Source organism: Dermacentor albipictus, chromosome 1 (assembly GCF_038994185.2).
Source record: "Dermacentor albipictus isolate Rhodes 1998 colony chromosome 1, USDA_Dalb.pri_finalv2, whole genome shotgun sequence".
NCBI lineage: Eukaryota > Metazoa > Arthropoda > Arachnida > Ixodida > Ixodidae > Dermacentor > Dermacentor albipictus.
This window is the reverse complement of record NC_091821.1, coordinates 331793305-332037097: the sequence shown is the minus strand read 5'-3', so window position 1 is coordinate 332037097 and position 243793 is coordinate 331793305. Positions and strand designations below refer to the sequence as shown.

The 243793-nt window shown below is 45.1% G+C and overlaps 4 protein-coding genes and 1 long non-coding RNA gene across 7 annotated transcripts in view; 1 reads left to right on the top strand and 4 right to left on the bottom strand.

Moving 5' to 3' along the window:
- Window positions 1-2009: 2009 nt before the first annotated feature.
- On the bottom strand, window positions 2010-85567 carry LOC135909935 (uncharacterized). Its single transcript, XR_010566858.1, has 3 exons — window positions 85294-85567; window positions 60338-60557; window positions 2010-2135 (listed from the first exon to the last, which is right to left on the bottom strand). It is a non-coding gene; the product is annotated as an uncharacterized lncRNA (long non-coding RNA).
- Window positions 69252-141839, top strand: LOC135909925 (uncharacterized). Its single transcript, XM_065441937.1, has 3 exons — window positions 69252-69490; window positions 128551-128664; window positions 137786-141839. The coding sequence occupies exons 1-3, from the start codon at window positions 69388-69390 to the stop codon at window positions 137944-137946; spliced, it is 378 nt and encodes a 125-aa protein (XP_065298009.1). The 5' UTR covers window positions 69252-69387; the 3' UTR covers window positions 137947-141839.
- Window positions 141840-156473: 14634 nt separating this feature from the next.
- On the bottom strand, window positions 156474-194693 carry LOC135909903 (ubiquitin-conjugating enzyme E2 Q2). The gene is made up of 8 exons (XM_065441921.2): window positions 194361-194693; window positions 193160-193264; window positions 180389-180481; window positions 178912-179027; window positions 175748-175898; window positions 175037-175420; window positions 166251-166317; window positions 156474-156977 (listed from the first exon to the last, which is right to left on the bottom strand). Exons 1-8 carry the CDS (start codon window positions 194520-194522, stop codon window positions 156946-156948), a joined length of 1110 nt encoding a protein of 369 aa, XP_065297993.1. The 5' UTR covers window positions 194523-194693; the 3' UTR covers window positions 156474-156945.
- Window positions 194694-198990: 4297 nt separating this feature from the next.
- Fem-1 (protein fem-1 homolog B) lies at window positions 198991-212593 on the bottom strand. The gene is made up of 4 exons (XM_065441918.1): window positions 211339-212593; window positions 208645-208765; window positions 206953-207179; window positions 198991-203649 (listed from the first exon to the last, which is right to left on the bottom strand). Exons 1-4 carry the CDS (start codon window positions 212400-212402, stop codon window positions 203160-203162), a joined length of 1902 nt encoding a protein of 633 aa, XP_065297990.1. The 5' UTR covers window positions 212403-212593; the 3' UTR covers window positions 198991-203159.
- A 7886-nt stretch (window positions 212594-220479) lies between these two features.
- Window positions 220480-243793, bottom strand: part of Snx1 (sorting nexin 1) — a 37320-nt gene continuing 14006 nt past the window's right edge. For all 3 annotated transcript variants that reach the window (XM_065441904.1, XM_065441909.1, XM_065441913.1), the window contains exons 6-9: window positions 237342-237435; window positions 226886-227115; window positions 222538-222810; window positions 220480-220998 (exon numbers count right to left, since the gene is read on the bottom strand). In XM_065441904.1, coding sequence (XP_065297976.1) covers window positions 220948-220998; window positions 222538-222810; window positions 226886-227115; window positions 237342-237435 — 648 coding nt within the window. In that variant the 3' untranslated portion in view covers window positions 220480-220947. The remainder of the gene's footprint in view (window positions 220999-222537; window positions 222811-226885; window positions 227116-237341; window positions 237436-243793) is intronic.

The window sequence follows — 243793 nt, the reverse complement described above, 5'->3', positions numbered from 1 at the left end:
GGGGTAGTGCTACGGCACAATATGTGCGATCACGAAAGGCCAGCAGTGTGAAGACGACGACGACGATTTAGAAGCTAGCGCGGGCTGTTGCCTCTTGGCCAAGCGCAGCGTATTTTCCTTGTAAATATATTTGTACATAGCTTGTCGTCTGCGTCTTTCTACGTAACAATATCTATTACGTAGGATCACTAACAACGGTATGACCACGAAGGCGACGTAGTACAACTGGGAAGCTTGTATCTTAAGTTTTACTGATTAAATTATTATTTTTTCCTTAACTTCACAGGCCAATTAGTATAATACGTGGGGCTTAACAATAAAAATAACCGCGTAAACAAATAAACAATGTCGGGTAGGTTGTATCAAGAACGCAGCCAAAGTAGGACGCGTGAAATGTCTTGAGCGTGCTGCAGAAAGTGTAAAAGGGGCACTATTGGTTACAGAAATGACGTAATAAAATACACAAGTTACATATATCTGCGCATTAGAAAGCTTACATGCTTAATATATGTTGCAGCTAGTAAGGGTCTTGCAGTATAAATTTGCTATCGCGGTCTCCTTATTCGCAATGGAGCCGTTTGTTTAGCGGAGTGTGCTTATGTACTAGGGTACAGAAATTACAACCCTGTTGGTGGTGCCCGAGACTGCCCTGCGCCAGTCGAGCTCGCCACTCTCGTAGATGGTTCAGGCTCCTGCTCAATTTCCTACGCTTGCGCATCTTATGGAGACGCACGCGCAATACAAACGGATATCCCTCTTGTATTGCTTCCAGAGTCTTTTAACGTCATTTCTAGACTACGTGTGGAACGCGAGGGCGCCATAGCTGAGCAAACGCAAAATTTCTCAACATTTTTTTACAGTTTTGGGCTTTGTAATTCCTCATGAGCGACGTAATTCCTCATCGTCTACGTGGCTGCAATGTACAAGTGGTACGCGTCCGAAATGAGTAAGTTGGAAACGCTAATTCGTAAGAGCATCAAGAAAGTGCAAGGAGTTCCGGTAAATGCCAGCACGGAATGCCTTCTCCAGTTAAGTGTACATAACACACTCGGCGAAACCATCGATGCTCAGGAAACGGCTTAAATATCACGTCTCTCCAGCACCCCCGCGGGGAGGGAGTTTCTCACTGTCTTGGGAGTCAGCCTCACTGTAGTGGAGGAACGTAAATGTGCAATTTCGGATCACCTAAGGGACAACATCATGGTTGCTCTCTTTCCCCAAAACGTACATCCGTAGCACAATGCGGGCAGACGCAGAGCTCTGGCTGTGACACTGCTTCGGAAGATAAAGGAATCGCCTCACACGGTCAGCTTCGTTGACGCGGCTCAGTATGGGAGCACATCGGGCTTCGTCGCAACGGTAGTCAATCACGAACTACAGGTCACCTACGCGGCCTTCATCAGAGGCTCCACCCCGGCTAAGGCGGAGCAGGCAGCGATCGATTTGGCACTCCTAGACGAAGAGAGAACTCAAATCTTCACCGACTAAAAGCGGCTGTGAGGGCATTCGCGTCTGGCTCCATCGCCGAAAAAGCACTATAATCATCGACGTTAGAGATTCCGTCCACATGCCATCACGCGGTTCCCGGCATATCTCGGCTCTCAGCTGGATTTCCTCCCCAACCTCAACGACATCGCACCCGCCCAAGCGCACGCACTAACCCACCGTGCGGACACGAATGCGAGTCGAGGTCTTGTTTAACCTAGGCTTGTCGAGTTCCAAGACATTCATTCCACCTTTAGCGAGGTACCTAAGCACTACTACCTTGGCAGGAGAGTCTACCCCTCCACCCCCCACCCCCCCGCGGTAAACTAAGCAGACCACAAGCTATGACACTGTGCATGCTTCAGACAGGATCGTATCAAACTTGACTTTATTTCTCTCCATCAATCCAGACGCCTAAAGGTGTCCGGACTGCCAGAGCTATGGGCAGAGAAGTAATTAGGAACACATGCTCTGGGGATGCCCCTCTTTACAGAGAGGCCAGCATAGCTGTACCGCAGAAGAGTGGATCTCTGCGCTGTGGAGCTCCGAGCTTTCACGTCAAGGATGGGCTGTCCAGAGAGCCCACGATGCGGCGGTAGGCTTGGCCTACCCGTCCCAACGTGGGAGCGGCACGCTGCTTCATCACATCCCTGAAAAGGGGTCATTGCAGCCTCTCAGGACCATGAATAAAGTTCCTTGTCTATCTGTCTGCCTCACGAGCAGGCGTCTGAGTTTGATGGATCATACCTAACACCTTCCGCAAAAGATTTCAAGAGCTGACAGTCCGGGATGCACTTAGGGCCATGCGGATGATAATATACAACATTTGCGAGAAAGTCCACGCCACGACAAACATAGACAACGTTCAGAACGTGATTTAATGGCATTGGACCGCTTTCAGGTGTGTGTGTGCGTGTGTGCGTGTGTGCGCGTGTGCGCGTGTACGTTTGTGTGCGCGTGTGCGCGTGTGCGTTTGTGTGTGCGCGTGTGCGTATGTGTGCGCGCGCGCGCGCGCATGTGTGTGTGTGTGTGTGTGTGTGTGTGTGTGCGTGTGTGTGCGCGCGTGTGTGTGCGTGTGCGTGTGCGCGTTTGTGTGCGCGTGTGCGTTTGTGTGCGCGTGTGTGTGCGCGCGTGTGTGTGCGTGTGCGTGTGCGCGTGTGCGTTTGTGTGCGTTTGTGTGCGCGTGTGCGCGTGTGTGCGTCTGTGTCTGTGTCTGTGTGTGTGTGTGTGCGTGCGTGTGTGCGTCTGTGTGTGTGTGTGTGTGTGTGCGTGTGCGCGCGTGTGTGCGTCTGTGTGTGTGTATGCGTGTGTGTGTGTGTGTGTGTGTGTGTGTGTGTGTGTGTGTGTGTGTGTGTGTGTGTGTGTGTGTGTGTGTGTGTGTGTTGACCGTCTTGAGTACTCAAAGTAACCAAAAAAGTGACTCATACGTATACAGCTTAGGAGGCCAGAGGTGAATGTCGAAAGACAGGTATCTCAATATACGGCATGCGCTTCAACGTCAACACCTCCGCAAATAGCGACAAGGAAAAGTTGCGCTTCCATTCATGGGAAAGTATTCATGGGAAAATCCGCGAACTTCCCCCGGGCTCGCTTCCTGTAGCAAATAGATGCTTGGTCTTTTGTTATCCTTGAGTTTCTCTTCTATATAAACTTTTTATCTTTCTATAAGACCTCGCGTTTCTTTATCTACAGTACTTCCCTGCATCTAACCTTTCCTTCGTTTCTCCCGTTATCGAGTAACGTAGGAGCAGCTGGGTAGGTCATTCATCCCAGTACAGAAGCAATAAAGGGCTCGATCGTTTGAATCAGTAAAGGTAAGAGAGAGAGAAAAACGAAAAAGTGCACAGTCAGATGTTGAGCGTTCACAACTCGACGGAGATGGCAAGGCGAGCTTGACTGCCCCAAGGCAAAGTAAGCCCGATCCCATAAGAGAGGGTCGACGAAGGATCGCATCCCCTGAACGCGCGAGTATACGAGCGGCACCTTTACCGTCCACCGTGCAAGCAAGATCTCAAGGACTTGAGCACGGGAAAATGGCTTTCCCTTTTCCCTTTTGCCAGCACGGATACGCCGGGCCGGTGCCCCAGGATAGCTTCCTCCGCACATACGTAACACTTGCCTCGGGCCCCGACTTCCCGCGGTGCTCCTACGAGAGTGGTGCGGATATTCCGAAGGCATGAAACACGTAAGCGGTCTTAAACAAAACAGCACAGGCTGCTTAGGGGGAGCTCACTTAGCGGTAACTATATTGCCCTCCCCAAGGCAATATACGCCTCTTGCGTAAGATACCGACGTATGTATGTATGTATGTATGTATGTATGTATGTATGTATGTATGTATGTATGTATGTATGTATGTATGTATGTATGTATGTATGTATGTATGTATGTATGTATGTATGTATGTATGTATGTATGTATGTATGTATGTATGTATGTATGTATGTATGTATGTATGTATGTATGTATGTATGTATGTATGTATGTATGTATGTATGTATGTATGTATGTATGTATGTATGTATGTATGTATGTATGTATGTATGTATGTATGTATGTATGTATGTATGTATGTATGTATGTATGTATGTATGTATGTATGTATGTATGTATGTATGTATGTATGTATGTATGTATGTATGTATGTATGTATGTAGCCTGTCTCTTGTACAAGTTGTCCGTACGTACCGACAAATAGGACAGACAAGCTGACAAGCAGTCTACGGTAGTGAGTGAATAATGACTGTCTAAATAGTAAGTAAGTTTTATTTCGACCATCACGTCATACAGCCCGATCATGAATGATCCTGAAATGAAATCATGAAATCTACCGCAGCTAATTTATGCTGTGTTTTACGTTTATCAGTAATGAGTAGTGGTTACCAAGTCCGTCTGCGTTCAGTTATTTTGGAGAGCCAACACAATAATTTGCCTTCATAAATGCGAGGCCTCCGAGCGCTTATACAAGCGCAGCATAAGCTTTTTAATGAGCCTAAATTTTTCAATCCGCTGACCACCCAACACAGAGTCACTAATTCGCGAGATACTGCCAATTATTCAAAGCACTGCGGGCGTTAGCGGCAGCTCGAATAAATAGGGAAGGACGAACCTGCAGGATGTTCCCACTCGGTGCGAAAAGACACCTTTCGCTTAAAGACTTTTCAAGGTAAAAATTGGAAAAAAAAGAACAGCTGGTTAACATGGTATTGATAACGAGTCGCGAACCTCGAATTATGGCCAGGTAAGGTGTAAGCGGGGAAAAATACAAAAAAAGAAAAAAGAAAATAGAACTCATATGACGATTACGGGCGTTTAACACGAACGTTTAAGTGTTATCTGTGGCACAGAATGAGAGTACTGTTTCTTCGGCAAGTTGGAATCTCATACTGGTATGTGTTGCCCTTTCTGGGACGTGGGCACAGTGAGGCACGCATTAAAACAATTGTGAGCGCTCCCGTTTGTTTTTTCTGCGTGCCTCACTGTGTCCGTGTCTTATAAAGCGCAGTCTATACTAGTATGTGGAATAGGAGTTTTCGCTCCCAATCTCGAAGGAAGGAAAAAGCGGAGAAGGAAAGGTAGGGAGGTTAACCAGTTTGGCTTAACCGGTTTGCTACCCTACACATGGGAGAGGGATGGGGGAGATGAAAGATGGGGAAGGGGGAGAGGGAGAGAGAGCACATAGCACAGCACACACACATCGTCCGTTGGAGTCCATCAATCTGGCATGGTACGCGACATCACTCTCACAGCCGCTTGTCCAATCCCGTCTCTTTCAAAAACCGAAGTCTCCCATTCTCGAGCACGTCCAATCGCTTGGGGGTGTGAAGGTCCTGCTTCCTGCACGACATTTCAGTGTAAGGGACGTCTTAAAGCGTTCTAGTTTAAACCTCTACGCTCCCTTTCCATGCTCGAGTGCTCGCCGGACCTGTAAGTGCAAAACTGGCGCAGCCGAAGGTGGTGCGACGACGATGTCATTGCGATAATGGGATGACGATTCTGACGGGATGTCAAAGGTGTAACAATGACAGCGTGGCGACGACGGCACGAGGACAGTGCGATGAGGACGAGTGTAAGATGACGACTGTATGACGACCGTGGCGCGGTTACGATGGTATGACGAGAATTCGATGATGAAGCTGGAAAGATGACGATGGAGTGACCACGGCAGCGTCGCGACGATGGTATGAAAACGACTGCACGACGATGACCGCATGAAGACGACCGTATGGCGACGGCGAACTAACGATTCTGAAATGATGATGACTGTATGATGACGACTGTATGATGACGACTGCATAACGACGGGGGCGTGAGATGACGTCACGATGATGACATGACGAGAATGGCAATATAAATCTGAAATAACGACGATGAAACAGACTGCACGCTCTGGTTCTAACTGATGGACTTAACCATGAGCATAGTAAATGTGCTTGTCAAGAGTAATACGCTGTCTCTATATTATGCATGCATAGATTTACCTATTTTATCACGACCTTTGTATATTATAAAGCGAGTTTAGGGAGTTTCACTCTGTGCGATTGTGAAAACTTCGGACTACTTATTTTTATTTTATTTTTTATTTTATATGTTCCCTCGTATAGTTTTTAACACGCATGTGTGTTAGCTATGATTTTGAGATAGTGGGTCCGTCAGTAGGCCAAGCTTATTATATTGTCACTGTTAATAAACAAACAACAAACACGACGGAACAGCCACGACGGCATCAACGACAACGGTATATGACAACGAATTCATGGCAACGACCCTATGACGACAGAGCAATGACGATTCCGAAATGAGGATCATGATATAACGATGTAATCGTGACGAAGAGTGTATGAAGAAGCTGTAATGACGATGATGTAACAACCACGATGGCATCACGACTATGGTATGAAACGAATGCATGATGACTTCGCAAAAACGACGATGACATGATAACGTCGTCATAATCGCGTTTAAAGGACGACAGCATGAGTACGGTGAAATGACGAAGGATAACGACGTTAATACAATGACGAATGGGGCATGAGGACGATGGCATGACGACAATATGATAACGACGAATGTATGATGACAATGGCGGGCACAATCGGTTGGTTTCAGACGCCCCGTGATGCATAGGGGGACTCGATACCAAGGCAACATTAAGACACCACAGTGACGCGTGGAGGGCAACACCATTTGGTGATGCTCGAGTGAACTGAGCTTGCGTCACTGTGACCGAAATGTCCACTCTCATTGGCGGAAGCGCACGCGAGGACGCGTGCGCTGCCAAGGTCTGCGCCTGCGAACGTCATCTACGACGCGAAACTGAGCAACGAGCTAAGAAAAGCAAATTGTTTAAAACACCAAAATGGCTACATGGTAGATTGTTTGAGCCGACAAAATAGGCAAATGCAAAACATGTTTCCTGCACTTTTGCGATGTTAACACCATCCGTGTACAGTTGAGGCGTCGTGGCACAATAAGGGTATACGCCCATGAAATTTGTTTCCTATTGTTTCGTGACGTGCACGCAGTCATCATCATGGCGTCACATTTGTCAGCAGCGTATATCCAAACGTCAATAAGTGACGTCAGGGATAAGACGCACGTATCAAAAGCGTCATTTGTTTATGTAACAGCTGAGTGGAGCGAAACGAACGCAAGACATTCAGCAGTGCGGCCAAGGTGAGGCTACGAATTTCGTCACGCTAGCACAGCGCTCGTAAGTGATGCTCGTGCTCTAAGCCGATAAATACCTTCCCGTCTCTCCGACGTGTTTACTTTGATTGGCTTCCGCCAGCAACTTCTTTCCACCGTCGTGGTTCTGTTGCGAAGTTGCTTTCAGTGACCTGTAAGCTTGTCATGTACGCGCCGCACAGCTCTTTGCTTACATAATGTCTTTCATTATTATAACGAGAACTACAAACGCTGCTTCTTTTGAGTTCGCAATCGTTCACATAAATACGTAGACACCACAGTGAGTCGGTGCCAGATTACAAAGTCAAAATTCTCGATGCGATTATAGCAGTCTTCAAACTTCTCCTACACAGAGTGAGACCTTGGCGACCATTCTGATTTTAGTCCGTTGTTTACCAGTGCTTGTTTTCTGTATGTCAAACTATGACCAATTTCGTTCTGCCTCTTGTTTCAGACTCCGTATAAACCACTCTGCACTTTCGGGATTTTAAACTTCTCAATTTCATTTTTATGGCACAGCACAGTGCATCATTGATTTCATTGGTCACGTGGTACCAGAGGTAACTGAAGTTTTCTTCGGCATATGGATGGCTCGTCTCCAATGACTTGCGAAAAATATTAGGGTTGGAAGGGGCGTCCTTACTTGGTTTTCTGCTTCCACATGCCGGGAGCTCTAATCCTCTACCTTATGATACCTGCCTTGCTGCGTTATCTACCAGACATTCCGATTCCGACGATAATAATTAGTCTTCCATTATCATGAGCGCAGCGTCTCACACTAACATAGCCTACAGGCACGCCAACAGTTATATGTTATAGTACAAAGAAAAAAGCAAAACAGAATTTGTTTCTCAACTATTTGTAACCCAGCCTCAGCATAATATTGAAGTATCATCAGTGGTACCAAGAAGCGATCTGCAAAGTTTGCAAACACGTGTCTTCCTTTTTTTTATTGAAATGAATATTAGGAGAGGTTGGAACCTTTATGGTGGCCCCTGCTACTCCTTGCCACTTGACAAAAGAAATAAATTTGCGTAAAAAGGGAGAATAGCGACACAAAATATGACACTCAGTATAACACTGGATGAATAAAAGATATACAGTCCAACAGTACATGAACCGCAAAGTCTTGTGCATGAGTTCAGTACACGTACGCGTATATAAAGTCAGAGATTTTGAACAGCCAAAACACACAACACACTTAATACACTGCAAGTACAGAACAGAATTGTACATATTGCGTAAAAGTTGCGATCACCACATAAACCAGTTATGAACCACGAACTACATTTATGTTACTCATTCAGCGTATTCGGATCATCTGAAACTTCTGAACATCTGAAACATCTGAAATATTTTCCCAAAATGTTGGTGTCCTCTAAAATCTTTTTCAGAGCAAGAAGTGCTCTTTTCTGAAGGCCCGAAGTTGACCAGGGGCCAAGTAGCTTTTTTAGAGTGAATAGTCTTCTGCCTAATATCAACAAATTTGCTTGCAGTACCTACTCTTCTTTGTGGATCGTTTTTCGTTCACTCGTGGAGAAGATGATGCACATGTTCGTCTGGATGGCCACGAGAATACTGCGAGCTAGAGACACGTTTTATCTTGTACAAGAAGTGTTAAGTGATTGCAGTACCAAAACGCAGGCGGTGTACCAACGTTTCAAATTTTCTGTTGTCTCTTAGATTTTCCTGCATTGATAAATTAAGGGTTATGACGAGCAGCTGAACAGTTAACGCGCTACGAGCGCATAGCATTCTCGCGTTTGCATTACTGCTCACAAGCGTGCCAAAGGCTATACGGAACCACCTGGGAAAACTTCTCCACAAGTACGCGGGAGACTCGCGCGTTCACTAGCTCGTAATGGCGGCTATAGTTGATTGAGTTACGTGCCCGCATTTGCCGTAGGCCTCAGTGTTTTCCGCCGACAAACTCCTAACTTCCCGGAAGCCAGCTACGTACGCGTAGGCGGATATGAGCTGATGGTTCGAAGAAAGGGTATAGTGAGCTCGGAAACGAGCTTTATTGGCCCTCTGTGCAAATTGCTTTGCGAGGGCCGCCGAAGAGTGACCCAGGATATCGGGTCAATACACAAACGCACAAAGTGGTTCGTTTTTATTGGTTCGCCGCAGACCCGCCTATATAAACTCAGCCATTTCGTATCTTAAGCTCGTCTAGACGGACAGAAATCCGCCTGGTGGCGGGGAAATTATAACAGCAGGCAAGCTATCATTCACATAAGAGAGTCGAAGGAGGTTATCGAAAGTTTGTCTATGTACGCGCTGTAGTAAAATTCATCATCATTATCAGCCTGGTTATGCCCACTGCAGTGCAAAGGACTCTTCCATACTTCTCCAACTAGTCCGGTCATGTACTAATTGTGGCAATGTTGTCGCTGAAAACCTCTTAATCTCATCCGCCCACCTAACTTTCTGCCGCCCATGTCCTGCCCATGTCCTGCCTATGCCCATTTCTTTTTCTTGATTTCAACTAAGATGTCATTAACTCGCGTTTGTTCCTTCACACAATCTGCTCTTTTCTTATCCCTTAACGTTACACCCATCATTCTTCTTTCCAAAGCTCGTTGCGTCGTCCTCAATTTAAGTAGAACCCTTTTCAAAAGCCGCCAGGTTTCTGCCCCGTACGTGAGTACTGGTAAGACACAGCTGCTATACACTTTTCTCTTGAGGGATAATGGCAACCTGCTGTTCATGATCTGAGAATGCCCGCCAAAGGCAGCCCAGCCCATTCTTATTCTTCTGATTATTTCAGTCTCATGATCCGGATCCGCGGTCACTACCTGTCCTAAGTAGATCTATTCCCTTACCACTTCCAGCGCCTCGCTACCTATTGTAAACTGCTGTTCTCTTCCGAGACTGTTAAACATTACTTTAGTTTTCTGCAGATTAATTTTTAGACCCACCCTTCTGCTTTGCCTCTCCATGTCAGTGAGCATGCATTGCAATTGGTCCCCTGAGTCACTAAGCAAAGCAATATCATCAGCGAATCGCAAGTTGCTAAGGTATTCTCCATTAACTTTTATCCCCAATTCTTCCCTATCCAGGTTTCTGAATACATCCTGTAAACACGCTGTGAATTGGAGAGATCGTATCTCCCTGCCTGACGCCTTTCTTTATTGGGATTTTGTTGCTTTCTTTATGGAAGGCTATGGTAGCTGTGGAGCCGCTATATATATCTTTCAGTATTTTTACTTTCGGTTCGTCTACACCCTAATTCCGTAATGCCTCCATGACAGCTGAGGTTTCGACTGAATCAAACGCTTTCTCGTAATCAATGAAAACTATATATAAGGGTTGGTTATATTCCGCACATTCCTCTATCACCTGATTGATAGTGGGAATGTGGTCTATTATTGAGTAGCCTTTACGGAATCCTGCCTGGTCCTTTGGTTGACAGAAGTCTAAGGGGCTCCTGATTCCATTTGCGATTACCTTAGTAAATACTTTGTAGGCAACGGGCAGTAAGCTGATCGGTCTATACTTTTTCAAGTCTTTGGCGTCCCCTTTCTTATGGATTAGGATTATGTTAGCGTTATTCCAAGATTTCAGTACGCTCGAAGTCATGAGGCATTGCGTATACAGGGTGGCCAGTTTCTCTAGAACAATCTGCCCACCATCCTTCAACAAATCTGCTGTTACCTGATCCTCCCCAGCTGCCTTCCCCCTTTGCATAGCTCCCAAGGCTTTCTTTACTTCTTCCGGCGTTACTTGTGGGATGTTAAATTCCTCTAGACTATTCTGTCTTCCATTATCGTCGTGGGTGCCACTGGTACTGTATAAATCTCTATACAACTCCTCAGCCATTTGAACGATCTCATCCATATTAGTAATGATATTGCCGGCTTTGTCTCTTAACGCATACATCTGATTCTTGCCTATTCCTAGGTTCTTCTTCACTGCTTTTAGTTCCTCCGTTACTGAGAGCATGTTCAATTCTATCCATACTATGCTTCCTTATGTCAGCCGTCTTACGCTTGTTGATTATCTTGGAAAGTTCTGCCAGTTCTATTCTAGCTCTAGAGTTAGAGGCTTTCATACATAGGCGTTTCTTGATCAGATCTTTCATCTCCTGCGATAGCTTACTAGTATCCTGTCTAACGGAGTTACCACCGACTTCTATTGCACACTCCTTAATGATGCCCATAAGATTGTCGTTCATTGCTTCAACACTAAGGTCCTTTTCCTGCGTTAAAGCCGAATACCTGTTCTGTAGCTTGATCCGGAATTCCTGTATTTTCCCTCTTACCGCTAACTCATTGATCGGCTTCTTCTGTACCAGGTTCCTCCATTCCATCCTCAGAGCTCGGCTTATTCAAGTTCTTTCCATCCTATGGTCACTGCAGCGCACTTTGGCGAGCACGTCCACATCTTGTACAATGCCAGGGTTAGAGCAGAGTATAAAGTCTATTTCATTTTTAATTTCGCCATTCGGGCTCCTCCACGTCTACCTTCGGCTATCCCGCTTGCAGAAGAAGGAATTCATTATCCGCATATTCTTCTGTTCTGCAAACTCTACTAATAACTCCCCACTGCCATTCCTAGAGCCTATGCCATATTTCCCCCCTGACTTGTCTCCAGCCTGCTTATTGCCTACCTTGGCATTGAAGTCGCCCATCAGTATAGTGTATTTTGTTTTGATTTTGCCCATCGCCAATTCCACGTCTTCATAGAAGCTTTCGACTTCCTGGTGATCATGACTGGATGTAGGGGCGTAGACCTGTACGACCTTCAATTTGTACCTCTTATTAAGTTTCACCACAAGACGTGCAACCCTCGTTAATGTCATAAATTTCCATTATGCTGCCAGCTACATCCTTATTAATCAGTAATCCGACTCCTAGTTCTTGTCTCTCCGCTAAGCCCCGGTAGCACAGGACGTGCCCACGTTTTCGCACTGTATACGATTCTTTTGTCCTCCTAACTTCACTGAGATCTATTATATCCCATTTACTGCCCTATAATTCCTCCAATAGCACTGATAGACTCGCCTTACTAGATAACGTTCTAGCGTTAAACGTTGTCAGGTTCAGATTATAATGGCGGCCTGTCCGGAACCAGGGATTCTTAGCACCCTCTGCTGCGTCGCAGGTCTGACCGCCGCCGTGGTCAGTTTCTTCGCAGCTGCTGTGGACTGAGGGCCGGGGTTTGATTGTTGTATTCATAAAGGAGGTTGTGGCCAAGTACTGCGCACCAGGGTGGCCAATCCTGCTCTGGTGAGGGAGTGCGTTACCGGTTCTGGTCACCGGAATGAGGCCGCACTCCAGGCCTGTTTATGCAATTTTATCAACACACGGATATTTTTTTTAATCCGGTGGAAAATTGCGCGGCACCGGGATTCGAACCACTGTCCTCTTGCACGCGAGGCGGATGCTCTACTTCTACGCACAGCTGCACAATTATCTATCGAAAAAAGTCTTTACGGCACTCTCACGTGAGGCCCTACACACGGTCGTGAAAACAGACTATCCTGCATTAACTTCATGTGTTATAGCGTGTTACCTAGGACTACATAGAAAACTAGGCTGCCGCGTCTGAGTCAATAATATTCATTCCCGTGCAGTTTGTTACTAGCCGTGGTAGAAAAATGAGTACGGCATTTCGCTGCTCACCACGAAGTGGCGGGCTCGATCCAAGCAGTGATGGTCAAATTGTGATGAGGATCTAATAAGAAAAATATTTATTTATTGTACTTTGGGTACGTGAGCGTTACCGCTACACCAAACGACGCAACAAGTCTGCAGTGGGAGATGAATATGAACGTTTGCTCGTGCGTAGTAGGAAATAACAGTGCAATTTCATAGCATCATCTGCCTCATAGCGTAGAATTTAACTGAAACGATCCATGAAGGCGTCGCTTAACTTGCGTAAATTCCAAGTGCGTTGCATGTGCCGGACTATTATTTTTTTTGTATATGAAGTATCTCTAAACGTGCCGTTTTGGGGATGCCGAAGGGCGACGCTGCGTTAACAAAGCGCATGCAGCGAACAACTGAGGCAGTTGGCTTTGCCACCAACAATAAAGAGCCTGCACTTCTATGAAGTTGTGAATAACTCACATTCACTGCTTTATAGGATGCACAGTTGGTTATTCGTGATGCGGCAAGGTTATTTGAAAGAGAATCGACCCGTATATATATTCCAAATATTGTCTAAACAATAACTAATTAATTAATTAACTTACAGAAGGAAGGGGCACCTGTTGCGCTATACGGTAAACGATAGACTGGCGCCTATTACTGTACGGATCGCTCATGCTTTAGGACTAGCTTTGTTAAGTTGGGCCTTGTTACACTGGCGCTCTGTTAAGCCCGTGCCGAAATTTATGCACGTAAACACGTAAACAAAGCGAGCGAGTAATAGGTTATAGCACGAATATTTAAATTGTCAAATTTGTATTGAAGCGAACGTTTTACGTGACACTAAACAGAAAGATCAGTGTAGCTGTAAAACTAAACTAGGCTTCTGCAATACCAAGAAAACCGCCGTTATTAGGAGAGGAAGATCAATGCGCCCTTATAGACCAAAAAATGACAGACGGTTGCCGATGCCACCGTCAAGTTCCCGCGCCAGATCGACGTGACGTCATCAAATGTGAAAGCGCCTGCTCGGGAAGGATGGACTATATCGTGAGGTAAAGAAGCTGAAGACGCAGCTTAGCAAGTGCCGAGAACTGGTACTGCGTCACAATAGCCAAAATATGGCGAAATGCATTAAACTTCGTGACGTCGCAATGACGCATCGACTCTGGAGTGTCGGCGTAAAATTTATAAATTTGAAGTTTGGCCTTGATTTTCTATTTTGCCAGTCGTCTTATTAGCGCGAAATTAACGAAAAGGTACTTTAAAAAAATAATTTGCCAGTATAGAATTTCTTAGTGCTTCTGTTTAGTGTCCCTTTAAGCTTTCGGGACAGGTGAGCAGATTGCAAAGCTATATTTAGATGCGTGAAGCACAACTTAATTACGAGGAGCAGTTGGCGGCAGCTCATTTTCTCTTAATTAAACCGTCAAAGTCACGGGGAACGTCTTTAAGGAAACAAAAATAAACATATCGCGGTCCCTATTGTCGTTCAAGAGGTATACAGAAGAGGGGACGGACTAAAGAACAATAACCTGTTCGACAGTGAAAGTACAACGACGTGAAATGCCTGACAAATCAAATCTCGAAGATTAACGAAGGACCAATATTATTAGAGCGGGAAAGAAATTGAAAAATTAAATTAAGACACTCATCACCATACGCCTGCGTGCCATCACGCACCGATAATCACGTGCAAAGCCGCTTGCATATGCATCTTGAAGCACTCTCATACGACAGCTCGCACTCACCACCTCAAGGTCGCCTCGGCATGCTGCCAGTGCTATTAGTTTTATTTTCACTTCAAGCTCCCCCTTTTTTTAAGAGATATATTAGCGGTGCGATGCAAGAAATCCTTAAAATTAAAAAAGAACCCCACTCCCCGGCGTCATTTACGCTCACCATTGTTTTTAGCTCAAGACTCTCAATTAGACATGCTTTTCAACAGCGGCATGGACTTGGAAACTACCACGTTGTTAGTCGAGTCAGGCACGTCTGCGAGCTGCGATGAGCTAACAATGACCTACGCCCGCCCACCTAAAGCTGGCGCATCATATATGCCCCTTGAGAAGTTGCACGGCACCTGAAACCTAAATTTTCCACGAGGCCTAGCGTCCTTGGAAATTCTTCGCTCCCTTCATTTCCCCAGAACCATGCTGATCAAACGCGCGGACCATCTAAACATACCAAAGGCAGCACGCATGGAGACAACCCCACTCAAAATTCCGTGTACGGTTTTCTAGGTCTTCGACGTAATCTACGAAACTAACCGATGCAAGCGTTGTCTGTCTGCACCCATATTGTTTAGGTTGCTCAGTGCATATTCACAGCTTGTTCAATAAGCTTTTACTTGGCGTATAAAACCACAGTGTCAGCTTTCAACGCCGAAGCCTTCCAATTTTTTATTCTTTCCGGATACCCTCATTCCTCTAAACCAGCTTGCACGACTTAAGCCGATTTGTCAAGAAATGGCGAATCGCTTGGTTGAGCTCCAACGTGACATGATTAATAAAAAAAAATTACGGATTATTGGTTTCAAAAGAACACACGCATATAAGTGGTGTATTCGGGTGAGATACGCGCAAGGTAACTTTTATGTTATAATCATTGTTTATTACGTTTCAAATCAAATTCGACGCCCCTCCGACACAAGTTGTGTTGCGTTTACATTTGATATCGACCCCACCGTCGCACGCCTGCCTCCACTGCAGAACAAGAAATTGTTGCGAAACTCTCCTTACCAGCTTCGTTGTAAAAAGACAATAAACGAATCTCCTTCGCTCCACTCCGACAAATCTAAACAATGGATAAGGCCGCTGGAGTGCAAGTAACTGGGAAAGGAATCAGTAGTTCCATCCAGTGAACCAGTACAGCTAGGATTATTTCCAGGAGGGAAATAAACGGCTGTCGCAAAAGCCTCACGGGAGCTGTAGTTATTCAGTAGAGTAGTAAATCGAAAACGGCTGTTCGGAGCACTGAGAGCTTCTTTTTATTTTTTATCCCGATTCTCCATTTCTTGACAAACCAGCTTAAGTCGTGCAGCCGGACGGACGCAGAGGAATGAGTGTATGTGGAAAGAATGAGATTGGAAACGCAAAGGCTAGGAAAAAGGTTCAGTCGAGATTGAAGCTTGACAAGTTAAGTACCACTAAGCTCTTAATGGGCCCAACTAGAGACTTGAAGATACCTTATTTTGTGGACTCGGGCGTCGCAACACGAACATGGCAACCTATTTACAAGCATTCCATAGCCAAGTGCATCAAAATACGTTAAATACCATCGGCTGGCAATAACAACGCTGCGACTTGTCTCTTAAGATCGCTCACGCTTACTCTGAACCAAAACATAGTGGGGTAGAGGCAAGGATGGCAGGCATCATGGCACAAACATAAATCGTGCGCATGAGGTCTGAGCGCGGTGACAGCTGTTCGGTACACATCGGAGTGAAGTGATAAGCTAAAGCCTAAGGTTTGATTATCTTTCACTCAGCTAACAGAAGACTCTTCCAGAGACGTAGAAAGTGCGCGCAGGTGAAGTGGTTCAATTTGGACACACAAACTGCTGGGTGGGACAGAACTTTGTACGGAGGGCGAGAGCACGGCCGGGATTTGGTAGTGATGCTTGTTCCGATGCTATTCCTTTTCGTGTTTTTCGAACTTCGTCAACGGTAAGAGCGACGCTCTAATCGCGTTATGAATGAGATGAACCGGCCGTGAACGGTGTCTTATAAGAGTGGCATAGAATCGAGCGGAAGGCATCGCCAAGATAGAAGCATGACGCGTGAGCTGCGTCTGAAAAACCGCACCCATACACACGCGAGCGTTGCTTCCGAAAAGCCTGTCTGATTGGTGGCTTCTCCACCATAAAAAAGGATCACAGTTTCGTCCGGAAGGCGAAGCATCGATTGCGATAGCAAATTAGTGGACAGCAATAAGAAGTAAGGATAGTAGTTTTGTCGGCCGTGTAAACTTGTAAGCTTAGGCACACTAACTAAATTAACAAGCCTAGTGCCGCGCGCGCACAAGCGAACATAGCACATCTGACCACGCAAACGCGCTATCAAAACGATGGCGTGAGGAAACCGTGACCGCAGCAGCGAGCGAAGTGACATTCGTGCTGTCTATCGCTTCAACGAAAAGTGGGCGCCAAGTACACACAGCACGCACAAAGCTACGCGTCCCGCCAAAGCACCTGGAATCTGCCCCCAACGCAGTTGGCTCTCAAGTACGGCCAGCGGCCACATGTGCAGTTTCATGTGGATACATCATTAGACATCATTACATTCATTTCAAGAGCATTTGAATTGATTGCTGTTAATTGACCTTGTCGCTGTATTCTCTTGTTGAATCTCTATGTGCACTTTTGTTTTCTTTGTGTCTGTAATTCTGTATCTCACACAATGTTTCCCACCTGCTATGATCTTGTGTACAAGATCGCAGTATTCATAAATAAATTTTAAAAAAATCCGAAATGGAACGCCCCCCCCTTCCCTCTACCTCTCTTCCGCCCCCGCACCCTCCCCCCCCCACCCCGGTGCCTAGCAACGTTGGGTGCCTCGGGCATGACGGGAGGCGGCGCGCGGGCGAGATTGAGCCACGGTGATCAGCTCCCCTCGCTCGCCTTCACTCGCAGACATAACGTAGGGCGCGCAGTGACACTGTTATCGTCCTTGTACTTTATACGGAACCTCACGGCGACGGCAGAAATGCGCTTGGAGTATCCATAAAACTTCTATCGCAATGAAAAAAAAATGCATATCCAGCGCATTGCGGAAATCTGTGTACGCGAATCTTTCATGAGCCAGCAAAGCAAAACGGTTCGTTACAGCAAGAGACGCGTTGCACATTTCAGTGACGAACGCGTCCCTTAGTCCTTATGGTGGACTTTGCATTCAACGTTAAGACGCGTCGATTCAAGATATGCCCCATTCTCGACATACTGGTACCGAGCCAGTACCAAGTTGCACTGGGGTGCGATCGGAGATCGTTGTTCAAAACGCGTGTTCAGGTAGCGTTCATATTCGCCTCACGCGATTGGCCTAGGCGGCGACTACGGAAGCGACTGACGACGTCGGCGCAGCCTAGAGCAGTCGCGTGAAGCGAAACTAAACGCGAACTGATCGCGCGTTTCAAACAACGATCTCCGATCGCTCCCCTAGTTAGAGCATCGGTATTTTGGGCTTGGGGAACGGGGTTCGGAACCAACCATCGGACGCCGTCGCACGCCGTCGCAGCCGCACGCCGTCGATAGCGGTTAGACTACGCCTCCTAAGTGCGGGAGGAGGCTAGGAAAGCTTCGCCTGAAATATTATGGGAAGAAGCTCACTTCGCTAATGCTTTGTTTGGAGACGCTAAAGATAATGTTATACGTTGTTTATCTGCTTTAGAATATTCCAATTCGTATATACGTAATGCCTCATGAGCTACGTCTGAAGGGCTACACCTCCACGCACGAGTATTGCCTCCAAAAAGCCCGTTGGCTTCCCCATTGTAACTAACCTCATAGGGAGAAGCCCGCTTCGCGCATGCCCTCTTTGGGACAGCTAAAGATCCAGTTTCTTCAGCTTTACGCTCGTTTTATCGCATGTTTTCTTTCTATATTTTGTAAAAGTGCATTTATTAAACCTGTTTGTATTTCTCCTGCTTCTGCTCACGTGTTACGGTATTATCAACTATGAGTGAAGTGCTCTGGTCATCAAGAGCACCGACTTTTGAGCTAGTTGGTTACGCATATCAGATCACGGTCAAGCGCGCACAAACAAGGACAGGCGAGACCAACAAGAACAGGGGCAAGCGACAAAGGGCTTGTGTTGTCTACTCCTCACTCTGTCCTTGTTTGTGCGCGCTTCACGTTGATCTACTATGCTCTGCATATATATTATGGTTTCTTAGGTGCAACAAAACTAAGACATTACGATAATTTTGCAGCGTCGTATGTTGACAGTAGCTCAAGTAATAACCTGCCTCCCCCCCCCTCCCCCCCCGTCGTACCCGGCACGGTTTCGCCACTTGTACTACATGCCTTTTTCCGTGCGCGTGGTACCATCATCTGTTCCCTCTTCTACGCTCATACAGAAGGAGCCTGCGAGCTGTTCTGAAGCGATCGCCGCAGCCAGACGAGGAAACGTGCTAGAGCGAAACAATGCAGAAATTGCGTAGAACTTGCGCGTTTTAATGATGAGAGCACAAGGAATTCTGGTGAAATCCTAAACGTATCTTGGTAGAACTTTGGTAGAAAGAGTGGACACTGCGTAAGCCGGCGAAGATCAAGACTGTCTTTTTGCAAACTCGCAGATTTGAGTGATACCTGGGTCGGTCCACGCCAACTGTCCCTGCCATTGTCCCCGACTATTTGCGATTTTATACAAATATAAGGCAAGTGGTATATCATAAAAATGATTCTCGTAAAATATTTCAAGCGAAAACTTTTGATCTATGAGTACATATTTGAAGCCCATTTGAATGTTCTAAAACAGCACCAAACCAAGTGGGAGAAAAAAGTTTGCCAATGGAGTATTTTCTTCACTGTCACCTGACTTACATTAATTTCGTTGGTGAACATGTTCTCTTTAATGAAACGACTCGAAATTTAGGCAATATGCTATAATAATTCTTTCTCTTTTTCTAATAATTCTTTTTATCCCTCTCAACCCTTCCCCCTGCGCAGGGTAGCCAACCGGAACTACTTCTGGTTAACCTCCCTGCCTTTCTCTGCATTATTTTCTCTCTCTCTCTCTCTCTAATTTGGTCTTAACAATGAGAGAAATATAGCGTTTTCTAGAAGCTATATGCAAAGATGGCCGGATACAAAATCCCGAAAATACTTTTATAGGAAGGTCCATAAAACATATCGATTTGCTATTTTTTGTCTGTGTGTGTGTGTCAATATTGCGCAAAAGCAAGCGAAAAATATACTGAACTTGAAAAACACACTTCGGCATATGTTTACGCGCTAGTAGAACACTGAAATTGTTCTTGTAAATATATGGCAAATATTGGTAGTGACAAATAAGGGCATGAGCTATATCCACAAAAAGTGTTAAGAAGGTAATGTCTTCGGCTTCAGTTTTGTAATTTGGAGATTGACGCTAAAGTTATTAAGTACAACTTCGTTAGTAATTTTTAAGCAGGGAATGAGCTTGTTGGCTATTGTGGCACTGTTTGTGATGTCCGTCGGTGGTACAAATCCTCGTGAGAAAACAATTATTTTGTCTTGAATCGTTATCTTCAACACCTGGAGAGAGCCTTGAGAGACACTTGAGAGACAGAGACAGAGAGACAGAGAGACACTTGAGAAATGTTCCGCGAAACATTTCTGCAACAGCAGAATTCGACGTTCCAGCGAAAAGATATAGTCTTCGCGTAGTATCTTGTGATTCAGCTAACCTTGGAAGTAATGTTATTGCGTAGTAACATTGATATTTTCTATTTTGGTGCGACAGCATCAAATGGGCCATTGAGCGAGAAAGCCGGCGTCTGTAGCAGTGAAACGGGTCCTAAATTTCCATTGGCTGCGACGTCACCTCACGAGCACGCATCGGCGGAGCAGAGCGCGCGAAACGAAACACCTGTGGCCAGCTGGAGCGCCAGGTGTTGCGTGAGGGGAGAGGGCATCGCTGCGACGCCGCGTCACCAGCGCGCCTCGACGGAGCAGATACGGTGACGCGACGCCGCGGAACGAGAAAGGTTGTCGTCGGCGAGACAGTCACGTGACGCGCGCGTGCGGGTGCCGCCGTCTCGCTCTCGGAAGGCGGCGCGCGGTCCGTATCTCTCTCTCTTTCTCTCTCTCGCACTGGGCTTGTTGGCCGCTGCTGCTTCTTCGGTGTCTCGTCGCGGAGGACATCGGTGGCATGCGACAGTGGCGCCGCAGGCTGCTGCTGTTTGCTGGCTCGGGCAGCACGTACCGCAATGGAGTCTAAAGCACCCACATCATCGACAGCCGCAACCTCGGCAGCAGCGATGCACTTGATTTCTCAGCCATACCGTCCAAATGATTCCTGTCTATAGTCAAAATTATAACGTAGAAACTATAAAAAAGATTTTAAAAACAACGAGCACCAATTCAAACGCCACCCAACTCGAAACATTACTCGAAGCACAAAACTCGAAAGACCGCTCAACGGCATTCAAGTGGGCATTAATGCTTTCGAATTTCCAACTCATAAGAAGTGCTTAGGTTCCACAAGACTACCCATCAAGTCTGTGTGACCCATGGACTTACTCGCGAGTAAGCGACGCTGTTGTACAGCGTCAGAACCGACTACGCGTGGCTTGGTTGTTCAAGACTGGATGTTACGCATCTCCGCTCTGTGCCTTATGCGGTGATATCGGCGACACTGAACAAAAGCGGGACTGTTAGTGCTATCTTAACGTTTGTTTCGCTAGAGTGTATGCTATAATATCTGACAATGAATCAAGCGGCGTGGTTCTGAATAGCCTCAAGTTGTACACCAAAAAATTCGAGCGCATCATGACCACATCGCTCTTCAACAAATTCTTGACCGAATGTCCCATTAGTGTTCCTCAAGGCAAGTGACGTTAATTACATATAAATGCAAGTTGGCGACCTTTAGTCGTAAACGTTTGAATTATTCATTTAACTACACGCTTAATAGCCGTTTTCTTCCCAGCACATCCACGTATAAGTACCTAGGTGTCCAGCTTACACCAACTCTTTCATAGCTAACTTATATCAACACAATTACAGCAGAAGCATCACAAACACTCGGCTACCTGAAGCGTAATCTTTACGTGGCTACTCAAACTACTCGCAAGCTAGCATATCAAACCTTTGTTCGCCCTCAGCTTGAATATGCTGTGCCCATTTGGTCACCTTACCAAACTTATCTAATCAATGACCTTGAGGCTATTCAGAACCAAGCCGCTCGATTCATTGTCAGATATTATAGCATACACTCTAGCGAAACAAACATTAAGATAGCACTAACAGTCCCGCTTTTACAAAAGCTATTTCGCTACTTTGTTTAATGCACAAACTAATTCAGAGTGGGTATTCGTTTTCCTTAAGCTTTGCTCGTCCATTCCGTTCTTCAAGACGTCTGCATAATGAACATAACTTTCAAAGCCTCTATGGCAAAACAAACACGTCTATTTCAACCGCCCCGCCACAGGCTAATAAATATCGGAATGATTTTCCTGACACAACAGCTAATACTGTTAATCCCGTGACTTCTATACAGGAGTTAAGTGTACATTTTAAATATTGATATTGAATTGATCATGCGAATAGGTCATGTGAACTTGTTTTAAATAGAATTACCTGTAGATTTACAAATTCCTTACTCCAGCCCTCATGGTACTAACTGTATACGACCTTATCGCTCACTATTGTACAGCTTCCATTTTCCTAATCCTAAGTTTATGTACAAGTTCTCTTGCTCCTTTTCATTGTTCAACCTTATCGAAACCCCCACATAGATTGCCTTCCTGCGAGGCACGTAGCTCATCGACACCTGGCGACACAACCCTGATCTCAACTCATGGGAGGCTTGGGCGGAACGATTGCCGGCTATTCCTGCTGCAACATCGCCACCACTACCACCTCCTCGAACTTTTTTCTATTAAGTTACCGCATGAGGTAAAAACCTTTGTTTCATCGACTCAGGAGAGGTGTTGTGTTGACCAACCACTTTCTGCGTAGAACTTTGCACTGAATCTTCGTCAGGTGCTTGTGGCGAACCAATTGAGGACATGCACGGTTAGTCAGTTGGCTTCCTCAATGCCAAATAGAGGCGATAACTGTGCCGATAACTCTAACTGTACCAGGAGTCGTACGCCTTCTTTAGGAACTATTCTCAGACTGTGGCTTTCGCCAGACATTGCAAAGAAGACATTATGTACTGTGCATATATTTTTTTTGTAATTAGCAGCTTCGTATGAAAGTACTCACAGTGCGAACGTGCTTGAACTTGGCTGACTTTTTCTTTGACCTCGCGTCTACCTATAATTTTGCGTCTGACACTACCTAAACATCCTGTTTCTTTTTTTGCTTGTGGCTTCATGGGTGGATTTTGTTATATTCAATATTATTCCCTCACAGCTCCTCATCTTACTTAGAAGTAAAACGTAGTAGCAAGAAGCGAGTGTTAATAACTTCACCACACAATCTTTCAGTTAACATTACCTACTTTAAAATATTGCCACTCCCACCCGTTAGTATGTGTGCTTTGTCCGTGAGTTCGTGTTTGTGGGGACAAAGATATGAAATGAGCGCTACACTTTTTTTTTCTAGCTATCTTTCTCTTTGCCGCCTGATAGATAATACGCCATCTGCCGACCTAAAGGTGTTGTGGTGTTAGAAACAGAAACGTTAAGGAACAGAAAATTTTAACTGGCATACCAAATAGCAGCGCATGCAACGAAGTTTTTCCTTGTATTACAACGGAGCTCTCGCACTCTTTCTTATAAGAAGCTGCGTTCTTATTCGGTCATTCGTCCCTCTTCTCAAAGCCTCTCCAATATTTCGTGCTACGAAGAGGCTTTTGTGAAGGGACAGAAACACTGTCTTTCATGTTTTACACGCTCAAATAGACACGTGCAGAATAATTCGACAGCAGTGCGCCGCTTGAGCGGAATGTGGGCGCAAATTCTGGTAATGCCTGTGGGCGGCGCCTCGTAGAACTTCTTAGCCACAGAAAGAAGTTTCTGCTGCAACGGAGCTCCCCTCTTTCTAAGAGTTTTTAAAGACAAATAAAGTTGAAACTAATCCATTAAAATTGTTTATCTCCCTGATGAGGGTTGGCAGGTTATTGATTATGAAAATTTTCCACAGAGCACTGCGTAATTGCTGCCCTCTAGCGCCTCGCGAGCATTGTGTGTAATGGATCTAGAAGAAGCTCGCTGCAGAAGGGAGGGCGGTAATGAAGAGATAAAGAAAATTGGAGGAAAGAAGGTCGTGTTCTTAAGAGCCCAATTATTGATTACGCAGATACAAGAGTTTTAAAAAAGCACTTCATGCCATGACACTGTCCTTTATCTCTTTTTTTTCCCTCTCTTTAGTATAGTATTTCATCAATGGAAAAGTAAGTAGAACACAGCTCTTATGTCGTCCATGTTCTTTGAAGTGACGTTCTAACACAGTAGCTTAAAGCTCCTTTGTTCTCGCTTACATTATACGCACGCCATGTAACTGCGTTCGAAGAGTGCCGCGTCAAGCTATCCTAAAACCAAAGTCAGCAGACGTAGGTACGACCAGAACGCTAATACACTTTTCTTTTGTCTACGAAGAGTCTTGCTTGCAATAACGCTAGTTGTGCGGCAAACTACTCTTTACAGGATCAATACTTCCGACGGTATACGCGCATTAACGCCAGCTTGAAGAAGCCGTCCAATGGGCTACCTGCGAAGCAAAGAGCATCGTAACGTAAACATGCACCGAGCCGACTCCCGCCCAAAATGAATTATCAAGGCTTATGGAGAAAACACGATCGCTACGACGTCGGCGGTAGTTTCAAAGAGCGTGACGTAGTGGCGTACGACACTCTGTGTTAGGAACGAAGCGGGCTATTTTGTAATATGATAGAGGGGAAATGGGCGCGCTTTCTTTTTTTAGCTTTTGTTCTCCCTGCATCGCTGTTGCTGGATTCCGTGTTCTCCCCGGCTGCGAGCTCCCGACGAATGCTGAGCCCAGTAGATGGCGGACGGTCGAAGCACGTGCGCTCTAATGCAGAAGCTTGAGTTTCGCCTAAATGTTCTCGGAGCAGATGAAAAGACCGTAAAACCATCTAGACGCTTACGCTTAGTCGTCAAGTGAAAGGGTAAACATGCGTTTGCTCTCTCGGCCTAATCAGTTCTTAATCACATGGTTCGCACGAAAAAAACGATGGCCACTAAGAAGCAGCGCAGACTCAGTTTACACTATTAGGGCAATTTAAAAAAAAGCCATCATAATCATTCATTTGGCTGAAAAGAATTGATTACTAGTGGAGAGATTGTAAGGGTAAACATACAAGCATTGACTTTCACGTCGAAGTCTTATCGCCGGTGCCTTAGTAGAGCGTCGAGAACTTCAAAGTATATTTTTTGTTCATAACGGCTGAACTAGTTTAGTGAAGGAAACATTTTCGAAACAATTTTTGTTCTTTGCTCACTTAGCATATCATTCGGTCCTTCTTTACTTGTAAACAATTACCTAGACTTGAAGTGACGTTTTCAAAGAGAGAGAGGCAGAGGAAAGACAGGTAGGTTAACCGAAGATTATGATGTCAGTGCGCGCTAGTGTGGGTGCCCCTTTTCGGGCTTACCAAGGCTCCGCCTATGCTACGAATGACCGTTTTTGCTGTTGCAGAAGCGTTAGTGATGCGTTACTGATGCCGCTTTACTGATGTTTCTTCTTTAGAGAGAGAGAGAGAGAGAGAGAGGGAGCTGTCGTCTCTAATGAAAGCCGGAGTTCTTTGCCTGGCTGACGGCCTGGAGCGCTTGATTTCGCAGTTTCTTGTCCTTGTCCCGATGCGCGTTGGAATTCCCAGTAACGTGGAACACCAACTAGCCCATTCTCAAACCTTATTGGAATGCTATAACTGATTATTCTCTTCGTTACGGAATAGACAAAAAATGATATGGTATCACGTTACACGCGGACATATAAAATACAAGTGCTGCTTCGGTTTAATATTTGTTTCAGGGCTATTCATGCCGTCACAGCTGCGTGAGAGAAAAATTGAAAAAAAAACTTTTGAATAAGTGTAACATTTCTGCTGCTCCTAATCACAAGTATCGCTACTAGGTATTGCTGCCACTGTGCGCCGTTGGTCGCACAAAACATTTTTTTGAAGATCGTCATTAAACATCAATTACAGCATTTGTTTTAGTTCTAAGATCCTTTTTTTTTCAACTTCGCCTATAACCACCGCGCGGCGAGCACGATGCGGGATGCTAAAAGTGAAAAATCTGCGAACAAAATGAAATGAAACTCATGATTAAATACAGCATAAAGAAGAGAGAGATCACAGGAAGATGATTACTGGAATTGTTTATCAGTGTTTGGAGAAGGGGCGCCTCTGAAGCTAACGTTTTAAGAAGGGCACATCTTTTCGCTTTCACAAAGACAAGTGTCTCTTTCAAAACGTTTGCTCCAGAGACGTTGCCTGTTACACACTCATCGATCATTTAAAACTCTTCTAGTAAAGACGGCAATGGGGGGGTTCCTGATCACACAAAGTCAGCTGCGTTAAAGCTCGTCGTACATGGCTCCCTCGCGAATGCTGAAACTAAAATTAAGTGTCTGGCAACCAAACATTCTGCATTCGCTATGTGGGGCGAAACTGTTTTGAAGGTATGGTGAGGAAATTTTACAACAAAGATTACTGAGACCACCTTAGAGGAAAGCCTCAAGTACAACCTAAAACGACACTTAATGGACGTCGACAGTGAGGACACCGCAACGGTGGCAACGATGGCGGGGTTAAAGATGATTAAACGCCACGACTAGGACAACGATGACGACTCCTACGTAGTGTAACCTGAATCAAATCCTGGATGGCGAAAAATGAAGCTCTCCTTGTAGTGACTCCTTCCAAGGAAGCATAACCACGCTTTATTGCGTCCTTCTTTAAAGCTGGAAGTAATCCGTAGAAAAAGTAACATATTGGCAAATAAACTTTGAAAATGGAAAAAGCGCTGCCTTTTCTATATAGAAAGCCATTGAACCGGGGTTGACGAGCCATATGCAGCAAACGGCCGATATCCTCATAAAGGACTTCTTAGTGGTTACAGATAGCTCATTAAAACAGCTTGCGTTGTATAACGATAGGGATGACGAGGCCTATTGTATCGTGCCCTGCTAAGTGAGCTTGAACTGAGCGGTGTGTTTCTATCTCCCATGCACAGTTGCTCGCAAATTACGCGCTCCTCCGCCAAATGTTATACACATCAAAGTGTATCTCGCACAGGTTCAGCGACGAGGAATCCAGTAAGGCACTGATTTAACTCTGTGTTGCTATCTTGCGTTCACAAGGCCACACAAGCCTAGTTGGACTTTTTGAAGGCTACTGGACCATGCGAAAGCTGATGACTATTAGCGGAAATCTATTTGTGAGTGTGTTCATAATTACTGCTTCTTTAATAATTTTTCTTGATCTTTCGTACCTCTCTTGCTTGCCTCCTCAAGCGCACAATAGACAACCTGGCACTTCCTTGGTTTCCCTCTCTGCCTTTCTCTCTTTGCTTCTTTGTCTCTGTGTTGCGGAAGCCTTATGTTAGTTATCAGTATTGTTATCGTCATTTTGAAAAATTGCTGCTGAACAGAGAAAAATGAATGAATAGCCCAGATGCTTTATACCCAACTTTCTCTAGAGAAACAAAAACTTTAAACATAGAAGAGTACTACAAGGATGACAAAGAATAATTGCGACAAACGGCAAAAAAATTTGAATTCATACAGCTATAACAGAAAAAAAATGCTTTGAAGTGGCTACAAAAAGTGCATTCATCGTGCATTCTATGCTGGAATTTTCGACGGAAGAATAGAAAAGAAAAGGAAGCTGCAGCAGAACGGCTCGAAGAGCGTGGTTCCTAGTATTCGCGCACTTTCCCGTTGGGCCACCTTACTTTTCCTTTTCCAGCGCGTGCTCGACTCGCGAACGTTAGGCTGCTAATTGAAGTTGGCGCGATTGTTCCACTGTCTCCGATGCCAGAAACATAATCCCGAAATCCTTCAACCACCATCATCGCCTACTCTGGTGCCCGGGCCACGCGGGGGTACAGGGGAACGAAAAGGCTAACGCGTTAGCTCGAGGGTTCACTAACCGAGCGACGGCGTCCTCTTCTAACCCCAACCACCCGCACTACCTATCACAAAATTCCACCAATTTAAATGCCAAAGACATCCTTACTCATCAGCGTGGAGTCCGAAGAAAATACCCGCCGCCTCACCCACAACTTAACGGGGAAGAGGCCGCCGATTGGCGTAAAATACAGACCGGGGTGTTCCCCCATTTAAAATTGCTCAGCGCCATGTATCCCACTCGTTATAGGGCCAACTGTCCTTGGTGCGGTGGCATACCTACTCTAATGCACATAACCTGGGAGTGCACTAAGCACCCTCACAGGCCAAACACCAGTAGGACAATGGAGCAGTGGGAGGCACAGCTCGCCCGCTCCGATCTGGCAGGACAAAAGTCCTTAATTAGCCAGGTCAGGCAGGCGGCAGAGGCCAGTGGGGCCCTGGACTGAGAGGCTCCGACCACCCTTCCTTCAAATCTTTACAACCACAATAAAGTTTCTCTCTCTCTCTCTCTCGCTTCCGAGCCGGGTCCACCCGCGGAACTTCGACTGGACATCGGCGGTAATTAGCAGACTCTGCTGGCTTCGGTGTGCGCCGCTTACCCGCCCAACAACCACGCTCGAGGTTGCGTCCAAACGCACTCGTACGCCACCTTTTACTGCCTGCGGCATATGTGCACATAAAGGAAAACATTTCGTCCAGGGACACCCGTTTGTTGAAAATTGACTGTGCGGACAGCTTTCGAAAAAAAAAAACAGAAGGAAGTGAGTGGTAATTTGACCAAACTTGTGAGCGATAGGGAATGCGCACATTTCTGCAGCGGTGCCATGTGTAAGCGCATGCTTTGAATAGAACATGCCGGTACCCGCCAGAAAGCTTAAGAGCTCGTTACTGCAGCGTCCCTCAGTAAGTCTCTGACGTAATTTCTTAAAGTGTTTCATGTTGTTTATGTCGGTGTTTGTGTGTATGTGCCTGCGTGTATGTGTGTGTGTGCGCGCATGTGCATCAAGCATGCTAAGTACACGATGTATTTGTTTACTGTGCATAGTTACTCCCTCAGCTTCAATGTCGCAGGAGGCTTTTTTTTTAATGATGAGACTTTTAAGCATACAAATTCTAAGTTCAGATCTAGGGACATTACGCGCGCTCAAACAGAACAGATAACTTTGCAGGTTTCACGTTTTCGATAGTCTTGCAGATCCACAAAAGGCGCGAGGCTATAGCTTTGATAGGACAGATGGTATGGCTGAGAGAAAAATGAACACAGACAGTCCCGTGCGAAAAATTTACAACGGGAATAGAACAAATAAAACTGAATAAATAAAGAACAGTTGGGACCGCGAATAGCAATGAATAGCACGAAACGACAGAGAAGTGAAGTAAGAAAACGCTTCACGTCCGCTTGGAGGACTCGGTGGCGGAGAAGGTGGTTCTTTTTCGCCTCACCGCTGTCGTTACTAACGCCGCGCGTGCCCGCAGTTGCGTACTCGTCTAACACACGAGTCGAGTCTGTTGGTGTACATGCGTCTGAGTGGGAGCGAATCGTGAAGAACACAGCAAAATTTATCTCCTCAGTTGTTTTAGGCGAATTCAGAAAGCGACAACGCGTCGGGACTTGTAACTATACAGGCTAACTTTGGAGCCACGTGCAGTTTGGGCCCAGCTACGATTTACTCATTCGAATAATGCGCAGTGCGAACATACTCTCACAGGCAATCACGTATCCTATTTGAATGAGATTCGTCGCAACACAAAAAGCTACATTATACGGCCCTGTTAAATAAAGAATTAGATAAAGGCCTTCAAAACTTGCTAAGGAATGAACGAGATTCTGCAAATACATCAGTAAATCTTTTTCCATGTATTTTATTAGTTTTCCTTTGCACCGTTTCCAGGCCTCTCGATTCACTGACCTGTGCGCATACATGAGAGCCACTCATAGAAAAGAGGGCTGGCTAGCCAATGGCGACGGTAAACGAGATGATGACCAAAGTGTCAGCCAATGGTGAACAGTTCTTAGTAACAAAGCGCTTTGAAAGACAGGTCAGCCCCTAGAAACGGCCATGTTAATCGCATATATTTAATGCAGGGTGTTCGGCCGCAATTATCGAGTTCCGTGATAACGCCTCCCGTTTTCCGGCATTCTTCGAAATAAGTCGACATTGTGTGATCTGTAGCTGCATATATTAATACAAATGGGATATTAGTTCTTCCTCGAAAGGTCGTGAACAGAATTAATGAGACCCTTTTAAGACATAAGACGAGCAAATGCGCTGAAATAGCTCCTGCACCGTAAAAGATAAACGACGCTTTATAGAAGTGAATGTCAGAATCCTGGCCACATTCACGGGTCCGTAGTGCAAAGAAACTCTGATGACTTGCAAGAACGCACGCCGCTTTGGTAGCATTGAAGATAACTAATAAAGCACGACCGCTAAACGCGACGTCCTCCTCTCCATCCTTCTCGCTGTTTTGATCTCAGCTCTGCTGTCGGAGACGGGAGAACCACCCTGCTCTTTGCGGGACAAAAGAGGCCGGTTCACACAATGACACTTTTCTTCACGTGTACGTCGGTGGCCTTTGGGAGGAAGACACGGTGAGAAGCCGCCACGCTTCAACGGCACACCGTGTCTCCTTCATTTTTTTATATGTTCTCTTCCTCGTCAGCGTTCACCAAAAGAATTGTGGAGAGTATAGCGAAACAATTGCGAAGACAATAGGCGTATCGGCCTCAGCAACTAATGAAAAGGCCGTAGAAAACAAAACTCCACAGTGAGCAGTAGATAGCAGGCGTGCACGCCCAAGCATGCACATACACACGCAAGCACACTTGTGCTCACAAAATACAAATGTCTCTGGAAATAGCGCTACAGTGACTAGAGAGGGACTTTGGTCACAATAATAATAAACGAAGACGGATGCTTTCGTTTTGTGCACAGAGAAAAGTTGAGCAAAAAAAAAAAGTCGCAGAAAGTACCCTGCAGGCATTCTGCGCTATTGAAGAAAGTTCAATGTCACCTGTTTCTGCTATGAGCCTTTGTTTGACGGGCCTCGTTTTCGCTCGCTCAGATGACGTTCCAACTCCTCATTATGTTGTCGCGAGCCAATGGCACGAAAGTGAATGCTGCTTTCGTTATGGTGCTTGCGTTGGTGAGTGAATGTTCGAGCTTGTTGGCTTGCTTTAAGGTTACCGAAATTGTCTGGATGAGCACAACCTTAAGGTAAGTGACGAGCGGTATAGGTCATCATAGTTCGGAAAACGCGCAGTGTATTGGGTTCCGTGTCAACTTGTTTTTGATACCTGGTTATGTTAGCTGGATAGCAAAGTCTCTCCGACCGGATCGTGTTTGACAGGTGGCATTCAGGCGGAGCGATTGCCGGCAACTTATGCGAGGCTAGATCCGCCTACAGCAAGCAACACCTCTCCTCCTGCTCCTCTTTAACCCTACTTCGTGCTTTGTCTTATACCGGTGCACTACACGTACACCCAGGTACACTTCTGATCGCGATCAGAAGTGTACCGGTATTAGACACCGGTATTATAAAGCTCGAGATCGGTTTGAGATTAAAGAATCTCGGCATGATCTGCTTGCGTCTGGCGTGCATGCTGTAAATTTTTCCGAATAGCGCCTTTCACGCAGCGAAAGTACCCAGCTAATGGCTGATCAAACTTTCTTCAATCTTTGCCCATAGATGCATTTATTTAGGAGGTGTTCGGATTACACTGAAACAGCACGGCAGGCATCCACTCGCGATAAATGCCTTCTCTAGCCCTTCTGCAAGATCTTTTACAGCGAAAGCGAAGCTGTATACCTCTAGCGCCAATGCATTTGTCGTGTCCGTGGGCAAAAACTTTACCAATCACAGCGGCAGGCACGCCGCGTGCGCCACTGGGTTTCTTGCAGCACCACCAGATGGAGCTCGCCTCCACGCATCCGCGGCAGCGGTGGCGCCGGCCATGAAGGGAGAAAAATAACCAGAAAAGCTTGCCTTCACGCATAGCGTTCGCCGCAAGCGTCTTCTGGTAAAGATTACGATTGTATAAGCTACAGTTGCCGAGAGGCAGCAACTGTAGCACACGAAGCAAGAAGTAACGTAATTACTCTTTCCGATGTAAATGAAGAACCCGCTTAGCAACTGATCTTGTTTGCGTTCTGATAGCAACCTGTTGACATGTTGCCTTCACCCAAAAAGATCACGAACTCGCGACGCCTCCGGCAGAAATGATGTTCCACATCCACCGCCAAGGTTTGCGAGTGATGGCGCTGGCTAACACTCTCAGTGTTAGTTCTAGTAATAACAGATAAATGCCCAAGAAAATGGATGAGAGAACGGCGCCGTGATGCCTCAATTGGAAGATCATACGCGGGATTGTTCCCCACCTGCGGTAAGTTGTGTTTTCATCCCCTTTCATTTCCATTAATTTGTCATATTCAATTCGTAAGTACAGGTAATTTCCCCTATCTTGTTCTTGGTGTCAGTGTTTGTTGGCATCTTATGATATGATTATTAAATTCGGGCCCCTCAGTCAACCCTCCTGCTTCTCGTTAAACAGAAGTCTGTAATTTAAGAATGATCTTAAATGAATATTAATCGTTAATATCAATATTCAGGCTATGCTATTTTAAAATTTGAAGTTGATATTTTTGTGTTCATATTGAGGAAAGTAAACTGACAAAATTAACATGGCAGCCTCTTTGTTTCGCTTGCAGAATTAAATGCGGCGTCACATACGTTCTTATTACAGTGTCCTAGTGCCGACGCCCCAAGAGGCAGTATCATAGGAAGCGTAATGACCAATTCAATGTGGCGAAGGGGACACTTCAGAAGTTGCTTCAATAAACGACACTCAATAAAGAAATGTTCTATAGTTTCAGGTTCGTTGGAATAAAGACATTGACGGGAACACGCCAAACGAAACCTGTGTGAATAAAAATTAAGCACTGGTATGCGGCAACGCATTCTCGTGAATTAAACTTGAACACCATCTGCTGTGCCAAGGGAATCTAAGGTGCTGAAAATAGTTATTATTTAATACACATGATTTGGCTTGTTCTTGATCATATATTTTTTTCAATCTTGCACCCGCGATGTATGCCGAAGTTTCTAGGACTCTCAGCACCGGGCATTTAAGAGATGCCGTCGCTAGCGCGTCTGCTGGCTCGTTTAACGTGAGTGAGCGATATGTAGCACATTCCCACCTGCAACGAAACTGGCGAGGTGATGTGCCCCAGTTTCGGCGAGAGCGTCTATAGGCGTACAAGCTGCAGTAACTGCCTCATCGAGAACAAAGGCACTGAGCCACGGCGCAGGGACGCATTACGTGCACTCTGCGAAGGATCACACGAGAAAAAGCCGAACAAAGGTGTGGAGCGCACACTGCACGAAGCGCGACTGTGGGAAATAGTTCCGTGGCGGTTCTGTATCGATGCTGTACCATAGTTTCTGTCCAGGTGCCCCACGGTTCGGTGGCGAACAAGGCGTTTGTAGACGGTGCTAGCCACGGGCGCGTACAGAATCAGCCGCAGATGCGCCGTCCTCGTATCTTGGATCCCGTCTGTTTCACTTGCCCGTTGGCGAGATGGTGCACACTATGACTCGCTGCAGTACGCATCGTTGTGCTCTAACGCAGTGTATAGATTGAGCGCCGTCAGTGAGTTTGTTTCCTCTGTCTGATGGCCAGAAAAGTGCGGCTGCCTCTCTCAAGGCAACGACGTTTGAGACGTGCAGGTTTGCTTGCAGCGTCCGCCAAAGCTTCCGTTCGTGGTCGGTGGCCATCGTGTGTCGCACTTGTTTCCGGCAGCGTCCAACCACACATCAGCGTCCATGAAGCCAAGTGGAAAAGTTTCGCAGAGGTCTTCAAAGAGGATCCAAAACTGTAGTTAATGTGTCGGTGCCTAATATTAAGCCCAGATGTACGTAAAGACTTTCTTTTCCAGCAATGCTTCCAGCGTCTTTGCAGATTCGTTCTAACAGTCTTGCTAGAAGATAGTGCTGAAGTGCTGTATTCTTCACATGTCTGCGTTAAGAATGAGTTGTAGAACAAGTAGAAAGGTATGGGAGAGGGGGGGGGGGGTACTTTCGCTTTGACGAGTTGAGCGAGGTAATAAAAATGACGAAAACAAATCAGTGTCAGCGCCCGTCTTCCAAGCGTGTGTGAGATCTAAAACGACAGAAAGCTGAGCTAGTTGGTAAGGATTCATTATGCAAGAAAAGGTGAGGCGTGCAGACAGGACACAAGAGAAGAGAAGTGGACAACTTTGTGTGAGATTTTTTTTCTGGTTAGCTGGCGTTCAGGCGCTTGCCGCTCACGGTGTTGATTACGGTGGTAACCAGGCGATTACCGCGGCTATGACAATTCGTCGATGGTATTTATTTAAGATAAGCATTGTGAACCTGGACCCAGGGGCCAAATTTAGATTTCAGCAAGCGAATGGGCTGCAGTCGCTGTTTCCTCGATGCGAGCAGGCCGTACTAACGACAGACCATGTTTGGTCATGTGCGTTTTGAACCACTACGAAAGCCACAATGCATGGATTGTCGCGCCACCGATGACAGCGGTAATTGGTCAAAGTGTTTTACGTCTGAGCCAACTGGTCATAACACGTAAACTATGCGAAGATGGCAAAGCCGGAGGAACAAACACATCTTACAATTACCACGAGTGTTACATAGCGTGTCTTCCTTCGATCGTCATTATCCACGTTGCCTCCTAGGCCAGTATACAATGAAACGATTCCTTCCGTTTTATTTCACCTATCATTGGCCGCTCACGAGCATTCGATTGTGTTGATAACGCAGGTGAAGTGCCACTCGAACTAATGAATAAGCGTGATAAATGAAAGAACTGGGGCAAGATCGTTATTTTATCCCGGTCCTTATTCGTCATGCACAAAAATTTTTGACGCTTGCCAAACTACGATTTTGTGTTCTTCTTATAGCTGCTATATAGAGTGCACACACGCCTGCTAGATCCCGAAAATTGTTCTCGACAGCCTACGAGGTTTTTGAACTCGAGTTTCGCAAATGTTGCAACATTAAAGAAATGGGGGAAAAGGGGGCGGGGGAGGGGGGGGGGAGGATGCGAATGCTCCCGCCGCATCTTACAGAGTCCGCACAGATTCGTACGGGATGATATATATATACGTCGTGCCACGCAGCCACGCGAAGCGAAATACATAACGGGTTCGCGCAGGCGGCGGGAGACTAATCGCGCGTCCACCTACGATGACTACCGCGTCCAAATGTGCGCATTAGTATGGCTGACTGGTCGCCGAGACGCTCGCGTTTAGCGGCATAGGGCTAACGAGTGCCACGATGCGTTCCAGCTGGCGCAGAAACGAAATGTTACGATGTCGGGCAAGGCGTCTATTCTACAAACTGTAATGAGCACACGCGATAAGCTCGCAACACGAGAAAAGTTGGACGAGTAGCGTAATTAAGCACTAGGAAGAAGAGGAATGCCAACAGCTGGCAGCTGTTGCAATGCATCTACGGTAACGCCGCGGCCACTTCAGAAAGCGCAAGATTGCTTAGTGTTTTTCTACGCGCAGAGACATTAAGTCTGGTCTGTTGCTCTACCGTATATTTTATTAATTTTTTTGTCGGCCTAAGTTAGGATAGTGCGGTGAGTAGCCTTGCACTCGCAGGAGATACGGATGTAGCGAAAATATGGTGTACTTCGCTGCGATGGTGTGCTTGGTGTATATGGCGATCTCGTGCTTGTCGTTTGTTGTTGTACGCGTACGTGTGCAAGCAATAGCCAGCACAAACTGTCAATAAGGCCAATAATTTGTGCTTTTGTGGCCGTTGATCGTATATTTCCATGACCGTCTCACTTTTTTTTAAAATAAGATTACACAATAAAAGCTTCTTGGTACCTACAATGATTCAGGATACTTGAGAACCCTGAATCTTTTCTACTGAACCCTTGACCGCAGTTTGCATTAACTAGGCAAGTCATGTTCAGCTTCTGAGCAACGAAAGTCTTGATTCGCGGCTATGAACGGGATGTCCTGAGCATATACGAACTCGTGCATGTAACACGTTTCCGCGTGTTGCCATCGTCGCACATCAAAGCCCCTTTTTTACAACGAAGCTGTTTATGGCTAGGCTTCCGTGTATTTTTCGTGTGCGTGTGCAAGAATCGTGGGCCGATCCCGAAGATAGTGAAGAAATGGTCCAAGCGGAATGGCACATACCCCTGTGGACTCCGAGTAGTGGACTCTGGGACTTGTAACGTGCCCTTGAACTTCCCTTGTCACACCTGGGACCCGAAGAGGTCCCAGGCACAAGGGCAAAAACAGAATTTTTTATTATGCTATCTACAGAACATCAAAACATGGGGTTACACAACCAAGAAAAAAAAAACGCATAAAGAGGTGTATATTCTAAAATGAAAACAAATGGCTAAAAATGCTAGTTAGTTGGGTTAGTAATGTACTAGGATCTTAGCCCAAAAATTGGATCTTAGCCCAAGAAAGGCCGACATGCGTCGGCCACGTCTACGTTCGCACCGGCCTCTCTTTGTCGGCGTTCCAAGCGCTTGCGTAACCAGTTTACTTTCCTTCCGCTCTCCCGTGCATTGTGGCGATCCCGTCGAAATGTCACACCTGTCTAGTGTCCTCCGGCTCCTCGGGGCGGCGCTCCTGTCGTCCACGCGAATGACAATAAATGTGTGCGCGTCAGGTTTGGTCGCCCTCGACGACCAAACCTGGGCGACCCAGCACGCCCGCGAGGCGGCGGCGAGGCAAGCCCTCGACGTCCCTTCGTGGGAGGCTTAGGCCCGGCCATCATAAAGTGCTGGTTCTACAATAAAAGTTTATTCCTCCTCCTCCTATACCTTTTGTCACAATAACCATCGATCAAGACAATACATGATTTGGTAACTTTGTTCAAAATGATGTGTCACCCCTGTGTCGTGTGCTAAACAGCTTCGCTGGTCATCCACCTTCACAGAGTGGCATGGCTAATATTTTTGTTTTTGTTTCCTTCTCCTTTTTTTTTCTGCACAGAATCGCATGAGTTTCACTTTAGGCGGATCTTTCTGCCACTTGTCAAAAAATTTCATGCCTTGATGTACCCTGCAATCAGCCGTCGGAGCTGCGACCCCGGAGACTACTATGCGTTCGTCTTCCACTGCATGTACTGACTGGCAACATTTACCGGCGTTATGCCTGCAGGATACAGCATCGCAATGTGTCATTCATTCATTCATTCATTCATTCATTCATTCATTCATTCATTCATTCATTCATTCATTCATTCATTCATTCATTCATTCATTCATTCATTCAATGTCCTCCTGTTGCCAATCTTGAATGTTTCTAGACGCGTTTCTTTTAATAAATATTTTTGTCTCAAGTGCAGCGAGCAAAGATTCCGTATGCGACCATGCGTATAATACTAGGCTCAAAGACAAGGGTCATGCAGTTCCTTTTTTTGCGGCATCTCATTGCGTTTGGAGGATATGGAAACCCGGTTCTTATGATACTGTTCCTCGTCGCTGCTCGAAGCATGTGCATGCAGGCGCCGTCGAACGCGTATATCCCGAGGCATAAAATATCTTAGGCTGCCGCGACTCCTCTCCTAACTTCCAAGGCCGCGCAAACGAATAGCCTGAACGGCACCTGACCCGCCTCCCCTCTCCCCTCAAACCCTCTCCCCTTTTGGTTCATTTCTGTCTACGTCTTTTCCACTCTACCGTAACTTCCTGTCCCCCTGCTTTGTTTCTTTTTCGAAACGCCGCCAATCGATGGGCAGCGTTGGAAATCGATATACGCCATGTGTCGCTCCTGTCCTTTCGAGTCACCCATGTCGTCTGCCGATTTCTAGCGTGTCTTTTGCCCCCAACATCCTTTTTTGTGCCAAGCTAACATACATCATCGCCCCGTCGTAAAGCTGCCAAAGCTTATTCCCGGGCCCTTCACCTCGCCTGCACGCCAGAGACAGTGTGTGCAGAACGAGGAAAATGTTGGACCCGAGAGTGGATGGGGTGCTCGGGTATTTTGGTTACGACGACGATGAATTCTGAGATCGGCGGTATCTCACGTGCGTCGTTATTCGGCGAGATGAGAATCTGAAACCAAGAGAAATCTCATTTTCTAACGAGGAAATTGTCCAAGAGAGAGAAAATTATTTCAAGAACAAAATAAGGAATACTTGAAAGGAAGTGGCCAGAAGAACGATAACGCCGCCTAAAGTGAGCGATACGTATATTAAGCGATCGGACGCAGACGGCATGTGCGCTTTAATTAACGAGCTCGACGTTGCACGCAGTTCGGGCGTAACGCCAATGTAGGTGAACAATAACAAAAGGGGGCGCAACAATGTCAATTTTAATTAAAATACTTCTTCCGTCCGGGTGAGTAATGAGCTATATTGATTAGCCGAAATCGATTTGAAAGTAATGACCAGAGAAAAACAGGGTTCTTCTGTGGCAAAGGCTCAGAGGACCCGGATAAAAGGGCTCCCTCTTCACGTTAATTCCGAAAGGCTCTTGGCAACATCGGCTGTCAGTTTCCGGCACGCCGCCCCAGAAAACCAATGCGAGGCAGCAAGGTAAGACCCAGGGCCTTCGGCTTCAAGTTTAACGTTCCATGTTACCAGCCTGCTCAAGGAAGCGTGCGATGTCTTTCGCACTGTTAGTGTCTCAGGGAAGGCACAAAGAAGCATCCTGTCTATGTCCTACGATTTTTTTTTCGTTCTCGTGTGCTGTGTATGCTGCGCCGGAAGTTACCACGAATTGCCAAGGATGGAGTCCATTGTGGCATTGACACACGAACACCACAAAGGCGAGACGACACTAAAGAGACACCATATCTCAGCTGAAGTTTTGTATGGTACAACAGAACGTAGATGTGTACGCCAAACGACAAGAAGAAAACGGAAATGCCGCAGGCAAGGCAACAAGAACACAAAGCAAGCAGCACAACGACAACAATAGAGCGTTCGCGTCTGGCTCTCTTTTATCTTTCGGTTCTTGCTTTTGTTTCCGTGTCCGCCAGCTCAAATTCAGCGCGACATGGCTCCAACTCGCGATCTTCAGCGGCTGTAAAGACAGGGCCTTTTCAGTGGCTCGCGAGCGAAATGACGGTAGAGTGGAAAGCAGGGATTCGGGCGGCCCTTGTTTGGAGACCCGGCAAGCATGGCCACTCGGAGCGCAAGCTGCGGCAGATGTCAGTGATGGCTGTCGAGCGGTGCCGGGTAGTCGCCCACCGACATGCGCGTCACGACCGAGAACACGGTGGCCCGCAGTCGCGCAGCGGGTCTCGGCGCATGTCGTAACCGCTTCTCTCCAAAGTTACGACCAACGGCGCCTCCATCTCCACTCCCCTCCTCTCTCTCCTCCGTACACCGGCCTCACCTTTCACCTTATTCGATCGCGTAGTTTGGCAGGCTTCGCCGTGACTGGGTGCTTCGCTATGATTAGTTGAGACGGCTGAGATTGTCACGACGCCTTTTGGTAATTTTGTTAATCGTTAATTCAAGTTCTATATTGCTGCGCAATGATAGTAATTTCTCACTTTTGTAATGCCCTGGGGCTCTGGAAGTATGTCAAATAAATATATAAATAAGTCTGCCTTTCCCTATACTTTGCTGCCTACCGAGAGAAGAAAGAAAGAAAGAAAGAAAGAAAGAAAGAAAGAAAGAAAGAAAGAAAGAAAGAAAGAAAGAAAGAAAGAAAGAAAGAAAGAAAGAAAGAAAGAAAGAAAGAAAGAAAGAAAGAAAGAAAGAAAGAAAGAAAGAAAGAAAGAAAGAAAGAGAAGTGCTCGTTATATCTGATAACTTTTACAATAACAGACACGAAAATTTATAAATAGAAAGCCGCATTCTGTTCCTCACAAAATCCGCTGAAACAGTAACAATCTACGCAACGCTGAAAATGCGTTACCTTGAGATTGAAGTGCTTGTCTTTCAGCCTGGAAGTTGTACTAAATGCGGAAATACGATTATGGTGATGTCAATGTGCGATCATAGGCTGAAAGCTGTGCCCATCTACAGGTTATGAAAGCTATAGTAGTTGTGTGTCAGTTCGCTTGTGTATCGTAGACGAAGGCAAATAGCATGATGACGATTTCACCATCACTGAATGGTTGAGCTACGTGGAAACAAAATGCTTTCTTTCATAACAGCCCATATCCTGTGTTAGCTTGTGTTTTAGTTTCATTACAGGAAAACGACGCTTACTCTTTAAGTAATGACGAATCATACTTCGTTTGTATAGAATAAATCAATGTGATAGTTGGATATAACGGAGTGAAACTGTGCTAACCTAAATGCAGGGAGTGGCATGAGAAACAAAAAAGAAGAGATAAGTGACACGAGCCATAGGGAATACTTCATTTTAAAGTTATACATAAGCATTTTGCTACCAAGTGAGGTACCGTGGCCAGCTTGCGAAAACGTTGCTAGATTATTACCGCTGGTTGGACATTATTTTAGATTTCGCAAACGGCCTCAAACGAGGACCTATTTCCGCAGTAAATAGCGAACAAAGGCAAGTCAAAGTAACGATGACATGTAGAAATAACGCTTAGCGTTAGTGAACGTTGAGCAAGTTGGCAAGTTATGGGTACTCATGGCATGGATCAGTTGATATAGCGGGTGTTCCTGCGAAGACTCGAAGTGATATTTTTAAAAAAGCCACTCTGAAATAAAAGGATGGTTCCTTCCGAGACATGCCCTGGAAGCGACGTTGTACTTGCGTCGCCCTCCAGCGGGCAGCCAGCGCGCTGCGACAGCGGGGAGTACGTACAGAGCCGCAGCGCGATAGCGGCTCACTGCTGGGTGACGTAAGCAGAACGTCGCCTCAATAAATCATTCTTAATTAGCGACTAATTACCGCTTGCCACCCCACGCTCGCCACCACTGACAGCGTGTCTCTGAAGGAAGCATCTATTTATTGCAAAACGGCTATTTCTAAATATTACCTTAAATCTTCGTAGAAACACCCGGTATATATATAGAAAGACCCTTTTCACGGTGCAGTTTAATCTAGCGGAAGAACTCGGCACTTCAGACGTTGCCTCAGCGGAAGCGCGCGAATACGAGACGATTACCACCTCTGCCCTGCTACAATGCGATAAGCTGTCGGAAATGCAACTGAATGTTCGCTAAAGCACTATGCTGCATTCATGCTACAGTACGTGTAACGGTAGAGGGAAGGCGTGCAGAGCGGTTGGCTGAAAAAAACTGTGATTGTCGCGTTGAGGAACGGAATATTATGAACCTCTCTGACCAAGTCCATGGGCCGCTGCTACGTAAGGACTGCCTGTGTAACCGGTCAAATTTCGCAAAGCACGGCTTTACTCGAGGATGAAGAAGGTCCCTCTTTCTCCAGCGTTGTAAAGCACTTCCCCCCCCGGAACGTTGGCAAGAGTGAGTACCGCTAATTACACAGTGACAAAGGGAGTAGCACCGGTTCCTGGGATAGTGTGTTTCTCGCACGTTACCTGCACATATCCACTCGAATTCACACACAAACTCACGCCCGCTATAGCCCCGCGTATAAAGAATACGTTAATTGGCTCACTCTAAAATCAGTGCACTGAAGCATAGGTGATGGCGACTACAACTGACTACAAACGAGTATTTGAAGCCCAAAGTTTCGTGACAGTCCACAGGGTAAGCGAGTGACTAGCGATAACACGTCTTTGCTGCAAGCTATTACAAAGTACAGATCATCTACGTTCCAAGCTTTGTTACATCTCTTCCTCATACCATCATGATCATTCATCAGCCCTTTTCCTCCCCGTCCCTTTTCCCCAGGAGCAAGTTGTAGCTCAGGCCGACCTCTCCGCCTTTCTGTAAACATGATATATATATATATATATATATATATATATATATATATATATATATATATATATATATATATATATATATATATATATATATATATATATATATATATATATATATATATATATATATATATACACGCCTTTCTCGTCTCCCGCGCAAGATGAGACAGGTATATATAGTTTAGCAATCGCATTAGCTGAGCATTCGACGTCCATATATATTTAACATTCGCACAACAAGCCTCGCGCTGTTGCGATGTCTCCTTCACTCACGCAACGCTAATGAGCCGCCGAGTTTCCCAGCTAAGCGCTCGAACAACATCCTCCTACATGTATAAATATATAATGCTTCGGGTTGTACATTTAACACCGCCCTACGCCGTGGCCCAGCGTCCGTATTTAGCGATCGTTGATGCGACAGCGCGCGTTTTTGACCAAAGCTCATATCCGATCAAGCTGCACTGTTTCGGAAATGCACGTTGACAACTGTACGAGAACTCGAAATTTTTGTTGTCTACAGGCTGCTTATTATAAAGATGTCTAAGTTATTTGCGACCACTCATGTACTAGCGCCCACATTCGCCAGTCCTTTCCTCGTAGCAGATAAAGCTACGTAAAAACTGCGAGACATTGTACCACCTTCATGACCGCCGCGGGATACATACATACATGCTCACTGCTTCGGCGTAAATGTGTAAACCATGTTTGAATTCTGCGCTAAAAGCATTGGAACTGGTAAGTGCTATGTTCCGCCTCCGCAATAGGAATGGAATATCACCGGCGCAAATGTTATACTTACAGCTTTACGGAGGCTTGACCAAGTGCGCATTTAGCCGCCCGAAGAGAGCCTTTCGCCGACCGGGCAAGTTTTATCTTACAATGGGATAACGCCAATGCAGCTCAACTCAGTAAGCACCGGCGTTATTCATAAACCCGGAAGTGCACGGTACTTCCACCTGGAAATTTCGGTGCGTTCATTGCCATTGTTTCGAAACGTGCATCATCTTTAACGGAAAGTGTTTTAAAACTTGATAGACAAATAGTTAATGCGGAGAGTGTTCGCAAAGATTAGCGCAAACTATCATCATCTTCTTCAGAAGCAGCAGCAGAAGAAGAAGCCTATTTTATGTCTCCTGCAGGACGAAGGATTAATCTCTCCCAACGGACCCTAATTACCTCTGTCTTGCGCTCTAGTTTACTCCAACTTGCGCCCGCAAATTTCGCAATCTCGTCACACCCCGCCTATTTTCATGTCGTCCTGCACTGCGCTTCCCTTCCCTTCGCACCCATCATGTAACAGACCGCAGGTTACCTACCTTGGCGAGCTATACGCGTAGTGCACGCCGATGGACTCGCCACTGGTGGCGGCCTCGCAAAGTGCATTCGGGGAAGGAGGGAGCCGCGTGCAGTAGCTTTCTGCGTCGTTCATCGTACTTCTCTGTATTATTCACGTTTTCGAAGCAACATAAGCAACACTCTTCGCATGTGTGTGGTGGCCAAAGCTTCAAGGACTGTCGAAGAAGAATTGTTGCACGGTGGGGTGCTCAACTACCGGCAAAAACCTTCCGGCGATATGGTTCTAATCATTCCCCGAAAACCTCATCAGCGAGAGCAACGGTAGCGATGTGTTGCCGCCGCTCGGCGGGAAATTTCTTGTTTTCATTCTTTCTTTTGTCGTGTAGGTGCCTTTTCCACTTGGTCATATTTGGGCGGGTAAGCGACGAAGTTGATCACGGCCTGCCCATGCTTTGTGCGGTCCTTCTGCAGTGCAGCATGCGGTTTAAAGGCATTTGCTAAAGTTCTGAATGCCGTTTCTACCGCTTGCCGCTTCTTTACCGCGTTGCGTTAGCAAGGCAGCACGACTGCACGAGTGCATCGTGTTGTATGTTAAAGCTACTGAAGCTTGTAAGAACTGAAATTGTTGGTTTTATCCTGCCCGGTAAATCCTCACACCAGCTGCGGCACACTTCATGTTTTGCGTATATTTTATACGTGGCTTCGCGAATGTTGAACTGTCCCTAGTTGCTTCATAAAAAACTGTAGAAGACGAAGTGCCTTTCAGGCAGAACGCCGAGTCTTCCAGCTCTACTTATTTTGTGGATTTTTTAGACTTTGCCAGTGAACTGCTATTTCCTCCTTACCTGCGATGGAGATGGAGTCTCACGCGCGTCCGCCGGAGTCGGCAGTGCCCGCGGCGGCTGCCTCCAGGAAGCGCAACGGCACCGAGAGCGACACTGACAGCGACGACACCATGCAATACTATGTCAGCGGTGAAGATTCTAGTGACGAAGCCTTCGAGCTGGTGCGGAGCCGTAAAGCAAAACGAAGGTTTCTCAGCGCATCCTCGAATTCGAGTGAGTCCACCGTGAGATCTTCGCGGAATACCGAGGAGCTCACCATCCTGTTCACGCCAGTTCTCGCTACAGACAACCTGAGACGCCTCAACAGGCAAGCCGTGTCTTCACATCTAGAGGCACTGGTTCCGAATGAAATCAAAGATATCAGAGTGAATACCCGTAAGAACGTCCTAGCGATTGACGTAGAGCACGCGGCTGGGTTGGACTCTTTGCGCAATGTCACGGAATTTGACGGGATGAAAGTCCGCCCTCATATTCCGCTGGGCAAACAAATCAGTAGTGGCGTAATTTACGATGTTGATGAGACCATCGTTGACTCCGATCTGTCAATCTTAATCAAGCCAGCTACGGAAAACACCATCATCACAAACGCGTTTCGTCTCGGCACGTCGCGGTGTGTCAAAATCATATTTAAAGGCGAATCCCTACCTTCGCATGTAAAAGTGGGTCATTTCCGACACGCAGTTCGCCCCTTCGTACCAAAACCACTGCAGTGCTGGAAGTGCATGAAGTTTGGGCATGTGAGTAGTGTGTGCAAGAACACTACCGTCTGTTCTCGCTGCACTGGGCCCCACACCACCAACACGTGCGAAGCCAGTGTGCTGAAGTGCACAAACTGCAGCGGCCCACACGATGCCTCCTCGAAGGAATGCCCTTTTATTCGCAAGGAAATGGCAATATTGAAGAAAATGGTTAGAGACCACTCGTCTCACCGAGAAGCAGCTATATCTATTAGGCGGCGACGATCGCGTCGCCGACGTCGATCACGAACCTCCAAAGCCTCTGCAGAGCGCCAGCCACGTGCACTGCCACCCACTCTTCCGCCCAGGCCCAACGCAGTCGGATCAAAGGACAAAGATGCAACCACCAGCCCTGCTGCTGACGCGTGGCCTGCACTCCCGAGGCTACATGCAGCTACTGAGCGAAATCAAACTTCTACGGCAAGGGACACTTCGACTGTTCCTGATAAACTGACGGACCAAGATCAACAAATTGTTGGCATGATCAGCTCTCTGGTGAGTGCCATTCGTGTTCTTCTGGACAAGATACAGACACCAACAGCTCGAAGTGCGTTGCAAGTGCTGGATGCCATCAATCCGGTGCTAGCGAGCCTTCAGAAGTCCAGTGCTTGAGAACTTCTACAGCAGAACCATGGCTCATCGACAGCAACAGCGATCGTTCCGGGATGATGTCAGAAGTGCCTCCATATTCCAATGGAATGCGAGAGGCCTAAGGTCACGTATTTCGGATTTTCGACAGTTCGTGTTTGACTACCACTTTCCTATACTGGTGATCTGTGAACCGAACTTATCAGCTTCCATAAGACTATCAGGGTATGAACCTTTTGTTTCAACAACGTGTGTCCGTAGTAGTAAGGTTCTGGTTTACATTCGCAAGGACCTAACGTATTTTTCGCAACCCGTAGCGCCACACGACGGTAACCAATACGTCTGTGTTAGTGTGAAAAAGAAGAGACTGTCTTTTACTATTATTGGCGTCTACCTATCCCCAACAAGTCAGTTTGACAGCAAAAGACTAGAAGATATTATGGCTACTACTCCCGGTCCTTGGATAATAACTGGGGACTTCAACGCTCACCACCATATATGGGGAAGCTCCAGGATAAATTCGAGGGGCAGGTCACTAATATCCTTTGCATCAGGCCACAACCTTTGTCTTCTAAATGACGGAAGTCCGACATTTCTGCGAGGAACAACGTACAGTAGCTGCCTTGACTTGACTTTGGTGTCACGTTGCCTGACTTCGAGCGTGCAGTGGTTCACTGATATTGAAACCCATGGAAGTGATCACATTCCGACCTATGTGAGAATCAATGGTCTAGACGCCGCATTACCGGATGTATCTCGCCAAATCGATTGGTCAATCTTTCAAGATCGAGTAGAAGACATCTGCAAGAAACATATCGCATGCAGATTAGAAGATATAATTGCAGACGCAATGCAAGATTGCACGCGTTGCTTCACACATTCGAAAAAGCGTACAGAGAATGACATTGAATTGGAAAGGCTTCGTACAATACGTCGCCGTGCTGAAAGGAGGTACAGGCGCACAAAGTCAATTCTTGACCTCAGAGAAGCTCGGCGAATGCAAAAGAAGATAAGACGCCGAATGGATACGCTAGCGGATCAAAGATGGAAGTGCTTTTGCGAGTCACTAGACCCCCGCAAGCCATTGTCCCGTGTGTGGCGTACCTTACGGGGTCTTTGCTCAAGACCCCAGCAACGACACCCTTTTAACGCCCTTGCTCTCTATCAAAACCGCCGTGAGATAGACGTCGCAGAAGAATTTTGCGCGCAAATCACAGGCGGCACAGTTTTAGTCCCTGCGATGGCTTTAAGCGACATCCCCGGTCCACGAGATACCAGTATGGAGGCTCCCTTCTCTATGGAAGAGTTAGAAGCTGCTATGGCGCTCTGTAGGTGTTCGTCTTCACCAGGGCCCGATGGCATAACATATACTGCTTTGCGCCACCTAGGCCGAGAAGCAAGAAGAGAACTCCTCAGCCTTTTTAATAGTTCATGGCAAGATGGTGTCGTCCCACAGGAGTGGAAACGCAGCCGCCTGGTACCGCTACTAAAAGCAGGAAAGTCGCCGCTCGAACTGGCATCGTATCGGCCTATAGCACTTGCTAGCTGCGTCGGGAAACTCATGGAACGCATGATCCTCATGCGTCTCGAATGGTACCTAGAACACCACAAGATTTACCCTGATTCTATGGCGGGATTTCGACGAGGCCGTTCATCGATTGACAGTGTCATCGACTTAGTGTCATCTGTAGAACAGCAAAAATCATGGAAACGATTATCAGTAGCGCTCTTTCTGGACGTGAAAGGCGCTTACGATAACGTTTCCCATCAACCCATTCTAGACGCACTTTTGACAATTGAACTAGGAGGGCGAGTATATCGATGGATCAGAAACTACTTGACACAAAGGTCCTTGTTCGTACGTACGGAAGATGGTCCAACTACCGACCACTACATATGCCGAGGAGTTCCCCAAGGTGGGGTTCTAAGCCCTATTCTTTTCAACCTTGCGCTTCTTGGGCTGGCCGAATCCCTACCGGAAACAGTGAGTGTCTCAATCTACGCCGACGACATCTGCATCTGGTCATCAGCGGTCACTCGTCTGCAGGTTCGCGCAAGGCTGCAGAAAGCAGCAACACAGGCATCTCACTATCTTCACACACAAGGCCTTACCATCTCAACAGAAAAATGTGCGTTAGTCGCTTTTACACGAAAACCAATGTCTCGTTATCCAGTATGCATTAATGGCCAGCCTATCTCCTACAAGAGAAATCATCGGTTTTTGGGTGTCATTGTGGACCGGGACCTCTCTTGGAGCCCTCACGTTGCCCATTTGAAGAAGAAGCTCACATCTATTGTTCATGTCTTCAAGTTTATCGCCGGGAAAACATGGGGATCGTCAGTGGGCTCCATGCTACAGTTATATCGAGCACTCTTTATCGGATTGCTACGTTACAGTTCTCCCGTGCTTGCTAAAACATGCAAGTCAAATCTTCGAGAACTACAGAGCGTGCAAGCCCAGGCACTACGTGTTTGCCTAGGACTTCCGCGGAGCGCCTCAACAGCAGGAACCATTATATTGGCTCGAGACCATCCGATCACGACTTACGTTAGCATCGACACGCTTAGGGCCCATGTTCGTCATGTTTCACGCATACAATCAAGCTCTCTTGCCTGCCTGCGAGAACGACGACCGCAGGCGTCCTTCTCCAACGAGGTCAGCATCCATCGTGCCTGTCTACCATCGGGCTTCACACCCTCAGCACGTTCAACCTCAGCTTTGTGGTGTTTAGAACAACCTCAAGTGCGTCTCACGGTACCAGGAATAAGAAAGGAGACCGACCTGCCTACCTTGGCCCTGAAGCAAGCAGCTCTGGATTGTTTGAACACTTTCTATTTTGACCGAGTCCACATATATACGGATGGCTCTTCCACTCAGACCAGCTCCACCGGCGCAGTGGTTATACCATCACGATCAATTAGCCTCCGATACAAGATTTCTCACATGACAACATCGACCGGATCGGAGCTTGTTGCCCTCCGAGGTGCCGTTGATTACATTAACAACCAACCCGCTAATCGGTGGGCAATATTCTGCGATTCGAAGGCGGCCTTACAATGTCTTCTGTCATCTCTTCGTCGCGGGTCGTGTGAACAACTAGTGTCGGAGATACGAGAAATGCACCATTGTATGATAGCGAAAGGACACGACGTCGTGTTTCAGTGGCTGCCCGGCCATTGCGGTATCTCCGGCAACGACCTCGCTGACGAAGCTGCTAGGAAAGCCCACGAAGGAGTAACCCTTGTTTCTGTACCTTTATCGCGGACCGACGCAGCCCAACACCTAAGCAAGGTAGCACACCGTATGACATTAGAGAAGTGGCATACACCTGAATTCACCCAAGAACGATTGCATTCCCTCGACCCCTCTATGCAACTGCGGCTGTTACCAGGACTTCAGCGAAATGAGGCAACAATGCTGTGCCGCTTACGCTTGGGCGTCGCATTCACCAATGCGTATACGTTTTTGATTGGAATGACTGATAGCGCCGACTGTAATGCCTGCGGTGCCGAGGAAACTATAGAACATCTACTGTGCTACTGCCCATCTTTTCAAAACGAAAGACATGACCTCTGCACAGCTCTCAATCAGCTAGACAGCACACCGTTCACCTTGAAGAAGATCTTGGGACCATGGCCTCGCATATCGCAGCTACGAAAGGCCACAAAAGCTTTGCTGCGATATTTGAAGGCTACTGGACTGAGTCAGCGTCTGTGACCCGGACTGAGTGACCGAACGATATCCCCAGTGGACTTTCTCTTCTTCTTTTAATCTTTCAGTCCCCTTTTCCCTTTCCCCAGTGTAGGGTAGCCAACCGGGCTCAGTCCTGGTTAACCTCCCTACCTTTCCTTTATCGTTTGCTCTCTCTCTTTCTCTCTCTGTAGTTGATTTTTTTTAGGTGCGAGGTTTTCACCACGCCTCGTTTGTAATGGATCTGTGTAAATGTAAATGTAATTGTAAATGCTGTGTCTTAAAGGAATGATACCAGGCAAGTGCTTCTTTCACATCTTTGCGCCCGAGGACATTTTAGATATTGCGGTTTATTGGGAAATGTGTTAAGAAAACAGGTAGTTCAGGGCGAGAATTGCTAATAGTTCCTGCATATGGAATGTCTGTTCCATTTTAAGCTGAAGAGTTCGCGTCACGTTCGGGATGTTATTACACCTCAGTGCTGTCTGAGCAGAGTTACCACACCGAGTGATTTGTTTGTTGCACAATGCAGTCCCTTTCTGCGTGTGCATTTTGCACTCAACTGAATCCTTTCTTACTATGCTTACACCGTAGAGGACTAAATTCGGCCTTGTCGCCAGCGCCCGTCTATACTTTGGCTGGCACTGCTCTGCCTTTGAATATATCATGTTGCATCTCTCTCTAGTAACATTTAAAAAAAAAACTTCCGAAAGGCTTCTCAGACTTTAGCTTCATATGTTTCCAAGCAGCTCCCTAAGGGAACCTAAGATTGCGAAAACTGTAGCGGGAACGGCAGTTCATCGACGTATGCATAAGAATTGCTTCGATGGTACAGCGCTAACTCGCGCTCTTATTAACCCGTGTGTTCCGTAACTTCATTCACTAGTGCATGCATTTCCATCAACAAATTCGCAATTACTCTTTTTGAGGCGACTTTGACGGCACTTATTCAGCAACGTCACCTGTATTCTTCGGCAGAAAGATCACTAGGACATGTGCAGACATCGCACCGTGCGAATTCGTTTGAGATATAAGCCTGTATTAACGACATGTGCCATTTATTGAGGTATAGAAACAGTATTACGGCAAGGGTAGAATTAAAAAAAGAAGGATTCAGACATCGCAGAGAGAGAAAGCAAGGACAGGCAAAGGACAAGCAAGACATCGCAATACTCAACAAAACCTAGGTGCTGTTAATATAAGCTTCACTTCGTATAAATGGGATTCATTGCGCTTGTCTGCGGGACACACCTGGCACGTATGTGGTCCGGATCATCCCAAACGCCACTGACATGTCCGCTCCCATAGAGGCCAGCGTCTTCCCTGCAGCCGTCACCACAAAAGATGCAGTCTGGCACCCGAACAAAGGAGAAATCGCAGCCGCGCTCTTCAGCCATCCTTGCTGCAAAGGGGTGTCGTGAGCTACTGCTCGCAAGCGTACTGTTGGAAGCGCCCGCTAAGTGGCTATCAGTGGCGCCTCTATATATGCGGTGCACTACGTGTATAAACATGTACAAATAATGAAACGGATAAGAAACTTATACACACATATGTGGGCATGGTTTCGTTCGCCTTAGCCACCGTGGTGGCCCTGTGGCTATGACATTGCGCTGCTGAGCGTGACGTCACCCGCTTGACACCGGCCGCGGGGGCCGCATTGCGATCGAAGCGTCCCCACTATAGACGGCGACCTTCTTAACCTACTGCTTACTTTCGAGACGTTAAACACCATACTTTATTTGACTTAAGTATTAGGCGATTTATTTTTTTAACGCTGTGACTGTGTGCGCTGTGACTTTCACTGATAGATAGTGTAGAAATGAACCCAGGTTCACGAATAATCGAGTCGAAAGTAGCGCCGTCTAATGTTCACATGTTTCTTTATGTGTCCATGTCTATAGGACGTGTACTGTTTTTTCAACAGCACGTATTAGTAACTAGGTATTGAAGATATTACTTAATCTGATAGAAACGTAACGCCAACGCAAATGAGTTACTAATACTTGTTCAGAATAGAACGAAAATGTCACATTGCAAAAATAGAAGTCAATTCTTTGGCTCTACCCTGTCGTACAGGCGGAGACAAAATATTAAGGGACCTGCGAGCGCGTGGCAAACAGCCATCTTGCACCCTGTAAAGAAGCAAGCGCCTTCCGCCGAGACATGGCATTGTGCATGCGCGACCTCTCATGCTCGTGTGCATGCCCATGCACCCACGTTTTTCCAGCGTGCTGTTGGCATCTCGATGATTGCAGAAGGTGACGCTAGGTGATCATTGTCTGTTTCGGCCGTTGTGATGTTTGACAAGGTGCTGTTCACTCCGCCGGCCGAGAAACGCAGTGCTCTACTAGCGCAATCATCTGCAATGACTGCAATTCCAACAGCACGCTGGCAAAAGGTGGACGTACGGCCAGGCATGCACACGAGCACGAAAGGACGCACATGCGCAATGCCATGTCTCGGCAGAAGGTGCTTGCTTCTTTCAAGGATGAAAGACGACTGTTCGCCATGCGCTCGTAAATCCCCGATTATTTTGTCCGCATTTGTGCATTCACTATGAAAGGAAAGCTGCAGCGGACGCTCAAATGAGAAGATGATATCTTCACATGTTTGGTTGATCATGCGATAACAAAGATTGGGGAACACAGCGGTGGAGCGTAGCCAGCTCGCCCAGTAACAAGCGTCGGTGAAATAGTTGAGAAGCTGAGAGCCGGAACATCGGCACGCGTTATCCGAAGCAGTCGCACGTAAAGAGGGAAAAAGGAAGATAAAAAGAGTTTGATACTTCGTCAAATCAAACATGGCGTTCATTTTCAGCCCTAGAACTGCATAAAGAAACCGCCCCTCATGAACCTGCCATGCTGTCAGATAGTAATTTTCAATCCCCCGTATCCAAAAATGTCTTAATCGTGACGCAGTGTTGAGTTCGAACACACAAACACATATACGTTGTTTTCAGGTGCATAAAGAAGGCAGCAGTAGGTGAAGAATGAGGAAGGGTAAAGCTCAGCCTGCATCAAGGTGAGAGAAAGTCCTCGAGAAATTGTAGACGAGTCCGAACGTAAGAGGGTCTCGCCAGCGAGGCGACATGCAATGCCAGGATCTTAAAAAAGACCAATTACGCGGACACACTTAGTTTGGCAACAAGCGGCGAAGCAGCGCTTGCACAACAAGAGGCTGTCTCGACTCGTGGCGACGTAAGCCTTCGCGTCCGGCGGTCGTGCGTTAGCGAGCTGCCTGTAAGCTGACCTTTAATCCGATAAAGACTGAAACGCTCGAGTTGCTGCGGGAGCGCCATGCGGCATGACGGCTCAGCTATCGTTCACTTTACCCAGCATTTACGAGCGAACATGTGAAGGCGAGCATGTTCTGTTGGCCACAGCGGGATTTCATAAAGACACAGTCTTAACCGCCCCAATGACGCCCTGCTGCTATTTCAGGAACGCTGACTTGATAGATGACCGTAGCGCAGATGCTTACGTGATTTCCTTCAAAAAACTCGCAGTTCCGCCAGAAAAACGATACACCAATTGCGATGGCAAATTAGTACATAGATGTAGGAAATAAGTATAGTAGTTTTATCGGCCGTATAAGATTGTAAACATTCACTTACTAACTAAATTAACAGTGATAGAATGTAGAAGCGTGACTCAACGAGGACGTATACAAAGAAACAGACACACAGAGACAGCGCTGTCGTTGTGTGCCTGCTTCTTTCTACGTCCTTCTTCAGTAGCGCTTACACATTTTGTTACGGATTCAAGCCAACTAGCCCGCCAACGTGTTTTAACTAAATTAACCAGCATGGTGTCAAGCGCGCAGAGGTAAACATGAACACATCTCGCTCGATGAGCACGCAAGCTCGCTATCAAAATTCTGGAGTGAGGAATCGCGGCAGCAGCGAGCGAATTCGCCTACATGCATCTCTCGCTTCAACGCGAACGAAACGTCGAAAGCACAGCGCATACGAAGATACCGGCACTAAGCGCACTTTGCAAACATCGCAGATCGCTTTGAAGATGAGACCCGCGCGGGTGCGCACTTCGGCCACGTCGCAGATCGCTTTCAAGACCCACGAGCGCCGGCAACGCGTCTCTACGGCTTCCGCCAAAAGTATCTACTACGGCGTCCGCGATCCATGTGGCCAACGCCGTAGTAGATGCCGCAATGTCTCCGCTCTGTACGGAGCGGAGGGCGACGACGTCGAGACACCCTGGCAGCCGCCGGAGAAGAACGCCCCTCTGCCTCGCCTGACCCCCATTGCCTCGCGCGCCACAGGAGAGGGCACGCATTCGGGTCGCGTTCCTCACAATCACCCACCACCTACATTTCCCTATATTTCCCACTTCCCCTTTGCCCAGTGAGGAGTAGCAGGCTAGAGACACGCTCTCCAGGACGACCTCTTCTCCTCTCTCTTCATTAAAATCTACGCCTCCTCCTCCTCGCTCGCACACGCGATATTTAGGCGCGTTCGCCGGCTCGCCCCCACACGCTTTCACTCATACGGAACCTCACGGCGACGGCAACGGCAGAAATGCGCCTGGAGTGTCCATATAATTGCTATTTGCCATAGAAGAAATGCGAAATCAAATGACACAAGCCATTTTCATGCATAATCAAAGACTTGCATTCACTTAAGATGTGTCATTATCTACAGCATATTGAAAACGCAGATTACATGCTCATCACCTTTATTTTCCAGCTTTCATCACTCGCCTTACATCGGTGATTTCCCTCCCCTTCCTCCCTCTACATATAGGGTGGCATCTAAGCTGAATATGCCGGCAAACTATTTCGCTTTCCAATAAGGTGGGCTCTGGTACGTGATGGCGATAATGTGTTGTCGCAACAGGAAGGTGTAGCCTGGCAATCCCTATCTATAATTGTAATCTAAGATAACATTTTATACTGATAGCGATAGAAAAAATAACATATTTCTGTTACACAGTGGCAGATGGCACCAGGTTAAGTTACAGTCAGGTCTCATTCATTTTACAACTCCGTTAAGCAGTCAGAAACAGGTACCATTGATTTTACAGCTCCGTTAAGCAGTCAGGGAAACCTTCGCACGTGAAACAGAAGTTGATTTTTCCGGACAGAGACTGTAAAGTGACTGCCAGCCGTTTCATAAACACTATTTGGATTCTGGAGGCTAAAACACTCAACCAAAACAAATCAAAACTATAAAGAATCAAGGACAGCTGTCGAACATCGCTTCGAACTTACTTCTGATGCGAACAACATCTCATTAGGAGAGACACAATAAGGAAGCTCACTGGCGAAACCTGCTGGTCTAAATGAAGAAACTCATTGTGTAAATTGCCCTAGTTCCCTCGATTGCTTTGCTCGCTTCTCTGGACAGACTTTTACGCTCTTCGGACAGACACGCGTCCTAGTTTACGCATTCGCCTTCTTCATGTTTATTTTACAGAGTGGTACTTTACAGGTGGCACTCGGTTGGTGCCTCTAGTTGGTCGGGATTTTTCGTGGCGTGCTCACCTAGAAAACGGCAGCTGGAAAAGGGGATCGTGCTTGAGTTTCTGCGTTACCGAATAATGTTTTCTCGTATATTCGAATTACATTCCGACGTTATCATGTCTGCAGGTTGTGTGCAAGTCGCACTTTACAAATTTTCTGACGCATTTTACTTTGGAAAATTCAGTTTAGTTCAATACGCACTTGCGCTAGACGGAGGGCCTAGAAGAATCAGTACGTATGCTGTTCCAACGGCACCACAACTTAGCGGCCACTGCCATTCAGACAGACCTCAAATGGCAGCTGGAAAAGGGCTTTGTCTTTCAGTTTCCGCGTAACAGAAATATGTTTTCTCGTATATTCCAATAAGGAGCCGAAGACATCACGTCTGCATCTTGTGCGTAAGTCGTCAGTTAAGCATTTTTCACTTAATTTACTTCGAACAATAATTTAGTTCAGTAAGGCACTTGCGCTTGGCGGACGGCCTAGAAGACTGAGGACGTATGTTGCACTTCCGCACACTTGCGTGCGTGCGTGACGTACTACCGTGAGGAATACGAGCGGGAACACGCGAACGCGTGGCAGATACCTTCGAAACCGAGTTAGAGAGATAAGCGGACGGCGGTGTCGAAATCAGGGGGAAAACGGGGCGCTCTTCCGCTAACTGTTGGCACTCCCACCGCGCCTGCGTTTGTCACTGGCCGCCGAGAGACGACTAGGCGGTTACGTGCGCAGTGACTTGCAGCGAGTCATTTTCTATTTCAGTCGTGCTTCTTTTTCTCTTTTTTTTTGTAAGAGCGCAGCTCTTAGGCGCCCGTTCCTGCGTTTAACGCAAGGTACTTTCAGATATACTCCATAGGACCTCATGTACATATTATGAAGCGCATCGTGTCACGTGTTTCAAACAGGCGGACAGATTTCCCAGGGAAGTAGCTCTCGAATATTTACGCTTCAAAACAGTGCCGCTATTCGCCACGCATCGGTGCACAATGTTATCAGTGACCGCAATATCAAATAGCTTTATCAATGTGCACTAGCGATGCGAAGTTCAGCACTTTGTATAGAAAGACACATGGTAGGAGTGCCAACAATTATTAGGGCAACGTCCTCCTTTCCACTTCGTTTCCGACGGTGGCCGCCGCGTATCGCCCATAGCAGGGTTCGATGCTATCTGACACGCGCTCCTGTGTGCCCGCTCTTATTGCTCACGATAGTTACGTCACTTGTGGTGGTGGTACTTGTGCAAAGTTGTCTAATGTCCGCCCCAGCTTTGCTGTACATCCACATACACAGAGTGGAATGGAGGCGGATTCATTTATTTTCTTCCATTTTGCTTTTATTTGCGAGCTTTGAAATTATCGCTCATGTTTATGAGTTAATGAAAACGACGCGCAACGAAAAGCTGAAGGAATCTTGGACTGGTATTTCCTGGATATTCTTTCCCATTGAACGCTAGTTAGCCTGTTTCAAAAACATGGCGACCCAACTTATGGGTAGAACCATTACAACAAAACAAACTCCGACTGAAGAAGAAGAAAGGTGATGCAGGTTTCTGTTAATCGGTGTTAATATGCACTCAGTATATAATTTCGTTCTGTGTGACCAATCACTCCTTAGTGGGTATATACTACTGAGACCCCGCCATAAGCGTATCCAGCGTGAGGGGGGGGGGGGGCAAGGGGGCACCTGGCCAGTTTCGGAAGTTTGGGGAGGGGGAATTATGCCATGTGCCCCTTTCCCCCCTTAAGAAAGCGGTGACTGTCAGCAGGACACTGGAAAAAAGTCAACAAAACATCCACGGAGGCCAAGCTGCCTTTCAGAATAGCACCTCCGCAAGTACGTGTGTGTTGTTCTTTCTTTTTTTTTTTATGACGTAGTCCCTGCTTTGTCAGCGATGATTGTCTTTCGGGCTTCGCAGCTGGCGTTCGGCCGGCCGCACCAAGCAGAGCACGGTTCTTCGCGGTGCGAGCCGTCTGCGGAACGCGCCTTGGACTCCTGCTCGTTTTCGACACTCAGCTGCGGCTTCGCGCGCTCGCATAGCGGGGTCAGACTCGCACCAACGACGTTTCTCTTCGACTTTACGTTGCATCCTCTCAGCAGAGGAAAGTACCACTCGCTGTCGAACGCCTTGCTTCCGCCGCTTCGCCGGTCGCACCTCGTTTCGCGCTTGGCGAGAATCCTCGACCTCCGAGGGGGATATGCGATACATTATTGATGGTTCGGATGCTTGTCTTGAGTTTCTTCTTTATTGAACTGTATGCTGTTCTGTGTATTGTATGTGTGATTTCAATGAATTTATGCACTGTTCGCTTCACTTTGCTGAGCGCTTGTGGCCTCTGCCTTAAAAGGACAGGGTAAGCAAAAAATGTGTAAAAAAATCAACTTCTGGTTGTTTTTTTTCTAAATATGAAAGTACATTCTTTTCTGCATCATTTGATGTATAACACTCCATTCACACCCGCCGCGGTTGCTCAGTGGCTATGGTGTTAGGCTGCTGAGCACGAGGTCGCGGGATCGAATCCCGGCCACGGCGGCCGCATTTCGATGGGGGCGAAATGCACCTAAATCTAAGTACGCGGGTGTTTTCGCATTTAGATGGGGGCGAAATGCGAAAACACCCGCGTACTTAGATTTAGGTGCACGTTAAAGAACCCCAGGTAGTCGGAATTTCCGGAGTCCTCCACTACGGCGAGCCTCATAATCAGAAAATGGCTTTGGCACGTTAAACAAAAAAAAAAAAAATAATAACACTCCATTCTGTGCATTTTATACCAACCTGAAGAAGCTATCTAAATGCAAAGCGGTCAGCGACACACCCCTTTACGAGCGGTGCGATTTCTGCGCTTTTACTAAAAAATGAAAAAAAAAATCACGTAACGTTCCTAATTTTAGCTCAAAGAGACCGCTCTAATGGCAATCATCCAACTTGTTCGCCAAGACAAGCAAGAGACGCTACTGCGCGGCTTACACGTGTTTTCCACGCGGTGCTGTTCTGAGCATATGTTGGTTTTGTTTACTTTGCACTCAGTTTTCTCTAAACAAGATTTTTTATTTTTTTTATTTATTTATTTATTTATTAATACCTCAAGGGTCCAAAATAGGACATTACATGAGGGGTGGGCATTGTAAAAGGCGGGATTGATGATGTGGAAATTAGAAGGATGAGTCGGAACACTCAATGGCAGATCGAAAGCGTGCTGTATCGCTGATGAGTGCAGTTTGTCTGGGAAGGCCATTCCAGTCTCGGGCAGTTCGGACGAAGAATGACTGCAGGAACGTAGTGGTGCGGGCTTGTGGTGGGATTACGGAGTTCGGATGGCCTGTTCGACGAACACGATGAGCCAGCTGAACCAGCTGGCTGTCAGGAGGTATGGAATAAAAAAACTTGTGATAGAGGCATAGGCGAGAGATGAGACGACGAGAGGCAAGAGGCAATAGGTCTAGTTTAGATTTTAGGGATGAAACGCTAGTGTGATATGAGTAATCTGAAAGAATAAATCTAGCAGCACGGTTTTGAACGCTTTCAAGGGCTTTAGTGAGATTAGTTTGGTAAGGGTCAAAGATAGCACATGCATATTCAAGTTTTGGTCGCACAAGCGTTTTATAAGCAACTGATTTCACGAGTGGTTGTGCCATGAAGAGATTACGGCGAAGATAACCAAGAATTTTGTTAGCTGAATTAATTATGTGGCTTACGTGATTTGTCCAAGACAAATCTTTGGATAGGTGAATTCCTAAGTACTTGAAGGAGTCGGTAGTAGATATAGTGCAGTTGTTAATCTTGTAGGCAGGGGGAATGTAGTTAGGTCGACGATGGAATGAAACATGTACAGTCTTACTAATGTTTAGGGACATGAGCCATGTAGCACACCAGTCTTGAATACGAAAGAGGTCCTCCTGAAGAGTAGAGACGTCTGCGATGGTTTTGATAGGGCGGTACAGGACACAATCATCAGCGAAAAGACGTATTGCAGAGGTTACAGCGAATGGCAGGTCATTAATGTAGATTAAAAATAGGAGTGGCCCAAGAACAGTGCCCTGAGGTACACCAGATAGAACGGAGGAAACGGAAGATGTAAGGTTGTTAGCACATACAAACTGTGTTCGGTTAGTTAAAAAACACTGGATCCAGTTAAGAACAAGTGGGTGGATGTTTAGGCGTGATAATTTTAGTAGAAGGCGAGAATGTGGAACCTTATCGAAAGCCTTTTCAAAATCTAAAAACAGGGCGTCAGTCGGAATGTTAGAGTCGAGGTTTAAATGAATATCATGAATAAATAAAGCTAACTGCGTTTCACATGAGTGATTTTTCATGAAGCCATGTTGATTAGGGTGAAAGAATTTCACTGAAGTTAGGAAGTTAGCAACATGAGAGTAAATGACATGTTCCATGATTTTGGAGCATACGCTGGTGAGTGAAATGGGGCGGTAGTTACCTGGGGAAGACCGATCACCTTTCTTGAAGACTGGAATGACCTTCCCTGTTTTCCAGTCTCTTGGAACAATGCCTGTGTCAAGTGATTGCTGAAAGATGATACAGAGGATCGAACTACAGACGTACTTCGTATTTTTTAACACTTTGGCATTAATGCCGTCGGTTCCACAGGATGATGAGCACTTCAGGCCATCTATTACCTTAACTATGCCTTCCGGCCTAAAATTAATACCTTCCATTAGTGTAAAATCGTAAGATGGTACATCTGGTAGTTCATTGGCAGGTTCTTTTGTGAACATTGAACAAAATGCAAGGTTCAAGGCATCAGGAACGTTTGAGTCAGGAATGGGTGAGCCAGAATTATCACATAGAGAAATAGAGCTATTAGTTTCGGGTTTTATCGTTTTCCAAAAACGCCGCGGGTTAGAGTGCAACATGTTTGGGACGGTAGTAGAAAAGAAATTACGTTTTGTGTGTGCTTTTAATGAGTTATATTCCTTAGTAGCTTTGTTATATTTTTCCCAGGCAGAAGAAGAACCTGAGCATTTGGCTACACGAAATAATCGTTTTTTCTTATTGTTTAAGCGCTTTAAAGTAGTGTTGAACCAAGGGGAACGCGCTCTTTCATTTATCGTGATAGTTGGAATGTAAAGACCTATTAAACGCAGTATTTCTGTTTTGAAAAGTGCCCAGTTACTCTCAGTCGACCGCTGCTGATACGTAAGGGCAAGTTGCTCATGAAAGATAGAAAGTTCACGATTAATGCTTGGATAATCGGCTTTATCATATAGTGTTAGTACTTTCTTTGATATTTTACTTTTGAGTATATTGCAAGGAAACGTGGCGTGAATGACGGTGTGATCGCTAAGACCACTGACGTACGTAAGAGGAGGCATCTTATCGGGGTGCGACGCTAAGACGAGATCTAGGATATTTGATGAGTGTTGAGTTATTCGCGTAGGTTTAGTAACAAGCTGCGATAGACCGAACAGCAAGCAAATGTTTAAAAATTCGCTAGCCATGTTTGTTTGTGTTAGACATGAGGCAACGTTACTCCAATCTATAGTTGGAAAGTTGAAGTCCCCGAGTTGAAGTCCCCGAGTTGTTACGTCGGTACTATTATTTTCGAAATGACAATAGATATCAAGCTGATTTCTTCTGTGCATACAGTACATATATGTGCAAATTTACTGTACCAAATTTATCAGCGTGCGAGTAAAATTGTTTATTTTAAAATAAAAATATGTACAAGATTTGGTCACAATTAGTGCGTAGAAAGTAAAAAAAAATCACTAATAATTTCCTTTCTCGTATACTAATATAATTTTGGTACAGCGGCTAGAAGATGAAATTCTGAACAAAATGAAATAAATATCTTGCCACTGTCTTTATCAGTTGCTGACAAAAGTGCACTACAATATGCCCCAAAATACATGGAAAAGATGGGGCTTGCCCTTTCCCCTTAAGGGGGTAAGAGCCATTGCATCTTTTCTTGTTTACGGGGGTACGAGCCATTGTTGATGATGATATTTGTGTACCACTCAACTAGACGCCGCGTTTTAAGGCGAAAGCCTCAAGTGGCTTATACCCCCATTGGCCTTGAAGAAGACGCGTCGTATGGTATAAAAGTACAAAAATTATCATCAGCAGCAATGGCTCATACCCCCTAAGCAAGCAAAAATGCAATGGCTCATCCCTCTCGTAATGCAGAAGTTACAAGCAGTCAGTAAAGTGAAGTGTACACTGCATGAATTCATTGGAATCACGCATACAACGTACAGAAACGCGGCTTGTAGTCGAATGGTACAAATAAAACTCGGTGACCTTCTCAATGGCTCATACCCCCGTAAGCAAGCTAATATGCAATGGCTCATACCCCCTTAAGGCAGTACACGGACACAAGTGAGGCCGAGCATCACTACAAAGCGTTCAGACCCACGATCACAGCGCACTCACAGTTTGGCCGGTGCCCTACGAAGCTGGCGTGGTGCGTCGCTCGATGAACTGCACGAACGTAGACGGGAGGCGAGCTCTCGCAGACCCTCCATGGTTTGTCGGCTGGTTGACCGAATCGGAAGACACGCCTTAAGAGATCTCGTACGTTGGCGCTCGACCGGGTCCCTCCTATACAGCTGTTGGCGTCCCGAACGATGACGTCCGACCCAAGCCAACGCGTCTGCGTTGCCGACGTGTACTATTCCCCTTCTGCAGGCTGCTTTAGCCACGCGTTATCCCCCCCTGATTCGCTGGGCGCTCTTTTGTAGCGCTTGCTTAAGCGTAGGTGCTTGTCTTCGTTATTTTTTCTTCAGTGCAAGAGCGCACATGCAGTGAGGCGTCGGCCTACAGTGAACGGTGCGCACGCCTCCGTGCACGTGCTTCTATATTTTTAACGTGCTTCGTCGTCGTTTTCCATACGTCGCTAGGCGCTGCACCACACCTGGAGTTCAATTCAACCTTGCGCCAACTGCAATGCACTTGTGAATCAAACTTCGCGGGGAACGCGGAGGCAAACCTGGGGCCGTTATCATCAACAACCGTCGACGATGATGTCATTGCGAGTACGGGGAAAAGCCTACAGCAGCTACCGCTGCGAAAACTATGCTGTGCATTAGAACGAAAGGGCGTGTGAAGAGTAGTATTTCTATGTTTGATAAGGACAGTTCACTGTCTGTCGCACGTCGATCAAAAAAAAATTAAATTATGGGGTTTTACGTGCCAAAACCACTTTCTGATTATGAGGCACGCCGTAGTGGAGGACTCCGGAAATTTTGACCACCTGGGGTTCTTTAACGTGCGCCTAAATCTAAGCACACGGGTGTTTTCGCATTTCGCCCCCATCGAAGTGCGGCCGCCGTGGCCGGGATTCGATCCCGCGACCTCGTGCTCAGCAGCCCAACACCATAGCCACTGAGCAACCACGGCGGGTACACGTCGATCAAGAGCTTCCATTCTCGGGTGCCAGAAAAAAAAACACACACACACACACACACACACACAAAGGAAGAAGCGTAAGCGCATACGACTAAGTAGGCCGTATATTTATTACGCGCATGTCGCCCTTCTTATCACGCCTAAGCTGACGCTGCAAAGTCGAGTTACCGAGACCACGTCTTTCACTTTTTTTTCCTCCCTAACAGATGATGACGTTACGCAATAGTTCAATACCGCGATGAACTTAACGATCCTTCATGTCACTTCCTCAGCTTGATATCTGAGTCCAACCCACGCCACCTCCTTTCTGGATGCTCCTTCGCAACACCATCGTAGAACGGGAAAATGGGCATCATCTATTTCCCCTAGCTTCGATATCGCTTCCCCAAATATTTTCCAATACTTGGTATCTCGCTTTCTTTCTATTTTCATTTTCAATCCACACTACTTGGGAATTGACAAAGGAAGACTCGCAAACGCGTATACTGCACCGCAAAAGGAATGAAGAAAGAAAGAGAAGGGGTAGTGGGTTTTAAGAAAACTTAATTTCTTTAAATTTAATTTTCAGAGAATACTCTCGTCTTTCAAACAATGGATTTGAAAAACTCGGGCGGCGTTGTTCCAGCTTGTACACACCGACGCTCTCTTTCTTCTTTTTTTTTTTCAGAACTTCACGACGGGTGAAATAGCGTGCACGGAAAGAAAATGTAATTTGGTGCAAGACAATGCTTTCTTCCTGATAGCATCTTCCAATAATCTACTTTATCAATTTCCGTCTGTTCTTTCATGAACAGCTTGCTGTTAAAGAATCAGAGGCTGAGGAACTGTGGACATCGGGTGTACTCGATAGTTCTGCAAGCTTCTCAGCGGATAACAACTAGACAAAGGAAAAAAAGCAAACAACGAAAAGGTTGCTTGGGCGGTGCCCAGAGCGAGTTGGTTGGGCACTATCTACGTATAAAGCGCACACAAGAACCAGACACAAAGACGATGCCTTCTTGCTGCAAGCATCATAATCTGTTTCGTAGATTTTTGTTTATTCTGGTACATTACATCTCTGCGTACGCGTGCCATTATTTATTTGTGTGTTGTCATTGTGGGCGCTGTACGTAGAACGAAAGTACAAGGAAAACATGAAGAAAGAGAGAGAAGGTAATGACTGCCACATTTAGGCTTCACAGCTGCACGTACCTCTTAGAGCCTCAAAAACGGCTCTTCCGGACTAGCAACAATAAAGGACTATGTCATGTCAAGCACCGCTCAGAATTACTTTACATATGAGGCCATAAGCAAGCCAACACATAAAAAAAATTTTTTAAAGGGCAGGGCGTGGTACCCAATCGGACGCGTCTATCTGTCTAACCTGCCGATATTTTCTTGTTTTACCCCCTCTCTCCCTTTCTCTCTCTCTCTCTCTAGGCATAACACAAATAAATACCATAAGCAGGCAGAGTTACAGCCGTTAACAAAACCCTGGAGTACTCCCGAGACGACTTAGTTCTCACGCAAGGCACAGTTGGCAACCACACCACGCGAAGTAGTCTCCGCGTGAGTGCTAAACAAATTGGCTGTCACCACTGCAGAACAAGAAGCCAAAGGCCGAACTTAGAAACGTCGATTTCATTGAGCGTTCCACAGGCGAGAAGCGTCGAGCACACGCTTGTGGGAGCGTGCTGGTCTGGTCCTCACAAATGCAAATCGTGCGGTACAAATGGTTCCTAGTAATGCCACTGGAAGCAGAGCCTGGCCACAGCTGGCAGCTTTCATGCATGGTATTCTTAAGGCAGCGCAGACGGGGGGGGGGGGGGGGGGAGGGGAGGGAAGAGCACGTGCTTCAGGCCGCTGAACGGAGCTTCGACTTCGACTAGCTGGCTTCATTTGTCATCGAGGAGCCGATTCCTCGAACCGCATCTTGAAGCGCGCACACACGTACAGGAATACAGGAAATAAAATACAATATACAGAAAACTGCAGCTGCGCGTGCGTGAACTGAGAAAATGCGCGTCAAGAAGAGGTGGCGTAGAGCCGCGGAAGAGTTACAGGTCAGCCAGCAGCAGCAAGAACCGAAGACACATGCGACGCGTGATAAATTGCATTTATTTTAGGGGAGTAGGGGGAGGGCCGAAGAATAAAGTATATCTGGTCTCTCTAGAGCCTCAGTTATGTTTCTGGCGAGATAATCTACTCTGCCCGTGTCAATACAGCACAAGCGCGTGGGCATCTTGAGCAGCAATGGTATTGCTGTGACTTCCTTGCTTGGTGACTAATAGATTCAGTAGGTTGTTAGTTATGTGGGGTTGCAAAACCACATCCACCGGCTTTTCTCTAGCTGCTGTCTCCTGCTTACTCTTCGTACGTCTTGCACAACACAGTCATTTTTTTTTTAAACAGCTCTTATTGCTCCCTCCAAAAAGCGTTATCATGTCCACCACCGTTTTATACGCGTCTAGACGTCAGGTGCGCGAGTTATTGCTAAAGTATTCGTCGCACGCTCAGATCTCAGCGCCATTTTAGAGATTCAGTGCCCTTTTACTTGCGGCCGTAAATGCTGCACCGTTGCTGCCCTGAAAAAAGCAATGATCGACCTGTCGGTGTAAACTTGTGGCCTATCCTGATAAGTCATTTATAGGTGCTAGAACACCAAAAAGCGTGACTCTGAAGACGTGAAGTGCTGGGATCGTTACACAGGCAACTAATATCATATAGCAACCAATGGAGACGAGTGTATGGACTGCTACTCGGTGAGTACACTATTTTTAGCTGCCGTTTAGGCTTTCATATTCCAAAAATGTTCTTACTCAACGTTTCTAATGAGCGCAATGTTCGTTTTCTTGCCTTAGGTGGCAAGAGAAGAAAAATTGAGGCTAATGACATACAGAAAACTGCATACGTTCGTTGATGCAGCCCAATTATCTTCTATTATATATATTATTGTACTATGTCTATTATATTATATTATATTATATTATATTATATTATATTATATTATATTATATTATATTATATTATATTATATTATATTATATTATATTATACATTTTAATATAATATATTATATATTATATCTATTATTCTATTATATATATATTAATATACATCATGCATAAACCTGTACACCAAATTGAAAGAACAAAAAACTACGTTTCGTGCTGCCTAAACAAGTACATTTGATTTTGACATTCCTAAGCTTCGGCTCGCGGACTTAAAAGGCAAGATAACTTCAAGTGGTGGTTTGCTGGCATACCGCGGAGATTCTCCTAACAGTGCTTACGTTGCACCGAGGTTCGCTGCGAAATGTCAGACAGCTCAGTGTTCGCGATAAGCTGGGTCGATTTGGTCCCTCATTTTGCACGTCTTGCAGGCGTGCATTCGAAGGTCGCGCAGTCTATTGTGAGCATCCTAACACGCGAGATAGGTTTAGCGCCGGGAATGAACCTTCCTAACAAATAGGCACAGTCGTGTCAGTTTTCTAAACCTCGAACGGTCTAGCTTTTTAGATCAAGTTAACCTTATAACAGATCAACACGAGCGCGATCTATCATATATTTGACAGCTCCCTAAACACCGATGTCACACCACACTTCCAATGTATCGCGCAAAAAGAGCTCGCGTTTCGTGTTTTTTCCATAATATCTATCTATCTATCTATCTATCTATCTATCTATCTATCTATCTATCTATCTATCTATCTATCTATCTATCTATCTATCTATCTATCTATCTATCTATCTATCTATCTATCTATCTATCCGTCCGTCCGTCCGTCCGTCCGTCCGACCGTCTGTCTGTCTGTCTGTCTGTCTGTCTGTCTGTCTGTCTGTCTGTCTGTCTGTCTGTCTGTCTGTCTGTCGGTCTGTCTGTCTGTCTGTCTGTCTGTCTGTCTGTCTGTCTGTCTGTCTGTCTGTCTGTCTGTCTGTCTGTCTGTCTGTCTAAATCTCCCGGAGGCGAGCGCGATCCCGCCAGCTGGAAGAAATATATATATATATATATATATATATATATATATATATATATATATATATATATATATATATATATATATATATATATACATATATATATATATATATAGATAGATAGATAGATAGATAGATAGATAGATAGATAGATAGATAGATAGATAGATAGATAGATAGATAGATAGATAGATATTATGGAAAAAACACGAAACGCGAGCTCTTTTTGCGCGATACATTGGAAGTGTGGTGTGACATCGGTGTTTAGGGAGCTGTCAAACGCGCCACGTTCCCAGAACTCAGCATACGAGCATACGTCACGTATCTGGCGCACCTCGAATAAAATAGAATTTTAAATTCATTCTCGTGATATACAGATTGAAAGAATGTTAATGCACACACTTGAATGCACAGATTCAATTTTTCGTTTATTTCTATTTCCTCGCAACAAAACTTATGTAGATATTACTACCTCCTAAAGCTTTCACTCACGGGATCAAATCCCGGCCACGGCGGCCGCATTTCGATTGGGGCGAAATGCGAAAACAACCGTGGTACTTAGATTTAGGTGCACGTTAAAGAACCCCAGCTGACCCAAATTTCCGGAGCCCCCCACTACGGCGTGCCTCACAATGAAATCGTGGTTTGGGCACGTAAAAACCCACAATTTAATTTTAAAGGGCAACTCCGGCTACTTTTTGATGTCCACTAATCTTAATAAAATTCCTAATATATGTTTACTTTTGGACTCTCATCATCTGTACCAAACTATATAGCTGCAAGTCATTTAGTTTTCCTGAAAATGAATTTTAAAGATTGGGCGTGTTCCCGACTCATTACCTTCTACTGGCCCCCCTGTGTTTGTGAAGTCAGAGACGACACCACCACTGTCGCTAAAATCGTTGCTTAAATCGCCGCTGTCTAGTTTGGAAACTCTGTAGAAGTTCTCTGTGTGGTCAGGCTTTTCTTTGGTGTTAGCACTATGTGTACTGCATGTTTAGCACGCGTTCTGCGTGCATTATGGTAGTGTAGGATCTCACATCACTGACTCATCGTGACGTCACAGGAAGCTGCTACCCATTTAGGTTTTGGTATCTCGTTTATTGGTTATTTAAAGTTATTGATGGATTTCTAAACAAACTGAACCACCCTACCGGTGACAGGACTGTCAATGCCATTTAAAAATGACAATATCCAGATATGGTTAAAGAAACGCCGGAGTTGTCCTTTAAGCTTTAATTTCACGTGACCTTTAAGTAAACGGTTAAGTAAATAAATGCTAACCGTGAGATTAAATAAAAATAAATAACTGCTGAGAGATTCTAAAAAAACGAAGGGCAATTAATTTCTCGTCGGAGGTTCTGGCTGTCTCTTCGGCGAGAGGTGCGACATCTTCGTTGAACCCTAACATTTAGAACAAGATCCGTATTTACAAAAAATGTTCTTAGACTATAATTGTTCGAAAGAGCAAATGTCAAACAATATCGTGATGTTGAACTCATTGTAGTGACGAATAGTATCAGCGACAACAGGCCCATTGAAAAAATTAAAAGAAATTCAAGAAGGCCCGAAGTCTAGAACTCAGGGAAGAGAATAGGGAAAGGGAACGAACTGTAGTTTGACATGCCGGAACAGGGGAGTAACCTCCATATCCACACATCGCATATATATATATATATATATATATATATATATATATATATATATATATATATATATAGGCTAAAGTAAAGGACGTTGCAAGGCCATTATATTTATCCGAGCAGCTGAAACAACCGTGATTACTTATTGATCCTGGTTAACAATAAGTGGCACGAAACGCATTCCGTTGACTACGTTTACAGTATACGTGATACTTCCAGCATTCACTCTCCCTCTCTCTCGGTAACTCCTCTTGCCCATATCTTATCCTCAAGAGAGAGAGAGACAGAGAAAAACATCGGCCCAAGCGAATCAGAGCAAATTAATTGGGAGAGCATGTGCCTCGTAAGCACTTGGAGAAGTTAAAGGCCGCTGGGCCTGGAGTAGTTATAAGTGAGGAGAAGCAACGACAATGAAGGCGCAGGTAGCAGGAATGAGCGGCGGAGGGGGCCGCGGCGGCAAGCAGAAATTGGGTTATATTGCCGCGAAGCTCACCTAGGCTTGACCCAGTGACCCAGACCCACAGCCGATTTTGTGGGGCGCAAATAAAAACCTTCTGCCCCTCTCTGTCTCTCCCCCCTCCCACATCCACTTTCTCCCCTCTCCCGTACTCTCCTCCGTCCACCCCTTTCCTGTACTCTCCTCCGTTCGGAAACTCCCGCTCAGCAATCTCAGCCTCTCTGCAGCCTGTTGCACTGTTTGCCCTGAATTTGGCATTTCTTTGTGTTTTTAATTATTGACCGAAAGTACGGCTCAACGATGCAACGATAATGCGAAGGAACATTGTGGACACCACAAGAGAACATTATGTCAAGGTTGTGTCATCAATGTTTTCTCATGTCGAAGGAATAGTTACACATATACCATCGTTACAGCTTGCATCTTCTTATAGTAGTACTAATTGTATTGATAATCGTGTTACACGCAAGAAGAACGAGAGCAACTGAGGCACAGAATTTCTGTCAGTACGTCCATGCGAAGTCAACAGAGAGTGAAGCCAAAGACAGAATAGACAGATAAAACTGATGAATAACACGTGCGTTCATAAGCTATATGTAGCCTAGGATTCGTTTTCACATATCCGCCTTCGAAAAATATAAATATTTTGAACACGACAAGTGACGCAGAGCTCCCACACTCGCCCTCGCGCTGAATTTTGGCCGAAGTTTTAGCTTTGCCCTACCACCATCGCCGCGGATGCAGGTGACGCAGATCATCACGCTTGGACATCTGGCAGGGGGCGGACAGCGGTACCGGTATGCGAAAACTCTCTGTTAAGCTATGCCCCGACGAACAGACTGCGAGACCGTTCGGTGCAGTACATACGTAGTTTGAAGTCACTAAGGGTGCCTAATTCAGGACGACGGTATTGCCCTTGCTTGTGAAAACAACACTGTTTTCTTTAAACTATTTCGCTTTGGAAGAGAGAGATGAGCACAAACCGAATTGGGATGCACAGAGAGAGTGAGAACTACTTCATTTTACAAGTGGTCCTTTGTCCAAATCGTCATCTCTTGTAACACATTGCGATGCTTTCTACCTTTTCATTTGGAAGCAGGTGCGAATTCAATCCGCAGTAAACTGAGCGCGCATTGTCCACGCCCGTATTGTTTGAGAACATTTTCTTCGCTATAGTGTCGGAAACGAAGTCAAAGCGCTAGCAAGCATTGTCGCACAGAGGTGTCGGCTCGTTTGTGTGTTTCTTTTCTTTCTTTCATTTTTATTTCATTTTCTTGTTGTCGTTGTTCTCTTTTTCTTTCTTTGATTTTCGACACCGACCTTTTATTTTTGGATTCGTTTTTGGTTTTGCCTGCCGACCTTCAGCCGAAAAAAAAAGATATGTTCCTAGCTTGAGTGAAGCGTACGGCCCAAAGTATATAAACTTTCGCCTCGCCGCTTTCCAAAATAGGGCTAGATTTCCGCTACCATCGTATAATTTCAACATAGCGCGGGAAAACTTTTTTGTCTTTTTTTTTTTCAACTAATGCGAAAGAATGGGGAAGAAAATAAAAAAAGCTGCGATAGACGCGCGCGTACTGTACGTTTACTTGGGCCCTTGGAAAGGGGCGGACAGGTAGCTATCGTTACAAGGGTCTGCCGACAAGATAGAAATCCGCTACAACGGGAACAGAAAGAAACGAGAATACCAGTCCGTAACGAGACAGCGGAGTGGAGGCAAAAGAGCCCTCGCGCCCTCCCACGCATTGCGCTCGCGCGATTGGCGGACGGTGGTCACGTGAGCCGTTGCGTGGCGGCTTTGCTCCTCCTCCTTCGCTCGAGACGCGGACGAAGGAAGAGGAGGAGGCCAGGACGAGGAGGAGCGCGCACTTTTTCAAAGCTCGCACGAGTCCGAACGCGCCACAGCGTGGTGTGGCTGACGACCGTGCACGAAGGGTTCCACTAGATCGCCAGCGGCCAAGGCGAGCCAGCAGCTACCTTCCCTTCCGACTGTGACAGCCGGCAGCAATATCCGGAACAATGCGGGAGCTCGTCTTGGTGGTCGCCCTCGTCCTCTGCTGCGCTCTGCAGCTGGTCACGTCAGCGGCACTCGGTGGCGACGACGAGGGAACGCAATCCCACGGTGAGTTCGAAAAAAAAGATAACGTGTGATGCCCGAAAAGACTGCGGACGCATCTTGCTTCCCGTAGTCGCCTACGCAAGGTCCACGCAACTTCTGCACGCAACTTCTCTGTTTTAGCTTATATTGCAATCGCAAGCGACGACTTCCCACGTTCCATATAGAAAAAAAAAAAGGCGTTTTCAATTCTTAGGCTTGTGCGGATCAACTCTAACAGCCCATCGGGCAATCGAAATATGACTATGTATCAGTGTAGGTCGTATACAATTCTACCTGAGATTGAGACTGCTTGGGATACTATACTGATCGATTGAGATGACCTTGATTGTGTATCGCCCATAGTCTCGGGGATATATATAGGTTATGCGGAGGTAAGATGGAAACAGGCCAAGTAGTCCAAGGTGACCACACAGCAAGTCTATGTCGATCTTTACAAGGGGCGAATGCAGCAAGGAGCGATAATTCACGAGCTCCGTTCAGCCGCTGCGCGCGTACAAGTATACAAGGTGTCCCACGTAACTTGAGCCAAACATTAGAAAAAATATGCCAGTGCGACGCAGCTGGATAGAACCAAGGTAATGTTGTTTGCCGTCGCTTGGAATTACCCAGATTATTTTTTTTTTTCATTCCACCTAACTACATAATTAGTCTTAATAAATTAATCAACTTCTCAAATTTTTAATTAGATTAAAGCTGTCAACGAGAAAACTGTAGAGAAACATGAAAAACTCCCCATACAGCTTTATATTGCGCGATACGTAGTACATAAAGGTGTTTTTCCGGGTGTGAAAGAAGCCTGCGAATACATGCAAATTGCCTCGAGCGCCCAGTCGCGCGGCAATTTTGCGTGTATTTGCGGGCTTCTTTCACGCTCGGAATGACGCTGTACGGCGCCTCTCTGCTATTCTTTCTTCCCGTGGCATGAGCAGACCACAGTACAAGCCTTTCTACAGGGAGACTACTTCGTTAGTATACAGTCGCATAAAAATCTTCAATATTTGTTTTACTTGCGAGGGGTGAAATTGCGGCTGATACGACGTATAACGCTGTTTCCTGATCGCGACACATTAATCTTTGACTCTTTTAAATATCAGCTGCTAAAATCGCTGGCAGCTTCTCTCGTGCAGTTTCTCAGCAATACTTTCTTAAAAAATAAGTTTGTTCAAATAGGCCCCGAGCCTTCACAGAACTGCAAGAAATGTTAGCCTCTTCAGTCACAAATTATGACTTAGTGTTCTGAACACCTCCAAATCTACATTTTTCTAGAAGCACAGCACAAACTTCGCAGAAAGAAACTGAACATGTAGCATGAACATTAAAGCCATGTCAGTCAATTCGTCATAATTTCAAAAGTTATTGATTACAAGTATTGACCTCTCATGGATGACAATGCGTCATATCAAGAAAAGAACTTAAATATTCGTTATGAGTGGAGGTACTGATCGTAATGAGTCGATGGCTTTCTGATGGCAAAAAAGAACGCTAATGAACACCAGTGATACAGATAAACACGCTTAGCTTTTCGTTATACTCGGTAGTGCACTTCTTAGAATACTGTTGTTTTGCATTACTCTACGCAGCTAGGTCACTTATGAAATAGTTTTGGTTAACGGGAGGTTACATTTGCATTCAGAGCCATGGTCAAAGTCTTTATAGGGTCGACACTAGTCGGAATACTCAAAAGTAAGCGGTGTCTCCATATCGAGATACCGTGCTTTAAAGGGTTAGGGACTAATCCCTGCGCGTGCGGATACAATTAGCTCATTTGCAAGCCACTACCACACACGTGATTCTTTGGTACAGCCAGCGGGTAATTTACAATTAATAGATTTAGCGGCGTACTGTGTATATACAGCCGACCGAAGAAAAACGTTTTCGACTGTCCTGGAATGGCATATCTCGTTTTCCGCTTGTACACGGATTCGTGACTAAGTAATATTCGTGCAGGGACCACATACTGAGTCACGGCTATCTGCGCTTTGTTCGCAGACGCCGCCTGACGTGCCCACAAGGCAAACATGTTATCATGAGTGAACCCTTCCTCTTAACGTTAACATGCGTTATCTGCAAAAGAGAAGGCACTCGTTCGCAAACAGCGGGACTTAATCTCGCAAAGGTATGTCAGCCATTGCACTTCTTGCCCGACACCGCTCATCGGTGGGCGTGGTTCATTGTACAAGTGCCGTATCTTCCGGACTGTAGTGTGCAGACTATACATTTCAAAAGCTGAAATTTAGCGTGATGCGACCAATCGGTGCCGGCGATAGATGAATTAAGTTGTTTTTCTTGTTTCAGTTCGCGAGAGCGCTTGAAAAAAACAAGGAAGTTTCTTAGAGCGCTCTACAGCTTGCTCATGAGAACTCTTTCTCTAGCTTTAATACCTGCGAAGTTGATTAATTTCATTGACAAATTACGCAGCTGAACAGAATGCAATCATTTTTTGTTTGCTCCAATACTGAGATCAACAACATGCTCTTATCACGTTCTCCCTTGCGCACATGAATATTTTGACACCTCGGATAAACTTAGCTGGGACACCTTGCATAGGTTGATGTGGTACGTGAAGGCATTCCTCATAGCCAAAGTTAAAGGTCAGAAGGCTAAAATAAAAAGCAGTTGTGATAGAAAGCAGGTACGTGAATGCGTCCGAACTGAAAAAGCATCGCATCAGAATAGTTAAGCCAATCTTGAGTGAGGCGTGTTGTTAGTTCTGACTATACGAGACATATGTTGTTTTTTTTTTTTTCTCAGCCCCTCTACCATGCGAGAGTGCAGAAGTCACTGGAGCTAAAAGTCGTTCACAATGCCCTTGTTCATACATCTACTAAGAGGATTTTTCAGCTTCTTTCGTGAAACGATCAAGGCCAACTGGCGTTGAAGCATGTTTACCGCCCTGTGACGTGTATCTATACCTCAGCTTCTATCTTTTTATTTATTTGTTCTTTCTCAATTTCTGTCTCAACGTTTCGGTGATAATGTTTTCTTTTACAGCTAACGCAGCAATGTACCCTATATTTGCGATAATATTACGCCCGAATACATGCGCGGATACGGTTTGCTTATAACAAGCGCTCTTTCGTTGTCTTAAAAGTACCGTGCGCTAACCAAAAGTCCGCTAGGGAGATTGCATTAGTTATGCGGGCATTATTTATGGTAGTTTGTAGCCGGCACTCACAAAGTACATGACAAGTGCTGCATTTAGTTTGAAATTCTCAGATACCGTGAAGCTGTTATAATAAGTTTTTTACAGTGAAATCTGTATATGACTAACCCTTAGTTTTTTCGACATCCGGCAACGGAATCGGATTTAGCGATTTCTAACAAACCCATCCGGGTGCACTGCGGCGGCGCAGATGTAAAAATGCGGAACAGATTAGGACGCTTGCCGTAAACAATAGCGTGACGTCAAGGTTATCGCAGTATATAAGCAGGAGAGGTATCGGCGCTAAAAACAGCTGCGTTGTCGAAGTGGCGGACACGTATAGTTCGTACACCCGAAGAACAACATGCGTACGAGGAGCACCGGAGGGAACAGTAACAAGAATGTAAGCGGCGCCGGCACGAAACGACCACTGACGAAGAACGTTCCCGCGATGCTGAACGAAATGAGAACCATTCCACTCTGTCAAGATGGAATGACAGCGAAATCACTTTGCTTTTCGTTTGAGAGCTTTGACAGTGGTCAACTTTCGAAGCCATTCCATCTTCACAGAGTGGAATGGCTGTTCTTTTTCTCTTTTCGATGGGGGCAAAATGCGAAAACATCCGTGTATTTAGATTTGGGTGCTTTGGGTGCATGTTAAAGAACCCCAGGGGATTCAAATTATTCCGGATCCCCCTCCCCACCACCTACGGTGTGCCTCATAATCAGATCATGGTTTTCGCACGTAAAACCCCATAACTTAATTTTACCTTTCTTGGTATAATACGTTACGCGTCAGTTTCATAGACTCAGTTCCACAAAAGTGACGGTGAACTTCGCTTCCGGCAGGGCTGCCGGGCTTGAAACTCTCATAACTAAAGCGAAATCATTCGTTTTTGTGCTTGCATTTCTTGTTTCCTTTCCTTTGCCACGTACAGAAGGCCACAAATGTTTAGGATACATGGGTCTCAAGTTAATCATGTCATGACAAGCCAACAAACAATGACACCAAGGAAAACATAGACGAAATTACTTGTACTTGCTAATTTAATTAAAGAAACTGATAAATTAGTGGCAATAAAAGTGGATTAAAAAAGCTACTTGCCGCAGATGGGGAACGATCCCACAGCTTCGCATTATGCGTGCGATGCTCTAATGCGAGGACGTGGGATCATTTTTAATTCTTTTTAATATTTTTTCACACTAGGGTAACCAGCCGATATTTATACTGGCTAACCTCGCTATTTCTTCCTCTCCTGTACTCCATATCTAGTTCCAAGCATAAAATATAAGTGTAAACGCATAAACAATAAGATGCGCAGGCGTTTTCACGTACCGTCTATATACACTGTGTCCAAGATATCATGCGCCACGCTTAAAAATAAAGTTAAGCCTTCTGTGCAGATGAAAGCAGTTGTACGGTGTTAGCAGCAACCAAAAGAAGCTTTAGAACAATTTTTTTATTTAATAGTTCGTTTGCAAAGATCGAATAACTAACTATCTTGAAATTGTTATAGTTTCCGCAGATATATCGATACTGGATTTTAGAAAAGCACACTCAAAAACATCAATTGTACCTGAGTGAACTTCGTCAACAAAAATAAGAAAGGAAAAAAAAAGAAGAGGTTTCCTCTCTAGGGAAGAATGGCCTGAAGTGGGTTTCGCTCAGTGCCAAGCTTTGAGAAGTTTGCGAAATTGACGAACTTGACCACTATCACGTACAAGCCACTTAGGCTAGCAGTGTGAAATACTTTTCTGCGCGCTTTCCGTGTGCATGTAGACCGCGCATGTCACATGTTTATTAGCTTCACCGTTAAGCTTAGCTTTCCGGAACAAATGAAAAAAAAATATCGCGAAGTTGACACAAAGCGAGAACTTCTCCGAGTTCGGGCTTTTCTTTAAATATTATTCGTTTACGAAGACTTTAGACAGCCCGTTGTTTTTGTTTATTTTATTGCATGAATACTCGGGTATTACTGAACGACTCGCCAGTGGTGCACATGGATTTGATGCACTGCAGGCACGCGTTCTACAGTGCCCGCACTGATGTCGTAGAGACGAAAGATTCGCAAGCAGTGAAACGTTGAAAACCTAGTGGAAAAAACTAGTCAAAAAACACTGTGATTAGTGATGATGCGGTTCCGCATCCTCTGTAGGCCTTGCTGGGACTACACCGATTCTAATAAAGCGCTGTTGATAGTCCAGTCATTGTGGTGTGAACCTCTCTTCTTGTCCTTTGTGTTTTTTGACTGGTTTTTTTCCTTCAAGTATGTACCAACTCGCCCGGATTTCAACCCTTCTCAAGTGAAACGTTGTACGCAGGCGGCTGAAAGCGCTTGCGTGGCAGCGGCAATGTCCCCTTTTTTAATGTAAGCACCGAGCTTTTATTAGTTGGACATGGGCAGAGCCTGTCGACCGTTTTCCGCGTTCTTCTCAAGGCTCTTGCAGACGCGGATGTTCGCTCGCTTCCCCTCACCACTTGCAAACGCGAGCGCGTTTCAAGAAGGACGCGGCGCCCGTGCAACATCCGGGATACTATATGGCTAGTCGTACAGACCTTATCACGCGAAGACACATTTTTCTTAATCTTTTTTTGACACCCGCAATCCTGTGAATGGGTTCGCTCTCTATAGCTTGGGAAAACGTGGGTATTGCACCTTTCATCTTCGATGGTCCTATACTCTGTAAGCGGAGTACTCTGTACTCTGTATACCCTGTACTCTGTTAAAAGCATCGGCAAAAGATTTTTAACGGAGTGGAGACGCGGGAAAGGCTAGGGACGTAGTGTTGCAGGAACACTCTCAACTTCGCAGCTGCCCTCTATCGTAATATACTACCTCGCTCGGGTGTGCGGTCTCCCCTGATATTTGGTCCTCTTTTATGGCCGTGAGGATTCGCGCTACTCCGTCGTTGCAACTGAGAGCCGCCGCGCGGGCGAGGTTTGGCTTGAATGGTCGAAAAAACCCGTTTTACAAGCTGACCGGCGAAAAGAAAGAAAGCAGGAAGGAAAGAAAGATCGCGTGATGTGCCAGGGCATCGAACCTGCGACTTCTTGCTCAGCAACAGAATGCCATAGCCGCTGAGCCACCACGGCGGGCCATATGACGTAAGCAGGAAGCCAAATGCAGCGTAACATTTGAAGCGGTATTCCAATGGTTCCAAAGAGCTTTGAAGGTTAGCACCCTTTAATGCCACCAAGGCATAAAACAATGACCTTGAAGTTTGCTGTTTGTGTACGCCAACACGACTCGATCCACATGGTGATAGCGCAATGATTCGCACAACATAAAGAATAGGCACAAACACACGAAAAGCGATAAGTGTGTGCGTATGGGTGCGTATGTGTTTGTTCCTCTTTTTGACCTATAACCTACGCCTATTTTGTAGTCCTATTCGCAGCTTCCTTGCTGGAGATAAGCGGATCTAAATAATGACGCGCAGCTTGTTCACTGTGCTGGCTTACTACAACATGACCTCCATTAGTGATTAACCCCCTCCCCCCTTCTAAGTACCAATTAGGCCAATCCTTAAATTTATTAGGTTAGGCTCCACATGCCTCTCGTATGTGGTAGAGCTCCTCAGGCACTGCGGCTAGTTTCCATTAAAAGGTAAAAGGCCTCAGAAGCGGTAAAGAAAAAAAGCAATACAAAGATATAATCTGGTCCAAAGCAGACTCAAGAATTTGTTCTGCTAACAAGGCGAAACTAAACAGAAGTGCTCTGTCTGTTCATCTAATCCTCCTCACGATCTCACCATTCAGTCCTTATTCATCTTTATTTATTTAATCTTAGTTTTTGTTTTTGCATTTTGTATTGTGCACCAAACTCATGATCATAAGACCTTTGAGTTTTCAAGAGTAGTCTGTCGAGGCTCATTTCCTCGTAATGAAGCAAAACTGACGTGCTGTGGAAATTGAATGTTGAGCTTTCGAAAGCTTTCTCTATTCGATAGCATGCTGGCGGAGTAAGCGCCAAAAACGACAGAATAGAAATAAATATATCTAAAAGAAATGTTGGTAGACTAGCTGGACAGCGTCTCGGTAACTTGGAACATTCAAAGTTCACTGAAACTCTCTGGAAGACATCAATATCATGGAAGAAACAAAAAAAAACAAGAAGAACTTTTGAAACAACGTCTTTTTCTATTCACCGTCTTAATTCCAAAAATTGCTATGATCAGGGATAGTTCACGTCAACTGTCTATTGATCTTACGCAGCGATAAGAACAAAATCTTAGCAAAGTTACGTGAAAAAAAAATTAGGAAAAACAAAAACAAATACCAGTATAACATCACTAAAAGTTGCTCAAGTTCACTGAAATGTGGACGAATTTTTTATAGGACTCCTAAGGATTGCCCATATCTTGCCTGAAACTCTTGAAATGGCTGCAAACGTACTAACCACATCTCTCTGTCTGACTCCTCGGGTGCCCTCGTATGCATTTTTCTACTCTTGTCTCCCGTGCGGCTATTCTGATAGGCAACACCGGAAATCTGCCTTTGGCGTGGCCTGCCCGATTCTATTGATTCTTATGCAGTATAACAAAATATGTGAAAAGAGGGAAAGAGAACTAGAGCGATAAAGAAAGGAGAGGAAAGTCAGGGAGGTCAACCAGACGAGCGTCCGGTTTGCTACCTTACTCTGGGGCTAAGAAAAAAAAGGGGGGAAAGACGGAGAGGTGGTTCCGTTGAATACAAAGGAATGAAAAGTGAACAAAAAATATGCGTGTCGCTTCGAGGCCACGAAGTCGTCAATAACGATATCAAACTGTGATTTTTCAAGATGCGCCATTCAAAACAAAGCGTTCTTGAAGGTAATGAGAAGGAAAGCGACGAGCAGCAGATATATATCATCGGCAAAGGCATCTAAAAGTGATCAATAGATGCTTCGTTCCCTCACAGAATAATTTATCATGGCGGCGTGACTAATGAACCACCCAGAATGCCACGAGCAGCTTGGCGCGGAAGCCACGCGTTCATCATCCGCTTCTTTCAATAACTTAAGAGTGATGAATATCCAGTGGAAATTGAGTGGCAATATGTGCTACCGCGCTCACAATAGCAGCGCAAGCAGTTCTAAATAGAACCTTATTACTTAAAAATTTGCATACATGCCCGAAAGCTGAATGCGCACTCAATTCACGCTCCTTCATTTGACCATCGAAGTTGCGCGCGCTTTGATCCGTTCTGCATCGCTTAGGCGATGGACCTGGTTCTGCTGCTGGCGCTCGCATTGCTGCTACGAGGTTATGCGTATGTGAGTACGCGTCTAATTTTACGCGCATACGGTTTGAGGAAATGCGGATGCGTAGGAAGCGAATGTCGACGTCATTTTATAAGATAACAATTTGGACCTGATTTTGACGCATTGCATTAGATATCTTGGGCTCGATGACTCGGAGGCCTAGTTGCCTGGCCTACCTTGCTAACAGGCAGCCTTACTGAGTCGATCGTAGCTGAAAGCCAAGTTCGCAAACACCTGCTGTTTCCTTATCGGCATGATGGACAGTGCCCGGCGCAACTTGCTCGGTTGCAACGCGGCCGTCGAACATAATCCTCTGTTATTGCCCTTCTTTTGTTGACCAAACACTCTGCTACTGTAAGCCGACTAGACGACAGTGCGCCCACAGAAGGGAAGGTATTGGAACCTTGGAATAGAACGTCGTCTGCACGAAAAGCCACTACAGCTCTGCTGAACTCCAGTGCATTTCTTCAGCTGTGCGAGGCGGCTTTTGACTGTTTTGTGAGTGTCGTTTTATTTGCGCGTACGCCACCTCTTACAATTTTACCTTTTATTTGTCCTCCCCGAGTCTAGGTTACCGAACTAGATGAAATCTTGTTTACCTGCTTTGATTTATTTTCTTGTGTCTCTTTCTCTCACTTTTATGCTCGATCGTGTGTGGCTTTTTGCACCAAGAGCTTGCCTAAGGGGAAAAAAAAGGAAACCTTGCTGTTGTCTTGTGTGCTTTCTTTCTTTCATTTACTTTATTTTTTTTTACCTTTTCAGTTTACAACTTTACGCGCGTAGTAAGACGTTTACGACCTTTCGATGAGGCGACCGGAGTGTGCGGACGGCCGCTTTAACTATAGCGCATGTTCATATGTACGCCGCTGACACACCGGCTAATAAAGAGCAATTATTTGATCAAATACTGAATGGAGCTGCAGAAAAGTAATGCGTATAAAGTTAGTCGGTGTGTCACACGCGGGACATTTTTTTTTTTTTTTTGCTGCTGATAATGTTGTTGATCCGCTGAGGAGAGTTCTCAGAATAACGGCCTATAACCACTAACCAGCTCGGTATTATTTAGGCTTATTCTTGTGCTTCGGGATGGATGAAATACAACCTGCAGATAAATGCGATTGCTCGGTTATGGAAACGTTAATGACACTCTCTGGCTACGTCGAAATGAAACAGACTGCATGAATTAGCATCACCAAACATTTTTTTTTCTCAGAAAACAAAAACATTTTTCGTCAGGCGCAAGATCAAAGCAAGCTGCACTCTTAGTGTGATCCGTCGCAGGACATTTTCTCGTTGCACACGACGATTATAAGAATCGTAGTCACACAGCGACTACGAGAGCAGCAGCAATGGAGAAAGAACTTCGGATTAAACTTGACGGCCTGGAGTTCTTTAACCTGCGCCAAACGTTCAGGACGAGAGCGTGTCCTCCGCGTAGCGCCCCCATCGTAATACGTACGCGCAGCCGGGAGTCGAATCCGCGACCTCGATCTCGGTAGCAGAAGATACTTCGGAGGCAGCGAGAGGAGCGAACAGTATATGCGGCACGTTTTCACCGGCAGCCGCGACAACACGAGATAACACGAGATACTCAGTCCGACACAAGGTATGCTCTATACATAATCTGGAGCATGCGTGGGTCGCCCATTTGGAACCATAGTTTCGCCAAGCATGCCTCACCGCCACCGTGAGAGGCCGCTCGTATCGCGTGGACCGCGCGATACGCATGCATCGGGCCAAGCAAATGAAACGGCGGGCCTGCCACACGCAAACTGCGGAGACGCGCTCCGCCGCAGGCTGCAGCCAACGGATCGTTCTCGCAGCGCGTAATAATTGCCAACCTTCTCTCACTGGGAGTGAGAGGGGAGACGCGCAGCGACCGATTTGGCCTCGCGGCACCCGCCTCGTGCGCCTGCGATTACACCCGTGCGATCCACGCCGCTCGAAGCACCGGCCTCACGGGGTAATAACTGTGCGGCGCGCGCCAACAGCTTGGCGTTCTGCCCTCCATTTCCTCCCTCCCTCCCTCGCTTTCTCTCTCTCATGCATGCGTGTGTAGGCAGAAATCAACAGCGCAGCCAAGCCAAGCCACGTATGCAAACGCGCGGACCTCTGCATTCCCCGCCCCTTGCTCCGCCGAAGCAGGCTATGTGTATCAGTATGCACCTCGACCACCCTTTTTTTGTACATTTAATGTAGTGCAAAAGAAAGCAAGCGAAGTTGTGGTGCGCGGTCTAACTTTAGTGGCTGCACATTCGTGACCCCCGTAATCAGCTGGGCCAGATACGAGGACCTGATTTCGGTAACGCTGAACAGTGCCCTCGTACTAACGAACAGGGAGGTGGTAGATTAGAAGTACTGGGTTGCGTAATGACGACTCGTTAAGTCAGTCACGCCGACAGGCACATAGACAGGCGGCTGGCTCAGTCGCCAGACAACGCTACATGTATACCGCGCCGACGCTACACAGCGATTTCTGTATACGTATTGAGATTCTAAAGGAAGGAACGGGTTGTCGCGCCGGGAAAAAGTGCGCCTCTAATTGACGCCCCTAACTAACTATAACGACGAGTGCCAGGCGCGCAGAGCTCCGAAATTATCCTGTGGTTACTGAGCGTGGCTGGCAGCGTGGGAAAGGCACCGTTCTCGCAAGTGGGCCAGGTCGAGCGTCCGAAGAAGCCAAAGGGCCTGTGGTCAGCCGGCGCGCATCAGATCGCGTTCCACGATAACCATATCTGCCGATCGAACTAGCGCTCGTAAAAAAAAGCAGGAAAGAAAGAAAAAGGAAAAAAGAGCGTAAAGGATTGAGTAGGTCGTCTGCCCGACCGATTCACGACCTCTTTTTTTTTTCTCTCTGTAATGCTATGCCCGGGCGGTTTGTCCTGGCATTCTCCGCAAAAGCTCGTTTGAACTGGCCGCTCAAAGCATCACGAAAGGTCTCATTATAGCGTTCCTGCTGAAGAAGTAACACAAAAAGCAAATTTAAAGAAAAAATCAAGCCAGAGGATGAGGAGGAGACTTGAAATGATCTGCTGTGAATGAACACGGTTTGTCCCTCCGTTTTGCCAAAACGTTGGCTCAAGCGACATGTCTTGCAAAATAATGAAGCAATGAAACTAGGAGGCACTCTTCAAGGATATCCAGGAAGTATCTTCAAGGATCAAGGATTCGAATGACTGCAGCAAGGAAATAGGGTGTTCCTTTTTCCATTTTTTTACATTACGATATTGAAACGAGAGGCGTACTTTGGTTGTTCCAAGTACACGTTTTTACGAAATCTGGCGACGATATTTGTTACGTAATTTAACTCGGGAAAACACTTTCAATCGTCTCTTAGATACGTAATACGTCAAACTTTTGCGAGTTGATGCCAATCTTCCTTTTAACTCATACATTCGCTTTCATTGGCTCCCATCGTCGCTGCTCATTATCACAATACCTCACTAGTTCGTTAACTAACCATACATGGTTATGAGTTGTATTCAGCGTATTTTACTTTCAATTAAATTCCATCCTCTTTATTCATTTGGTTGATGTGTTCTCGTCTGCGACGCATGAGCTAATCGAACGATTTTCCGGCTGACCTCCTCATTTTTCTCTTTTATTACCTTTTTTTCTTTTCATTTCCCTGCTTTCGAGCAACGTCGCAACTTAGTATAGAGCCGTAATAAATAGTGAACCGTAACTTGCCTTCTTATTTTTTGTGCATGTGTGTATTTGCAATAGACAACCTATTTTCTTCTTTACTACCCTTCTCTTTATCTTCAACTTCCTTTTATATCGCCTCCTTCCTAAAGGGTAAGCAAGCTTTGTGCGCCCTCTCGGTGGCAATTGCCAGCCTGCTCCTCTCTCTCTCTCTCTCTCTCTCTCTCTCTCTCTCTCTCTATCGTTTTCAAATAATAATAATAATAATAGCAGCAATTAATAATGATAATGATGACAAGGACCAAGTTCAATCAGAACGCTTCTCGACATCGAGCGGGCGGCAACCAAACCCTCGTGTGACAAATCAGTTACACGTCGGCGCTCAATGATACCAAGAATAGCAGCCAGGTTATCTCTGAAGAGAGGCCGGCAGATGCTTGGCAATTGTGTGCGATTTATTGTCGCGCCGCCACGGCCCGTTGTGCTTTACCATCCACATTAGTTGGGCTCATAGTGCACAGGGCGCGCAATTTTCGGCGACATATATTAGATACAGCTGGGGAACGGGTTCGTTCGTTCGTTCGTCCGTCCGTCCGTCCGTCTAAACCGTGCATTTCGCCTTCGCTTTCCGGCTCGTTTACTCTCTTGAACGACGTCGTGTGTGTCTCGATGGGTGCGATGATGTGAACGCCGTTGCAGGCGTCAGATTTCGGCTGAAGAATATTCTCAAAGCTGTCAGAAGGTAAAGAATGGCTACCAGTGATAGGCTTACGCGTCGGCTATTGCAAAATTAGCTATGGCCATTTATAAAAAATATAATTTAGATAGTTCAGAGAGTTGTCTGGAGTCATTTTACAGAATACTGTTCTTGTTTTTCATGGAACATCTTTCGAATAAGCACAAGCTGTGGACGTCATATAGGTGATAGTTTATGCACCCGCCACCGGGTCATGTCGTTGCGCTGCTGAGCACGAGCTTGTGGGTTCGATCTCGTCCGTGGCAGCCGCACTCCAGTGGGGGCAGAACGCAAAAAAACAGACGCTCCTGTATTTAGATTTAGGACCACGATAAAGATCACCAGGTAGTGAAAGTGAAACATTCCCCAACGGCATCCTTCATAACTCACTGTGCGCTGTCGGTTAAACCCCTAAATTTGTAATTCACGGCACGTATCGCTTTTGTTCGGTCTTCATGTAGCCTCACGCTCGTTCTTTTCTTTTCGGTTATCTTGTCAAGTTCTTTTATTAATGCGAAAACGTTATATGACCCACGGGGCAGAAAGCCCGGCGTTGTCCGCAACGAGTGATAACAAAGATCATCATCATCTTCATCATAATAACAATAATCATCATCACTGACGTCATCGGCGTCTTGTATGACGTCAGTAGTAATAAAGAATACAACTAGTTAGATTAAGGTGACTTAAAGTGGAGTAAAGGGAATTAAAGTGAAGTAAATGGAATGAAGGTGAATTAAAGCGTGTTAAAGGGGATTAAAGTAAATTAGAGTGGATTAAGGTGGATTAAAGTGGATTAAGGTAGGTACAGGTAAGATCAAGGTGGATTAAAGTGGATTAAGGTAGAGTTGTGAAGGACATCTGACAATGTATGACGTCACGTACCACGCACCTAACCAATTAATTAGAAAAGTAAGTCACTATCTTTTCGCATTCTCATTCCGTAAGTATACTTAAGTGAGTGACAATTTTTAGGTTCGATGCCCAACACAGTGGGCCAACAAAATCGCCATAATGGCTTTCGTGCAGTTAACGTGACTACCACATTCATTTCCTTATCTCCCAACCACCAATTTCGAGGAGTATTCAAGGTACCGGACTAAAAGCACGATTAAGCTGTCCTGCGTCATACTGGGGCATTTTAACGCCGAGGGCACGACTGGGTGAAATGACAAGCTAATTTCCTTTGGCGATAACGTATACACAAAGCGGAGACGTGCTTCATTTATTTCCGAAGCAAGCTGACGTGCCTGTCTCCCCACGGAAATGAGGTGTCAACCGGTTAACGTCGCGGAATTACCACGCAATTTGCGGACAGTGTGAAAAACTTGCCAGCTGCCATGCAACAGCAATGGCAGAATGAACACAATAGGAAGTTATGTCTTTTCAGTCGTATAACTGTCACATTGCATGAAATTATAACACGAGGAACTAAATGTAAAACGCGCTATTCAGAGCAGCGTAACAACAAGAAGCGTTCAAGCAGTCACCCTCTCAACGTGATGTTAGGAAAAGCACACAAATTTAAACATGGACGCCGAATCACGGGAAGCGAGCGTCAAGTGAGCGAGCAAGATCGGACAGTTCGGACAGGCATTTCAACACTTAATCAATGACCTTGAAAACGTTTCTGAACTCTCTTATCAGGATTCCTTCTGTTGGGGCTGTTTATAAAAATGTCCTGATGCTCGTTTTCTGTCGCTGTGCTATTCGACGCACGTGTGCGCGACCTTTTTGTGGTAGCGCTTGGTTCATAGAATATGTCATAGTTTGAGACGTATTCAAATTGAATCTGTCGCAATATGTGACTGTTCACGAGCGTTGGTGATTGTTTTCCGGTAGATTGGACAAACTGATTGTGCCTTAGTGTAGCTGTGTCATAAGCTTGCTGTTGTTTCTCGCTTTATTTATTTATTTATTTATTTACTTTTGCTTGAAGTGCTGGAAAACTCTTGTCATGAATATTTTATAAACACGTGAACCCTTACGTGCTCATTTCATTTCATTCTGTTCCTTGGTCCTCCACTATGTGTCTCTTCCATTTTCAGATTTTTAAATTTTATTTTCAGTGGCAGCTTAACTTTAAGGAATTGCCTCAGTGGTTTCCCGGTCACTCATTTCCTCAGGTCGTAGTCGCTTCATAAAGACAAAGTTAGGATTATCTCGGACTCTCGCCCTGTAGAGCAACATTGATCATATTTAGCAGTTACTTGCTAGTGTTATCATGATAGAATAGAGCTCATTTTCTTCTATAGAATGTAAAAAAAGAGAGAAAGAGGTGCTGTCTTTTATGAAAGCTGGACATGTTTCACAGCATGGTTGAATACTTGGCATGTTACTTGAGGCGTTGAGTGAATGATATGATGTGCACAACGATCAGACAAACACACAAAAAGCGCACACGCCTACAGACACGCACGCACTGAATATTTTCATAAGATCTGATTAAAGCCCGTAGTTTTCAGAAATGCTACAAGTGCTTTCGTTGCACACAGTGCACAAACAGTGTTTCGCCACGGGCCACGAACCGTTTTTATCTAGCGTCGTGGTACGAAGACAACGCAGCCTACGGAGATTTTCTGTCTGTTGAACACCGACTGCAGTCTCATGAAATATGCTGCAAGCGACTGACGAAACTCTTGAGAAGCCTTGGCTGGCGAGCAGCACGTTGATACGTGCGTGTTTTCTACAGAGGCGCTTTGCATTTGACTACGCCATCTCCACGACTAGCATTCTTCAATATCCAATACCATCAAGCTTACAGTGCAACATTAATAGCTAGGGCAAGTGGGGAGAAGGAGAGGCGTCGTTTACAAAGGAGCGTGGCGCAATTGCTCGCTAAAGCCCGTCTCGTATCGCAGCGGCAAACGGCTAAATCTTTTAGCCGGTATCCACTTGCAAGACAAAAGGAGAGTGCATGAAACTCAACTGGTCGCACAAGACGAATCCTCGCAATGCGTGCCTTTTGCGTCAAGACGAGCTTGCGATTTCCATCTTGGCATGCAAAGCTCCGGAAAGCTCAAGTATCACTTATTCATACCTTGGGGATTTGATGTGCGTAGGATACGCTCGCTCTGTCACGCAGTCTCTTGGCTTAAGTTCCCTGAGGCGCTGGTGGTGGGAGAGCAGGTGTAGTCGAAGAAAATGAATTCCCGGTGCTAGTGCGCCAGCGGCAGTAGCAAGCGACGTGCTCACTCAAACGAGTCAAATGCGGAGGCTGACGTGACATACGCCCGCTGCTTTTGGAGTCAGCGGCTACTGTTGCACAAAATCATGAGAACTGGTAGAGTACGTAGAAAATGGAAGCTAAGTGGAGCGCCTCCTCTTCCTTTTCTGCGAGGATATGACGGCATGAAATTATTATACTGAGTAACTTGACACTTAGCAGTGCAAGGACCTTTGTGAAGCAGCCTGAAACAGCGGTGTTCTTGTCTGGAGAATTGTCTTTTAATTACCTAAATATGATAATAAATGGCAAGTAAGGAAGCGAAATGAAACTGAACGGAATGGAATGAAAAAAAAAAGTATTGAGACATGGCAGTGGGGAGGAGGGGAGAGGGAAGGGAGGGAGTGCGAAATGTTTTCGCTGAAAAAAAAAGCGCTTTAAAAGCTAAAGTGACGTTAGAAACTCACGGTACTGTGTTTTTGCAAAATTCAAGATTAGTTTCATGTTGCAACTTCACAGAGCAGCTACGGAGGATTTATGTCACGCATATAACAAAATTGGATTCAAACTTCGTCGCTCAGTTCACGTAGCCACTTCGGTGACACATTCTCTGCCACTACCAGTGGCCTCTCTAAGGTCTCTAAACGCGCTCAAGTTATTGTTCCATGATAAACTGAAGATGTGTACGCACGAATTCGGTGCCGGCTACTCCATGTCTCATGAAGATCTAGTTTGTTTGTTTTTTTTCTCATGTGGTGCTATACAATCTGTTCACGTAGATGCTTGTAACATACACAAAATCGTACTGTACACAGGTCACATACATACATACATAATACGCACATGTGCGGTATGGTATATTTATGGTATACATGTAAGTTCGCTCGACTTTTTGTTTCTTAATCTGCGATAAGACAAGTTGACCTTTCGTGTTCCGGAAGTAGATGTATACCGATGGAAAAGCACAAGTAATGAGGGAGGATTCAAAATCACGTCCGTTTTGCCAAGCATCCGAACTAGGGCACAAACACTTTATTTAGGCTTTCGTAACCCGTTCACGCCGTCTTTCGCTTAATTAAGCATCCTTCATCGCGGTTTGAAAAGTCGCTGCAAAGTTGAGGCCATTAATCCTCGTCGTTACGAACTACAGCAAGACTCTGCCACTGTAATTTCGTTTGCATCGTCGTTGCGCTGGTGAAGTTACAAGCGTTGGAGCATTTCATCTGCTCATCGCACGGAAGACGGGTCAAGAGTATATATAGGCACACAGCACTAGAGATTTCTTAGGACGGTGGCCTCTCGTTCGCTTGAGGCAAAAAAAAACGAAATATACAAATGATAAAGCGAAAGCACAGTCGAATGTCTTCTTTATTGTCATCGCCAACCTCATCGTGCACACATGCCATTGCTGTGGTCTTAAGAGGGCCTTCAAGAAGGTTTAAGCAAGGGTCATTCTCGTAACCAAGCACTAACGGCGTCTGGCTGGGATGCATCGTTTTCTCTCTGTCTGGCTTCTGGGTTGCGGCGGACAGAGCGAAAATTCATGTGACGAAAAAAAAAAACTCATCTTGTACTCCATCCGTTCGCCAGCTTTGGGAACTCCGCTCCACCCAGCTTCCTATGGTGTGAACGTTTCCGCGCTTATACCTGCTGCGGAGCCTACGGTTAACGGCCATTGCATGTCACGCTCTGCCGGGTGGTATCGCTATACGCATTGGGCGCCGTAGTATACGTATATAACCAACGGGTCATCGATTTCCACGTTGTGCGAAAGGGATCCGCGCTAGCGAGCTGCGGCATCCAAGATGTTCCTGCGCACCATCCGGCTAATGACTGTTCATAAATCGGGGAACAAAGGGGGAACTGAACGAAGCAGTGGCGTTATTCGCCGCCCATACATGTTCTTTTTATCTCTGATTTTATTCGAGACAGCCAGGCTAGAAGAAATTCACAAACTTCTCACAAAGTTGTAGAATTCCGATTTCAAACACCGCTCAATATTTGGTTCGCATCTTTAGGAAAAAACTACGAGAAAAAAAAAACTGCTTTGCGATTAATTTTCACCTACACAGGGTGCCGCCGTGCGAATGGAGGGACCTTGACCGAGTTCTTTGAGAGCGCTCCCGTGCCGCATAGTTGTTCAGAAATTCCACAGGAAGACGAAGCGTAACCACCATACAAACAGTTTCGGCAACTGACATATCCCCGAGGCCGCGCAGTTTTGAAAGCCGTAGTGTCGTAAATCAGAACGAATGCCCGGTTGGGTGATTTCAGCGTAAACACACACACACACACACACACACACACACACACACACACACACACACACACACACACACACACACACACACACACACACACACACACACATATATATATATATATATATATATAGGGGTTTTCTTCAAAGTTCGTGCCACGGCGGCCGCATTTCGATGGGGGCGAAATGCGAAAACACCCGTGTGCTCATATTTAGGTGCACGTTAAAGAACCCCAGGTGGCCAAAATTTCCGGAGTCCTCCACTACGGCGTGCCTCATAATCAGAAAGTGGTTTTGGCACGTAAAACCCCAAAATATTATTATTCAAAGTTCAGCACGCAGGACCCGACGTAACATACGCAGGGAAGAGACGACGAACTTTTTGGAAGACTTCTTTTACTTAACGTTTTCGGCTGGTGGACCAGCCTTCGTCAGAGTACAGTAACGCATGTACAACACATACACAGTTTTTAAGGGCACCGTATCACGAGCAGAGGGCGCGCTATCTACACTGACTAGACAATACACTGCGCATCATAAATCATTATCATTGCGCATTATAAATGATTATTCATGACACGCATTTTTAATATACAAAAAATGAAATCCAGATGTGTTCACGATACAATACATACAAACATGACTCTCAAGTAAGTGCCAGCGGTTACAATGGTTATGTGTAGTGAAAACAAAATGACTTACACATGCAGATACAAAGGCGTGATGTTTAGCACATGGCATCTCGAAGTGCAACCTCGAATTATCTAAAAATTGATATGTTAAGCGTACAACTTCGAGCCACAGCGACATACGTCAAAAAAGCCACATGTAAAATAGGAGACAGGAAAAAGCGCTGAAATCATGTGCGTACACTGTGTGGGGAGTGTATATTTGTGCTCAATCTAAAGTTAGACAGGTTAGTTTTCCTTTGTTTTCATTTATTCCAGACGAGACAGTGTTAAATTTGTGAATCAGGTAAGATTCGCGAAGCTCGCGGTCATGGTTGCTGCGGAATCCAGATTCGAGTATTGTTACTTTGAGATTATTAAATGAGTGGCCCGAAGAAGTCTTCCAAAAAGTTCGTCGTCTCTTTCCTGAGTATATATATATATATATTTAATGTTACGCTCTTAGGTGCACAGTGGGTTCACGAATGTGACGCTCTTAGGTGCATAGTGGGTTCACGCCTCAACAAACAGTATGCGGGGGCACCGAAGAGTGGTGAACGAAGAAGACGACTTGTGGCTGGCTGGCTGAATCTCGACAGGCACTCAGCTGACCAAGGCCATCGCTTCGAACTCCACCCGGCTTCAAAGTAACGCCTTTTGTGGGCGCAACAATCGCAGCGCCCGGACGATTTTGTACGTATTTCTCGAACAGTTTTCGCATGATTTTTTTATAAACATGGACCGTTTGTTGAGATTAGGAGAGAACTTGTCCGGTCTCGGGCAGGCTCCTCCAGCCAGTGATGGACCAGTGGTCGACACGGCCGAGCAAGTTTACATCTCGTCTCTAGCATTGCTCAAGATGTTGAAACACGGCCGAGCTGGTGTACCGATGGAGGTGATGGGTCTCATGCTGGGAGAATTCGTGGATGACTATACCGTCAGGGTGATAGACGTCTTTGCCATGCCTCAGTCTGGAACGGGTGTTAGTGTGGAAGCAGTAGACCCTGTGTTCCAAGCCAAAATGTTGGACATGCTGAAGCAAACAGGAAGGCCTGAAATGGTGGTGGGCTGGTACCACTCACACCCTGGCTTTGGCTGCTGGCTTTCCGGCGTTGACATCAACACGCAACAGAGCTTTGAAGCCGGGTAGAGTTCGAAGCGATGGCCTTGGTCAGCTGAGCGCCTGTCGAGATTCAGCCAGCCAGCCACAAGTCGTCTTCTTCGGTCACCCGTTCACCACTCTTCGGTGCCCCCGCATACTGTTTGTTGAGGCGTGAACCCACTATGCACCTAAGAGCGTAACATTATATATATATATATATATATATATATATATATATATATATATATATATATATATATATATATATATATATATATATATATATATATATATATATATATATATATATATATATATATATATATATATGTGTGTGAGAGCGAGAGAATTTCTATCTGTCGTACACACTGATATCCGCACAAGTGCTCGTGTGCTGATAGCTGAGCGAAGAGACGCGCAGATGAGGAAAATAAGAAGGATGTCAAAGGTGACGCGGATCAACCGAAAAGTGGTTGGACACCGCAAACCAAAAACGCGAGCCAGCTCGCACAGATTAATTGGAGTAAAGCAAAAACGCTGAACACACCGGTCTCGTGTAATAAGTACGCCGATTAAAAGGAATCACCAGAACAGCTGTGTACAAGGTAGCTTAGTGACATAGCATTGAACTGCCGAGCACGAAGATGCGGATTCGATCCCTGACGAGGCGGCAGCTTTTCAATGTGGGCCAAATGAGAAAACGCTCGCGTGCGCATATTTAGGTGCACGTTAAAGGACTAAATTATTCCGGAGTTCCCCACTTCGGTTTCCCTCGCATTCGGATCATCGTATTGGTGCTAAAACCCTAGAATTTATATTCAAACAACAGTGCCATTTATTTAAGCCAAATTATTTTACTGCCTAATTATGCACCTCCTGTGTGCGATTTTTTTTTGTTATTGTTGTTGTGCGCGTGCGTGAATTCAACGCCCATCAGAAACAGCAGCCAAGAATACAAACTGCAACCCCGCGCTCATAAGGAAGACACCATATATACTGAGCCCATAACCTGCTACGAAATGTATTGGAGTTTCGCATAGTTTCGCACTAGTTTCGTCGCAAGGAAGGCTGAGAAACACCAACTAATTTTGATGTGTTTGCTTGTGCGGCTATACCTCAAAACTAGTGTTAATCTCGGAATAACTTCGAACTTCCCGTAGGCTCAACTGCGCAACTGTAACGTGCTTCGTGAAGCAAAAGAAAGAAAAAAATAAAAATATATATTTTGAGAAGTGTACCTAACAAGTTGTTCACTGATTTTCGCGGAATTTATATGTCCACATGCGTCACAAAATATATATTTATAAGAATATCATGAGCTACGCACCTCTAGTGCGTGTTCTCTTTTTTTTTCGAGGATCCGTTACAGTGTTTGCTGAATGATTTATGTAGGCACCCGTATTTAGGGGGCGAGGTAACTGTGGGCGGTGCTCCTGTGTATTCCTTCCTTGTGCAGAAACAAGAATGTACTGTTTTGCAGTTAAAACAAGTGCTCATCTGCACTAGTTGCTCATGCCCTTCTTTTGTAACATGGGAACTCGAGAAGCAGCGGAACCCTCTCCATCTGTCTAGATTTCACAGGGAGCGTTCCTTGGTCATTTACCGGTTACGCTGCGAAAGCCCTCGAGATGGGGTGTGATACCAAACTGATCACCTTGTTCGTGTTTTTGGCCACCCGCCGTGGTTGCTCAGTGGCTATGGTGTTGGGCTGTTGAGCACGAGGTCGCGGGATCGAATCCCGGCCACGGCGGCCGCATTTCGATTGGGGCGAAATGCGAAAACACCCGTGGGCTTAGATTTAGGTGCACGTTAAAGAACCCCAGGTGGCCAAAATTTCCGGAGTCCTCCACTACGGCGTGCCTCATAATCAGAAAGTGGTTTTGGCACGTAAAACCCCAAATATTATTATTATGTTTTTGGCCACCTAAATACGAAATAAAATATAGGTGAGACTGATAACGTATACTTTCAAATCTGCTTAAACTTCTGCGGCGAAGTGATAGCTAACGTTTAGAGGAAGATATACGCCGTTTAACCTTGTTGACATTTCACGCGCAAGTTCAGTGCCAGTTACGTCACTCCAAATTCACAAATTTCACGGTATCTGCGTATTACGGTCGTTTCTAGGCTAGAAAATGGCTCAAAATTGGCCAGGTTGAGTCAGTGCATTATTTCCATTGCAACGTAACCATTTTCGAACACTGCACAATTGACTACCTTCGGCCAGGCGACGCCAAAACACCAATGGCGTCACAAGGAAATAGTGCAGAAACTTCAAGGTGAGGGCGTGGCCACCGATTCGCCGTCTTAGTGCCCTCTCTGGCTTAGAGTTACGTCCGCAGTAAGACTGGTCTTTCCAGAATTTCTACCGCTGTTTGCGGATTTAAATGTTATATTTGGCGCCCCTGTGAACATCAGCTCAACACAAATGCCAGAGAGAGATAAAAAGTACTCACGTCATCGCTGCTGAAGTTATGTGAATACACCGACGACCATTTATTAAACAGAAAGGCAAGAAGTTGCAGAGTTTATAAAAAAGAAACCGCGAAATCTCCTTTCAACTTGTATTTTAGGCCACACACCACGAAACCCATTGAATACAAAATGAGGCAGTAAGAAGACATGGCGCTGGAGTCTGGAAAGGTATGACGTCTGTTTATTCCTCCGCTTTATCGGAGAAGAGCTCGAGTAAAAAAGAAACGGAGGCAACAAACCAATATAAAAAATAGAGGGCTCAATGTTACGAATGGTTCACTCGAAAGAGATACATTTGAAGGAGGCCTAAGTTAAATATAGTGCCCGGGCCTGGTTCATTACCACTACTTCTCGAGACTGCCTCTCAAGGACGCGAACTTTCAATTTGACGCGGCCGTTTCTCCCGCGGTCGGTGTCCCCTCCTGTTCGCCACTTTGGCGAATACCGCAACTTCACCCCTTCCGGCCTTCGCGCCTCATTCCACCGCAAGGAGCACGTTTCAGCCGCAGGGAAAGGGGTGCGAAGAGAGAGGGAGGAGATCGGCGCTTCTCACAGTTGAGCCTCCGTCTAGCACGATATAAAGCGCAGGGAAAAAAAACAGGAAAGACTCGCTGGCAATAACACCAGACGCGAGCCGCAATTCGGCGGCAGAAGCAGGGTGCGTACGTGTACGGCGGACGAAAGAGAGGACGAGGCAGTAACGTCGAATAAGAAGACGAAGAAGAAAATCGAAACGAGGTGATATACACGCACTTCGGAAAGTATAGTAATGCAGCTCGTTGTGCCGCGCTGGATAGGAGCCCTTCGATGAGCGCAGGCGGGCAGCGTTTGAAAAGGCAGAACAAATGCGGCTCCGTTCACGAGGAGAGGAAGACTCGGAGGCGCAAAAGAAAGAAAGTCAGTGAATCATTGCGCTTTCGATCTGAAGAATGCCGTCTGCTGCGCGGACTCTGCCGTATACACCGAAGCAGGCGGTTGATACGGGCCGGAATTCCCCTTGATGCCTCTGAACAGGCAGCCGATACTAATCGGCTGCTCAGAACTGCACCGGATGCAAGAGGTTCCTATCGCATGGGAGAATACGTAGAAGAAGAAAAAAATGTATAGACACCCGCAGAGTTGCGAAAATGCTGCAGTGAAGCTATAAGCACCTTTTTCGGGAGTCTGGTGCAAACGATACCATGTAAAAGAAATGTTATTTTTTTTTGTTGTTGTTGACAGCAAAGCCACTGCGTTCGCATAATGAGTCCTGATTAGAATTTCATTTCTTTCTTCGAAAAGCAGTTAAGGATACTTAGGACTTTCTGCATTGATGAAGTCGTCGCGGCGTCTCTGAATTAGTTTGAAATATTCGCCATGTCAAATAGCTCACGTTACGCCTGAAGCAATGAAAACGAATTTATCATAATGAACAGCGTAACTGGTGTCTTTGATGTGCGCATAACTTAAAATTCTCAAGCTTTCGAAAAATCCTAATCCCAGTGCTAAAATTTGAACTAGCAGCTGGAGTTGCAGTATACGAGGAACGCCCGTTAATTATGCTGTCACCACGCAAACCTGCGCAAGTCACGCGAACACGAGATCCGAACGAATAATCTGTACTATGAAGCGCGCTTTACCGAACGTATTGTCACGTAGACTATATATACATATATATATATATATATATATATATATATATATATATATATATATATATATATATATATATATATATATATATATATATATATATATATATATATCCAGAGTAATTGCTGGTGCCCGCGTGTCTTCCAGAAAGTTCCAAACAATTCACGTCGTACATGCAATCAGATTACACATGCTTCGGTGACAACAGACAGCAGAAAGAACCATCGATAACATTCGAGAGACCTCCGATACACGCGGGCGCGTCCCGCGCTGAGCGATAGCACTTGTTAGACGGTGAAAAGCGGTCACCCGAAAAAAGATAAACAAGTACGCGTGTCCATATCAACCTGAGCTCTAATCAAAAACGTCTGCTTCAGCAGCCTCGTAAATTTCCCGAAGGTCATCGAATTCGCGAAAGTGCCTCACACCTATAGGGGCTAGTCAGCTAACACGACACAAGTAAGCAAGCTGAGCCTTGTTTTCCTAGAAGTGTCATCCTTGAACGTGGAGTAAACGCGTGGTTGAGCTGCAACTTCAAGTATATGCGTCAGTGCTCACAATTTTTTTTTTCCCTTTTCTTAGAAAGCTTACGCACATCTTTGAATTCTAGACCGCCTGTAGACGATTCCTTTATATACAACCTGCTGAGTTGTGGGTTATGTGTTACAGAATTATAACTTCCTGGGCCCCTGGTCTATTGGCCGAACGTGGGCTGGTAACTGATGTCAGTAGTCTACAAGGCCGTTCCTCCATGGATTCCCTATAGACCAGTGGCGTAGCCAGAAATTTTCCTGGGGTGTAAGGGGGGTCGGAAGCATGTGCTTGAACGGGGATGAGATGGGTGATGGACGGAAGAATGGGGGGGGGGGGGGGGGGGGGCAATCCCCATGCTAACACAGAAATTTCGGGAATTGGCGGGAGGGGAGGCGGAGTGCACGAGCCCAGGTAGCCACCCTTTGGCTACACCACTGCTACAGACAAGATACGGGTATGTGGCATCACATTTACACATTACACAACCGCCCTGTTGCCACTAGAGCGTCCGTAGGCCACGTATGGACAAAAGAAAATATAAACTCGGAGGTGAAATAGTCCGCAACGAGTCCACAAAAATTCTACAGACTACACAGATCTACTCTTATAAAGCAACTTACGACGTGGAAACGATTCGTGATAAACCGGCGTTCTTACATGTCGCATCGTAAATATTCCCTGCAGTACAAACCACTCTCGCGTCCTATCGTTCGCGCAGTGTACGAATTCCGCCCTTACTGCACTTGAAAAAGATTTATATTGCCACCCTACACAGAGCCTCCTAAGACATTGCTTGTATTGTCGAATAAATGTCATAGACAATTTCTGTACGTTGTCTATAGCTAACAGACTACATATTAAAAGTATACGAACTTATACGAGCTTTCTCGAAAATTACTAGAAGGAACTGCCTCGTTTGATTATTGTATTTGTTTTCATTCTCAAAATGTATGTTACTGCATAACGTTGTTTCTAATGCTTATATATTTGTTGTCGTTGTATACCCAATGAGTTGCCCGGCTTCTGGCTAATGCTTTACTGATTGGAGCCACTACTAGTCTCTGGGCACGGGTCCAAAAGAGTGTTTGTAGTTCCTGTATGACTATTCGAAAGACAAAGAAAGAAAGAAAGAAAGAAAGGAAGAAAGAAAGAAAGAAAGAAAGAAAGAAAGAAAGAAAGAAGGAAAGAAAGAAAGAAAGAAAGAAAGAAAGAAAGAAAGAAAGAAAGAAAGAAAGAAAGAAAGAAAGAAAGAAAGAAAGAAAGAAAGAAAGAAAGAAAGAAAGAAAGAAAGAAAGAAAGAAAGAAAGAAAGAAAGAAAGAAAGAAAGAAAGAAAGAAAGAAAGAAAGAAAGAAAGAAAGAAAGAAAGAAAGAAAGAAAGAAAGAAAGTTGGCGCTGCGATCGATCAGCTCGCATGGAAATTAATTGTAGCACAGTGCATGGATTCGTCTAAACTTGATTCTTTTGGCTTCAGACGTTCTTCGGGCTTCAGGCGGTATCATTGATTACGTTCTTCTTTCTAAATTTTTGAGAAACGTATTTCCTCTGTACGTAGAACAATCCTCAATGTTATCAAGCCGTCTGAAGTCAGAAGGACGCTGCTTAGGCGAATCCACGAACCAATTACCGTCATTCCAATGAGCTGAACCGCCATACTTGCGGCTCCTGTGGACACTTGTGCCAGAGTTCCCGCTAGCAAGTTTTATACGAAACTCTACAATTGCACATTTAATAAACTACTGCCTAGAGGACATCTGTAGGCATAGCCTAGCTCAGGAAAAGAAAAAGAAAACAACTTCAGGGAGGTAGCTACAGATAAGGCTTTACAATCTATATTTATTGGCAGTGGCGACGCCTGAATCAATGGTTTCTGCAACGCAGCGTCACAGCGGTGGCGAAAATGCGTACAGAGTGCCGACGCAGACAAACTATAAGCGCGCACTGACGCAGCAGCTCCGTGGCCGTTCCCGATGAACGGTGGGGGGGTTCGAGCTCGCCGTTGGTATTTCTCCAACTCATTAGTCAAGCGAATTCACGGAGATAACAGTGGTAGCTGCAAGCGAACCAAGTAAATCTTCCGTTCCTTTCTTTCCGCTCGCGAAGGTGGGTCTCCCGTTGGGGAAAACTGCACTGTATTTGCGCGCCTGAAAGGAGATTTTCTTCTTTCGTCCCTATCGCGCAGCGGGTGCGTTTCGGCCAAAGCCGTGAATAAATGGCAGCTGAAGGCCTTTTTCTAGTTCCTGGTATGCTTCTAAAGTAGCTCTGTTTCTCGCCTATCGTGAATATCGCTAGATGAAGAAGCACAAAGGGGAAAAGGAGAGCAGGGTTTCTTTCTGAATATTCAATAGTATCGAAACATTCTCTCTATTTCTTTTTTATATATATTTACTTTCTTTTATTCGCAATGTACGTCGAAATTCAATACAAACCGCGGGCAGAAATGTAGCTTGCGAAGTGATACCGAGTGTTGCTTTTCTTTTTCATATCGTCGGCTTTGTTTCTATTATCAAGTGCCAGTGACTACTGCTGTTCAGCCGAAAAGCCGCAACCTATAAGGAGTGAACGATAAAGCAGTCTTAAAGCCACTTTTTTGGGAAATTTCCCGTTTGGTGTCGGCCACGGAACGATAATTGAAATCCAGCAGCAAAATGGCATTTCCATACACGAGAGCGACGATCCACAGTGGAGCCAAATAAGGTTCTCCGACGAGTGTGTACGGGGCAGCGGAAGTAAGGGGCGTCTAATTAATAAAAGTACATCACATGCGTGGACCGTCTCCATCCACATAAAGAAAAGTGTTCGAAATACTTCATTTAAATATAGTGCAACGGTTCAGGGGAAGGGTTTCGCGGGAGTGGGAGAAATTCACTGAACACCGAGTAGGTAGATTGCAAGATATTAGATATATGAATCATGATCGACTAGTGGTGGCCTTTGAGGATAAGCTGGCGGCTGCAAATTTTCGAGTGAGGCAAAGAGAAGGCAAGGGCAGCTTCCTCAGTGTCACATTATGCCGTGCGTGGGCGATTTATCGCTGCTGTTTTTGCTTTCAGTGGAATGCAGCTCTCGAACCGACTCTGGCAGGCAGAGTTAGATTTATGTTACAAACTGCGAAGACGTAAATGTCAGCGTCCGAAAGGACTCAAAAGGCGATCGTAAAACGGAACTATGGTATATTGGTTTCCTAATAGAAAAGATGGAGAGTTTACACGGATTATTGGCAAAGAACGCGGTGAATTCAAGTGCCAAGGATAATGCAAACATAGATAAAACAGCATAAGGACAGTCTGCTCGAGATTACTCGTGTCTGTTTCATGTTGGTTGCATTGAGTGATTATTATTATTATTATTATTATTATTATTATTATTATTATTATTATTATTATTATTATTATTATTATTATTATTATTATTATTATTATTATTATTATTATTATTATTATTATTATTATTATTATTATACTGTTGTTGCTGCTGCTGCATGTGACTGTGGTGAACTTGCTGGCCTCTGTAAGTGGCACCGGCTAGTTTTTTGTTACACAACAAAAATTATGGGGTTTTACGTGCCAAAACCACTTTCTGATTATGAGGCACGCCGTAGTAGAGGGCTCCGGAAATTTCGACCACCTGCGGTTCTTTAACGTGCACCTAAATCTAAGTGCACGGGTGTTTTCGCATTTCGCCCCCATCGAAATGCGGCCGCCGTGGCCGGGATTCGATACCGCGACCTCGTGCTCAGCAGCCCAACACCATAGCCACTGAGCAACCACGGCGGGTCGTTACACAACTAAATACACAACAATAACAAACACATGGAGAAAAATGCTACAGCGATCGTGCGAGCGCAGTCGTATTGTGCGGTTTGTAGCTCATGACCGCTTAAGGCATATACGTGGGCTAGTCGGATAATCATGATGGAATATGGCAGCGCACTTCAATACGAAGACGCAATGCAGTGAATAAACACGAACGCTGTACTTTAACTATCAGTTTATTGCTGGATAAGCATGCATAAATACACATTCCCACGCATGCGTGGGGCACTTTAGTGAAGAGAACGACACAGATATATGCTTATCCAGCAATAAACCGATAGTTGAAGTGCAGCACTCGTATTTGTTCACTGTGCAATATACGTCCTTGTTTCAAAGTGCGCTGCCATATTCCTCATTACCGCGTAAATTGCAAGCGTTGGCGATGCGTTTCGGCAAAAAAGGAAAGAACCACAAAAGAAAAACAAGATGTAAGCGAAAGGAATATAAATGCACGGAAGAGCTATCCATATAATGCGTCATGCAAAGCAGCTCGTCCGATAACAGTCGTGGTATCAATGGATTTAGGCGCTCTTGAAAGAAACCCCCTAATGATTGCCGAAAAAGTATTTCTACCTGAAATGGGCGTGGCTAGAATGAAATGATGCGCAGAGAAAACAAGCTGGCGGAGGCTCACGTCGGAGCGACGACCTCCGAAGTAATGAATAAAAGGTACTGAATAAGTGAACGTTCAAACTCTGCGCAATAAACCCAATGTAGTATCAACGGCTCAAAACAAAATCAGTCATGAGCGATCATAACTGAATCCCGTGGCACACACTCTTGCATGCATGTTTATGCTCCCGTGGCTACACTTAATTTGCCATTTCCTTTCTCTTTCCTGGAATTTTAATGTCGTGCCGAGGAACTGTTTGGGACGTTATTCTTCAAATATGCAAGTGCGAGGGTTGCCGACACCAGGATCGCTTACGAGCCTTTCGCCCACCTAAATTCCTACTAGAAAAAGAGAGAGGACTTTATTTAAAAGGAAAGGGCTTCGTCAGAGTAAAGAGTGTAAAAGAGTATAAAAGAATAAAGAAAGTTAAAAGAAAAAGCAACAAAAAACAAACACGAGAATTTGATTTCGTTTTTGTCATCTTCGATGACGATCATTTGAGATCCCCACAGCGCGAGCTGTGGGGATCTACCCTACGCCTCACATGGCCTTCCCATCTGCATTTTTTTCTCTTAATGTCACCTAGAGTATCGGCTGTCCCTGTTTGCTCTCTGATCCACAACATTCTCTTCCTGTCTCCTGACTTTGCACCTAACATTCTAAATAGTTTTAAATAGTTATTGTCAGAAAGTATTGTTCGTAACGATGGACGTACAGCCAAGAAGAAGAGCAATGTCAACTTAGTAGTCTGCTCATATTGAAAGTATCCTGGTCGGTGACAACCTAAGGATGCAGTGGCAAGTATATATAGCATAATTCAACTCTTTTTTTTTGTATATGCGCTCTCTACTCTACGCGACGCATGTCTACGCTTTCCCGTTACGTCAATGCGGAGGTGAATTTTAATATCAATGTCCCTCGGAAAAAATCGTGGAGGAATAAAGGCCCAGGTGCAGTGTGGCTTTGTGGGCGCAGCTCGTGCTGAATTCTAAGGTCGAATATTCCTATTTATTTACAACCATGCGGCACCGCATCCATGAAACCTGTCATACCATATACAGACAGTACTAATGGGCAACGCGTGTTTGGTAGACGGTGCACTAGGGACTCCGCACCATTAAAAAAGAAAGGGGGAAATGTGCACTGTTTCGCTTTCCCACGAAATAACAAAGGTGCCTTTGTACTGCACTCTAAAGAAATTTTACAACCTCTTGGTTGATCTTGTCTTCAAACAATAATTGTCATCTATCTTGCGCGCACTTCCGTTAAATAACCCTCTGCGTTCGCTACTTCTCTGTCAGGAACGCTACGTCACGGCAGTACGCGCATGTCGGTCGTGATCTGAAAGTATCGGGAATGCGCAGCGTTAAATACAGGAGGTGCATGCAAGAAATAGGACGACTATTGTTTGGCAACAAGATGAATTTCAAATGGTGCAAATGTTCCTCAACGTGCAAACGCGCCGAGAACCGCAGTTGTAGTTGTTGGCGTTCACTTTCCCATCTTCACCTGGCACCCGCAGCTCAGAGCAAACCTTCTTCTTGCTTTTGCGAACGCCTTATTGAAATTCGTGTTGACGCTGCGAAAAAAACACGACTCAACGTGCAGGAATTGAACAAGTTGCGTACACTTTTCCGAGTTGGCGCTTGTGCGCAAAGCTTTTATTATTCTTTTTTCAGTTTTCTCACTCTCCTCGCTTGCTCATTTAAAATACCGCGAACAAAGCGTCGCTGTAGCGCGTAGGCTCTTGGCGGTGGTTCTGACGTCACAGCGTATGCGCAAGAACGCGTAGGGAAGGCAAAGTTGCGGCGTTTTGAGCGCCTGACATGCGTTGCTTGTTTACAGCTGCGTGCATGCTCGAACTCTCCCTGCTGCTTAGTGGGAATAAGAAAGAAACGAAAAGAGAGAGACAACAGTGAAAGCTCCCAAGTTTCGATAAGAGTGGGAGCTTTCTTGCTGCCGGAGGGGATCCTCGTACGCAAGAGAATATATATTAGAAAAGTTGTAGTACTCGGAAGCGTGCGCGGAATGCAAAAGTTTCTTCGCGCGCCGCCGGTGGTGGTCGCTCTCGTGTTTAGGGGATACGGGAACGCGTAGGTGTGTTGGGGGAGGAAGCTCGTGAGCGTTGTGGAGGGAGCATCACGCAAAGAACAGAGCCCGCGCACCACGCCGCGGTTACTGAGACTCTTCTCTGGCACGTCGCTCGTGCTGAAAAAAACAAACAAGAAATATTAACAAAGAATAGCTTCAAATATCACGCAACGGACTGTGCGATGGCGCCGCCGTGCAAACTCGCTGCGCTCACTGGCATTCGCGTGTAAATTTTCTCGTCGAACTGTGATGAAATACGGCTGTCGGCAACTGGACGCGCTGACTATACGAGACCCTCTTTGTCCAGGTTTTGTTCACTGTTTTCTTTGTGCCCCGCATAAAGTTGGCCGTGAAGAACCTCAATAACATGCGGCAGTGACTCGAAAGATTAGCCGAGTTTGCCGGTTGGAGCAGCATGTGAAAGCCAACTAAGGGCAGATCCGCGTTGGCGGAGCACACATTTTTGTGGCACTGGTTTAAAAGTGGATTCCCCTCCTCCGTTCACTCGCTCGATTACTTCAAGGGTGTTTAACAAAAAACTTTACAGAAAGAGAATTTACAGAGGCTTCAACAGCGGCAACTGAGTCACATACTTATCTTAGGCTTCTCGCGGTGCGAAAAACTGCTCAACGGTTGCTAGTCGTTGTATAATACGTTATAAAATGATCAGCGATTACAAAGCTATTGCAGCACTCGGGGCATGCGGTGACTCACTGCCGGCGAACCGTTGCTATATACGGCTCTCCATCCAGCACGGGCCATCATCGAAGCATCGCTATAGTCTTATCCGGCACTGAAGAAGTATCACTCGCGTGGCTCAGGGTCCGGTGCAGTAGTCGTCCACATGCCGTAGTCTTTAGTCTCCAAGCCACGTTTTCCTATTCGAGGCATTACGCGTCCTTCAATAGCGCCCCTTGGCTCCGTTGCCGACGAGAAAAGCAACTGAGTGTGAGAAAGACAGGGCTATCTATATCCGGCAAACAGCTATCAACCGTCTCTTAGATAAGGACAACGCGTAACATCGCCCTTGTCGGTTCTCTTCACATATCGAAAAGCGCTGCATGCGAAGAGGATACCGGAGAGTGTTATGGGGCGTGTGCGAACGTCATGCCGCTTACGTCAGTAACCTGGACGGCGTGTACGCGATAGCGCGGACTTTGTGACGTCCGCGGAGGAAGCGCCACTTATTATCGATTGCCCCTGCCGGCTGAACACTTGTTGCCTCGAAAGGCGAAGTCTGTGTCAGACGCACCTGACGTTGAGTGGCAATGCCCTCTCCGAGTGACATCGTCATAGACGTTATTGCAGCAGGCAAACACATGTGCTCTGCGCACGTCCCTCGTCTTACTTTCGTAAAGCTGCGGCGTCAGTGTGAAGATAACAGGCGGTGTGATTTGTGTACGTCGAAGGCAGATGCTTGAACAAAAGCAGCAGCGTCACAAAAACGTCAATGCATGACACGACCACTGACTCAGGCCTTACGATATTGCTGAGGTTCAAGAAGTGTATGTTTACGTGCGGAGAAGACGGAATATATGAGTCTTTCAATAGGGGGGGCAGGGCTTAACAATAAGGTCCCAACTAGGTCGAGATGAACTGGTCAAGAGTTGTCAAAGAATGGACTATCTCTCGAGCCACCGTTTTGAGAAGAGAACTTATCACCATCAAAGTTTTTGAGGACATTAGTACTAATCGCGAATATTGGCAATAACTCTTTTTGCCGTCACGGACAAATAAAAACGCCCGTGAAGTACATTTCGAATTGCACGAGATGATGTCGCAATCTAGTATGCAGCATCAATATAAAGAAGTCGCACTTTCTCCCGAAGGACGAAGTGACTGCGAGCCAGAACGCTATTTTTCTAGCTCTGCAATTTTCGAATGCAGCAAGCTGCCAGGAGCGTGCTGGTGTCAAGTTTCAAGGTGGGAAACGTTGTTTGGCTACTTTAGAAAGCACTTCCGCCCGAGCAACGCCGACGCCGCGTTCATACGCTGGGCACGCCTGGAGGCAAGCCTAGGCGAGCTACCGCCCGCCAGGCCTAACAATACCCAAGCCCTAAGAATCACTTTTCGCCAAGCATGGAGGTCCAGGTCAACGGAGAGGAGATGTCTCCTGAGGAATTCGGTGAAGATGCCGGTTGGTGCATGATCGGCTCCAAAAGCCGGTCCGGCCCCAGCGCATCGCGGGATAGACCTAAGAACGAAGCCTACTCCCGCACCGGCGAGGGAGACGGTCGACAACCACCACGACGCTCACGGAACGTAAAACAACAAATACTCAAGGCCAGCAGAATGCCGGCTCTACCGAGGAACGACATCAAGATCGTCGTTAGACCCAAGGGCGGCCTCAACACCGCAACGATTGGCGCAGTCAGGATTGCGTCAGCTATATACCGGGCTGCAGGAGTGTCCGATCAAGACGCCAGCGAAGACACCGTTTGCCCCAACACCCAGCAAAATATCGTCGTTATCAGCACACCCAGCAGCACCAACGCAGAAAAATACAGGAAGCTCGAGGTCATCAGGATCGGCGACCGCCAATACGAAGTCAACGCCTATGAAACGGCGCCCGATCATACGGCCAAGGGGGTCATCCGAGGCATACCACTCGAAGAAGACTCCAGGACAATTAACTCCAAGATCGTGAACGACAGGAACCCGACAGCCCTGGCAGCCAAGCGTCTTAGCAACACGACCACAGTCATCATCGCCTTCGAAGGCCTAAAAGTGCCAACCCAAACCCGATGTGATAATGCTTCAAGAAACCGTGGGCGCGTCGGCCAACATCCCGGGCTACCACGCCCTCGTCCCTAAATTCCAAAACGATAGGGGCATTGCCACACTAATCAGAAAGGGTCTAGTACCCATTGAACATGAGATTACAGGCCCGCAGGCCGAGCATATAATGATAGAAATTATTCCTAACAGAACGCAAAAGAATAGCATCTTCATATTGAACATATACAGTAGCCCATCCAAAAGACGGCAGCGTTTTCTCTCCCTGCTCAAAAAGGCAGCCGAGCTCGCCGGCCTGAACCCGCTAATAGTGGGTGGGGATTTCAACGCGCCGTGCCATGCCTGGGGATACGGCCACACCACAACCAAGGGCAAACAGTTATGGCAGGACTCGCAAGACTTGGGATACACGATCATCACGGATTCCAGCGCCCCAACGCGTATGGGCAATTCGGTTGCAAGATATACCACACCGGACTTAACAATGGTCAAAAACATCGAGAGGGCTACCTGGAGAAACACCCTAGAAGACCTAGGTAGCGACCACATGATCATCGAGATCACGATCCCCCGAGCGGGAACCACCCTCCCAGTCAAAAGCTTCAAATGGACAGACTGGGACAAGTTTCGCAAGCACCGGGATATCCGGCAAGACGACGAGCCAATCGGTGACATTGACAGATGGATCGCAGACTTGACCAGGGATGTCGGGGAGGCCACGCAAACCATCACTCCCGATTTCCTGACGGAGAAGATGGACAGTCGCCTCGCACACCTCTGGGAAGCCAAGAAATCCATAAAAACCCGATGGCAAGGCCAGCGGTTCAATCGAAAGCTGAGAAAAAAGATAGCCGACTTAAACAAACAAATCGAAGAGCACTGCAACACCTTGAGCAAGCAACAGTGGGACGAAGTCTGCAATGCCGCGGATGGCCAACTCCACAACGGAAATACGTGGCGACTGCTGAGGCACCTACTGGGCGAAACCCAGTGCAAATCCAAGCAAAGAGCCGACATGCAGAGACTTCTGCACAAAGAAAAAGGGGCGGCGAGCGAGAAGCAAATCGTCATGAAACTCTGCGACAAATACCTCCCGCAACGACCGACGGTCGAGCACGGCCGGTACACTGGCAGTCCTTGTCCCAAGTTAGATGAAGACTTCAGTGAGGCGGAAATCAGAACGGCACTCCAAGGACTCAACAGCAAGTCAGCCCCAGGACCGGACAGGGTTAACAACAAAACGCTCAAAAACCTGGACGACAAATCTGTTACCAAACTCACGGGCTATATGAACAAGTGCTGGAGAGAAGGCCGCATCCCGGAGCAGTGGAAGAGGTCCAAGGCTATCCTCATACCCAAGCACGGAAAGCCGTTGAGTTTGGAGAACCTACGCCCAATCTCTCTCACGTCGTGCGTGGGTAAGGTCTTGGAACACGCCTTCCTGAACCGTATCAACAGCCATCTAGAAGAGACGGAAGCCTACCCCCACACCATGATAGGCTTCCGATCCCGCCTGTCCACGCAGGACGTCATGTTACAACTAAAGAACCAGATCCTCGACGACAACACAAGAAACACCAGAGCCATCCTAGGACTAGACCTGGAGAAAGCATTCGACAACGTCGCTCACGAGTCGATCCTTAAACAAGTGTCTAATCTGAACCTGGGGGAAAGGTCCTACAACTACGTGAGGGACTTTCTGAACGATCGCAAAGCCACCCTCACGGTTGGCGACCTCGAGTCCGAAGAACGAGCCCAGGGAAGTGCAGGTACCCCCCAGGGCTCAGTTATATCTCCGCTCCTTTTCAACTTAGTCATGCTGGGTCTCCCCAGCAAACTACGCGAAATCGAAGGAATCCACCACGCTATATATGCAGACGATATAACGATATGGGCAGACCGCGGCAGTGATGGGCAAATTGAACACGCACTACAAACGGCCATTAACAAAGTGGAAGAGTACCTCCAAGGAACGGGCCTCAAATGCTCCCCGAGCAAGTCCGAACTACTCCTTTACCGGCCCACGCGCAGAGGCATGCCACCAAAGAGCTACACAGGACCCCGGGAGTACGAGGAAATCCGCCTGTACACCCAAGACGGAAACGCAATCCCCAAAGTGAACAAGATCAAAATCCTCGGAATGATCATTGAGGCCAACGGAGCTAACGGCGAAACCGTGAGGAAGATCGCAGGCAAAGTCATCAGCGCCACGAGACTCATAAAGAGAATAACCAATAGACACGCGGGCATGAAGGAAGACAACGTCATTCGGCTGATCCACTCATTCGTTGTCAGCCACATCGCCTATGTAGCCGCCTACCACAACTGGTACGTCGCGGAAAAGAACAAGATTAACACGCTCATAAGGAAAACGTACAAGATAGCCCTGGGCCTACCGGAATCGACGAGCACCGAGCTCCTGACTCAGCTGGGCATATACAACACCATAGAAGAAATAGCCGAAGCACAACGCATCTCGCAGCTCGAACGCCTGTCGACCACCACGACGGGAAGACACATTATGAACACGCTCGGCATAACGTACCACAACCAGCACGGCCAGAAAATGCAAATCCCCAACAAAATCAGAGAGACCATTACGGTGGCAACCATCCCAAGAAACGTGCACCCCGATTACAACCGAGGTAGACGAAAGGCAAGAGCCGAGGCTCTGCTCCGTTCATTCGGCAGGGACAGAAACGCGCGCTTTGTCGACGCAGCCGAATATGCGAACGGCCAAACATACGCCGCCGTAGTCATAGACGCAGAATCAAAAATCAGAACCACATGTAGTGTATACACCAAACACTCAGAAATAGCGGAGGAAGTAGCGATTGCGCTAGCCCTCACAGAACAGGAATGCGAAGTCGTACTAAGTGACTCACAAACGGCAGTAAAGAATTATGCCAAAGGTCGAATTTCCAAGGAAGCCATGTCCATTCTGGCCAAAGCGGGCAGATCCAAAACCGCGAGCTCGAGGATCATATGGTTCCCCGCGCACGTCACCACGGAAGGTGACGCGCTCCCGAACCTAAACGAGACGGCGCACCGGACGGCGCGAGACATGACCCGCCGCGCCGAACAGGGCAACGCCTCTCGTACGATAGCGAACACTTCTCGAGCAGAACGGGACAGGCTCACAAGATACAACGACATCACCAGTGCATATTTGAACGCCAGAAGGATATACCCCCCGCCGAGTCCCAAATTGAACAGGAGGCAGGCCGTCGCCTGGCGACAACTCCAGACAAACACGTTCCCTAATCCATTCCGTCTCAAACGCATCTTCCCAGATAAGCATCAGGACGACACGTGCAAATTGTGCCAGGAAGGACCAGCAACACTCAAACACATGCTGTGGGAGTGCAATGTAGTTATAGGAGGGATGGCAGTTACTCCGGAGACCCTGTCGTCGAGGTGGGCCGCCGCTCTGCGCAGCTCAGACCTCGGAATACAGACGTGGGCAGTCCAGCAAGCCCGTGAGGCGGCGTTGAGGCAGGGCCTTGACGTTCCTCCATGGGAGACCTGAGCCCGGGTCGCGTTAAACCTTGCCGGACGTACAAGAAAGTTGTATCCATCCATCCATCCATTCTCCCGAAAGGCCAAGAATCGATTGCGATAGCAAATTAGTAGGCAGCTATGCGAAGTAACTATAGTAGCTTTATCGGACGTATAAACATGGAAACATTTGCTGACTAACTGAATTAACAAGCATAGTGTCAGTGCGCACAAGCAAACGTGAACACGTCGCACTCGATTTGCGCGGATACTCGCATACTCGCTGTCCATTGTCAAGAATGGCGAGCTGCGAAACAAGATTGCCACACAGTTACGACAGGGCGACACGACGCGCACCTCTCCCTCTCCGTCGCTGCAGCTGGGAGGCGTTCAAAGAAGCGGCCTTTGCGCTGGAATCCGCCGCCTTCCACCCGCCCCATCGACATTGTGACGGAACTAGTTCGGCGTGTGTGAACAATGATTCCGGAGTTCCCCAACGCGGAGCTGATTTGACACGCATGGTCAAGCTGCCGTGGGGACAACGTATTTTGGTGCGTCTCACGCTTCGGCACCCCGCCAACGCCGTCGTCGGGCATCAGAGCGCGGTTGCCTTTGTGTCTGTAAACTGATCTGCAGAGCCGCGGCGAGTTGGTGATGAGTAAACGAACAGTCGCCGCGTCGTAGGACCGGCGGATCGAGTGTATAAAAACTGTGGTTGTGCGAATGCTGAGAACACTTCTCTTGAGCAGTCATGTTAGACTGAGTCACTTCTCTCATGCAGTCATGTTGGACTGATACTCTTTTTCTCAAGCAGTCATGTTAGACTGATTTAATTTCTGTAAATAACCCCTTTTCCTCGTTCTCGATGAGAAGCAGTTCTTCACTTCATCAACGATCTCAGCGTAAATAAGTTGGACGACGGCATGGGCCAGCTACCTCCGAATTCATGCCGTACTCCAATCTTGGCAAAGGACCACGGACGATGGGATTGAGCCCCCAATCCTGACACCATACGCTGGTGTGAGCAAGGGCGGCAGCAGCAGCGAGCGAAGTGACCTTAGGGCGGTCTATGACTTCAACGCAAAAGCGGCGAGAAGACAGCGCGCCCCACTGTATGAGCCATCTGCAGATTCCTTTCCAGATACGGCGCGCGCGACTGCGCGCGGCCGTGCATAGTAAGCGTAAGCGCTCGTTGACGGAGTCGAAGCCCCTACCCGCTCTCCTCCATACACGGCGTGCGAGATTGAGTAGCGATAGGTCAATCCCCATTACGACTGGTCGCCAAATACGCAGTTGCTGCCGGAGCCCGACGCAGCTCCCGCCCCTCCCTGCAACCTCCCCCCACGGCCTTTCGCGCGACGGAAGATGGCGCGTTTTCTCTCCACTTTCTTCCTTCGCGCGCGCCAGATCGAGCCGTGATCGTCGACTTCGCTCGCGTGCTTTCGCTCGCACGTACAGCGCGTACGACGCGTGGCGACGGCGTTATCGCCCGTGGACATTATACCGGAAGATCACGGCGACGGCGACGGCAAAAATGTGCCTAGAGTGCCTATATAATTGCTTTAGCAATAATCTCGTCATATAAACTATCATAAGCCATTGAGTTTTCTTTTCCTTTTTTAACAGGGCTGTGACCGACAAGAGTCATGCAGAAGTGCGCGTTAACAACATTGAAAAAACTTTCTTGAGGACGGTGACATTTCTGGACGCTATTATCAGATGTGCGCACACCATACAAACCTCTCCTAGAAATGTTTAGGTAAAGAAGTGTTTTATTCATATTAGTGTTCTTTATTTGTCCTGTCGTTTTGTGTGCTATGGAGTATAGTGTCGTTTTCGTTCGCGCTGTTGCTTTGAGAGTTCGTTGGTATGTTGTTTTCTTGTCCTGACTGTCACGTGATAAGGTTGTTATATGCCTACTAACCACTACAACCTACCTAACAGGCTATGTGCATTCACGTACAAGATAATAAATGTAGCATGTTCATGGGACAGTAGCCGGTACCGTATTTGTACAAACACATTTCCTTTTTTATTGAGTCAATAAAAAAATATATTTTTTTTAACAAACTCAAAGAGACGGTTGCTTTGTCCACGTACATGGAGCTGTGGCCATGTACATCTATATAGTTGGATTTGAGTAGGCAATGGGTCTGTCAGTTTTCTAATATAGTTATTGGTTTGAAAAGGCGTTCTATCACTAGTCTTTTTTAAGGGTTCTAGGAGAGTAAAAACATTTGTGTAGAGAAATAATCACGATAGAAAGTGAACGCCGCTGCCGTAAAATTGAGCTGGTAGACGCAGTTTGGCCCTTGAAGCCTCAAAGCAAAGCGCTATAGCATGATTCCACTGAACCCACAGAACATTGGTACGCAAGCTCACTTCAGCCCGTCTGCGTTACTTCCAGTATTTGCTCTTCAATGACTATGTAGGCAAGCAGACAATAATGAAATCGGTAAACTTCGACGATCGGAAAAAAAGAAAAGAATGCTCAGAAGACTTGAAAAGAAGTTGGCCTTAAAATGTGTTGTTGAGCAATACAATTGAAGTTATTCGGGTTAGACTACATCAACATAAAACGCTAAACTGACCGCTCAGTCTCAAACAGTATACTGTGGAAAAGTTCGAATATTGTGAACATCGGCTGCTGTGAGAGTAACATAAATATAAGAGAAAGGAGCATTGCGATGACGTCACGAAGGGCATCTAGACGAGAAGCACTACGCGCCAATTCACTCCACCTCGAGGGGAGCGCAGACTACTAAAACAAAGTATACGCTACAGACTTCCTGCAGATCTTTGTACTTCAAGAATCTTGCCATGTTTCTTATACGTATGATTGTTCCAAAGCGACCCTTGCACCGGTTCGTGTTCAGACACTCTGAACTCTTGCCTATCAAGAGATGAAAAAAAGAAAAAAAAAAGAAAAAAGGCGGAGTCATCGAACGAAAAAGTATGAACCACGACATGCGAATGCCTGGTTGGCCAACGCAAAATCACGCCCTCTCAGCAACTTCGTTGCAACTTGCACCTGTCGAGCACCAAGTTAATTAATGCTGCGCTAGAAGCTCCGTCGCCTGTCCGCGAGCCTGATTAGGCGGCGCTGAAACGCAGCGTGTTCCGTAGCGGATGCAGACTTCAGAAGCTCTCGACAACGCTTTAATTACGTGGTCGGACACACCTGCGCCACGCTGCGCGAGAACAGGAAAAATTTGTGCGCAGAGTGCACTCCTAAGCGAAGTGCTGGTTTTGTGTGAAGTGCAGTCAAGCAATGCGAGTCGTTGAGTGAGTGAGTGAGTGAGTGAGTGAGTGAGTGAGTGAGTGAGTGAGTGAGTGAGTGAGTGAGTGAGTGAGTGAGTGAGTGAGTGAGTGAGTGAGTGAGTGAGTGAGTGAGTGAGTGAGTGAGTGAGTGAGTGAGTGAGTGAGTGAGTGAGTGAGTGAGTGAGTGAGTGAGTGAGTGAGTGAGTGAGTGAGTGAGTGAGTGAGTGAGTGAGTGAGTGAGTGAGTGAGTGAGTGAGTGAGTGAGTGAGTGAGTGAGTGAGTGAGTGAGTGAGTGAGTGAGTGAGTGAGTGAGTGAGTGAGTGAGTGAGTGAGTGAGTGAGTGAGTGAGTGAGTGAGTGAGTGAGTGAGTGAGTGAGTGAGTGAGTGAGTGAGTGAGTGAGTGAGTGAGTGAGTGAGTGAGTGAGTGAGTGAGTGAGTGAGTGAGTGAGTGAGTGAGTGAGTGAGTGAGTGAGTGAGTGAGTGAGTGAGTGAGTGAGTGAGTGAGTGAGTGAGTGAGTGAGTGAGTGAGTGAGTGAGTGAGTGAGTGAGTGAGTGAGTGAGTGAGTGAGTGAGTGAGTGAGTGAGTGAGTGAGTGAGTGAGTGAGTGAGTGAGTGAGTGAGTGAGTGAGTGAGTGAGTGAGTGAGTGAGTGAGTGAGTGAGTGAGTGAGTGAGTGAGTGAGTGAGTGAGTGAGTGAGTGAGTGAGTGAGTGAGTGAGTGAGTGAGTGAGTGAGTGAGTGAGTGAGTGAGTGAGTGAGTGAGTGAGTGAGTGAGTGAGTGAGTGAGTGAGTGAGTGAGTGAGTGAGTGAGTGAGTGAGTGAGTGAGTGAGTGAGTGAGTGAGTGAGTGAGTGAGTGAGTGAGTGAGTGAGTGAGTGAGTGAGTGAGTGAGTGAGTGAGTGAGTGAGTGAGTGAGTGAGTGAGTGAGTGAGTGAGTGAGTGAGTGAGTGAGTGAGTGAGTGAGTGAGTGAGTGAGTGAGTGAGTGAGTGAGTGAGTGAGTGAGTGAGTGAGTGAGTGAGTGAGTGAGTGAGTGAGTGAGTGAGTGAGTGAGTGAGTGAGTGAGTGAGTGAGTGAGTGAGTGAGTGAGTGAGTGAGTGAGTGAGTGAGTGAGTGAGTGAGTGAGTGAGTGAGTGAGTGAGTGAGTGAGTGAGTGAGTGAGTGAGTGAGTGAGTGAGTGAGTGAGTGAGTGAGTGAGTGAGTGAGTGAGTGAGTGAGTGAGTGAGTGAGTGAGTGAGTGAGTGAGTGAGTGAGTGAGTGAGTGAGTGAGTGAGTGAGTGAGTGAGTGAGTGAGTGAGTGAGTGAGTGAGTGAGTGAGTGAGTGAGTGAGTGAGTGAGTGAGCGAGCGAGCGAGCGAGCGAGCGAGCGAGCGAGCGAGCGAGCAGCCTCTGAGGTTCTTTTTCCAGAAAGTGAGCACGTATAAAGAAATACACTGGAGCTAATTTAAAGAAGAAAAGCTTCACGGCATGGACGCGACAATGAGTGTGTAGTTTGGTGCTAGATGATTAAAAACCATCGAAAACTAAATGCCGCAACCACGACAAAGTAACCTATCCACATCTTGGTTGTTATGTTCTTTCTTTTTCAGGAACTGTAAAGATTGTGTTATTAGGTGATTCACCGAGTTGGAATAGATAATGAACATGCCGCTGGTTAAAAGACTACATCACATAATATCGTCGATTTCTCTTTTCGTCCCGTTTTTCTGAACGCGTGTCCTTTTTATCTCTCTCGAACACGGAACACGAGCGCATGGCAAAAGTTGTGCAGTCCAGCCGTCAAGTAAGAAAACAATATATACTAGAGGTCATATTTCTGTCATAACTTTCTCTCCGTTCTGCCGAAGTCGCGTAGAAAGTTTGACACCAAAAGGAAACGAAGTACGCAAGCATTAGAAAGGTGGAAGTCTTAATCTGATCACAATACTTGCGCGAAAGTGTACGATGAAGAGAAATATCCCAAGTTCCCTTGCTTGCTCTCATAAGGAGAAACTCTCGCGTCCACCTCCCGTCAGTCGAAAAGAGAAAACAAGAAATAGAGAGAGAGAGAGAGAGAGAGCCTTTGAATGTGTCGCGTTGATGACCATGGTGGTACTTCGGCGCAAAAGGAAGTCATCGCCGTCTATGAGTACTTTCCCACCTCACAGAACGCTTCAGAAACGACGTAGAGCCAAGAGTTAAAGGTTAGGTAAAATGCCAAAAGTAAGCTTAAGATACACACACACTAAAAAAATAAGAAACAGAAGAATAAAAGAGGGAGGACGTCGTTAAGCTGCAAAGATACCCTTGGCTTGGCGTGTGGTGGCTATTTTTGAACAGTGCTGCGTGGTTACAGTGAAGTGACCACGTGTCATCAAGCTGAGCCGTATACTTGCGCCAGGAACTTCTTCCGCAGTGTAGGTGTGGTGATGGATTCACTTGTAACGGTCGCGGGGACGGGCTCCTAAAGCCGATAAATCTCTTCTTTCACAATATATGTGCACCGTCATCCCCTGCCCGTATCTCTGCTCTCTTCGCGCTGCATTTACCGGCTCGATGTAGACTCGCTTTCTCTGAAAGGCTAAGGCCGGAGCACCCTTCAGACCATTTCATCACCTGATCCCACAATCCCACAGCGCTGGGCACTGAGGCCGGGTATGTCCAAGGTGCTCTGCAGACCACCACTGTAGACTCTCGCCTCACGTGATGGCTTATGGCCAGGAACAAAAAACGGCAGAAAGAAATATACTTGCGCAGACGGGCTGGGAACAGACAAACACTTTTTTTAATTGGAGCTTTGTATCATGAATACTGAATATTTGAAATCCTGAATTTTCTTAGTCAAGCTCTCTCCTCCGGTATTATCTGCGAAAAAGCTGTACGAAATTAAATGAAATTCGAATCAGTGCAGTTTAGCAGCATGACATTAGAGGCACAGACGAAAAGCCGCTATGATGTATGGCTTGAATAAAAGCAGAGTACAACGTCGACGTGCATACAAATTTAAAGCCTACAGCGAACGTTCTATGTAAGCACGAGGGCTTAAATAAGGGCTCCGAGTATGGCAAAAAAGCAGAGCATCAGTTCAATTGTATTTTTTTTTTGGCAGAGTTAATGTGAAATGAAGTATGAGCACTTCTCATTTTCCACAAAAAATAAAACGTTAACAATAAATACTGCAAGGAAAACATTGTAATAAGTTGCTCCAGAGCTTTTGTCCAATTAGTCTTTCGGGGGTCGCAAGAAAAACACATCCTGTACCTGTTAACCTGCAAGCGATATTACCAGTTGATTGATGTGCTGTATATTTTTACCTGGAACAACACCTAAATGCACAACTGCAACAGCCCTGTTGTAACAATTATCTAAATAACTGGGAACAGTAGTAGCTAGTTGCAACTCGTAGCAACTGTCTTGTTATTAGTACTGCTCCACGCATACCATACGTAGCTTCCTTGTTTTCAATATGTCTATGCATAAGTCAATTTTCCGTAAGTATACGCGTAAGCTAGAGGAGACACCGTAATTGAAGGAGTTGCGTTTGTTCACGTGGGAAAGCTCGGTACGCGGACGCTTTTTGTATTACGCCCCCGAAAAGCTGTAAAAGAACCGCCGCGGTAGCTCAATGGCTACGGCCTTGTACTGCTGCTGAGCACGAGGTCGTAGCTTCAACTCGTGGCAGCGGCGGCCACATTTCAATAAGGGCGAAATGCAAAAACGTTCGTACACTCAGATTTATGTGCACGTTGAAAAACCGAAAATGGTCACAATGAATCCGGAACCCCCACTGCGGCGTCTTTCAGGCCCCTGTGTTAATTTGGGACGTTAAATTCGAAACCTGTAAAAGGCCAATAAAGTGAAGGGGGTATAAACATGTAATAAAGCTTTTATAATGGCTTTTAATTCATTCCCTTAACACCCGCGTGGCCTAAACATTTAAATATTTAATTTGATGTAAAAGTGGCCACAGTGCGAGTGTCAAGGAGACAGCGCGCATATATTTGGCGTTTAGCTCTATTTCCCTATACGGCGTAAACAGGAGCCACTCGGCCCAACTCACTGAGCACTGTTGCATTGAACCGTGAAATTGCGTACAATGGCTAAATGTACAATATGCGGAAGTATGGGTGCTTATGTATTTTTTCCTGAAAGACCGTCACTGCTGTTTTTGGCAGTGCGCTGACGTCAATGCCCCAAGAATGGAAACGCACGCGCTTTCTCACCTTACCTTCAAGTCTTATCGCCAACACTCGAGAGTGTGACGTTTTTTCCAACGGCCTCGAGACGACTCACTCGCAGTGACGCCGTCACTGCGTAGCAATGTAACCGTTCGTCTACGACGCGCTGTTTCCGTTTCGTATCTACGCACGCACTTGGCCTCAGGGTGTCCGTCGTCCTATCGTCGCACTTGAAATAGGAGGAGGTGTCTGATTACAGGCTCCTGCTGTTGAGATGTTTCTTTTTTTTCCTATCCCGAGCGTGCGACCAAACATTCGGTGTTGTTCTTGTCTAAATGGTAATTCAGTGTTTTATAACTGTTGCCCTTACTGGGCTGTGATAAATGACTTTTGAGAGAAGTACTGAGGGAGAAATAAGACGTTAGCGAAGGGAGAAACTTGTTTTTCTTTATCTTTGGAAGACGAAGCGTTGACTGGTGTGTCGGTGATTCCCTGCGACCTGTGCCTAACGATCTTTTAAAAATCGTTCAGCGAACGTCAAAGCTCATCAACGTCCACGGTTGTACCCTGCGAAATTCGTCGGCGTTGGCGAATCTCAGAGCTTTGGAGGCTTCCAATTACGCCTAAACCATGTGGCAGATGTTCGATTCCCACTGCCGCCCGTAAACAATGTCGTTCATTCAAACTGTCATAGTGCTTTCTTGGGCATACGAGAGGCACAACCACCACTGAAAGAGCCCAACACAGCAAACTCAGCAAAAAAAATGCCGCACCATGACAATGGCCATTTCAAGCACAATCTTGCTGGGCACGCGAGACAAGTTTAATTCCGAGTTCATTGTTGGATCGTCTTTCGTTTTCGCCCATCACGGACAGGACTTATCCCTAGAATAATCATGTGCTCAAATTATCACCCACTTTTGTCAAGTAGGCGGAGTGACACGTGCTTTTTCTTCGCCAGCCTTGTTTCTCGCTCGCCAGCAAACAATAGGAGGCTACTGTTCAAGTGGGCATTATTGTGCTCTTTTTTCGTCGAGCCGAACGGAATACATCATATTCTCACGTTTCAGCGACGTTGAAGAATACGGCTGCCAAACTGAATCGAAAAACTAACTTTTTTATAGGCGAACTGTGCCCTCAAAAGCAAGTGACACTCTAAGCACAACGACAGCGGCGAGCCCAGTCGGCGATCGCTGCTGCCCGCGTGCCTTCCAGAAACCACTACAGAATGCGCGTCGCGCGTGCAATATGATTACACAAGGTTCGGCGAAAACACACACAACAGATAGAATCAACGATAACATTCGAGTAAGCTCCAAATCAAGTCTCGCGCTGGGCGATAACGTTTAACATTTGTTAGCCGATGAAAAGTGGTCACCGGAGAAAGATAAACAAGCACGCGAGTCAATATCAGCCCAGAAGGGTAAGTAGTCGGGTATCACCAGTGGCTATTCTGTGCAATACTTAGAGAACGACATGTCTTCGACGTTTCTCGCTGCTCTGCGCACCTGCCTCTCCTCGCTGTGCAAGTGCAGTGAGAGGACGCGCCGACACGTGAACGTCAGCCGGGGAGCAAACATTCAGGAGCAAGTGTTTGCCGTCTCCTCGTCGTTCGCTCGGAGATCTTGTATCGTTGCGCTGTTGACTCAGGCTGTCTGCAAATACGCGTCTGACTAAGTAAGTGCCTTCCGCATTGTACCCAGCGAGCTGTGTCAAAAATAGGCCGTGACGTTGATATGTCTGGATAAAAAAAAATATGAAAAGCACGCGGCAATAAAAAGTGGTGCAGTTGGGGGAAACATGTTGACATCATTGTGATGGAGCCACGCTGATGCTTGGCTGCGTGATTGAGATGTGAGCCGAGAATTGTCGGCTGTTCTGTTTCGCCAACCGCCAGAGTATTTACGGGAACATATTAGCAGAGTAGTGGGGAAACATTCGAGCGCACAGGTAAACCGTAGATCACGAGGAACCTGCGCTGTCCGGGGGGGGCTGCATGTGTGTTTTGACGCACTGTACACTCATGAGAGTGCAGTCCCTTCACAGCACGATCATCACAGTTATTAGCTCTCACTGCGTAGCAGTCAACGAAAAGTCGTCCTGGTCATCGTATTGCACCGGGAGAAATGTAAACGTATACCTGAGGAGCGACCGTGAGCCAGCCAAAATTGTGTCTTGACCGAAAATGACGGCCCCAGAGAAAATAGTCATAGTGCTGGCCAGACTTCAATAGATTTCGAATTGAAGCAAGTTCATGAATTTGATTCCTTCTTGTCTGACGCTGTGGCTCAAATACTATTACGACGATTATATTTCAACACTATACAGCAAGCTACGGCTTTCTTTAAATTACTCGTTAACTCGAGGGTCGTCCCGCCTACGTCATCGACAGGGCGAACAAATCGGTAGGGTGAGTGGTGGGAACTGAAATGAATAGAACACAGCAGCGCCTATCATTGTGTCAGGGCCAGCTTCTGCAATCATGGACAGAATCGAACAAAGATAACCACTATGTCACTTCTAGCTTCTGTGACGTGTGCAACATATCAGTGGCCAAAGATAAATAAGGCGCCCCTCGTGGCGTCACTTATCTCTCGGCCGAAACGTGCCTTTACGGCAAGTAGTCCGAAAGGATGGCCTGTGCAGTATGTATCTTGGTCTTGACTGCACCTCTTCATCGAATCACCGCCGAGCGCGTGGGCTGCTAGGATAAGATGGAGCGGCGCGTCGGTGAAGCGCGAAAAGCCCGCGAAAATAAATGGCGGACCTCGACTGCCACCCAGGAAGCGGCTTCTTGTTCGCTAATCGAGCTTCCGCCGCGGGCAGGGCGTCTCGATCATCGCTGTCGCGCGCGTTCTCGCTTCTCGATACTTGCCGCGGTGACAAACGACTTCAGCGGGACGACGAGAAAAGGCAGACCAGAGGACCCCGCGGCTTGTGCAAGATGGAATATGTCCTGCGGCCGGAACCGCTTATCACGCAAATGCGAAAAGTAATAAGATACACATAGGGGCGATAAACACGCAAATCACGTTGCAACCACGTTTCTGTATAAATGAGAAATTGGTAGCCGTCCTTCATGCACGTCGTATAGCACCCTGCGTACTTTTTTCTTTCGTCCCCTTTTCTGCGAACGTTAGGTATTTCATTGCCCCACCAAAAAGCTGGGATTAAGTGCCGTTCTGCAGATAGATGAGCTCGCCTCTTCACAAGCTAACCGCCTAATCTCAACGTCTACGAGCTAAGCGTTCTAATTACTGGCGACCTACTGGAATCCTCGAAGCTCGCGGGCTGCTTTTTACTTCAGTTGCTCCAAGGGAAAACCGCAAAACCACGGCTTCCTCTGCTTCTGCGCGCATGCCACTAACCTTTGTTTTGCTTTTTCCATCGTCTTTTTCTGCAGTGCGCCAGGACTATCGCAAATGCTGCAGTTGTTGCTGTCTTTTCGGCGGCAGCTCTCTCTCTCTCTCTCTCTTTTTTTGCGACAAAATCAGAAATTTCAGCGATTTTTGCTTCCTCCCCCCTCCCACATCATCGCATTCCCTAGTAAATTGATGCAATAGCGCCATTCGATTTATTCCTGGGTTTCGAGTGTCCAATTAGTGTGGTTCCGGCTGCACTGACGTTCTCGATACCGAGAATCTTTCGGTAAGCTTTTATATTTTTTTTCTTCTTATATCCTGCGTGTTAAAATTATAATAAATACTCGGCATGAAAAAAAAAAAGAAACACCCGAGACTCGGACGAAGCCTCCCGCAGATCATTACATTAAAGGGCGCTCGAACCATTTCTTTTCTTCATTTTCTTTCCACGCCTCAGCGACACAATTATTTCCCTGCGTCTTCGTACGAGCAGGCACACGCCATAGCATAGCTTCACCACGGCATGTAAGTTGCAGAGAACCGCGAAGGCGAATGCGGATTACGTAGTAAGAGTACTGCTTCGCTTTCCTCCATTCTTTCTACTTTCTATACTCTAATGGCGTCGTTTATTCGGCACTATATGACTGCTGCTACAGAGGCAGCATCGCATGGAGCTCTTTGTTATTTTATTTTGTCCAAATAGAGGTCCTTACTTTCAGCTTCATTGCGACCTTGATCACAAAGCTTAATATAAAACACTAAGAAGCTTGATACTACCTTTTTTTATATATATTTATATCGGGTACATTGCTTTCGCTGCTGCTTCACAGTCGCGGGTGATAAGTTTTGTTATTGGCTGAAAAAAGAGCTACATTATTTTGTTTTCTTCTCCTCACTTTTCTTTCTTTGAGCGGCCGATATGAAAATAAATCCAAGTCTCCCTCTTTCTATCCTTCTCTTTTCACGCCTGCTCGAACACTATTCACTCTGCGCAGGCAAGAAATCATAAAGCAGAACAATGCATCAAAGCTATGCAGACTTCTTAATCGCCTCTTTTATTTAGATTCTGCTTTACACCATAGTTTCAACCGCCACTAGTAACTCGTTCAGAAACTGGAAGAGTCACGTTTGCGCGACCTTCTTACTCCCTCACGGATCAACTCGGTGTTTTGCTGCAATGAATATTTTGTTACAGCAACATTCCATGGTTAACTTTGAAAGAGAAGCACATAACGACGCAGAACTTCTCAGCGGTTATTTTTACAGCGTTACATAGACCCAGATTAATGGTCGTTTGGCTCATAGTACCTACTGTTCGTGAATTATTTCGTTGCTATTCATAGAAGATACACACGTTTCTCTTATGTCATTTTGTTTATTGCCAAACCATCATATTCGTATGTGCGTCTTTGTGCGTGTGTGTGTGTGTCTTTTGAGTTTTATAGTTCCACCTCTCAAATTTACAGCAACACCGTCGATGTTAGTTTATCTTGTAAAGCGTGCTTTGCGGATGGCTTTAAAGCGCAAGCCGAAGCCAAGTGCCAGTTTGTTGCTAAAACGGACGCGAGATGGAATGCTTTGATGCAAGAAGATAGAAAGTTAAAATGCAAGATTAAAGAATAGATTTGTACGCTGCTTGCACCCACTGTCACACCGAGGATGCATCTGTTAAACATCTGATCATCGACAGTCCGCTATGCGAGCGGCAGCCGGAGACACTGCGCAGCCGCTTGAGCGGGACGGATAGGAGTCCTTTATCCGTGGTCAACGTTCTTGGTCCCTGGCCGTGCTCAAACAAAGGCACGCTGTCATAGCACTTCGTGTCTTTCTAACAGTCAGTGACTATGCACTCTCTGAACGACGATGGATCGCGAATGTGGCCACTATTGTATAGCACTGTATAGGATATTATACAGCAAGCTACTACTTAGGTTAAGTGATGTTCTATTCCACCGCGCGCGATCCTTCGCTACTGCCTCTTTTTTTTTTCATGCATTCCTTCGTCACTGAAAAATGGTTGTTAGCCATTAATTGATACAACGGTTGTTGATACGACGACACGGTACGACAAACAGCGTAATAACGGCCACCGTTGCCTTCCGTTTTCTTAAGGCTCTTTCAGACCGGCGATTGACAGTCACCCGACCTCCTCAAGCGACAGTGTGACTGGGCCTCTAATCTCCTGTTCCGTGTTTACGGTGTTTGTCGTATTACTCATAATTTCATAAGCTCATAATCTCATAATTCATAATCTGATTTATAATATAAAAAATAATCTCATTTCATAATCTCATAATTTAATAAACAAAAACAACAACAATTTCGGCGCAACAGCAAGGCTACATGCGCCGCTAATTAGCAGAAAGCTAGCCACGTGCATACTTTCCCGGGAACTCATGAGAAAGTGCAAAGCTCGGAACAGAAATAAGACAATACGTTAAAAAAGACATCAACATGGAAGAAAAAAGTGGGCTGTCCAGCAAGCCCGAGAGGCGGCGACGAGGCAAGGCCTCGAAGTCCCCTCATGGGAGACCTGAGCCCGGGTCGTCAAATTTGCCGGATTCAAAATAAAGTTGTTTCCATCCATCCATGACAGTTGTACAAACTGCATTCTGTGGAGAGGCGAGTGTGCTGAAAAAGGCAGGAATGCGGAAGGGTGTATATTCTACGGTAGTCTCCTGCGAAAACAACAGTGAAACAGATCTTAATTAACCCGAACATGCGATAATCCCATGAATGATTTTGTATAAAACAGGGCGTCGGAACGGCTACGTCTGCGGCTAAGTGACGTAAATTGTAGGACACTTATTAAAACTTGAAAAGGTGTTGGTGCCCAAAGTGAGAAAAAAAATTTTTTCGTGGTTTCTATTTTCGAAATCTCTTTTTGTACGCGCTCACTCAGAATACTGTTTAATCACTTGTGCCATTCCGTGCCACCGAGGCGTATTCAAGTAATGGGGGGCATAAGGGGACGTATTGTCGTGCGATCATTTTCGGCGATATTATCGCTTTCGTGTGACGCGGAGCTCAACCAGCCAATCGGCTCATCCCGTTTTATTCAGCCAGCCGATAAGTGCGCCCTGAAAGTGATATCGCCGAAAGTGATAATCCGAGAACATGTCCCATAGATGTGAACAATTTGAAGGACGGAAGTAGGGCACAGGATTTTCTTGTTAAGAGGAAGCTTTAGCTCGGGCCCAACTCCGACGCCACCTATTCAAATACATGTAAAACGCAAAAACGCTTTTCTGAGATAACCCCTAGACAGATTTTAATTAAATTTGTTGCATTTGTGATATAAAGGTAAATTCTAGTGACTGTTGGAAGCGAAATTTTAATTTAGCGCCTGAATTTTGTAAAAATAATTTTCAAAAATTTGAAAGTTCGAAAAGCACAAAATTTACAAATTAATAGCTCTGCATCAAGAACAGATATCGCTGTTCTGCAAACGGAATCCATTAGAAAATTCAAAGTGGACAAATTCGATATGTCAATGTGTATCTTACGTGAATTTGTTAAGTTGTGCACAATGGTTCTGCAAAAGCTGTGTTTCCATATAACTAATTTTTTTTAGGATTGATGTGTAACATATCAATTTTGTCCGCTTTAGATGCACTACTAGATTAAACTCACAAAATTGTGATATCATTTTCCATTGATAAGTTCCAGAGTTGTAAAGTTGATAGTTTCGTTTTCTTAAAAGTTTCGGTTTTTGCCAATTTTTAATGAAAAATTGACGATCTACATAAAAAAATTTGAAACCAACTGTCACTAGAACTTAAGAGGAAGCTAAACTTCCTCTTAAGTAAATCTGCAGACGGAACCGAGCGTGCGCAGGCATCTTGATGCTACGCGCTGAGAGTGAGCGAAGAAGTTTACCGTACTGTCAAAACGCACACCCAGATCGCTTACTTCAACAAATCTGGTCAGCATTGTACGACCCACTGAATAAGCGAAGACGGTATTGTGGGTTTCAAAATAATACGAGGAGACTCCGTAATGTGATTAATTTATAGCGAACCAGTTTAATTGGCACCATTCAGAGAATGGGGATAGGTAGGACTGCAGAGCACGGCAGTCCTCAACACTGGGTACCTCTTTAAATATTGCAATGTCGTCAGCGGAGAGAAGAAATGAACACTTCTGCATTTCTGGGGAAAGGTCATTGCTGAAAATTAAGAAAAGAAGTGGACCTAACACGGAGCCTTGGAGAATACCCCTAGATACCGTATAGACAATAGAAGATCACGAAGATCACGAAGCAGTACCTATCGAGGAGACAGCTGCTTAGCAGAGCTGCGTTAGAGCTGTAATGACAATCAATCAATCAATCAATCAATCAATCAATCAATCAATCAATCAATCAATCAATCAACGTTTCAATAAATCAATAACATGTCTATTATAGTGCCCAGGAACACCTACCAAGCCTTCGCACTGGCGCACTTAAAAAGTAATGCGCGACACATGCAAAATGTACAGAGAAAACAAATGTGGTAGATATGAAAATGTGAGAGAGTGAAATAAATAGGGAAACAGAAAACGAGGAGGCGGCGTAAAAGGTAGCTAATCACACAACATATTATCTACATATATACAAAACATAGAAAATGAACTCTGAACTATGGCAGGCAGAATACTTATTGCACGTCTTTTGGAGTCCAGGCATAGGACCGTCTTCAATGCAGCAAGGTCCTGCAGAAAACGCGGAATACTCCCCGGTACACTTTTGCGGCATGGAAATTCGCACATGCGCAAGAAGCTCTGGAAAATGTATAATGCCACAGGCCGCCTTATAGGAGGAACAGAAGGTGTTATTTAATACGTCTTGATTTTAGAGATGTGAGTTGAGGTATAATTGAGAGGGCTGGACTATGGTCACCAGAACTGCAAAAGCGGTGCCTGAAAATTGATATATTCTTATTTTGGACGCCTTCAATGAGGTCAGAATTAGATTTGCACGTACCACCCCAAACCACAAAGGCATACTCCAGCAATGGACAGCACTCAGTCGAAAGTAGTTTTGGAAAGGCAACCGGGGAGTGGAAGTCGTGCGATATACGACAAACAATACCAATAGCACGAAGGGCACGTTGTATTAGCATATTTAGCGTGTGAAGAGAAGCATAGCGTTTTGTCGAAGTAAACACCAAGATCTTTAATTTGAACGACCCTAGGCAGTGTAGCAACCCGACGGGTGTATGGAAATTGCAAAAGGTACGTTTTCTGCGCCTAACTTAATACCATAGTTTTGGATGCATTTAATAGCAGCTTATTGTGTCTGCACCAATTTGAAGCTGGAAAAAAGAAATACTTTTCGGCGGTCAATGCAGTCGTGAACACTGTTGACTGTCTTTGACAGCTTTCAGTAGTAGGAAGAGAAAAAAGCCAAGAACTGATCCTTGGGGAATTCCACTAGTGACCTGATACCTAACAGAGGCTCTGTCCATTAATGCCAACGAAGCACGATCTAGTGCTTAGGTAATTAGATACCAGAGCAGGGATGCAAGAACGCATGTCCATTTGCATGAGTTTTTTTAATGAGGAGCTCACGACAAGCCACATCAAATGCTTTACTTAGGTCAAAGAGCGCCTAATCGGCCCCCATACTATGTATCACACTGTAAGCATGAGTCATAAATGTGACCAAGTTCGTTGTTGTTTAGCGCCCTGAAACAGAGCCGTGTTGTTCATCTATTAAAATATTCTTAGCACTAACAGAAATCAGGGAGTGCAACACAGGTTCAAGTACTTTTGGCACAGCGCAGAGGACAGATATAGGCGGGTAGTTAGAAGCTGCACTTCAAGCACCCGATTTGTGTACGGGCACTACCCGTGTCACCTACCATGCGCTAGGAAACGTACTAGATTTTTGGGAACTGCTGAAGATGCTTATGATGACAGAAACAAGTATGCTTATATACGTCTTAAGCAGTGCGGGAGGGACACCATCAGCGCCGCAAGAAAGGGAAGGTTTAATAATCAATGAACCAATCAATCAACCAAGACATCAATCAATAATTTATTCAGCGTGCCCGGGAACAACCCTAATGTCTGAGTGCTGGCACATGCATACATTTAAAGACAAAAATAAAAGAATTACATGGGAATATAAGTCAACGAAACAATGAATAAAAAGAACAATTTTGAGAAAATGAGTTCACATACAACAAAGTGCAAGGTAAATACAATGAGAAAGAAGGAGGAGGGCTGTTGAACAATGTGAGAAACTATCACATCAACGCAAAGCTCGGAAAAGAACAATAACAGCAAGTTTTGAAAAATATCGAGGTCATGAATATAAGCGTTATAAAGACTCGGTATTCTGTGGATCGTTGAATGTTAGTGATTACAGGCATGAATATGGAAATGTCTATATTCTCTAGTGATCTTGCGCAAAACACGAAACATGGTACAACTGAGGAGGTCGGGGCAGGTGAGGACACCGTAAAGGAGTTTGAAAAAGAACACAATGTCAGCGCGATTACGTGGGCAGCGTAGTAAGGGCAGCGACAATAATCCAACAGTGTTAAAACGAGGTCCAGTGTACGTGTTAGCAAAGCGGTGATGATATATGCTTAAAAACGTTTTCTGGACCCCATCTGTAATGTAACTGTTGGACCTAGAAATGCCATTCCAGACGAACAACGCGTATTAGAGTTGAGGAAGACCGATTGTTGTGAACAACTTGCGGAACGGTGTAGAATAATTGGATTCCCTCTATAGGCTGCTAAAGCCAAGAGAGCGCATACCCCGCATTGCAACGCGTTTGGTGTGAGCAGAAAAGTGTAAGGTTGTATCAAAAAGTACATCGAGATCATTGCTCTCACATACTTTACGCAATGGTACAGAATCTACAGAATAGAAAAAGAAGTGCGTGTAACATAATAATAATAATAATAATAATAATAATAATAATAATAATAATAATAATAATAATAATAATAATAATAATAATAATAATAATAATAATAATAATAATAATAATAATAATAATAATACCTCGCCAGCGAGTGCAGCGAGGATACATTATAACATTTAAGTCGAAAAAACGAAACTGGCTTTCCGTGCCAGTACTGGCCTTCCTTTGCTGTGCAGCGTCATTGTAAGTTTGCAAAGATAAATCAGGCAAGAAGTTTCTTAGAACTTTGGGATAAGTAGGAACGGGGGATCTTATAATACTTTAGGTGCGATGAGTCCACGCATTTTTTAAACACTATATTTCATTCTTGTTTTAATTATTACGACTGCATTGCCAACTATGTGCACTAAGAAATAGAGACGTCAGAAGGAAGCTTGTAGCTGAAAGTGGCTTTTCATTCATTTCCCGCAACACTAAATATTAAATTTCCTCTTTGGAGGAACGCAAACAAGGAATTACGCCTTAGTCCCGTAATTAATTAGGCATTTATATTCCTATCTTGTTATCCGGAAGCTTTATCACTTAGCTTTCTCTTTTTGTAGATAAAAAATAAAATAGTTATACAGAGAGCATACGGCATATATTCGATGCATATTACAAGTGCCTTGGTTGCAAAACAAAGATAATTCGGATAATAACTTACGATAATAAGTTGCACCTACTTGATCATTATTTCAAGAGGATTCGATGCGATTGCATCTATCGCAACATAAATACCAGGATGCATTTAGACTCTGATAAAAATGAGAACGTAATATTTCATATTAACTTTGCGAGAACTCTCCACTACTTTCTCGAAGAAATCTAGGATAACGAGTCTCATATAAGGAGCGAAATAAATGCTATCAAATTTAATATGGCCGAAGTAGGTGGAAACAGGAGGGGGGCGAGGGTAGATAAAACTTTTGTTCAATGCCATATTTCATAAGTGCAGGATGCAAGTGTTATATGTAAATGGTAGGATGTAAGTGTTAGGTAAGGTAAAGGGTAGTGATCATAGGTTAGTGAGCTCCAGATTAGCTCTCAATTTGAAGAACTAAAGTGCAAAGTTCGTCAAGAAGAAACAGGCCGGTATAGACGGAGTAAGGGTAAAAGCAGACGAATTCAGGCTGGTGCTCGCAAACAAATACGCGGCTTTAAAACAGGGAGATGGGGATAACAAAGAGGTAATGAATGAAACCGAAACTAGGCTGATTTCAGAAGCAGCAATTGAAGAGGGACGTAAGGCACCAACGCAACCAGTAGGCAAGCTCTCCAGAGTAACAAAGGACCTAATAAAGAAACGACAAAGCATGAAAATGCGCACGCTTAGAAGAAGAATGAAAGCTATTAGACTGAGAAGGCTTAGGAGCGAGGATCAAAGCAAATATATCAGCAACCTTCGGTTTGCAGATGACATTGTCGTGCTAAGTAAAACTGGAGATAAATTGCAACAGATGATTGATGGCCTTTACCGAGAAAGCGTATAAGTTGGGTTAAAGATTGATGTGCAGAAGACAAATGTAATGTTTAGTACCCTAACAAGTAAACAAGAATTAATGATCACCGGTAGGTCTCTGTAGTCTGTGCAGGAGTACGTTCATCTAAGTCAATTACTCACAGGAGACCCTGATCATGATAAGGAAATTTACAGGAGAATAAAATTGGGTTCAATTGCATTCGGTAGGCATTACCAAATTCCGACTGGGAGCCTACCACTGTCGTTGAAAAGAAAAGTGTGCAATCATTGCATTCTACCGGCGCTAACATATGGGATAGCAACTTCGTGGTTAACAAAGCTCGAGAACAAGTACCGCGCAAAGAGCAATAGAATGAAAAACGTTAGGCACAACGTTAAAAGACAGGAAGAGAGCGTTGTGGATAAGAGAGCAAAGAGGGATATCCGATATTCTAGTCCACATTAAGAGAAAGGAATCGAGCTGGGCAGACCATGTAATGCAGTACATAACCAGTGGACCATTAGAGTCACAGAATGCTTGCCAAGGAAAGGGAAGCGCGGTCGAGGATGACAGTAAATGAGGCGGGGTGATGAAATTAGAAAATCTGCAGGCGCAAGTTTGAGTCATCGAGCACAAGACATGGGTAATTGGAGATCACTGGCAGACCCCTTCGTCCTGCAGTGGACATAAAAAAAGTAGGCTGATGACGATGACGACGATGACGATACTCCAAAAAAGATAAAATTATAAGCCGTCCCGACACCCTCAGAAAAGTGTCTTAATTGTTCTGCTGCACGGTCCGACACTTTTGTTATCTTCTAGCAGCCAATACGGCGACAGGGAGGGAAACGACATCATCAAATGACTCGTAAGGTGAGACCCGCAATTTGTCTCTGTGAAGAAGTACCCGTTCCGGTGGGGATTACTTCAGCACTACTGTCATTATCGAAGATAACGGCACGGTAGCGAAAGTGGTAACGTGAGTAACCCGCTGTAAACTTGAAAGGCCATTTCCAAGAGCTGTCGGTTCTTCTTCGTAAAGCTGTCGACAGTTCAGACAACCGCCGCCCATCAACTTCCCCTCAAGCATGTTGATACAAATTATCCCTCTGCAATCCGCTCGGCCGAGACGGAGTAGATGGTTTCCCTGTGCAGAGCTAGTCCATCTTTCTGAGACGTTCCAGGTATGCCCCACCATCATGAGGTTTCTTATTACAGTCTGAACTGTGTCTTGCAGTCGTTTCTCACAGCGTCGGTTTTTTTTTTTTCTCGAATATACTTTTTGCTGTTCTCTAACGCACGATAAGTCGATCTGGTCCACGTCGAGAGGGCTAATCTTTCTTTTTAATTACGCGCCATTCTGCAATGTGAGCGCCGAATCCGCGGCTGATTGAGAGAGTCCTACAGCAACGGCTAAAGCATCAACGTAGGCTTCGATGTCTGGTTGCGCTTCTGTTTTCTTTATTTCTTCTACTCCTCTCCGTACTGGGAGCTGATGTTCTGAACCTTCAGTGGCCGTTGTAGTCCTACAGCTTATACGCCTGTCCGGCGAGGTTTCCTGACGTGGCTGGTACGTAGTTGCATTCTGGTTGTTGCTGTTTTTCGTCCATCTACTAAAGCAGAAGTTATTGGCGGGCCAGATCAGCGCCGGAGACATTTGTACCGATCTTCTCGCCTGACTGAGCTCAGGTCCTTGAAGCAAAAACATGCCTCTTAGCCCGTCTGTCTCGATGGTTCCCTTTTGGCGATTGCTTCAATTTTTAACTCCCAGACGAGTGGCCGACGACTGGCGTTGCACATGAGAGCAATCAAGGCGTCGACCTCCCTGTCTCGAAAAAAAGCGTGTATCCTTTTTAACCTTTTCTTTATTTCTTTCCCCGGTGAATAAGCTTATATACTCACTAAGCCCCGCCAGACTGCTTGATCCCGTCGCAGACAACAGGCGGAAACATGAAACGAAAGCTCCACTTTCTCTGACTAGGGGAATATCAACCGCTGGAGATACATCACTGTGGGGTGCCCTCCGAGTGAGCGAAAATGAAAATGCGTAATCGAAGTGTATAGAAAACCCAGAGCGTACTTCTTTGCTCTTTTCGAGGAAATTAGAAACGAGAAACATTGGCGGTACAGGAGCCTTTGTCAGAGTGTAACTACCATGAAGCCGAAAAAAAATGACTCTTTCGCATGGTCTGTTTTCATGGCGTTTCTTGAGCGTGCGTGCGTGCGTGCGTGCGTGCGTGTGTGTGTGTGTGTGTGTGTGTGTGTGTGTGTGTGTGTGTGTGTGCGTGTGTGTGTGTGCGTGTGTGTGTGTGTGCGTGTGTGTGTGTGTGTGTGTGTGTGTGTGTGTGTGTGTGTGTGTGTGTGTGTGTGTGTGTGTGTGTGTGTGTGTGTGTGTGTGTGAACTACAGATGAAGATTTTCTAATTTCGTCACTAAACTTCGTCATTTACCTCCCTCGAGCGCGTTTTCCATACTTTGAAACCCAGTCTTTTACGTAATTACCTTAGCCATCTGTAGTTCCCAGAGTCTGTACTTACGCGCCTTTTTGTTCATGTATTCCTTTTTTTTCTTGCAGATCAGTGGCTCCAGAATGACCCAGAGATGGAACCCGAAGATGCGGACGATTACAGCCTGCAGTGGGTGGGAACGCCACCGTCTTCTGGTTATTACCGCTGGCACGACGACATCAGTGAGTGGAACGTGCTACTTTCGGTTACGTTCGCTTACTTAAGTGGTGGCGAAAATGCCGCCACTTAATAAAGCGGGTATGGGTAGCCCTTGACATGCACAGCGCTATGCATTATTTGATTTACTCAATTTGATAATTTCGTTCCCTTCGTGTCACATCAGTTTTATTTAAGCTATACATGCTATTAAAAGTTCTATATATGTCTGTTCAAGCTACCTATTACAGCAAGCACTCGCAGTCTACATTTGTTTAGGAAAGCTCGGAAGTCCAGGTCTCGTCTATCTCTAAAAAAATCAGCTAATCTATCAAGCAATAATCTCCGTCCGTCCGTCCGTCCGTCCGTCCGTCCGTCCGTTCGTCCGTCCGTCCGTCCGTCCGTCCGTCCGTCCGTCCGTCCGTCCGTCCGTCCGGTCGGTCGGTCGGTCGGTCGGTCGGTCGGTCGGTCGGTCGGTCGGTCGGTCGGTCGGTCGGTCGGTCGGTCGGTTCTCCTCAGAGAGTTCTCCTCAAAGAAGGTTATGTTAAGATACATTTGCGTGAGCCGTTTGTCAGCAATATTTGCTACCTAGCCGCTGTACATGTCACTTCACAAGCGCACTCTCTAATACTTTTCCGCCACTTCCCTTTCTTTGCCACCACCGCCACAGTTCTCACGTTTCCGGGCAAAGCGACAAACAGGTCGGGTATTTTCTTTCATGTTCCAATATAGCTCCCCTCTACAGCAAGTTGGGATACATAAACCATGAATTGCACGGCTATATACGAAAGTAACATATAGAAGTTGCCGACTCGACCCCCACACAGGCAACCATTCGCCGGCTTTCCAGCTGTCCCTAAGTCGGCGCATCCTAAAATTAATTAAATTATGGGGTTTTACGTGCCAAAACAACGGTCTTGTTATGAGGCACGCTGTAGTGGGGGACTACGGAATAATTTGGACCACCTGGGGTCTTTTTACTGTGCACTTAAATCTAAGTACGCGGGCTTTTCGCATTTTGCCCCCATCGAAATATGGCCGCCGTGGCTGGGATTTGATCCCGCAACCTCGTGCTTAGCAGTCCACAACCACTGAGCAACTACGGCGGGTCTTCGGCACATCATAAGCTGGATCGCAAGTGCTCTATCGGGAGTTCATACAGAGCATACGAGACAATTGATTTGTCGTGAGTGGATCCTTTTCCTAATTGTCTAAGCTTTTCACGGAAGTGTTATCTGAAGTTATGAGACTGAGCCACCCATCCCACTGTGTTATTTCTTTTTCTCAGTTTTCTCTTATCAGTGAAGTTACATTCTCGGCCACTCTCCGATAAACTTTCTCCACGACCATCCACGCTATTTCGCATGTACACGAAAATCAGCTAATCAGCTTTCGCAATCATTGATGCGAAAGCATCAAATGGCCCATTGAGCGAAAAGGTCTGCGTCTGTAGCAGTAAAACGGCACCTAAGTTCCCATTTGCTGCGACGCCACGTCACCTGAGCGACTCGACGTAGCAAGGCGTGGGGAAGGGCACACCTGCCGACACGCTGGCGCGCCAGGTGTTGCGTCAGGGGAGAGGTCGTCGCCGTGACGCCACGTCCCCTCGCTCTCGGAGGCCTGTGTTATCCACACGTTCCTTGCCTGCGCAAGCCCTCGCCTGCGTTATTGTGTACAAACACAATAAATTCGAAAGGAAGAACGTTGTCGGTAGTGAGTTTCGAGCCTACGACCCCATGCTCAGAGGCCGAGTGCCTTACCGATTGGGCTACACCAGCGCCTCCTAGATAGCGGGCTTCTGCACTCTTCTTTACGACAACATGCTACTTGGACCGAAATTTCCGTTGCAAAGCCCGACGAACGCGATGAAGCCGGAATCACCGCAGCTTACAGGGAAGCGTCCCAGTTGCACTTTATGGCAATCGGGCAAGGTTGCACGGTCACAGATCGAAGGGCACCGACCCTGTGCTTTCTAAAGTTCCTAGATTTTCTGCTTTCAAAAAAAGCAAAAACTTATCTAGGGACTTCAGTGCTATCTAGGAGGCGTTGGCCAAGCGTCTCAACGCACTGGCTTGCCCGCGGAGAGTTCATAACTCGAAGGACCGCATTACGAAACATCGTTCCAGCGCACAATTGAACACGGACGAGAAGAGAAAGACAACACGAACGCCTCTTCTCGACGGTGTTCAATTGTGCGCTGGAACGATGTTTCATAATGCTAATCACAACCAACTAACCCAGCTGTCTCCATACTTATCGAAGGACCGCTCAGCGGCGTTCAATTCGACCATAATCCTTTCGCATTCACAACTCACAAGAAGGGCTTAGGTGTCCTCGGATTTTTATGCGAAGCATATTACTAGAGCTCAACCCAGCTCCTCAGGCGCGGCAGTGTCGCCTTCAATACCACGTGACACCGTGACGTCACGACAGAGGAGAAACGGGGCTCCAACTCGCGCCGTCGCTCGCGGCGTCGCGGCGGTATATAAGCAGCTGCGCTTGCCTCTGCTATACACTCACGAGGTGAGATGCCTCCTGGAGACAGAGCTGCTCGTTGGAATGAGAAGCGAAGGTTGCGGCGTGCTACAGAGACTGATTTTCTAGGTGGCTATGGCTCAACTCTTGCAAGATGGGCTGGGTGGGAATCGAACCAGGGTCTCCGGAGTGTGAGACGGAGACGCTACCACTGAGCCACGAGTACGATGCTTCAAAGCGGTACAAAAGCGCCTCTAGTGAATGCGGTGTTGCCTTATAAACGAGCTGTTTCTAAGGCTCAGGCGTGCGTCGCTTGCTCAGGCGCACATTTCGTTGCCGCGCCGAACGCTGCGTTGCTCGACGCTCACCGCGTCCAATGCGGGGCGCGTAGTCGCTGCGCCGTAGCCCATTGTCTTACACCCCTTGGCGGGTCGACGGGAACGGAACGCTGTCGCGTTCCACTCTTGAAGGCGGAGCAGAGTAACGCATGAGTTGTTTCTTCGTCTAGCCGAACCAAATATAGCCAAGCAACAGCAGTTCACCAGGCTAAACAGTGGTTCAACAACTAAAATAAAGGCTAGTATGCTTCGCATCCTGGGCTTAACCTTAGCTAAGCCACAGCCATTTTTTGTTTAGTGAGGGAGATGATCGTATGAAGCCCGATCTTTGCATTTAGCATATACAGCACTTCTTACAAGAAGTAAAGCAATGAAGGGGGCTAGTTGGTGAACGTTCATGGTTATGTTGCGCTCAGTTTTACAAAGACGATATTAAGAAAGGACAGGACGTGGACGGAAGTAGCGCAATAAGAAAGGACAGGACGTGGACGGAATTGCGCTACTTCCGTCCACGTCCTGTCCTTTCTTAATATCGTCTTTGTAAAACTGAGCGCAACATAACCATGAACGTTCTTACAAGAAGCACGTCCCTCCCTGCCCCTTTTCGGTTCTGAAGTCGTTTTTCTTTTTCTCGGTAAAGTTGAGGGGACTAATTAACCGTATAATGCCCAAACACAGTACCACACCAAGAACAATTAGAACTTGTTCATCTTCGCTCCTGTCCACGGAGAATAAACTACCCACGACTGAAAACTCGCTCCAGCGTACCAGAAATGCTACAAAAGGCAATGCGTATCAAGCTAGATGTTATAAACGAAGCATTTACGCGGCCTACGTGATCCAAGCATTTCAGTATCTATTCAAGGTATTTAAATGAGTTAGGCACGTCCATGGCGTCGAAAATTCCCAGGACGCACCGTGTTAAGAGAATTTCGCAGCCGCATGAAACTCCGTTCACATATAAGGCCAATGTATAGAGCAACGCTAAATCACCGTTCGCATGAGTCACATCAAAATTAAATTTAAGATAGCAGGTAATTTGTCCTACGCTTTCACTGGCTTCATTGTCTGTTAGCGTCTATGGTTGCTTCAACAAGCAAAGAGCCAAGCCCCTCGGTTTTTTTCTTATTCTTCTCGCCAATTGCATATAGTGAGGCCCTCTATTTTTGTGGCCGTGATGTCATAAGGTAGCATATGACGCTTGTTCATTAATCAGTTTACTGCTCCTGAAATCACATTCAAGTGAGGCCACTCAGAACTGTGGGTGGTGCTAGCTAACCCACCCAAATCAATAGCTTTAGTAGACGTACCCAAATACGTTAGGCAGTGAACAGGAGGATGCAGTCGCGGCTCCTTAATTGGTACAGCACTGCACGCATAATGCGGAAGATGTCGGCTCTAATCCAACTGCCTCTCGTTCACTTTCATTTCAATTTTCCTTATTAGTTCTACTTTTCAATTGCTTCTGTGGTTGTATGCAACGATCGACTGCCATTTTTCCCATGCCTACATTTCAATAAATGCGGCATCTAAAACTAGCATGTGCTAGTTGTGCAACTAGTTGTGCTAAAACTAGCATGTGTTAGTTGTGCACCTAGAACTAGCATGTGCTAAAAAGTAGCATGTGCCCAGAGGGAAAGCCGGCGGCATACTTTCGCCCTGACCGAATATGCTGTATCACTCAGAACACGCTGCTTAACAACTCGACATGTAGGGACCTCCGTCTTCAAAACGTGCCGAACTTGCAGGAGGAAGAGAACAGAAATAGACGTGTTAGTTCCCCTCACTTTCTTCTTTCCCATTTCGTTCTTTTATTCCTCTTTTTTTTTGCAATGCTTTCAGAGTAAGCCGAGTGAGCTGCCACCTCTTACCAGAAGTACTCTTAGTGGGCTACCGCCTCGACAAGTGTAAGCCACTGCACACGCATGAGATGTTTTCGCGATTATTGAAAATCAGATGCTGAAAGCCTTCGCTCCAGTAGAAAGAGGGAGATAAAATATATATTTAAACTGCGCATGAAGAAATAACATAATGAAAGGGACTGTGCAAGTACTTCCCATGGAGATACAAGAATAAATTTTAATGTCTCGAGAAAATATAGTGGTCTTGGAGCGATCGGGGCTCTCCTGTTCTTTTTTTTTCACTTTTTTTCTTTCTTTTATTTTTCTCCGTCATAAGTGTGATAACGCCGCTGCTTTCCCTGTCGCCATGCAGACGTTCAACGGAACCAAGCTTCCACCAGTAGTTGGACACGTGACTATAATAACGATGTGGCAACATCTCGCGGTGTTTGTGACTGCATAAAAACAGAACTTCAGTAATGAATTCGCGCCCACACATATGAGTCGCCCAGTCAGGGCAACTCATATGCACGACCGTTTGTAAACGTGGCGCTAGAAAAGGAATCCACCGTTAGAGTAAGTTTCAAATTAGCCCCCCACACGCGTTGAAGTACTTGAATAAAGTAAGTGTGGTCCCACCGCGAAAACAACGCGGACCACGCGCCGGTGACGAGCTTGCATAAGAGGGGCCGAGAGCTCGAGTAAACTAGGATTTAGCATATATATTAGGCTGCGGCAAAGGGACAAGTTTGTTTTCAACGCAAACTTCTTGATGCGTTTGTTGCTCGTCAAACTTTAGATGAGATAAAAATAGCTGCGCTCTAAAAAAAGGAACAGGGCCGTCACCGTCAAAGTTTTGCGCTCACGATAGCGGAAACCCTTTCTCCGATTTAGTTAAGCGCCTCCGGAACTTCGTGTTTTCTGTCACAATGTATAACTGATCTGTTCTTTTTCTTTCATTCTGTTATTGTTTCGCGCGAGTGAATCTATGGCGCTTATTACAAAGACGGCGCCGAATAAAACAAAACACGAAGAAGGGGAGTTGTTAGTGCGCCTACGTACTGTCTCGTGTTGCCCTTCTTCATGTTTTGTTTTATTCGGCGCCGTCTTTGTAATCATGCTTAGCCAACTAGCCCACCAACACATGCTCAGTTACTATGGCGCTTGTTGACTAAGTCAGGGATCCTTCACACAAGCACCTTTCTCCGACTTACTTACGGTCGTCGGTCGCGTAAGAACAAAAAATTCTTGCAGATCTTTGCTTTTCACGCACAGTAAACGAAAATCCTAGTTGTTGGCCTTTGTGTTCCAATGTCCAATCTGTCACCCAAAAATCAGAGCACCGAAAACTGTATGCACACACTCTGCTCAGCCTGTACGCTGTTTTATTTTTATTGCGATAGCAATTAAATGGACACTCCAGGCGCATGCTCGCTGTCGCCGTCGCCGTGATGTCCCGTATGAAGTCCAAAGGCGATAACACCCTCACCGCGCGTCGTGTGCTTTATGTGCGAGTGGAGTGGAAGTGCGTGAGGGAAGCCGACGATCGTGACTCAATCCGGCGCGTGCGAAGGAAGAAAGCGGAGAGCAAACGTGCCGTCTTCCGTCGCGCGAAAGGCCGTGGGGGGACGGGATGCAGGGGGGGGGGGGGGAGTGTTGTTCTCCGGCAGCAACTGCGCATTTCGCGACTTGACGCAAGGGCAACTGACGATCGCGGCTCATTTATAGGCGCCCTATATGGAGGAAAGCGGGTAGGCAGCGCGGGAGGGAGGGGGGGGGGGGCGGGTCGGCTTCGACTCCTCCAACAAATGAGTACTTAGCACACCGGTCGCGCGAGCCGCAGACGGCTCATACATTTGTACGCGGTGTTCTCGTCGCTCTTGCGTTGAAGCGACAGACCGCCCGGAGGCCAGTTCGCTCGCTGATGCTGCCGCACTTGCTCATGCCAGTGAATTGACAGCGAGTATCCGCGCTAATCGAGTACGATTTGCTTGTGCGCGCTCACACCATGCTTGTTAATTAAGTTAATAAGCGAATGTTTCCATGTTTAAACGGCCGATAAAACTAATATCGCTACTTCGTATAGATACCGACTAATTTGCTATCGCAATCGATGCTTCGTCTTTTGGGCGAAACTGCGACATTTTATTGTTTTCAATAACTTACGTACAACTACGCGCCTGATAAGTGCAAGGAAGAAACAAGAACATAATACAAGAATACATGACCGTTGGTGTGTGTTTATTATTCTTTACCTTTTTAAGAAGCTGGAGCGAGAAACACTGTCGACTAAAGCTGACGAGTGGGAGATTGGGGGACATTGTTTTTTTTTTTTTGCTAATTGATGCGTTACCTATATCGTTACCTATCATTAACCTCACCTACCTCTCTAGAGCTCATCACTTTGTATTATTGTATTCTTTCCACGGTATTGCCTGTAAAAACTTACACGAGGGCGTCTTTCTTCCTTCGGGAAGGAGAACACGGGTAGCTGCAACTCGTTGGTGTAGTTTGCGCGGCCACCCTTGCATACTACTCTCAAATGGCATGACCGGTGGAGTCTCTCACCTTTAGCAAGGTAGTACAGCAGTCACACCGCAACATCGTGTGCACACATCACACACATGAGGTAGCACCACCTGCCACCATCACAAAAAGACAAGTTCGCAAGCCGGCGAGTCGTCGCCTACTCAAGAGGCGTAGTAGGAAAAGCGACACGCATGACGTCACTCGAGAAAGCAAGCAGGCTTTCAGTTATATCTAGTAGGCGTTGGTGAGGCCAGGGTTCTTATCGAGCCATGATCTCACTCGATTTGTGTTCGCCCGCCGGTGAGATGTACGTAAACAGTCACGCCACTCATGAGAGTCATCTAGGAACGTGACAACTCTTCTGTAGTTGGTATTTTTCGGGTGAAATTGGCCGGAATTCATTACGCTACAGACATATTAGCAGCGTGAACTTGTTACGTGTCGGAAACCGGCCTAACTAGACTAACTTTCATAACTACATGTCTAATTTCTACTTCGACTCATATTAACATGTTCTTCTCTGCGGTGAAAACAATCCCGAGAAAAATCTCTTTTTTTTTGCATCTTCCCTACGTTTTGAGGAATTTCGAAAGCGTTTTCTGGAACACCCTAGTTATATGTCGCGCACTGAATACACGTCAGTAGAAATCAAGATAATGATTGAACTCTTACCTGGATGTGCGATCACACAACACCTATATAAGTGCGACGCCTTTAAAGCGCGCTTGATTTCTTACTGGTCGCACTTCCCACGTCTGAGCCGAATGTACTGTTATTTGACTATCACTAAGATCTGGGACATATGAGCCATCAGAAAGCGTCTTCAGCATTTTTTTAAAACTCAATTCACGTTTATAATTTGCTGCAAACTCATAGAGATCGAGAGACTTCAAGGTACATAGAACGAAAGTGAAAAGAAAATAACCGACACAATCAGTAGATTCACGGCGAGGAGGTAACGCGTTCTGTGGCGGAGTTCGAGGCACGGTGGGTGGCTGGAGGCGAGAGTGCGCGTGGGAGTGAGTTGAGCGGAAGGCTGACGATAATGAGCGCATCGGGCCCCCGAATCGCACTTCACGCTTTAGTGACTTAATGAACGCCAGGAGAGGCCCTCGGCAAACGACCGTGCTAGACGGGAGATCGCGGGAAGAATCGCTGTTATCGCTGCAGAACAGCCGCGACGCCAGAACCCTCGTGCGTGCCATAATGTGTCGACTGCGACCTTTAGCCGGCCGCGACCAACTGGCGCGCGGTCGAGGCTCCCTCGCTTGCCCCGTGCCCGTTCTCCAACTGCCAACTCTTCCGCGTTTTACGACTGTGGCGTGAGTTATGACGCCCTCCTCTCCACCTCATTCTCTTGCTTGTACGCGAGAAGAGCTCTGTACGCCTCCAAAGTGTGGAGCTTATTTCCAACTACGAACGCCGTAGACGCGGACGACGTCTAAGCGAGGGAAGAATTAGGCACGAAAGACTGGAGGTCCTATTATTACGGACACAGTGGATATTAAACTAAATCGGAGGGTTTTAACATCCCGGAGCCGCGCAGTGGGCTATGAGACGGGACGCACAGTGGAAGGTTCCGGGTTAATTTGACCTCGTATTGTTATTGAAAATGCGCCTATATAAAGCACGACAGACCGACACTTTTTTTTTCGCATTCCGCACCCAGCGGCTTGCACTCTTGGGTTGTACACGCGATGTATGTTTTTAAAGCTTATCTTCACTTTCTTCATATGTCGACCCCCCCCCCTCCCCAGGTATAGTCATACGGAACTATGTCTCTGGTTAACGACCATGCCTTTCTTTACTTTCTTTTTCTGCTGTCCTGATTGATTGATTGATTGATTGATTGATTGATTGATTGATTGATTGATTGATTGATTGATTGATTGATTGATTGATTGATTGATTGATTGATTGATTGATTGATTGATTGATTGATTGATTCCCTTTGCCCCGTGCAGTGCGCCGGTCCCGCAAGTCCACAGGCGGCCGCTACACGGCGGGCGAGCTGGTGGAAATGCTCCGCAGGCTGGCCGCGTCTAGGAAGCTGCGACAGGTGCGCGTCGCCAACAAGGCCATCCGGTTCGGCATCAGCAAGAGGTCGCTACGGCAGCGCTTCTAGGCCGCGGGCTGCCACCGCCGACCACGGCTCCTCTCTCTTTTCACGCCTCGCGCACTCGCTATACGTGCGTGAGGCCGACTGCGCCGCTTCTTCGTTCGGCGTCCTTCGGTGACCGCCACCGACTGCAGACACTGTACAGGGAGGAGGCTGTGACACTGCGACAGCGTCGCGCACAGCCTACTGCGGATGCACTTTGTGTGCGTCTGTGCGTGCGTGCGTGTGAGGAACTCAATGCTACAGGCACGCCTTCCTTCATGCCGCGTTTCGTTGCGCATATCGAGCATAGAAGCGTCGTTTAGAAATACTTCAACAATAAAGAAAGAGCGAGAGGAAAAGAAGAGTGAGCTACAACATAGGCGATGGCTAGTGATGAAGATCAAAATATGCCGCAAGATAGATAGATGAATGCGGGAAGCACGCTGTAGGAAAGAAATATGAGCATTATATTGCGTCATTAGTATTCGAGGCTCTAGAACTGCTGCACGAAAGTCGTCATGTCACAGCCTCCTCCTTCTTCTACTGGCACGCATCGATTTACAACTCGTGGCCCGCGTGTGCTTTCCCAGCCGTCGCTCTTATAAGAAGCAACCACGTGTCGCGCATTTGCGGCATCTCCGGCGTCGGCGCGCCTGAATCACGTTGCGCGATTTATTTGCTGTAATGCTGATCGAAAATGTGTCAGACATTAAGAGAAGCTTAGTGAATGGGAGTCCCCAGTGATCAATCGTGCGTCGTGAACCGGACGCGTCGACGCTGGGCGACGCCCGATACGAGTCCCATGTGGTTGCCGACTCATCGTGTATTTGCGGAGCGGAAAGCAGCTTAACTGGTTTAGCTCTGCTGCCTCGCACCGCCAGGAGGCCAATACTCTCGCGGCACCCCACTACCAATGTGGTTTCAGGGATACGCATATACATACATATATACATATACATACATATATACATATGCATACACATATATATATTTAAGAGCAAATATCTATATTTACGGGTTCACATATGTATACAAGTACCCAACAGAGCAGAAGACTATATTAAAATATAGTACATGCGGAGGGTACCGTATAGCCAATGAAAGGTGCGCAAAGCTGATAAAAGTAAAAGAACGTATTTACCGGTGTCCAAACGTATTTTTCTATTCAGCAGACAGCTCTCGTATGGCAAATGGCTGTCTGAGGAGCCGCTCGCTAAAAACAGGCGAAGAAAAAAAATGTTGGTCGGAGCAAAACGAAATGCATGTTGGTAGTCGTCCTGGAGCGTATAGGGACGGCCTTTTTGCGACGGCAACCTTGCTCCCAAAGATCGTGTTTTGTGCCGAAAAAGTGCTAAGTGTCAATGAAAGTAAAGAAATTCTTTTTTGAGTAGACAAGGCGAGTTCTTGTGAGAGATGATGAAATTATTTAAAACCTTCGGTCGAACAAGTAGAAAGTCAGGACTAGAAGTAAATACAAACAGCGAGGTTACTGCAACCGTTTAAGTACATCGACGCGTAGAAGACAATAACTGAAAACAGTTACAGCTTGTGCGTCTCATAGTTACGAGTAAAGCTTACAAGGACTTTTCCTTTTTTTAGTTTGTTATCTTTTTTGCCTCAGGGGCATATCCCTCAGCTTGCAGCTGAGTATTTCTACTGAAACTCTTTGGGGCAGCTCCCTTTTTTTTTTCTCCGTCTCTTTCTCACTGGAATATCCCCAGAGTGAAATTTTAGGTTTTACACTAGTAGAATGTTCTTTTCGCAAGCTCATGACACTGTATCTCTGTAGCATTTCAACATTTGCCAGATATACTCATCTGCTTCTAATTACATGATCACACATTCGGAACCGTGGTCTTCATTTTACAGCGAAATTGGCGGGAAAATGCAAAGATGGCTACTTGTGAGCTTTCTCTTTGCTTTAAAAAAAAACGAAATTTTCAGGTATCGACGCGGCGTTATCCGTTCCCAGTAGCTGTTTCGTGTTTGCGTACATCATGCTTCATGTTTTTTTCCTTATTATGTTGTCGCGCCTTACCGAACGAAAAACAAAAAGGAAAACATGCAAATATTTCATGAGTCACTCACTCTCACCTATTTATTTTTCATGTCATTATTTATTAAGAACTAAACAAGTAACGCTAGGCGGCAATTGCAAATACGTGTAGCAAAACGTCACTTGACTTTCTCCTCGATAAATTATCAACTGTCATCTCCCTCTTAAAGAAAACGAAAATGTTCAAGTTGTCCTTACATTGTGTTAGTTTCGCCATGGCTGTTCCGGTTTACAAGTCGCGCCCTCTCCTGTGTAGTTAGCTGGCTGTTGCAGAGTAGATGTACACTAAGATAAAAAAAAAAACGTAAATAAGCCTTCAAATCCCCCCCCCCGTCCCCTCCCCCCGAGAAAGTTTATCACATTTGCTGCGTCACTGCTATGCGATTCGCATTTCGCACATGAGATTTTACGGAGAGTCATATTTCGACACGACGATTCTCGTGGAAGGCGAAGATGTCTCGGACGGGAAGCGGAACAGCAAAATGAACTTGAAGAACACGGAACAGTACGACGAATATCCCCGCATCGAAGGCGAAATTATAAAACAAGAAGGAAAATAAAGAAATGAATAGGAAAAACGGGCCTAAACTAAACTTTGTGCGTTTGCTATATATGCTCATAGAAGCTCTTACGTACACTTAAAAATAATTTATAATGCCTTTATAGGTACTGCATGGATAATAAAGGCTGTTCTTTTAGGCGCTTTGAACAAAATCAAAAACTGCAAAAGCAAAAAGCAGACCAACGCTTTTTTTCTTTATTGAAATTAAAATGTAGGAAAGACGTAGTCACCTTACAATGGTGACGGCTACTCCTTTTCTCATAGCGGAAACAACAATATAAAGAAAATATGTAGGAAAATGAAAAGAAATCTCTTCATACGCTCAGAAAGCCACATCACAGTCCAATACGCCTATGAACATAACAGTATAAAAGTCAAACGCAAGTTGCACCACAATGAGTTCGTAAACAAAGTCACAAACACATACAAACAGCCGTGATGTAGACTTCGATGATCATATAAACAGATGAGGAATTACACAGTGTTAAAATAATTCACGCACAAGTCTATGTCTTTTCAATGATTATAGAAACGGCAAGGAACCCTCCTGCTCGTTGTCATAGGTTAACTTATCCGCGTCGCTCTTTTGGGCTACGGGAATAAGCATCCCGACGATGATTAATTGCTGAAGGCGTTTGCTCTTGACGAATGCGTAAAGATATGATTTCCCATCATGTAATTTAACAAGCACACACCCTCGAGACATAAATCTCACAATCTGTGCGCACATTCACTGCTACTCTATACGAGTGCGTGTTACGCCGTTGATGCGACCTCAAAAGTATGCGGAAAACGGCCCATTACAGCAGGCGCAGGCAGTGTGTGTGCGCTCACGTGTGTGTACTCGTGCCTCCGAAGCCGCGGCCACTTCGTCTGCCGCGAGTTCTGCAGGTTGCCGCAGTTCTGTTGTGTTCCTTTACTTTTTGTCGTTCTCGTTATTATTGCTGTCGCGGTCCTTTTACGGGCGCTCTCAGCAGTGTCGTATGCTCATTCCACGTTCCGCGCTCGCCGGGAACAGGCCGCGTTGTCACTGGTTTTGTGCCCGGCAGTATTTAGTGCGAGTGTTCCGTGTGCACATGGGAGCTGTAGAAGTGTTGTACGTGTGCAGGTGCCCGTGTGCGTGTGTGCGCGTTTGCCGGTCGCTTGCACGCATGCTGGCTCCGACTAAGCGCTTCCTGCTGCTCGTGACCGCGATAACTACGCGAAAGCATTGTTCGCGTTCGAGAAAACAAAACGCCTGTGTACTTACGAGATGTATTCGCTCGTCTGTGTCTCAATAAAGCAAGCGACGAAAGCAAATGCCTTGGTGGAAGCTTTGATTTTTTTTCTTTTTTTCTCCATCTTGATCAATGAATGAATGAATGAAACTTTAGTATATGTTTCTAGAAGATAGTCTGTACAGACGAGGGTCCCATAGTGAAAGACTGAATCGGGATCCTCGGTCAAATTTAAAGTAGTAGTAGTAGTAGTAGTAGTAGTAGTAGTAGTAGTAGTAGTAGTAGTAGTAGTAGTAGTAGTAGTAGTAGTAGTAGTGGTAGTAGTAGTAGTAGTAGTAGTAGTAGTAGTAGTAGTAATAATTGAAGTAGTAATGCAGCAAACAAAAAGGCAAAGTTGTAAAAAAAGCAAAAGAACATGAATATACATGAATACAAGAAGAGACTGCTTGCTCAAATCAACATACCAACACAATAATGCAATGAAATAGAAGCATGAAGTTATGTTATGTATTTAGTAGGAGGTCTTTTAAAGAGATGACGCAACCTTTACTTTAATGTCTTCACCAACGAGTTCGAGCGTTCTTTAATCATGTCAAAAGTCTTCGCCATGCTGGTCCATGGTCTAATGTTTACGCATTGTGATTTTACTTGGCTTATGAATGTATAGTCCCACTGAGTATCAACTACAACAGCTAATTAAAATTTCATTATTTGTTTCTCTTTATGTCTAAAACAAAACATACGATATTTTAAAACAATTTCTAACGATTCTTTCCTTCAAAGGTCAGCCCCGCACGATTCGGATTGTTCAAGTGCAACATGCATACTAAAGTAGATAATTAAAGAGATTCACTAATTTACATTCTATCTATTCAAATAATTGAAGCTGAGTAGCACTACCTGCATAGCAGAAATCTTAAGACTATAGCACCGTTTCCGAGATAAATATCCGTCCCCAAAGTCTAAAAATTCATTGAAACTACAGTTGAGATCGTACTGAGCTGCCTGAGGTTCGTTTTTGGGAAACTGTTTACTAGAACGCCAACGCATTTCGTAGCAAATGTATACCGTGCACATTCTCAGAAAGCTATGCTCATTGACCGATCGAAAACGCAAGAGAATTGTCCTCCATAATGAACATGCTGCGCCTACTCTCCGTATCTCCGTGCTCCTGGAAATGAATGGCTCAGAAACTGCGACAGCGTTGTCGTCGCAAAAAAGGGGAAAAAAATAACAGAGAGAGAGAGAGAGAGAGAAGGGGGAAGGCAGAGAGATAGAGGAGGCTTGGCGCTGCACAATACCTCAGGAAATTATCAGGATACCGATTATATTTTCAACTAGCACCCGCGAGGAACAAAAGGAACAAACAAAAAAACAAGAAAGGTCTCAGATCACAACGTTGAAGCGAAACGAGTTACATATATGTACCGATATCAGGCTGGCAAAACAACTGACTTACGAAAAAACGAAAAGAAAGTGAGCACCAATGTGCCTAATCAAGAAAGTATCCATATCCGCTCCCTGCGTTCAACAAAGTATTGATGTCGTCTCTTAGAATATCATTGCTGATATCAGACGGATATCAGTGCATTTTTATATACTTACCGATTGGGTGCAATAAACAGTTGTCAGTTTGTGCGTGTTTCCTGTTTTTCAGTACTCTTCTGCGCAGACCTACGACGTTCGAGATGACTAGGTGGGTGTCGACATGAGTAGAGGCATCTATACATATATATTTTTCTCTTTTGAATAAAATTGTGTTGCGCTTGCTAGAAGCATCGCAATTCAGTTTGTTTCGTTTATATATATATATATATATATATATATATATATATATATATATATATATATATATATATATATATATATATATATATATATATATATATATATATATATATATATATATATATATATATATATATATATATATATATATATATATATATATGTATATATATATCTTTCTGTGAGAGTCATAGCCCTGCTGCGTTCTCGAGCTCGACCGAATATACCCGGTTTTAATAATCGCTCGAACACAAGCGTTCCCACCGACGGCTTTCTTTCGTTACGTCCTCAGCTGCTGCTTTAGCCAATTCACTGGGAAAGTAAACAGATCGAGAGTACTCGCAGCGGCATGTGCCGAGCTGCTCGGGCCATCCCGCACACCGGCTGACAAAGCGTCTTCGCACGAAGTTCCAGGGCGAGATAAGTGTGCAATGCCATGCATCGTGAACGAGGGCGATGCAATGCACCGCGAGTGCGAGCAATGCAATGCACCGTGCCACGACACAACCGGTGTGCCTCCCGTTTTTGCCCCGTTTGTGTACGCCGATTTAGTTTTCAGAGTGAAACTCTTCCGTTGCCTCTTCTCGCCACTGCCGGTGCTGTCTCGCCGCGTAGACAACAATTTGGGCCACTGGCCGGCTATCCGCAACTGGTCCTGTGCAACTGGGGACGTGCCCATATTCTAGGCGAACCTCGCAGAATGGGTGAGCGCCACTGTACAACGGGTATAGAAGCTTTAAATGCATTTACGAATACGGGTGCATACGGGTGCTTCCCTGTGCATACACCTCTCATCATCATCATGAACTCGGCAAGCATCACACATCGTCTTCGTGACGCAGACAGTTAACAGCCGCGAGCGACGAGGCTGTGCACGTGCCATCAGCTATGTAGCATGTATATTGCTGCTACCTCTGTAACTCAAACAAGCTTCGCGCCATTCAAATTTCAACGCTGCATTGAATCTGCGTGCTTTTTTTTTTACATAGCCGTGTACCGATTGGCCTAACAGCAAACCATACGTGTGATTGGACTTATTACTAAAAAGCAAACAGCCCTTCGCCAGTGGTGCTCGGAGTTTCACCGCCGAAACACAGGCGCCGGTGCAAAGGCCGCGTGCTTTCCCACAAGTGAGCCACCATACCCGTGCGCTGTTTTGGGGGCGTTACAGTTGTTCTTTATTCTATGGCGTTACCATCGGATGGATGGATAGATGGATGTTATGAGCGTCCTCTTTGGAACGGGGCCGTGAGTTCCGCCACCAAGCTCTTGCTGTTATACTGCTTAATGTCCTACCTAGGTTAAACAATAAAAAAAACAAAAAAAAACACTGTGAACTCCCACAACCAAATTTTCTGATTCCCTATTGCGAACTGTGCTTTTGTACGTCTCCGTTTTTTTGTCGTTTCCCTGCTTTTCTTCCCACGATCCTCCAATCGCCTCTTACTAATCACTATTGCGGGCATGTTTACTTTTCCACTGCTCTCGCTGAACCCAAGGGCTTCAAGGAGGCCAGTGATGCCTGAATCGACCGCTGGGTAGACGTCTTCACATTCTAATAAAACATGCTGCATAGTTTCCCTAGCTTTGCCACAGCCAAGCACGTGCTTCTTCTTCCTTCTTATATCTCGCTTTATAGGTGCGTGTTCTAAGGCATCCCGACCTCACTTCGAAAAGTTATGAGCTTCCCTTTGAGTTGTCATAAATTGTTTCTTTCCTGATTTCGTTTTTTTTTTCCTATTAAAGCAGTTACCCATGGCAGGTTCCTTTTCCATTGCCGCCACCCACGAGACTGTTTCAGCCTCTCTGACTTTCCGCTTGACGTTCTTTGTTGCTGTGTTGCCCACCCTACAGGCCGCATACTTGCTGCGTGCGTGCATACTTGCTGATAATCTTCCTAGTTCTCCTCCACTGTGAGGAAAATCGATGAATGGATGGATGGATGTTATGAGCGTCCCCTTTGGAACGGGGCGGTGGCTTGCGCCACCAAGCTCTTGCTACTATGCTGTCTAATATCCTACCTAGGTTAACCAATGAAAAAAAAAAAACATTATGAACTACCACGTCCAAATTTTCTGATACCCTATTGCGAACTGTGCTTTTGTACGTCTCCGTCCTTTGTCGTTTCCCTACCTTTCTTCCACCAATCCTCCAATCGCCTCTTACTGATGTCTATTGCGGACCTGTTTGCTTTACCACTGCTCCCGCTGAACCCAAGGGCTTCAAGGAGGCCAGTGGTGCCTAAATCGACCGCTGGATAGACGTCTTCACATTCTAATAAAATATTCTCCGTCGTTTCCCTAGCTTTACCGCAGCAAGCACATGCTTCTTCTTCCTTCTTATATCTCGCTTTATAGGTGCGTGTTCTAAGGCATCCCGATCTCGCTTCGAAAAGTAATGAGCTTCCCTTTGAGTTATCATAAATGGTTTCTTTCCTAATTTCGTTTTTTCCCCTTAAGTAGTTGCTCATGGCAGGTTTCTTTTCCATTGCCGCCACCCATGAGATTAATTCAGCCTCTCTGACTTTCCGCTTGACCTTCTTTGTTGCTGTGTTGCCCACCCCACAGGCCGCATACTTGCTGGTAAGCTTCCTAGTTCTTTTCCTCCACTGTGAATCAATGTTTTGCCTGTACAGATACCTGAACACTCTCCCAGCCCATTTACTTTCCTCCATATTCCTCAGCCGTTCTTCATACTCAATTTTAATGCGAGCTTCCCTCACTTCAAAACTAGTCCAGCCCATATCCCCTTGCACAGCTTCATTTGTAGTCTTCCCGTGAGCGCCCAATGCGAGGCGACCCACTGACCTTTGGTTCCCGTCGAGTCCTGATTGTACCCCTGATTTAAAGCAAACAACCGCATTTCCAAAAGTAAGTCCTGGAACCATTACCCCTTTCCACATACCTCGGAGGACCTCGTACCTATTGTATCCCCATAGCGCTCTGTGCTTCATTATGGCTGCATTTCTCTTCCCCTTGACTGTTATTGTTTTTTCCTGTGTTTCCATATATCCGTTGCCTTCGTTTATCCATATACCAAGGTATTTATATTCTGTTACCCGAGGTATCCCTGTCTCTCCACTGTCTGTTCACTGTTTTCATTGAATACAATAACACCTGATTTTATAACACTAAATTTCAAACCTAAATTGTTGCCTTCCTGTCCACAGATATTAGCCAGACGTTGCAAATCACTTCGCTTGTTTGCGAGCAACACAATGTCGTCCGCATCGCTCCTTGACGCCGCACGCCACCTGCCAGGCGAGTCGCACACGTTCCGTATGTTCTGCGCGCGGCGCGTACATGTTTCGAATGGTCGCGACAGACCCTTCCGGCTAATGTATGAAGTATGTCGGAAATCAAACGTCTTCATAGTTAATACAACTGTAAGACACGTGTGCTGCATCATTAAACAGTATCCAACATTACCGACGGCGGAAAACAATTTTTTTTTTTAGATTCATCGAGGTTATGCCGGGAAGTCCGGCTCCCTGAGCGACAGCGTGCTCTGGTACTTTATGTTCGGCGTGCAAGGGATAAAAGTCATCGCATTTTTGCTTCGATTTCATGTTCGGTCGAGCACAGTCGAGGACGTGAAATGAATGAAAACTATTCAAAAAGAATTCGAGTTTACCAATAGCGGCTACGTATTCGATTCGAGTACCGAGTCGAACAGGGAAGCATGCGATTCATTGTTCGAAAGTTTCTAGTATTCGCACACCCCTACAAAACTGCATCGCGTACAACATACGTGTTTGTTTGCCTGCATCATGATTGGATAATAGCGAAAACATCGTGTTCTAAGTGCAAGCAAAACACACTCAGGCAAATGTAGCATCTCTTTCTTTGTGTTAGCATCACCTTCTTCCCTGTGCCAATGACCTGCAATGTTACACGCTGAATGTGACAGGCACCGTGTACAAATTCTCCAAAGCTTATATGATGTCCATGAAGACTGACAAAAAAAAAATTAGATAAGCTCCCAGAAAGTTGCGACGGCATAATCGACGTCATTATCGCAAAAGAAGTAATAAATTATAGAAACGCTTACATGACTGGCGCCTATCAATGGACATGGTTGAGCCGGGCAGCTCTTAGCGTACAGTATTGCCACGATAATGGGACAACTTCTGCATTTGGTAGCTTTACGGCGGTTTTCGTAAGTGGTTTGCTGTACCCGTAGCCGGCAACAGCGCAGAGAAGCGCCTTTCTCGGCCGCGCACTCGGTCTTTCGCTTCCAGGCGCCAAGTTACACTCCGTTCCATACGTAGCAGTCAACGCTGTGGAAGCTACGCAAGAAGTTCGGTCAAGAAACGTTCACTCTCGTCATCACGAATTCCACGCCAACCCAGTGACCCAAGTTGTCAAATAGTTTGGGCATTAAGTATGCGCTAGTGATGCCTAGTGGTCTTTGCATTGAATATTTCCAGGGGTGGGCAGCGCAACCCAGACAAAGGACGAAAGGAAGTGGACGATACGAACACAGACTAAGAAGTGGCTTTTTTCCAAACAAGTGATTAAATATACAGAGAATAGGATCATGTGAAGTGACACAAACTAGCGGTAAAAGGCTGTCAGCCTACCTTGCCATGACTGACACATGCGCCTGAGTTGACATGCATGAAGTAAGCTTCTGCGATATCGCGATTGATTTAACTTCCATTTTTATACAATATTTTTTTAAACAAAGGTTTGCACGGGCAATTTCGACAATGTGCTGCCAGATTCGAGCCTGTTGAATTCCTGATAGCACCTTGGTGCTCCCCAAGGCGGATGAAGGCAGCGTCCCGTCTACCCAAAGTACTTTTTGCCGCACGAAAGTGGGATAACGTACACCACTCCCACCGAGCATGTCACGAGCTGCCCATGTGTTTAATGCGGCAAATGGCCTTGGACGCTTGCTTAGGTCTATTGATGCGATTGCAATCTCGTTTAAAAAGTTTTTAGCTGAAAAGACGACTTGAACACCATGTCTCACGGTTGACTCTTTTAAACCCTGCCCCATCTGATGTACATCAGGGATGACTGCAAGCTTTTTTGTTGCTTCAATCTGTTTCTGGGATGACTCCCTACCAGGCACGTACCCAGAGGGGGGCCCGGGGGGGCCCGGGCCCCCCCCCCCCCCCCCGAAATCAAGTGGCATACCCCCCCCCCCCCATCCCCACCCACGCCACCACTCCTCACACATTCCTAAAGCGCCGCCAGAATAATGTTGAGACTTGGCAGCTGTTCATCGGTCAGCCTTATGCTGCCTTTTTCACTCCTTTTAGATGACGGTAGTTATCGGCATCTCTTGTAATGTGAAGGACAGTTTTCTCATAGATTCCGCACCCGCGCGATTAACTCGAGATCCGCTCAGTTGTCACTATCTATTCAACCGTCACGCGCATAGCTGATGCTTTCGTTAGTTCAACCTTCTTTGTTTAGGCCGATCCTGGGACCAGGAGAGGGATGCGGCTGTTACTCAGCTGGTCTGTACTCTCATGGAACGAGTTGCGGCCAGAGAAAACACCAATTGCGTTTAACTTTTCCCTTTGCTTCATTATTTCCTTGAGTTACGGCTCGCCGTGACGCTGGCAGATGCCCGGAACCATATACACGTGATATGGGTTAGATAAGGTGGGAAATAAAATGATGTGAAAGAGCGTCCATCATGAAACCCTGCAATAACCCTTAAACCCATAAGCAAGATGACTGTCGCCAGTTACCTCGTCTGTTTTTCCTTAATTTGAAACACTTTTCGTGCAAAATTGGAAAACGGAAACAAAAATCGCAAGGAGTTGAGAAATTAAGTGATCTACTAAGGGAGAGAGCCAACGCAACAACCAAACTGCAAGCAAACGTGAATAATAAAAATGTTAACCATTGTTTATGAGAATATTTATGGATCAACATCTTTTTATTTAAAAAGGAAGTAGAGAAAACGCCGCCGGAAGTGGAGAATAATTACTTGCTTTGAATGACGCTTCTACAGTTATCGGTCGAACCGCCTCACGTAGCCACTTCTCTGCTGTGCTTATGTGGGTGTTTTTCTAACCTTTCTCGGTGAGCGCAGTACGTATAGAATCGCAGAGTCCTGCGCTCTACGCGGTTGTATGGGACTGGCGGCCGCACAGCGTTACGCAATTCGCGGAACTGTCAAAACTGATCCACAAGGCGAAAATAACTGATATTCGAAACTATAACATGTGAAAGACTGAAGAAGCCGTGAAAAAATGAACGCCGCCTGAAATCAGTAAAACAGAAACCTGGCATAGGACAAACCATGATGTATGCACTAAAAGATAAGAAGAGGCATAATATCATAAGAAATCTCGAAGATACAGTAAAAGCAGCGGAAAAATTCTAAGCTGACCTGTATACAGTACCCAGAGGAGTCACGATACCTCACTTAGAAACAGTAATGAACAGGATACAGAAACTCTCCTATAACTAGCGATGAGGTCAGAAGGGCGCTGCAAGACATGAAACAATGAAGAGCGGGAGGAGAAGATGGAATTAGAGTCGATTTAATCAAAGATGGAGGAGACATATTGCTAGAAAAGCTGGCGACTCTCTATACGAAGTGTCTATCGACTGCAAGGGTTCCAGAAAACTGGCAGAATGCAAACATCATACTAATCCACAAAAAAGGAGACGTTAAAGAATTGAAAAATTATAGGACCATTAGCTTGCTCCCAGTATTATATAAGATATTTACCAAAATAATATCCAATAGAATAAGGGCAACACTGGATTTTGTCAACCAAAAGAACATGCTCGCTTCAGGAAGAGATACCTTACAATGGATCACATCCATGTCATCAATCAGGTTATCGCGAAATCTGCGGAGTAGAATAAGCCTCTCTATGTGGCTTATATAGACTACGAAAACGCATTTGATTCAGTAGAGATACCAGCAGTCTAGAGGCACTACGTAATCAACGACTACAGAACGCTTACGTCAAAAGCTTGAAAAATATTGCTACATGCGTGTGGTATTTGTTTGTTTGAACGAGGTGCGTGGGCGCCATCACTCCAGAAAAGAGGAGGAAGAACGACCTGGGCTCGCGCTGTGAATCTAACCGGTCAACGCTGCAACCGTTGTTGTAAATATAATCTGTAAATAGTTTCTCGTCTTACTGGCTCGTCCTTCGCGTAAGAATATATACAGAGTTTCTACAGCTATCTTAATTCTACACAAGAAAAGCAGGGTGATACCTTTAGGGAAATTGGTCAGACAGGAAGAAACAATTTCTCCAAAGCTATTCACTGCGTGCTTAGAAGAATTCAAGATATTAAAGGGAAGGCTTAGGAGTAAAGATCGACGGCAAATATCTCAACAACCTTCGGTTTGCCGATAACATTGTTCTATTCAACAACAATGCAGACGAGTTACAACAAATGATCGGAGACCTTAACAGAGAGAGTGTAAAAGTGGGGTTGAATATTAATATGCAGAAGATGATGATAATGATAAATAGCCGGGCAAAGGAACAAGAGATCGGGATCGCCAGTTTGCCACTAGAGACTGTGAAGGAGTACGTTTACCTAGGTCAATTAATCACAGGGAACCCTGATCATGAGAAGGAAATTCACAGAAGAATAAAAATAGGTTGGATCGCATACGGCAGACATTGCCAGCTCCTGACTGGAAGCTTACCATTATTATTGAAAAGTAAGGAGTGCAATCAGTGCATTTTGCCAGTGCTGACATATGGGGCAGAGACTTGAGAATGAGTTAAGGACCGCGCAAAGAGCGATCGAACGAAGATTGCTAGGCATAACGTTAAGAGACAGAAACAAAGCGGTATACGTCAGAGAGCAAACAGGTATAGACGATATTGTAATTGACATCAGGAGAAAAAATAGAGCTGGGTAGGTCATGTAATGTGCCTGTTAGACAAACGTTGGACCATGAGGGTCGCAGAATGGATACCAAGAGAAGGAAAACGCAATCGAGGACGACAAAACACTAAGTGGAGCGATGAAATTAGGAAATTCGCGGGCGCTAGTTGGAATCGGTTGGCGCAGGACAGGGGTAATTGGAGATCGCAGGGAGAGGCCTTCGTCCTGCAGTGGCACGGTGTGCAGTGGACATAAAACAGGATGATGATGATGATGATGATGATGATGACGACGACGACGACGACGACGACGACGAAGGTGGTGGGCCCCCCCCGTAAAAAAATCCTGGGTACGTGCCTGCTCCCTACCCACTTTTTTTTTTTTCACTAGCCCTTTAAAAATTGATAAGACAATGTATTTTGGAAAACCGGCCTTCCCTAGACGGTCAAGCTGTTGCGAAAAGCTGAAATGGACGAGGTGGATGACTTCGTAAGTGCGCAACCTAAACACGTCATAGCAATTCTTTTCCCTAGTTTTGAGTGTGTCGAAGCGCACTTTAAAGATGAGCTTGCTTGACCTGGGGTTATATTGCCAACAATTATGTTGTGCTGTTAATCTTAACTGCAAATTCAAAAATTGAATTTCATTATTAGTCGGCAGCTCATGAGCAAATTCGAGACCCATTCCTTCTTTATCAAAGGGCGCGAGATTAACGCCAATATCTCTGGAATTTGTTTGCGAGCAGATAACCATCAAGTAGTTATCAACAAACCTAAAGCACTTCATCACTGCTGCCGCCAAAACACTCTCGAGCGCCCAGTCAACACTGACAAGAAAGATCTCGCCAAAAATTGGTGCGACCCGAAAGCCCCCCCAATGAAGACCCCCTGCTTCTGAATCACAACTTCATTATCTCAGATCACGAATGTGGAATTTAAATAAAAAGCAGAGCGTTCGAGAAATGACTGAACCGGGACGCCTCCCTCATTCCTAAACTTTAAGTGGTTACCTATAACGCAATAATTGATTGTCTTCATCAGCTAATTGCTAGGAAGGGAATAATATAAATCTGTGACGTAGACAGTGAAGGCTGTGCTTGACCCCTTCTAGCAAACAATCTAATGACGTCTTCAGAGTTTATTTTTTACTTTGAATGCCTCTTCTACCCGGATCCCTGTTCTGAAGACAACCAGAGACTGCTTGCTTGTTGTCAAATGTTTCTCTCAGACACAATTGTGAGCAAAGGTTGCTCAGGTTTATGGGTTTCTATTGTCTGGGTTAAGCTACCCACCCGTAGGAATATGTTCAGTCACCACTCACCCAGCTTGCTGTGTTAATTCGGTGCATTATAACCATTGCAACTTCACAAGCCGATCCTCGTCATGCCATCGCCACGTCATTGTGGTCATATTGCAATTATGCATTCGCTGCCAAACCATAGTCGTGAAGCCATCAAGGTAGTTCCATCGTCATCACTACAGCTTCACCATTCCACTGTCGTTATGCCATCAGTGTTAAGTCGTTGTCACGCCATTGTCATCATACACTCGTCACATCGTTGTCCTGCTATCGTCGTAGTCACACATTCATTGGCATACCATCGTGGCTATTAATCTTCGTCCTTCTTACTTCATCATCCAACCCTCGTCATGCCGTTGTCACTACACCATCATTATTGTACGATCTCCGCCATGTGGTCGACTTAAACACGTCATTTTACTGTCGTCATAGCCCCTTCGTCGTTCTGCTGACGTCATTCATTGATCATTCTGTTGTCACTCAATTGATCGAGTCTTCATTGCAATTGCTTCGTCGTCATGCATGCATTGTCATATCGTCGACATCATGCCGTCGTGCCATCATCGTCACTCCAGCTCCGTCTTACTGTCGCCATCAGGCCATGCGTCATCGTCCCAGTCCTCGTGTCGCCGTCGTTGTACCAGAATTTCACATTCCTAATCTTACCGTCATGTGTCGCTTTCATTTCATCGCCATCATACAGTCGCTGCCACGCCGTCGTGCTCACGGGCGACCTTTTCAAGCCAGTGCCACACAAAGTGAGCCGAAACTCGAGCAGGTGTATGTCACATACAGCCAAAGAAACGGCAGTGGCAGTATCGGAATGCCTACTATAGTTTGAAATTCAGCGTTCGGTGTGTCACTACAATGCTTGAATGGTAATCGCACTGCTGTCGACAGTCATCGTGAGATGGATTCTGCGATAATGTTTTCAGCGATGGAAGTGGCCAAGGAAGTTTTGGAGCAGCTCTGGGGGTAGCAAATTCGTCACTTTAGAGGAGGTTTGGAGCAGGAATTGTTTGTTTTGGAGTAGTAAATATACGTTTTGGAGCAGCTTAGCAATGGTAGTCAAATACTGGCATATAAAGAAAAGGTATTTCTTATTTCTCTTTGCAGAACACTATATGATTATGGCAGATCAGTCGTGCAGAAGCATGCAAGGTGAGCAAAATTTATGACAAGGAAAAATTATAGTCCACCCGATTGTAGCATGAAGCTACGATAGAATACAGGTTTGTCAAAACTCGCCATTAAATTACACACAGGATGTGCCGACTAAATGTGGTCAAGAAAAAGAAAAATAACGGGGTTTTTTTGTGAACAGCGCCCACTCTATGTTAGGCATTTAATGCGCTTTTTTCGTTCTTTTTTTGTGCAAGCGTAACTGTTCAGCTCTTCGAATTGGCGGTGTCTGTCTAAAGTCGTGAAGCAAGCAAACGAGGAAGGCACCTGGAGGTGAAGGAAATCGCGGGCCGGGGAAAGTACGAAAGAGCGCGACCGTGCTTAAGTCACTGGAGCATTAGAGCGGTCTACAGTGACCGTATTTTAGGGAGCATATACAGTAACTCTAGAGGATGGATGCTACAAGTGTCTCCTTTGGAACGGGGTGGTGGGTTGCGCCACCGAGCTTTAATTATATTGCCTATGTCCTACCAATGTTAAAATACAAAAGAGCACGGATGGATGGATAGGATGTTATGAGCGTCCCATATGGAATGGAGCGGTGGGTTGCGCCACCAAGCTCTTGCTATTATACTGCTTAATGTCCTACCTAGGTTAAAGGAGAAAAAAAAAGATAAAAGAAAAAAAAAACGATAAGTTTTCATAACCTAATTTTCTGAAACCCTATTGTGAACTTTTGTTTTCATCTGTTTTTTGTCGTTTCCCTACTTTTCTTCCACCAATCTTCTAATCGCCTCTTACTAATGTCTATTGCAGACATGTTTACTTTCCCCCTGCTCTCGCTGAACCAAAGGGCTTCAAGGAGGCCAGTAGTGCCTAAACTGACCGCTGGGTAGATATCTTCACCTTCTAATAAAACATGTTCCATCGTTTCCCTAGCTTTACCGCAGCAAGCACATGCTTCTTCCTTCTTATATCTCGCTTTATAGGTGCGTATTCTAATGCATCGATCTTCAGTTAAGATAGCGGAATACAGTAGAAGAAATGTGAAGTGGTGTAATGGTCACTGCATTGTTGCCAGTATTTCATATCGCTTGCCGAGAAGCAGCTCAAAGCTATTTTTGAAAACAATAAAGGGATACAAATGTTTCCCAACTTTCCAGTCTACGTTATCAACCAATATTTTGAGTAAGCTCAATTATTCAGGCTTATTCACGGTTCAGGGCACAAAGTCATGAGCTAAAACATATACTGAAACTGCTACACACTGAGCAGAACACGATCTTTTTCAGTGCGAATTTCCTTCACAACAGCCCCATGACATGAGTGCCAGTTCAACTCACCTTTAGCTGGTCTGTACACACGCACACGCATAACACTTTATAGTACGTTCATAATGCTTTGTATGGCACGAAACAGTTTTCATTTTCATGTGGCCTAGTTACAATTGTGCCGACAAACACACTCACACTCCAAACATGCCGACACTGAAACGGATTGCTTGGGCACATCCTGCTAAATTTGGGAACTTCCTTCGAAATCAGTGTTTTGGCGCAGCTCGATAGCATGGCGCAAAATGGCGCAGCACTTCCATCCCTGTTTGATTCTATTCGATTAATTCAGGGTGCTATCACAAAACCAAAGATTGCCTCGGTTTTTTTTTTTTAAATTTATTTACCGGTGTGCTGCTGACAGTACCAGCTTTCAAAAGCGAGGAGGCAGATGACCTACTTTGCCTCCCTAGTTCTGACAGTGGGCGGAAGGTAGGGATACCTATGCATATCCACCCTTAACGCCATGAAAAACTGCAGACACACATGTACAGTCAACTTACGTTAATTCGACCCTCACGGGAATGACAGAATTGATCTAATTATATGGCGGGTTTATTTAAACAAGATGCAGAAAAAAGGCTAAAAAAAGGATTTATTTGGCAGTACTTGCGCAATTCTAACTCCTCCAAAGCAAGTGCGCGCCAACTATGTGTGTGCCCTAAATAGAAAATTAATGTAGAAATGGCATTAAACCTTCTAAACTAAGTACATATCGAATGTGCACCTGTTTTTTTTTTTTTTGCAAGAAAAATGGCCAAGGGTCTAATATGCATTGCACGGTGGCTGCCAGTTTCAAGTCAGCTTCGCCGCACATTTTTAGAAGTCCACGTCAACGCGATACATCTGTGCAATGCGATAAAGCATATGAACGCTGCAAAAGCAGTTTCGGTTTCGTGTCTGAGTGCACCGCACAGGCAATTTTCGGTCCAATTTTTCCAAAAATGAAAGGCATGCATTAGAATCGGCTAAATGTCCTAATCAGATATTGTGGGCTGCAGCAATTGCTTGAAAATGTTTCTAGCGCAAGTAAAAAACCACTGTCTTCGACTGAAGATGGCCCTTGTTCAACATATTCACTGTCCTCAAGCTCCGCCATGACAGACGCTGCCACTGAAGAGCTCGCTATTCAGGTTATCACAGGGGTCAGGTGCGAGCATCCCAGCTGGTCAAGTTTGAATTATCTGGGAAGGGCCAATTTCAGGATCAAAATAATGAAAGTATGGGCCCATAGAATTGTGTGGGCACCAACCAAGATCTTCGGTCTAGATCAAATAAAAAAAAAAAATCCAAAAGCCAAAGTCAAAATTATGGAAGTCTGCTAATAAGAAATTCCACACAATGCCGGAGTTTGGTTCTCCCTTCTCTTTTTCATTTTATTATCACACTAAAAAAAAAAAACTGCAGAGGAAAACCAATGAATAAAGAACATTACATTCGGCAGGGGAAGAAGTCCATTGTGTGGTGTGGGGCGTGTGACAAAGCAGTCCCTGGGATGGGCACAGGAAGGGGAGTGATGCAACTGTGTGTGTGTGTCTCTCTCGTGTATGTATGTGTGCAACAAACAGGAACTTTCATCAACTCTACACAAAACAATTTAAAACAAAAGGAGGGCTTGCGGCAGTCTTGGTCGCAATGTGTGCTTCTGTCACGACTGTACGAAGCGGGCACTATCTTAACGACCCAGCAGTTGTGGACAGGCTCTTCTGTTCACCCTCTTTACACATCCAAATAATGAGACTGACAAGGGGGGGAAAAGAAAGGAACAGCGACCACGGAGACGCCATTACTTCTTTATGTACATCCGGCAGCTCCAATGCACTCATCCGTCTTCCTTCGGAGGAGTGAACCAGCCTGAAAGCACAAACAGAAAGAACAGGGACCTTTGGCAAGAGTAGGATGTCATATTGTAGTAGACCAATTGAACACACAGTAACAATCACTGTTAACAAATCTGTCTGTGCAAGCAATGCGAGGCGATTCCAGAAGAGATCAAACATGCGTCTCCACTTTATATTTTCTTTGTCCGTTATGTCAGGTAGAAACATTCAAACTACATGGAACCCAAAATTTTATTCCCGAAAATTGTTCCCAGTAAGCCAAAATATATTTGAAGGTGGTGGCACAAACATCCTCCTATTGCTTAACGCAATGTTTTACAATTTCACAGCAGAGTTAAATACAAATTAAAAACATGTCGAAAAATGTTTCTGCCATTTTAATACACTTCACAGTAAATTGGTTTCATACAATTTTTTACTGTCCACAGACGAAAGAAATTCCAAAGATGGCCCAAATCGGAAAAATTTGGAACTTTCATGTGTCTTGGGGCGTTTTCCATTTCCCAGAGAAACTTGAAAAAAGTGTCAAAAATAGAATGTTCTCTTTGCAACATTTATGCAAAATGTTGTCTTCCTACATGAAACACAAGAGAAGAAAATAATAGTTAAATAAACAAGTTTCTATGTTACACTAAAACCTAATTGAACCGTACCCACTTAAACAGTAGTTTCGTTTTAAAAGCAGTAAAGTCAAATCCCCGACTAGACAGCAATTGAACATAATGCATTCTGTATCAGCATAAACCGTACCAGCTTACTGCGTACGTATCGGTTAACACGCAGTGCCTCCACTTTTCGTTGCGCAATCACAGCGGTGCGTCGTCCCATAAAGTTACTAGACAGTTTTAGTTTAGCGTGCGCTATTCCATTGCGTACGCTAAAAAATAGCGGGTCGTCACTGCGCATGCGCTGAACGCTAAACGAAATAGCGGGTATAGCGGGCGTACGCAACGCAAACGAGTTAGCGTTAGCGTTTTTGCGGGGTTTGCGGAGTTTGCGGGAAACATGGCGGCGATCCCAGCTGCCCGCTTCGAATTGAATTTGGCGTTGCTTTTGTAAAATGCACTTCGTTCCTAGCAAATGACTGTGTAAACGGCTTTCGCTTAGTCTCAGGCCGCTTCGACGACAGAGTATTATGGATAACTTCGTGGTGTTTTCGAGATCGCTTCTCGTTTCAAACGAGTCGAAGCCTAACGAAAGAAACGTTTGAGATGTCAGCGCCACCTATCGCTACAGGCGCGAAATAGCCGCAACGACGGAATATGGCCTCAGAGATCCGAAGATATAGTCGGCCAACTAAAATTGTAGAAAACGTGCGCTGCTTAGCGTACGCTAAACTAAAACTGTCTACTATACTGACTATGTGTCGTCCCCATCGGGCGGCCCAGCAGAACAACAAGCCTCAGAGATCGTAACGGCCTTGAAGCATCCTGTTCTCTGTGCACACTGTGCATTTGCGCACGTTTGCACATGAAGCCGCATCAACATTACCATCATTCCGGCGCCGTGTCAGAGAGCGTTGTGGCGTCGTGCAAGCTGCGACTCACGTCTTGCCGAAGCAAAAAAACATTGGATGCTCAGCACAGAAGAAAAAATGGACATCGTTCGTGCTATCGAACATGGCATGAAGTTGGCGCTGGCACGCAATGTGACACTAAGCTTAGCGTTACCGCTGCTGCGACTGCAAAAAGATGTCTGCTACGAGGTTCGAGTGTTTGCCATCGTTGCCTCTGTTGTTGCCTTGTCGCCTAACGACAGTGATGAGGATGACACGGAAAGCGACAGCATGGGTGATTCAGGCCCTACAGTGGCAGAAACTGCGCGTTATGTCAGCTTCATGAATGCAATTGTCGCAACGAGAACAGCACCCCACGACTTCTGTAGCGCTACCACGCCCTTGCACGGATAATATGCAATGCCAATGAGGAACTTGCCATGCGAGTGTTTGCCAAGAAGAGGGGTCTGGCTGAAAAGCTGGCTTGCAGCTTCAGCAAGTTTGAGGCCATTGTTGTTGCTAGGCCACCACAGCATCAAACAAAAATAACACTTGTCACGCGAAGTGAATAAATACTGCCATGTGTTTGTCCTTTCATTGCACTTTCTCCGAGTTCTGTTTTTGACAGGTAAGTGGGCGATCTCATGCTATTTCGGTTAAGCAGTACCACCATTTAGTACTACTTTTTCCAAGCTCCAGCCAACTACGGTTTAATGACATTTTATTGTATTGTCAGATTTTATTTATGTCTAGCTGTGCGAGTGGCAGGTTGCCGCCCTCTAAAAGTGCTAATTCGTACCGAGTTTGCAGCCTAAAACCTCTATGGGCATCGCACCTACGCCTCCATTATTCGTTTGTCAACTGCATGCAAGACACCACGAGTGCATGTTGTGGCTAACTGCCAAAAACTGCCTGGTGTACACAGTCAATCATCTGCAAGCGGCATCAAGGCAGGCTAATCCGTAAGCAATGATGTGCTTTCATAATCAGCAGGTGCACCAATATGGAGGTGTTACTTCACCGCCTGCTCCCCATCCCCCCTGTGCAATGGATACTGGAACTTTCTTCGGCACCACCACATGCAACTCGCACTGCCTTTCTAAAAACTTATCCCAGTCATTTATTTCGTTTCCAGGTATCACATTTTCCGCTTCGCTCCAAAGGTAACATCATCCTGTCTTACCTCAACTTTCAGCTCTCCGTTTCAGCTGTCCGAAAAAGTGCAGTGAGGCATGACTGAGCCAAAGGCTGCCGAAGTTGCCTAATTTATAATGTTCTGTCAGTACCTTGCTGATGCGCTTTCTCATACTGCAGAGGTCACTTGTGGCACAAGATGGACACTGTCCTTCAATGATGAGCATGACACACAAGTCCTCACAGTAAAACCTTTAGATGGCTTTGTTCACGACACATGAAACCGCAAGGCATTCTGGAAGCTCAGTTTACGACAGCAGCGCAGAGAAAGCGACAGAAAGAGTGCAGTGCTGTTCAGTAAAGCATTTCGACTTGGTCTAGCTGTTCACTACACGCAATTCATGCGGCTCATAGTTTAGTCCGAGTATTCCGTGCCGATTGTTTATGCGTTTACAAGAGGAAGAAAATTGCTAAGAAAAAAAAATTCATTGTGCAAGTGTTTTGAATGGTTCCTCGCAGAAGCTATTGCCAGAGGCTGAGGATATTCATGACATCGACGAGGTCTGCCAGCCCTGCTTTACGCGCCTCAAGGAAATCCTGTCTTCCCCAATGTGACACCCGCGATGAAATAGACAAGGCATTCCTTCAGGAAGAAGTGATTGACGACTTTAACAGCTGCATCCATCTTCCTTCTGATGTTTCACCATTGAAGCCACCATCTCCCATTCACAAACGCAGCAGATGGCCTTGCGGAAAGAAAAAAAACGGGCCGAGACTGAAAGCGCCATAGTGACGAAGATACGTTCAACTTTAAGCACTGCATACGGAAGCATCAGTACAGCTGAACAGTCTATGACAATGTCGTGCATGTGCTGGCTGGTTAAATAGCTCAAAGCAAGCGTACGAGGCTTCAAGGTCTCATCGAAAGCTTCTCCATCTCTTAACCATCATGCCACCAAAAGTTGAAAACAGATGTATTCAAAAGGCAACCCCTGCTGTCGTAACGTACATGCTCAGAAAAGCCAGAAATTGGCACGAGGAGCATAGAATGTGGTCAGATATTGATCCGTACAAGAGGTCAAGATTAAGCCCATTGGATGTACAAGCTGCACTCGACTACGTCACCAAGGACGAACTTGGGTGCCCTCGGCAGAGCCTGAACAAGAAAGACATTGTGTCAGTCATGGCGAGAGAGAGTACGTCTCAAAGCAGTTTATGGCACCTTTTATCCGCGAGAGGAGGAGGAGGAGGAGGAAAGAAAGAGAGCAGGCAGGGATTTTAATCAGAAATACATGTGGCTGACTACCCTACTTGGGGGCCAGGAAAGATGGAATATAAAGAGGACGTCTCAAAGCAGTTTATGGCACATTTTGTCCGCGAGAGGAGGAGGAGGAAAGAAAGAGCAGGCAGGGATGTTAACCAGAAATGTATCTGGTTGACTACCCTACTCTGGGGGCCAGGAAAGGGGGAATATAAAGATAAGATAGAGAGAAGGGGGGTACCAAGGAAGCAGTGAGCTCTATCACACACGCCGAGAACCTGAGCGAGTCAAAGGCGTTCACATAGGCCAGTCTATCACGAGACATTCCATATGTTCAAAGCAGCTCACCCGAAAGTGCCATCGCCCTTGTCAAAGTTTTACAGCCTGCGTCCAAAATGGGTGCTGCTAGCCCCACAAGGAGTTTTCATTTGCGTTTATTACACTAATGCCAACCTTTACGTCTCCGCGCTTGGGAACGTAACCGGCATGGAAATTGCATGGGAAGGCATAAAATCATTGTGCCTTTGCTGCTTCCCAACCACGCACTATGAGTTAGGTGAATGAGGGTGCTGCCCATGGAGTGAAAGCCTTACTTTGGCTACTCTGGAAATGGTCGACGGACAAGGTCACATTTGCTGTATGGGAAAGGAGTGACTTGATCAAGAAGACGTCATCTCCAACCCTTTTTGTGAAAGAGCTCAGCAAATGGGTGACAAATGGGTTCCTCACCAATACATATGCTGCACTAAGCCATGGCTATTCACGAGGCAAAGAAGTGCGAGCAGCGTGGAAGCATTGTTCTGCATTTTCATTTTGCAGAAAACTGGACTGTCCTCTCAAATGAAACACAATCGTACCATCGGCACAAGAAACAAATCTCCACTTTCACCTGTGTCATGCGGACATGCGCTGTCCGTTGCGAGAACTCCCACTAGCCAGCTAACAGTGATTTAGCACTTAGATACTAACTGCAAAGGACGCGCAATAAATTGGTGTTGTCACAAATAGTGTCGAGTTTGTTCTCTTGTGTCCCACAAAACAAAGCAGAAAACATTCTCTGTCCCTGCCACAATAAGAAACTCAGGTAAACCTTCCTTCATTTGTGGCAACCGTTGCCTTTTTCTTTTTAAATAGATTAAATGTTAACAAACCGGAACGAGTCATCATGGCACTAAAGCCAGTATGCTCAACATGGGCCACTTTGGCCTGTTATATTTTTTTTATAAAGCAAATGAGGAAACATATCGCACACACGTTTTGCCCGACATAGGTGGACTTCCATCCAAGATTTTTTTTTTAATTGAAAGCGGAGTTTCTTTCTTCTATTATTTTTTAAAATCAGCCTTTTTAAAAAAGCTTGTTTATTTAACTACATTTTTCTTTTGTGTTTCATGTAGGCAGATAATGTTTTGCATAAATGTTGCAAAGAGAACATTCTATCTTTGACACATTTTCAAGTTTCTGAGTGAAATAGAAGCTGCACCAAGAGACATCAAAGTTGCAGAATTTTTCTGATGTCGGCCATGACTGGAATTTGTTTAGATTTCTTTCGTTTGTGAACAGCATAAAGAAAACTTATGGAACTAATTAACTATGAAGTATTAAAATATGGAGAAAGTTTTTTCAACAAAATTCTTTTAGTCTGCATTTATTTCAGCCGTGAAATCGGAAAATACGGAGGTAAGCAACAGGACGACGCTCGTGACACCACCTTCAAGTGTCTTTTTTTTTGGCTAATTGGCAACACTTTTCGGGAATAACATTTTCAGTTCCATGCAGTTTGAATATTCCTACATGACATACAAAAGCCAGAAAAAAAACAAAATATCAAGCGGACATATACATGCATGTTTAACCTCTTGCGGAATCACGCGCGAGTGAACTCTTTCACAGGCCAGTATGCTTACACAAGTACAGCAAATAATTCATTTGCCTCTCACTTTAAAGTGTCTAAGAAACTCGAGATTATGCAACCTCCAGCACCAAAGCACGGGAGGGACAGCGCACACGAAGCCAAAGCCTGGTACTTGCACCCTCTGCATGTTACCTTCAAAATAGGGCATGTGAAATCAGCTGGGCTAGGAGAGAATCGAGTGTTTGACCATTTGCCATCATTTTTGATCATGTTTGACCATCTGATCACATTTGACCATGTGTGTGCACCGGCTTCCATTTATTGCCTCAGTACTCGTTTGTGGTGGCAGTGAAGTTTAGTTATACAGTACTGAAGTTGCATATAAGCACACTTCATTATATTGGGGTTCAAAATACGTGGTGTTCTAAGAACAGGATGAGAATTTTGCTATTTGAAGTTTGTTATATCAAGGTTTAGCTGTATAAGTGTTTTATCACGAACTGCAGTGGGATCGCAAGCAGTCAGCTGTGGATCCAACAGCAAGCTAGGCTTTCTGGGCCTACTAGGCCCCCAGTGATCGTCGACCAATTGGCAGCTGTCAGCAAAGGCGACGCTGCAGACAAAGTACCGTGGTGCAAAGTTTGGTGCAACATGCTTTTATTGACGTTGGTGGTATAAAAAGAAAGCATTACGCCAAGTATTCGAAGCGTGCATGTAGGATTTCCGTTTGTAAGGGAAGCTTGCACGCTGCTTGTTCATCTGTTCCGAATGTGATCCGAGTTACTGTATGCAGCAAGTTGGACTCCCGATGCGTTGTACAGTCGCCGACCGATTTTCCGGACTCCGAAAATTCGGACATGCCCGATTATTCGGTCAGCCTCGAGGCACCGCCATTCTCCCCATAGACCATAATGTATAACAACTGCCGAAAGTTCGGACACCTTGCAACCTCTCGTCTGATTTTTCGGACACTCCTTGACCCAACTCGGTCGAGAGCACCATGCACCGACTCTGACCAGTGCATGGTTCGACTTGCTGAACGCCATTTTTGTTTCGAACGGAGTTTCCTTGCTGCTCCACGGAGTGGCACTACTGGAAATCCCCGCTCATCATCATCGTTTCTGCCTGGTTAGATAGAGTGGCTCTGCAGCAGTTCCGGTTTCAGCTTAGTAAGCCATGTCAAGACAATCCAACAGCTGATTTGTTTCTTCGCTGACGCTGCAAGCAGGCCGTGTTTTTCGTTTGTGCGACTGGTGTCGGCACGGTGGTGTTTGCTTAGTGTGCTGTGTCGAGGTTTCGGTGAGCCAACGCGGCATACGTAAAGATAGCGTCAAAGGTCTAATGGCGCCGACAGTGCCCGCGCAGACTGCGCTGGGGAAAGCCGGCAAGCGGGTGCCGGGAGGCCTAAGACTTGTCGCCTTCCGATGTGCTCCCTACTGACGCGGAAAATGTTCTGCCGAGACCTGCGCAGTGGTTGCATTGCGATTCCGGACACCGTCTCATTTGACAGTTTCATGGGTGCTGACACTGCTGTATTGACATGCGCAGAGCTCGACGACGGCAAGATCATTCGTCAGGTTTCTGCTGCACCGCTGGAGATGACGCACCATGTGCTACGCTGCCGTCGCATGCGGAGCGTGTACAAGCAGTGCTTTCAGCCGCTAATAGTGACCGTACGACCCTCTCCGAGATTCAGGCTTATCTGATTGCGCGTAAACGGAACAGCGTGCAACGGCGCATTCACGATTTCTTCCAAGCCTACTGCCGAGCCCGAATAAGTGCGTGGAAATAAAGGATTTCTTTTTTTGTTTCTTAATCTGCTTTTTCGGACACCTGTTTATTCGGACATTTTCGCAGTCCCCGTGAGGTCCGAATAAACGGTCGGCGACTGTATAATGATCCCGAGCAAATGTGCACCATGCGTCTCCTCGCAGCTGGGTGTTGCAATTATTGACTTACTTTAACAAAGAAGCTGTTAGCCTCTGGTTGGACAGGATTTCTCGCAGCAGCGTCCTCACAAACACACACACACACACAAAAACCTTCGGCAACAGAAGCAAAAAGTGCACGCATTCTTTGGTATCACGCATACAATATACAGTTCAGCATTCGTTTCTATAAAGAACAAGCACGAAACAAGCATCCAAACCACATTATTGATGATATGTTTATTGGTACGCATACGTTTCCGCATACGTTTCCACTAAAGATTACTGTTGTGCAAAGCTGCCACAAAGATGGCACCTTGCAATGTGGGGAGTGACATCACTAAGCTTTCATATATTAAAGAATCATCATAGTAGCTCATTTCATTGTTGTTGCAGCACCGCTATGGGTAGGCAACGTAGAGCTAGGACTCCCAAGGAGCAGCGTGAATACAAGGAGCAGCAAAGGGAAAAGAAACTGTAATACAACCAGCTGCAGCATGCTGCTGCCAGTCATATTGCCATGGAATTCTAGTACAGGGGACGTCCGCACATCCACAGTGGCTGAATAATGCGCCGGAAAAAATGAACTATAAAGCATTGCATGCCCCCCTCAAAAGTTGTAGTGGTGGTTTTCAAACAGCTTCACTGGACATCCACTTCCACAGGGCCAGGATGGCAAGTCAATTTTTCATCTGGGGCTCATTGTAATTTAGAAGGTGTGCGCATATGTTCAAGTATGAATATCAACTGCTATGGCAAAACTGCTCCAAAACAAAACAACATGAATAGATCAGTGCAAGAAAAAAAAAAAAGGAAAGAGAAATAAATGGGCTCCTGCCATAGATACAGCTGATGGATGCCCTTTCAAAGATTGCAGCATACCTGGCAGCCCCACGCTGTCTTAAGCTAAGGCTGGAGTTTCAAGACCCGAAAAAGACTGGTGTCGCGCAGATTGCACCTTCAAACATAAAGTAATGTAACATATAGAGTAAAGCAAATATTATCGCTGACAAGAGCTGAGAAGTTCTCAGCCATGAAAACTAATTTTAGACAACTGTAGGCAGAGGGACCATTTCTAGCAGATGGCGCATGCTTGACATTGGGCAACTGTGTTCCAAGGGTTATGGAACTCAGAGGTATGTGCGACAGCTCTAGTTTGACAAGTGACTTCTTGCACAGCTGGAAAAAAGAGCTAGCTAATTAAATATGTGGCAAATTTTGGGTCACTTGAAGGTACAAAAGCAAAATTTCACCTGGAATGTTTCTCTGCAGGTTCTAGTAACATTCAACATATGCTACACCTAAACATCTGCATTAGCTGCAGATAATGTTGGGACTTCCCTATAACTTAAACATGGTGCAAAAACTGCTTCCCAAAGTCACAAAAGCTAAGTTCAACATGAACAAACTTCTAGAGATTAAACTGAAATTGAAGTAACACTGCCTCTCTGAAGATGGTGCACAACAAATGTATTGCCATGTTTTCTTTCTTTTTTTATATTCATTTGATCAATATGCAGTGTCCATCATACAAGTGACAGAGTAAGCAGAGAAATACTGTGCAAAGAACACTTGAAAAGTCATTATGTCTCATGCACAGAAATGAGTCATACCATTTTTCTCGTGGATCTGAACCAGTGACTTAAAGGATGCCTGGGCCCGTGACAGGCTGTACTGTGCCTGCAAAGAAAAGGCAACATTGTAGGTCAGACCACAACCAGCTTAGCAGCACACTGGTTTAGGCTGAAGCAAGTGAAATATTTCACGGCAAGGTATAACACATACGAAGAACCTAGCCCAGAGTGCATATTTTAAGCAATTGGAAGTAAGTCACATGTACACCACATATCAGTCTAAAAAAAGTTCAGCAAAACACGTGGCAAAACATAAGGGAGGAAAAAAACCTAGAACAATGCATTTTTAAGTATACAAACTACATAAATGCTACTGATACTGCACTTCCACAATCCGCAATGCTTTGCTGCTTCAAAGCTGCTAAATTTTGCGATGCTAGAATTTTAAAACACTGAAAGGCACCACCATCTAATGTTGACAACTACAACCAGAAGCAAGCTGACAAACAACTTGTCAGTGGTTCACATTGCAAAGCACTTTTCCTTACGATTATATAAGGATTAAAACCCATAGAAGGTTCCAAGTGTGCTTTTTTTTCACTGATAAGCATAAATGAAAATAGTATCATGAAAGGAACTGTGCCTTAATTTACATTATACAATGAGAAGAAATTGCTGAAATTTTTGGCTAATGCATTGTTGTCCAGCTGTAGTGGTACTTTCAGAAACAAAACCAGATTCAATTATAAGTTAATCTGGATTTCTTGTCAACATGGATACTGCATCTGCTAGATATCCTTTTTCAACCTCTTTTGCCACAAGTGCAAAGTCTGTTTAGTTTGGTTTGACACTTTTTCACCATTTTATAAGTTAGCATAGGTAGCAATGACTATATTGACTTAAGAAACAGACTTTTGCAGCTGCACCATGTCAATGTGGACGATGTGGCCTGTGTATAATTCCATAAATATATGTTTGGGTGGTAGTTTAAATCCAGATAAGAATACCAAGTTACAGAAATGTTTAAATTTCCCAGTTTATGCCAACTGTGGACCTTTTACTGCCCACCACCAAGTTGAACACATTTTTCAAACGATCAGCGCATTAGACCGACATTTTCAGGTTCCTTTTGTAAATCTACAGCGAACTCTTCTGACGGACTGCTTGAAGCTATGAGAAGAAACTGATGCCCATCTACGAATAGTGCCCCGAACGAGAGGCTGGTGCCCAGCGTGTTAGAAAAATAGTGGCTGTGAACAAACAACGCTGGGGTCATCTTGTGAACCTTATTTCGATGATAAGACAGTTTGTCAGATTTTCCGGTGTTGTGCGGCCACACGTCTGTTTTAACGAGTTCCACTTATAAGAGATCTGCACCAATTTTGCACATAACCATAACCATAACCATTCTCTGACACCGGACGAAACAGCACAGATAAGGTGTACTGGCCTAGGTGGTATGGCAGTGACAAAGATTCGACACTCGACAATATGAGAAATGGGCCACAATGCCTTGTGTAAAGCTTGCCACCAATATGTTCGTACAAGTGGCTCATTGGTGATTGGTCCAAAAATATAGGACATGGCTTACACTGATGGCCGTCAGTCTAATCCACAAGTGGCGTTTGCATTAGCGATATTTGTTCCAACTTATCAACCCAGCTTAAGCAATGTTTGTGTCCGTGGGAAACCAGCTGACAACCACACAAAGGGCATGTGCCATGCGAGAGTGTGTGTGCATATCGCTTCTCTGATATGATGGGCCTGCCTTTTGGCGACTAATTGTCCCGATCTTCGCACATGCTTTTCTACTCTCCATATGTGCTGCTTTAGTAGCTGTTTCCTCTGTCCACCGCATATATGGGAATCCTCCTCTTTCACAGCATGACGGCAAGTGTCCTGCCCTGGTCGAGTAGCGGCAAAACATTTTGGAAGGGACACATGCGCAGCCACATCTCGAGGAAAAACCCCAGGAAGAAAAAAAAAACACACAGACACACACACGAACACGCAGTGCTGCAAACCCTAATGCCTTGCTGCAACTACACATGTGGCTCTACATCAGTGCGGTGCAAAAAATGTGCATAGCATAAGACCGCAACTCCACTTTAAAACAGCAAGCAGCCAGGGCTTCATCCGAACTGCACTGCGAACCACGTAGTTGCTGCCTTTCATTGATGGCTAGTGAATTTATAGAAAAACCTCAGCGTTACAGTTGGATGACACTTCAAAAACACCACGTTGCTGACGAAGTCTTTTGCAGCATTGGCCCTCACTTGCTGGTGATGGCAGCGCATGCCTGACTTCATTTACTTGTTTAAGCTGTGGTAACACTGGGTCGATATGTGATCAACAATATGCTGACGCCAACGATTGACTGACTATCGAGCACAGTGTGTTGCTGGGACCATTTTATCTAACACCAGGCCAACAACAACACAACAGACGAGCATGAGTTGTAATGCAACAGGCTTTCTTGATGACAACACCGACAATATGAGCATGCCAACCATCGCTCAACCGAGCCCTACACGATCGGCCATTGAACCGACACTGCAATAGCCACAGTGCCTTCGCTTGTATATACTACCATTAATCGCACTCAAAATGAGTCAACCTTTAGCCACCAACCCCGAGCTGTACTTGTCACAGGAGTTTGTACCAATATCGCCAATGACGAGTCACACTCGTCCTGCCTGATTTTCCACTCCTTCCTCTGCCACAGACGTATCACGATCGTCAATTGCTTTGCTTGCAATTTTCAACCCTAGATGGCAGTAGTTGTCTATGAAAAACCGCATTTTGTGCCTTTCGCACGTGTTTTAAGCCTGGCAACAGTCATTTCATAATGGTGCTTCGAAAGAAGAATGCCGGTGGCGGATATGCTCTAAGAAAAATAAGTGCTTCTTGGAGCAGTACAGAAAGCAACGTTAGTGACAACATGGAATTTGTGTCCAACCGCGACTCGGACGTTGTCTTTACCCTGGATATTGCTTCAGATGACGACGACGGTGTTGCACTGGGCAGTGCACGTGTGGCACGGCGTGAACACCAATAACCCACCACCTGCGCCTCCGTGGTTTCCCTTCTCTTCAGTACCCAGAATCTTGCAGCAGCCCACTGATGAGAATGACATTCTCGGCTGGTTTCATGTATTTTTTTACTGGGGCATCATTGTTGTAATCGTCATAGAGGCGAACCCTTATGCGGTAGCGTACTTAGCTGCTCGGTGTTCTACATGGAAACCGGTAGACCGCATGACCTTACGGTCTTCCTTGCATGGATAAAATTGCAGGGTACTGTTGGCAAGCCTCAAGTTGAGATGTACTGTCCAACAAAGGAAGTTTTGGAGACACTAGTATACAGGAACAGTCAGGCTTTGTGCGACACCATGCTTCAAAATCTACCATGCAAAGAGCGACTATTAATCATGAAAGCTTTTGTTATGACGAAGCAAAGTCTGTGCAATTTTCAGTGTGTTACCGTGTATTGCATCAAATAAATACTTCCGACTTTCAGTACGTTCTGAACGATTACCACAGCATGCATTGAGGGAAAGCCACTCTCAACAGCAGTTTTTTTTCTTTTTTTTAAATTTCTGTACTAATTCTAGACAGAAATCAATGATGTAATATATCTTCAGAATCAGAATTGCACGAAAAAAATTATAACTACGTAAAAAAATTGGCGAGTTTGGTACGTTTTTCGGAAGCGAAATTGGCGGTTAAAGGGTTAATGTGCCTTCATAGTTGGAGTGTACAAGCTCCAGCCCTCTCAAGCCATGCACATGAAGTTTGAGCTAATGTGGATCCTGTTTAGCGATTTAGGGCTGGCGCTGTCGAGTTCATGCACTACTACCAGTGGACCTGAATTGAAAAATAAGCAGTTAGGAAGAAGGAAACTGCGTCTGTAGCTCAGTCCTGGCCTTAGCCATTTCAACTCTTTACTTTGCACAGAGCATATGCAATAAGCGGCAAGCGGTAACACAGCACTGTGCCGACATCTATGTCACTGTTCCTGAATGCTGCGAGTCGCATTCGTAACATAGGCGGGTGGGTCTGTACATGTTGTTATGATGATACATTTATTAATTCCAGATATGCATGTTTATGTCTAACAGGAAACAAGAAACGCAGCATTTGGTACAGCGGCATAAACAAATGCCTCGCTCAGTAATTACCAACGATGTAAGCGATGGGGTCGCATTTTCGTGAGGGAACGACACAGCCTATAAATGAGCACTTATGCCAAGCACAGTTCTTTCTAATACTTTATGGTATGCGCAAACTGCAAGTATGATGAAGTTAAAGAAAAGCGAGAATCAGTAATGACACGCCATAATATATGTACAGTAAAACCTCGTTAATTCGTACCTAATTAAACAGTAGTTTCATTTAGAAGTAGTAAAGTCAAATCCTCGACTCAGCGGCCATTGAAAATAATGTGTTTTGTATCCGCATAAACCGTACCAGCTTATTGCGTACATATCGGCTAACACGTAGTGTTTCCGCTATTCGTCACACAAACACGGCGGTGCATCGTCTACATCGGGCGGCCCAGCAGAACAAGCCTCAGAGATCAGAACAATGGCCTCCAAGCGCCCTATGCGTTTCCGCGTGAAGCCACATCCGCATCATTTCGGCGCCGTGCCAGAGAGCGAAGAGAGCGTTGTGGCGTCGTGCAAACAAGGACTCACATCATGCCGAAGCTCAGATAAAAAAGATGCCAGGTGCTCAACATACGACGAAAAATTAGACATCATTCATGCTATCGAACGGGACACGAAGAAGTCGGTGCTGACATGCGACAGGGATGTACTGTTGACCATGGCGTGTGGCATTTGGAATGTGAAGCAGCTCCTCGGCATTGCTGCTGTGACCGTGAAGAGATGTTGGCTACGAGGTTCGCGCCATTGTTGCCTTTGTTGTTGCCGAAGTGTTGCCTAGAGACAGTGATGAGGATTACACAGAAAAAGACAGCACGGGCGTTTCAGGCCTGGCAGTGGCAGAAGCTGCACGTTACGTCAGCCTCATGAATGCAATCATCGCAACGAGAACAGCACCCCGCGACTTTTGCAGCGCTACTGCCTGTGTGCACAGAGAACATGCAATGCTAACGAAGAATCTGCCATGCAAATGTTTGCCAAGAAGAGGGGGCTGGCTGAAAAGCTGGCTCGCAGCTTTGGTAAGTTTGAGGCCACTGTCGTCGCTGCCAGGCCGCCGCAGCATCAAACGAAAACAACACTTTTCTCACGCAAAGTGAATAAATACTGCATGTCTTTTTCCTGTTTCATCGCACTCTCTCCGAGTTCCGTTTCTGACAGGTAAGTGGGTGGTCTCATGCTATTTTGGTTAAGCAGTGCTACCGTTTCATCATCGTCATCATTATCATCCTGGCTACGCCCACTGCTGGGCAAAGGCCTCTCCCATACTTCTCCAACCACTCCTATATTAATACAACTACTGTTGAGTACATACTTTTTCCGAGCCCTGGCCAACTACGGTTTAACGAGGTTTCACTCTATCAGGATCACAGTTGCCATTGTTTAAGTGGCTTGGCCACTCGTATTGACTTATCTCAGTGCAGAACAACATGGTTCATATCCGCAGATATGTGTGTTTTTCTACGTTTCGACATTATATCAGTGATGTGCCGTTTTCCCAATATTTGAAGCTAACAATGAATAATCTCTGGCTGTAGATGTTGATGTAAACAAATGCACCACTTTGGTAAATTCAATACAGAATACTGCGCTCTAACACTTCTTGAATATGCGAAATTGCTAAGGCATGTGTAAAATAAATACAAAAAGTGAGGTGCAAGTGCAGAAATCGGCGACTACTGTCTCCAAGGTAGCCACGTCGGCAGACAGAAGGAACTCAACATGCCTTTATCGGCTGCACTATTAGCACAACAGTACTTAGGCTTGCTCACCTAGTGGTCAGGGAGTGCTACATGGCTTCCAGGCATAGCATGCTACCCCAGAGAAGGCATTAATAATTAATCGCAATCCACGAAACGCACAACCGAAGCATACTCAACAAAATACAGTGAATCCTTCTTAATATGCACCTGGCAGGAAGGCGGCACAACTACACACTAACCGCCATGTGTAAATTTCGGTCTCCTCGCATGCAATGCTGCAGTAAATGTTGGCCAACATAAGCACTACCAGAGTCCTTCCACGTTTTTCTGGTCACGAAACTCCGCCGTCACGCTATGGGAGAGGTTCATATGCTGCCCAAAGGTGCCGCGACGCGGCGCCACTGTGCCACAGAGGGCATCGTTAGCGTACCAAAACGCGTGCGCAGCGCAAGGCGAGCTGAGTGAACGGGTGTGTTCTGTGCATGTGCTGCGTTATTTTTCGAGTGCTGGGATCTTTAGTTGAAGTGGCGGGGTGGGACAACGATGCCGAACACGTGTTGCAAGTAACAGCTGAAGAAGAAGAATGGTGGTATCTCTAACAAGCCATTTAAAAAAATTGCTGTATTTGTGATGTGGCTACTTGTGTTCGTTCGAGAGTTGTTTAGCCATTTGTTATGAAATGCTTATGCTTTACACTTTCTTGTTTATAGAAACAATCGATGATGCATTCTGTATTTATTGCCACTCGTTTGCTGGTGTTTGTTTCCTGCCCCCCAATGCATATCTATCACGTTGGATGTTATTTCTTTATGCTTAATGTATCAGTGTCATGCTTTAAACAAACTTCTTGCATTGTGAATGGTGGACCATTCGTGACCGGACGCCTCTGTGCTGTCTGTATTTCGCTCCGCTTATTTTACATGATGAATAAATGATCGTGCTTGTATGTTGTTTTTGCACCAACACGTTTTCTTTCTTTTCTTAATCGAATTATAAAGTTTTCTTTTCATTTTTCGACCATGGTAAGAATATCAGGACCGGTGATTGCAGCATTTTAACATATTGTAAATAGTTGCGCATTAGGAATCAAAGTACCTAGTCTCGTCGTTTGTGCGTCGAAACCACGAGCAGCGTGAATAAGTGCTAGGCTTACCGACGCTTCTAAACGACTGCTTGCTTAGGCAATTGCCTAATTACAATACAGCTAGTTTCAACTGTGCAGGTCCTAACACTTCACGTTCACCTTAACCCGTTGGTAAAAGCCGCACCGAAGACATTTAATAGCGAAGTTTGTCTTGCATTAATCCTACCTAAATCTCATTCAGAAATGGCATCGCTTTGCAGAGAAGTCTTAAGCGCACGGAGCAGCTCAATTTCTTTTTCTTTGTCATTAAGTATTCTACAGTAGCAACCCTTTGCAATAACAATTTCATTCTTTGGATCTCCTTATAAGATACTGCCCACAGTCAGAGTCCTTCACTGCCACAGTTTAACAGAAAGTGAACAGCTGTGCTCGGCGAACAATCTGGCGCTATGCGCAGCGGAGAGTTGGCGCTTATTTACGGGTAAGCGGGGGTGCAACAGCCCATATGTCCGCATCTGGTGATAAGTGGGACCACTGGCGCTTTGTTGCCAATGCGCGGTGTTTCATTTCAGGCAAATATTAAAAAGCGGAGCCCACCGAAGTGTTGAGGCGAACGGCGATGATGAAGAAATCTGGACCGAGACCGCCCGGCCGTGTACAGCGGACGCATTTCGACGGGGGCGAAATGCAAAACACCCGTTTATTTAAATTTAGGTGCATTTTAAAGGATCCCAGGAGGTCAGAATTAATCCTGAGTCCCCCACTACGGCGTGCCTCATAATCATGTAATGGTTCTGGCTCTTAAAATGCCAGATTTATTTTTTATTTTATTTTTTTTTGGTCTGAGACCGCCGCAAGCTCTATGTTATGAGCGGCTTCTTTTTCTTCCCGAGCGCTCATGTCATGGCAGAAGACGCGCTCAGGCAGTAATTTAAGCATATTCAATGTTAAAAATAGTTGCGTGAAACTAAAGCGACGGTTGAAGAAGTTGAAGAGTCCAGATAATCGAATGTAGAGCAGGTGGCTGTCCAAAATATAGGTCATCCTTACACCTTATGTCTATGAGGCTCTTGGCGGTGCCGCGATGCTGTCTGAATTACCGAGCAACTCTGAATTATCGGTGTCTGATTTACCGGTCGGTGACTGTATTTACACACAGCAAAAAAGGGAACTACCTCCGAAAGTGACCTTACGCGTACGTGTTTGCTTCATGGGAGCGTGTGTGCAGTTAGCTTTCTTCATGCCCGTGCCACTCCTAGCTGTGCAGAAGTGCGGCCCCAGCAGCACGTATTTTGTAGATGCATAGACGGCGGGCTGCTTTCACTTCTGCAAGCGACCGGCATCACCCACCAGCTCGATTTTATTTCGGTTTCCCGTTGCCCTCTTAAAACATCACACAATACGAAAACAACAAAATGCGATTCGGGCTACCAGAGCACCACCAGTTCAACGCACGTCAGTGTGTCGTGCCGCAATGATCGGTGCGATGTTTTGCATTACGTAGATGTCAACGAAAGTTAAATCTAATTTCTTCCGCTACTTCGGATCGTAAGTTTTCCCAGTTTGTAAGTTTCTTCTTTCTCGCAGATTTTCCAAAACGTATAAATGAGGTTCTACTGTATACTGTAGTTTATACAACAAATGCATAAGTGTGCAATGCAACCTTTTTATAATGCTGCCATTAAGGCAGTCAGAAAATCACATATCTGTAACTATACATATTAGTATCCCGGCGATTTTTGTAAACCTTTTATATAGAATGTAAAGAGTGGAAGTGACTGCAGTGAAAGGGAACATGCTAGAGTGGAGTAGAATGATGCTAACTGGAAGCAGCCTTTCCTTAGGTTACAAGTTGCAAAACAGCATGTTAGCTCACCTTGTTGCCACTGAACTGGATGCGGGCTTTGCCCTTGACCAGTGTGGCAGCTATCTGAAGGATGATTGCCTCGACTGTATAGGCACTGCTCCAGCCTTGCCGCGTCAGTAGCTCCATACAGATGGCACCACCGCCTAGCACGTATCCACCCGAGATCATGGGGTTGACAACACGGATGAAGGGTGGCTCAAAGGGGTAGTTCTCTTTGAAAAGAATGTTGAGCAAGATGTGGTCCTTGCCCTCCTTCTCCTTCAATAAGGTCAAGTCACTGTGCAGTGGCGAATCAGAGTCCACAATGCGAAGCATCACATTCCACTCATACAGGCTGTCATTCACCAGCTCCACACAGAAGACGCCTCGCCGGTAGCTTTCCGACCGGTACACCTGGGTCCCAAAACAGAGACTTCTTAGCAACTTTTCCATGGCCAGGTTTGCGAAAAGCACTGACATGAAGCACAAAACACATTGTAAACCCGCAAAGAGCAAAATGAGCACATCTATGTGACGATCTTGAAAAGATTTCAAATTTTCTATTTGCTCAAACTGTTTCTTGGCCAGCCATATGTGGAGGCTGATATCCACAGCTGGAGGAACATGTGCTATATAACATGAGACCATGAATGTTTATGCCCATACCCCATTACCAACCCCACACTCCCACAAATATTTGGTAGCACAAGAAGTGGGTCAAAACCTGTCGGCAATGCTCACCTCTCGGAGCTCCTTCATGAGCCTGTCGGTGGCCTGCACCGAGCCTGAGACTGAACCGCGCAGGTAGTCCTGCCGTTGGTTCTGTCGCAGCCGCTCTAGTGTTGCATGGTTCTCCATACTCAGGTCATCCTCCTTGCTTTTCTCCGACGACCTGAACCAGCAGCAGATAATGCACACTTAGCCTGGCAAGCTACTGCGCACACGCATGCAAGCTTTTCAACAACTTCAGACACACGGCTTCAGTAGGAGCCAAACTAGTCTCCAGTCTTTGCTGATGTACTCGGTCACTTCCACAGAACCAATCATTCTGTTCAAAGACATAAAAAATGGCTGTGGCTTAGGTAAGGTTAAGCCCAGGATGCGAAGCATACTAGCCTTTATTTTAGTTGTTGAACCACTGTTTAGCCTGGTGAACTGCTGTTGCTTGGCTATATTTGGTTCGGCTAGACGAAGAAACAACTCATGCATTACTTCTTCGCCTTCAAGAGTGGAACACGACAGCGTTCCCGTCAACCCGCCAAGGGGTGTAAGACAATGGGCTACAGGGCAGCGACTACGCGCCCCGCATTGGACGCGGTGAGCGTCGAGCAAAGCAGCGTTCGGCGCGGCAACGAAATGTGCGCCTGAGCAAGAGATGCACGCCTTAGAAACAGCGCGTTTCTAAGGCAACACCGCATTCACTAGAGGCGCTTTTGTACCGCTTTGAAGCGTTGTACTCGTGGCTCAGTGGTAGCGTCTCCGTCCCACACTCCGGAGACCCTGGTTCGATTCCCACCCAGCCTGTCTTGCAAGAGTTGAGCCAAAGCCACTTCTCCTCTGTCGTGACGTCACGGTGTCACGTGATTTCATGGTCACCGCCGCGCCTGAGGAGCTGGGTTGAGCCCTCGTAATATGCTTCGCATAAAATCAATCCACAAAGCCATCTACATCATGGTATTGCATGGATAAATCCATTTGACAGATTCACCTCTTTCAGATTACAGGAGCCCTTTTAGAGCGCCATTTCCACCATGATCGATAAATTCTAAGCATGTGTTACTGTAAGCCTCACAACACTCATGCAGGGACTGTTAGGCAATTACTTTGGAAGCAGCCACTGTTTAGAAGCATTTCTGAATCTATGTGTAGCCAGTCATGCCACTCTTCTATTGCCATTCACATCCATTTATACCAGTGGCAGCATCCAGACTTCAAATACAGATGTCCAAGAGATGATCTTAAATGAGCTGAAATTCAATGTGCCAGCTGTATCAGGAATGCATTTCAAATCTGGAGTTTGTTTTAAACAAAGTGCACAATCTTGGAACACCTTTGGGAGAATGCTAAAGGCGAACAAAATCCATCTAAAGTGATAGAGTAGTCGTACAAGTACCCAATGCATCAGTTTTATGGAGAACAGAGCATTCAGATCCAAGGAACTCACGACGTAAACAATGAACAGGATTGTCAATGCCACTGTAAAATAAGACATCAGCACCTATGATGTGTGTTTCGTAAGTACAGTAGAACCTCCTTCATACGTTTTGGAGAAAAACGCGAGACAAATGTACTAACTGGGAAAACACAGAATCCAAAGTAACTAAAGAAACTTAAAGATTCAGCTATGTTGCCATCTACGTAAAGTGAAGCATCACACAAATCGCTACGGCACGACACGCCAACGGGCGTCGAACTGGTGGTGCACCGGCAGCCCGAGACATGTTCTCTTGTTTTCCTGTTGCATGGTGTTTTTAGAGGGGGATGGGAAACCGAAACGACTTCGAGCTGGTGAGCGACACCAGATGCCGCCAAAGCGAAATGCAATGCCCACATCGCGCTACCTGCAGCAGGGAATAGCGCCACGTTTGGATTATTGCCTACTAAAAGCTTGAAGTACGCTACCAATGGCACTACGCACCACGCACTGTAAAACATAGGTGAAGGCGCTTATTGCAGTAGGTTTGGTGGTGATAGCTGTAAATGCCGCGTGCAACGATGCAACCAGAGATATGCTTGTACCGAAATAAGAAACTGTGCGTGCCGTCATTTTCATGTGAGATGAGCGGTTACATACTGTTCTCAATCGTGCGCGCCTCGCGTCTTTTGCTCATGTGGGACTTAGCGGCCGGGAAACATGTACGATCTCAGTCTGCAGCAGGGAACGGCACCATGTTTCGATTATCGCCTATTAAATGGGTGCACTACGCATACGAAGGCACCACACACTGTGAAACCAATAGGCAAATGTGCTTATCGCAATAGGATTGGCGGTGATAGCTGTGAACACCGCGTGCGATGACTCCGGAGATTTACTGGTCCTGAAATGAGAAACTGAGCGTGCGCCGGCACTTTCACACAAGATGGGGGGCGGGTATTGTGGTGAAGCTGCCGCGGCAGGGAGTTATATGGTGTTCCCGACTGCACACACCTCACGCATTTTCTTGTTTACATGGGATCTAACAGCCGGAAAACGTATCAAACAAACAATCACAGTGTGGTGACGTACTGAACGGTCGTGCCGAAAAATTATGTATTCTTGGGGGACATATGAAACAGTAAAAAATGTGCGCAACTCTACTGGGTGATTTTTGCATCTTCTCGATTGTGAACGTTGGCGCTCAGAAAATTTACACAACGGAAACGTATCAACACAGTTCTACTGTAGTTGGTAAATTTCAGTTTGCCGCTAGAATTTACATGGCATATTAAAATAAAGGTAAACAGAATTCGGCAATTTTGCAGGGCTTTCCTATAGGGCTCATCAGCACTAACTCATCACACTGCTTTTCCAGCATTTTCCATGAGAGTGTGGCAACATGTGTGCAGGGCTGTGGCTCAAAGCAGGCAGGTGTGCCCAGTAGAATGTGATTTCCTTCTAAGTGTGGCTTTTGGAGGTCAAAATTGGAGGTCAAATTTTGCTTGAGGTGACATTTGCTTTACTAAGAGACCCAAATTCTATGCTGTGCAGAATATGAATTAAAGAAGAATTGTGAGGCCTAAATTTCCACAGCAACCATGTCATCTCTTGGCAGAAAATTAGAAGTGCTGCAATGCTTCTACAATGGAAGCATAGCTATCTAACTGATTCACTGTTTAATATTACCGCAAACAGCTTGCACACACCTGCATGCACGTGCACAACAAAGGGAAGCAAATTGTTGAATACGGCCAAGAGGTGCACTGACCCCGTGTCATCGTCTATTTCCATTTGCATGTCGTCATCAACATCTGTCTCATCTTCCTCCTCCGAGTGCTGTTGAGGTGCCTGTAGCAGGTCGGGTAAGTTGCCAACGTCCGATTGCTGCGTGCAAAACAGAAGTGTGCCATGGATCACATCCCAAGTAGTGGGTTTGGTTAAGCCGCCTGCAATTCCATAGCCATTCGTTACGTGGCTGCGTTTGTAGAGGGAGAAAAAAAAATTGCTTCACATGCACCCAGGCAGTAGTACAGCCCTAAATTACAATTTTCTACCCAGTGCAAAAAACACACGCTTCTTATGTCCACACAAATAGACATAAGCCCATGTCATCCCGTGGCAATACTCCCGACCAAACATGAGATTAAACTTTATCTTATGCAACAGTTGCAGAAAAAGTATGTATTAGTGTTCTAGCCCTTTGTATGTATATTTACCAGTGTACCCTGCCCCTCCTAGTTAGGCCACAAGGCCTGCAGTATGACGTGAACAATAAATAAAATAAAAACATTTCACCGAATGACTGCAAGCACTTGAGGTCACAACACTGGTGTGATAAGGAGTACTGGCACGGTTATTCAAAAGGGAATGTTTCGAGCTGCCATCCACTTCACCATTTTAACCGCTACACGAACTCTGATCACATGAACTACAACACTATATGCGCAGGAAGACAGGGTGTACAAAGCCCCCAGCCATCTCTGCTTGCCCGTGCATGGTCGCCTCTTGCCTTGGCAACCACAGCAGATGACCTCCAATATACAGCATGTGGGTCGCCATGTGAATATGAGCTCAGTCACGCGGGAATTCGTGTGCAACTATGGCTGGGCTAGATCAAATGAGCTCCAACACAGGGCACACAGGAAGATTGTGCGCATGAAGTCACCTGCCTTCTTGATGCGTGGGCAACTCATTTCGTCCCACTTACACTTTACTCGGGACAGCATGGTGATTGCAACGACAAAAATGTACCTAAAGTGTTTGTATAATTGCCCTCATAATAAAGCGTGCCTAGCTTTCATAACAGGCACACAAATCTATAGCGTTTCCTACAAAAATTACTATAGAAGGAACTCTGGTGCTGCAATCATTTACCTACCATGGAAACGATGGGTAGCATGGTACATGGATTTGCATTGTCGTCAAACTAGTGGCTTCAGACGTTCTTGGGGTAGTATCGTGTTTAATTTCATTAAATATCCAAAAGTGCTATTTTTTATAACGTATAAAGGCAACAAGTTTCTGCACACATGTATAATCATCGCGAACTGTTGCATTTATAACAATATTTGTTATAAAGTAGCAATCTGCAATATCACAACACCGTTTGAACCCAGATGGACAATGTTTTGGCATATCCAATATACCGTTGTGCCAGAGCTGCTGCTAGTAATTTTTGTAGGAAACTACGCTCACATCTAAATATGCAAGCAGGACTACTTGTAGAAGCACACTGGTTGTCTCACCTGGAAGTAATCTATCGTCTCCAACTCAGCTGGTTCAGGCAAGCTGTGGACTTTGCACAGTTCAGTGACTAAGATCTTCACCTGTTGAAGAAGCTGCAATCAAACAGGAGAAGAAAAAAAAAACAGCAATTAAGATCAAGCCTTTAGGAAGGAACTCCATTTCTTTCAGAAGAAAATGCCTCAAGAAGATATATAAGTGATGAACCATCCACATGACTATTTAGCATAGCAACAAGCACTTCTGGTAGATCTATACACAGATATTGCCTCAGTTTTAACTGAAATAGCCAATATAGCGGAGTTGGTTCTATGACCATCACTGAGGCATTTAGCATAAAAATTACAAACCAGTTTCATAAATTTTCATGGGATTGCATTTTCAGCGAGTATATTACAATATTAAACCCACTCCTACAGTTTTATATTGCAAGATGTATTGCATATTTGGTGAGTTTCACGTGAGCAAGAAGAAAATTTCTAAAAATTTGTATATGACATCTTTACCAACTACGCTACCAATGTGGAACCAGACATTATCTGACGCTTCTCCATTCGACATCCTCATTGAGTGAGCTGTGCGCAATGCTGGTACGAGGAATACTGTAGTGCTGAACTAATGCCACAGACAACGCCGCACAACAGCATCCACAGAACAAAAATGCAACAAAATAGTAAAACAGCGAATGGAAGATCAATGGCCTCAACTATAACCATGGCTATGGCTGTTCATCCTGGAAATCAATTGATGACAATGATGATGATATAGCATGCTTTAGGTTCTGGATTTAGTTTTACTAGCTAAGCACCATCAACGGCCATCAATGAAACAGTTTTCATTCTTATGACTTCAGCGCAGGCTCGGCACAGTTTTCTGCTAAAATGCCGTTTTGGAGCAGGATGGCTCAATTACCAACAAAATGCTATCAATTACACAATTATTTAACAACTAACAATTCCATCACCCACCAAACTAGCACATAACTAAATAACCAGCAATTACGGAATTTAATTTCAAGGTGTGTCAACAGAGTGTGAACAAGCGAAACCTCAGACTACAGGTTTGAGACTACCAGTCTATGATCTGGACTTTCTCATAACCTTTCTCTCCCCTTTTCCCTTTCCCCAGTGCAGGGTAGCCAACTTGGCTCAATCCTGGTTAATCCCCCTGCCTTTCATTTATCCTTTTTTTTTCTTCTCTCCCTCTCAGACTGCAGCTAATACTTTGACAAAGGGCCTTGTCTATGTCAAGGCAAGTCAAACAATCACTTCAGCCTGAGACTTGCTTTGTTCACCCAACTGATCATCCCTTCAACGTCTCTACATACCTATGTGTCTTGATTGGATTAATTTCAAGGTGTAACGTGTTATGTCTCAAACACCTGATAAGACCGCTGTGAACTTTTTAATGTATAGTTGCAAACAACTCCCTGCGACAATGAAGAGAATGCTATGGAGGCAAATAAGAATGTTGGACTGAAGAAGAGTGAGAATGCTGGACATTCTCATTTGCTTAAGTTTAAGCTGGGGAAGAGAAAACAAACATTATATTTAACTTTTTACTTACCATAAAAAAATTGGTCATTTTTTGAAGGTTATAGTAATTTCTTTTTATTAATATTATCATGGTTACAATGACATGCTATATATCAATCGAAAGCTAAATAATTTTACCTTTCAAAGAGTTCAATCTTAAAAACAAATGTCAGGGCGAAATATGTAATATTTGCCAAAACTTTTTTTTTCTACGAAGATAAGACATTTATACTAACTTGAAGAATTTTGGTCCTTAATGAGCTTCAAAATAACTTTAGTTCTCAGACAACGAACTAGATGGCACAGTAAGTCCATAGGAATGCCGGTAGTTTTAAATTTTCACATGGCAGGTACGGGACATGCAGGATTGTCGACACAGAAAGTCAGAATTTCCCTATCAGATGCCTGAAATTTCCCTTGCTTCCACAAATAATAATTTAATTAGATATTAGTTGTTTTCTTCCTCCCTCGCATTTGTATGATGAGAAATTACATAACTTTTACAGCTAGTGTAAATTTCGCAAATTTTAGTTCTGCGGGCCAAAACCGGCTAAAACAAATCTGGCGAGGTGAAGTGTTCCCAGGAGATCCGAACTATCCAGAGCAGAGTCAAGTGTTTACTTTGCGTGCCTCTCGCATTGAGCTGTCAGCTAATTTTTCACAGAAAAAGACGAGTGCTCCAATGTTGCCAGATGATTGCACAATAAACCACCAATGGCTGAAGGTAATTGCCCAAACGTAGCCAAAGCCGCTGATATTCTATGTTATCTCGGAAAAAAAATATAAATCACCTATAAAATTCAAACTATATATAGCGTGCAAAATTTTCTTCAAATTAGAATGATTCCCCTTATTCCCACATAGACTTGAAAATTACCTTAATTCAGGAAATTTCCCTTGAGCTGGCAGCTCCGGGGACATATATGACCCATGCTCTATTGGCGTGATAAGGAAATAGTTAAAACAGCAAAATAAGACCAAATACAAGACTCAGTACTAGATTTGATCTATTTTTCTGCTTTCCTGTTCCACGTTTAAGCAAATGTGAAACCGTCATAGGCTGGTTCAGTATCCATTCCAAAAAAAAAAAAGAAAAATATTGCCAATCCGCTCCTGTGAAGGTGGTTGGCCAGCGACGTTATAGATAAGTTGTGCCTTGTGTCAGGCAACTTGTCAAACGCCAACCTCATGATGTGTGCCCACTACGCACATTGTTTCTCAAAGTGATGTATGACACAAACACGTTTCGATTCAGTTTATAAAACCTTTATTTTATTTATTACTTGGAAATGACTGCTATAACTGCTTTGTGGTCACTAAGCATGTACGGTAGTTGGTTGTCTCAGATCACTGAAGTCACGAAGACCTAAGTCTTCCACGAAGCGAGTGGACCATCACTTTCCTTCCCATTTTGAGATGTCTAGGTTAAATTCTCCAACAACGACCACCGGCAAGGGTACATCAACATGGAAGTGCGCGCTCCTTGTGATCAATCATGTGGTTTGATGGCTTTTTTTTAATTTGCGCATTTCGTACTGAAATGAAAGCTGTGCTGTATGTGCGCTTCACGCCTCTGCCTTATGGTGGTATGAGCCAGTGTTCCTGGCCCTGCAGTGCTGCCGGGATCAGACCACCTGGATTTTCTGTCAACATGACGGACACGAAAAAAAATCCCAGGATCCTAGTCCTAAACAGCTTTGCTGTAAAATGAAACCAGGGCCAGTGCAACGTAAAACTATTCCAATCTGTTTTTGTTCCAAATCTGCCATTAGCCCTCCGGGATAGGTCAGAATGGTTCAAGTCCAGCCCAAATGGGCACAGCCAGAGCCATTCTGACCTATCATGGAGGGCTAATGGCTGATTTGGAATAAAAACAGATTGCACTCTTAAAACGGTTGCACCCTTTGGGGTGTATATCCCACAACAACGATCATTATCTGCCTTGCTTGCATTTCCTTTGTTGAAAACTCGGCGCTTGCTACTTTCCTGTCGAGAATGCTCTGTCACGCTGATAACTCGCAAGCTGCTCGCGACTTGGTTGTACCAGGCTCGCAACATTAAAGAAAGGAAATGCGGGCAAGACAGATGACAATTATCGTTGTGAGACAAGATAAGCTCCAAAGGTGTAAATTTTTTTAAGAGTGGAATAGTTTTACGTTATACCAGCCCAGTGTTCAACAATGCATTCTACTTGGCGTTGCAGCACATGTCCGGAAGCTGTGTCCCTGTAGCTTGCTCTTCATTACCACAGAAAGTTTCCCCAAGAGCTTAGTATCTTCCATGTGCTGTAGGAATGATCAGATTGACTGCCCAGCTATAGGTGAGAGACAAGCTCTTTAGCTAGGAATGCTCCACAAGTTATTGTACTTGTAATTGCTTGCTTGTATGTGCTAATAGACAAAATGTAGATTCGGTCTTGCATAAACTTACAATGGATTACTGCATCTGTTGACAACTTCTAGTGGGATTGTCAATATCGCATTTGTAAATAAACAAGGCACTAGATACCTTTTTTATTGCAAGCAAGTGACAGCCGTTTGTGTGACCAAATGCAATATTTTAGCAATTGCATGCTAGTCTCTGTTCCTTAATAGGCATGTTCCTAATTTCCACAAATATTTGCCCGATGCACCTTGAGGAGTGTTCATAAATAGAGAGCAGTAATACTAAGCAGCCTGCATTGCAATGCATGTTCATCATAGTAGCAAACTACTACATGGTCATTACGTGACCCAGATTTATTTATGGCGTTGTGCCCGAAGCCTTATTCTGCAGAGTTTCAAGCCAGTGCCTCTATTTCAATATTACCAAATTAAATTGGGACTTAAAGGATGATTAATTCACACACCAAAATCTAAGGCCATCAAATTGTCTGAATATATAGGTCTCTGTTGCTAGCCGAGCAATGCTTCCTTTTTAGCAATATTCTGAACATACTGACGGCACTTGGATATTGAGAAATTTAAAAAAGTAAAGAAAAAAAGAACCATTGTACAATAGCAACATACGTAACGTGGCAATCTGGAACCACATCTTCACAATGCTATGTGCCCCATTAACATATCTTGCAATCTTGTGCCATTGCACTAACACAAAACTAGGGCTATGTCATATCTTTGAGTGTTAGCAGAGTAATGAAAGTTGCCTCTAAGTGCGTCTCGTCATTTGGCTACGTGCATTATAAAATTCTGCACAGCAAAGTGTGTAGGAAACATTTCACAAACCATTCACGAATTATGGTAAAGGAGAGAGCAGTTTATGTACCGTTGAATCTTAATAAAGTACATGAGGTTCCTAAGTATTATCACCAACAATATGTATACATTTTTGAGCACCAGCGCTGACAAATGATGGAGTAATCGGAGGAAATTATGTCATCTACAATTTTTACAATGACAATTAGTTAACTATTTCATAAGACTGAATGGAGGATTGCACTGTATTATCTACCACTTTATTTGCTTACATATGTCATTGTTCATGCTACTGTGTGTGTGTAGACAACTTGTAAAAAATACCTGAATGAAAGAAAAGAACAAAAACAGGAAATTGAAGAAAATGAACAAAAAAGAAGCCTTCAATTTGCACACTGCCATCAGGATTATGTAGTGGTCAACGTCAAAGCACGGATGCTTTCATGAACTTTAGTTTCCATTTTAACTGCCCATAAAGAAGTTTAATTTTTATATTGTTTCTATTTCTTAGTCTATTTAAAAGCAAAACTAAGTTGTATAATTTAGGTCAACTGCACCACCCAAACCCGTTTAAAAGCATCAATGCTTTGGTGGGTCGACAAAATATTGCATTTGCATGGTTTATGTTAAAAAATTAATATATAAATAAGAATATATATATATATATATATATATATATATATATATATATATATATATAAGGATTAAAGTTTCACTTTAGGTCGGTGAAAAGATTAACAGATAATGTAAGTGCACATGAAATGCAAGGCAAGAAAATAATGCAAAGATTTTTTTATATATATAGCAACAGATTTTCTTAGTTTTTGTAAGCAAATATTCCATATTTCTGAACTGTACAGTACATCGCCTTTTTGTTAATTATTATTTACAAAATACTGCAGGCCCAAGCTAGGGCCCATGCAGGAGGGGTATCAAAAAGGTTTACACAAGCACTGGTAAAAACATCAAACAGAAATCGTCATAAATCATGAAGAGAGAGAGAAAAGATAATATATAGATAAAGATGACACATAAAAGAGCAGCACCTTATGGTCGTGAAAACAATTATGAACATTGCAACTTTAGGAAAAATAGTCCTTTGCAAAAGAAAGAAAAGCGCTTCACATTATGACGTCAATGCGTCGAATGAGTCACTGTTCTGAAGCATACATAGCGGCAAAGCGTTCCACTCTGTTCGAACTGTTCATCACAATCACTCAAGAAAAGCCACAGCTACAAATATTTCAGAACCTATGGCCACACATTCACCCTACTGAGGTGATAATTATGCAACATTCTGAACCTTTCAATTTATTTTCATTCATATGCACTTTCAAAATAAAAGTCAAATTTTATACAGATCAATACATTCTGGGAGACTGAAAAAGTGCGTGCACATGGTTTCAAAAATAAATTTTAGGTAGAACCGAAAATACATTACCAGACATGTCAGTCAAAATTAACTGGTGACAATGAAAAAAAGCCTTGCATCCGCTCAAATGCTGTTCAAGCAACACAGGAAACATGCATAGGTTGCTTGAAAAGAAAGCTTCAGACGTAAAGGGCCCCAAGCCACCTTGAGCTCAAAAATTAGTTGCACAGTGGCCAAAGTGTATTAGTCTACTATCGACTTATAGCCGCAAGAATATTTTGAACTAGTACAGTAACAGCAAAGTTACAAGGTTTTAGTTACAGGGCAAAGTTACAGACTTTAGTCAACCAAGGGAACAGGCTGGCTTCAGGAAGGGATACTCTACAATGGATCACATCCATGTAATTAATCAGGTTATCGAGAAATCTGCAGAGCACAATAAGCCTCTCTATAGGGCTTTCATTGATCACGAAAAGGCATTTTATTCAGTAGAGATACCAGCAGTCATAGAGGCATTACGTAATCAAGGAGTACAGAACACTTACGTAAATACCCTGGAAAATATCTACAGAGATTCCACAGCCACCTTAATTCTACACAAGAAAAGTAGGAAGAGACCTACAAAGAAAGGGGTCAAACAAGGAGACACAATCTCTCCAATACTATTCGCCGTGTCCTTGGAAGAAGTATTCAAGCTCTTGAACTGGGAAGGTTTAGGAGTAAGGATCGACGGCAAATACCTCAGCAACCTTCGGTTTGCCAATGACACTGTCATATTCAGCAACACTGCAAACAAGTTACAACAAATGATTGAGGACCTTAACAGAGAGTGTAAGAGTAGGGTTAATATGCAGAAGACAAAGATAATGATGAATAGCCGGGCAAGGGAACAAGATTTCAAGATCGCCAGTCAGCCTCTGAAGTCTGAAGGAGTATGTTTATCTAGGTCAATTATACACAGGGAACCCCGATCATGAGAAGGAAATTCATAGAAGAATAAAAATGCATTGGACCGCATATGGCAGACACTGTCACCTCCTTACTGGAAGCTTACCAATATCATTGAAAAGGAAGGTGTACAATCAGTGCATTTTACCAGTGCTGACATATGGGGCAGAGACTTGGAGACTGACAAAGAAGCTTGAGAACAAGTTAAGGACCGCGCAAAGAGCGATGGAACGAAGATTGCTAGGCATAATGTTAAGAGACAGAAAGAAAACGGTTTGGATCAGAGAGCAAACAGCTATAGCCGATATTCTAACTGACATCAAAAGAAAAAAATGGAGCTGGGCAGGTCATGTAATGCGCCGGTTAGATAACCGTTGGACCATTAGGGTTACAGAACAGCTACCAAGAGAACAGAAACACAGTCGAGGACAGCAGAAGACTAGGTGGAATGATGAAATCAGGGAGTTCAAAGAAAGAAAAGAATTAAATTATGGGGTTTTACGTGCCATAACCAGTTTCTGATTATAAGGCATGCTGTAGTGGACGACTCCGGAAATTTTGACCACCTGTGGTTCTTTAACGTGCACCTAAATCTAAGCACATGGGTGTTTTCGCATTTTGCCCCCATCGAAATGCGGCCACCGCGGCCGGGATTCGATCCAGTGACCTCGTGCTCAGCAGTCCAACACCGTAGCCACTAAGCAACCTCGGCGGATCCAATTAGGGAATTCGCGGGCGCTAGTTGGAATTGGTTGGCGCAGGACAGGGGTAATTGGATATCGCAGGAAGAGGCCTTCGTCCTGCAGTGGACATAAAACAGGGTGATGATGATGATGACGACAGGGTTTGATGAACGGAAATGCAGTCACCGCAGTTTCTCTTGCACTCTGCTACTCTACCCACACACGCTCTTTCTCCTCCTTGTTGCATAGTCTCACCAACTCTACACAGTGCAGCCAAAGCAAGAGGTCGAATCCGTGGGCCACAAGAAAGGCTTCCTTAATCACCCTCCGCGTGAAAGTTACTTAATGGAAGCTTCATTACAGCCTCAATGGTGCTTAATGGGCGAGTCCCTGTCTATTTTCGGATCACAGCCGGCTCTTGCCATGTTGGCGCTGTCATCCCTCAGCAACCAACCAATCTACAACTTTTACCCCTGATGACATCACCTGGAGCACTGTTGGTATTATGATGCACGCAAGAGGCACCGGCTACACAATGTGCGCATTTGTTAAATTAAATTATGGAGCTTAACTTGCTGAAACCACTTTCAGATTATGAGGCATGCCATAGTGGAGTACCCGGAAAATTTCGACCATCTGGGGTTCTTTAATGTGCACTTAAACCTAAGTACACAGGTGTTTTTGCATTTTGCCCCCATTCAAACGCGGCCGCGGTGACCAGAATTCGATCCCATGATCTCATCCTCAGCAGCCCAACACGATAGCCACTGAGCAACCACAGCAGGTATGCACGCGCATTTGTTTGAAATGAGTAAACAATGACCGGACATTGTTTAGAGGCCCTTTAAAGGTGTGCCAAGCAGCCTGTGCACTATCGAAACCAGATCAGAGCACTATCAATGATGAAGTATGCTGCTCATTTTGCTCATAACCCAGCCATGTCATAGTTCAGATGGAAAAGTTAAATGCAGCAGTGCATTAACCATGTCTGCAGGAACTACTCATACAACTTAGGACAGCACATCATAGCTTGGCTGTGACTACAGCTACAAGAAAATGTGTAGTTATTTTCATCCACAAACATGCACCTCCCCCAAGTAATTGCATCTTCAACATTACCTGTCACATGCAATGCCACTAGTCAACTTTAGTCGATGACAACCCAGAAATGCATAGCTGAAGATTACACTCTTGCAAAACTCGAAAAAGTGTGTGCAGGTGCTGCCAAGATTAAACTTTTTCTATAAAAAAGGAGACGAACGAAGAAGTTTCATCTTCGCAGTGCTTCAAAACATAAATTCTGTTCCAATTAACCTCTATTTAGTTCTTGTGTATAGATGGGCCAGCCAATTATGTTAGCTCATTTCCATGACACCGAGGCAGAGGAGAATTTCTTACGATATTCACATCACCCAAGAACTATGTTACAAAGCACAGAAGCAGTGAGTAGCTGCAGTGCTTTTGCTGTCAGAGCTTATGCTGCTGTTCTACAACAATGCTGAAAGATGCATCTTAGCCACAGAATCACTGCCAGACCTTGCAGTACCAGAAAAGTGAAAGATTGTGGTTGCTCATGCAAGCCACACTTTGATGAATTTTGACCCTTCATGACAGACAATAACAATGATCCAACGTACTTAAATATGACAAGTATCTATGTTAGTTAAAAAGAAAAAGAAAAGCATGTAAGAGTGGTTTTAGAAACTGCTCTCCCAGATGGCATTTCTCTTATTCTTTTTTTTGCTTCCACTTCATATCTGACCATGCCTAACATGCCACTAAAGAACGGAAAAAAGACAATGCAAATGAATAGAACAGTGTTAATGTTCTAACATAATTTTGATTTGATTTGATGATGTGGTGCCTAGTGGCACAAGAGCCAGAAATGGCAAAAGAGCACCAAGCAAGTTGTTATGAAGTCGGCCCACTGTATATTTACTTACTAATGGGGAATACAAGCATTATGTATATGTAAGGCTTATTTGCGTGGGTACAAATATGTGTATTCAAGCAAGCTGAGGATGTATATAATATACCTTCGCTTAGGGTAATGCTAGTTGTCCGTGGTAATATCTCGTGCCAATATTTCATTCATTTAATTTCAGATATCATCATCATCAGCCTGGTTAAGCCCACTGCAGGGCAAAGGCCTCTCCCATACTTCTCCAATTACCCCAGTCATGTACTAATTGTGGCAATGTCGTCCCTACAAACTTCTTAATCTCATCCGCCCACCTAACTTTCTGCCGCTCCCTGCTACGCTTCCCTTCCCTTGGAATCCAGTCGGTAACCCTTAATGACCATTGGTTACCTTCCCTCCTCATGTCCTGCCCATGCCCATTTCTTTTTCTTGATTTCAACTAAGATGTCATTAACCCTTGTTTGTTCCCTCCGCCAATCTGCTCTTTTCTTATCCCTTAACGTTACACCCATCATTCTTCTTTCTATAGCTTGTTGCGTCGTCCTCAATTTAAGTAGAACCCTTTTCGTAAGCCTCCAGGTTTCTACCCCGCACGTGAGTACTGGTAAGACACAGCTGTTATACACTTTTCTTTCCAGGGATAATGGCAACCTGCTGCTCATGATCTCAGAATGCCTGCCAAATGCACCCCAGCCCATTCTTATTCTTCTGATTATTTCAGTCTCATGATCCGGATCCGCAGTCACTAGCTGCCTTAAGTAGATGTTTTCCCTTACAACTTCCAGTGGTAAGGGATTTTCACATAACACTAATGCAAAATTATGTGCAATTTCAGTTTCTACATTGTTTAAAAAATTTCCGGAAATTACAAGAACCCATCTTTTATCTAGGAGAAAGTATGGCCATGTCGGCTAAGTAGCCACTGGTAATTCATGACCAAATGGTACTATATCATGCTACCAATGTGACAAATTCAGGGGCCTTCATTCAATCCTTTCACTACTGCCAATGTGTGTCACTATTTACAACAATGCACTGAATGCATGCAGTGGAAGCTGATATGGCACTCTGAAGATTGAACTTCTGTCTATAATATTCATGAAAAGAAAAGGAGCAAAAAAAGAAGCTGCAGTCAGAAACTCTCTGACCTATAGTAATGTTCATTCTATACCATTTCTGTCTCACAATAAGTGACCTTATAAATAATATGCATGAAAAATGCATGGTATTATTTCTATCCTGAAAGATTAGGCGAAGCATAAATTACTCATACTCCCATCCAATAAAGTATAGAAAGTGTCATTTTGCAGCTTGGTGCAGATAATCACCACTGCACAAGATGGTTTTAAGAAGTTAAAGCACAGAGCACTGAAACTGCAGCACTGCAATTGGTCTCGAAGCATCACACCACTCAATCCTTACTACACAAAATAGATATGCAAAAGCGTGTATGCAGGTTTTCCCACTGAGCTAAATTTCCCTAACCAAGACCTAACCTAACCCTAGCAACTTTCCTACTAGTAGCACTGCTAAAGCCGAGCCATGCGTTTTGATAGCTTCGATGCCGGGGGGATTAGACAGTGGCCTGCATTTTGATACTTCAGTTACAATTCTAGCCAGAAGTCAGCCATCTTGGTTGCGTCAAAGATGGTGTGCGGAGACTTGCAAGTTTTGCATATTGTCTAATGAACCTCTATCATGAGAAGTAGGGTCACCACAACGATGGCAGAATACAAGTGGCACATGCCCTTATTCTAGATTACTGTACGAACTGATGTCTTTCTCGCGTGCTCAGGGATGCCTGTTTGTCGATAACAGTATTGACAGTAAAAGTACAGGCCAACAACAGATAATAATGGGGCATGCTAGCACACTGCTCGAACTATGTGTGTTTGCCCTCTGCCAGTTCAAATTCGTGCGCTGCACTTCCACCACGTCTCTGCACAATGCGAGGAAAGCTTTATCCTCCCACAAAGGAATCTCTGCCAGCGCTCCTTATGGACAGGAACAAAGGCCAATTGAGTACAGCACATTTTGCAGGGATTCTGTAAACCTAGCTAAACAGTGTTTTGCTTTCCAACAAATGTACACGGGCAGTAATCCCTTGTGTGTATATAAAATTTTTTTTTTAATGTCAGGAAAATTACTACTCTAGAAAAATTTGTTGACAATTCAAAGTTAAGTGAACAAGAATGAACAAGTGCACACATGCAAGTATGGGTTCCACCTCTTAAACGAGTACTGGCATGACTATTTTTGTGTGACAGTCTTATTATACTATAAATCTAAGCCTTTTAAAGTAAGTTGGCAATCACCCTGAGCACCCTAAATAGTTCACTGTAATACTTGTTCTAACAAACCAGTTTTGTTTGTATAACAAGGAGGTGGCTGTGTGATGACACCACAACACAGTGGTTCCCCCTGTCACTGCAGCTACTGCACAAGCACACCAGGAGAAACGCTCACTTTTTATTTAATGAGCAGCACCATCCTAGCTAGCCTTATTGCTACACAAAGCCTTGGAAATGTTAGTTTGTGTCACAATAATGTAGATGATGCCAGATCTGGCAGTTCGACATAACTTTAGGATGAAACTAAAAATATTTTTAAAATGTTGCATAATCTTCATAATTGTCATGTGCTTTTAAGTGCAAGAATCATGTGGCATATTTTCTATATATTCAAAAATATGTGTCTGTGTGTGTTAAAAGAAATTGCCTTTCCATAAGAAGCTAGTTCTGCTTATGTTGATCTCCTCACGTCAATTAACATGTAATGCCGTACATGCTCAAAAGCTGGATGGTGTCAATGTTGTCAAACTAATTTGCCCTAGTTATCAGGACAAGCTTTTAAAGCCAATTTTCTCTAACAAAAAACCATAAGAGGGAAAAACAATTGCTGACAATAAGCTTGCCTGAAGTAACCAAATAAAACTAATATATGCAAGACAGTCTAACGTGGTGCTTAGCTTCCCTGCAGCAAAGAGCCTTGCCAACTCTTTAGTGCAGAAATGCATGGGAAGTCCCTCTATTGCAAGCAGAGATCGCAAACACACTGCATAAATTGGATCAAACCAATAACACACTTCAGCCAGGACTGCTGATACACCGGAACACTCACGTGGTTGTCTCGGCCTGCGGTGTTTGTAAGAAGCTCAACAATGTTCGTAATGCTTGGGTCCTCGGTATCGGAGAACCAGACTGGTGGTGTTGAGGGGTACGTCTCCTGCAATGTTTATGTTGCACACTGGTCAATGAAGAGGCTTGCCGAAAAACATCGGTATATTTTTTTTTTCGCAACAATTTCGGTCGCTTTAAACAACCTGCACTATGCTACGCATACGCCGACAATCACAGATCGCACATCGCGTTTCTTTTTTTTTTTCTTTTTTGTACGCCGTTAGTCAGAACCACACGTCTGACACGCTCATCATATGTAACACGCAGGAACACAAGTGCGACCGCTCGAACAAAGGTCCACGCTGTCCAACGGCGATAGGAGCAAGAAACAAAGAAAACCCAAGCGAGTCAACACTCTACTGCGACGTTCCACGAAAGTCGTCGTTCGGGGCGACGCTCCTCGCACGGAAGCGTCCAGGCATCGGCTGACAGGATTTTTTTTTTTTTCTTGGTCACTGCGCGCTCCTATTTTCAGATTTCCTTTTCCACCTTGAAGCGCCAGTTTACGGTGGAGAAAGGCTGATTCAATGAGGCAACGCAGTGCTTGCTAGTCCAACGACATAGTTCTCCTAAATATGGGATACGCCCGCAAGTTCGCGTCTCCAGTGGGCTGCTATGTTGCGGGCGCCGTAGCCATGGTTCGCGTGAAGGCATAGGTTTCCCCGAACCGTGCTTAACGACTACAGCCCTGGGTGAATTGGACGCTTCACCTAGGCCTGTGTTTGCACAAGCGTGTTCGCTTGCGTCAGAAGCTGCTGCACGAGGCATTAGCGAAGCAGGGCTGCGAGACCAAAAGCGAGAGAGCGTTGTGGCGCGCCAGCCCACGATGGCAACAATACACCGATTTTCAGCGCACTCAGTATATCGAACATATACTTCTGTCTCCACAAAATATAAGCTGTTGGTTATGCTTCGGCGTATACAATGACAATAACACCCTTCTTAAGAACGACGAAAGTACAAAGAGTGTGCACTGCTGGTCGTAGGATTTCGCTCGTAAACAATACTCTTGTTCAAGGTCTTGGCCTAGTTAGAAAAAAAAAGCCACTCAGCTGTTGGCGAAAGTAGCCGGTTACGTCACACAGACACTTCTTAAACTACACGCAACAACCACAGAATACTCCGCTTTCAGTAGTACTCACTGTGATGTTGGCGTGTATTTCAATTTTCTTCCCATTGCGGCCGATAAATCTGCAAGTGAGTTCATCCACTGACGCAGCTACCACTTGGAATCGTTCGTGGTTCTTCGGGAACGATGCTTCCAATGCCCGGATATCTTGCTTGAGACTGTTTAGGCAGGCCATTTTATCACCTCAAGAACATGACAGCGTCTGTAGCTTGATCGCGAATTTGAACACGGGAACTTTATGGGACTGACTTTTGACACATTCTACCCCTCACTGACACAATATGGCGGACACTAGTAAAAGAATATGCGCCTGCGCACAGCAGCGCACTGGCGCACTCTCAAACCCAGTTTCCTCACTGACCGTGCAAAGAACGGTGTGAAACGCGATAGAGAGCCGCGGAGATGAGGGCGTGGGGGCCTAAGTAAACTTGGATTTTGTTTTGTAACTCATGTGGCCCTTTGTTCCGGCATTCCATCAGTTGTGCGTGCACTTTCGATTTCGCTCTTTTCGTAGGACTCGCCTCGAGTTCCACCGGTTTATGTGTTGTTGCTGCGTTCATTTGCGCCGAAGCAAAGCTGACAAATTGTAGTTTCAGTTGCGAAAACAAGGATGGTGTGTGAAAGGCGCTGGTTAGTGGGAGTACAATTATCAACTAGCGTTCTCAGTGTCATCGCTCACTAGTGCTGTCATCTTGAATGGCTAGCGAATGACAAGTTCTCTCAGCATATTTGGAACTGTTTTTTTTCGTGTGAAAGAAAGTATGAAGATTCTAAGGCGATCTTGATTGCGATATCGAAGCAAAGGGCGAGTTGTGGCGTGAATACCAGGCAAATCTAGTATTTCGTAGCATAATCTCACTGTGTATTTTCCCATAATGCAATAGATGTGTGCAGCAAATCTGTCTTGCATGTACAGTATGCCGGAGGCAACTATGCAAGTTATGACGGTTGATGTGGTTCGAAAGGTGCCGTAATGCGAGCATAGTCCTAGTGTAAAAACAGCTGCCTGTCGTCAAATACCAGCTTTGTCTTATGGCGTCAATACTCCGCTAAAAGCGGACTAATAAGCGTGCTTTAACGTATGAGGCGCCTCCACAGTTAAGTAGGCCAAGCAATTAAGGTAATTTTGTTAGCATAATGACAACTTGCAGTTGAATGACATGGTTGTGCTACATTTACATTCTGTCCCAATAATATCAAAAGAAAGTATTCTTCCTGTACAAATGTACCATTTACCTGAAACATTTGAGTGCACACAGCATGATTTAATTAGAACCTAAAGCTGTAGTTATAACACGAAAGCACCTAGCAAGAACTGGTTTGTACAAGACCAAGCTTGGTCAAGTTCAAGGCCTTGATATATTGTATGGTGTCCCAAGATATGAGATGGCAGATCTCTATACAAGCAGCAGCACAGCATCAGCTTAAATGTAAGGTGTCACACAAACATAATTTGCCAAATACAATAGATAAGCAAGCTGTTTACATGCACCTTTCTTTGAGGCTGTCATAGCTGGTATGCAGTGCATTCTCTTTTCAATAATTACATCATGTGAAGATGCACAGATTTTGACCTGCCATGGTGATGTAGTGCCTAAGACATTGCACTACTAAGCCCAAGGGCACGAGATGAAATCCCAGCCGCATTTCGATGAGAGAAATGCAAGAACGCCAGTGTACCATGTATTTCGATGCACGTTAAAGAACCCCAGGTGGCCAAATCAATCTGGAGTCCCTCACTGTGGTATGCCTCATAATCAACTCATAGTTTTAGCATGTAAAACCCCAGACTTTAATTTTCTGTCATAAAGATTTTGTTTTATGAGCACTGACTGGGCAAATGTAATTGGCTAGTTTGTCTCAGCAATTTTCATTTGTTCCCAGAAACTGTGATTAATGCATTGCCTTGAGAACAAACATATGTTCTTAGCATTTCACACAATGGGGCAACTTGTAAATGGAAATTGCAGAAGCCGTTAATAACTCTGAATCTGACATGTGCTTCTTAAGCAAGTTACACTATTCTCTTAAGCCAAGAATGGCTTTGGCTTGTAACGTGAGCAGTTATAATTGACAGCAGAATGTGAGCCAACCTTGCACTCCTCGCACGAAAACATGCCTTTGTTTTCTTCTATCAAACAAGTGGAAATTACATCTAACAAATTATTTACAAGGTGTTTCATGCAAATTATACATGTACTTCTGTGCACATATCTGAATTTGTTGCATTAGAAACATTCAGCAGTGAACTCTGCTAATTTACACTGCCCTTCATCTTGACTACTTCTGTCTATAGATGTGCCTGGATATTCACCACTTTTTCTTATTAACTCTTGTTAAACACCAGTAAGCATTCATGAATGCAGAAGAAAAACACAAACAAGGGAATTGCACTGATGCTGGTTAACAATTTGGACATGAGAACCATCTGGAAATAGTGCGCAACGGGACCGCACAGCAAAAAGGAAGACGAACACAGGTGCAAACTACCAGCTGATTTTATTGAAGCCCAACCCACAGGTATATGTATCCACAAGCTGCGCAGACACACCGTTACAAGGAGAAATGGAATTCGTCAAACAGGAAGTGATTGAACCAGGCATGAAAGGAATTTCATTTCTGCATTGTACAGTGTAATCATAGTTTCGCTTACACAATCTTGACCTGCTTTTCTGATAAAAAAAAAACTGCCTCTAATGTTTCACGAGTGGTTTTTTGCTTGCTCTTGCCTAGGATTTTCATGCTACGGAAACGTGGTTCACAAGTGAGACGTCTACTGGAATGCTCAGCAAGACGTGTATTCTTATTAGCTATATTTCTTGTGTGCCAGAGTCGGTCATTGATGCGTGGCCCTGCCTGGCCGATGTAGATTTTTCCACAAGATAGGGGGATCTCGTACACAACGTTGTTGGCACACTCGACAAGGCGTTTTCCATAGTTCTTTTTACAGCCCACTTTTTTGAAGTCTAGAAGCGTACGGTGAAGGGCTAGTTGGTAAGACATTATGAGAACGAAGAAAACTGCGCAAAAAAGAACAAGACGGAGAAAGAACCACACGACACAGGCGCAGACTAACAACTGGTCGCGGGCAAATTCGGCAGACAGGTTCTCTTTTCGGCACCTTGTAAGCTGTCCAGTCTGTGCAATTTAGTTAGACCTGATAGGAAAAAGAAAATCGAGTGCTGCACTAACCACAGGAACAAGTTTGTGCCCTGTAGAGCGAATGTCATCTATGAGATTCCGCTGAGTTGTGGCAACGTGTACGTCGGACAAACAGGCCGCTGCATTAATATTAGATTATTAGAACATGCCAATTCCCTAGATGATTCTAGAGGACAGCATCTTCCTAAGCATTGCAAGACCTGCAGGCATGACGGCAAAGTTTGCACCCCACTTTTCGGCAGGACTAAGATTGTCGGACACGCAAGGGATAAGAAAGAGCGTGAAGTAATCGAAGCTTTAGAAATCGCGAGATTAGGGCCTGATAAATGTGTTAGCGAGGTTTCCATACATTTGTACCGCAAGGAGTTGGCGTTTCTAGGCTTGACTACATGATAGCAGCATTGGTCTTTGTGGTAGGTGCACATGCGTGCTGTTGTTGGTGGGAAAGAGGCGTTGGAGCATTAAACCAGTTGTTAGTCTGCGCCTGTGTCGTGTGGTTCTTTCTCTGTCTTGTTCTTTTTGCGCAGTTTTCATTGTTCTCATAAACCACTTTTTTGTCTGCATAAGTGATGCGACGGCTCAGCTGAGCAAGCTTCTTGGGGGCTGAAAAAACCATCGGCACATAAAACCGAGCAGCTACTTTCTTTAGCCAGTGTGTTACCTTGTGCATGTACGGAACTATTTCCGGCCTCCGAGTGCCCACCAGGGTCTCTGCAGCATTCTCGCAAGCGCACCGCTTCATTTTCTTGAGAAGCATTTTCGCTACCGGTACGGCCCAGGGAAGCCAGCTGAAGAAAGCCTTCCCAATTGTAGATCAAAACTAGCTTGCACATTGTGAATACACGACCTCTGGAGCACGGATTCCAAACAGAGTGTTGCAATGCCTCTCTTAATTATCTTAGAGTGAGCTGATTTGCATGGAAGGAGCTCTTTTTGTGCACGCAGGGAATACACCTAGCACACGTGGCTTTCACTGAACTTCAGGCATAAATCTAAAAACTGCAGCCTTCCTTCTTCTGGACACTCATATGTAAAGGTCAGGCCTTTGCCGAGAGTTTCAAAATCATCGAGAACATACTTTTGCTCATGCTCGTATGAGACGGAGCACTTCTTGTTAAAAAGAATTAAAAAATCGTCCATATAATGAAAAATTTTAAGGACAGTGTCATTGTTAGTATGAATAAAAATGATCATGTAAAGAGCGATCAATGGAAGACAAGAAGATGTGGGACAACATAGGTGCGATGCAGGAACCAGTGCGAATCCCATGACCAGATGTACCTGCAAAAAAAAGAGGCATTTGCATTGGTTCCTGCATCGCTCCTGTGGGTCGTGCTTCAGTAAAATCAGTTGTTAGTCTGCGCCTGTGTTTGTCTTCTTTCCTGTTGTGCCATCCCAATGCACGCTATTGCAAGATGTTTCTCATGTCATAATACCAACAAGCCCAACATTCAACTCGTTTAGAAAAATAGGGACACCAGTGTAGATCCATATTTTATTGTTTCAAAACGTTCCACAGCCGATTAAGACTTCAAAACTAGCACACTGAGTGAAACCTCTCCAGGTAAAGTTAATCTGCAAATAATCTTAATGTCCTGCATCTTTATGCATTTTCTGATAGTATGAATGTGATGTGCAGTACATAATCAGAACAGTGTGCACAAGTTCAAAAAAAAAACTCGTTTATAACTGATCCTTGTGACATTCTGCTCACACCACTAGACTAAATACTAAAATTAAAAAAGCCATAAGCACACAATATCTATGAAGTGTACAACAAGTATGTTTAGGCAACATTTTTTTCTTGAATATGTGATGTTTCTTCTTGAATGTTAAAAACTATAGCCCCCTCTATTTCCCACAAGTCTGGTAATTCCAGATTGTGCATTCCATATTTATAGCACCCACCACTGCATCGTCTAAAGAAGCCCTTCCACCAAGCAAGTTAAGGCCACCGGAGAGTAATATCCATGCTACACAAGTGAGGTTAATGGCATAGAGTGTCTTAGGCTCCCAAAATTTCTAATGGCAACATTTTCATGTCTTGCAAAATGTTCATGTTTACTATCACCATGCACCAACACAATTAGATGGCCAAGAAGCAACTTGCGTTCTCACCAGTGTTTTACAAACTCTGTTCATGAGCCTAAAATTCCATTATCATGCAAATGAAATGTTAGTTACTTTATGGAGAATCGTGCATCACAGGAGTTGCCATAAGCCCACCATTATTCAACACGCTAGCCACTTAATATTGAGTCCTAACATCTGACAATGTGGTGCCTGTCAGATTGGAGGTGTTTAAAATATAAATTTGTTTTGACCCAACAAGATTTAAGAGTAATTTGTTACTTGATGAAATGCTATTTTGAAAGAAATTAAGTGTACTGTCCTACACAAACACAGGGTGCACCAGGTGGGCAAGGTTCATCCTACTTATATTACAGATGACATTAAGGTACATGCCACAAAGTGACATGGCACAAAAAATTTGAGCAATAAAGTGATTAACAATGCGCACATGTGGAACAGGTATTAGACTGCTAAGTGCATGACCACATAACTTTGGCCAAGCATTCAGCGATGTCAATATCCAGGTACATTTCTATATGGCTGGAAAGGCTATGTTTTCTTAGCCTTAACTGAAGAATTACAGCACCTTAGATTCTGTATGAATAATGCATCAGAGGAATTTGTCATATCATTCAGCCCATTCTAAATTGGCAAAAAGAATAATTGCAAGAATGTGCTTCACTAATGTACTTAATAAATCATGCCATCATTGCATTGACGAAGCGTTCACACAACAAGTCATGCGCCTACATGATGCAGGTTATCCCAGTCAAGTTCTGGTATCAGTTGTAGAAGGAATACCAAGGCAAGCGTAGCAATTTGGGACCTCTGAACATGCGGAAGGAAAAGCGTGAGAAAAAAAAAAGACCGACAGTTATACCCTACATCCACCGGTTGTCGCACAGCCTAAAGAAACTTGCCCACCGAGGTAACACTGACATGGTTTTTTCTGCACCTAACAAATAATCAGCTTGTGCAGGAAAACAAGACCAGAAAAGAAAGGAAGTGCTCTTAGCTGCCAAGTTAAAGACAGGAAAAAGTTTACAGATGGTGAGACTTCGATTATATATTTTATACCCTTATCCTGTGAAAAGTATTACATTGGGCAGTCGGACAGATGCATGATGATAGGTTGTGTGAACACAAAAATAAGGTCAACAAAGTTGCATTGGATGGGTTTCTCTCCCTTCATTGTAAGCAGCATAAGTGCTTCCCTCTCTTCGAATCAACAACCATTACTAGTAGAAGTAAGAGCGAACTGACTGGACTTATAATAGAAGCTGAGCAGATTGCTGCCCTGGGGAAATCCTGTATCAGTAAACTGTCATTGGCTATCTCTGAAAAAGAATTGAAATTTTTGCACATGGCTTAAGATATCACTTCTAAAGACCTTTCGTTTTGAATGTTTAACTGTTCACGTGGCTGTGACTCATGTTGGCTGAGTGTATAAGCATGACCTGGTTTTCAATAATAAACATTGTTGGAAGTAGTTAGCGCTGTGCATGTCCCTGTGTGTCTTCTCTTGTCCTGTCTTTTAATTGTGCTACGGTACACCTATTCAAGATCAGAGATAAGAAGACATTAACTAAAATGCTGTGCGACACAATGCAAGAACGACTCATATAATATGAGTCAAAAGAAATATACATAGCGGAAGAATAACTAAGAAACTTAGCTGATCCATGGCTTCAAATAAAAAAAAAAATGTGCTTAGACAGCATGTGAGAGTTGGTATAACATGCATTATTTCACTGCGATTAATGTGCCAGCCTAATACAGACAAACACACTTTGGCTCAATTAATGGGTTACGATGTACAGGAAGAACAATCTACTAGTTATAAGGCCAAGATATTGGTAACACTGCAAATTTGACTTCGGATATGGTGAGCCAAAATATAACAAACTACTGATATACCAACCTCTTCTTGTGGGAATTATTGCATTTGTTACACTTGACTAGACTGTACTGCAAAAAGGAGGAGGAAGGATAAAAAATGCAACTACAGAAAGAAAAAGGAAGGGGGAAAACGGTGATGAATATATTCACCGGGTCATGTTTTTCAATGGCCACTTTTGGGAATACATATCAGCAATTGCGTGTGTGAGTGCGTGAGTGTGTGTGTGTGTGTGCTGGTTGGTTCAAGATAAGTAGTAATGAATGTGATGAACAGAATGGCACGCACCCCATCACCATATATCACCATCACCATTTCTGTCGTGTAACCCTGGAGTACACCTACAGGCTGTCCCATCACTGCCTTGAGGTGTCACGCCTGAAATTGTGTTGCACAAAGGCGAATGTGATGGAACGAGAGTATGTCCCCCGCTCTTAAACCATAATTGCATAATCACATAAAGCAATGAGATTTCATCGTTTAATTACAGCATAAATATTTTGAAGTCAATGTTAACAGCTGCTAAGAATCCAATATTTAATTACTACACATTACACACTGCAACACAAGCTTGATGAAGCGACAACTTTTTGGATATCACACCAGCCTAAATGTCGCAATGCATTCAAACCAAATGAACTTCACAATCGGGCTGAGAATCTGATTTGACAGAAACACGAACAGCATCCCAATGCCGTTACACAAAATCACAGGGACCCAACAAAAATCCAGCACGCGCCAAAGGACCTCCAAAGAAAGAATGAAGGAAATACAAAGATAAACTAGCATTTGATTGGCTAGCAACATGTGGCTTACATTCAGCAATAAAATAGAATAAATAAATAACATACTGAAAAAAAATATTTCTGCCTTGTTCAACAGTGAAGAAATAAATACTCTGCATCACTGGTTTAATATGTGAAATGGACAAAAATTACAACAGAAAGCAGCACATGTCAAATACGATAATGTTATACTATTATGCACAGAAAAGAGGCATCACCTTCCTGCCTCGTGCCCATGTCCTTTAAGCCACCCAAGTTTCACTTCAAAGAGCGGCTGATACCCTTAACAATTGCAGGAAAATATAACATGTATATTATGAGAATAAACAAGAGCCTATGAAGGGCTGTCTTTTATGTAGGCATCACAGTGTTGTTACTTACATACATTGTAGTTCAGAGTACTAAAATACATTTGCAGCTTGAAAACATATCTAGAAGGCGATTTAGCTGACTTGAAACACACAAATGTGCTAGTGGCAGTATACCAGTCTGGATAAATATTTGATAAGCCAAGCTAGGTTTAACCAAGCTTCACGCCAGGTAACAGTCTAGCATTTTGATGTTGCATATTTGCACCACTAGCTACATCAGTAAAAGTTGTCACTTCATGTAGCTAGGCTTTTACTAACACAGCTACACCACACAGCTGCTTCTTCAACAAGCCCTGTTCAACACCGGGTATCATGAACAACCTGGACCACTTTGTCATGAAGTGAAATGATCGCCAATGAGAGGAGAGAACAGAATGGAAAGTGATAAGTGGAGCAAAATTTAATGAGGTAAGCAGCAGAAGTTCTGTTTTATGAACAACATGTTGCCCACTTCAAAGTACAGTGTATAGCATATTTCTTTCTTTTTTTCAAAACTTTCAAACCACGTATGCACCATGTGGTGCTCAGTCAGCCCCAGGCCGTGGCAGGGGCCGTGTTCGACCACCGTGCATTTCCACGAACTGGACAAGAGACCGCGGGATCTCGCCTGCCCGATAACACAGTCCATACTTGGCCACAGCACGTGCGGCCAAGCAGCGCAGGGTCACTTGGGTCTGAGTGCGAAGGATCACCTCTGCAACACCCGTTGTAGCTGCTTCCACTGCTGTCTCTCCACGCGCGTTAGTTGCATCGGCATGCACTCCTGCCTCGATGAGGGCCACAATGATGGAGTGCAGCGTAAGAAAGTCACTGATTGGCTTCTGGTATGTGACGATGGCATGTAGGGGCGTGTTGCGCCTGGCATCAACTGCATTCGGATCAGCGCCACAACGAAGCAACAGCCGAGTGGTGTCAGCGCACGGAAAGTGGCAGATGTTCTTGGTGTGGAAATCGTCCACGGGTGTGTCGGCACTCACGCACAGGTGCAACAGCGTGCATCCATCTCTAGTTACCCTGTCAAAAGATGCAATGGCCAAATTTAGCACGTAGAAAACAAGTCAACTTACATAATTTTGAAGATGCTATGGAGTATTACACCAACTAATGGCCACTGCAGGCATAGTCATCACATTTATCACGTGTAATGAACAAGTAGGTTTGCACAATCTTGAAGATATCATAGAGTTTCCCACAACCTAGCTAGTGGGAAGTCTAACATCAAAATTGTTGAACCACCGTGGGAATGACTGCACATACTAGCTTCAGAACAACCTTCAGTTGACTTGCAATATGTACCATGGGCTCAATGCTCTAGGTCAGCAAAGTTGGCTTTCTTTTGATTAGTTCACTTGTAATTTTGTAGCTTGGCAGGTGCTTTGAACTTGTGCAGAACAGCATGAGCATTCCAACTTTACAAGCTATTTTACGTCAGCAAGATATAAAAATGGAACATTTTGGCACTACCGTCAGTGATGACCACCAGTACACAATTACAGGAAATGGGTTAATGAGCAAGAACATGCAACCTTGTAACTTCACGGTACTTTAAGGTCTGTGCAGTAGCTCTGACAACTTCTGAAAAAAAAAAGCAAAGGGCATTTATGTAGCTCTGGACATGCCGAGCAGTAAGCCATTAATGGAGCAAGTTACAGTGCTTGCACTTCTCACTATTCTCAAACAGATGGAGCAAGGTTGTCAGAAACCAAGATGTTTCCCTCCAGGTATTTTAGAAACATCATAAGCTATATGCTGTATATATGCTAGATAGGACACAGGACTTAACCAAAGGGCCTAACACTACAATGCACATCATATGAAGCACTGCACAAATACCTTTGGAAAGTCCTCTGCTCCAGGGAGCACACATTCAAAGTAAACGAAGATCCCTGAACTATTCAGCTTATAAAATAATTTAGCTCAACTTAACCATAAGCTATAGTATTCAAGAAGGCTAAGATTATGATTAAAAACTGCACGAAAACAAATTTGCTAGCCAGCATGTTTCACTGAAGGGCAAACATTTATTGTACTGGACCACGCACACAAGAGAAGCATAACTACTATGACCATGACAACAGAGAGTTCTTAGGAACACTTCTGTCAGAAAAGTGGGCACTATGCTTAGTAATACACTTTCATTAAATGCTCAGTACCAACTAACAATGATAAGAAAGCCCATAAAGAAAGATTGAGTTGAAAAAGGAAAGATGCTAAATTTAGCAAACTGTTTGTCTGTAAATATACAAGAGGGTAGTGAACACTACACTACTTAAAGGGACCCTGAAACAATCTTGACAATTCTGTACAAACGTATCGCGTCGTTAGGTTAGGTCTTTCTGATCACTAAGTGACGAATTTAAGCGTTCCGTGCGCAGCTTGTAATCTATTATAAGGTTTTTAAAATGTGAATTGTTACCGATCGCAGCGGCGCCGCACACCTGAGTTTTCAGCCACTCCGCTGACAACTGACGTAGTTAGTCCTATTAACGTCAGTTGGGTGAGTTATCCAATTGGCTATCCAGGTTGCGTCATCGATAATTTTATGGTGAACGCATGCTGTTTGTAATAGTTGGAATGGTGGTTAATCTGTTTCTATAAAAAGAAATTACCAGAAGTAGAATACACAATGACAATTTATCACAACAATCGAGCACTTCTGGCACACAGCAAGTGTCGTCTGCCTGTGTTACAAAGTTTTACATGTTGATGTGAGCTGCGCGGTCAGCGTTAGTATTGAGCTTTCTTTTCGTGAGCACTGTAGATTGCCCTTCTTACGTTGTAGGCTGCAAATCTAGCTATCAGCAACATGCCAAGCTGCAATATCGTGTCCCTCTGTAAGGCAACATGGGAGCAAAGTGAGTGCAATGCATCGGGCTGTCGGTACTATTCTATTGGCACCAGCATCTCTGTGTTTACAATCATCGCTTCACCCTGAGGTTTACTACCACAATATAAAGTTTTACCGTGTCTGGTATTCGAGTAAACGCAAGCGGACTGGATGTTTGACCGCATGAGCAAAGATGCAAATGTGGACAGCCTGCACATTGCCAGCCCCATGGTGGCACAGAGCTCAACCAGACAAACACATAGCTAGTGTGGCAGTAACCAAATGTATTCCACTTTACTGCTGGTGTGATTTTTCGGCAGAAGTGTAATTAAAACACGTTGCTTTTTTAAACGTTTAAAATGTTTGCGCTAGGTTACAGTCGTAGTATTGTTTTGCTGGTTAAGCTCTGTGGTACCAGGTGGCTGCAATGTGCAGGCCTCTCAGGCCTCCTATCGTTTACACTAAAGCCCCTTCATCACAGCAGTAGTAGTAAGGAGGGGCATTAGTGTAGGTCTCCACCCATCCATCAAAACGTCCAGTTCACCTGCAGTTACCGGACATGCTCGGCGCTATGACAGAACACTCCCAATGCATACTGATTGGGTAGCTCTCGCGAGTGGTTGACAGCCAGGAAGCTAGTGGAGAGGTTGGAGAGATTTCGCACGCTGGCTCCAAGACAACCAGAAGTAGATGACACGACGTCATGTCATAACGCAGGTCCAATGAAGGCGGAGCTTAGCCCCGATCACTTGGCGATTGAGTTGAGGATTAAAAGCACAGCCAGGGAGGAGGGTAACTTGTAATCATCTATGGCTCTCTTAATACGAGAGAGTTCACCTAAATTTGGTGCTAATGTTTTACTGTAGCTGTACCCCCCGCATCTGCAAAATGTGTCCAAACTGTCAAGAGGACCCTTCAAGCACTCTCACAGGCAATCGCAGGTAAATTACAATACTGAGTGAAAAACATCAAACACCCAAATTATAATATTAAGAAATCAGAAGATGCAGTTGTGGGTGTATTTTTTATTACCATCTTTTGTTTGGTTCGTGTACATACAAGGGCGATGAGGTCCCACCAACACAGTCACCTCCTTTAAATTAATTCTGCATGTCTGTGACATCTCCAGCTCAAATGCAGTCAAACTGGGGAGTAGTCCTTGACTGACCACATGGAGCAATTCCTTTAATTTCACATGACGCAACATGTAAAAGAACAACACCCCGTACTAATAGACTTTGCATGACACTATGACATTTTCATGCTCGTAGTGCTAACGCACTCACTGACCCCCAAGATGTGAAAATAATGCTAATAAGGGTGGCGCACATGGCCCTAAGTGTTTTTTTTTTTGTTTTATCACATCCACTTCTGTAGTTTTATATCTGTCGACTGTATGCCAAGAAAACAGCATCCACATATTTAACTGATCAAGAATATAACTGTTTAACCACAAATACTTATTTCAAAATATTTTTAAAGGTCCTCACCGGCCCAACTGGACAAGGCGGTAGATGAGCCTCATCAGCTCGTGCTCTTGACTAGCCGACATGAAATGGAGCTGGCTCACCACTACCAACAGGTACAGGGAAGTCAGCATATTGGCATCATTGTCCTCATCTGAACCCGACTCCAGTTCATGAATGGCCGCCGACAAAATCTGGGCGACTGCTCCTGGTGGCACTTCGACTCCGACATGCAGCATCTGGCTGAAAACCTGGACAGGGATTGAACAAATGCTAGCAAGTCTTCGGAAGACGGTCTATGACAGTCTATAATTGCTATGGCAGACAGTCCTATAAGTGTGAGCAAAGAGTTTAATGTGGGGGAATAGAAAAAAAAAAAACAGAATTAGGAACAAAAATATGTGCTAACTCGAAAACCCTATTTTTTTGCACAGCCAAAAGTACACAACGATGTGCGCACCCCAGGCTAGCCAAAAAAACTTTACTTATTCATAATTCTGACTCACAACCTGAAATTTACGAGTGCACTGGAAAGTCGCAATGCTAAATTAGGACATTCCTCAATTTCAAATTACACTCATAGATGGAGATTAAAATTGGCTTTATATTGAGATCCCTGGTCTGTATAGTTTTGTTCAGGGGAGTAGTACGTCTGTAGTCACTTTATTTTAAACTCCCGCAGCCCTTTTCATTACATGCCCCTCACATGTTTACAATATGTGTAGCTCACTAAATATTATTCTGCATTCTCTGCAGTGTCCAAAAACCTAATGCTTTTGATAGCTCAGCTTGCACTCAGGACCACACAAATGCCAAATGATTGGTCACAACAACTGCATATTTTGCCGGAATAAATCAGAATTGCATTTCACCTGCCATAGTGCTGGGCAAGTAAGTCGATTTTCACCAGTAACAAAGCAGCGGCACCACCTATCATTCTATGAGAGAAGAATGCTGCGTTTAATACCACTGTTAATTTTATTAAGAAATGCTACATTATTCATCCATCACTGCCACAGCGGACACATAATTAGGACTTATTTTGGATAGGACAGGCAAGCACTACTGCATCCAAGCATGTAGGGGTTTGCGGATATTCTCAACTTTCAAGCAATGAATCTGATAGTGTATGTGTTTCGGATTTCAAATTACATATAGCCCCTTACCGTAAATAAGAATATTTATCAAATATTTTTGAAGTACTTGAAAACATCAATTGTGTGCAATCAAACATAAAACTGGAGCCAAAGTAGGATAAATTTTATCACCATGGGCATAATATAGGCATAAAACATGAGAATTCATGTTATTCACACTCTCCAAAGTTTCCTGTGTATGTGAACAAACAGGTAATTTGTTTCTAATCCTACAATTGTGCTTTTAATAACGCTTCATGACAGAAACTTACTAACGTAATGAATACTAGGATGTGAACATCATTTTATATTAATTGTGAAAAGAGCTGTTCATTATTCGAAAACATTTGAAAAGTATCCAACTTGATTTGTTGTTGGCACTATTCAATTCATATTTGATTCATTCTCAAAATTTACTATTCACACACACCTACAAACATGATTTTAAGCAAAATGCACTGTGAAGTGATATTGTGATGTGAAATTTCAGCGCAAACGAGCAGGCATCTTTAATGGATGAGCAAGTATACGTGCCTCTCATATTTAAGCAACATTTTGTACAAAGCATCCAGCCACTTACTTGGGCAAACCGGAGTAGGTCCTTGCGCAAAGGAAGCCTGGCAGCTGAGCGCAGCCGAAGAGCATGCAGCCACAGTTGCAAGCAGCGATCAAATGCTGCACTGTCAGCAAACACTGCACCCCTGCACACCATGGGCAAAGAAAAAGAAGTGAATGACTTACAACTAATAACCAATGGCAACCAGAACGCCTGGAACCAGAAAACAATCACAGACAGACATTGTTTAGTAAGTGTGCGATTTCAAAGTAACTCTTGCACATCAGTCATGGTTTCTTTCTTAAGATAACAAGGTTAACTCTCTGCATATGAAGGTGGTCCACTGGAGATGAAAAACTGGATGCTAGAAGAATGCTAGTGCTATGGCCTTTCTCTCATTCTTTGCTTTATGTGAATTTTAGTAATCATGCTTCATCTTCTTTGTCATTATGTGACACCCTGAAATATGGAAGTGTATGAAAATGCCTCAGAATTTCCATTGAGTGCTACCTCTGTGAAACTTGGAAGATACTAAAGAATGTGAACAAAACAGTACACCAAGATCTGCATAGCATAGGAATAAAAATGGTAAGAAATCATTCACAAAATGCTTTTAAGCTCTCTACACAGATCAATAACGAAGGCATCGTGTAAAAGCGATGGTGCCAGCATGAAACGAAATAATCAATCATACAGAAGGCGCTAGCATGATCATAAGCATATAGAGTAAAACAGACGAGTAGCTATGATATCAATAATAAATCGATAGCAAAGAAAAAAGAATCATTAGCGTGCTTTGTGAAGGTCCTGAATGGATCAACTAAGGCAATTTCCTGCACTCTGCAGCGAAGGAGGTTACGGCTACTTAGCATCCTGTTTGCGCACTCATTCACCAGAAGGGAAGGACACGGCTGGATGAGCAGTTCGCGCTCATCATTCATTTGCATGAACCATTGACGTTCGTTTGCCACTGGAGCAGCAGCCGTGCATTCGCTCCCACAGGGAAAAAGCAAGAGACTTCCATCAGGGAAAAAGCAAGAGACTGCAGTACAGCCCACGTGTCATGGAAATAGCACTGTGTCAGCAATGTACTCGAAAACATCCATTGTGCGATATGAGGGTGCATAAAGAATACCCTGTTAGCTTTAATGTGGCAGTTACAACGCGAGATAGTTTGGTTTCACTACCCTGACCTGAGATTATGCCAAATAAATATCCAATACAAATTTTCCATGCAACTTGCATCATAATTGTTTAAACAGACAGACATGACCCTTATATAAAAGTGCTGCACCCATGGTACATCTTGATGTTTCCTCCCTCCCTCCCTCTGTGTTTTTGAGTAAAGCTCAGATATTTGCTTGGTAGTTGGTCTACATATGAGAGAGACCACAAGAGCACTAATGACACCTACTATTGATTTATAACTGACACAAAAACTAATTTAGACTGAGGCCACTGATTGTTTGTTCTTGACGATTGTTTAATATTCAATAACCAAGCTGCCCTAAAACAGCCCATAATGTTCTAGAAGCGACCCAGGGATGACGATCATTTCAGCGATACTGTCGCCTTCGCTTGACATAGTGCTCAACCAGCCAATCAGCACATGCTTGACGCAGATACTATCACCAAAAGCGAGTGTTGCAGAATATGTCCCCCACATGCAACCGGCAACATTTTAGAGCAACAAGAATAATGTATGCAAAACTGCTCTTCCTTAGCACATTCACTGGGCTGCCTCTAAAGCTAGCTCCAACATTAAAACATTGGCACAACATCAGTGCAGCACCAAGAGCTGTGAAAAGGCCAACTCCCTTGTTTTCCAAGAAGAAGGGGCCATGGAAATGGTGAAGAATGGTGCACATGGTAGCGGATAGTGGCACATTATTCCGTGCGCTTTATCCAATTAAAGAAGCCCAAGTTCACGCTTTCACCACATACTTTTGACCCTCAAGCCTGCTCTCCTTTCCTTCATACTGTCAAAACCGAAGGCACCCACTTTTTCATGTTCCTAGCCAGAGATGTGGAATAGGAACATTCAGAGAATGTAAAATGCTCCACAGACCACCTCAGTGCTCGACCATGTGCCAGTTTAAGACAACACGCCTGCATGTTGTTTATCAGGAGGCGCTCTGCAACTATCACGATAGCCGGCCTATCGATAGTTGGCTATCATTGTTTCAGCGGTACTCCAACATTGCAGTCACCTATAGCACGTACCTTCTATTGCGACTACTTACACATTTCACCCATCCTGTTGATACCCTACAGCAATGCAAAATTAGGATAAATATGAAGGGAAGTCTGCCCATCTCCACCTTTTGCTGCAGGTGCTGGCTTACACAATCAATGTATGCTGAACACTATATTACCTAAAGTAACTGTTGAATGTATTTTTCACTGTTCACTTGCACCTATTGCATGGCAGACTAAACCAAGGGAAGATGTAATGTGCTTACTGCATGGGCAAGCAAAAGCAGGCCGTGAGTTGTTACATTAGAACTTGTTGCGCGAGTTGGTGCATATTAGCAAAAAATTTTATAACTGCATGAACAAACGACCACAGAGAGAGAGCACACAAGGCGAGGCGTCACATACTGGTTATGAAACAACTTAAATAATGGCTGCTATTTCGATGCTCAACATGTGCATCTTCCGTTGAGGGCTGTTAGCAGCCGATACAACTACGCGGGCCCCTGTCCCATGTTTTCGCACCTGTAGACAACGGGATGCGGCAACTCCGGGTTGTGCGGTCCCAGGATGCGCTCGCGGATCACCAGGGACTCCATGTGCAGGGCGTGCGCGTCGTCCCTGATGCTGTACAATTCGTCGAGCGTGGCGCACTCGACGCGAGAGTCGTAAGCTGCCACCACTGGGCCTCGCTCTTTCGGCAGCCGGGGCTCGCACTCGCGCTCCCGCATCGCCAGCTCGAGGAAGCGGAAAGCTCGCTCCAGGCTGTAGTTGTCCTTGTCGTTAGCGAACGACGCGCCCAGTAGTTCGAGTGCGTCGATCTTCTCACGGCGCGTGCACCACGGCTGCTTGACGAGATACTCCACCACTTCGGCCTTCGTGCGCTCTGCGGCTGCCAGCAACGGCGTCATGCCGATCCCGTTGGCCAACACGCGGGCGTTCGCATCCAAAAGCTCGCGCACTATGTCCAGGTGCCCGTGCTCGGCAGCAAACTGTAGCGCTGTCGCACCACAGAGCGCCTGAACGTTGGGGTCGGCACCCCGCAACAGCAAGTAGCGCACAACGTCCAAGTGGCCCTTGTAGGCGGCGATCATGAGACAAGTATTGTTGTACTTATTGGCTATGTGGATGTCGGCACCATGCTCCACGAGGAAGCGAACAATGTCCAGCCGCCCATCGAAACTGGCTGCTCTCAACGGCGTCGATACCGTGCGCGTCGGGTGGTTGACGTCGGCACCGCGCAGGACGAGTATGCGGACGATGTCCAGGTGCCCTGCACCAGCCGCGCACCACAGAGGTGTTGCGCCTTCGATGACGTATCCGTCGAATTGGACGGTGCCCTCCTGTTCCAGTCCGACCGAGGAACCGAAGTTTTCTAGCAACGTCTGCACCACCTGCCGATGTCCGTTGCGGGCAGCGATGAGGAGCGGCGTGCATTTTTGTTCCTTGTCTACCATCAGAGCACCTAGATAATCACGGTAGTCGCATTTCGGAACACTGGCCAGCAGGGCAAACAGAGTCACCGGGAGACCCTCGCGAGCGGCACAGTAAATCTTAGAGCGGAGACTCTCCTTCAATGCGTCAGCCATCGTCGTCTGCGGCAACGAGACTGCTCCTACTGCCGGACTGCTCCAGAACTGCACACTAACAATGTCGAATAGCCATTATTCCTCAGACGGCTTCCTGTGTTTCGACAGAGCAAACCATCCCGTGATCGCTCATGTGACGTGAACAAAAACAAAACAAAAACAAAGCACAGCTGTAGCCAAAGCACAAAACATTGGCCAAAACGCGTAATACGACCGACGCGCCACCACTCGGCGTAACTGCGCGTAACTATTATGCAAAGTGAAAATAGTTATGTCAAAAACCTAGCAAAGCAAGGTGAACGTACTAGACTCAATATCAACTGCTTAATCAAATTTGCCTACCTCTAGTGACTATTTTACAGTAATTGTTCAAAGACACGCACAATTCCGTAACCCAAATATATGCGAGCGCGAGACTGCCAGGAGCGATCAGGAGCACGTAAACGCACACGTTACCAGTGAGCCGCGAAGAACACTGTGTTCACCCACAGACAACGTTTTTTGCCCACAGAAACGTTTGCTTGGCGATCCAAAATTACCTCATCGAAACTAATCGATTTCCATGTTAGATTGATCGTTCTCCCTCCCAACCATAGCTTTCTTTTATTTCTTATCTTTTATTAATTATTATTGTTATTATTATTATTATCTTATACCCGGTTTTCATCTGATTATTTCCTTTTTTCTCCAAACACAAAACGCTTCCTTTTAAACTCACACGCCCAAATTGTTAACTCCCTTGTTATCATTATTATTTTAGGCACCTAATTAAACTGCCCGATTCTTGGCCAATCCCCCACTGTGGGTATGTGCCACAGCCACTCAGGACAACAACAACAACAACACTATGCAAACACAATGCCCATTGGCGAAAATTACATATATTTATTATGCCTGCTTAAAGATGCGCAACAATCGGCATCTTTTTTTTTTCAAAATTATGGCGCATTTTGTGCGCGGGCTTTTTAAATATAGCGTAGGTTCAGGAAATAGGACTGTGTGAATATTAGATATTTCAAATAGAAATCAAATACTCCTTACTATTTTATTTGCGAATTCTCTATTCGATATCGTCGAATATTTGTTTCAGTTCGTATACAAGAGATAACAACACTTATAGAACCCTACCTTTAGTAATTATTCGGCAAAGACCTGCTTAAAGCATGAAGGGCCTAAAGGCGTATTTTTTTTTTTATCCATATTAGGATATTTTCATTTTCAAATGGCATTGACAGTCCTGTCACCGGTAGGATTATTCAATTTGCTTGGAAAATCATCAGTTTTAAATAACCATTAAACGAGATACCGAAACCGAAACGGGTAGCTGATTGCTGGGGCCGAATCTTATAACGGTTCGGTTGGGGAACCGTTCCTTTGGCCTCACCTGATTGGCCAAAATTTTGATTACGTCACAGGTCGTCAGAGGCAGCGGGGCGGTATCGCAATTTTCGAATACGTCACGCATCTGTCAATCATCTTCAAAGCGAACCGGTCGTAGGAACCGGCGAAGGGGTAGTCCGCTTTGGGTTCCGTTGCTGTGGCTTGGCTGTTGGCTTCTGACCCTGGCCGCGCGCGCCGGTCGCGCGTCCCCGGAGACACGCGGGCGTCGCGCGCGCGCGCGTTGGTTGCTTCGGAGGCTATTACTTGCCTTCGTCGTCTGCTTGGCGTTGCTCTTTCGGTGTCGACCACTGCTGGAAGTGCGATACGCGTTCGAAGAAGTGACGGATAATGAGTTGCATCGCCCTTGCTGGCTTTCTAAGTAGACCTTTAGCAGGCTACGCTATCAAATGGAGGAGACTCGGCTGCAAGCGTACGAGTGGCCATTCCCCGCAGAGGAAGGAATATTGCGCGCTGCGGTTCATCGCCACCGGCCTGCAGCTCCCAGAGCTCACTCGGACGCGAAGCATTCATCGGAATTGCCTAGATCTCTGCTGCCGGCATTGTCCACAAAGTTGCTCTCGCAATTACTGTGTTGGCCGGTTGAAGGGCTGGGTCAGCTTTCCCGTGACCTCAGCTTCAAAGTCAGTGCCAAGGAGATATTTGCATGGTGAGATCGAATTCTCAGTGCTATCGCCAGTGTGAATAGCTCGCAGATCGCCGTTCAGCAGTCAGAAGGGTTCAACCTAGGCTGGTTCAGCGCTTCTTTCGTTCGTCTGTTAAAACTATACAGACAGGACGGGAAGGTATTGTGGAGCTCTCTTATTTTTTATTTGGCTGCCCTTTTTTCTCTAGCTCGGGAGTGCCATACTTTGTTTCTCAATTTCACGGCACAGCACGCACCGTCAACACCACACTCTTCGATTTGACTTCGCGCAGGCAATGCAGGCCCGTGTATCGTAATGTTCGATTTAAGTTCCATTGCTTCTATCACGCGACGCGCCGTGGGGCAGATCGCAGCGATAGCGGCAGCGCGGCGGCGAGCAAGTCATGTCTGAGCCGATGACGAAGGGCGAAAAAAGAAGGAAAATTGAAATAGTCGGCTAGTAAAGGTGTCCCTAAGAACCAGTTCACGGCTTTGTCGCGCTAGCTACTTGAGAAGTGCTGGCAGTGCGTTCCTGTTGCATGCATCGTGCGAGCTCCTGGTAGCAGACGACATAGCGCTACGCTCTGCCAACTCATTTACGCTTACGATACCACCTGTGGGCTGAGAATAAAAAAGAATGACATTAATAAATTACTTCTGCATTGCGTAAACGCCCGGCACCACAAGTTTATACTTCAAAACTTGGCGTATAATATTTAATTTATATTTTACATTTATTTAGCAAGCAGAAACATTCTGCAATTCCTCGATTAGGTCGTCATATAGTGACGTACACTTCAGAGGTGGCACCCTTTCATCTATTGGTCGCGTACTCCCCTTCTTCCACCGCCGGCTTGGGAGTGGCACATCTAGTGACGTAAGCGGCGAAGTGAACGGTTCGTATTCCGAACCGTTATAAGATTCGGCCCCTGATTCGTGAGACGGAAGGAAGGAAGGAAGGAAATCAACTTTATTCGAGGTCCCGCAGGCCACGAGAGCTTTGGGCTCTCATGGAGTGGGCGTCTCCCACGACGGAACGATGAGACGGCGCGATGAGTCGATGACGTCAGATCCTACACTACCATAACGTAAAAACGCAGAACGCGTGCTAAACACGCAGTACACTTGGCGCTAACGCCGAAGAAGCGAAGCTGATGATGTCTCTTGATGACACAGGGAGCTTTTACAGAGTTTGCAAGCTAGACAGCGGTGATATAAGCGACCATGCATGTAAGCGACGATTTCAGCGGCAGTGGCGGTGTAGTCTCTGACGTCACAAACATAGGGTGGCCAGTAGAAAGTCATGAATCGGGAACACACCAATCTTTAAAATTCATTTTCTGGAAAACTAAATGACTTGGAGCCATATAGATTGGCACAGATAATCAGGATGTAAAAGATAACGTATATTCAAAGGTTTATTAAGATCAGTGGAAATCGAAAAATCGTCAGAAACATGGCTGGAGGCGCAGCGTGGCTGGCGTGGCGCAGATAGACAGGCGCGTGGAGTCTGCGCAATCCTTGCAGTGCTGTTCCCAAGAAGGTTGAAGAAAAACTGCTGGAATGGAAACTGCGTCCTGGAGGTGAAACCGCACAGGAGGGGCACGATAGAACTATAAGTAAACGATAAAAATGATGAAGCAGTGCTTTAGCACATTCCCACGAGTTAATCAAACTCCTTGTTAATGATATGGCTTATTTACCATATATGTATACAAATTCTTATCAACGTGCATCTCTGTATTACCGGTTTTAGAGTGAAATCTGAATATCATGGCATTTTGTATTGAGGAGAACGTTATCAATGTTCAGAAGAAATTGCTATTTTAGTTGGGAACTACCAACTTTTTTCTAATTAGCCTAGCATACGATAACAGAGCCTAATCACTTAACCTATAAGCGGACATCACCCGACAAGGCTCTATTTCAAGTGAAGGAGGGGCAAGCATTGGCTTCACCTGGTAAGAAGCTACGGGAGCTTCCACTGCAGCAGTTTTTCTTTAATCTCCTTGTGTTGCCCCGATGACGCCGTCATCTTGGAGAAAGAAAAATAAAGGCGGCTCTTTTTGGAGTTGTGGCACATTAAAGAGACACTAAAGCGAAGCAATAAATCAGTTGAGGCTAATAAAGCATTGTTTGAGAACCCTGCAGGCAGTCATTTCAAAATAATAGTTTGATTATTAGATGAGAAAATGAAGGTCGAAGTATCAGTATTTGAATTTCGCGCCGGAACCCTGACGCCGGTACGTAAGTGTGACGTCAGGGATTCCAAAGTATGTTTTCGCATTTGGGCCGCGTTGGCTGAGTAAAGGTTCTGGAAACTTGCCATGTTTAATATTTGGTTCCTTAAGAACACGATTTGGTCAACCTGTACTGCTACATAATTAAGTAGGCCCTAGAAGATGTCATCAAAATCCATGACGTCGCAGCGACCAGGCGCGGGCATAGAGTTCTATGGGTGCGGGGACTTCAAGGAGGCGTCACCACCCGCCTTTCGTTCTCGCGCTTTTTCTGGCTTACCAAGCGTCTTATCGGAGGAAGAGTGGTGTTTTTAGTGTCATAGAAAGGTAATTTACTGATACCGAAGAAATAATTTTTCTCTTTAGTGTTCCTTAAAAAAAAATTGGCAATGGCTTGACTTGGCTATGCCAGGATGTTCGTAGCGAAAGATAAGGCATAGCATGGTTAGCCCTCGTTAATCTTGATTGCAAGTCCACGTTATAGTCTGGTTGTCTAGCTATGTTGCGGCGTTTAGCCAGTCGTTCGGCGCGCCGTTCGTCTGTTTCCTGGGCGATTCATTTGCTCTTCATCGCGTTCCGATGTCGATTCCAGGCCTCATCCTGCTTATCAGAATTGTCACAGTGCATGGGCATCTTGCACTGGAGTTTGAGGTATAGTAGCGGCGCCTGGTGGCGGCGCGGGAAACGACATCTGGGTCGTACCAGCTTGGGTCGTATTGAGCCCTGGCTGTGGCGAAGCACGTTTCTCGGCCGAGATTTGCGTCGATTCGCACTTTTTTCTGCCCGGTTGCGAGTGCGAAAAAGCTCGTCACTTCTCGCAGACCATGCCGACCACGCTGCGAGCTCGCCGCAGCCTATAGGTTAACGAAGACGGGCTCTCCGTGTGCCGTGGGAGGTAATGCTGGGAGCAGACGGAATCGGTGACGCCGATCCGGAGAGACCTAGGCCAGCCTCGAGAAAGCGTCACCGTCATTACTTCTGCGTCGTGGGCTGCCATGAGCAAGAAGGCCTGAATCCCAACATCAGATTCTACCGTTTTCCTTCAAGGCCTCACGAAGTGGAGCGTCGGGCACGCTGCATAGCTGCAGTTCGTCGCGCTGAGTAAGCGAAACTTCGCGCCATGCTGACTGCTTCGCCTGTCTTGAAGCTTGCTTGATTATCTGCGTTCTAAATTTCGGTCTTTTGCACCTACAGTCCCGACAGCACACCGACATAGCAGCAGGCATGGCTGGTAATTCACGATTCGAGACCCGGCCACAGCGACAATTAACAATTCGACCGATGCGAAGTGGTTAAGTGACCAGGTGTGTGCAAATGACCACAAATGGCCGGGCTGATTCGGTGACGATTCACTACCCCACTACGAGCAGCACAGGTTAGAGAGTTAAATGTGCTCATACTTGACCTCAAGTCAGCATGTTGAGGCAGCGCAGCAAGGTAGTATTGATTACAGCAGATCGATGTTCGAGCGCTGTCATTAAAAGCTATGTCAAGCGAGCAGCGCACGAGCTCGCGCTGCAGCGCGATTCGCACGTACGTACGTGCGAGCTCATATGCATTGCATCAGTTATTAGCAGGTACTAAAAGGGACAGATGGCCGCTACGACAACGCTTGTTTGTACGAAACTACTTGTTTAGCGGCATGCAGTCAACAAAGATTGCAGGAGGCCCGCCGTTTCGCGGCATGTCAAAAGACTGCTGCCTTCGCGGCGGGTACGATCGTGTGCTCGAGCAGTTCCGTACACATGTCTGCTTATCGCTGCTGTGGATTCATTTATATCAAGCATTTCCTCGCGTTTGTGCGCCTGAATCTAGCAGCGTGCAAACCTAACCTGAAGTTCCACTTCGTACGCGACTCGCTTCACTTGCGATTGACACCGCGCTAAAACTTCGCCGCTTAATTCTTGAACGGTATACAGGTATTCGGCACTGCATAATTTCTTCCCTTTACGCAGCGTGCCACCCCTGAAAAAATCTTCGGCACCGGATATTCGCTGCAGGCCGTGATACAACACAACCGAAACTGGCGGGTCCATATTGTAAACGTGCTTTCCGAAGCAGACGACCGAGCTTGGTACGACCCATTTTAGGACAGAGGGCGCTTTTTAGCACCTTTTTCGCAGCGCCCCCTGGGCAATGCAAGAGCCCCATACTGTCGCCCCAACTGTGGTTGCGACGCACGCGAGCTCTCCTTTTCAATCCTCCGACATGTTATCAGGCATGCGACGCAGCTGGCGAAGCGAGCGGAGGCGAGCGCAACAACGTGGAACGCGGTGTGACGTCATACCAAACGGCGACGGCACGAAAGGCGCGGCACTGCGCAGCGGCGGAACATCTTTGGCTCGGTGCTACTAGTGGCGCATGCGCAGTATTGACTAGGGAGCGAGAAAGAAATATCCGCGGCGAGGCGCGCGTTGTGACGTCACGTGCCTCCTCGGAGCACCGCCACGGCGAAATCGCAAGTTCGCGGCCAGTAAAACTTTCGCTAAATATAAACGGGAAACATCAATCGCTAATCAGAAGCCCTTCCCGCCGTCTATTTCTAAGGATTGCGCAAGGTCTCCATGCCTATGTTTTTTCACCACAAACGCATAAAAACACTGCAGCACGTCCTGTCGTCTCGCCCCTGAACGTAGTGGAAAAGCTCACCATAACACCCAACAATTGAAATCTGCAACCGCAAGGGCGCCGCCATCTTGCTACTATGTGCAAGCACACCGGCGCAGTGACGAGACGCACAATTACAGTGTGCTGTACGCACAATCATGCACGCAATCAACGCGATCCCGAGCCTTCCTCAGTATGGTGGTGCCATTTAAGGCACCCACAAGGCACAGTGAAATCCGAGGCGACTGGAGCCTAGAATACAACGAACCGGACCAACCAGAGGGACTCGCAGACTGACTGTGACAAAACTGCGTTGTATGTTCTTTCTCTCCTTACTTTCTATGCCTTACTTTATTTCCTTTTCGTACTTTCAACATCTCCTGTAGCGTTGACAAACGCCTGCTCCGAGTCAAAAGGGATCAGGACCCCTTACTTACCGACTTAAGCATCCTTTCACGCACCGTAAATTTTAGACCAAAATATTACGCCAAAGTGCACACTCTATATACACTCTTAAACAAATGTACACCCTTTGGGGTGTATATTCGCCACAGCAGTACTCTAAAAATAGTTTGCACCCTTTGGATGTATATTTGTCTTACAACACTTAGAAAAATTTACACCCTTTGGGGCGCATCTTGTCCTACAAGTTTTTGTTCCGGCCAGAAATAGCTTTTCACCTTGGTTTTCGTTCCTTTCCAACACACTGCCTTTATCTCCTTTAATGAAATGGACTCCGTGCAACAATTTCATTTCACTTCTTATAATTGAAAACTATTTTATTCGAACACCCATAGAAAAGCAACTACTTGTGCAGGTTTGTACTGTCGCAACTTGTAACCCTTTTGTTCTGTCCTGGCTGCAAACAGCACTCGCGTACGTGAGACAAACTGGCTTAAGCAGTTGACAAACCAGCGAAAGGCGATTCAAGTGTATGAATCAGTAAAAAACAAAATACACGATTGAGCTGGCATGGCATAGTTACCTCTAATTTTCTGGCATTTGCCCGCACTACTACGATACTACCTCGCCTGGAAATGAAGGCACCTTATTGGATGGCATGAGTGCAAAAGGAATGTTGGTGTGTATGAGTTCACATTACATTGTTTTCAACACACTAGAAAGGTCATAAACACTCATGAAGAAAGGCCGAGCGGTTCTTGCTTCGAGGGGGGGGGGGAAGAAAAAAAGAAAACCAGCACACATATGGCGCATGAATCGTCTTTATTTCAGGGGTAATAAATTACAAAATTTCCAGTAACAAACAAATTGCTTAATGGCTGGTTATATATCTTTAATAAAGCCCATTTCTCTTTTTCTAGAGCAGTGAAAAGCTTGTGCACGTCAAGCACACAATGCAACGTCGAGCAACACTATTACCCGCTTGAGCAGCTTACCAAGACTTGTTTTTCAAGCTCTTCTGCCAACGCGTTCACTGTGTCCTGTTTACTGCAACATTCAACATCCATGTAAATGTGGCATACACACATACACCATGTGGGTGCAGAATACAGTATATACAAACAAGTGAACAGTCAAAATTCAGCAGGTTTTCTGTGTTCCTCACAAGAACAAGAAAAGAAAAAGAATGTACAGCTCCAAGAGGAGTACTGTGCTTTGAGCACCATGAAAAAACCACGTATTGGAATGTGAGGTCGGCACCCTGTCCTGGCAATCACGCAATGGCCTTTGCTTCAGGCAAGAAGGTCTCCCAATACTTGATCAACTGTAATAATAAAAAAATGAAAACGACATTCCTATATACATACTTCTCAGGTGCTTAAGAGGGGCACTAAAGAGAACCAACAAATCAATTTAGACTGATAAAGCAGAACTCCATTTTTGTTAATTTCGTGGCAGGAGGTTGATCTCTGGAAGTGAAAGTGAAGGCTCAACATATTAAAAAAAAAATTTTTGCGACAAAGCTCCAGTGTCAGTACGTCAGTGAGATGTGGATTTTAAAGTATTATCTATATGTATTTTCTCATGTTTGGGCTGTCATAGTGCAGTTAAATGTTTTCTAAATTTGCCGAGCTAAGTTGTTGGCTCCTTCAGAATATAATGTATTGTCTATCTTTAGAGGTAACTAGGGCTTAGAAGATGGTTATGAAGAGCTGGTGCAGAAACTTTCAAGGTGGCGGCACAGTTTATCGTTTTGCGTCTTTCCTGGCTTATCAAGCCTCCTCTGACAGTAACAATGGCTTTTTCTTTTTTCTGGTATCCTAGAAAGGCAATGCACTAATATAGCTCAAGAAATTAAGTGTTTCAGCCAGCTTCTGTGGCATGGGTCATTATTACAGGCGAGGCAACAAACCAAAAACGCTAAGCACGAGTGAAAAAGTTCTCCAGCCATACCCTTGCACAACAGGTCACCAGAATGCCCCAACAACTTCCGTTACTTTCATCAGAACAATGCACCACTTGGCAAAACAACTCACAGAAGCATGCTTGCTCTAATCCATTGCTGGCATTTGAAGCACAGATAAGGCCATTTTCCCTATGTAAACATGGTACTTGTTTGCCACGATTGACACCAGCCAGTGTTATTTTAAATTCCAGAGGCCATCTGATGACTTAAAAAAAAAGACACTGAATTGGGCATACACTTCCTCATACACGACATCTAATGGAGGGATGTCAGCTGGAACCTGTCCACAGCACACGACATGCAATATTGAATTCCTGGACAAAACATTCCACGCTGGAAGATTTCTGCCAATGTCCCTAGATGAGCAAGTTAACCACCTATAAGTGAATAGCAATCCCAAGATGTTGAGCATTAATGAACACCGAAGTGAAGCATTTCTAGCAAGCAAACTTTTCCATTCCTTCCAAGAGCCGAGAAACGAGACGTATGCAGGGTGAAGAAGTGTCAATGTGAAGGGCTTGCTTCTTGCGACAACAGAACTCACAGCACTGAAACCCGCTATTATTCAAGCTGATGCTAGAATGGAAGTAATGTAAACAGTAGTCTAGACTTCATACTATTTACCTTATATTCATTCAACTTACATTCCGGCAGCCTACCAATGCACCCAAACTGCACGATTAACTGGTGGCGCCACCTGTTCAAGTGCTCTAAATGTAATGAATAAAGGGGGCAGTCTTCATTCAAGTCCCGAACAAGTTTGTTTGCTTCTTGCTCTCTCCTGAGCTTCGGTAAGCCTACCATGCCATAGCGCCACTGTATCCTACATTGCAAACTGAATCACAGTACAGAAGTGCAAAAATCAAGCAGCACTGCTATAACAATGTGAATGCCCACCTGTTGTTGGGTGTCAAGGAGGAACTCGAAGTAGCGCACAACTGAGTTGCGGAAGTCGGCGATACGGTTGAGCTCGAAGCGGTCCATCTCAGTGCGAATTACACGTGACACATTGTCAAACTCCTCCTGCCCACGTTCCACCTTGGCTTCCCACTCGAGCACCTCTTGGCGTGCCTGGGGAACCTTGTCATTCTTGGCTGCCAGTTCAAGTTTGGCCTTGGCCTCCCGTTTGCGAGCCAGCATCTGCTGCGCATGCTGCCATGTCTGGTACACCTGCAACAACAGATTATGCACTGGTTCCAGACACCATCAGCTCGATGTGGGGCAAGCATTGCTGCCGTTAAGAACCACGAGGATTGCAGCTCTAATGACAAGGGATGAAGTATAGGGGAAGCATACCCGATTTGCACACAACACACAAACTTCCTTTGTCTCTACACTGGGCAGAAAGCAAGCCTCCTGCTATGCAAAATGTTTTATGCTTGTTGGTAATATGCATACACTTCGATTTTTAACAGAGGATATGACAGAAGACAAGGCATTTGTGCTTCTTGCTTTGTGTTTCCATCTATCCTATCCTGCAGTAAAAATATAGTGTTAAAGGGACACTAAAGGTTACCAGAAACTCAAGTTAAAGTGGTAGAGCAATGTTCTAGAACGTCTAAGGCGTCAATTTAATCGCGAACAGAGCTTTAGTAACCGAGAAATTGAGGTAAATGCATGACACGATTTGAGACCCCCCAGCGACATTCCGGTACTAGCTCGATGACGAAAGGACTCCTCATAATTTGTGTTACTAATACTCAACTACTCGTATTAAAAATATCATTTCATTCGATTATAAGACGGGAAAAATGCTGCTTGTCTACGTCTATTCGATTCTAAGAAAAAATAACATTTTGACGTTACCCTTCAGTAATATGGGTGTTCGAAGGGTTTCGTTTTCGCTCGACTCTGCGCGCTCGACTCTGCGCCGCGCACGCTTTGGAGTTTCAGTACTTTCGTTATCGCGTCGTGCTGTGAGGGTTCTGCTGGCTCGCGAAACTTTCATTTGGAACAAGCAGCGAGAATGCCACGTCCATGTGATGTCGTGGAAAGCCCTCGTTGCTTTCCCGCTCCCGAGAGCCGGTGTCGAGGCCGCCGTCGTAGTACGCAACGACGCCGGCAGTGTGAGCCCTCAGCAGCAGGTCGCGCTCGTCGGTGCTCAAATCGCTGAAGTTGAGCGCACCATCGCGAGCCAATCTGTCGGTGTCAGGGTCCATTGCGACGAGCGTCGCAGTTTGCGTCATAGAATGAAGTACCAGCTTATGGGTGTCTTGCGCTGGAGTTTGAGGTATAGTAGTGGCGCCTGGTGGCGGTGCGGGAAACGACATCTGGGTCGGCTGTGGCGAAGCACGTTTCTAGGCCGAGTTTTGCGTCGATTCGCACTTTTTTATGTCCTGTTGCGAGTGCGAAAAGGCTCGTCACTTCTCGCCGACCACGCTGCGAGCTCGCCGCAGCCTATAGTTTAACGAAAACGGACTCTCCGTGTGCCGTGGGACGTAATGTGGGACGTAATTCGTTTCTCCTTCCGCTAGCCACCATGCTCCCGCTTTCGCTCTGCTGTCGGCTCTGTCTTGGCTCTGTTTCTGGCCGCGCGTTTGCGTTTTGCGCAGAAAAGCCGTAGCACCGTCTGCGGACGCCGTTCTACTCACCGATGGCGCAACGTCACTATGATACCCTGATGTCAGTACTCCTCGATCGGAGGGCGGGCGATTTGAACTGCGCTAGAGGTACGCGGGCGCTTCAGAACGCATTTTCTCTTAAAATAAGTCTCTCCTTGGCACGAAACAAGCGTTTCGAGGTTTCTGTGATGGTATTTCAACAGTCCACGTTGACTTAATAGTAACCTTTAGTGTCCCTTTAAGCCTTCTGCTAAGTTCAGAGGTGTGTAACGATTAAATACTACATCACCTATGAATGTTATATTTTTTCTATGCAATGGGATTGGCCAGCAATAAACCAAGTTATGAAAGGAACTAATTTGATATTTTTTGCATCATTTCCTAACTGTGCTTCCCACCCAATACAGATGAAATCTGGTGAGGTGATCACTTGTTGCTAAAAAAATAAAAAAAGGAAATGAAAAAAGCTGCTGCCCACATTGATTTTGTTTACATGAAGCCAACAGAACATGAATGTTCACTGGCTGAGCGGTGTTATAAAGGAAAAAGTGGATAGGGTAGGAGAAAAATTAGAGTAAGAAAAGACTACATGTTTATAATGAAACCATTCACAGCCAGCATGAGTGTGAATGTTCTTAGACAAATGTCATGAATATCCAATGCACATGTCGGAATCTATATAATGTAAAGCCTTAGTGAAGCAGTTAATTAAGTACCATACTGCACAACTAAATGCAACATGTTCAATTGTGTTTATTTTCTTCCCATACAACAAGTAACCTCATGCGATGTTTATGCACTAAATCACTTACAAGCTATGGCAAATTGCAAACACCAATTTAGGCAGATGCACAGTATGAGGTGCTGATGCAGCAATGTCAAGAGGACGAAAGTGAGGTATGATGCTTAAAGGGCCCCTCACCAGGTCTGGCCATTTTGAGCTGACAAGTGCAGAGCATACATTGCGCGATAACAATCGCGCCTGCAAAGTATTACATCGCTACGCACCGCGGAAAGATGTGAAATTTCAATCCGAACGCCGTTTCCCTCTTCACTCGTGGCCGCCACGCTCCAAGCCGGACGGTGAGGTAATCGTGGCCCTGCGCCTACGTAATCGTGTCCGCAGTGTGACGTCGCTCGTGGTGACACGTGACTTAGAGAATTATTGCGTGCACCTAGGCAGTTCGATTACGCTATGGACGTACATATTAGTGTAAGAGCAGGAACATTTGAGACTTGCGAAATATTCTCGTGTGCGGATTTTCAAAGCTTTGAACTATGTGCATAAAAATGTATCAAATTGTAATTCTGGTAAGTTTATTTCCGTTTTTATTGTTGTTATTCATGAATGAAGAGTGCATATATACCCACGCAAAAGATTTTTTTCTCACTTTACGGTCACCATAGAAAAAATATGGTAAATTTTTTTTTTGAAGTAAGTCCTTAAGAAGAATTGGTATCTACAATAAAAAAAAATCGACCCTGGCCAGTCTCATATAGCAAAAAAAAATTGACTCTCAATGGGTTAATGGAGAAACAAGGGTGATGAGAGCTGCGTGAACGAACTACAACACATATCGCATACGTACATACATTTAAGACTTCTATACACTTTGGGTCACAGAGGCACAAATCCGTTATGGAGGATTAAACAGAAATCCCAGTTGCCCAAGAATGTGGTAGCCCACAATATATGAAATTCAATGAGCGAAGCTTTGATTGCTATTCCATTAGGAGGGCTGCCTGCTTTAGAGGTAACTGAGCCGACATTATACAGTAGGTTTTCGTTAATTCGACTCTGGTTAGATTTTCCAGTTAATTCAATACCAACGAAAGTTTGTCAAGCACCCATGCATTTCTACGGGCCCAAACTTTCGTTATTCCGATCCTAAAATTAGCCTTTGTCATATATATATCGAACTTGACCAGTCAGCGCGCTTGTCCCTGAGCCCTATAGTAACCCAATTGCCCTTACAGGGGCAGTGTATCTTGACAAAGCTTAGGGAGCAGTGAATGCGATGAACACACATCTCCCGCCAAAAACACCTATTGTCAGCCCATGCCAGAAGATTTTCAAGCAATAACAGTAGCTCACAACGTATCATATTTACTGATTCTAAATCATGCTTTTTTTTTTCCAGGAAAATTGGACAGTCAACTGCTTTCACAGTTTGTATGCTGTGCTGCATGACATGGTTGTGCCGCGGCAAAGCTGACTTTAGAAAACCTGTCTCCATGCTATTAGACCTTTGCTCATTTTTCCTGCTGAAAAAATTGGGTGCGGGCTAGATTTCTACTTTGCTTAGGAGCTTTTGTGTCATTTTTACATTATTTTCTACTTGGACACATAGAAAGCAGGTGAACGTTTGATTTGGGGGCGCATTAGAATCAGGCAAATACTGCTAAATGAGTCTGAAGTGTGTTTTGACATTTTTTTGTTTGTTTTGACAATTCAACTTATCGGATAATTCGATTGATTCTATCAGTCACGTCAGGGTTGAATTAACAAAATCAACTGTATGTAGAAGTTCTATTTTATGATTTGTTGTTTGATTATGCAGACCAAAAGTGTGCTCATTGGCACTACTGTCAATTTCGAGCTATATATAACACGTAATCAATGAGACGCGAGAGCTAAGGAAAGAGGCAAAGCTTTAATAGGCTTTAATAGGATGATTGCTTGCCTTTACTCTCTGGTGGAAGACATCCTTGATCGCCCCGACCAGGGCCAGGTAATCCTTGACCAGCTCCGCCAGACAGTAAAAGTCGTGGTTGGCCTGACGCCCCTGCAGCTGCTCCACCCGCTCACCGACCTCGGCCAGCTTGGACAGAGCCCGCGACAGGCCCGTGTGCTCTTCGCAGTTGCCCAGCATGGCTGCGCTCTTGGCAAATGCACCCGTGCTCTGTGACAGCTCTGCACATCATCAATGCACAATGAGCCACCAGGAAGTTTGACTGACCTACAAGTGGGGTTCAATGTTTTCAGTTTTGAGTTTTTCAAAATTCAGCAAGCTTTCTTTTTTCTTTTGAACTGAAAATACGGAACCCTATCTACAATAGAACAGTTAACTAAATTTTACAAGTGGTTACAATTGCAAACTATCACATCCTTCAATAGCTCTTGGACAAACTGAAGAATCTCAACAAAAACCACATAGCTAAACATTTCAGTTTTTCATATTGGGCAGACATTGGGAGACTATGCAGAGTAGAAGAGTTGCATACAGGCAGAATTTCACATGATCGGGAGCTCACTGTGCAAATGCCAAAAGGTTCAGAACCTTACAAGCAACACATGCCATGGAGATCAAAATGGGAGTTTAAGCTTCATACATGTTTACAGAGTCAGGCATGCTATACAGTGGGCACTTCATGCAGTAACTTCCCCATGCAAATGACATAGCGTATGATTGCACAGATGTAAGAGGCTTGTGGACTGTGAAAGCAGGCAGAATTCAATAGGAAACTACCAAAGGTTGAAAAGGAGCAACAGCAGATCTATGAGCAAGGAAGGCTCAACTCAATGAAAATGCCAATGCAACATCAAAATTTTCTCGAGAGCCAAGAGGCAATACTAAACGCAAACAGGAGGTTTACCGAAGTACCAAGTCCTTTGGTGCTTAGCAGCATCTTCCGAACGTGCCTAGATCAGCAATTTCTCCTTTTCTTGCAATTTGTTCTTTTTATCATACAGAATACAAGTAGTGGTTTGTATGAAACGCTTTTCAAGATGCATGTAACATGCATGATTGCTTTTGGTTTGGCCAAGACTTGACTAAGGTACCTTTGAGGAGTGTGAGCTTTGTAAAGTGCGAGCTGCTACAAAACAGGGAAAGCATAATTGAGGTTCTACTGCGTAATTCATTTAAAACGGTGCCAAGTCAATTTACCTTACCGAGTCCTAATACTATGTAGTGCAGGGTCCTGCATACTTCTCTGCGCCTGTTCAAAAAAAGGTTTTGAGCTAACCACTGCACTGTTCTTGCTCAAATTTTGTTGAAAGATCGCATTTTGGAGGCTACACCATTTAGTATGATTCCACAGCTAATTGCCTGGTTTTTAAAAAAGAAAGTTCCAATTTGCATTCACTTATGGGGATGCAAGCTGCTGCAGCAAGGGCGCTAGCATAAACTTGTGTTGCCGTCTTCCAGCAGCTGCAGAAAGGAAACATGCGGCAAACCTCCCCGACTGGCTGCTTTGTGCAGCTGCTGGCAGGCAGCAACACAAATTTATGCTAGCGTCATTGCAGCAGCTTGCATCCCCATAAGTGAAGGCAAATTAAATCTTTTTTCTTAAAAACCAGGCTATTAACTGTGGTAAGTGTTACAGTGAAACCTCATTAAACCATAGTTGGCTGGAGCTCGGAAAATACCTACTAAACGGTGATACTGCTTAACCGAAATAGCGCAACATCGCCTACTTACCCGTCAGAAAACAGAACTCAGAGAAAGTGTGATGAAAGGGCAAAAAACGTGCAGTATTTATTCACTTCACATGACAAAAATTATTTCCGTTTGATGCCGCAGCAGCCCAGCAGCGACGACAGTGGCCTCAAACTCGCTTAAGTTGCGAGCCAGCTTTGCCGCCAGCTCCCTCTTCTCGAAAGCATCCGCATGAGGCCGACTTAACGCGCAGCTTCTGCCACTGTCGGGCCCGAATCACCCGTGCTGTTGCTTTCCGTATCATCCTGACCACTGTGGTTAGGTGACACTTTGGCATTAACAGAGGCAACAATGGTGAAAAGTCGAACCTCAAAAAGTCGAACCTCATAGCCGACATCTTTTTGTGGTCAAAGCAGCACTGCCGAGCAGCATTTCCTTCGCATTTCAAATGCCATATACCGTAGTCAACGGTAGATCCCTCTCGCGTGCCAGCGCCGACTTCATTGCGCCACGTTCAATAGCACGAACAAAGTCCAATTTTTCTTCTACCCTGAGCACCCGGTTTTTGTCCGAGCTTTGGGATGACGCGAGTCCTAGCTTGAATCACGCCACAACTGCTGACGTTACTGAACTCCTGACCTGCACAGATGTGCTTTGCGAAGCACACGTGGTCTAGTTCAACTGTTTTGCCACTAGGGACAGAACGTACGGGCAGAGTGGCACTAGTTATAACCTGTTCCCTGTCGTCTGCTTCCACGATCTGTTTTAACGCTCGTGCTGCTGTTTCGGGCAGGCACAAAGTGCTTGTATTGGAGATGAATGAATATATTCACAAATATAAAAACAAAACAAAACTTGCAAATGTTTTGCGTTTGAACAGTGAAATTAGAGGTGGAGAAGCAGTGGAAGAAAGGTAAACAACGAGCATAGGTGGCATAACTTTCAATTTTTTAGCCTCTGTAAGAGACTGAAAAATTTTTTTTTTCTAGAAGATTCACAGGATAAACTAGCTTTTTTGGGTTGATTACAGATAGCTTAATGTCAGAGATGACAGGATTTACTGCTGTGTGCTATAATGAAAGGCAGAGGATCTGGTAAAACTATTCCCAAGTAATGCCTGCGCCCGATGTGTGCAAGAAATTTATCAAGTTTGTTTCAAGGAAAGGTGAGCAGAGCTTCTTTTTAATATTGTTTGATGTCTAAGCGAGTTGAAAGCTTGCAAAAGTGATCCCAGTGTTTCAAGACGTGCTGGGATAAGTGCTGTACTGCTGCAGGCCTAGTGTCATAGAACATTTTTCAAACTGCAAAGCTAGCTTTTCCGCATGGTATGGTGGCAGCATAAGTCGTGTGAAAGATATGAATGCAATGAAGCTGTAGGCGTAATTCTCTTTTTGAACTTGCAGCACATTCACATGCAACTTTTGAGAGTTAAATTGAGACGTAATCATTCTGTTGTCGAGGGTTACAGTGGTTACCAGTTTCCATAAAGTGCAGAAGTGAACTTTACAATGCATACAAAGAAACTTTTGTGAACTTTACAAACTCTACAATAAACAACGTGACCTAATGTGAAAAGTCTGTACGGTTTGCTACTACGTGAAAAAGCAAAAGGAGCGGCTATTTAACTTTATTTTATAGGGCAGCGTACTACACTCACTGATATTTTTCAGGTTCGGGCAACCAACTGTTGGTGCCAAGTGACCGATCAAATCCTAGCGACATCATTGTCACTGTGTTTTCAAATCATCAACTATGCAAGCAGTTCGTCACAACACAACAGCCGCTGTCCTAATTAGAATGCCACCCCAGTCAACCATAGAGTAGCAGGCGAACAGGTCATAAAAGCGACACCAATGGCCAACAGCTGAATGAGAGTGGGTGCAGGAGACTCCCACAGAAGCCAGTTATGAATCTGTGCAGGTCTGGAGTTCCAGTAGGTCGTGGCCACAACACAGGTCACAACGCTCTCCAACTCTGGCAAGACGTCGAAATGATGATGATGAATTGGCTTCACCCTTCCAAGCACCCTCTGCATTTGCTCTTGGAGGCCGTTCTGATCCCTGAGGCTCGTTATTCTGCCGGGCCAACCGGCCACCATGATTGCAATCACAACATACCGCTGCGATTGTGCGACGAAAAGTGGAAACACTATGTGTCAACCGATGCATTAACAACAAGCTGGTACATTTTATGAGGATACAAAACGCATTATGTTCAATGGCCACTGAGTCGGGGATTTGACTTTACTACATTAAAAGTGAAACTATTGTTGAAGCGGGTGCAGTTTAACGAGGTTTTATTGTCTAGTAAGCAATGTAGACTCCAAAATGCATTCTTTCAGCAAAATTTTAGCAAGAACAGTGCAGCGGTGAGCGCAAAACCTTTTTCGAACAGGCACAGCGAAATAGAGTCAAAACCCTGAATAAAATATCCTGTGACTATGAAATTCTCTTGACAACGAAATATTTTCGTAGCCCCGGCAAACACCCATAGGATTCAATGCGTTTCATACATCTCCACAACGAAATGTCGCTGTACTATAATCCCGCTTCAATGAAATTTGCTGGAACATAACCCAGCATATTACCTACTTACACAAGACTAGCATGCTCCAAATGTGCTCAGATGTGATTGCTTTGCACCAAAATCACACAAAATACCACCAATTACACTTGCATGGGTGAAGCCATTTTTGTTTGCAAGAACAACCAAGCACGGGAAGTGATCGCGCCGGAAGTGTGTCATGGCCGCCATCTTGTTTGTTGGTTGTATGTTTGAAGCGGCAGCATGTTGCTACGGACATGTGATGATGCTTTTTGCATACCTAGTGCAGTGCAAATGTGCGTCTCAGCAAGAAAAACGCAGCACATAACAAGGAAATCCCCGTCCCACCGACGTGGAATTGCTTATGATGCCTTTGAGATGGCAGCCGCAGCATGGAGTGCCATGCATTGGGTTGTGATTGAGCGATTATGCGCTGAAAAAATGCTGCTGCACGCGTGGAGCGCTGTTGCTCTGCATCCAGTACGAGTTATGCGAAACCTCACAAAAAAGTGATCGTATCTCCGAAAGCAACTGAACGAGAATAATGCTCCACAACAGTGCTGTCACTGCTAATCGACAGATGCGGCGCACTTTGTACTGTAGGCAATGAAGTTTTATATCCTCAAGCAAGCTTGAGAAAGTAGGCTAACGGAATTCTGACAGTAAAGTTTCGTTCTGTGATGTGTTACCTATTGGTGCTGTCTCGTTTCACAACAAAGAAATTCTTGCAAAAGCGAATGTTTTTGCGTTCCCCGCCGATTTCGTTATCATGAGGTTAAACTGTATGTAGGTCACTGTATACAGTAGGACCTCATTCATACGTTTTGGAAAAAAATAAACATGAGCAAAAGCATATTAACAGAGAAAACATGCAAGCCAAAGTAATTAAAAACTCTGACAGACTCAACTGCAGTTCATTATGCAAAAAAGAAGTGAGGCGTGCAGACAGGACACAAGAGTAGAGAAGTGGTCAACACGAACACCATGTTGTCCACTTCTCTACTCTTGTGTCCTGTCTGCACGCCTCACATCTTTTTTGCATAATGAATCCTTACCAACTAGCTCTGCTTTCTCTCGTTCTAAGCTTCAACTGCAGTTGACATTTATGTAATGCGAAGTGTTGTGCGAATCGGTGCGGCACGAAATAAGACACTGATGTATGTCGATGGGCCTTCAGCAGTCCGAGACGCATTTTGTTGTCTCCAATTGAGAAGTGTTTTGAGACGGCAATGGAAAACCAAAACGAAATCAAGCTGGTGGGTGACGTCAGATGCCGCCTGAGTGAAACATGACGCTCACATCACGCTGCCTGTAGCAGGGAATGGTGGTGTCCAACGGCACTACGCCCTATTCCATAGGTGCTAACTACGGCCAGCTCCGTGGCCCGAGCGCCTCCGAAGTTTTCTGGGAGGAGGGGGGCAGAGCTCCTCCCAATGCGGAAGCCCCCCCACCTAAAAATGGCATTATCATAGTTTCGTTACCTAGATCATTAGAGGATTCTTTTCACTTGCCTCGACATTTTCACTTAAAATTTTATTGTGGCGAATAGCTTACTGCATCATTGCTGGTGCGGATGTGTACAGATTTTAATTCATACTTTCGATTTCTGCAAATCCTGACAATAGGAGGACAAGCGCATTAGAAGTACCAGCGGTGGCTGCCTCCTCCATATTTTCTCACTTTGACATTGTTTTAAATTTCCACTGTAAACACCATGCACATACACAATATATTTAAATATAACAGAGGACAAAGTTTATTACATTTTTGAAAAAGAAGGTAGCCAATGAACAATTATTTCTAAAGGTATGGATAGCCTATGTCTAGAGAATGAATATGTCGCTTCATGTTCAGCTTACTTCAAAATGCTTTGCGTGCTTTTTGACGCAGAAAAAAACCTGCAGACTTCAGCGACCCCTTCGGCAGAATCTTATCAAGGGCATCTCAGCATCGCTTCTCTTTTCAGTGAGCAATGCTAAATCATGAAAAGAAAGAGACCGAATAATTTACAACATCTATTAGGGATGGAAACATTGCCACTTGCATGCAGAGGTCATACATGCAGGTATATACAGGGTGTCCAAATTAAGTATCATGCACCAAGATTAAAAAAAAAAAGAGCAATGTGGTACTCGAAGAAAACCTAGTGCATATTGTTTTCAGTACAGCGGAGCAGCTGCCAGTAATTTTTTTGTTACAGAGATTTAACTAAGTGATTGTAATTATACAACTCGAGACATACTATTCTAATTATCAAAGTGTGAATCAGGCATTTGTAGGCACAACCAAAGGACATCTAACTGTGGTATTTTCAGCAACATACTAATTCCGTACAAATTTTTTCCGACTGATAAACAAACACTTCGAAATATGGAGAATACCACGTGACTGCGCTCCCACCAGCATCACAAAGCAACGCTCTCGAACAGGCTCCCTGCAACTTGGCCAGAACGAAATAAAGGAAATAAAGAAAAACATAGTGTTCGGGGTAGTGCCTTTATCTGCTGCGCCCCGGCCGAAGTAACACGTCGTGTTTGGCGTTAGTTGGAAACAAGCTGCGATAGCTGTTCTCTTAGCGTAAATAATGTGCACATATCTTTTTTTGCCACGAAACCTATCACCACAAAAGCAAATTGACAATGTCAGTGCAAACGTCTAAAGGTGCGTTTTGTTTCATTCAAGTCGACATGTCTTTCTCTAATGAGCAGAAGGTAAAAATGATCCTTGACTTGGAAGCTGCAAATGGCAACAAGAGGAAGGCCGCAAATATATATTGGTCGTGGAAGTGTCGTGGTAAACCAAACACATCCGCTATCATAAAAAATTATGAAAATCTGAGACAAACCGGCAGCTTCAAGAAACAGTGGCGAAGGACTTCATCTTTGAGTCCTAGCCTACGCAAGGATGTTCTAGCATTTATGGCCTCAAACCCTTTCATGAGTGTGGGACGTGGACACCCAGGTACCAATTTCCAAGTCATCAGTTTGGAGGATCCTATATGACGGCCTTTCACCTGTACCACCTTAACCAGCACCAATGCATGGAAGATTGGGACCTGCAGAATTGTCTAGATTTCTCGAATTGGGTCCTCATAAAAGCCAATAAGTCACCGAACCTTTTGAGCAACATGTGCACAGATGAAGTCAATTTTCACAGAAACACCCAGGCAAATTAGCATAATGTACACCATTAAAGTAACTACAATCCACACTGGGTAATGAACAATTGGCACCAGTACCAGTGGTCATTCAATGTGGGGAGCGCAATTTATGCCGGTGCTATAATCAGCCCCATCTTTTCACAGAAACACCCAGGCAAATTAGCATAATGTACACTATTAGAGTAACTACAATCCAAACTGGGTAATGAACAATTGGCACCAGTACCAGTGGTCGTTCAATGTGGGGGGCGGAATTTATGCCGGTGCTATAATCAGCCCCATCTTTGGTCACACACTGAGTGGACAGCGTTACGTGAACGAAATCCTTGAAGGAGTGGTGGATGAGTGTCTCAGTGAAGTCTGGCTGTCACGTCTTACACTTCTGCGGTATCAGCAAAATCAGCACGGAAGTGGCTGGATACGACTTTTCATGCATAGTAGATCGGAAGGCATGAACCTGTAAATTGGCCGGCTAGGTCACTTGACCTCTCTCCACTTTTCTTTCTTTGTGCTTATGTGAAAGATTGTGCTTACATGATCGAGGCGGACGTCAGATTAGCTCAAGACAAGGATAACGGATGCCTGCCTATAATTGCAGTGTCGGTCACCAAAAAGCCACTGAAGATGCGATCAAGTGGACACAGTACTTCGTAGCTGTAAAAGGAGACCTATTTATACACGTCCTAGATCTAGGCAGCAGCTGGCGTTCTACGGCACCTATGAATTCATAAAGGCACACTGAAATCTGAACTTTCTTTTTTTTTGTGCAGGCATCCCGATCGTCAATTCAGCTCATTTAGAAGTAGTATATTTACTTTCTTGAACGCATCTGTTCTGCCTTTTCTCTACACGTGGGCTGCTTCCCAGTCAGTTTATTTCACTTTTATTTTTTGTCATGAACCTGTTTTTGCAGTGCACATACATTCTCATGAAAATTAAAACTGTCCCTTTAATTTGGCTTTGGTCCAAAGCAAGTTTCCGGTGCGAAAAATAGCTGCACAGGCACTCTTGATGCGGTGTGAGCAAAGCCGGGATTTTGAATCATTCTATGCCTATTACATTGCTTTTCGAGTTTCGTGTGTGGTCAGAGCGGCGCTTCTGCCGTATTATCAAGGGGCTTGTGTTATCAAAGTAATCAGTCGGTCTTGAGGGACTGATAATAAGTATGCCGTAGAAATGAGAGGAAGGAATAGCTACAAAGCCGCGAAACCTGCTGTTGGTGCTCCTTCTGTACCATTAACAAGGTGATGCGCTGTTTCTTCGGGTTTGCGACAGGCAATGCATTTGCTTTCAATCAGCTTATTTGAGGGCGCTGCTTTATTATGCGGGTGGGAGCATAGTCACGTGGTATTTTTCATATTTCGGGATGTTTCTTTGCCAGTTGGAAAAAATTGCATGCAATTAGTACGTTGCTGAAAACACAGCACATGGATGTCATTTGAGGGTGCCTACAAATGCCTTATTGACACTATGATAACACAGTACTTCTCAAATTACATAATTAACTGCAATTGCCGAATTAAATCTTAGTAATGAAAGAATTATTAGCGACTACTCCACTGTACTGGAAACCATATGCACTACATTTTCTTCGAGTAACGTAACTGCTTTCTTTAAGTCTTGGCGTACGATAGTTGGGGCCCTCTGTAACTCTGTAACCAAAATGAGGCCAAGCCGTGTTCACTCGAAATAAGAATCAACAGCAGTCATGCGAAGCAGTGCCCATACTTGAACTTGCAGAAAAAGAAAGAGAGAGGCTGCAGTTTTGCCAGAAAGGTGAAGTACTATTGGTGATAGCGAAAAATACGACCATCACGCGAGACATTAGACCACCGTGAGACGCCAGATTTCTGGTGGTGTGAGAGGACTCAGGCTGTGGAATTGAACTGTCTCCTACTATGAGCTCTTGTAAATTCTCATATAAGGTCGTCACTTCAGTGAACAATTCTTCGAAGTCACACAAAGTTTCATTAAGCGCAAGAAATTATATATATGAGTTTGGAAAGCTGGTCGAGCCCCAGCCGGTGAAGATGCTTGCTGCAATGAAACTGACTATAGTGAGTGGGCCGTTCACTATGGCCATAACACTATATTGACGGGTAACAGCAGCTGATGTAGAACCTCTGTATAGCCGGTATTTTTGTCTGGTTTCATGGCCCCTTGGAAAAGCATCAAGTTTGCAATTGAGGTGTCCCGAGTTAATAATCTCGTCGAAATTTGTTTTTAGCTTGATCCATTATTTTCTTTTTCTTGTTTGAATTCTGCCATATTTGTTTAGTCGTATGCTTCACCAACACGCTTGACACGGCAAGCTTCTGCTAAGAGTAGCAAAGTGATTTGTTGTGTAGCCCAGGGTGAGGGGGGTGGGGGCTTTAGGTAGATGTCACTTTAGCAGCCGCAGGCCAATGAATGATGCATTGTTACATTGTTAATGTGCAGCCCGGTGAGATGTTGCCCCCCTTCATCCACTAACTAGCAAAACTGTGTACACATAACATGCGATGGAATAAAAAAAAAGGGCACCCTGAATTTAGCAACTATACAGTGAGGGGATCTGTCAAAATAGCATATAGACAATTATGATGGGACCCCTCATGGTAGTGAGTGCCTATCACAATAGGGTTGGCAGCGATAGCTGCGAATGTGGCCTGCGTCGACCCTGGAGGAGATTTGTTGGTACTAGAATAAAAAATCGACTGCGCGTTCCTGTTTTAATGTGATGAGTATTGCAGTGAAGAGGCCCCAAGCAGCTACTGTTCTCAGTCACACGTGCCTCGCGCATTTTCTTGTTTGCATACAATCTAGCAGCCAGAAAATGTATCATACGATCGCAGTTTTTGGCTATGTACTGAACCTTGGCGCCAAAATATTTTTTTCGGAACGTATGAGCTAGTAAGAAGTGTAACTCAATTTGGTAATTTATTGTGTTCTCAATCGTGAACACTGGCGCCGGGAAATTGTACGTAATGGGATTGTACCGATGAGGTTCTACTCTACATGAATTCTTACAACTGGTTGTTAAAGGTCCACTAAATGGTAGAAAAAATACACTACCTCTGCGTTGCTGCACCATATTTTCCACACTGGCATGCAACCGCTTCAGTTGAATGTCCAGGTTGTCAATCTGCTGTTGCTTTTCTTCGAACCACTGCACACGAGACACACAAACATCAAACAATCAGTTACTTTTCTTCTAACATAGGCTGTGCTCATGTAGTGCAATTAAAAAAGAAAAAGGAGAGCCGAAACAAATAAAAAGTGCAGAACAGGTGACACATGCTCATATATCACACCATAACTAAGACGTTCGAAGGAGCACTGTAGCCTCAGGACAAGTGAGGAAGCAATTGTGCATAAGGATCATCAGAGAGCATATCATCAGAGAGCATTAAGAAAAGTGCAACTATTAATGTGCATTGTCCTGGTTGTGGTCTGCAGCTACAAGGGACAGGAATTTGGAGAACCCAACTGAAAAGCGTGGAACAGTGGTGCCTAATTCTTACGAAGACAAAACCTGGCTTGACTATTACTATGGAAGAATGTACGATCTAAAGGACACATCTCGAGTTCCTGTTTTGTGCCTTTTCAAGTGCTGCAATACCTAATGGGACAATATAGAGAAATATTGGGCTGGAATGCTGAATTACATTACGTCTGTAATTCAAGAAGAAATGTAATTCTTACCACGAGCATACATACACATAGTCTGGATAAACCAGGAAAGGTGCAAAATGAAAAACCTTTTGAAGTTTCTGTACTACCTCCTCATGGAATTATGAGATTTGGACAGTACGCTTGGGACTAGTTAACATATTTACCAGATTCTAAAAATCTTCTGTTTTCCAAGAAAATGGTAAAAAAAAAAATTGCCTGCGCGATACAATCGGATGTGAAACCAAAACCACATTTATGATGTTGGCAGCAGCCCACTGTTGGAGATGGCATCATCGCTATCACAAGATGGTGACAGAGCGTGTTTTCGTAAAGGTTGCTGTGTGTTTATATTGAGCTAGTACTCTCAGTCAGTTACTTTTGCAAGATATCGCTTGGCACTGTATGCAAGGGCATATACAGCCGCTACCATTTTTGGTGCAGTGACAAGCTCGCTATGTGCATACGGCGCCAGGAACGCTGTTGGCTGCATAGTTTGATAAGTAAGATGCAAAGTAATCTAAAAATTACTGCTCCAGAATACTGCCTATGTGTGCTCTGTATCTATGGCCAATGAAGCACAAATGGCTATGACAATGCTCTGTTTTCATTATGAAAGCTTATTAAAAAATTCTCTCGTGGAAGGTAAATTCTGCACGGCTTGTTTTTTCTGATTGCAAACGATGCGAGGAGGGGGAGTGGTATATTTTTCATTTATGAAATGGGAGTGTTACATTAGGGACCTTTTAATTTTTTAAAGTTAAGCCCATGAAAATTGGGCACACATCAGCTTCGGGTGTATGTTAGAATCAGACAAATACAGTAACATAGTAATACAGTAATTACATAGCATTTTGAAAGTTGGATAAACAGGGGTAAGGTGCCTCATACACGCTGGCTAAAATTTTGATAGGTGGACCTAACTTTGTCAAAGGTGGCTTTGTGATCCTTGGCATGTTAGTTTTAACAGGTCAATAGAGTGACGTCACATTGCGCTGCAGTTGGTGGAATTAGAATGCAACAGCATTCTAATTCTTACACTACAGCATATGATGGGCCATACGAATGGATTATGGACCAGGAAAAAGTATCTTCAAGCAGTTTCTCCAGTCACTGCACACGAAGAACATGGCAGCAGTCATGCGTCTTATCTGCTATGCCATGGTTTGTGCTCCTGGAAGGTTTTTCTCTTACAAGGCTCGCAGGTCAACAACTGCTGATCTCTTACTGTAACATATGACACGGTGCCAACTGAGGTGGCTGAGAATGTTTAAGAAGCAGCCAATTTCAACCAATATTACAAAGCCCTAGGGCGCTACTCATGTCTAGTACAAGCAAAGTGGTAGTAGGAAAATAGCTTGTTTCCCGCCAGGGTTAAGTTTTGCAATGTCTAATAGTAGCAGAAACAACACTACAAAACAGCTTTTATATGCTTTTCTTGAGCAGCAACATAGCAGCACTTGTGCTTTCAGAACACTACCTATTTGAGAGCAAACCAACTCAAGTAAAGCTGGCTGCAGTGCTACAGTGAGCTACTGCCATTAAACAACTTATTCCCAGTAGCAAGTGACTAAGCTCTGTTCTGCTTATTTGTTAAACTTTTATGCCAGTCTGTACAACTGCACCAGTCCACATATATTTTTACCATGTACTGCACCGTACTGCACACAAACTTACAGTGACTGCAGGCAGTCACTGGCAGTTTCATATACAGTCGAATCTCGTTAATTCGAACATGCTTAATTAGAACATTTGGTTTATTCGAATTGACACTGTGGTCTTGTCAAAGATATGTGTAGCCCAATGGGCGAAAACACCCAGTAACTTGAATGCGCAAGAATTTGGGATGGTTAATTCGAACATACTGCACTCCTACAATGCTCTCAGCAGCGCACCAAATCATGCGGCGGTGCCTCCGACCAGCATTCCTCTGACCCCGCCATGGAGGCGTGTGCAGGCGCACATCACCAATTACTCGTGTTAGTGACGGGTTAGTGACTTCTGTGTTGCGGCACCGCCACGTACCCCATAGAGTCAATGTAAAGAACGTCTGAAATTTTGGATGCAAAAAACCTTCGCTGTCTGACTTCCCAGTCTTTTCACCATGACTGCAGGTCCAAAACAGCTTAAATCGAAGCCACCACAACCGACATTTTGATTACCGTGCCGCCTCGAGCCAGTGTTCTCGCACGCAGATTTGCTGGCAGCCGGAGCCACACCGCGGCAATGCTAGGCCTAGCTACTTCGACATTCGCTACCAAGTTTCTTGCTGGTCAGTGCAGCGTTTTTCATGGAAACAACTTGCTGCTGTTAGCAATGGTGCCGACTACTCCTTTGTAATCCTCGCCAATGGCTTCGGAGCGTGGAAAGCATGACGTGTTGCATAATGCCGGGTCCTGAAAGTAAACTTCACCTCAATACAGAAGTTATACATGGTGAAGCATACCAAAAGTTCGTGGGAGCAGTTGTCGCAACACATGGTACGTTTCCTTTAATTATACACGCGTGCAGCCGCCGTCCCATGTCAAAGTACAAGCACCAATATGCCAAATAACTGACTAATTTGTAAATACGAGTGAATATATCTTGTAGAAGTTCCTACTCATATGTTAGCTAAGTGCACATGTGCCACTGCAGGTAAGTCCTCCATTAGGTTAGCTTCCTTTAATTTGAACTTCTTTCAATTCAAACAAATTTTTGAGCCCCTTCAAGTTTGAATTATTGAGATTCAACTGTACAACAATTAAGGAAATCTTCAACAAGTCAAGAAAATGATAGAAAAGCATTCTTCAAAGAAAAACAAATGAAGCAAACAGACCTTGAAACATTCAAATGAGCAGGCGGTAGTGCAAGAACGTAGTACAAAAGACAACTAAAACTAGCGTGCTTGCATATTTGTGCATTTCAAAAGAGGTTATTTTTTTTACCTGGACAGCAAATGAAGGCTCGGCCAGCAAGACCTGGCAGCATTGAAAGAGGCAACAAGACGCCTGATACAGACAAAAGACTGGACAGAGGCAGGCTGCCCCTAGGAAAGTTTCTAAATGGGCCACAAACATGCAACGTTCCAGCTTTAATTTTTCTTGTCAAGATGATGGAGCTGCAGCTACAAAATCATGGAGCCCATTCTTACAAGCCCAAATGTGTGCCGGCTGTTTCTTCACCTCGTTTTACACAGTGGTTTTGGCTTCCAAGCAGCCAATACACCTATGGAATGCAGGTGTGAGAGTGGGCGTGTCCATTATTCAATATAGTGGTCTTGAGCTGCTACCATAACACAAATGTTTCTATCAAGATTGCATCAATGTGGATCAAGGTTCTGCCACGCAAGAAATATTAAGCATGTTTAATTTCAATGCTCACACTTCTTACATTGATAAGATGTGTAAAGTGCAGTGCAAATCAGGTTTTAAAGTACCTTAAACTGTCCATGTGACCAAGGTATAGCCCTCAACTACAGTGCAGACCTCGCCCATCCAAGCTGGGCTGTCCACAAAAGCTAATACAAGCGTGACCAGTCTGGACATAGCCAGTTTGCATCTTGAAAATTTGGCGAGACAGGCCTGTCACATCTTAAGCATTTTAAGCAAATTTGATGGCCAAGAGATTAATAACTAAGGGCATATCTGCACCCTCCCAATGACATTGCGAACCGCTGTGTGCGTGTGCACGCATATAATAACCTACATATCTTGCAACATGACAATGCCTTTAAGTAATTCACTAACATGGACAGTCACAGTACCTGAAATCGCACGGAAAGACTGCTTGTTGACAGACCCAGCATTGTAATTTGTCATTGAGAGGTTGCATTCTGAGGGCCAGTATAATCAAAGTTTTGATGCCTGTGCTCCTCAGTGCCTGAACACACCACACAGATTAGCCACACACTCCAAAAATCAAGACCGCACTAATTAATTGGGATTTTATTAGTGCCCAGGGAATCTTGTTGAAACTGCCAGCATATTTAGAAGCAATGCGGTCCTCAACGACTGCCTCCCTTTACCCATGCTAATCTCTGCTCAATAAGGAGTTTATGCTAACAATGACTTAGGCAATATAAGCTTAGCAAACAAAGCTGTGACAAAAGAACACAAAGGAATGTGCTAGTTTCGTAAAGTTAGCGTCAGCTTTCGCAAAATGTTTCCTACCCTGAAGCAACTAAACATAAGAAATGCTGCATTAGTAAAATGCTAAAGTTGCTTTTAGTACAAAGTAGGCAATATTACAACAAATAGAAAGTAAAAAATTGGCAGGGACACTTAAGACTGCTTACATGTGGGAATGCGAAAGCATTATAGTCCCTTTAATGAATTTTATTTTCTGTGCGTTCCTTGCCAACGCAAGCACTTGCCTGCATTATAACTGCCCCTTGGTAAGGCCGAATAAAAAAGCACAAAGTGGCTCAATGCGCTTGCTTTCCCATGCGAGACATGAAATGTGCAATGTTGCACACACTAGGCACATCCTTTGCCAACCAGAACCGTGGAGCCACTGTGGCATCAGGGAAGTGAGCTCATCTCGCACCTCGCGACTTGGGTTTTCGCTCTTATGAGGCTTCAGTCATTTCTGGCAAGATCTTTTAGTCATGCCGATGGATTTTCTAGTAATGGAGCATATACCGTATTTACTCAAATCTAAGGCGCAATTTTTATCGATAAAACAGGTCCAAAAAGTATGTGTGTGTTAAAATAGAGCATGACCCTAAATGTGTGTTACCGTATTGCCATCGGCATTTCAAAATGGCCAACTCGTACATGCTTCGAGCCTAGCTGCTGCAGCTTCCTCCATGTGCTGTAGTACATGTGCTTAGGTTAGTACACAGTCTGTCTTCCCCTTTTCTGCGTTAGCTCTGTCAGCATGGAAGTGCCGACTGCGAAGATGCGCGATGCCGCAATCAAAAAGAAAGTGATCATGTGTGCGGAGACGGAGGAAAATTGGGCAGCATCACGGGCGTTTGGAGTTCTCGAAACTTGTGTACGGTGCTGGTGCAGGCAGAGGAGGCATTCTACTCCAGTAGCTGTTGCGTATGGCGCGGCCGCGTGGCCCCTATCTTGAAATCGGTCTGCAATGGAGACAGTCTACACATCTAGGCACACCACGTTGCGTTCTCGCCGCTTAGCGTAAAACGAGAGGCTGCACAAAGGTCAATTTGCTCGCTCCTGCTAGAACACTTCCTCACTCAAGCGTTTTGGTAAGAGTTTCCCCGGTCACTGAGTGAGACGTGTTTATGTTTGCTTGTGTACGCGTGACGCCGTGCTTGTTAATTTATAGTTAGTAAGCAAAAATTTATAAGTTTGTATAGCCGATAACACTATCCTGACTGTCTACTATCCTGATTAACACTATCCTGGCTGTCTACTACCGTATTTATTCAAATCTAGGCCGATACTTTTCTCAAATATTCATATACCAAACTCTAGGGTCGGCTTAGATTTGAGGATTTTAAAAAACGCGCCAGTTTCGAATTGAAAATGATAAGTATGGTGCATAGCTAGCGCTATCTAGAAAAGTCAGTACTGTAGCCGCTATTAGCCACACCAGTAACCAACTTAAGTACATGAGCGACGTCACTGTTCTGACCACGATCTACACTCTTAAACAAAATTATACCCTTTGGGTCGTATCTTGCCACACAGCAATAGCAGTCATCGGTCTTGGCTGCATTTCTTTCTTTAACACTGCGAACCTGGTAATTCCAAGTCATGAACGGCATGTGCGTTATCAGCTTGACAGAGCGTTCTTGACAGGAAAGTAGCGAGCGCAGTGTTTTCAAGAACGGAAATGCAAGCAAGACAGATGATTATTGTTGTGCGGCAAGATACGACCTAAAGGGTGTGATTTTGTTTAAGAGA

Excerpts from the sequence above, each read along its gene's own strand:
- LOC135909925 (XM_065441937.1), top strand. The coding sequence starts at position 69,388 with ATGCGGGAGCTCGTCTTGGTGGTCGCCCTCGTCCTCTGCTGCGCTCTG. Across the intron at positions 69,491-128,550 it reads CGAGGGAACGCAATCCCACG|ATCAGTGGCTCCAGAATGAC; the intron begins GTGAGTTCGAAA and ends TTTTTCTTGCAG. Across the intron at positions 128,665-137,785 it reads CCGCTGGCACGACGACATCA|TGCGCCGGTCCCGCAAGTCC; the intron begins GTGAGTGGAACG and ends TGCCCCGTGCAG.
- LOC135909903 (XM_065441921.2), bottom strand. The coding sequence starts at position 194,522 with ATGGCCTGCCTAAACAGTCTCAAGCAAGATATCCGGGCATTGGAAGCA. Across the intron at positions 193,265-194,360 it reads AAATACACGCCAACATCACA|GAGACGTACCCCTCAACACC; the intron begins GTGAGTACTACT and ends TAAACATTGCAG. Across the intron at positions 175,421-175,747 it reads TCATGAAGGAGCTCCGAGAG|GTGTACCGGTCGGAAAGCTA; the intron begins GTGAGCATTGCC and ends TTTGGGACCCAG.
- Fem-1 (XM_065441918.1), bottom strand. The coding sequence starts at position 212,402 with ATGGCTGACGCATTGAAGGAGAGTCTCCGCTCTAAGATTTACTGTGCC. Across the intron at positions 208,766-211,338 it reads CCGCATCCCGTTGTCTACAG|GGGTGCAGTGTTTGCTGACA; the intron begins GTGCGAAAACAT and ends CATGGTGTGCAG. Across the intron at positions 203,650-206,952 it reads CGCCTTGTCCAGTTGGGCCG|GGTAACTAGAGATGGATGCA; the intron begins GTGAGGACCTTT and ends ATCTTTTGACAG.